This window comes from Leptonotus elevatus, chromosome 13 (assembly GCF_054856555.1).
Source record: "Leptonotus elevatus isolate MCC_2025b chromosome 13, RoL_Lele_1.0, whole genome shotgun sequence".
Lineage (NCBI taxonomy): Eukaryota > Metazoa > Chordata > Actinopteri > Syngnathiformes > Syngnathidae > Leptonotus > Leptonotus elevatus.
Genome location: NC_141251.1, coordinates 2612220 through 2878853, shown reverse-complemented (window position 1 = coordinate 2878853; position 266634 = coordinate 2612220). Strand labels below are relative to the sequence as shown.

Here is a 266634-nt window from a genome sequence, read left to right as displayed (position 1 = left end):
CTCAAGTGTGGGCCTTTGTTCGCTTTCTTTCATCAGGTTGAGTTCCTCCTATGCGACCCCCCCCCACCCCTCCCACGATTTGTGACCTTGCGAAGGTTGTGGCAAAGTGTCAAGTCACACGGCAGGCAGCAGTTGTAAATTCGTTTCAAGCAATCCGCAACTTCCGCCATGAAACATTTGAACAGTAAGCAGTTCTAGACACACTTTATACATCTTACTTTTGTAGAAACGAGCCTGGGATTATGTTACTTACAAGTTGGGGATTTTTAAATGAGTGTTCTGTTAATATAATTTTCACTCACTGAGGCAGCACTTCATACACTTGGTTCACCGAGAATAAAATGGTTGTATGTCTGCTTTCCCCCCAAAAGTACAGTACAGTAATCCCATGCTACATCATGGATTTTTAATTTATTATTATTATTATTTTGGTAAATGCTATTACAGTAAAACCCTGCTACATGAGATCAGGCATGTAAATAAAAAAATTCTTTAAATTTTTATTTTTATTTTTTTACCTTAAACATATTTGGAACAATGCTGATGAACCAATTATGTCATAGATTTGAAGGTTATCATTTTTTATGTCTTTTATTTAGGTCACTTTTAGGGGAGTTTTTTTGGGTGGTAATTTAAGGTTACATTTCAGAGCATATTTTAGGGCCAAATCTGTTTACTTTCAAAATAATCACTTTTCAGGAGACACAAAACGCAAGTTGGTTCATCTGTAAACAAACATTGCATTGTGAAAGAGAGCAAGCCATTTTCAACACTTAAGATTGGTCAATAATTTGTTTAAAAACGAAAATAGCACACGCACATATAGACTGACCAATAGTTATAGAATTGTGGGGGAAAAACAACTTTGACATAGTATGATTCAACCTGACAGGTAGATTTAACAGTAGTTAACTTTTAGGAACTACATCCTGAATTGTTTAGGTCCATTGTGCACACTTGGGCTAGTTAGTCTGATACTATTGTTTTCTAAAATCATATGTGACTTAACTGTGTAACTTGACACACTTGGAAAAGTTTGACTTGTATTTGCTGCAAAAACTAGTGCGCATACGTCAACGCTCTCCCTGCAGAGGTTACGTGAGCTTCGCCATCTTCTCTTTCTGCAGTGACACAGGAGAAGACGCACCATGCTGTTCTCTCCCATAGGGGGCGTCAGACCAGGGAGATCCCTCCTGCTCATCACTGGAACAAAACACAGATCACACGCTCAAGTAGAAAAACACAGAGAGAGAGAAGAAGACAATGAGACTCGTGTGCGTTACTAAAGGAAAACAGCAGCCAATGGGGGGCTCGTCGGGTGACCTCACCCTCAAAGCACATCATGTAAAATGAGCAGAGGGTTGATTATGATGGGGCGGGGGGGGGGGTGCTTTTAAGCCAGTCAAAACCAGTTTCTTGGAAATGAAAGCGCAAAGCAAGACAATTGATGATGAATTTAGCACCGCTGACCTACATTTATGAAGTATGAAGTGTTGTTTACTCTCTTCGTTTATGGGGTATATGCCACGGAGGAGGCGGGACTTCCGACTTCCACACTTTAAGCTTTGTTTCCTGATATTGCTTTCGCTTTTGTGCCCCTCGGAAGCGAGTTTTGTTTACTAGTGTGTAGTGGGTCTGTCTCAGTTGTCTGAAGCATTTCAGAGCGCCCGGTTTTTTTTGGGGGGGGGGGGGGGGGTTCAGTGGCCGGAAACGGCGCTGATGTGTGAAACCCGGAACTTCGAAGTAGATGGCATCTATCCCATAGTATTATGCTGCGGCGTCGGATATATCCGAGTTGTCCCCCCCCCCCCCCCCGCCGAAAGCGTTCGAGGCGAAAGTAAACAACCAAAATGGCGGCTAGTGATGAATTGTTTATTTTGGTCATCAAAACACATTTTAACACCAGTAAACTTGCAGTCTTGCAATTTTGCTTCATTTGTCTTTATCTTATTTCATAAGACTTCCATACAGTTCAGTAGTTCACCTTATAATTTCATGCAGGGAGATAGCGGCATACTGTCACGTTTGTTGTGTGACGTGAAGTTATGCCGAATATTTATGAATTTAGAAAGATATCAAGTTTTAACTCGAGTAAATTGTGTTTTACCATTCACGGTCTCTTTCCAAAGGGGTCGCCATTGTAGAGTGACGTCACATTTTAGTCCGTCCGTGAAGTCGGAGGTCCTTTTTTTTCTCCAACTTCACAAGTGGAATTTCCGAGTTCAAGGGGGCGTTCCCGTACACACTTCCTGGTTTGAACTCACTGACCATCCTAGAATGCAGCATTACTCTTGGCTGCACTGCTTCCAGTACATGTAGATGTTGATTTTTTTTGGGGGGTCCAATCAGATTTCAGCCTGTGTTACCACGCATGTTAACCTAATCTGCCCTAATCACCAAGTTTGCCTTGGCAATGAGACTGTTGCTTTAACAAGATTTCAAATTCATGCTGACCCTCGATGACATCAGCATTTTTACATCCTCTTGATTTGTAAAGCCAACTTTTGACTATTTGTCGCGATCTGCACACATTTTATAAAACAGCAGCTCTGGTGAGTATAATGATTTTATTGAATTTGCTCACGTCACTAGATTATGAGGTGACTGACTGTACATGGCGCAGCTGCTTTATTGCATTTGTGTATAGTGTTGATGGGTCCGATGTGGATTTCTTTAAAAGGCACAACGATCAAATCAGATTCCACCATTTTGCGGCTAAAGACAAACCAAACCAGCACAAAGTTGTGTTAACACATCCACCGGCCGAACGCTCGACTGGTGAGCTCATGTCTGCTCATAACAAAAAGTGTCTCAACTTTCACCGTGGGAACTTGACAATCATCTGATGGGAAGTGACAAGGGAACAGTTGCTAGGCTATCGTGTAGCTTCTTGAGCACAATAAACTGGCTCAACATATCTCAAGGACTTTGAGGAATAACGGACGAAAAAGCGGGATGCTTCCCATGTTTTCATCTCAAGAGATTTTAATCATACATAGAAATTTAGTTTGACAGTACCATTCATTTCGAATGTTTTAGCAGTATGTATATTTAGTGTAAAGAGCACAATGTGTTTATTTTTTTTTTGCCATTATCTGATGATAAAGCGTTGACAAATACACCAGAGAGAAGAGCAAAGAGTACATGACTAAGTAACACCTCAGACTACATCGTTATTTAACAAGCGACATTTATCTGTGGTTTATGTACCAGTGTGCATCCTCAAGGAGGACCCCCCCGCCCCTTTTTCCCTCCCCCAAATTGACTTCAACGAGCCTTGAAAATGCGGGAACAAAAAAAAAAAATGGCGATGCAATGACATCTCGGCAAAACGCGAGTGAACGATCAAACTGCGGAACGGATGAAAACGGGAGTGTGGGTGCTTCGTGGTGGTGTGTTTGGGGGGGGGGGGGCAAATTACTGCAATCGAGTGCCACATTTATAAGGCGTAAAAACAATCGATCACATCCACAGAGACGGCCATACATCCATCTGCTGACCCAAACATCCATCTATCGCAAAACAACAAAAAAGCCGCCGTGAAGCTTCTGTGCCTGCCGTTTGTGCTATCTGAAAAGCGCCACAACAACAATTCCAACCAGCTAAAGTTCCGAAGCAATGGAAAAAAAAAAAAAAACGACAGGAGGGCGGAACGGATAATTGGCCTACGAGTCCCACTAAGTGATTATTTTTCAGTACATCCATTCCGTTTAAGAGCAATTAGAAAATGCCGACGCGGGCGATTTGGCCGCTTGGCGTGGCGGGCGCGTGGCTGCGTGCGTCGCCGCTCTCTCTCTCCTCTTTAAAACTTTCTAAGCTGCTCCTGAGCGCTTCTTCCAGAGCTTGTAAATGATGGAAGCTGCTGCGGTTTTGGCGTCGTGGCGTCGGGCGGGCGCCCTCGCGCGCCCCGAGACGGGAGACGTGTGTGTGCGGGCGGGCGGGCGGCGTTAAGGCTGGGAGGGGGGCGGCTGCGTGGCGGCGGCGTGCTGCGACATGGCCGCCGGGGAGGACATGGACTGGACCATGGGCTGGGCCGGCGGCGGCAGCGGAGGCTGAAGGGCCCCCGAGTGCGTGTTGGGGGACGGCGGGGGGGTCGGACGTTTGAATTTGTCGGGGCTGGCGCTTCTCCTTGGCGAGGGCCTCTGCGTCACAGAGACGGGGGCGGGGGAGAGATCACACATTTGAACCACATGACGATGAAGTCTTTTTTTGGATACACGTAAGACTGACTCACCGCTACGGAGTGGGAGGAGCTTCCGTGGACGTGCAGGGCGGGGGTGTTGTAGTGGGAGATGCCGGCTCTGGACAGAGTGGCCGGCGGGGTGAAGCCGACCGTGTGGCTTCCGTACGAGAGACCTGCGTCGGCGAGAAGTGAAAGTTGCTCAACAGGACGCACACTTTGGATGACAAATTTGCATGTCAGCCATTTTGAAACAGGCACTGTTCACTGGGGTGTGGGAAGGCGGGGATAAGAATTCCACGATAGAGTTTTGGCCCATTCAAACAACAATTTTTAAATACAAAAAAAGACAACAAAAAACAATACTTGAAATAGGGCTGCCCGATTATAAAGAAAATATCAATCACGATTAATTTGGTAATAAATGCAATCACGATGAGGACAATCATTTGTTTTTTGGTACAAAACAAGAAAATGTTTAAATATGCAAAAAATACAAAATACAAAAGACAAATACATTTCTTTGAAACACTAATTATGCAACTTCTTTTTGGACCAACCACGATTGATCAAATTAGTCATTTAAAAAAAAGGTGAAAATATTATTTATAATTTTAATTATTTATTCAAGCTTTTTTTTATACAGTATGACCGTCAATTACTTTATTATTATTTTAGCAACTTACAGAATTACTGCTGCAACTGATGATTATTTTAATAATTGACTAATCTGCCGATTAGTTGGGTTGAAAAACAAGTTTTAATTTCAATCCCTTTATTAAAAAAATAGGACGTTAATTCAAATTGACAGTGCAAAAAAAATGAACAAATTATGATTCAGTTGCTAGTTTGGTCTGTAGAGTTGCAGAAAATAGGCAAAAAATTTAAAACTCAAAAGTAATACTACATTTTTGATTCAACAACGATAATGAGTGCTTTCATGTAGGACGACAGAAATTGGAAAAGACATACTGTTGAGAAGGTGACATGCTGAGGATTTGGAAAGTTTTCTATATATAAAAAAAAAAGCTATCCAAACGATTGATCACTCATCAAAAAAAGGTAAATCAATTCAAGCCTCTAAACAGCATTAATGTGTTTGGGGAACACGATACTGTACTTGAGTTTCCAAGATGTTGTTTGTGCGAGTTCTCCATGCTGGGAAAGCCCTGACACAGACATCCAACTCTGATTGCCGAGAAATAAAATATTTATGATTCTTTCTTCCGGTGCAAGGATTAGCATCATTAACATAAAAACTGCAGGTCAACAAGGCTGACGCTATAAAAATGACGATCATCATAAAAAAGTCTGTTACATAAAGTGACTTTATGATCATGATAGCTTATAAAAAAAAAAAAGGAAAAAAAAGAAGTTGTTCTGTATTTGATGACATCATGTCAACTTGCTGAGCGTTTGTTTGGGCAGCGGCCATCTTACCGGGGGATATGGGTCGGCTGGAGCTGGGGGAGGGCGTGTACGGGATGGGGCTGGACACCGTCCGCGCTCGCAGGCCCTGCGCCGACATCTCGTTGAAGTACCTGATGAAGCAAGACAAAATAAAAAAATAAAAAAATAAAAAAATGGAAGTTGGTGACTAACGCACTGTTATAGCTGCCATAATGATTATCTGTGCTCGGCGATCAGGTCACACCGTCCTGTTTTATCAGGTGGCATAATGTTACATAACGCAACTGTTTGGTTTCACAACACATTCAGGCTGGATTTATGTTGCATGGTTAACGATATGATTTTTTTTTTTTTTTTTTTGGTGCTATCAAGTGATGCAATTTATATGCGCAATACTTTGTCAAAATTGCTGAAATGTAGAATGTAAGCCTTGCAGTTGAAATTGTTTGAATATGTGAATATAGTAAATAAACGATTTTGGAATATTTTAGCAATTTTCACGCTAGCTTGTCTCGTGCACGTCCGACATCTTTTTCTTTCAAACTGCGACTCGTACCGCTCGTCGTCCATCTCCAGGCTGGACTCGCTCTCCGACAACTGTCTGCACAGCGCCTCCCGACGCTCCATCTCCCGCTGGAGTTTTCTCTGCAGCCTGACGTTCTCCTCCCTCATGTGTCGCTCCTCCTCGATGTACTGCGCACGCTTCTCCGTGTCTGCGCGGGGACAAATCACATCGCTTATGGTCGCCTATTCAACTCAACAGCGGGTCAAATGCCCGATTCCAGGACCAGAAAGCAAACAAAAAGTCTGTATTTCCATCTCAGCGCTTCCCTGTACCTTAAGGTTGGGCTAAGCACTCCCCCTAGTGGCCAAAAGCGAAACAGACAGACGGCTCACAGGAGAGGCTCTCTCTGGTTCATGCTAATTAACCTCCATTATTTAGTTGGAAAGGCAAACCAACAATTACAATTTGGATCATCAAGTGATGATGGACTTAATTAAAACTAGAGCTGTCAAACAATTACATTTTATAATCAGACTAATCACATTGTAGAATTGTGATTAATCACGATTAATCACTTGATTAAAAAGGCTTTTTATCAACATTTCACCCCTTGCCAAATTTAAAGAGCACCTGTTTATGTGTTAATTTTTTCCACTTTTAATGTTATGAACTCTTCAAAAAAATTGTCCACTGCACACGCTCATCCCCCTCTTTTTCTAATACTTGAATAATTTACAATTGAAAAAAAAAGGACCCCAGTAGTTTGAACAAATATTCTGAATGTCACACACAAGAATGTATTAAACGCTTTACAGTTATGTTTATTGCTCAAACACAAACTGTGCTACCGTAAACATGACCATCCCGCTATCGGCTAATGGATCATCTGCGGTCAAAATGAATAGTGTGATTAATCTGCGTTAATACATGATTAATGCAATACTTTTTTTGTGATTAATCAATCATTCAGCGATTTAACTTTGACAGCACTAATTAAAACTTAAAGCACTATCAACGTTGAACTATTCCATCCGTCCATTTTCCACAATGCATTCCTCATTAGTCACATGTGACGTATCGACATCGTTAGCAAACTAATAATGTATTTTTGGGACAAGTTGACGCTACTTGAAGAACAGTGGACATTGTGAATAGCACACATGGCTCGCATTTCTGCAGTTCTGGGTTTGAATCTTGGCTTGGGCTCAAGTTAAGTTTGAATGTTCTACTTGCGCTTTTCGGCTATGTTGCGATTCGCAGCCTGTCGCGGGGTTGCTGAGGCGCAACTTCCTTCTTCAAACCAAAACACTGAGAACACATTTGGGTTGAGGGAGCACCCGTTTGAAAAGCCGCAAGCATATTTGACGCCACTTGGCCGTCCGTCCACTTACGCTGCAGCTCGGTGGTGCGCAGGCTCTTCTTGAGCCGCTCCACCTCGTTCTTCAGGAAGCGGATATGCCGCATCATGTTCTCCGGGGAGTCGATCTCCATGGAGACGTCCCGCGGGGACGGTGGGGCCGACACGGGTTGGTCCAACTTCTCCTGGAGGATCCTGGTGAATAAAAAAAAAGTCCATAAGAACAAAACAAAACACACACACACACACAAAAGATTGCTGCGATGTCACGAAAGTCATTTTGTGTGAGCGGCGCGTGCCTTTTCTCGGCCTCCAGCTTGTCCATGCGCTTCCACAGTCTGTTGACGAGGGCTTCTTGTTCCTGCTCTAATGTGTTCTCGAGGTCGATCTTTTCCCGCCTCAACTGGAGGAGCGATGTGAAAAAGAAAAAACATTGAGAGAGAGAGAGAGAGAGCCCGGCACATTCAAGGTCTCGGTACAGAAAGTCTTGCCGCCTGCTCGCTCGAGGACACCGCGAGCAAAAATAAAGCGAGGTTTTTAAATATTTGCCAAATGGTTTAGGCTTGGGTTCGAGGACGTTTTCAGGAAATTCGGATCATTTTACTCACTTCCTTCAAAGCGTCAATTCTCACTAAAACGTGTTAAGTGTTTTTTTTTCTTGCTGTATCCGTTTGTGTTCGGGACGACAATCGTCACTTAAAGCAACACTAAGGAACTTTCAGTTTACGTTGATTATGGACAAAACTGCTTTTGTTATGCCTGACAGAAGACCACATTTCCCACGAGGACAAGCGCATTGCGTTGTTTTTTGTTTTGTTTTTTTAGCTCACGCCAGCGAGTGACATCTGGGCTAATGTTGATCCTTGACTGTCCTTTTATCCGGGTAGCTTCTTCAATTTTCCTTTTTTGTCTTCTCAGACAAAACCTTTCAGTTGTTTTGCAGCTCCTGCCATGAAAGCAGTAATTGTGCGATATTTTAAATTGACTTTCTTCTTTGTAACGAATGGGGAAAGTGATGTATGCCATAAAGCAGTCAGCACATTTGTAGTTTTTTGTGTGTGGCAGTGTTCCTACCATCCGCCTCAAAGTTGCTTAGTGCCAGTAAAAATGATACAGACGCCCTCAAACCATGGCAAAGGTACAATTCAACTAGTTTTAAGTCGGTGTTTCATCAGAAGAATTATGAAAATATTTTATTAAGGTTGAAAAGTTCCTTAGTGCTACTTTAACTCCTAACCACGGAGAAAATAAATTCCGACCTGGAGACGATTCAAAAACTTCCTGCTCATCTTGCATGAGAAAAACAAACGCAAGAGTGCATATTTTGAAATTGAACCGAAACATTCATACTTGCTCCAAAGTCAGCTGCTTGGAGATGGTCTCGTTCTCCATCTTCTTGATCTTCTTCATGAGCTTGTTGACCTGGAACTCCTGCTCCTGCTCCAAGTGCTGCTCCAGTTCCGCCTTCTCGTGCTGGAGCTAAAATGAAGAAAAGTAAAAAAAAGAAAAAGAAAAGGGAAAGGGCAAGCGAGGGGGCGGGAGAAAAGAGATGCACAAAAGGATGACAGACGATGAGTCACTTGTCAACTATTTGAAGACGGGAGTGTAAAAGATCAACTATGTTAGCTAAACAACTGAGCCGACGCGGCAACCACATTTGGCAGATTAAGCAGACAAATAACAATGGCAGATTATGTAAGCAAACAGTTACTCGTCATCAGTGGGAAAAGTGCAAACTAATTTATGGGAAAAGACTGGCGAGGGCGACTGGCACCGAAACGACAGCGGGCAGATGGGAGGAGAGTCGTTTGGAAGCCGCGGCGATGTCATCTCCGGGCAGGTTAAAAATACGGATGATGATGATACACGAGCTGCCGCGAGCTTGCATACACGAGGGCGACCCAGACGGACGATGTCAAACGCAGGCCACGTTTGCACCGCGCGGCTCAAGCGAAACAATTTGGGTGGTATGCGTCATCGCAGTGGAAATAGAAAATGCAGGGAATCAGAAATCTCAAATGAAAGGAGGGGGAAAAAAAATCGGATCCGCGTTATACGGAGATCAGATATTCCTCATCAATGATGTCAATGAACGACTTTGAAAAATTAACTAATTGAGTTTCTTTTCACTCAATATTGCAAATTTATAAAACATCTCAACTTATTCACCAGCAGCTGTTTTACTGGATTTTGACTGATTTTGCAGGCACACAGAAAATTGTGTTCTATTGCTATAAAAGCATGGAACCTACCAAAAGAAAGATTAGAGTCTCTTCTTTCATCAAGAAAAAAAAGTGTATTTCTGTCTGTTTTCGTTTTGCAGCAATTAGCATTAGAATATAGCTAAGTTTCATCATTATTCATAAATCTGTTTTAAACTGTGGGGAAAACAGTTTTTTGCAACATGGCCCTGGTTGATCTCTTACACTCTGCTGCCACCTGCTGGCCGTTTTTGCAATAACTACCATTGCTTCAAGCATTCTCTTCAGTTCTGAGGCTGCATCAAAGCCTTCTGTATGCTCGAGCATAAAAAAGTCTTTGGGAGCATGGTAATAATTCAAATATAACGTATTTATACGTTTTTTGGGAGCAAATGACTTAACGTTGGTATTATTTATGTATTGCAGGTTTTTTCATGAGTTCTTTCAGTGCAATTAAATCATTCAGCTTTAGTTTGGAATTGTACACCCATCCAGCCACAGACTGCGCCAGGACATGAAAATCTCCTCTCCGGGCGCAGTCGGCTTCAACCTGCAACGGCTCAAGGTGAGTCCGAGGATGGCGCGGCAGATCCAATTGAGTGCAAGATGGCCGCCGCAAGGTTCTGGCAAAGAGCCCGGCCCCAATCTTAGCAGTGGAGAGTCGAAAACTGAAGACAACTATCACGTTGAGTTGATGATGCATAATGGACGACATTCAGCGCAAACGAGGTCCTTTAAGGGAAGTCCGCGCAGAGGACGTTACGCAACCTCAGATTTGTTTTTGTTTTTTTTTCAAAAACTATTTTCTCATCTGAAATGATGTAAACGTAATTAATATATGATTTTTTGACAATTGTAGTACTTTTCTTTATTAAAACAAACAAAAAATTATGTTGATTTTAAGGGCTGAAATGGGAAAATGTTATAATCAAGACTCAGAATTGCGTGTTGCACCTTTCTCCATTTCTATTAGCCAACAGAGCGAAACTACGATAAATCATTTAGGGAAGTGGACAGAGGGAGGACAGCGGATGGCAGGTCAACTCTGCGTATTGCACTCGCAACATTCCCAACTGTCATACGAATGCAAAAAGAAGTGAAACGCTAAACATGAAGTAAGAGGCTAACGTGTCGCATTTCACACTCAGCTATTCATCCAAGCATAAAAGGAAGTTAAACATGGCATAATAAAACCCACAATCAATACACTGGGTACTAACCATTAACTAGGATGACATGCAGCAGGTGCAGTGGCGGCAAGTCGCCTCACATTAACACCAAACAGCCAACTTTGCTGGTCTACTTTTTATTGCTAATTTTATTACAATTATTACCAATTATTACTAAGCGCTTTTTTTTTTTTTTTTTACAGAACATTCTAGCTCCAATTCTAAATTGCATGCCTTCAGCACAGAAGCAGAATCCATCAAATTCATCTTGTGTTCTCGTGACTCGCCCCTGAACAAAATGGCGGCGCTTACTCACTTGCATGAGCTTCCTGGAGAGCTCGTTGGTGAGAAACTCCTCCTCCTTCTCATAGTTGACGGCCAGGGTCTCCTTCTCCTTCTGGAGGGCTTGAATCTTCTTGAACAAGGTGTTGCTGATGAACTCTTCCTCCTGCTCCGCTCGGGCTTGCTGCACGACAAAAAAAAAAAAAAAAAAAAATGGCATCAAATGTTTCGTGAGACGCGCGGGAAAATGAGTTTCACAACGGCTGCATTTGCACTTAAAATTCTCGTGGCCGACAAGATACAATGCCTCTTAAGTGACATGTCCGATATGCTGTGTTTACACTGGCGGAAAATGAGACAGCCTGGGTGTGACAAACTGCACTTAAGTAACTCCATGAGTGTCAACAGCTAGCAGTGATAATACGGAAGTAAACAGCAGCACATTACGTATTACAAAAGCTAAACATGAAGTTGGCCTGGTTTGACTCGCCGCGCCATCGATTGAAACGAGGTCGTTTCCACCAACTACTGGGCTCATTTAAACCCTTGTAATGTAACATATTTAGACTATGTTTAAAAGTGTATTATTTTTGCTCTAGTTTAGATTCACAGTGTGTGTTTTCAAATGTGCTTGTGTGTCAACGCTGGCTGATTTGCAAATCCTCACCGCAAGTCTATCATAACATAACGAAAACCATTAGCTGAAAATGCACCTAGTCACGCCCATCAAAATATTTTTGTGCTTTATTTTGGAACACCCTAAGATGCTGCCAGCTCTCTTTTCTTTTTTTTCTTTTTTTTTTTAAGTTTGTGGCAAACTGCCTTGTTGCCAAGAGACGGTAATGAAAAGAAGGTAAGCAGGTATGTCCAAAGAAAGGAAAATGTAGTGTGAGAACTCATGCTAAGGGTTGTATGTAATGATAGCAGACATGTTTGGGGCAACGACGAAATGTAAAACATTTATGGGTTGTCTGCTTTTGCCGCCTTGGACTCAGTGAGGGTCGACTGCATACATGGACATTTCACTTTCCAATAAACTTTAAAAAGGATGATTTTGGAATTTGGGAAGAAGCTGAAACGTCGTGATTCGAACCAAGCTCAGACCTGCGAGCCAGCCGTGTTAACCACTACACACCGCCGCCTTGCTGCAGTCACTTGAAGTGTGCCAAAGCAGCCCAAATATGTTTGCTTTGACAGGGTGGAGTCGTCTAACCGAACAGTGGACAGAAAGTTTTCAAGGCAAGCTGGTGATTCACTATTGTTTTTCCACTGGCATCCAAAACGGAAACATAATTTCCCCTAATGGCTCCTGGGTTATTGCAGTAATGGGAGCCTCAAAAGGGGGCAGAGGGAGGGAGGGAGTGAAACAGGAGGCAGCACACACGCAAATTCATCATCTCGCCAATGCGTTTATATGCGAGCTGGAATGACTCAATGAAAAGGGGGTCAAAAGCTGAGGAGACACCCGGCCTGAACCTCACCTCAACCCGGCCGACACATGAGCCACTCTCTCGGCTTAGCTAGACCAAGTTTGGCCTACATACATACCTCCCATCTCGACACGGCATCAGTTACAAACTCCATCAAGGCTAATGTTGCATCCATTTGGCGTTTTAGCTCCGTGTGGACGCTTTTTTTCTCCCAACCACTTCGCGTGCGTGTGTATGAGCCCCCCCCAAAAGAACTCACGCCGGTTAAATTAATGACTTCGTGAGGCGTTAACGCGACTTTGGACGCTGAGCTAAGGTTGGGGGGGGGGGGGTAAAGCAACAAAACAAAGCCAAACTAGCCTGTCTGGCTAACCGCTGGCCGGCCAACACCAACGGAGACGTTAGCACGCACGCTACGTTAGCATAGCAACATGGCTAGCTCGCCAACAACACGAGAGGGGCGTGTTGAGGAATATAACACACGCGTGACATGCATTACGCGTGGAAACGGACTTATTATGCGATTCAACGACAGCGCGTGTGGCTAGCTACATGACCAAAAAAGGGAGAAAAAAAAGGCCACGTATCGATCAGGCTGTCATGTATGTTAGCCGCGAGCTAAGAGGCTAACGCTACTCACAATAGTGACGCTAGCTTTGCGCAGGTCCCGATTCTCCTCCTGCAGCGCTTTGCACTTGAGTTTGAACGTTTCCAGCTCGATTTTCAGAACTTTGTTCTCCTGCTGCAGCGAGGCCAGCCGGTTGGTGAGCTCCTCCAGGCGAAACTGCGAGATCACGATGCTCGGCTTGCCCGAGTTGGAGGCGCAGGTCGACATCGGGGTGACCGAGCTGCTGCCCGCGCCGTCGGTGTCGCTCTCGCTCGCGCTGTCCGCCATGGCGACTGTGAGGAGGAGGAGGAGGAGAGCTTCGACGCAGAAGACGAGCGCCGAGCTTCGACGCAGCTCTGCTCCTGCGCAGTGTCACCTTGCTGGGGCGCCGCGGTGACAGCGCCCCCATGTGGAAGTCTCCGGAAGTGCGGTGGCTCCGTCGAACTGCTCAACTTTAGCACGTCATAAAGGTGAGTGAGTAAGAAAAAAAAGTGCTTTTACCCCTCAAATGGTCATGTTAAAAGATTCAAGAAATATATTGATGAGAAGTGCGCCTTCTGTTCTGTGGAGGTCGAAACTGTGACTTGGCTCCGCCCCTTTGCCCAAAGTTTTTGGCGTGGCATATGCAAATTCATTGCTGTTTGGTCTCTATGACTTTAAAAGAATCAAGTTAAAGCTATTAATCTTATTATTATTATGGCAACATTTTACATCCATAAATGTAAATTCTTACATAGGAAAACTTATTTCCTTGCTTTCCATTGTGAAATCAGGCAGTACATCGAGTCCATTAAGTTTTCTCGTAACAAAAAAGCTATCAAGACTTACAATTGATGTAAACATTTCAGTCATTTTTGTAAACGTATTTGCCCTGGCATGTTATTTTGTATAGTCAACAATTGTTTCAGTCATTGATTTGTCATTTTTAAGAATGGCTATTGTTGTATGTTCGCAATATTTGAAAAAAAAAGGTACACAAAAAAAAAGTTAATTGCTAAAAAAAAAAAAGAGAAAAAGAAAAGAAAAATGGTGTTTTATTCGGCCGTGAGCCTTTTGGGGTGGGGCTGAGATTGTCAATGCTGTCAGTGTTTCCAAAACTTTATTGAGAAAATGTCATGGCACTAGGGTACGGGTTTGTACAGATGCGTGTGTAAAACAAAAAAATTACTGTCATTATGTAATTGTTTCGATAAATTGGCAGATTGAAAACGTTTTTCTAAAGCAAGAGCTAGTTAACACTGTCTTATGGTATTCTGCTATAAAAACGTGTTTCCATAGCTTTGTGTACTCAAACAAGAAAAAAAAGATAACCTAGCAAATAACTGAAAATACCTTACCTGTATGAGTGTTTTTGTTGTTGTTTTTCCAGAATTTTTGAACACCAGATGCATTATTCCTTAGGCTGGCACCACATTCGCCACAAATCCTTTTTATAGTGAAATCAAACAAAAAAAGTAAATACTCAAGTTCCAGCAACTTGAAAGTGTGCTTTATGTGATATACAAAAATGATTGATGTCTGTGAAGCCCCAAATGAGCTGACTTTTAGCTTTTTCCCATTTGACTTAAAAGGAACCCCGACTGTCATGACAAGTTTGCACTATATTATATATTTGGTTGTTACTAACATAACTATGAGATTCATTTTCATTTCCAGTTGAATGTCATTTTGTAGAAACTTTATTTGGACGTATGCCGCCATTGTTATTTTTTTAACCATTTATTGAACATAAAAGAATACAGAAATCAGTCAATTCAATTTACACGAATCACACACAAAAAAAAAAGAGCCATTGTTATTTACGTGGCGACGCATTCAGCGCGTAGTGACGTAGAATGGCGGCTGGCTCTCTGCCGAGCAATGTGAGACGCGTATAAAGAAAGTAAGGTGAGCCTCGTCGCGTTCCTAAAGAAACAACATGAGATCGGGAGAGTCACCCTCCCCACACGCCGTGCTTTCGTCATTCACCAGACGCATTCAAGAGTTTGGATCGTCCCTTTAGGAACGCTACGAGGCATACCTTGAATTCTTTAAGAGGCGTTTCACGTTGCTCGGCAGAGAGCCAGCCGCCATTCTGCGACGTGAATAACGATGTAAGTCCAAATAAAGTTTCTACAAAATGAATTGAACTGGAAATATAAAAAAAAAAAAAGAAAAAAGAATCTCATAGTTATGTTAGTAACAACCAAATAAATAATATAGAGCAAACTTTTACAAGTCCCAGTCTAATATGATAGGTAACGTTTGTTACATCCAAAAAGAAATGTCCTTTCTGCTGCCCGCCTCCACGTCAATATCACAACACACACACACACACACACACACACACACACACACACACACACACACACACACACACACACACACACACACACACACACACACACACACACACACACACACACACACACACACAGCACAGCACAGCACAAGAGAAACCAGTTGTATTGCAAAACCAATGCATTTTTTATTTATTTTTGTCCTTTTCAGCTCGACTTTGAGTTTGTTTTCTATTTTCTCGAAAGACATCCTGAAACATTTGCGGTGTCCTCGCTGCTTGCTATCGCCTCTAAAAGATAACCAAAGTGCTAGAATTGTTATTACATTTCAATGCCTTCACACTGTTAGTAAGAATTGTACATCAAAAAGTCCGCCCCCGGGTGAAAACACATATGAAACAAAATCCATAGTTCAACCATATCAAAGGATCATCGAGCCCCCCCTGATAGACCGAGAGGAGTGAGGGGGTGTGCGTAACCCCCCCCCACCCCCCCCACACCCACAGAAAAAGAAAACGTCACATAGCTTGAATGTCTACGGCGTCGGCAGATACTGAACACACCTGATCTATGGGTTCGCCTAATGAAAAGCAACACACACACACATGAGAGAATGATTCCAATGGACACTGCATATACGGGCTCTCCTGTCTAAATACCACACGGCGTCAACAGTCAAAACACAATTTAGTCAACAGCTTCTGTTGACCATCCAGTGTTTTTTTTTTTTATGATGCTCTTTCGAGCTACAGTCAAAATAATCTCTGCTTGTGAAGTGGATTTGAAATAAAAGTGGACATGTCACCCAAAAAGATTAATAATGAAAAATAAATGCCCCATGTTTTTTTTTTTTGTGGTTTTTTTTTTTTTTTGTCATTTGATACCACACAGCATTTGTGAGACGGACGACACGGTCTAAACAGTGTACGGACTCTTACACCTTATAGCCAAGAACGCACGATAAATGGTTACAGTGTTGTACAGCCTACGAGAGCTTACATTCGACATGAGTCCGCTCTCAAGCCGACCCTCCACTTTTACACACGCACACGTTAAACCCCCCCCCCCCCCCCCGCCCCCCAATCCAAAAAAACAAAACCGCTAACCTCGTCCGTTTTAAAATATAAAACCAGTGACAAACATTCAGTCTGTACACGTACACAGATAAAAGGGCCTTTTTTCTTAATACAGTGCTTTTTGCAAACTTGTAAAAATCGTACTTAAAATAATGTGAACAGCATGCTTGAAAATACTCTTGAAAGGCTGCGGGATTCCATCCCAACACTGATTTTCTGGAAATGTCCTCAAGTTAAAATCAAACCAGTCCGTGTACAAACGTTATACCTGCTCTAGTAGATCTTCTATTTTTTTTCCTTTTTTTCTTTTTCTTTTTTTTATACAAGAATTTGTGTTACACGCACCTATTTGAAAAGTGGAATTGCTTCAGTGGATTACGAAAGCACTTGAAAAGATCCCACACCCCGATGTGAGCAAATTCTTACCAGTAGCGTATTAAGAATTGGACACACTCTGATTCTATATACAGAAAAACGTGTTCATTTTTTAAGTTTAAAAAAAAAAAAAAAAGGAAGAAAAAAGTTCACCTCCTGACAACAGCGGGTTGGAGAAGAAAAACTATAAGGCCAGCGTTGAAGTTGGCTGACGTGTTCCATTAGATCGCTGTCGTGTTGGATTGTGTCTTCTCCGTAATTCCTCCGTTTGTGCCGTCTTTGGTCAACGGTTGCACCTACGTGTGTGGATGTGAGCGAAGGAGGTCCCCCCCCCCCCGAACGCCCTAACAGGAAGCGGAATCCTCGACGGCGGGTCCGAGCGTTCGCCCTCCCGGGTCCTTTGATTGACAAGGAGTGGGAGGAGTTTGTTCATGCGCTGGAGGATCGAGAGGGCCGTTTTTTACTCCCCTCATCACGTGAAGTCCGTTCGGTGGAAGCGGATGCTGGCTGGACTCAAGTCCTCAAACTGGAACACCTCAGCCCTCAAGTAACCCCTGTTCCCAGGAACGTGGAATATGATCCTGTATGGCTGCGGGACACAAAAACGGTACATAAAAATACGTCCATTAGATTTAATAGCATCATTGCCCAAGTCGTGTTTGAGCCGCTTAAGAAATCAATAAACACAACAAATTCAACAAACAAATGATCTCGTTTCATCCTTTGGAGATGACCACGCTGGGAAAAAAAAAGCACTTCATTGGATCACGTTGCACAAGTTTAACTCATTGGCTCCCAGCCATTTTCACTGAAGCAACCCCCTTCGCTCCCGGCTGTTTTACTGAATTTTGACTGATTTTGCACGGCCCACAGAATATTGTGTTCTATTGCTATAAAAAACAAACAAAAGAAAGATTAGAGTCTCTTCTTTTATCAGGAAAAAAAAGTATATTTATAACTGTTTCCGTTTTACAGCAATTAGCATTAGAATATAGCTACATTTCATCATATTTAACAAATCGTTTAAGAACTGTGGGTAAATTAGCTTTTTTCAACATGGCCCTGGTTGATCTCTTTTTTGTTATGCTGCCAACCTGCTGGCCGTTTGTGTAATAACTACCATTTCTCCAACATTGTGTATGGATCCATCAATACAAATATGATTTAACATCACAAAAGTGAAAGGATCGATCAATAATAGAATTACAAAAGCATCAATAATAAGGAATTACAGAAGCATGAAAACAATTTTGATCTTTGCTAGTCTCATGACGGCACGTGACGCGCTGCTCGACTTGCCAACGCTGCCAATAAATGATGTCATTGGTAGAGAAGGAGGCGCGCCTCGTCCGCGCAGCAGACGGCCGAACAGCAGCAGTGGGGCTTAACAGCGAGGCTGCTGGGATAACAGTCTCTTTTTGGAAGTGACACACTGCGACCAGTCAGGGATTTGGTAGACAAAAAAGACACAGGCGCAGGTGGTGCCAGAGTTAAATATTGCTCATCAGCGCTTTGTCACTAATGACCAATGACACCAGCACAAAACAACCCCCCCCCCGCCCCCCCAGAAAGAAATGTTGCCAGAGAATGAGCAGGCTCAGACATCAGTAAGCCTTTTGCAAAGGCAGGAGCAAATATGTGGGTTGGGATGATTTGCCACTTAGTGGGAAAAACATGCTTAGTTACACCGCATTTCATCAAATATTTGCCTCCACTAACAGATGCAGTGCCTGAGTTAGTTCATCAAGATTTGTGTCACCCACTTCAAATCAATTAACTATGAACAAATGCCTTACCACAAATAAATTTAATGTGACAATGAATCATCCAGTGTGTCGTGCACTTGAATAAATGCCCCAAATAAAGTAACGCTGATTCAGTTAACAAATGGTGAGCCATTCACTTGATCAAACGACCTCACCTCAAATAAATTAACCATGCATAAATTACGCTCTGGATGAGTCATCTACTTGAACAAACACCTCGCCTCAAATATATGAACTGTGACTAAATTAACCATCACGTGAGTCAGACAATAAGAAATGCCTTACCTCAAATAAATTAGCTGTGACTTAATGTGTCAACCCGCTTCAACAAATGCCTCACCTTAAATAAATTAACCATGATCCAGTTACCAAATGGTGTGTCCTTCACTTGATCAAACGCCAGACCTCAAATAAATTAGCCATTTATAAATTACGCTACGGGTGAGTCATACGTGAAGAAATGCCTCACCTCATATATATTGTCCCAGACTAAATTAATCATCAATGAGTCATTGGCAAGAAATGCCTTACCTCAAATAAAGTAACTGTGACTTAACGCGTCATCCGCTTCAACAAATGCCTCTCCTCAGATAAAGTAACCGTGACCCAAATAATAGTTATGCGCGTCATCTAGTTGAACAAATGCCTTTACTGGACCTCTGAAACCACCGTGCGTTTTTTCAAATTTCTTACAATTCATTCATTCATACCGAATTGTACGAGTACAATTTATTTTGCCGTAACATAACGATATATAACATAATTTAACGACTAATATACATGTTTTATATATTGTTATTAAATTGAATACATTTTGGGGAAATAAAAACGATATACTGTAATAGCGAATGAATTAATAAATACATTACCTCCAATTAACACCTGGCACTCTCGCCAGTTTGGTAAATAAATCTGATGATCTCAAATGAGTCTAACTTGGGACTGACTGCCTAAAAGTGAGTGACATGAAGCAACCGTACCTGGTAGAGAGAACAAGCATCCATCCCTAGGAGTGAAACTTTTTATCTCCGGGCTTCCTCTCGTCCATTCGCCTGCTATTCCTCGACGCTCCTTCTTTCTGCGAAACACAAAAACACACCAAAAGAAAGTTCAATTGAGGAATTTTTAATCATTAAATCCCGCCAAACCAAGCACTCTAATCTGAAACCAGCAAATGTTAGTAATCTATGGTTGCAAACCAACACCACACCTGGATTAAGAAAAATAGGGTTAGAATAAATGTACATAAATTATCCCATATTTACTCTTATAGTATTGCAAAGCATGACTGTTGCAGCTGCAATACAGGAACTTTGCCCAAGATAGCGGATGAAACACTTTGTGGATGAACTGTTGAACTTTGACTGTTGAAACCTTCGGCGCCGAAGAAAGACACGTCTGTATTATTATCTGTACAATGACTTATATCCGTGATGGTTGCTGCTGTGTGTTCCCTCCCCTTTAGAGCAGCATCCACTGTGTAACCAGGGACCGCCCTAAAATAAATAAACAGGTGGCTGGGCAGAATGTGCTTCAGAGCGGTAGGAGATTGTAACTGTGCAGATCTCTGTCTGTTATAATCTAAGTCTCTTGTCTTCCTTCCTTGTCTGTTGTTTATATTAAATGTCCAAGGTTGACTGAACCTGACATTATGGAGAGAGAATGGAAAAATATCATACTGGTATAATACAGTCACGGCACTCGTTAATCACAAGTTGTCTGAAAACGCGTTCAAGATGGTTGCACCACACTCAACATTAGGTGGGCCAGAAAAACGTAACGGGATCAATGACAAGCCCAGGGTGTAGACCACCTCTTGCCCAATATCAGCCGGGATAGGCTCCAGCTGCCCGCAACCCTGATCCAAATACGCTGTATAGAAAATGGATGGATATTCTCATTCTCTCATATTTGACCCTCTTATGTTGCTAAACAACTAACCAGGGTTATTGTGCATGCGTACATAACGCAACGGCAGCATCCCCTTTTGTTATGAAGCAGAATGGACACCGCACAGCCCCAAACGCAACATGCAAGTTGGCATTTTTGTGTTTTCTTTGTCAAGTGAAAAAAAAAAAATCATCACATCCATCTCTGCCAACCTCAGGCCCGTCCTCTTTCAGGATGGGACTTTTCTGAAGGTCCCTTTGGCACCTGTGGTTGTCTGTTGAGTAGCTAGAGAGCCGGCGGATGACCTTCCTGATGACCTGCTCGGTGCGTCAACCAGACAGAAAAACAACTGATGGTTTCACAAATGGATTCTCTCCATGTAGATGAACGGATCATGAACACAAAACGATACGTTACTTTTCTACTGATGAGGTTACCGTCTTGGTCCAAGTAGTGTTCCTCGGTCACAGATTCGCTTGATATGTTTTTTGCTTCCTCGCCCTGCGAAGGTTTGACCATTAGCGCCATAAAATAAGACACTAAATGTGGCAAACAAACCATCACCACACCGAAAGAGGAGAGAGCACTGCAACAGCGTGACAAACAGGAAATAAACTCACAGCAATCCCCAAATGTCATGCACATATGACCTCAAGGCTTCACAATATCAGCTTTGAGCATGTAGGCCATGTTATGACATCATTGCTAGATACACGTGCAACATTTTGGAGAAAACACATGTGGACAGAGAAAAGTAATAGCCAGAGGTGGCAAATCCAGGCCCAGAAAGTAAAAACCAAGTTTGGCTTTAGCCACAGGTGCTAGCTAGCTAGCTCCATTGGTGCTCTTTTACCTGCTAGAGAGCTAGCTAGCTAGCCACAGTTTGGCTTTAGCCCCAGGTGCTAGCTAGCTAGCTCCCGAGCAGGCAAACAAGCACCATAGGAGCTAGCTAGGGAGCTAGCTAGCTAGCTAGCACCTGGGGCTAAAGCCAAACTGTGGCAGGGTTTTTACTTTCTGGACCTGGATTTGCCACCTCTGGTAATAGCTCTCAAATCAGATCAGTTGAGAAATGAAAACGCTCTCACGCGCTGTTAAAGCAACAAATGCTCGACACCAAACAGACACCAGGACAGGCTCAGGAATGCAAAGACGAGGCTTTCCTATAATATCAATGCACCCACACCCAAAGAGGCACACAAAAAAAATAATACTCCAGACTCAAGTCAACGTGAGCCACTTCCCAGGCTGGGAGGGTACCTTCAAAATGAGCCGTCGTCGGAAGATTCTGGTGGTTACGGTCTGTTCTTCCTCTGAACCGGAATCTACACTAACCCGCTGCTGGACGAGTCAAATTTAAGACATCATGACACAAACTCAAAAGAACGAAGCCAGGAGGAGAGAAAGCGGTTAGTTATTCAGTGTGTCACTCGAAATGTACACGGAAATAGACGATTGGATACAGGCTTTAAATCATAATTGGGCACTTGGGACCTGAAGTGTAAATTCAGGCCAAAACTCACATCCAAGAAATTGCTGAAATAGTTTAGTCAGAACTACCTGAACTTTCTTCTCTGACACCGGCGTTCCCTCTTCTTTTCTGCCATTCATTGACTCCGATGAGCCGCCCTGAGGTGAGCTTTTTGAGTTGTCGCCGTTCTGCCGGGACCTCCCTGAGTCGCCCCTGGACGAGGAAGTGACGGAATCGCTCGAGTTCTCGTGGCTGCCGAGAGAGAGGCACAATTAGGACCGATGTTTTGGAGAATTTCAACAGCCGGATAAAATCGCACCTTTCCCGCCTGTCCAGCAGATCCGAGCTGCGGCCCGGCGTGGGTGGCTCCACGTTGACGCTGGATGAGTCGCCCTGCCAACCTGAAAGCGAGCACACGTCTCTTTCTGGCTGTTCAACGCGATTGACAATCTTCAGAGCTCTGTCCACAGCAGTCATTTCCTGGTCGTCCTCCTTCTCCTCTGAGCCTTCTTCAGTTTTCACCTCTGCCTTCTCTTGGATCTCTTTATTTCCTCCTCCATCCTCCGCCTCAATAGAACCATACTCAGTGGGCTGAGGTTCCCAAAGGGCCTCAGCCCATTTCTGAACGGTCAAGTCACTTCCCTGGCAAGTGCCTCCGCCTTCCTCAGCAACTTTGGTTCTTTGGTTCCCGCTGTTCCCTTCTACTTGATGTACGCTGGGTGTCTCATTATTACTTTCTTTCTCAGTCTCAGCCTCTATTTCATCTCCTACCGATCCAGTTCCCAGCACATTAATCGTAACATAATTTTGTCCCGTCAAAATGTTCTTTTCCGCCTCCAGCTGACACCTATCTTTTGTCACTATCTCACATTTTCTCTCCACGTTTTTAATCAAGTCCTCCTCTACCCACCTCTCCACAAATACGTTTCCCTCTACTGCAACCGTCTCGTCAGGCTTACCCTTTTCTTTTGACACTTCCTTCTCACATCCTCTACTATACACTTGTGCCAGATCTCCATCTCCCATTTGTGCCCTGTCAGGTGTTGAAGGGGTTACCGATGATGCAGACGAAACGGAAGAGGATGATGTGGAGTAGGCCATGCTGATGTCTAACTCACACATTGCGGGGACGGCGCGCGTCTTGGGTTTGCGGCCCGGCTCCATTTCTCGATAAGATCTGTCCTCCTCCTCGCTCATAAGCAGCTGGTCGTTCAGGGCGATGTGGGGCTTTTGCATCTTGGACGGAACAGGATCAGGGAGGTCGAAAGCCGAAAGGGACAGGGCAAGCTGACAGGGTCTAAGGGGATTCTCGGGCGGGAATCCGGGCGGGATCTCTGGGCTCCTGAACGGGGGCTGAGGCTGGGAGTCGACCGGCCAAGGGGAGTCGGGTTGTGGGTAATGGTGATGCTGGTGGTGGATGGGGGAGGGGTTGGGTGTGACGGGAAGTTCGGGCAGCAGGAAATGTGGGCCGGAGTGCAGCGCAGCTGGGGAATGCAACTCGGCTAGAATGCTTTGATAATCTGTGGGTGACATGATAAATGTACACCAAAGCATGCTAAGAACTGAAAACACAGCAAAACACACAAACATACCACGGCAAGGATAATGGCACTGAAGTGGGAAGTATGTAGCTTCACGATACACAATACAAAATTGTACTGTATATGTTTTAAATTGAATCCCTCAAGATTGTAAAGGAGAACATTAACACATGTAAAATGGAAGATGCTGCATGCTGACATAAGATAGTTGACAGATGAGAGGTGAGCGGGGGTTCTCAAACTTTTTGGTTCCAGGGACCCATTACAGTGGAGAATTTTCCAAAGAAGCGTAATCCGGCATAATCCTAACGCCAATTAAAAATAACTATCACATGTACCCCTAAATGCCACAGGAATTAAAATAAAGTTTGCCTATTTTCAAAAAAAAAAAAAGCAGCCATCTCTATAAGAATAAAGTTTTATTTTCCCAAGATAAAGCCATAATATTACGATGACCCCAGTTTGAGAACCACTAATATATAGCTACAGAAATATTTCCAATGAGGTAGGGTGGATGCGGGTGCGAGTGGAAGGTGGACAAGCGCAAGGGCATGCGTGGCAAGGAGACAGGCAGCGGAGAGGCGGGGATGGGGGATTTGGGCTTGGGCAGCAAGACCCACAGGGGGACATAGCGGGCAAGGAGAGAGGGGAGACAGGGCGAGAGGGGGTGGCCAAATCAATTGGCGAGGGAGCAACCACAGGTAAGGTAATAGGTGTAGAAGGATGTTGCGGTAGGTTGTGGGTATCAAGGGAGGGTGCAAGGGTGAGGACGGTGGCTGCGGTTGTAGGTTCGGAGAGGGTCGATGCATCACAGGTGAGTTCAGAGGTGCTTTGGAATATTTCCACGACTGCTGGGGAGGTTGGGGAAGAGGATGGCACAAATGAAGGTGCTGGTGAAGTGATGAGTGGGATCGGGGAGGACGGATGTGGTGAGAAAGGAAAGGAAGGGGATTGGCGCGGGTCAGCAGGGCACTGAGGGTTGAGGCATTTCAGAGGCGGGGGAACAAAGTGTTTTTCCAGTGGAGAAGGGGGTGCCAAGTCTTTGAGTGAAATGGAGAACTCGTAACTAGGAGAGCGGCGTGGGGTCAAGGTTCGAGGAGTGAGGGGAGGGGATGGGATCGATGGGTTTGTATGAAGGATGAAGGCAGGACTGCTCGGAATCAATGGAATAATCACACACACTAAAGGGGAGGGCATGGATTGACACAAAAAGTAAAATAGGAGAAAATGGAAAATGAACGTCAGTGCTGATTGAAATCAATCATAAAACAGGAAAATGAATAAATAGCGTGACTTTGGATGGGCAGAGGGACGATATCAGCAATATGTGACTCTTAAACAGTTAAGAGCCGTTATGTGCCGTTATCAGCAGTTAGGTGCTGCTGAGGGGGAGGTGATGGGAGGCAGGAGGGACAGGAAGAGAAAAAGCGCTACTCTCATCTATCCAAGGAAGGCTCAGAGGAACTGGAGGAGCACTAGGAGAACTCAACTACAGCATAACACAGTTAAATAGACTACACAGCCACGTCATCCACACTCAACTCAGATATGGTGCAAAATATTATTGCACTTAAAGCAGGATACTCCTCTCAGGATTGGCCGTTCGTGACAACTGCTACACTGTGGCCATGTATTCAATCTTAATTTAGCTAAGAAATAGTCCTATATGCAGACAAGTGTTAATATTAAAATATTTTGGGAGAACAGTAGGAGCCAGTTGTCCAAACCTAATTCTTAACTACCACTAAAACAATATCTCTATAAATAGACAGAATTAGGCATTGGCAACTCGACATAATTCATGCAATGTGGTATTTGCAAAAACAAAAATAACAACATGGTAGCAGGGAGAGGTAATAGGTCAGCTAATCAGAGCTAAACTTTACCATCAGCCTGATCCCGGAAAACCGCATGATCATCGGCAAAACATCTCGTGCCGGAAATGTTACCATAGTCAAAAATTGGGCCCTCCAGCAAAGTCACAATATCCATCCGATTGACTTTGGTCAACACTGCAGTCAAGGCGTCCGCTGTGGAAAATGGACACAACCAAACATGAGGTCAACCTTTTAAGAAACCTTTATGTAGAAGGTTGTGAAAAGTGTTGAATGACTTTCACATGTGAAAAGTCTTACTTGTGGCGTTTTTCCCTTCCCGGCTGACCCACTTCTTTAATAGCATGAAGCTCTGTGCTGTCAACGAGTTGGGGTTCTCCAATCTAATGTGGTTGATCTCATCTACTGTGAAGTTCATCTCCCGAGCCAGCTCTGTGATACCGGATACACAAAGTCAGCCTCCGCCAAGCCGTCGCAGTGTACGCAAATTGGTCAAAATGTTTCGTAATCGTAATCCCTCCACAATTTCCTCACCTGTCCAGCTGAGTCCCAAGTGATCTGCTACAATGGCCATACGCAAATCTGTCCGTTCACAAGGACTTTGGGGACCTGGAGAAATAAGAGGACAAAGACTCGTTAACATTTTGCATATCTCTGTCCTCACATAACAAGAGAGAAATAAAAACACACAAGTTTCCTTTTCTGGACATTTTTCCAGTTTACAATTCAAGATAACAGGATCAGCTGCAATTTGTGACTATAATTCAGTGATTGAATAAAATATGTAGAATTTTTGTTTTGCATGATGGCAAGAAAAGGAATTTCACAGTACATGTGGTGGTCTACTGCTATTTGTGCTATGTAACCTTTTTAGCAGGCATTAAGTGAACCACACAAAACAAAGCATACCACAACTCGAAGAAGCAGACTCGAAGTTCTAAAAATCTATGGTGGATATTTCTAGGTTGGAATCTAAATGGTCAACATGCGCTATTTGGTGTTGTTTGCAAAGAAAGACTACTGTGACAGTTGAGTGTATGAAAAAATCTGACGAGACTACAACCATAATTGCGACAACTTTGCCCTGAACAGAGACAAACAAACCAGGGATTGTCAAACAGGTTGTGCCACTGTAGAAGTCACTACAACTGGCTTGCTACTCTACTGCACAGGGCATACAAGGTTGGAGAAAGAGGAAAGGGGAGGTACAGAGGGAAAGGAATCTTGAAACGGAGACGATACGGGACACAGTACATCAATGATGATGAGTCAATGGCAGCTACTGTTCTTAGGGAATATAAACACGCTACAGGCATTCCAGTCAATCATTTCAATGACCACAACATGTCATGCAACTATCAGTGAAATAGGTCAATATATAAATGTATTTGATAGTGTGAAAGTTTTACAAACTAGGCTTGATCTCTGCGATGGGAGGTGTTCGAGACCCTGTGAGTCCCTGACTGCCCTCCTTCCCACCAGTCCGCCTACTCCTCCTGCTCCTCTGACTGCCAGAGGCCCTGTCCGTCGTCACCACCTTTGCCCCTACGGACGGGGCCCCGGCCTCAGCCCTCGAACCTCTACCAGACCTGGACGAGTGGGAGGGCTGGGAAGGTTGGGAAGGCTGCGAGGTGTCTGACAGGGAGGTGCTCCGGGAGGTGCTGTCTTCCTCCGCCTGCTCTGTCTGCTTCTTTTTCTCCTCGTCTGACAGGCGGTCCACCAACTTTATCGTCTCTCCGCTAATGTCTTTAAAGTATTCAATGGTGCGTTTACAAACCTCGCTCGGGTTCTCCCGTCTCTCCTGCCTAGATGTTCCCTCACCTGATGCCTTACTGACCTGATGCCTGTCCTTCAGCGGTAACCTGGAGGGTAACTTTATGGCTGCTCTTTCACTAGCCAATGGCCTTGTTGGCCGCGGGGTCACCCTAACTGAATGCGGTGAGCTGGCTGCTGTTGTGGAGCTGCCCTTCTTAATATCCTTGACTGGTATTCTAGACCTTGGCTCTACTTTGGCAATGGCTGGCTCTCCTCTTTTCCTAGTCGCAATTTTCACTGCTTGTTTGGGCTTCTGCTTGCCTATGGCTGTTCCCTGGGTGTGAATCGAACGCCCTGATGCTTTCACTGGAAGCCTGGACCTGGGCAGCTTCACTTCACTGTCTTTAACTGGTACGCTTTGCTGCTGCTGCACTTGACTACTACTATTACCTATCTCTACTTTCTCTTCTAAATCCCTACAACACGTTTCTATCCTGCTGGCTTTCTGAAGTGTGGGCTCAGAGGAGGACTGCAGATTGAACACTACACTGCCACACTGAATGTAGTTGGCCTGAATACTGGAGGACTCGAGGTTATTATTGTTGTTGCAGTTTTCAGCGGGGTAATCCCGTCTCTCTGACTTGGCCTCTATGCCTTTGCTAGACTGGCCTTCTGTACTCTGACCCTCTATACTGATATATTCTGGCACAATCTGGCCCTCTGATATCTCAGCTTTAAAATCAGCTAGCTCCCCTGAGTCTTTTTTCACAGTTATAGAGGCAGCTATGCCCATTTTAATAGGGGTGCGTAATTTGGGATCAACCTTGGAGGCTGTAATTGTGCATGAGGAGGCCGTCTCGACTATGGCTTCACAGGTGGGTACTTCAGTACCAGCATAGCCAGTGTCACTGCCAGGGTGCAAAGGGCTGCATTTTGCGGTTGCTGCTGGTGGTGTTGTGCTGCTGCCTGTGGTTGTATCTAGAACTTTCACATTCCCCTCTACTGTGGCCCTCTCCCCTGTTTTTGATTGAGAGGAAATTACACCCAGGATCTTGCCCCCTCTCCCCCTTTCCCCTGTTAGAGGGTCAGAGGAATGCTCACCAATCTGAAAAAACTGAAGCCTCTCTTCAACAAAGTCCCGCTTGCTCATGTCAATAGCACCACTGCGGGTCATCTCAAACATCTTCCCTTCGTGGAAAGGGAAGGGGTTAGGTTCACTAGTTGGTGTGCTCTCATCAGTCGGTGTTCGGGCAGGGGTTGTGTCAGGTGTTGTAGCCTGCGATTTGTCCTCCACAGATAAACCAAAGGGCTTGGGATCTTCGTCTTTGGTTTTGGAGTCATAAACTCCATCATGATCACTCCCTTTGGTGGACCAGGGGTCAAAGTCGAGGCCTTTTGTGGCCACTGTTTTAAAGGTTGAGTTTAGCTCCTCTTCAAGTTGGTGGCCAAAGTAGTTGTCTGTGAAGGTCTGCCTTTCTGGATGTCTTCCTTCAAGGGTGTAATCTACTTCTTCCTCACTGCTTTTTGTAGAAGACGGATTGGTTTTCCCATCCTCACACTTCTCTTCCTCAATCACCTCAAGCTTAGACTGACCAAAGGAGCGATCAGCTGTTTTCCCATCATTGGATAGACTGGATGTTTTTGGGTCCTCACTCAGTCCATCGTCTTCATCCTGAAACTCATAACCGTCTAATGAGTCAATCTCAGTGGCATCTGTATCATGGGAAAATTCAGCAGTGGTTGCTATGGAGCAGTCAGTGATTGATTGGTCATTCCCATTTGGTTCCAAGTCAGCTTCCTCCCCCTTTTCGACACTATTGATTTCAGCCTCCTTATTTCCATTCTTCTCTAATTTTCGGTGTTTTGAGCATTTCTCTCCCTCCTCTTTCATTTTGAAGGTGTACTTTTTGACAGGGATGGGATGGAAGACAGACTCATCGTCACTAGAATCGCTGTTGTCAGCTCCAGGGGGGATGGGGGATGGAGGCTGGACTCTGATGATTGGCTCGACTAAGAAGTGCTTGTCATGCTCCTCCTGTAGGTTTACTTCTATCATTTCAGTCTCTGTCTCAGAGGATGCGCAAGACTTTCTTTTATCAGGGTCTGACTGCTCTGTGTCCAAAGGGGGTGGTGGTGGAAACTCTATAAAAGGAACTCTCTTCTCCCCTTTTGACCTTTGTTTATCTGCTTCCTGTTTCTTGCTCTGATTCTCTGAATTTGCTTGCTTCGGTTTTTCCCTTGAAGGCTCCTTGTAGATGAAGGTCTTACCGTCTTCCTCTTCTGACTCTTCTGGAATTGGACTTGGCATGCCAGCCATGGAGCCAATCACAGAGTCGGGCATTCTCGAGGTCAGGCTAACGTCCTCAGGGCTTGGCGTCTCGGGAGTAACAGGACTCTTCCCAGAGCTGTCTATAAAGGTCACTTGTTCTAGAGTGTCATCTTCTGGACTACCTTGAGGAGATGGAGACTCCTTTTGTTTGACAGTGTAAAATGTTCCCCTGGTCTCATGTACGGTCCTACTCTCATGGCTTACAATTTTTTTGTAAGTTCCAAGCTGCCCAGTGGCTGTTTCTTTCTCATACTGCTTGCCTACTTGAATGCTGACATACACAGGTAAGGGTTTGATATCTTTGTAACCTTCTGTGATAATTGCAGGATTTCCATGATCCAAATACTCTATTGGGTCACAGTCAACACCATTACAAGTGATATTTGACTGGCTACAGTCTGAGTCTGTGGATTTCACAGACGATCCACAAGTAGATTTGTTGGATTCAAAGCTACTATGAATCGGGTTTCGAACTAGGCCGGGCGAGCGAGAGCCTTCCTTCTCATGTGTTTCAACGGAGGCATCTAATTTTAAAGATGGGGATCTGCGATTTTCAGAAAAATTAGATGACTTTCTTACAGGAATTTGAGATTCCGAGTTTTTTTTTAGACCATCATTGCTATTTGGACTCTCTCGTACAACAAATTCAGTGTAAATAATTTTCTTGGTAGTTTCTTGTCTTTGTGAATCACTATTGTCATCTTTTAGAGAATCGTGGACTAATGTTTGAGATAATTTGGGGGATTGGGATTTATAGTTACCATACCCTTGGTTCTCCCATGTTTTGAATAACTTCTTATCTTCCTGGTTTTTCTGATGCGTGGGTGAAAACTTGGACTCACTTTCTTGCCCTCTTCTCTGGCTTAATGGACTGTCAGGTGGTTTTGGAATGTTAGAACCACCAAATACCTGGTACACAGGGAGCTTACTTTCATGGAGCTTCCTTATGGGAGGATTGGCATTTTGGCCACCCTGAGGACCCCTATCTTGTCTTTGAGCCTCTTGTTCAAACTTAAGCCTCACTGCGCTTACTTTGGAAGAAGACATCTGAAAAGGTTTTGAGCCTTCAGTTTTTCCGTCTCCCTGCTTTTTAGAGTCTGAATCATTATACTGCAGCAGTACTCTCCTCTCCGGACTACTGGGTAAACTGGCACATTTCCTCTCAGAGCTGAACTTGTCTCTTAGTCTTTCTCTTCTCCACTCTTCCCCACTAGCACCATTTCTATAAACAGATCGCTCTGGACTGCTTTGAGTGGAACTAGGCCCGGATCGTGATTCCCTAAAGTCTGGTCTGCGAGATTTTCTCTCTGGAGAGGAGAGTTCATCATTAAGCTGCTCTGTTTTATCTCTGAAGAACTGAGATACCTCACTGAGTTTTTCCTCTGCCTCTTTTACGGTTCTGTCCACTCTCTCCTCATACATCAGTTGCTCTCTTTCCTTTCTCTCCGTGTCGTCTGCTGACACACGCATCCAAACCGACTGCTTTGGACTACCAGGCTCAGAAGAATGCTGCAGAAGTGTCATAGTGTCATAATTATCATCAGCATTGGCCATTCTCCCTGATGCATCGAACACATTTCGTGCCGACCGAAAGATATATTCCGTTCTTGGGCTTATTGACCTATTCTCATTTCGACTTCTGTCTGGTGAGTGGAAGTGAGACTTTTCTCTAACATGTTCCCCAGTGTCAGCATGGGATTGGTCAAACTTCTCTGACAATAACATTTTCTCAGCAAAATTATAAGATTCCCCCCTCAACTCTGACGATTCATCCTCATTATACTCCACAGATTGCTGGCTAAGCAATTTAAAGGTCTTATAAGACTCGTCTGCCATTAATTGGGCGGAACTAGGGCGACTATCCTCATGTGCCATGGTGGTGTTAAATTTGGAGGAGTCAAAATATACGGGAAGTTCCTCAGTTTCCCTATCTTCTTGTCTGTTTCCTGGGTAGTAATACATTTCATTGTCTGAGTGGTTTTTAGTCTCTCTAATGATGACCTCTGTTGGTTCTGTTTTATTGCCCTTTTCAATGTGCACCTCAATTATTCTTTCGACCTTAGGTTTGACGTCTTCAGAGAGTCTCTGTGATGTTTCCTCAGATTTGTGCTCAAAGAGTCCAGCAAGCTCCCGAGAAGGATCTTTTCCTGATTGAAAAGCCTTCATTATGTCATGAACAGACATCGTTTCCTCACACCTCTCTGATACAGGTTCATTGCCAGGTGGTTTGTGGTACACCATCCTGGTGGTAGTGGTGATGTGAGTTTCTTCCTTCAACCGTATGCCTTTACCCATCGGATCATCATCGGGGGCAACTTTGACCGAATATCCCTTATTCGGATCAGGGGAATATGGACCTTGATTGGCATGTCCTTTAGATTCTGTATCAATATATCTGATGGGATTTCCCTCCACCATTGCAGGTTGTTTGTTATCCTCCGGGGCCTCATAGCTTCTGATGACATGAACAACTTCAGTCCTTGTCTCGGTGATCACTGGGGGAACGGGGATGTCCTGGAAAGGGGCCTTTGGGCCCATGCCTTCAGCACTCTGGGGGGCAGAGGGGGTCCTTTCACTTCTGGTCTCAAAGCCACTGTCTGAGAGGGGGCTCTTATCCTGTTCATGATATATATCATCGGGGGATTCCAGCACAGTGTCTGCTCCAAAAAGGGCATCGGCCACTTTACCTAACTCTCTGTCTGAAGGTGATGATCGCATGTTGGTCGGAGGCATTTTGAGTTTTTGTTCTTGAACCGCAATGGTAGGTTTCAGAACACGCTTATGCTTTTCCCTGCCATCCACTTCTCTCTTACTCTCATCTACTGTATGCTTTGTGTCATGTATTTTGGAAAGAGAGAATGAATTGCTGCCAACATCATTAGCTAAACAGTCAACAACTTTAGAACGATTGAAATCTCTATCTTGGATTGTTTTTGCTTTTGCTTGAGGAACCACTGTTTCATATCTTGGGGGATAGCTCCAATTGCTTTGTGGCTGCTCAACCGGTACTTTTGAGAAGCGTATGTCGTCCAAGGCCCCCCTTGCCATTGGCTCTTTGGCTGCGTCTTTAGTCAGGATTTCACTCACTTTTACCAAATCTTGTTTTACTTTCTCCACAATCCGGTATGGCTCTTCGTCTTCTACCTTCCCTACAGAACCAGATTGAAATCCTTTATGTGTACTAGAATTTGGATCAGTCTGCAAAATGGCTGACATTCGTATTAAGTCCTCTTTCATATCAGCGACATCCTTCAGAATTTCTTGGCTGGATGACAAAGGGGATGTTGTGTTTGACTTCAAACTAGGCGAGAGAAGTGGAGGTTTGGTAGGGGAATGATTTCTGGCAAAGGATGACTGCAACTGAGGATTCATCTCAGGGGGCACAGTCTTACGTGGGGACAGAATCGCAGCAGTGGACCTGGACACCTCGGGTAACTTTTTAAACTGGGGCTCTGGCAGTACATTGATAACAGAATACACAGGGACCATCACGGTGCTGGATGTTCCAGCAGTGGTGGCATTAGGCGGGGACCTGATTGAGTTGTAAAGGGAACTAGATGCTGAGGACCTAAAGGACTGATATGAGGAGGACGCAGAGGAGGACAATGACTTTAAGGTGCCATAGCCAGCCGAGCAAGAATTCAATGTCTTTTCAACCTCATCAAATACTGCATTGACGCTCGTGGTCGCAGCATTGGTGGTTGCTTGTATTCTTTCTTGGAGACTGCTGGCAAGGAGAGAGGTTGGGGAGGAGGAGCGGTACTGTGCTGGTGACACTGTTCCATTGATCAGCGCTGCAGCACTTTGAGGGCTGTTGGATTTGAGTGGTGAAGACAGTGAGGAGAAGAGGTTTCTTGCAGGGCCTGACACATCTGAGGAAAACGAACGGACGGAAGAGAGGCCGGGGACAGTTTTGATGGGGGAGGAAGACGATACTGTACCAGCAGAACCCCCCACAACGGTCTTGTATGACAGAGGGGAACTGAACATACTAAGGGAGGATTTGGGAGATGTTGGCGGCGTCATGGCTATCGATGTCCTCTCAAGAAGAGGACTTCCTCCTGCAGAAGCAGTTATAGGGGAAGACCTAGCTGACAATGCTGCAAGTCCTTTCATAGACGCACTGTCTGAGGTACTTTTTGCAGGTGACGCCTGGGGACTGTGGACAACCTGGCCTGGATACTGAGCATGCTGGACTACAGTTTTGATGGGCGAGGAGATGGTTCTGTACGATCGGATGGGAGAGGCCATGTCACTAACTGACTTAACGGAAGAGGCAGGGGATCCGGGAATGTTTGTCTTAATGGGCGAGGCAGAGTTGATGGACCAGACAGACTTTAGTGGAGAGGCAGAAGGTGTGTTGGACGATGAGCTGGAGAGCGAGCCAAACCCAGACTTGGCTTGGCCAGGGACGGCGACAGGAACAGGCGGCCACGCCTGATAAGATCTCGTTGAAAAGACAGGTTTGTGAGGGTAGCCAGAAGGCTGTGCTCTTTGCGGACTTCGATCGGATGTTTCTTCAACAATAATTCAAATAAAAAGAAAAAAAGGGAGGCAACAGAAAGTATAAAGTAAAATAATTGAAAAAGAAAACATAAAAGAAAGAGAAATTGAGTCAGAAACAGCATCACTTACAAGCAGTAAGACAAAAATGTACACTTGTAGATTACAGAAGGTCCCTTTTACACACGCAGGATGACATGAGAAATGAACGTATCAAAAACAATGATACATGACGAAATACAGCGTGCGTGTGTGGGCGGGGCAAACAGTGCATGACATGTGGTCGAAGTCACAAAACATGATAACTGAAAAGTAACATTTCGTTGCCTTCTGATGTGCTTCTTTGACTTTTTGAGACTAGCGTGCCTTTTACTGTCCATGTTTGCTTGACATGCAATTTCTTACATTTGGTTCATTTTCAAAGCCAGACACGACCCCACAAGTTAAAAGCATTTGTACAAGCATATTACAATATTTATGTATTTAGACACAACTTAGGATAAAGAATGAGGTTGCACTTTACAAAACAACATGAAGCACCAAGATTTAGGAACGTTTTGTGCAGTTTTCTGCTACTTTTGTCAACACCTACTGACATTTTTCAAATCTTTAAAATGACACCCTAACGTTTAATATGGACCAGGCAAGAATGATACGTTTTAGTACTAAATCTACCTCTAAATGATTTTCAACCTCAAGGTGTAAAGTGCAACCTGTTAGCACAAAACTATACATAGCCACACAAAGTCACAAAGCCAATAAGACAACAATGGCCACGCAATGAATACAAACAAAATGAAATGAACATTTTCATTCACTGCAAAAAAAAAAAAAAAAAAAAAAAACCATTTGGTTCAAATAAATCAAAGCATGACATGTGTGTGATGTTGACCTGCTAATATTTTCCAAAGTGGAACACAAGATTCGAAACGGTGGCACATAATGCTGAGGCAAAGCTTGACACACAGTAAAACCATGCAAGAAGGATGACAGAATGTTTGTTGGGCTGGGAGAAGAAATGATTAATGAGCATTTGCGATTCAAAACTTCTGGACGATGTGAGAAACATCAATAACTATATATAAAGGGACCTTCAGACAGTTCAACTGGCTGTATTATTCATGTAGAAAATCTCTTATTGTTTTGTTGTTGTTTTGTTCATGCATTTTATAAAAAGAAAAGGGGAACTCACTGGCCGCAGGGTCGGTCAAATAGCTGTAGCGCTTACGCAAAGCTAAGGAGGCAAAGGTATGGCGTCGTTCTGGCCTTTCATTCTGAAACAAACAAAAACAAAAGATGCTGAAACATAAAAATATGCTCAGGTGGTTATGTTTACCTCCCCAAAAATATTTTTACTTGGTCATTTAGTAGGAAAGTGCGCCGTTTAGGGTCAGTCACCATTTTTCAACCGCGGGCAATAAAAACTTTGTCGATTTGCTCTTTAACATTAAGTGCTCACAAAAGTATTAATCAAACCAATTTTTGGGATTAAAACCAACTGAAATGGCATTGATTCGTTCCAACATCCCATAAACCAACATATTTTTTTGTTCCATGGTTTTAATAAAGGAACATTATTATAATAAAGCATATTAATACTGAATTGTGAAATAGAAATACAGTATAAAAATGTAATAAATTAGAATTCGCATTTTTGTGTTTGCTGGTGACTTTTTTTCTTCTTCTTTTTTTTTATTTTAGTGGCGGAACCTGAAGCTCAAATTTTGGCCTGCTACAGAAAGCAAAAATATCGCTCATCGCTTTAAATCTTGTAAGTTGGGGTACCCGGCCGTAAGTCAAGATACTTTTTTTTTTTTAAGTTACTTATATTAGAGTCATTAAATGCTACTTGTGTTTGAAGAATGTATCGTCTACAAGAGTTACGATTATCTGTCAGTATTGGTGAAAAGATGCCACTTAACAAATATAGAACTATTGGACGAGAAATAGGATCATCTTATAGTTGTTGATTAGCACTTGATTGTGGGGGGGGAAACGGTAAAAGGTGTGAAGCATTTCATGTCACTTGGGATGAAGGCGGTAAAAAAAATTAATTCGATAGAAACAAGTACCATTTATTCATGCACGAAGCACTTTTAGTAAAAGCCAACAGAGGGACAAAAAAAGTAAAAAAAATAAAAACAGCAGCTGTTTGTGTGATGATGAAGAGACTATTTACCTCATCGTCAGGATCAGACTCCATATCCTGTGGGATTCCCAAGATGCATTGCAGCAGGAGGAGGGGGAGAGATGACACAATGGAGAGCGGGGGACATTGTCATGAGATGGGGTGATGGAAAATGGAGCAGCAAAACAAAAATCCAGAAAACATCAGGGGGGAAAAAATCAAGTTGCATAATAATAATAATAGTAATAATAATAATAATAATAAGAGCAAAATATAACAAGCAAAAAGCACCATTTTGTTGCAACAAATGCATGTGGACCGCTCTGAGCAGAGCCAGGCAGCAGCGGAGCGAAGCACACTATAGACACATTGTGGGGTCTTTATGACTGGCTTAATATGTGCAATAAAAAAAACACCTAAAAAGGCAATCGTAATCTCCAAAACCCAAAGAGTTCATTATTTGAATGTCATGTAGGTGTGATATGACATGACGCAGCATAAGTTGGTAAGTTGCCGCCTACCTTCTTGTGTGTGGGCAGCGTGATATTTAGATTGCATATGGCGGTCTGTGGAAGACCTTTAGAGGATTTTGCTTCCTTCAAGAATGACAGCCGGCCACAGGCCTCTTGGCCCATATCTCTGATCTGCGCAAAAAAAGACACGGAAATGCATTGGTGAGGGGGAAAAAAATAAATAAATAAATCAATTTATAACGATAGAACACAATATTCTGTGGGCCTTGCAAAATCAGTCAAAATCCAGTAAAACAGCCGGGAGCGAAGGGGGTTGCTTCAGTGAAAATGGCTGTCACTGAATGAGATAATGAAAAAAAAAATATGTGTACAGGAAAATACTTGTCAGAATGCCAATTCTTAACACATTTCTATATTAAAAATATTAAAATATTTTAACTCATATGGAATATTCAAATGTTTCTACAGATGGTGAATTTGGGTTTTTGTTAGGTGTAAAAAATAAAAAAAACCTAATAGCAACAAATAAAATAAAAAATCATTAAGTATTTGATTGTGAGTGCAACCAATCTATGAGCTTAACTTGATCAACTCAACATTAAGTTTTCCATGATTTTCTAATTTATTAACATGTACTTGTATTCTCAGAATAAAACAACAACACTTTCCATAGCACTCAAACTTGTACAGAGAAGACTACTGTGCCCGAAAAAATCCATTAATTGATTGTAAATTTTTGCCATATTCAAACAAGTAAGTTAATTGTCCATCTCAAATGTTGATAATATTTTGTCACCGATTTTCTACCATTTAGCACCAATTTCAATTCAAGCCATAATTGTAAACTGGAAAAAATAGTATTTTGGAGGGAGGACCTGTTTTGATTGACATTTGTGAAAAAGTGGAGCGGTTTAATCGGTGTCGTATTGTAAAAAATAACATTTAAAAAAATATTAAAATGTACCTTCACGTTGAAAGGAAGTCTGTTTTCCTTGAAGGAGTAAAAATTGAAAACAAGCTGCTGTCCACTTTTGGTCAGCGGAGACACGTTGCCATAGCAGTCCACATGGATGGGCTTGCCCTCCAGAACCTAAATGAGGCCGTGACAAAAGTATTGGGACACCGTTTAAACAATGAATCAGGGTTTATGAGTTCATTGGGTCCAGTCTGGGCAAGTCCATTCGAGCCCACCTCGATGTCTTTGCTCCGGGCCACCTCCTCAAAGTTCTCCTGCTGCTCGAGAGTCTTGTCCACTTTGTCGTCCGTCATGCAGAAGCAGCGCAGGCGCGCCTCCACCGGGTCGTTCATCTTGGCGAACACCACAAACTTGGCCAGGTACGGCACGCAGATCAGCTCCCGGTATAACTGAGACGCCAGACCCACCGTCTCAGGAATCTGGTGGCAGTCTGCGAGCCAGAACCTGCCCGGGACAACGCGGGAGCGAGGACAGAGACTTTGTCAAACAAGATCGAGGACGGTGAAATGAACGGGATGCTCAAATGGTCTCGTACCTGGCCGACACATTTGTGGTAAAGGAGACGCAATCGGTCACGAAGGAAAGCGGCGTGGTCCCCGTGATGTCTTCCCACTGGGCGGGGGACGTCCCTCCTGTGCGAGGCAGAGGACAAAACATGAGCGGTTCCCATAATGCATCATTAGTTCTTGATCATTTCAAGGTGCCCGCCGTCGTGCCTGTGATGCTGCAGAGCAAACGCAGGCAAGGCGCCGCGTCGCCCCGGGGGCCAATGGGGTGGCCTTCCGCATGGCGTGGCGGGACAGGGATGGTCATGGTGATGGGCTTGTGGAACTTCCTCCTCCTGGGCTCCACGGTGACGATGGGGCTGAAGGTGGCTCTGTTCCCCAGGACCGCCCTCACCATGTCGTCAGGAACAGGCTGAGCCTAAGAAGGGGGCAAAAAAAAAAAAAATGGCGTATGCAGTGGTACCTTGACTCATGAGTAGGGCCTGACAGATTCCATGTTTGGCTGAATAAAATTAAGATAACTGATTAATCGACGGATTAATTAACTCATTTGCTCCCAAAAACGTATAAATACGTTCTATTTTAAATGTTTTAAGTGTCCAAAGACGTGTTTATACGTTTTACGGTTTGATGCAGCTTTTCAATTGCAAAGAACGATTGAAGAAATGGTAGTTATTACACAAACGGCCAGCAGGTGGCAGCAGAGCAAAAGAGATCAACCAGGGCCATGTTGGAAAAAAAGCTCTTTTACTCACATTTCTAAATAGTTCATTGTCAAATCATCATATCATATCATATCATTGCTGCTATGAGAAAAACACTTATGTCCGTTTTTGTAATAATTTATTTTAGGTTTTTGGGATGAAACTGAAAGCAGACATCCCAAACCCCCCCCCCCCAAAAAATAATAATAAAAAAAAAAAAATGGACATAAGTGTTTTTCACATAATGTCAGTGCTATGTGAAAAAAAACGTATGTCCATTTTTCTTTCGTTTTTGATTTTTGAGATGAAACTGAATGCAGACATCCCAAAAACCCCAAAAAAAAGAAAAAAAAGAAAAAAAATGGACATAAGTGTTTTCACATAGCAGTGATGTTATGTTGTAATTTGTTGATGTCATACGAACCTGCAGACCGACGCGGATCTTCTTGGTGAGCGCCCCCTGCGGGAAGGATGCCTGGACCATGGGCACGGTGCTACTGGACAGGACGCCCCCTTCAGGACCCATGTGGTTGGACTCCTGCTTGATCCTCGACACCACAGCAAAATACTGCGGGAAGTCTCTGCTCACAATGCGGCAAATGCGTTTCTTCTCCAGCTCGGCAGGGCTGTCCAACTCTGCAACATGACCACGAGGAGTGGAAATGAGGGACAACAATTTGGGAATGCTCATTCACCACTGTATGTGGTCTGATTTGAATTTGATTGTTTTATATTCATGGTCTCTTTTACCTTCCTCCATCCCAGTAAGCAGCTCCGTGAGTTCCTCGAGAGTGGAATCGAACTGGTGCTCCCGCCACGTGTCGCCGTTGTCGCTCCTCAACACGATCAGTTCCCGCTCCTTCCCCCGCATGGAGCCGAAATGAGGGATCTCCACAATTACGGGACTGAAAGAAAACACGGGATCGACGGGGTCAGTCAATAGAGCCTGGACTTCTTGTCCTAAGCCCCTAGTTTGGTTGCCGGTCAATCATTTGGCACATACAGAAATCAAACACTACAACTGAAATCCATGGAGAATATAAAACTGCTATAATTATACATATACTTACGAAACTTGCATTTGAGAGGATTGACATGCATCCAGTTCACTTGCTGTATAAGAAACTTCTTTCAGCTATGCATGTAATTTACTTCCTGATAGCAGAACGGCCACAAGAGGGGGCCAGTGAGTATCGGCAGTCTTTGCGAGACTGTAATTCCTTGAAATAAGGCCACTATCAACTAGGGATGTAACGATATCCAAAAATCACAAAAACGATAAATATCACGATATGAACCTCACCATACGATCATTATCACGACGTTGTGGGGAGGTTAAAAGTAATGTGTCTTTTTTTTTGTTTTTTGACGGCATTGTTGAAAAATATTTGCTGGTACGACTAACTGATTTAGAGGAGTGATAAAGTGGCCTAAACATTCCTAATTAAAATGAAATTGCACTAATAAGCTAACCGCCAGAGGGTGCGAGAACGGCACAAATGGAATATAACCTCCCATTTTTTAATGGATGTGCTGCTTTTAATATCGTGACATGACGACGACGATATTGTGGCACTTTTAACTCATTCACTGCCATAAACGTCAAAAATTTATTTGAACTATTTCTATTAGTTCAACATTTTTTCCCCCACTTTTGTTAACAAGAGTATGAAAACCTAGAAATTTGTATTGTACATTTAGAACAGACAAAATTTGAGCTTAATCGTGAGTCAACTAGTAAAGTCATGCGATTGTTTACGATTAAAAATTGTAATCGCCTGTCACCCTTCATTTTTAATAATCTTTTTTTTTAACGAATTTAGTGAATGAGTTAATATCTCGATATCATGATATTGCCGCTATCGTTGCATCCCTACTATCAACCGTTCCAGAATACCTGTTATTGGTACTTGCCCAGCACTAGTTAGTTAATAAGTATGATTTTGGAATGTGCGAGTGATCCAGAGTACGTCACTTTTTTTTTTTTTTTTTTAAATGTATTTTTAACCACTTTTTAATCCTAAATTCTCCCAAGGACTGCGTTGAAACCGACCCAAGAAATTGCGCCCCAGCCGGACCGACTTCCACGAGTCTGCTGACCAGGCCTTCCCCTTCCACCATGGGAGGCGGGTAGGCGAGCTTATGCCTCTTCGCCAGGCGGCAGGTGATACGCGTGGGCGCCGTGCATTTCCTGGGCGGGATGATGATGCGCATGCCGTTGTGGCGGCTGCCCCTCATGGAGCCGCCGCGAGCGTCCACCATGAAGCTGACCAGGAACCTGCGTGACAACACGAGACCAAGCGTGAGAGCGTGAGGAAGAAGAGGCTGAGGCCAAGATGGACAGAAGCCATATGGACAATATAGTGAGCGGGACGAACCCCATGCCGTGATCACCGGACACCCAAACACGGAACGGAAAAGAGAGAAGAAAAATAAAAAGAGAGAAAGCGCCGGAGACACGACAAAAGAAAGTTGCTTTGAGTTCCGAGAGCTGGCTCACGTGGAATGCCTCAAATTGAAGGGAAACTAAACGGTGGATGGCGTTTAGTTGGGTTTGGAGGCAAAAGGTGAGATTGACGCCAGCGTTTCAGATCCTCGAAAGCAGCCGTCAGTGAGCAAATATCGAACACCTGCGCAGATGTTTCACCAACATGTGATTTCAAGGTGACACAAAAAGTTGGGATGTTTGGCTTTCTGGTGACGTTTCAGGATGAACCGGAAATGCACTATAACCTATAAACAAATTTGACTTCTTTTTTTTGGTTAATGTCCAACCGCTGTTCAGCTCCTTGTTGCGCAAAAGGTACAGAAACACCGAAAAAAAGGACATAAACATTCAAGTTAATCTCATCTGTAAAGGTCATAGTGCGTTTGAAAATTCAACTGAGATTTCACCTGACAGCCCAACATCCTTAACTTTGTGTGAGTTAGTTTGTCCTGTCAGCAGTAGAAAAGTGAGTGCAGTAATCCCCCGCTTGATCACAATTCACTAATTGTGGTCCTACTATAATGCGATTTTTTTTCTTGTGTTCACATACACAATAAATTCAACTCTAAAATAAATTCTTCTATTTTTTTTAACCACATCATTATTACATACGTACAGCATTTTCTATCAATTTTATGTTTGCAATTTTTTGTGTGTGTTCAAATTATTTTACACGTGACTTTAAAAAGTGCGCTTAAATTGTGCAATTATTTTTTAAAATTATTTTTGATTTTTTTCTTTTCTTTGTATTATTTTCAAGGCAAAAATATTTATTAATGTTTAATTTGAGTAAAAAAAGAAAAAGACAATGCCTAAGAATTAAGTGTTAAAATTAAGTTAAATTCTACTTAATTATAACTTAATTGTTAGGCATTGTCTTTTACTCAAACGATAAATATTTTGCCTTGAAAATTATACAAAGAAAAAAATCCAAATAAATAATAATCCTTATCACACTTAAAAAAAGAAAAGAAAAAAAAGAAGTTATTTTGAAAAAAATTAATCCCCTTTCAAACAGGCACTTAAACTTTAAATACCAGCACCAAAACAGGTCATTGATCTGGGAAATAAATTATCAAATGATTTCACGTACTTGCAATTTGCTCACCTACCCCTAGGGGTGCGAGTAGCCCTGGTTGGGAAACACAGCTGTATATCACAGATGTTAACCATTCCCGAATGGGTCTGGAACAAGGGATTACTGTTCATATTGTTGTCGTGAGTGTTGTGTTTTTTTTTTCTGTAATTGCACTATAAGGTTATTCATGTACGTTGCAAGAGAAAACCACTAACACAAAGATGACACACTTGTACTTGTACTATCTCTATGCGATGCAAATGAAACACCAGACCACACGAATGAGTGGGAGAAAAAAAAAAAGGGAACGTCGGTAAAGGCAGTGATGAACGAGTGAGTGACATCACTGAGGGGACAAGGGGGGGGGGGCGTCACGGGTTACAGAGCAGCGAGCTCAGTCGTCACCTGGAGTCATACTGAGGGAGCGGGGAGGAGAAGCTGTAAAATAAACACATGGAGACAATGCAGGGAGAGGCAAAGCCCCGAAATCTAGTTTTAGTATCAAGGTTGACAACTGCTGTCGGGATCGAGGGCGACAAAACACAAACATCACAAACTACACCGGGACGCAAAACAGAACACTGACTGGGATATATTAACAAAATGGCGCGTTGGCTCACGTTAAAAGAAATGGCGCGCATTTTTCAGTTATCAAACGTCGAAGGGGGTCTCTTCTGATTACGTCTATTTCAAGGTGCATGGCAGCTCTTTCGCAATCAGTACGGTCAACATAGGCAGTGTAGCAACGTTCCCCAGGGGCCCAAAGCAAGAAGGGATTGGGCGCCCCGGCGGCCATTCGTAGTATACGCCATAGTACGTCATTTTAAAATTGCACATCTGCATCGTCACCATTAATTGTGCTTCATTCAAGTAACTTGTTGTTTTAGTTTGTAGCAAGAATCAGAATTAGTCAGAAAACAGGAACATAAAATTACTAATCGCATGGCCGTAAAAAAAAAAAAAGCCGTACTATACATCGTTGTTTAAAAAAAATGTAAATGGCCGTTTTAACTAACTCAACATCGTTAAAAAAAACAACAACAAACACCTTACTATGCATGGTCATTTACAAAATAAAATAAAAATCTGCCTTACTATACACATGGTCGTATAAAAAATACTAACTGAACACGGTTCGTTAGAAAAAAAGCCTTAGTTACTATTATATACATGGTCAATACAAATAAAAATACACCTTACTATATACACACATGGTCCTTTTAACAAAAAGGCCTTACTATTTATGGTTGTTTGAAAAAGAAAAGACGGTCGAAAAAAAACAAAACGCCTTACTATATATACATGGTCGTAAAAAAACAAAACGAGTACTATATATATATATATATTTTTTTTTTTCTTAAGACGGTCAAGTGTCATTGCTGCACTGTTAATGTGAAGGATATGCGGTTTGTGTCAAATCTGTTGGCCCTCTGGGGGCCCCCTGCTGGCTCAGGGGCCCCAAGCCCAATTGCCTAATGGCAAACTACGCCTCTGAACATCGGAGAGAAACCTGGACTGCGCCATTACATTTACGAGGTGAGCGTCAAGTACAATATCAAAAAGTCGCATCAGCGCGGACGTTTCTGCCGACGACTTGCGGAACGTGTTTGTGCACACTTTTAAACATCCACACGCAACCTCACCCAGAGTGAATGGGGCTGGATGCGATGTTGTGGCCGTGGTCCACCGTGTCCGGGGTCCAGCTGTAGCGCCGCAGACACTCCGAGTTGTATTCCCGGGTCACGGCAAGGTGCTGGGAAGAGAAACAGGCAGGTGAGCAGACGCGGGTGGAAGGTGAAGGATGTGATGAAGGAAGAAAAGTTCAAGGTCATTCAAGATCAATTCAAAAAAGTGAAGGTCATATACGGTGTCATACAAATCAGTGGCGATTGCGCTAAGAATGCAAAGGAAGCTCGGCTTCCCCCTAAAATGTCCCTCCCTCTTGAAAAAAATGGAAAGTGAGGAAATGTATTCGCTATAAAACCTTCATCTTCCTTCTAATTAATCCCTGCAGTTCCACGGCACTTTTATATATTTATTTACACAGTCGAACGCTGCTTCCTAGAGTGGGTTGTTCCACTGCGCAAAACTGGACAGTCATTGGATAAATGCTGGCCTTTTTCCCGCGCTACTGCGTGATGATTGGATGATCTATCTGAGGTGTGTAAAAAAAAATTATTATTATTATTATTATTTTTTTTAAAGAGCGTGGCCTGGAACCCTGCTACGGATCATCCGGACCCGTCAACCCATTTTTATTATTATTTGTCTCCAAATTATAAGCAAAAGCAAAACGTGGTGCCCCTGGCGGCGACTGCAGGAATTGCAGTCATGACTTCCTTAAGTGCAGTTCAAACGACCCAATAATCGCTATACAAGAGCTTTCCCTCATTTGAATGACCAGCAGCCGCCACTGATATAAATTTATTAAACAAATAGGCAAGGGAGGCCAATTCCAACCTAATTTCTACATTAAATGTTATTTTTATTGTCTCTACTGTATTTGACTTTCTTGATACAGCAGGTTTTCATAAATTGTTAAAAAAAAAAAAGACATACAAGTTTCACTTTTTTAATTGAACTGAATTGAACACGATTGTCAGTGTGACATAAAAATGAGCACGAGTGAGCGGAGAATGGACGTGGGAGATGCTGGTAAAAACACTATGACCTGAAATATTGACATTTAACTTTTTTTTTTTTTTTTTTTAAATACCTTATTTAGTGGGTCGACCAGATAGGAAATGTCTTTACAGACACTCTGAAGCTTCGGGAAGAGGGAAGAGTTGTGCTTAATCACATTTTCTGATGTTTAGTTTGCAAGAAAATCAGACGTAGTTACAATTACACCACACAAAATAACATTGATTGGAAACGGACAAGTGTTGAACTCATGTAAATGAGTCCATTTGACTTTCTGTATTATTTTGTCAAGGCGGTAAATCATGTAAGCATTTGTATTTTGCCTGTGTATATTTTGGGGGTCTTTGGCGATGTCGTCACTGAACTAGCAGGGCTTCATTGCAGTCGCTGTTTACAATACGAGAGGTGACCGTTTCTGGTTTAGCTCCTGACCACCAAAACAACAGTAGGACCGACGCGGAGCCCTGCGGTATGCCCTGAGGTTTTTTCCATGAGAAAACAAGAGAAAGGAGAGCAAACCCCTCATTTCCACGTGCTGCATACATTCCTGCATTCCCGTATGCCCAACAATTTGCAAAAAAAACAAGCATGATATCGACACTGAAGTGTGAGGACGTGAAAGAAGGACCGGTTGTGTCTTACCGTGTCCTTGGTGGGCGCCAAGATCTCCTCGATCATCATGCTGTCCCGGGCGAAGGAGCTCCGGTTGAGGGTGTTGGACCTGTCCGAACTGAAGGAGCGGAGGCTAAATGTTACCACGCGAGCCAGCGCCGCGGGGCAACAAAAAGCGACGGGCGGCAGGGGAACATGACATAGGACAAAAAAAAAGCAGGGAATTACTTCATGCAACCTCCAGGGAACATGTTTTTACTTTTTTTTCTAACTGGACCAAGCGTGTCCAGAGTGGAAAAGTAGAAAGAGGCGGAAAGGAGGATGTGATTCTGGATTCTACTACTACTACTCGTAGTCTAGTTTTCTCCATTGAAATGTATGGAATTTGCAGAACCGCTAGTCTAAATATGGCATTCTGGTTAATATTGTGCGAGTGGAATATGAGTTAAGCAGCAAAATCCAGCCGTTTTTATCCACCTGAGGGGGCGGCCATTTTGCCACTTGCTGTCGACCGAAGATGACATCAATGTTGCTCACCAATCACAGCGCAGTTTCAGAAAACAGGTGAGCTGTGATTGGTCGTTGCCTGAGCCCTGAGCAACATTGATGTCATCTTCAGTTGACAGCAAGTGGCAAAATGGCCGCCCCCTAAGATGGATAAAAACGGCTGGATTTTGCTACATAACTCATATTCCACAATCAGAGGTGGCAAATCCGGGTCGAGGTGGTAAAAAGCCTGCCACTGTTTGGCTTTAGCCCCCTTGTGCTAGCTAGCTAGTTAGCTCCCTAGCAGGTAAACGAGCACCCGGAGAGCTAGCTCAGGAGCTCACTAGCTAGCACCTGGGGCTAAAGCCAAACTGTGGCAGTCTTTTTACTTCCTGGACCTGGATTTGCCACCTCTGATCAGAATGTCATGTTTAGACTAGTGAAATCACATATAAAAAAATACTATTGTCAAGAAATGTTTAAGGTTAACTTCCACTTTAAATCTTTTCGATTCAGTCCGCAACACTAATTAGTTTTTTTTTTTGGCTCCTAAACAAGAAGAGTCACAAAGACTTTAGAGAGTTTGATGTGTTCTAAAAGACAAACAACTAAGCTGGCCATTTGCGACGGGGAAAATGCAGAGCTCAGCATGTCGAGCGGGGGCGCAGCCGGTCACAAAGGGAAGCGCTCTTATTCGCCGCCGCGTTACCCAGCAACTCCGAGCTGCCGAAATGGACTCAGTGGCGATTCCCAGTTGGAAGTCTCCCAAGCCAACATCCGTTCAAAGGCTCGTCCCTTCCTTTCGAGTGGCTTCCCTGGAGTTGGTTATGCAATGTTTCAATCTGGATCCAGAGTTTCAAATCACCTGCCTCCCTCTCTTCCCTCCCTCCCTCCCTCCCTCCCTCCCTCCCATTACTTTCCTCTCCGTTCTCTGTTCCCCTGAGCCAGTTCATCCTTCTCTCCTTTTGTCCTTTTTCAACACTGCCCCATTCATCTTTGCAGAGCTCAATCTTGTCTGCCCTCCTTACTTGAAGCTGCACTGAACATTTTCCCGATGACTCGATTCTCCCGCAATCTGCAAATAACAAGCCATTCTTTATGATGCTAACTCGTGTACGGCAACGGGGCACCCGTATGAGTTATGTTAGCGTGATTGCCGAATACTGACCATACATGCGGAATTCTCCTGATGACTGCCGGGACATCTCCACGGATTTACGACGTGTGCAATTTACGACTTTGTTTACGGTGTGGCTGTCTTTCACAAGCCCCCCCACCCCCCCCCCCCCCTTACGGACACTATTTCCCCAGTCACTACGCTATATTACAGTATGTCTAGCGAAACACTGCCAGTGTCAAAGTCAAAAAAGAAAGGCCATCGATTTCGACACCCTGATAAAAGTAATCCGGCTCGACAGGGGCGCAAAGAAAGTTAATGAGATTGGAAAAGGGCTTTAGGTTGACTGCTACGCTGTCGCTAAGCTGCTCACAGACGCCAGCTGCAGTCAAACAGCGCCTGAAATCAACTTGCAACTGATTGGTGGGACCGAACCAGTCAAAAAGAAGATGCAGGTGGCAAGTTCCCAAGGATGGACTGTGAAACTTGCGATCTCAGATTAGATCAGAGGCCATCCACCTTTTTTTTTATCTGAGAGTTATTTCTTGGCTACTGATTAATGTGAAGGGCTACCACTTCTGAAATAACAAATTTGCTCAAAATACCTTATATTATATGCCAGTATTAATAATTAAAGGGAAAGTCAAGCCAAAATGTTTTTTTTGGTAACAATAATATGTTCTATGCAGCCCCACTAGTCTAAATATGGCATTCTGGTTAACTCATTCACTCCCAGCCATTTTCACTGAAGCAACCCCCTTCGCTCCCGGCTGTTTTACTGGATTTTGACCGATTTTGCTAGGCCCACAGAATATTGTGTTCTATTGCTATAAAAACATGGAGGCTACCAAAAGAAAGATTTGAGTCTTTTCTTTCATCAGGAAAAAAAAAAGTATATTTCTATCCGTTTCTGTTTTGCAGCAATTAGCATTAGAATATAGCTAATTTCATCATTATTCACAAACCTGTTGAAAAGAGCTTGTTGCAACATGGCCCTGGTTGATCTCTTATACTCTGCTGCCATCTGCTGGCCATTTTTTTGTAATAACTACCATTGCTTTAAGCAACCTCTTCAGGTCAGAGGCTGCATCAAAGCCTCTTGTATGCTCTAGCATTAAAAAAACAGCAAAATTAAAAACGTATAAATACGTTTTTGGGACCATGACAATATTTTACATCGAATGTTTTTATGTTTTTGGGAGCAAATGAGTTAATATTGTGTTAGTGGAATATGAGTTTTTATGCATTTTACCACTAGCTGTCAACCGAAGATGACAATGTTGCTCGGGTCTGAGTTAACAACCAATCACAGCGCAGCTTCAGAAAACAGGTGAGCTCTGATTGGTCGTTGCCTGAGCCCTAAGCAACTGTGACGTCATCTTCAGTTGACAGCATGTGGCCAAACGGCAGGATTTTGCTGCTTAACTCATATTCCACAACTGTAATATTAATCAGAATGTCATGTTGAGACCCGGGACGTCACATATAGCATATTATTGTCAAGAAATGTTTAAGTTTGACTTCCATTTACTAGTATACTATATTTCTTCATCTTAGATTTTGCATTTAGCATGATGTGTGCACCTTTAAGTGGAAAACGACCAATTCCTGCCCTTAACTTGTGTGCCTGATCCCTGGAAGTTGCAGCTTAAAAGAAAGCCACGTCGACGTTACAGGATTAGTGCACAAAACCCAAAACGAAAGAAAGGTTCTGTAAACATTTAATGCGGCCGAGCCTGTATTCCAAACGCCTTCCAGCATATTTGATGACTCGGGTAGAAAAGGTGAGGGGAAATAATGTGATTACAACACTGCAACACAGGGGACAACACTACCACAAACAAACACCGGGTGACACAGGAGGGAAGTTCTCGGTCGGCGTAAAAGGGGATTTGTGGGCGGCGTGAATTTAGGGCAGGGTGACACGACGAGACGCCATTCACAACACTACTAGTGTCTTACCTGATTCTAGGGCTAGAACGAGAGTGGAGGACGTGCAAGGGGAAAAGAAAAGATAGGAGAGCGTCAAGCAAAGTGACTTTTAGAAGTCTTCAGGAAGCCACATTTGTGCGTTTGCAATGTGGACGGCGTACACAGAAAGGAAAATGAGTTCTTACAACTTTAGTCAAGCAAGTCAACAAGTTACATCGGGAACGACAGATCTTTATCAGGAAGTTTTCATTTTTTTTTTTAAATAATGAAATCTCGGTATGCCTGCACAATCTGACAAAATCGCACACTGCTACCCAAAACCTTAAAGATGAGATAATGAGGGTTAATTTGATTTTGTATATATTTTTTTTCTTACAATTAGTCAGCAAAGACCCGATTTTCGGATGGCTCTCAAAGATTATCCCGTGCTATGAATCATTTTCCCAAAAAAATAAAATAAATAAATAATAAATAAATAAATAAATAAATAAATAAATAAAAATAATAATTTTCCCTCTGCTCGGAAAACATTTGGGGCAGACCATCGTTGATGTTAAACCAATTCAATATTTACAATCACAAATTCTAATGAGTGGAGTCAACACCGGATTGAGCCGAGCTACGGTTACCAATCGGGCCAAATTCGACCCACCTCCAAATCAAGGTCGGCAAATGCTGACTGCCGATTATCAGATGTCCCTAAAAGACAATCCTGAGTGATCCTGAAAGTGATTTTTCTTTCCCCATCTCTCTCCTCTGAAAAATGTCGCAACCAACAATTGCCAAAGTTAATTAAACCTGTCCAATATTGACAGAACCAACACGTTTCCTTCCGCGCGCGGTTAAGACCAAGTTCAGCCGATGTCGAATGGAAGCTGTTGCCAAACACAATTATGATGCGGTGCAGTTCGACACCACAGCAGACGGCAACAACCACAAAAAGTAAACATGCTGAACAGGTAACGCACTGGATCTTATTAGATTGTGCAGGCGTCTATTTCCATTTGTACCCCCTAGAGCAGGGGTGGGCACACTCGGTCCTCGGGGGCCGGAGTCCTGCAGGTTTTGGATGTTTCCCTTCTCCAACACAGCTGATATATGATCAGCTCATCAGCAAGCTCTGCATAACTCTGCTAACGATCCTGTTGATTGGAATCAGCCTGTGTTGGAAAAGGGAAACCTCCAAAACCTGCAGGACTCCGGCCCTCGAGGACCGAGTTTGCCCACCTCTGCCCTAGAGACTAAAATGTAAACAAAAAAAAAGTGTTTTCCAGTTTCACAAATGTCATCCACTTCCCGTCACTGTTTACGTTTTGGATCCGAGTGCGCCAATGCATCGACGGTCGCTGGTGTTTTTTCACCGCAGCGCTTCCCCTGGATTGAGGTCCACGTAGCGGTCCGCTGGGCATACGCGCTCAAGTATTCAGAACCATTTATAGCTCTAATTGGAGCAACTTTGTAACCCTGCGTTTGAACGAGGCCACGCAAAAAAAAAAAAAAAAATGCTGAATCATTTTCTCGGCTCCAGTCATTTGATGGCGGCGTTCCAACGTACCCGCGTGCACTTGTTCCACCAGGTGTCATTATAGTCACCAAGCAGTGATGTAATGCTTTTTTTCCTCCTAAGGCATTACGAGCGACAAGAGACGCTTACCTGGCCGAGCGGGCGCCGATGCTGAAGCCCATGTAGCCCTCCTGGGGGAGAGAGTCGTCCCCCAGTTCTTTGAGGTCCTGGGGCCGCAGGTACTTGTCCGTGTCGCAGGTCATGGCATCCTCACCTGGCGGAGGGATCGCATTCACGAAATGAATGTTTAAAGCAGAAAAGTAGTTCCTTATAAGATTTTAATAATGCTGCGGGCCTTGGGACATTCGTCCGCACCATTTATAGCTGAATGCACCTGCAGAGACCCACTGCAACTTTTTTTTCTTATGTGACATTAAAACACCCATGCAATAGACAGGAAACGTGACATTTAAAAAAAATATATATATACTGTAATTTAAATACATCCATATCCAGCCATAGTTACTCTCTTCCTCTCTCTCCCTGACAGCAGAGCCACCAAAAAGCCAGAAGGCACAAATGTGACAGAATGGGCGAAAAGTAAAGAACCGCCCCACCGCACCTCGATCGGCGGACCGGTGGACGATGACACGCCGCTCCACGAAGCGGGCGGCGCGGCTACCGTGCTTGCCTTTCTCCCGCATGGCTGGAAGGTGGTTGTGCGCCGCACAGCCCCGCAAACACTGCGCTCGTTCACCGCAGCCCCTCCCCTCCCGCCTCCGCCGGTGCCGCACTACAATCGCACTCAAAGTTCCACGCAAGCACCACTCGTTGCGTTTCCGGTTTGGCATTTCACAATCAAATTCAGAAGTAATACTTATTTAACAGAAACGATTGTTCGTACTCGTAAATTCGCCGTCGCTTGAGATGAGAAGGTAAATGAAGTAAATGAATGACGTATATTTAGGACGTTTTGGATGTCGTCACGTGAGAAATGTATTACGCGAAACGAACAAATATGCCAGCGTTTGTACGGAATTCCAAGACGAACGCCATGGTTTTAATTTATGGGCTCTTACTTTCTGTTTCAAAAGAAATTGTTTTTCTTCATTATTAGTCATTTTCTTCTTTTAATACGCGACAATATAACGTCTGATTTACACGCCAAATTCAATCAACGTTGGAATACGTTTACATTGAACCCGGGCCGTCATTCAATTTCGAATTGACTTACCGTTTTCTGACGCAGCCATAAATCCTTTTTAATTTAGATTTTCCGAGTCATTTTTTTTAATCTAAAGGGAAGCTGGCTTCACGGGTTAAATGAAGTCTTCCAAAAAAAGTTGGTCTCTCGGTGCACGACCAGAGAATAAAGCGTAAAGTCCGATGGCATGTGACGTCGGCAAAGTCCAGAGTTAATTCCCTTAAGAAAGCTCATCTCGTTGGCTTTAAGGAGGTGACACTCCTCTCTTCGCAAACGCCTTTTCTTTTCTGACGCACCAAGACGGAGAAAGTGTCCCCCCCCCCCTTCAACGAGCACCAACTGTCATCTTTTCTTCTTCGATGGTGGAGGAGGTTTGGCCGGTGGCCACACATGCAAAGTTTTGCTAGAAGAAGAGGAAGCCAATTCAAACCGGTGCGAAGAAAGGAACTTTGCACAAAAGTCCAATTGTGCAACGCGGGATGCACATCAAGTAGCACAGAAGCATCGAGTGCATGCACTGACAGCGGATCTTTTCGCTTTACGACGGCACCGACATACGTCGCCATTCAGCACAAAGAAGCTCAGTTAGCAACCTCGTACCATTTACCATATCTATGTAGTGTTTTTCATTGGCAATGAATCATTGTTTTATATTAATGGCCAGGACTCTTTCGCAAACAAACTGCAGTTTGGCAGACAATTCTTCAAAAAAAGAGGTTTCAAGCCGTTTATTGCCTCTCGCCAGCAACAAAAAAAAATATTTATACTTCTGCTAGCTTAATGCTAATAACATAATGCAAAACACCATTGACGGGTCAACAAATAGCATCAGCACTGTATTGGCTGTTTTTCCAATTGATTTAGAAGCGATTTTCATATAAGTAGTTTCTGTAATAATGTCCACTTGTGTGCGATTTGCATTTGCGATGCGCACGCATCCTGACCACCGTGCAGCATAACAAGATTAGACACCTCTATAGGATTAAAGAGACTCTTTACATCCACTCTCTCCTTCTTTCCACAAGCACATCATGAATCAGAATCATGCATGAAATGTCGTACAGCTCCTCTACGAGGGATCTTCCTGGCTCATACCTGTCGAGTCTCCTATCAGTTGACGTGCAACGTACACCTGCACGCGCACACAATTGTTGTCTAGGCAACATGGCCGCCAAAGTAGCTCATCAATTTTACAAGCGTGTGGTTGGAAACAAAGCTCAGCAGACCCAAGCAGCTCCTTGTTGTTGTTGTTCTTGTTGTTGTTGTTCTTGATTTCGGTCGCTTTGCAGTACTTTACAACATCTCAAACATAACAGATACGCAGTACGCAGTGTAGGCCGCTTCCAATCTCCTCCCAAAGAGGAGAATGGCGAGATGGAGTTAAAAATAACAAGTGAGCTTTTAGTGTAAAATAGCATCAGTGCTGTCAGTCTGCAAGGAGAGGGACGGAACTCTAAAATAAGCTCACGTCAGGAGCGAAACCAACATCCAAATGTTACGGTGCAGTTTTTAGGGAGGAAGATGTTAGCACGCTTATATGGACAAAAGTATCAAGACACGCCTCTTTACAAATTAATTCATCAATCAGAGCTTTTCATGTGATGTATTGTATGCTTAATGTGGGTGGGAACAGTTTGGCCAGCGCCATACGAGAGTTACAGTATCTACTTCTCGTCAAACCTTTTGGCAGGTGTGACGTCACTTCCTATCCCGCCCCTTCACTTCCGATATAAGTCCCGCCCCTTCACTTCCGGAGAGAGTTATAGTATCTAGTTCTCGTCAAACTCTTTGACAGGTGTGACATCACTCCCGGTAACGCCCCTTCACTTCCGTTCTAAGTCCGCCCCCTCACTGCCTGTCTATGTCCCGCCCCCTCACTTCCGGCCCACCCCTTTTTAAAAAAACAAAATAACAAGTCAGCATGTCCTGTTTTAACCACGCCCCCTATGACATCACACTTCCGGTGATCCGGAACAAGTCAGGCCATGTTTGAACAACTCTCAACTTGGGACATGTTCTAGAAATAGACGGATGATGTCATTTTGACTCCACCCCTATGTCCATATATGGACTTCCTATGACGTCACACCTGTCAAAAAGTTTGACGAGAAGTAGATACTATGAAGCTATTTTCCTTCCCAACGGTGCAAGGTATGCTTGGATGAATTACATATTACACTCCAAAATCTTGTCGATAGTACGTCAAATATTGGTCAGCAACACAAAGCGATGACGCAAGAAAATGTATCACAGCATCATTTCTGTAAGTGTAATAATGTGCCCTGATACTTTTGTCCACTTTTGCTCTATCCAGCATAACTTACTTCGGTGTGAGGACCATGAAGCGAAAAGTCAAGTGTGGAAAAAAGGAAATGCACACAACAAAGCAAACCCACAACCAGAGCGATTTCGACGACCAACGAATGAAGCGATACCTTCGTCGTCATCTGACATAGACTCCTCCTCCAGAATTTCAGGCACATTGGCCCAAACTGCTTGATTTGAATGCATACGCCGTGACACGTGCGTTCATGTTAAGACGTCACAAGGCACAGAACAATCATGCAGTGCAGATCATTATTATTATTATTATTATTATTTCTATTTAAGTACAATATAAGACGTCGTTAGCTTACCTTCATCGTCTGACATGTCCAGGAACTCGTTCATGGTTTCCGGGACGTTGATTTTGTGTTTTTCGGCTGCACTCTGTCAACATGAAAAGAAGATAAGATACTTACTAATTATAATTATGTGAGCACTCATTTGCTCCCAAAAACATATAAATACGTTCTATTTTATTTTAAATATTTCCAGTGTCCCAAAGATGTATTTATACGTTTTTTAAATAAAAAAATAAAAAATAATTTACATATATATATATATATATATATATATATATATACTAGAGCATTCAGAAGGCTTTGATGCAGCCTCTAAACCGAAGAGAACGATTGAAGCAATGGTAGTTATGACAAAAACGACCAGCAGGTGGCAGCAGAGTATATACGAGATCAACCAGGGCCATGTTGCAAACAAGCTCTTTTCCCCAGTGTTTTCAACAAATTTGTGAATAATGATGAAAATGAGCTATATTCTAATGCTAATTGCTGCAAAAGAGAAATAATAATCTACAAAAATATGTCATCTAAAAGTCTTGGCTTGTCTCGAGTGAACAGTTTTAATAAACACATTTGAAATCATTTACTGTGTGCAAAAAGAGTATTTTTGATGTGTGTGTGTGTGTGTGTGTGTCTCACCACAGTATTCAGGTTTTCGTCAGTCACGGGTCTCAGCGTGTCCACCACCGAGATGTAACCAAGGCGACGGGCGATGGTGAGCGCCGTGTTGCCGTTCTGAGAGGGAGACACACAGGAAGTTGAGTCGCACACGGAAAAGAAACCAATCGACCGGCGTCCGAGCGCTTTGACCGACCGCGGTGAGCTCGTTGGCCGAGGCGCCGTGCTGGAGGACGAGGTTGATGATGTGTGTGTGGCCTTGCTGGGCCGCCTGGTGCAGAGGCGTGTAACCATTCTGCACACCCGCAGGTGGGAAAAGAGAACACCGGATGAATACACGAACAACACACAACTTTGTGATCTTGATGGGATTTTCCACCTTGGTTTTGCCGTTGACTTTGGCGTGATTCTGCAGCAGGAAGTTTGCCATCTTTGCGTTGCCGTAGTGACAAGCCACATGCAGCGGCGTGTAGTCCATCTAGGAGAAAGTGAGAGACCTTGTTGAGCCGCCCGATCACATTATGGAGGACCAAAACTGTCAAAATTTTAAAAAAAAATTAATAAATGACTAAATTAATTAATTAATAAATGTGAAAATAAAAAATGATATAAAAATATAATAAAAAATGAATAAATAATAAAAATGGAAATAAAATAAAAAATAATATATATCCCTATATAAATAAATAACTAAAGGTAAAAATAATACAAAAATAAAAAACGAGATTCGAAAAATATAAAGATAAATGTCGAAATAAATACAAAAATAAATATATAAATCTATTTCTGCAACGGCGGAACACAACCCAAGACACACTTAGGACCGCCCCCTCATTCGAATAACATTTTGACCAGACAGAGCGCCTGCAGTATGAAATAAATAAATATGAGAGCGGAGCATTTTTATATATGGATTGATATTTATATACTTATTTTTGTATTTATTTCAACCTTTATTTTTATTTGTATCTTTTTTTCCTTTTTTACTTATTTCCGTTTATATTTTTTTGTACTTAATTAAAAAAAAAAGTTTTTATTTTCACTTTTATTTTTTTATTTAGTCATTTATTTAATTTCCATATGAGACGTCTTTTCGTGTCATGACAATCTTCGAGTCATTTGGTCAGGCCTGTTTTTAGAATGGAACAACGTCGCCTTTGTTTTACGTGTCGGACGCATCAGTGAGTGAATAACCTCTTCACTCGAAACAACTGTCCTGTCAGCACATACCCCCCCCCCCCCCCCCACACACACACACACACTCGCACTATGAGTAACCTTCAGCTTGTGAGGTTTCTGTGCACGTGAGCTGCCTGCTATATAGTGTGCGCTCCATGCTGTATATTTGTGAACAAGGTTGTGTGTGTGTGTGTATACATGAATAGAACAGGTTCAATTATAATAAAATATTAGAGCTTATACATGCTTGTGTGCATGCATCGAGGACACTTTCCACTCTAGTATGGATTTTTGTGGCAGGTGTGAAAGTGTAGCTCTGTGTGTGTGTATGCAGAAGTGTAAAAATGTGTGCATTTTAAAAATGATACTGGTCAACACAAATTTTAATCAAATATGGCTATATGTCTACTTAAACATATTTTTGATGTTGATTTAAAAAAAAAAAATCTTGGACACTAGATTTTTAGAAAAGCTCGCACAATATGGATTTGACCACACTTTGTACTTTATGGCTATGATGTCCATACCTTTGTTTGCGTGTTGACATCCGCACCGTGGTTGAGAAGGACTTCCGCAACATTGACCTTATCCTCCTGAGCCGCTAGGTGGAGCGGCGTAAGTCCGCTCTGACCATGGCAGAAAGACGCACAAATTGGAATAAGAATTGAAGAGATACTATGATTCCACCATTCGATAAATGTTCCGTTTCAATGAGCTTGTCTATTTTTTTGGGGGGGGGGGAATTTCTACATATACTGTATAGTGAGTAATGAGGCACATTACTGCATATTAATTAAAGGAAACAAACCAAATAATTAAGCAAATAATGACAACTTTATTTAAGTAAAATTCTAGATTTAGTCCTATTATATTTGCTATTATGTAATCATTTGTAGACAGATGTAAAGTACCGTATTTTTCGGACCATAATGTAAATGGGTAGGAATTTAACTTAAAGATGACAAACTGAAAAGTTGACATCCATACATAATTATATGTTATATGATTATAAAGTGCACTGTACATTTTTGAGAAAAATTTAAGGATTTTAAGTGTGCCTCGTAGTCCAAAAAAAAAATACAGTCGAGCGAATCTAGAGTTCTGACTGTAATTCAGTCAATGCAGGGACGTCTTCCGTGACGTTACCTTGTTGCAAATGTTAACGGCGGCGCTCTTCGCCAGCAGCAGCGACACCAGGTCCACGCTGCCCTCCTGCGCCGCCAGGTGGATGGGGCTGATGCCCTGCCGCGTCACCGCGTTGGTGTCGGCGCCGTACTCCAGCAGCGTGGTGCCGATGTCCATTTGGTTCTTCTTGGCGGCGATGTGCAGCGGCGTGTAGCCGTTCTGACACAGAGAAACGCAAAGTTTGCATGATGAACTGTACTATGTGCGCACACGTGATCGCAACCTTTGCATGTCGTGTCGGGGTGGGAATCTTTTGACTGTCTCCCGATTTGATTCGATTCCGATTTTTGGGTCTGCGATTGGGATTCAGAATTATTTTGGATTCAGAACGATTTTTGAATCTAAATGATTTGATTGACAACGATTTTTGCTTCAATTTATAGACGTGCAAAGAATCGTCATGATCTACTCCAGTCGGACTCGCTAATGCTAATTAGCGGCACATTCATCACTTAAAAGAATGTTTACAGAGAAGCATCTTAACATTACTCACCGGCATATGCTCTTCCTAGCTGACCCCCCCCCCCCCCCCCAATTTTTATTGGTATATCTTGATCATGACTTTTTCCTTCTACTCTCTAACGTGGCTACAACTTAACAGTGTATCAGAACACACGGAACCACGCTGCCCCCGAGTGGCCAAATCGTGGCCAACATGCTCCCAATAAAGGCACACACAAACAAGGGCGAGACAGAATAAAACAATTGAAATAAAATCGATTTTGGGACATTTAAAACTGATTCTGAATCGTGAATGAGAATCGATTTTTGGGTACACCCCCTAATGTTGTGATGCCCAGTAAAAAGTAGTCGGGTCAAAAAATAACCCAATTTGTGTCAAAAAGGGACAGGCTTCCTTGCTTTCTGCAGCATCCCCCCGAACCCCATCCCCTTCGTTCTGTGAGCAAACTCGTAACTCGATTTACTTTTGTACAGGCATAAAACTGCGGAGTCAAAAGTAACTCAAATTAGCTAACCTAGTAATTAGCAAGATTAACAAGGAGTGCAAACTACTCATATTGATGATTTAAAGCTGCCAAGAAATGGTCATCAACATACACAGGTGTATCAAAATAACCCAATTTGGGTTCAAAAGTGATCAACCTGCTTCTAAGGTCAATCGGACCCAACGCCCTGGGTTGTTTTGCATTAAATTACTCCATTTTTTAGGTTGTTTTAAAGACAGCGATGAAAAGAAAAAGAGCCGTGAGGAAAAAAATGACTTGACGACACATCACCAAAGAGCACAAACATGAACTGATGTGAATTGGGAATGGAACAAATATGAGAAGTTTGATGTGATTCGGACCCACACCACCACCATCCCGTCCCGTCACGCTTGTGTGTTGTGTGTACCTTGGCGGCGGCGTGTGGGGAAGCTCCCTGATCCAGCAGCAGCAGGGCTACTCTCTGATTATCGTAGTGAGCGGCCACATGCAGTGGAGTTAGCCCGCTCTGAAAACACCCCACATGGACACGCACGCACGCACGCACGCACGCACGCATGCAACACAACGAGCAGCGGGGTTAGAAGGTCAATGACTGCATGGAAACACGCATACACACAAACAACATTCACATAAGCCAGAAAGATAAACAACTTGAATCCACCACAGAGTTTTGTGTTCATGCAAACATTTAGACGAAATAAGAACACTCAGCAGAAGATGATGTTATAAAGAGAGATGGATGTGTAAGGGAACATTTTCCAGTTATTACTCAGGAAGTGTTTATTTTTATTTTTATACTTTGTCCTTCACTCCCAAACATTATTATTATTATTATTTTTTTAATGCTAGAGCCTACAGAAGGCTTTGATACAGCAATGGTAGTTATTACAAAAACGGCCAGCAGGTGGCAGCAGAGTATAAGAGATCAACCAGGGCCATGTTGCAAACAAGCTCAACAAATTTGTGAATAATGATGAAAATGAGCTATATTCTAATGCTAATTGCTACAAAATGGAAACAGATACAAATGAAAAAGAGACTCTAATCTTTTTTTGGGGTTGGTTCGAAGAGGTTGCTTCAGTGAAAATGGCTGGGAGGGAGTGAATGAGTTAAATACAAGACATTGTGAGCCAACCTATTACATGAATATAATATTTTATTTCCCATTAAAACCCTGACGTATACGATCTGACACACGCGTTGCACGGATAATCCATTAGAGGGCAGTATCACCCAGCTGACGGCTTTCCCAGCGACCTTGCAAGGTGAAGAATTGACATAAGAGAGACACCTATACTTTTTAATAGTGGGAAATATTCCTTCTGATTTTTGACAGTTATAAATGTACGAATTTAAAGCATCGTGACCGTATTGATTTTCACAACAACAACAACAAAAATGTTTGTTTGTTCAAAAGGACCAATAAATACTCTATTTTCAAAGAATCCGATTTTTTTTCTCTTATATTTCATCAATTCAAATGAGGTCTTAAAAGTGTATAAATGGGTCACTTATCATATTCGCACATCAATGATGCATTTTTGGACAACTTCCCACTCAACATTCCACACAGTCAACAGCGAGCACGACTGAGTCACCATATGTGCATATTGCACCAGACTGTAATCTATTAAACACTTCAAGGAAAAAAAAAAATCTGTGGTATTTTCTACTAGAGTTCAATGTGGGAGTTAAGATCTGGCCAACCTAAAAAGTTGCTGAGCTATGAAAAGGGTCCGATAGAAACATCGTTATCGTACTTGCGTCGCCAAACGCAAGCAGATGGTATGGCGCAACACTAGCACTGTCGTCGTCAGCTTGGCAGCATAAAGACAGACATCGCGTTGACATGATGAATGAGCAGCATTGTTTGTGTCCCAGAGTTCACTGGAGGGAGGGTTAAATATGGAAAAAAGGCGTTTGTGCATATCTTTGCGTGGGTGCATCATCCGCAGCCATGTCAGATTCCTCCCGTTTTTTTCCGAAGATGCTGTATATTGTTAGCCTGTTAGCATACTTGCCTGAATCATACTTTTGAAAAGCAAGAAAAAAACCATCAATTTGGTAAAAGTAACAAAAAAAAAAATAGCTTAGGTACTAATTATGCTATTAAGTTAACAATATATTTTTTTAAATAATAATTAACATGCAGCACATCTCATTGTCCCTTGCACAACCATAACAGGAGGGTTAAATACATGTATTACCTCCGCCAAGCAAAAGCGCAAAGGCAAGTAGTATTGTCTTGTTTTTTTGTTGCTTTGTTTGCACAATTATGCAAAAATGAGCATTACAAATTGAGCTTGCAAATGAGTCTGGTCCAAATTAGGAAGTGAAGGAGGCATTGTTGCTATTTAGTTTTCGTTTCTTTTTTAATAAAAATAAAAAAATATATATTTTTATTTTTTTATATACTTATTTTGTATTAATTTTTTTGTGTTTTTTAAAAATAAAGTAAAATAGAAATTGATTAATTAATAATAATAAAAAGTGATATACAGCATTGTTATATTAACATTTAATGATACTATTACAAAAACTTTCCATTTCTAATGGATTCAAGGTGTTCCCATGGCAACATATCAGGAATGAAGTCGACTCCCTGAAGAGACCCGTCATGGCCTCTAACTGGTCTTTTTTTTCTTTTTTTAAATAGACTCCTCACCTTGCCAGCAGCGTCAGGCGCAGCCCTCTTCTGCAGGAGCAGACTGGCAACCTCCATCTTGCCGTATTTTGCAGCCACGTGGAGCGGACTGAAGCCTTTCTGTTAGAATGTAAAACCGGGGAAAATTCAACTTTAGCTTTAAGAAATGGAAAGTGATTTTTAATTTTTTTTTTTTTTTTTTAAATAACAATGAATCGGAGGCACGAATGAGCACTGCAACAAAAATGTGTTGGATTATTCAGAAAAGCTACCAGTACTGTACTTAAGCTAAGCAAATATATGCTTGATTTCAACTTATGTGCAACTGGAAGATATGAGGTCACATGCATGTTCTGAAGCACATGACCTCATTTATGGGAAGTTTCTACTCGCGCTATCAGGACGACTTTTACATTATAATCGTCTGGATAATTAACACTGTATCAAGCTTTGTAAAGCGCCAGTCAATTTCTCCATAAATAACACAAATGGGGCAGTTTGATGGGGGGGGTCATTTCCTTGGAACAGCTGACTTGGGCGCTGTCCCAAAAGATGCTGTGTGTGTGTGTGTGTGCGTGCGCGTAATTGAGTGTACGCACACCAAGGGGTTTACCCTCCATTAAGCTGTTCCACTGACAGAGGTCACCTTCACGAAAAGCGACCCCCCCCTAAGCAACATGCCGCACACATGCTTAAACCACTTCCATTATCAAATGCCCTTCACGGCCTTCCTTTACGACCTCCCGCAATGTGATTAGTCATTTGGGAAACCATGTGACCCACATACCCATCATCAACTGTGTCGACAGAAAGACCGCGCAAAAGAGTAAAAACGTCCTTTTAACTTTTAACTTGAAGTTGACCTTTTAACCTTTGCGGGGTTTTGTTTCCGCTACCTTAGTGGAGGAGGCGAGCGAGGCGCCGTTCTCCAGGAGCATGGTGGCGACATCCTGGTGACCTTCGCGGGCCGCCAGGTGCAAAGGCGTGTAGCCTGAGGTGGTGGCCGCGTTGGCCGAGGCGCCGCACTGGAGCAGCTGCTGCACGATGTCCACCTTCCCGAGCCGACTGGAGATGTGCAGCGCCGTCTGGTCATCCTGGAAAGTAGCGGCAATGTGAGTTCAATGTTGCATTTGACGGCAAGTCGACACACAATGGCAGCTTTTGTGATATGAAAATAATGAGGCCAAGATGAATCATCGCAAAACCTTCACATTACGAGCGGAAAAAAGTTTTCAAATGATTTCTATTGGCCTCGTTGATTTATTTGGGCTGGGCATCGATCGTTTGATTCGATTTAGATTTTTTTCTGATTCGATTCGATTCACTTCAATTCAATCCGATATTGATTGCTTATAGAACATCAACCCTTCTTAACTCATTCGCTCCCAAAACAGTATAATACGTTCTATTTGAAAGGTTTTAAGTGTCACAAAGACGTATTTATACGTTTTTTTTTTAAATGCTAGAGCATACAGAAGGCTTTGACGCAGCCTCAGAACTGCAGAGAACGTTTGGAGAAATGGTAGTTATTACAAAAACGGCCAGCAGGTGACAGCAGAGCAAAAGAGATCAACTAGGGCCATGTTGAAAAAAAGCTCATTCACCCACTGTTCTTAACAGATTTTTGAATAATGATGAAACTTAGCTATATTCTAATGCTAATTGCTGCAAAACAGAAACAGATAGAAATATACTTTTTTTTTCCTCATGAGAGAAGAGACTCATCTTTCTTTTGGTAGGTTCCATGTTTTTATAGCACTAGAACACAATATTCCGTGGGACTTGCAAAATCAGTCAAATCCAGTAAAACAGCCGGGAGCAAAGGGGGTTGCTTCAGTGAAAATGGCTGGGAGTGAATGAGTTAAATATAAAGGACATGATAAAAACTACACAAACACAAAATTCCAAATAAAATTTTGCGGAGGCAGTAACTGGTTAAATAACAAAAAAATGGCCTTTAAAATTCCATTTCCTTTAGAATTTTTGAGAAAAAGAGATATTCAAATCGATTCATGGTTTTATGAATCAATATCAGGCTCAAAAAAGGAAAATCGATTATTATAATTTTTTAAACCCAGCCCTATTACTTATATCCCAAACTCCTCAAAGGGGTATGTGGACTTGGACCCACCTTGGACTTGGTCTCCACTTTGGCTCCGTTCTTGAGCAGGTATCGAACCACGTCGGCCTGGCCCGCCCTGGCCGCCATGTGGAGGGCCGTCTCGCCTCTCTGGAAGAAAACACAAAGTGACGCCGGGGGCCGCAGTGAGACTTCGCTGAAGAAAGTCGCACATTTCCAACACGTAACAATGCAGTCGCGGTTTTCTCTCACCACATTTGTGGTGTTGGGTGAAGCGCCGTGGTGCGTGAGCGCGTGCACGATGTTCTCGTGGCCCATGAAGGCTGCCACGTGGATTGGCGTCAGGCCAGACTGCGGAGGAAAAACTTGCTTTAGATGCTGAAACTAAATATGCAGCTAAGTATATAATGGATTGTGGAATTCAAGCAATCTTTACACTTGTGCACCTTCGGTGTATAACGGACCATGTTGGAATAAAGCGAGCACACTTTGTTTAGATGAATTCAATTGTTTAGTTGTAGTTGCTCCTCAATGTTAATACACTAAAAACATACAAAGGTTAAAATGACTTTATATAGTAAAATATAAAAAAAACTGAACAAAACAAACGATAATCAACAGGTACTTTAAGTACACTCTAAAAACTGTTGGGTCAAAAATAACTCAATTATGGGTCACAAATGGACCGATCCTCTACTTGGATCACTTTGAGACAAAAATGGGGTCATTTTTGTATAAAAGAACCCAGAAAGTTGGGTCAAATTCACCCATAAAGTTGATCGGTCCATTTTTGATCCATAATTGGGTTACTTTTTATGGAGGACCAAAACTGACAAAATTAAAAATAAATAAAATGACTAAATAAATAAATGACTAAAAGTGAAAATAAAAATGGATATAAAAAACATAATTCTAAAATTAAATACAAAAAATACATCTAAATGAAAAAATAAATAAATATACATATACTGTATAAATAAATAAATAAATACTGGGTATATAAATATATAAAAGAAAAAAGAAAAGAAAAAACGAGATTAAAAAAATACAAATAAAAGTCAAAATAAAAACAAAAATAAATGTATAAATAGTATTAAATAGCAATCAATAAATAAAAATGCTCTGCTCTCACATGTATTTATTTCATGCTGCAGACGCTCTTGTCAAGTCGTAATGTGATTCAAATGAGGGGGCGATCCTAAGCGTGTTGTGGAATGTAGTAAAAAGTTGTCACTTTTAGTCATTTATTCATTTATTTAGTCATTTATTTATTTTTAATTTTGGCAGGTTTGGTCCTCCAGAACTTTTGACCCAGCTGTTTTTAGAGCGTAGAGTTAAGCAAACAATCAAGGGGAAAAAAAGGAGGATCAAATTACAGGCACTTCGATTAGTGATAAATGCAACTACATGACATCCAACCAATTTATAAGGAACTGATTAATTTGTATTTGAATAAGATTGAACATTGAAGTTTTTCGTATTTTAATCCTATTTCGTTCATATGCGTCGGTTTTACAATAAACTTCAACTGGGAGTAACATCTGAAGAGCTCGAAGCAAACCCCCCCCACCCCCACTTTTGGCATCGAACCACTGCAACGTATGGCGTCTGTTCCAAGCGAATAACGACGTGTGAGTCGCACCTCCGTGACAGCCTGGATGGAGGCTCCGTGCTTCAGCAGCAGCTCCATCACTTTCACTCTGTTCTTCTTGCAGGCGATGTGAAGCGGGGTGAAACCGTTCTGCGGAGAGAAATAAAAAGTGTGCAACCGGGGGGAATTTTCCACAGCGGGAAAAATATCTGTGACTGCCGACCAGAGTGGAAGCAAACGAGCTGCCGGGAACGGAGAGCGGCGATGAGGAATTTCCCCATCGGCTGCACCCTTTCTGATTCACGTTTCAATTTGTTTTATTATTCCCTTTATGGCATGTGCCGGCTCATTTGCTTCCCTCGTTGGGCCGTAACATTAGGTAGACCTGCTAAAGAGATCGAGTACAACAAGCTCTATCAAGAATTGTGCCTTTGCAAAGTTCAAGGGGGTGGACAGAATTCAGAAAAACGGGAGGAAAAAGTACTCAGAAAAACAGGAAAAAATATTTTAAAAAAAAAGCAGAAACTGGTGTTCTGTTTTTCAGAATATTATTATTATTATTTTTTTTTTTTTTACCTCTGAACTCCAAGTGACTTGTTGCAGACTCGCTAATGGCTGACACTTTCCCGCGTACCTGCAATGTACCTAACTATATCACTTACTGGCTCATTGTACGAACATGTCAATCGATCGGCATGATTTTGGTAAGCTAACAGTTGAGTTTCTACGGAAGCGTATTGCATGCGGGAAAGCGTCCGCCATTCGAGTCTGCAACAAGTCACTTGGAGTTGAGAGGTAAAAAAAATAATAATACAAAAATACTTTTTAATTTTAATTAAAAAAAAAAAATCAGTTCTTTTGAATAATTTATTCTCCTGTTTTTTAAAAATATTTTATAGTAATTTTTACAGAAGCGTATTGCATTCACTTAAAAATATATATATTTTTGGGGGGGGACCTTTGTTTTTTGTGTGTATTTTTAGTGTTTTTGTAAAAAAAAACTTTTTTTTACAGATTTCTTTTTCTGTCATAAAAATTATTCAGAAAAACAGGAGGAAAAAAATATGAAAAGAAACAGATTTTTTTCTTAAAAACAGAAGACCAGCTTCTGTTTTTCAGAGTAATTTATTTATTTATACCTCTGAAAGTGGTAGTTAGCAACAAGTCACTTTGAGTTAAGAGGTAAAAAAAAATAAAAATACTTTGGATTATACTTTATATACTATGGAAAATACTTTAAATACTTGAAAAAAATATGCAGTAAAACAGAAAACAAAACAAAAAAATTACACACAAAAATTTCAGTAAAATAGAAAAAAATATTCAGAAAAAAAGACAATTAAAAAAATATTCAATAAAACAAAGCTCCCCCCAAAAATTAGTCAGAAAAACAGGAAGTTTTTTTCCCCAAGTGAATGCAATACGCTTCCGTATTCCTTTGATAAATATGTACAGACGAAATGTTTTCTGTCTTTTACCGATATAAAATTCAACGTGAGAATTCAGTCTGAAAGTTCCCGCCTACCAGCGCCTTGGCGTTAGGGTTGGCCTTCTTGTCCACGATGAGTTTGGCCACCTTGTAGTGTCCGCAGTGGGCCGCCACGTGCAGCGCCGTCAGGTAGTCGTTGGTGACGTCGTCCACCGGCACGTCGTGCTGCAGCAACAGCTGCACGCAGTTCAGGTGGTCCCCCTGAGTGGCCATGTGGAGCGGCGACAGGCCGTTCTGCGGTGGCGGCGGGGGTGGGGAGAGAAGGGATGGAGAGGAAGAAAGAGGGGGGACGAGAAAGAGAGAGAAACACGCAGACGGACACATAGACAGATGGACAGACAGACGGGTAAGCAGTCAGTCAGGTGGACGTCGGAGAAAGACTGTGAAGGAAGTTTATTGGAAGACTGCGGGAGCATTGTTATAACGAGGGCATTACAACAATGTCCACGTGGTTACGCGGGTGGTCCCGCCAAGGTCAAAGCGGACGCGTTCTGTTCACGGATGTTGCGGGGACAGTGCCACGCCACGCCACGCCACGCCACGTCACCACGGCAACAACAAAACTATGTGACTGGAAACTCATGATTGTGCTATTTTGTAGATTTTTTTTCCCCTACAGTTACTAAATCTATTGTGGTCTGTCGTTTATATTGGGTGTAATTCCACTGTGGACCCCTTGATGGCGCCCAACTATTTGGTTTAAGGTAACATTTGAAAGAACAACAAAAACGGAAGTATTTAAGCAGAGCCTAGTTTTTGTTGAAAATTCTACGACGGCGTTCTTGGGCCACATATAAATATATATATTTTTTAGACATATTATATTATTCAGAGAAAAATAACTCACAAATGTGCCACTTTCTTAAGTCTTATAAAGAAAAAACTCGTAAATTTGCAAGTTTATGAAGTGGCATATTTGCAAGAAAAAAACTTCACGTAAGGTACAACTCGGATGTTTGTGCCAATACTTTTCAGACGCGTTTTCAAATATGTTAAGCATTTGAACTGTGAAGCGTTGGGTACTGAGGATTAAGCATTTAAGCTTATTTGTTCATATAAATATTTACTTGTACATTTATGTTTCCAGAATGATTATTTACACATTTAGGTATTTTTTTTGTACAAGTAGCTAAGTTGATATGTCGAATCTGCTGCTCTGCGTCATTTACTTGCATTTACCTAAAGTATGCTAGCTTCTGATTGGTTAGTGTTTAGTCAGCTGATAGAGGATCAGGAAGTGTTTTCGCTCGAGCTGTCATGTATGACGAGTGAATCCGTCTCCATCCTGCCTTTTCATTTTATAAACAGTGTCCCATTAACCACCAACGAATCCTCACATTAGACTATAGCTACGCTACGTGTATTTCTCGTCATTTTTTTTTCTAGCAAATCTGCCACTTTATAAACTCACAAATTTGCCACGCCAATTTGCAAGTTTTTTCCTCGGAATATTGCCCCCATCCTCTAAAATATATTTATACGTGGCCCTAATACGCCGTCGTAGTAATCCTACTTTTTATGCCTACAGAAAGTGACAGTGATTGTTATGACAGTTAAAAAAAAAGATCACTTCACTTTCACTGAATTTCATCTTTTTTTTTTTTTCTTTTTCGACTGGACGCTGGCTCATATTTGTCTTTGATGTCATGCTTTAATCCAAATGACATAATCCGCTTCTCCTCAGAACTCACCTTCTTAGCACAGAGGGTTAGAAAAAGACATTGAGCAAAACCATCGCTTATTTCGAGCACAAAATAAATCAGACACTCGTACTTCACCGATGTAACTAACTGACGGTGGCCAAATGTTGTGAAGTTCACTGCCGTCATCGAGCAGCAGAATTTTCTGAAGCTCATCAGTCAAATTTTTGTTTGCTACTCGAAAAACTCACAAGTCAAGGCACCGCTGTATTCTATGCTATGTCGCTGACCATGCATGAGCTGCAAAAACAAAACTCTACCACTCTTAAGAAAGAGTTTCCTGAAGCAACATTCCCACGGTAGCTACCTTGGTCTTCGAGAGGATGGGAGCGCCTCTGTCCAGCAGGATTTCTACCACCTGTGCATGCCCGCTCCTCGCCCCGCAGTGAAGGGGAGTCAGACCATCCTGCAGAAAGAACAATGTTTTTTTTTTTAGAAAAACCAACAGAAAGGATTTTTTTTTTTTTTTTGGGCAATTATGCCGATTCAAATATATTTGGCAGAATAAAATTCTAAAAACAAAAAACGATTAATCAACTGATTTATCAAAAAATATATGTATGTATAAAATATGAATTACAGGCTTTGTCTTGTAGTATTTTAGTGGACAACAGAGAGAAAAAGTGACAAAAATCAGGGGTGGGGTGTTGACTGAACCTTTGCCTTATGTTGTAATGTTTTGATGTGAGGGGGAAAAAAAACAAGCTAATTATAAAAAGAGCTAATGTTGGCCGATTCATTGGTTGGGCTCTAGTTTTCAGTCATTCTACCAGAAACCTTTTCAAATGAAGTAAACAATTACAATTAAAACGAAATTCAAGATCATTTTGAAAAGCACCAAATTAATCATAGCAGTGCGTTTCTAAGTAGTAACATAATTAAATAGAATGTATAAATTCATTGCTCCTCCTTCTGGTGTGCATGAGTTGGCCACCAGGTGGCAATCCAATTCATTCATGTGGCAAACAAGAGTGCCACTCAACAAATGTAAGTGACTCAGTAATCAGTATTATTAGCCATTTTTTCGAGTAGGATAAAGAAAATATTCCTGTCAGAACTGTTATATTGTCTTTCGACATGTTTTGTTGCACCGTTTATGTTCAAATATGTTTTTATATAGTGTTATGACATGCGTTAGCCCATCTATGGCGTGTTAGCATTAAGCTACCGGACTACAAGACAAAGTTATGCGGTTGTTCTAAATAAACATGTAATCGTCTTTATTTTAAAGTTTAGTTTGACAGTAAACCTCAAATTGCAAGTGGCATTAAAAATCTTGAAGCTTCTTGGTGGTCACAGCCACCATTGGCCACCCTGCAAGCTCCGCCCCTAATCTCAAGGCACCACTTTAATTAAGTGCAATGAAAGTACTGTATATTATACTGATATCCTCTTACTGACAATGTAATGCTAATGTTAAGTATAGTAATGAACTACAATCATTCACTTGCTTTAAAAAGGTGATTTTCACGGTACGAGTGCCCCCACCAAAGGTTATTAAAGATAATGGTTGGCGTTCTCGAAATGCCTCCCCGGGTCTGCTGCACTTTTATTGTGCATTAAAACCCCCGCAGGGAGACTTAATTAAACATCACGGGCCACCCGTTATGAAAAAAAGAATGGCGGTTGTCACCTTGGTCTTGGCGTCTATTTTGGAGCCGCGGTCCAGTAGCAGCTTGACCATGTTGCTGTTGCCCCGTTTGGAGGCCACGTGGAGCGGCGTAATGTCATTCTGAAGAGAGGGAAAGACACAATGGCCAATGACTACAAGCGATGGTTCTTCATTAGCAAGTCACAAAAACAAACAATGCGTGGCGCTTAATTACTATGATAAGGCCGCGTGTGTGTCTATTCCCATCTGCAGGCTTCCTTAATCACGGCCAACATGTGATTAATGCCAGAAAGCAGCACAAACACTTCTCCAGACATGAGCTGATGGTCATTATGGACCTTTGCTGGCTTTGGTTCGCTTATGTCAAATGCGGAAGCAAATGTCAATAAAATGTTATCCTGGCTTTTGTTTGTGTATAGGGTGCATCTCAATAAACATCATAGGAAGGTTCATCTATTTTAGCAGTTCACACATGGACATGGAAAAACGGTTTTCACAAGGCCAAATCATCATTTTTTTTTTATATTAAAATAAATTCGATAGTTTTGTATATAATATTCTAATGTGCTGAGAATGTCCGGGGTTTTACAATTATGTTTTAAATCAGGAAACATTTCACTATGCGTATTGTGAATCATGTAAGATTTACTTTTTAAATGGAACTGTTGAAACAAACTACGTTTCCCACGATATTCCAATTTATTTAGACACACCTGTATTGCATACACAGTACAAATTGTGTGTATTTAAATTCATCATTAGATCATCATATGTTGACAGTGACATTGTACTTACCACGTTGCACCTACTGAACAAATATCGAGCCAGTTAGCTAGCTAAGTACTTACCTAGCATGCTAGCTAGATAACTACAATAAAAAATAAATAAATAAAAATATATAGCTAGCTAGTTAAATACAAATACAAAAGTATAACTGAGTTAAATTGAAGTTCCAAAATATAGAAAATAATTTGGTTGTACGTAAAGCTTTGTAGGACATTAAGGAAGGGAAGACCCTTGCTTTCCTACCTAGCCTAGCTAGCTAACTACCTACCAAGCTAATGTTCTACCAAGCTTTACTTACAACCAAAACAAATAATTTTTGCTTTATTTACAACCAAACCAAATGTATTTGTATATTTTGGAGCTTCAATTTAACTCGGTTAAACTTTTTATTTTGTTCATTTCACTCGACCGCAACCGCAATGAACTCCTGATTCAGCCATCTTGTTGACAGCGTTTATCGTAGGAGTTCGGACAATTGCGTTCAGGTGCGATCATGTGACGCGGCACGGCATCCCGATTGGTTCACATAAAATGCGTCGCGCAGTTCACCTCCCGGACGGCCTCGGTCGCGCTAGACTCACCCTGGCCATGAAGTCCACAGCGGCCCCTCGGTTCAGAAGCAGCGTGGCCACGTTAATGTTGCCGTAGTGGGCTGCGATGTGAAGTGGGGTGAAGCCACTCTGTTTGGGACACACACACACACACAGGCGAAAAAATATTGTATTACAAAGAATACAAACACACAACAACAGCAAGTCTACTCAGACAAGGACATAAATACTTCTTTTTTTTTTTTTTATTCCCCACCGCACTGTTTTTATTACCATCTGGTTATAAATGGTTTGAGCAAAACTTGTTTACAGCCTGCACACGTGAATACATGATATAAAACAGCATCTCTGGTGAGCATGATGCAATTTAATTATAATTATTTATTTATTTTTGTCATGTCATTAGATAAACATTCATTTTTTAGAAGCGCTTCAGATGACGCAATATGATAAGCGTGGTATTAAAGAGATCTATTAAGTCCCTACTGTAAGACCGGGGCACCGAATCGACACGTAGCACAGAAAGCGCAAACTGCACATACACATACTCACCCACACACACACAAAAAAAAAAAATAAAAATAAATAAATAAATAAAAAATAAAAATAAAGAGCAATGATGATGACATTTCCGAATGAACAATACTGAGCTCTTTATTAAAAAAAAAGAAGAAAAAAATAAAAAAATAAAGAAAGAAAGCGCAAACTGCACACTAACAAAGAGCATAGCGACATGTAATTCAGTTGTTTGCTTAAGAGATGGCCAAAAAATGACCGCGCAAATGAACACGACATCCTGAATAAGAGTCATTTCCTGGCTTAGTGAGCGACAGCTGTCCAAACGACGCGACAGTTCCACATTAAGCTGTGTAATCATTCCACATTAGTGATAATCCAGGAGAAAAAAAGGAGGTGTTTGCTGACAGATATTCGACGCCACAACCAAATACAAATATCTAAAAATATTATTATTTATACAGACCACATCAAAAATATTTTCTTATTTTTTGCATACATTGACATTTTAAGACATCAGAGTGTGCCACATTAACAAGCCCCGGTGTTATCGTAGCAACTAAGCTAGCCTGGTAGCATGCAAAACCGGTTTGTTGCGTGTGAACGCTGAGAGTCGCCAAAAGCCGAAAATGGCAAAGACGCAAATGAATTCACAGCATGTCAAAAAAAAAAAATTGGCAGATCCCGTGCGAACGAGCGCTCTTTGTTGGATTCCCATAATTAGGAACGGATCAGTGTGCGGGCTGAGGATTCTTTACCCTGAACAAGCTGCACATTCTCTTGAACGGCAGCATTGGCACGAAGCGGGTAAAAGCAAACTCAAGTATAATTGGACAAATCAAAGCTACAAGCATGGACGGACGGGCCCTCACACTCACTTTCTCATGGCCAATCCTTGAAATGATCATCGAACTTTGACACCATGAAAATTTAAAACACCCTCGAAAGGAGTTTGAGTCTTGAAATTTGCTCCAAAATGGCTGCTTTAACCCAAAATGGTTGACTTAAGTGTACATTTTCCGGCATGGGTCCTTGAGACTTTTTCGTTCATCCTGTCATGATCAACAAGTCCACCAAATTTCGTGTCAATCATTTCAACTCGTGTCAGGGGGTCATTTTTTTTCTCTCTCACTTTCTAGTAATGTGAGTTTTGAGGGGTCGTATTCATGTCCCTGAAACACGAAATTAGAGAACACATTTGCAAAAAGTGCTTAATTTGGTCTAAAATAAATAAATAAATAAATAAATAAATAAATAAATGAACATGGCAATTTCAAAATGGCAATATGGTGTAAATGCTCTTCTCTCAGCATTCACGCGCCAAAAATCAAAAAGTGTAGCCCGGCAAACTATCATCAACAAACATCACGGAGAATCTGTTGCCATGCGGGTTACGGGCAAGCCACTGCTGATAACCGCTCGACATGCTCGAACATACTGGTTATCATATTAATGGGTTTCATGGATCAAAGAATGATGCCATTGAAGTGGATTTTTTTCAGACTCAAATCATTTGCCAAAAATAACAGCCGAAGCTTCCATTTTAGGCGCCATGAAACCATTAAAATCAAGGAGAGCTCAGACACTCCGCAGTCCAGCCGAAAGGCAGCGAAACATGCGCCATTAATCCCGTATCGTTTCTTTCCAAGACTGTTTGCTACATGAGTCAAGCCATGGAAGAGGAGGAGGATGGTGTTAAATGGAAACAAGGGGGGGGGGGGGAGGGGGAAGGGGGGGGGGGACAAAGGGGCTTCAAAACTGCAGTAAGACTCGGGAACTGTTTTTGGGAAAGGGTTCTGTTTTTCAGACTTTATGAGCTGAGATGGAGAGACTAAATAATGCACAGAGTTGAGGAGTACCTCTGTTGTTCTATTCATCATCTACAAAGTCAGCCAAGAGAGGAGAGAACGTGTAGTTAGTGAGGAGAAGAACAAGTCAAGTGAGCGGAGGAGATCCTCAAAAGTGGTGGCAAGAAATCCAAAAATCAAAACAGGAAGTGAGCCTCGGCTGCCTCACCTTGGACTCCACGTCTGCGTTGTGGTCGTTCTGGAGGAGCAGGGCGGCGGCCTTGGTGTCGTCCTTGCGGGCGGCGATGTGCAGGGCGGGCAGACGCACTTTGCCCTTGGTGTCGTTCTCCAGGAGCAAGGAGACCACCTGGTCGTGGCCCTGCTGGAGGGCCACCGCCAGGGGGGTGAAGCCATCCTGGCGTAAAAACAAGAGACGGCGCTTAAGACAAAGAGCTCAGTCGCAATATTAAGTGTGAGCAGTGATTGAAGGTTGCCTATATACTGTACATTGTTAGTTAATGCTAATGCTAATGCTAAATGTTACACATGTTTTTAACCTGATGTATAATAATGACCTCAGCTGTCAACAAATATTTTTTTTTTTTAGAAAGGATCTGAATCGCTATTAGCAGTTGTGAAAGCTAGCCACTGACTGACCAGCTGCTAACAGCTAGCTGCTCAGCGTCATTTCCGGTATGTATTAAAAAAAAAAAAAGAAGAAATAATATAGCACCGCATTCTTGAAGTATAAAAGTGTTTTATCTCATTTATCATTGTAGAAAACATACACAACGTTCCAAATAATTAAACAAATGATATTTTTCTGACTTTCCTAAATAGTTAATGCTAATGACATCAGCAGACGTTTGAAATCAACTGTAAAAATTGAATGCCCCCCCCCACCCCAAAAAAAACCTTCAAATGCAATTTTTTTACAATTAATTCGCAAAACAGAGTTTAAAATATGACTAAAAAAGTCAACAAATATTGTTCAGAAGCAGTCGTGAAACTTAGCCGCTAGTTGCTAACAGCTAGCTGCTCAACGTAACATAAGAGTCGTTTCCAGTATGTCTTTAAAAAAAAAATGAGAGCATATAACACCATATTGTTAAAGTATGAAGGTGTTTTATCGAATTCATCATTGTAGAAAACTTACACAGTGTTCCAAATGATTAAACAAATGATATTTTTCAGATTTTCCGAAATAGTTGAAGCTAATGACATCAGCATGAGTTTCAAATCATCACTGTTAGAGTAAAAAGTGAATATTTTTGCCCCCCCCAAAAACAAAAAACAAAAAAAACTCTTCAAATAATTTTTTTAAAATTATTTCGTAAAATAGATTTTTTAATTTTTTAATTTTAACATCACTTCTTATTTGATAACAGCTTCACAATTAATCCATCCATTTTCGAATGACATTTATGCAGACTGCCACTTGCGTCGTGAGCGAGTGTTTTACTTCGGCTGGGCTAAAGCAGGTCCCGTGTTGCTCACCTTGGTCAAACTGAGTCTACTTATGAATAAAATATAGCACTTAACTTTACGTATGACTTCCAATGACATGTCCCCCCCATGAGCGCGTAGCCTGAGTATAAGTAGATAAGTTCTGCTTACGGGCCATTTTATAAGCTGCATGAATAATAAATCGCACAACATGTTAAACAAATGACGAGGTTATTGCATTGTTTTGCATTTCTAAGCCACTCCGTGTAGGGCGCTAATGTATGTTACATAAGGAAAATAGGATCAGCCATGCTCATTCGACATATGGAGCGCGGGGGGATGCGGAGCTCATCATTGATACGCTCAAGGTCACTCGACCTTTGCCCGACTGGCAATCAATAAAACTGGGCCGAGCGCACGAAGAGAACGTGAGACGGGTGGTGATGATGAAACGGAAGGACGAAGATGAGCTCACATGAATTGTACAGTAGAGAGCGGATGGTGTTCAAACTACGGCCCGGGGGCCATTTGTGGCTTGCCGTGCAGTTTTTAGTGGCCACGGCATATGTTAAAAGTAACATGTGACATGGTCCTTATCACTACTTTAACAAACTATTACAACTACTAACAATGCTAATGGAAAAATTTAATCATAATTAATTGCATGACTTCAATAGTTAAGTCACGATTAGTCGCAAATTTTATATGTTCTAAATGTACAATAAAATATTTTTTTCTAGGGAAAAATATGTTAAACTAATAGAAATATGGCTGCATCATTTAGTCATTGATACAGTAATTTCATATTAATTCATAAAATGGAGTTAAAATTAAAAAGTACTGTTCTGTAAAAAAGCGAGCGTGATATTGATTTGTGGTGAGGTCGTTTTTCTGCCACTAGATGGCATAATTGCATTTGTAAGACATTGGTGACAGCTCTATCTAATCTTTAACATGAAGTAACTTGTGAAATTCTGCACATTTTTAAAATGATAAAATACAACTTGACCCCAGTTTCCAGAAATATATACATTATTATTAAATTTATTACTGCTAAATTTTGACGTGTCTGCTGCGTTGCGGCTCGAATTCCCCCAGTAAAGGGTCGGTCATTAATCGTGTGTTAAAAAAGATGAGTGGAGTTAAAGGAACTTTAAATTAACTCAAAATGAATGCACAAATTTTGACACTCCTAGTAAACAATAATAATAATAATTGCATGAGGTTTCATCATATTTTGGCTTTTGCGTCAGTGGACTGGTTGAGAAGTTTGAGTTTGAGTACCTCAGTGGCCATGCTCTGGCTGGCGCTGTTCTCCAGAAGGAAGCGGACCACCTCCAGGTGATTCTCCTGGGCTGCCATGTACAGAGGAGTGAAGCCATTCTGCAGCGTGAACAAAACACATGCATGACATCACATTTAGAAACAAAACAAAAAAAACAATTAAGATGTTAAAAGTCGGTGTATCCAGCATTAGACTAACCGCACGACAGTTGTCAAATTTGAAGTTAAACATTCAGATTTCCACTTTTGTCCTACTAACTCATTCCCTCCCAGCTATTTTCACTGAAGCAATCTCCTTCGCTCCCGGCTGTTTTACTGGTTTAGCGAGGCCCACAGAATATTGTGTTCTATTGATATAAAACATGGAACCTACCAAAAGAAAGATTAGAGTCTCTTTCATCAGGAAAAAAAGTATATTTGTATCTGTTTCCGTTTTGTAGTAATTAACATTAGAATATAGCTTTCATCATTATTCACAAATCTGTTTAAAACATTATTTTTATTTTTGTTGCAAAATGGCCCTGGTTGATCTCTTATACTCTGATGCTACCTGCTGGCCGTTTTTGTAATAACTACCATTGCTTCACCCGTTCTCTGAAGTTCAGAAGCCGCATCAAAGCCTTCTGTATGCTCTAGCATAAAAAAAAAACACATACAAAATATATACGTTTTTGGGAGCAAATGAGTGAAGAGGCTATAGCATGACTAAATGATATTCCTCACTTCACTTCAAAATAGTTCCTAGGCCCCAAGATGGCACCAATGCCATATTGTTTTATTTGACATGGCTTTGGCTAGAGCCCAAAATTGGCGACTAGGCAAATTTAAGAATGCTAAATATGTGTCGGTTGTACTTCAACCTAACCTCGTCCTAAAATGCTCGTTTTTTTTTTTTTGTACTCACCTATGTAAATATAACATACACAGTAAATTCTGTAGGAGTAAATTTGACTTTTATTTAGAGTGGGGCCAAACAGACTCAGTTTTAGAGTCATATTAACACTTAGACGAGAATAAAATAAAGAATTGAAAACAAACATAAATAAAAGTCACTGAAGGGTGAAGGAACAAACTCGTGACCTTCAGCTTGGGAGTAAATCGCTCGTGTCAGCTGGAATCTTCGTAACTCCAAGAGACCAAAAACGATGTCTTTGGTCTCTAAGATAAGCAAACAGTAGGAGGGGCATCAGGTGGTAGAGCGGTAGAGTCTCCCAAGCTGAAGGTTGTGAGTTATTTTATGAATTTTTTTCAATTCCTTATATGACTATAAGTGTAAATATGAGTCAAAAATTGAAGGGAACATCTGTACTGCTTTGACGATGGCAGAAATAAGAAAAATCCGAAGACCTTGATTTCACCTTGACGTGACAGAGCAAGCATTAAAATGTGACGCCGGCGGCTCTGCGCAAGGTAGAAAACCTACTGGGCAGGGAGCCAGACCGAGTGATTCCCGAGACTTAAACATCATCAGGCGAAAAGGGGAAGCCACGTTGCCGTCTGCTTTGGCTTCCACGACTTGCGCAACTCACCTGAGATTGTGCGTTGACGCTGGCTGCGTTGGTGACCAGCTCTTTGACGACTTCCGATTGGCCGGCCAGCGAGGCGATGTGCAGGGCGGTGTTTCCTTTCTGGATTACATGCAAACAACCACAGGAATGCTGTTAAGCTCTCGCACACCTGTTCTGTGTGTGCGTGTGTGCGTGCGTGCGTGTATGCGCGCAGCCAAGTCTGTTTATATCCACGTCGGTATTCCGGTGACACACCGATCGCACTTAAGTTCCAAAGGCGTTCTCCGTAACTCGCACTGCCAACAATGTGTCACTTCCGATGCCACATTGAATGAATGAGCCGAGACTCGGCCATAAATAGGATTGGTCGCGGGAGGCTTTATCAACCTTTGACCTTGTCTAAATGACAAAAGTCACATAGCCAACTATTTTGTACTTTTTGCAGAGCTTTCTGACCTGGAAAAAATATATTGTATATTAAATCACAATCACAATACTAAGGGGGGGGGGGGGGGTGCAATTATATTACTGGAGAACACAATTTTTGTTGAGTTACGTCTCACAGCTGTTTTTAACCAATTTTTGGGTGTGGAATCCAGAACTGATCTCGTTTTTTTCTCTATGACATCAAGTTTTTTTTTTAGCTGTAGGATAGCCGTTTTCTTTAAAATAATAAAAATAAAAACAGCAATGTATATATACAGAATGTAAATATAACACTAAGATGAAATAGCTACAACCTTTGAAAGCTAAAAGTAGAAATAAAAAAACAGCATACATTAAAATAGAATTTGCAACGGTATATGGTATCAATTGCAACTGCACAAACAAGTTGCCACGTAGCTGTAGACGGGTCCAATCATAATCAGCTCTTCTTACTACAGTCTTACTACAGCTCAGTCAAATTTTGCAATTTTCGGCATGTCAGTTTTACTTTTAATCAGCATAAAAATGGAGCTCAACAGATTTTTTTTCTTCCAAATTCTCAAGCGTTAATTGTTGATTTGCTCTCAGGGTGATGAAGCGCTGCCTCAATGACAGAAAATACAATCCATGCTGTCTTTGTGGGGGCTCAAGTATTCTTGCAATACACTTTATTTTCTTTTTTGTCAAACGACATCCACCCCTCGTTCTTCCCCTTCGTCACCAAGGTAACGAAATCTATGAGTGGCACGAGTACTGACTCACTTGCAAAGTGTGCTACTGTACCCTTTTTTTAATTTTTTTTATTTATACCTCTGGAATAAGGCACGTGACACCTAATCCCTGAAAACTGCTTAAAATTGCGAGAAAAAATACAAACGATATCGCCTTTAAAAACAGCCATTTGCCAACGTCGGTGTCACGGATTGAACATCACGATGAACAAAGGCTTGACATCACCCACAATGAAACCCCCAAGACCTTCCACTAATCCCGCAGACCGCTTGGGGGGGGGGGGGGGGATTCACAATTGCGAGGCTTTAATTGGGAAGACTCTCGCCTTCTTCTTGAATATTTCATCACATTATGTGTTTGTCAGCAGAAGGTTTTGTAGCCTGTGGCAAAAGGGGGCGGGGCGACGGAAAAGGACTGCCAGACATTAATGGGGATAATATTTCCCCCTCAAAAGTGTTTATGAGCATCAGATGAAAGCGACTTTCAAATAGGCAGACCCCTCCCATAATGCACACCCCATTAGGATTTGTTGCATTCCAAGAAAAAAAAAATGCACTGCGGCCTCGTTTTTGTTCTTAAAGCACATTTAATACCGTTCCTCCAGCAGCGGCGAGGCCGTTAAATAACGCATAATTCAAAATAAATTCCCTTCATCCCCGCCTATCAAGTAGCGGAGGCTAACACTGTTTAATCCTTGCGGCCTATGAAAAAAAAATACATACAAGCGATCCAAATGGCGCTCTCTAAATCATCAGAGCTGCATGAGGTGGAATGGCGCAGCGTGGCTCACCTTGGTCGCCGCGTCCACAGCGGCGCCGAGTTTCAGCAGCTCAGATACAACCTCCACGTGTCCCTCTTTGGAGGCGAGATGGAGAGCGTTCAGGCCATTCTGAATAAAGGAAACAAAATGGCGTACAGGCATGACGGAAACCACACAGTAAGAGGTTCAAGTAACCAATGAGACGACGAGAGGATGGGCTCGATTTTTTTACGACTCCGCATCGACATTCAAAGCTTTTTTGGCAGCTTGTCTTCCAATCGGCTAATTTCGCAATCAGGCAATCTGCGCAGCAAATTCTTCATGTGTTTGCAGGTCGAAGAGTACGAAACCAAGCGAGTTGTGGATAAGGATAGCGGCGAGTCACGCTAGCTTTAGCTATACCAGTCACTGCTAAAATATTCATTAAAACGGGACCACGGGAACGAGGCATCATCGGCGTGAAGTAAAGCTTCATCTTTGGCAACAACTTTTCATAGCATGGCTAGCTGGACATGCTAAAAGCGGGAGGAAAAATTTGACCAAAAATTAAAATTAAGACAATCCGTAATACATTAAAAGATCAAGGGAATTAGAAACTGTGAAAAAAGATGAATAATTAATTAATACCTGTGCCATCTTAAAATATTGTTGTATTTTTATTTATTTATTTTTGCTTCTATGCTGGTCCATTTGTACAACGGCGTATTAGGGCCGCGTATAAGTATATATTTTTTGGGAAATATTCTGAGAAAAAAACTTGCCAGAAAAAACTCGCGAGTTTATAAAGTGGCAGATTTGCGGAAGAAAAAAAAAACGTACGAGAAATACACGTAGCGTACTACTCGGATGTTTGTGCCAATAGTCGGGTTTTCAAATAAGGAGATTGTAATTGCTTTGGCAGAGATGAACACTTTGCAAAGGTCCACATCCTGAGGATCAAGCATTTACGTTCATTTGTTAAAATGTATTTTTTTTACTTGTACATTTATGTTTACAGAATTATTATTTACACATTTTGGTATTTTTTTTGTACAAGTAGCTAAAAGTTGATATGTCAAATCTGCTGCTCTCCGTCATTCACTTGCATTCACCTAAAGTATGCTAGCTTCTGATTGGTTCGTGTTTAGTCAGCTGATCAGGAAGTGTTGTCGCTCTTGCTGTCTTGTATGACGAGTAAAGTTTAAATTAAGAGTGAATCCGTCTCCATCCTGCCTTTTCATTTTATAAACAGCGTCCCATTAACCACCAACGAATCCTCATTAGAATATTGCTACGCTACGCTACGTGTATGTCTCTTAAGTTTTGGAGTTTTTTTCTCTCGCAAATCTGCCACTTTATAGGCTCGCACATTTCCCAGTTTTTCTCGCAAATGTGGCAAATTTGCGAGGCATATCGCCTCCGCCCTCTAAAAAAAATATCTATTTACACGTGGCCCTAATATGCCGTCGTACGTTTGTCCTAATGTTAGTCCTAAAGAACAATGTACTGTACTTTGCTGAAAACGTGAGGATTCAATGTCATTGAATCATCGACCACCCCAAAATTTTTTTTAATCCCATCTAACAGAAAAAAGTATTGAGACACCTGATTATACTATCTATAGGGAGAAATTTTTGATTTAAATTCAAATGAATTCTCACTTATAGACAATTAAGATTCTTCAATGAACCTAACAAAAAAAAAATTTTTTTAGAATGTAGGAGGAAGCTGAATAACCGGCCATGTTGCCCCATTTATATCAAAATACCCCAAATTCACGAGTATGCGGTCCTAGGCAAAGTGTGTTCAACTCACCTGATTGCAAATGTTAATCTCAACACCAGACTTGAGGTAGTCGAGGACCTTTTCGAGGTTTCCAGCGCGGGCAGCTCTCAAGTAACTGGCATTGCTGTCGGACTGTCGGAGAGGCAAGCGAGAAACAGAGAGCGAAAGAATGAGTTCAAAGAGGAAAAAAAATTAGAAGAACTGAAAGAAAAATATGTGGAGTATTTCTTTTTTTTTTTCTTCTTCTTTTTTTTTCTACGATAAACGACACACACTTAGAAGAACTGAAAAATAGAAGAACTGAAAGAAAAATATGTGGAGTATTTCTTTTTTTTTTTTCTTCTTTTTTTTTTCTACGATAAACGACACACACTTAGAAGAACTGAAAAATAGAAGAACTGAAAGAAAAATATGTGGAGTATTTCTTTTTTTTTTTCTACGATAAACGACACACACTTAGAAGAACTGAAAAATAGAAGAACTGAAAGAAAAATATGTGGAGTATTTCTTTTTTTTTTTTCTACGATAAACGACACACACTTAGAAGAACTGAAAAATAGAAGAACTGAAAGAAAAATATGTGGAGTATTTCTTTTTTTTTTTTCTACGATAAACGACACACACTTAGAAGAACTGAAAAATAGAAGAACTGAAAGAAAAATATGTGGAGTATTTCTATGTTACCAGGTAGAACTCAGTCATCATTCCTCAAGACAAACGACATCAGAAGAGCAAAACGAGCATCCGCTCATGTCTGTTCCAGAGCATCCGTCTTTTTTTTTAAAAAGTGTGCGATTTCCTCCGATTTAAAAAGCAAAACATCCTGTGGACCGAAGCCACATGGACGCCAGCAGAGCTCCGGCACGCCGCTCCGTCGTAACCGTGCGCGTCAGCCGTCGCGTCCCAGAGGACGCTGAGCTTCCTTCAAATGCGAAGCATGTTTTCATTCCCGGCGGCGGCGCTTCCATCCTGACACCGAGAGTTCTCGGGCTGCAGCCTTCCCCCGAATGTGCCGGGCTGCCCTCTAGAACGGGGCTTTGTGTACTAAAATAAAACCATGAGGCAAGCATAATTCTGACCCCGTAAGAAAAAATGTGAGCAAAGGAGGGAGGGAGGGGGGGGGGGGGATGGGTTTGAGAGCGGACAAAAGAAAATGCTGAAAAACTAAAGACGATGCTTCGCTTTCCTACCGAGTTTATTCGCATTTTCTGCTCGCTTTTGTAACAAAGCGCGGGCGCGAGAGTTGTCGCTTCATAATAGAGGATCACAAAGCAAAACACTGCTTAGCTCCAGAATCTTCTTCAGCGCGAGAACCTGCTCGCCAAAACCCGCGATGAGGGAAACAAAAATGAGTAAACAAACGGAACACAGCATCACGCTGTGCAAATTTGCGAACGGAAAATATTTGACACGGAGTTATTTCCTGATTACGGCGACCTTTCAACTTAAGTTCATATCTCAGCCACTATCTTGAAACATTGTCTTCTTTTCTTGACAACCCCCCCCCCCCCCCCCCCCTCAGAGGAAATCTGGGCTCTCATGGCCTCTGCAACATTAGCTGACCAGCTGCGGAATGTGGCTAAAAATAAGATAATAATGCTTTTGTTTTGATTGACACAGTTCGATAGCTAAGAATGTTCTTCAATGTCCTGATCTCAAGCCAACAGACGCAGCGTGCGTTCCATCGAAGAATCAATATTCTTCAAGGCAGTCACCTGATCTCAACCCTATAGAGCATGCTTTTCAACTTAAACATTTCTTGACAATAATATCTTATATGTGACCAAACGAGTCTAAACATAACATTTTGATTCATATTACATTTGTGGAATATGAGTTATGCAGTAAAATCCAGATGTTTTTTTTATATCCATCTCGGGGGGGGGGGGGTAGTAGCTCAGGCAACAACCAATCACAGCTCACCCGTTTTCTGAAGCTGAGCTGTGATTGGTTGTTGCCTGACACCTAAGCAACCTTAGTCAGGTTTCCATCCAATTGTTTTGAATTTTTTTAAAGCAAATTTACTGAAAATGCGCAAAACGGACATGCGACTTATTGTTCTTTTTGGGGGGAATATTGAGAGGGGACTCCGCCGCTGTAGGTGGCGCTAGACACCATAGAGATGTGATCCACCCGTAATTTCAAAGAAGAAGAAGAAGAAGAGCAGGAAGCGACTGCGCCGTGCGTTGGCGTCGTGTGAGTTTGCTTTTGTAATTCTTGATCAACGGTAGCGTTTCTTTGCTGTTTTCCATCTGAAATAACAATATTAACTTCTTTAATTAATTCCAAAAAGATTTCTTAACTTATCTTACTTTATCGTCCGACGTTGCTTTGGGACTACAAACGTACGTGTGACGTAATATTCGGTCAAAACGTGCCACGCGTATCCGACCTTGTCAGCGTTTATTTGCAAAACCTGTTTCCATCGGCCAAAAGTTTCTAGTGTTTTAATTCAGTTTTATTTTCCGCATTTGTTGAAAATTCTAATAAAAACGGGTGGATGGAAACACAACTTGTGATGTCATCTTCAGTCGACAAGCAAGTGGCAAAATGGCCGCCTTCTGACATCAACAACAACTGCTGGATTTTACTGCTTGATTCATATTCCACAAACGCAATATTAATTAGAATACCGTATTTAGATTTTTTTGTGGGGGGGGGGGGGGTTGACTTCTACATGTCAAACATCTTTAATGAAAGCTAAATTGTTTTTATTTCACATCGATTGTGGCGAAATACTGCCGGATCTTAACTATAGCCTCTCCGATGACCTCGCACTATTTTGTCCTCATTCATTGCTTATTAAAGCCAAAGTTTCCCATGCAGGATAACATCTGTGCAGCACGTGTGTGTGTGTGTGTGTGTGTGTGTGTGTGTGTGTGTGTGTGTGTGTGTGTGTGTGTGTGTGTGTGTGTGTGTGTGCGTCTTTCTTACATAAGCAGTCCTGATGCTTACGAGCCCGCGCTTTTGCTGAAGCTCGCCTGCATGATCAACAAACATGCCTCTTGACGTAAAAAGTGCGCAGGTCAGAATGCGCCAACAAATACCACAAACACGTCGAACCCTGCGCTTGTGCTTTTATATACTCGCTCAGTTATCGTACGGGGAGAACGCCATGTGACAGATCTCCCGGAACATGATATGATATTCTCTTCTTCTTTACGGGACCGGCTTAAGTGGCAGATTAAATCGTTTTAAGTCGCGAATCACGGACCTCGTCGCTTTATCCCTTAATGCTTGCTGACCCAACATGCGGGAAGCTCCGCCTTCCTGAAATCTGTCCATTCAAGATGAAGGTGCGTCACGCAGGAGAGGGGCGGCAGATTTATACGAGGATCGAAGATCAAGTGCAGAATCGGATTTTGAAAGAAAACGGCGACGTGCGCGAGTACGGGTTAAGCCTCGGAGAGAAATATGACACACGAGGGGATGTGACGTTCAGGGACGGCCCGTCGCAGATTTATACTTAATAGAACTTGGCGAGGTCAGGAAAAAAAAAAAAAAGGCTCATTTGTGGGGGAAATGACTACAAACGTGAGAACTTAACATCCCACGTCTGATTAGACAGCAGCAGGCTTAGCCGTGTAATCTTAATAAGATTACGGAAACGTCTTTGTTTAAAATAAGAACGGTGGAAGCACAAGAAAAATATGCATTTTAGACGTTATACATGGATCTACTTAGAAAAAGGCCAACGATCATAAATGTTAACGCTATTTAATATTTCCGACTCCAAGATTGTGATGTGAAACTGAACAATAGCCAATTCGAACGCAAAGTGGAAAAACCTCACTCGGTGGCGGGTTTCCGATTTGTGGTCTGGATATTCGTTTTGCTCATTTATTCTGGGTGCAATTGCACTTTCAGCCACTAGATGGCGGCGCAGTATTTAGTTTGACAGTGCATATTTACAACGGGCGCATTAGGGCCAGGCATAAATATATATATTTTTTAGAGGGCGGGGGCAATATTCAGAGAAAAAAACCTCACAAATTTGTGACTTTATAAAGTAGCAGATTTGCGAGAGAAAAAAACCCTCAGTGTGTCGATACTTTTCGTCGGGTTTTCAAATAAGGAGATAGTAATCGCTTTAACCATAAAATGTTAAGCATTCGCCAGCGGCAAAGATGCCTCGCTGTGCGAAGGTCCACACCCTGAGAGGATCAAACATTTAAGTTAATTTGTTCAAATGAATATTTACTTGTACATTTGCGTTTCCAGAATTATTATTTACACATTCATACATTTTGGTATTTTTTTTTGTATAAGTATCTGAGTTGATGTGTCGAATCTGCTGCTTTGCGTCATTCCCTCGCATTTACCTAAAGTATGCTAGCTTCTGATTGGTTGGTGTTTAGTCAACTGATCAGGATCAGGAAGTGTCATATATGATGGGTAAAGTTTCAATTAAGAATGAATCCGTCTCCATCCTGCCTTTTCATTTTATAAACAGTGTTCCGTTAACCAACAACGAATCTTCACATTAGACTATTGCTATGCTACGTGTATTTGTCATAAGTTTCGCATTTTTTTTCTCTCAAATTTGCCGCTTTATAAAGTCGTAAAAGTGGCAAATTTACGAGTTTTTTTCTCGGAATATTGCCCCCCCCCCCTCTAAAAAAAATATATATTTATACTTGGCCCTAATATGCCGTCGTATATAAGGACTAAGACTAAGGAAGAAGACGGAAAACAAGAGTTTAAGCTGAAGATTATTGAATGTCAATTTTCCTTCAATCCTGCTTTTTACGCCTACAGACCGGTTCATTTTATAATATGAACCGCTTGCACCAAACAACATGCAATAAACATGAGAAGATGTTTTTCAATACAGCTCTTGTTTTGTTTTCAGGCCGGCGTGCGGCAAAAGAGCCAAATGTTCCCGCGAGCAACGAATAAACGCGGAGGGTTGATGTCATGTACCGATGATTCTGGCTGAGCTGAGTACGGCGCGGCTGCAGCGCTTTTGCATTGTTCTGCTTGATCCCCTCACTGTCCTGACTAAACAAAAAAAAAAAAAAAACACAGAGGCCAGCTACAAAAAAGCCCGGGGGCAGCCGGCGGCAGGCCCCAAAAGGTGTCTGCTGCCAAACACCTTTTGCACTCACACATTTTCCTCTCATATCACAAACGAGCGATGCAAGAACTCCGCAGGACGCAACACGCTGCGAACATTTGGCATTCGAGAAACACGGGTGACAGAATTGTTTGCGTCGTGGGCTCCTGTGAAAACACGTCAAATGTAACAAACATGCGACAATTCTTGGTATCGTCACAAATTGTCCCTTCTTTATCATTTCTGCGTCTTAAAGAGAAGTCAAGACAAAATTGAGGGGGCCAGATCGAGCCCACAGGCCTCGGGTTTGACACGGGATCTTGAACCTTCTCTTGTTTCAAACGTACAAACCCTTCAGTACGCAAATGCTCTCATAACTGCCAATTACCGAGGTTGCTATTTTGGGAAACAAACACGTCTGCGCTCCGCTGGCCCAAAGACAGGAAAGGAGATTTGAGCAATACTGCAAAAGCGGTCCTGGATTAACAACGGCGTTCCGTTTGCGACGACTTTACCATGAACTTGCGGTTAACACAAATCATAATCACAGTAAATATTTACGATAACATAAAAAAAAACACTTCTAGGCCATGAAGAGAAAACAAATGACAAACGTTGAAGGCGCCACAGTCACATTCAACAAGCTAGTGGTTAGCCTAGCTTAGCATAAGGACTTGCGACAGCTGTCAAATGTGCCGATTGTACACGAAGGCGTGCAAACAAAACACGAGACTTGTACGGAAACACATTTCGGATAACAAGGGTGGGCAATTATTAAAATCGATAAAAAAAAAAAAAAAAAAGAGGGGATAGATTTGTAGGGGAAAAAAGTGACGATATGGAGATGCATCTGGTGCCGAAATAAATTGTTGGGTTCAGCAGACAGAGACAGATTAATCCATCCAGGTCATGGTAATCCGCAAAGGTTGAATCCAGGCTACTGGATTCTTCTTCTTGTTTTTTTTTTTACCCATGTGTTGAGTTTTTACCCCTTGTTTTTTGCAAAACATTCAAATATGACTCAGGCAGCTACGCCGTTCTCAAATCCTGGCAAAGGGGAACAGTTGCTTCCGCGGCAAGACCCTTTCTGACACAGGTGTCAAACCCCGGCCCTCGAGGACCCCTATTCTGCATGTTTTAGATGTTTCCCTCAGGCAGGATCCTGCAGAGCTGAACTGACGAGCTGATCATTTGAATCAGGCGTGTTGCAGGAGTGAAACATCTGAAACAGGGTTTACCATCTCCATTCCTCTATCCAGCCTGTTTGCCACGTTTCCCCCCTGCAACACACCTGAATCGAATGATCAGCGCATCAGCAAGCTCTGCAGAAGCCTGATGGCCATCCTGATTATTTTGACTCAGGGGTGCTGGAGTGGGGAGACGTCGGAAAACAGGCTGGATAGGGGCTCTGGAGGACCGGACTCGGAGACCCCTGTTTTGGATGTCTCCCTCCTCCGACACACCTGATTCAAATGATCCGTTTGCGAGCAAGCGCTGCAGTAGCATGGTGATGTTTACGACGGTTTGAATCAGGTGTGTTGAAGGAAACACCTCGAACGTGCGCGTGGCTTATGGCAAAAGTTGCTTTTTCATGGAAAATGTTGGTAATTATTTATTTTACCACAGCTGATAACCTGTTAATCCGTTTCATGGTAGTTTTTGCCCCTTGTTGTGCCAGAATCCTAACCCATTGTTACTCGTCAAACCCGTGAATAACCAACCCAGCATTGGCTCAACCCCCTTTTGGACGCAACTTGGGTTACTTTTAGTCCAGTAGTTTTTCAGGAATTTAACGGAAAAATATCACAACAAATGACACTCGAGGACCACAATATTAGGTACGCCTGCAGGATGTAATGTAGCCAAAGTTAACGGCTGTTTCGAATGGCGGGAAAAATCCCTCACTGTGTTGCATTTTCAAGGTCGTGGCAAGTTTTACTCACGCGCGTCGGAAAGTCAGCACCTTCCTCAACTGCCATCTTCTCTCACTGTTTACACTCTTGTCGCTGTGAAACCTGAACACCCCCCCCCCTTCCCAACCCCCCCTCGGTGAGAGCGTGGCGGCCGGCCCACCAGCCCGTCACCGTTCAGACACTCGTCCCAACCTCGTGGGCATCCAGCCAACTCCGGCGGGCCACGAGTGCCGCCGTCCGATACGAAAATAATACAAAGGAAGAGCGCTGACAACAAAAGGTGCTTTTAGCATCCGTGGCGCGGTTGAGCGAGGGAAGAGAGAGAGAGAGAGAGCGGAGGAGGTAACAGATGAGGAAGATGCTGAGAGGGGCTCACTGGTGAGTAAACAAGACATTAAATCAGAATCCAATATGAAAAATGAGAAACCTTTTCCCCAATCAGGTTAAACCTCGCAGCCGCTACCTTTCAAGCGTGGAGGGAAGCCCCCCCCCCCCCCTTCCCTTCCCCCGTGACTTACCATGACAGCGAAGGATTCTCCCTCCTTTTCCGCCTCCTTCCCTTTCTTCCTCACCTTCATTGAGTCTGCAGCAGGAGGAGGAGGAAGAGGAGGAAGAGGATGATGGGTCTTTTTTGTGGTCGGCGAGCGTGCTGAAAATGGACGCCGGTGCAAATCCTTAAGCCAAAATGACTACGCCGGGATGTGTCACCCCACCCACCGGCAAGCATCCCTCCCACCCGCGATTTTTATTATCCCACCCACTATCCGTCCCTCGTCCCCTCCCACTCTCGCCGCCTCCCTCAGCATGCGACTCTTTGTCATCCCGCTGAGCAGCGCTTTTTCTTCCCAACAAAGACCGCGCGTGTGCACGTCCAGCACGCCAGCGCGACCTGCACTCAGCGTGCGTGTGTGTGTGTTGTTTTTTTTTTTTTTGGGGATTGGTGATGTCATTTCATAGAGGAAAAATGACAATAACAGCAGACGCTGTCATGCGAGGGGCCGACCCTCCCCCTTCCGTCAATGGGGACACTTTAACAGAGGATTAGGAGGGCTCGCTCTCTGGTATTCGGGACACCCCCCCCCCCCCCCCTACTGTCCGCCCACCTCACAACCAGCAGAGATCAGGATGATCTGATCACCTCGAACCAGAGGTGGCAAATTCTGTTTTCTAGGGAATATTTTCACAATCCATCGAAGGCTGTGGCCGCATATTATTCCGATACTTTAAACGTATTCATAATATTGCGCCCATTCTTTGGCATCGATCCACTTCCACATAATTCATCCGATTCTTGTCATTCCAATTTGAACATATTCCAAATATGAATTCATGCTATTCTAGGTTCCATTTTTTTGTGTTGCAAATATTCCCGATTTCTATTCATTCCTAATGGCAGATTCAGCATTTCACATTTATATCATTTCAAACATTCAACTGTTTCAATTCACTTTAAGGATGATTATTAGTCCATTCCTTGATTCTTCACGCGCACCCCACCCCTTTTTTGTTTTTTTTCCTGCAATCATTTATTCATTTATTCACCGATTTAAACCGTTCTAACTTTCAACTGTTCAGCTCTTTCCAGGCCATTCAATATCATTCCAAATCATTCCATAGTTTTCATTCAGCCTTCACACCCAATTTCTACCCCCCCAAAAATTCTAGTTCTATTGATTACACGGATCAACAGAAAATAGTATCGTAAATGTATTTTTTTATGCTAATTTAAAAAAAAATCTGTTTTGTTTCTAGTACATCTGGTTTTGGGAGATTTAAGAATTAGGTTCAGCAACGGATGGAATTTCTTACCTGAAATGTCATAGATAAAAAAAATTGCAATATTGTGCAAGCTTTTGTGGGTCAAACTTAAAAACAAAACATGAAAATCCCTGAAAAATCTAGTATGCTAGAAAATATGAAGAACGACAGAAATCTGAAAATAATTTACTGAGAGTTGAAGAATTGTGAACTAACTGCTCTGCTAAACAGTTGTATCTAAAATATTTGAGAGAAAAAAAAAAACTCTATTTAAGTATGCGACCTCCCGTACGGGCTTGTCATAACCTCACACAGGAAGTGTGGAAAATGCAGGTTGAAAAAAGGTGGAGCTGATCACTATCTGCTTGCAAGGAAAACAGTGGCATGATTAGCGGAACGCGTAGCGTAGCTAACGTACACGATATGTTTGAAAAAATGGGCTATTTTACCCGCGGGTGGTCGGCAAAGGGATTTTAACCGAGGGAGGCCACCCGCGGTCGGAAAACGGGTTCAATTGCCAATTTGTGACAATATCCCTTAAAAGCCAACCAGGAAGCTTCTGAAAATGTATCAAAAAGCAAAATGCAACACGGCTCAACGCTTATTGGCCTTTCTGCGAGCACATGCTGCATAATGTGTTCATCCCATCACCCGAGCGCTGACGTGAGGGTCGGCGCTCGGGTGAGACGCGGGAGGAGCCGGCCGGCGAGCTGACCGAGGGAGCGACAGATGCTCCCGACTCCCGAGGAGGCGTCTTGGCCGCCTGATTGGTGGATCGCACGCACCCCCCGCCCCCTTCTTTCAGTAAGCAGCCTTGCTTGATTTAAAAAGAAAAAATGGTTGCTATGGCGATGAGGGAGGCTACAGCAGAAGAAGATGCGCTGCTGCTTATACTTTTTATTTTTGCAAATGATGTTGTCGTAGGAATTTTAATTGGATTGATTGTGGTGGTTCGTAAAACTGAAGCATTTGAGAAATTCGTCTCATTCTTTTTGCTGTCAATATTGTGATGGTGATTTCATATATGATTATGTTTTCAAGATTCTCTTCTCGTGTGTTTGAAATGATACAAGAACGCATTCTTTTGCGAAATTTCAAAGGTTTTCTTATACCCAACAAGAGTCTTGTTTTCTTTTGCTGTTCTATATTTATTGCTCATGAGTTTATTTTTTAAGCTTTATAAATAATTGTCCGAGCACCGATACCTTATTTTAAAGGGACACTTGACTCATTTCGAAGATAATATTTTGTCTATAATTAATGTAATGACCTCATTACTTTTCATGTACAAATAATACCTTTAAAAAACACATTTTGCTGGCGACTGAAGATGACATCACACGTGCTCAGGAAACGGCTAACAGCCAATCATGGCTCAGATTGCTACTGTCACATGACCAAACCCAGAAAACAGGTAAATAAAAAAAAAATAAAATAAAATAAAAAATATATATAGATAGATAGATATATATATATTTTTTGTATAATTTCCCAAAATAATGTATGTGTACATCATTTATGCGCACATATTTTTCAGCAAGTGGATAATAAAACGTGATCCACGTGCCGAGAATTCCACAGCCGCAATCCGATCAGATATATTTCTGGGAATTTGCCTTTTGCTGCAGGACTCTTCCCATCTTGTCTCAACCTGCCCGCAAATCCAAAGGCTCGGTCCGCTCGCGCTAATCCGCTCGCTCGCTCGCGCTACACAAAAGAAAAGCTCGGCCATCTCGGAGGAGCAGTAAAGCATCTCGGCGCGGTCGTTCTGAATATGCGTGAGTGTGAAGACTGAACACGCGCGCGCACGCACGCACGCACGCACACGCACGCTCACGCACGCTCACACGCCATGGAGAAGATTTACTGCTCGTGCTGCACAGCGCTCGCTCAAGGGCATGGCTTCCCTCCCGTCACCTGGGACTTGAAACCATCGGGGGAAGGACTAGAGGAAGAGGAGGAGAGGAAGTGAGTGAGGAAGATGCCAGAGGGAAGGAGAAGATAGACATTCTGGGATGGACGCTTTCTCTTTTAACACAATCTGGGCCACTGTTTTTTTTTCTCTCCCAATGATTATACATATAGCAAACATTTTCAATGTAAACTAAAAAAATAAAAGCTATTGTAAACACATTACGGACATTCACACTGAATGAATATACTGCCAACCTGACTCGCTCACTAGGCCACGCCCCTTAAAGGCCAACATCCACCATACCACAGTAACCAGAGTCATCATACTTGATAAAAAAAATAAAATAAAAAATACTTGATAAAAGTCAAGGTTGCACTTGTGCTCCTCAAGCCTGTCAATCATAAGACTCGCGTGAACTGAACCCAAAACATCTGCTCGGATTCCTTCCGGCACAAAAAGTCAGCCGGAAAGGCAAAAAGCCCCTTGATCAATACTCATCCTGCTAAAAAAAGAAAAGAAAATAAAAAGAGTCACCTGTGCGGACGAGGAGGATTTGGAAGAGAAATAAATGGAGAGATAAGACATTGATGAGTTTGGAGAAAGATGAGGTCGATCTGGCATCAAGTCAAAGTGACGACGGCGCCAACCTTGCGGCCTCGGAGGCCATTCAACAGTCAAACACTGGACTCTGCTGGTCACTGCGCACATCACACGCCGCTTGGGGGACAAAAGTCCATGGTCGGCAATCTGCACTTTTTCCCACTAATTGCTTCTTACCGTCGTAGTGACTGAACATTCATGTTGACAATCAAGTAGAGAGCCCAAAATGATCGACACGAGACAAATCTTTGCCAGAGGTGGAAATGAGTTTATACCCGGGATGGCTATGCTGGCGCTTCACAAGCTGATGTAAATATGTGCAAAATACATGCTCTGAATATACTTCATTTTTGATAATACTGCACATTTCTCGTAACCCAACAAGAGAGCAAACAAGGAAGCAGTTTGTTTTTTTGTCCAGTGCAAAGGACTCTCTCGCTTAAAAATGACCATTTAGGACGGCACAAAACTGTTGAACAAGAAACCAACATTAAGGATGAAATTCTATTTTGTAATACCCCCCCCCCCCACAAAAAAGCAATTAATTCCAAATTTTAAGATTATTGAGGTACTATTGCTTATCTGACATATAATTGCAAATCCACAAAAAAAATAAAAATGAGGCAAGCACAGCTAAGCCATGTCTGCCATCTAGTGGTAAATGGTGATATTACAACTTATGACTAAAGTGGACCTCTGCATACTCTCCATTTGGCACCTGCGGATTGGCAGTTTAAAAAAAAAAACCCACTGAGACATGACCGGAGACGTCTGGAGTCCCCGTAAAAGCAGACATTCCTCCTCCGCATCCAGACTGCAAATGACGCTTGCGCAAAAAGCCACCAGCGGCAAATCGAACCACTCCACCGAGTGCCATCCCAAAGTCCTTAAAATGAAGACCGTCCTTTTTTGCCCGTAATTTTATTAGTGTTCAGACGGAAGGAGATAAAAACCACTCAATGATCTTCTAATGTCGTCATTTGCAATGTAACCATGTTTGGTGGATGCACGGAAAGGGGAACCGTACGACATCCATGTACTGTAGGTATTTATAGCTGTGTGTGTGCGTGTGCGTGAGTGCACGTGTGTGCACGTGTGTGTGTGATGCCTCTACAGACAGGGAGCTTCCTCTCCAGGCACAAAGAAGAAGAAAAGCCAAGTGCGCAGATGTCTTCACTTCATATTGCATGAAAAGGACAAATCTGCTACGTGAATGCAGCCTTTGAGAACCCCTGAAATAGATTCGACTAAAAAAAGACGAGCTACATTTGAACTTTACCAGAGTAGAATGATGATTGTATTTCTCTTGATTTCGAAGTTAACGCGACAAAGTGCAATTTCTGCAGAAATTGCGCGGCAATGCTGAAAAGCTGAACGCTAAGATTTGAATGCATGCGCTTGTGAAAAAAAATAATAATAATACGAATTTTTAATTGTAGTTAAATGACAAACCTGAACTGCAACCTGCCTAAAGTAGGTTTTTAATAATTCCAGAGAAATTATAATCCATTTCCTGAGATGATCGAATGTACTAAAATGTGGTCCCAGGTTCTCCATGGCGGCAGGCAGTTGCTCTAACTTGTTCGACTTTATTTTGAAAAGTGTCACCTGATGCCGAAAGCTAACAAGCATTTCATCGTTTCGGTGAAATGTAATCCATTTCCTGATATGATAGTCCGTTGGTATACATTGCATGTATCACTTAGCGTAACGGCCATGGATATATTTGCAATGTGCAGTTGGAGGTGGGATTCGAACCTGCAACCTCCTGATTACTGGACAATGCGCTTTATTAGCAATTGCGCCACCGAGCAGAATCAGTCACCTGGCAATCACCATCAGTTGTATGAATGGGGGGAAAGTTGATATTTAGCGTTAAATAAAATGTGGAATCATATAAATTTGAACGGTGTAAGTTGGAAGTATTATGAGAGAAAAGTGTGGAGAACAAAAATCACAATCACATTTGTGGGAATGCTTAAAATGCTTCAAAAAGAATCTTGGGTTTGATGATCGCGTACATTCTTGTTTGGAAGAAATGATCGGGCCAAAAAAAAACGGCACCGATGCTAAAATGTTGGAAACCGACCAATCAAAAGCATCCATCGCCAAACCCTTCCCGACATCGCCGCGACGTCTCGTCAAATCATCTCGAAGCGCAAAAATAGGCTTGGGACTGAGCTGAGAGGAGGAGCGCGGCGACCGCTTTGGATCTTTGGCAGTTTACGGAGCACCAGCCTGGTGCCATCTGTCCCCCCCTCGGACCTCCCACCGTACACACGCACACGCGCACGGTCACCAGTGCACAAAGCAAACATACGCGCGGCCGTAAACGTGTTACATTTAGGGAACGTGTTTGCCATCCATCTTTTTTTTTTTTTTCTAATTTTTTTTTCTAAATTAATAAATTAAATAAATTAATTAATTTTTGCCATCCATCTGACACCAGACCAAGAAGGAAGGCATTGATGAAAAATGAAGGCGTCGGGCGCACTTTGTTATCAATTACAGTAATATTTTTGGAAAACACAACAACGGGTTCTGAACGGGTCTAGAATTGTTGTGTCCAGTGAGTTTAAACACGATGATGTTTTTCGTTTTAGCTAATAGCTTGTGGCAGGCTGACGTGATGTTTGTGCACCACCGACAGTTTATACTGTGGGCGCCAGCACTTTTACTTTTAAGCGTGTTTGTCCGTGTGACACAAAAAAAAAATAATCTGTGAGTGACATTATTGTAAGTCCACCCTGTGTGAGGACGCGTTAGCTGACCTCTTCTGACCCCACATGTCCAATCATCCGTCGACGCGGGTAGCGTTAGCAGAAACCGCTCGTCAAGGCTCACACACACACACAAAAACAAAAAATATACGCTAACGTAATTGACACGTTGTCAGGTTTGTGTGTTCGCTCAAAATTCCCTTCAAGGCACCAGAGGCTCTCATGAAAGTAAAAAAAAACAAAAAACGAAAAAAAACTGACGACGACAGTCCACTCGGTTTACGCGCACATGCTTGTTTTCAAGTCATTGTTCCTCTTAAACTGTTTATAGCGTGAGAACAGAACAATAAAACGGTGAAACGTAGACAATAGATAGAAGAACAAAAGGATACACAGCTAGCGATAGCTAGACAGAATGATAGCCTGAACAGTAGAAATGAACAAAACAATAGACCAAATAAACAAAAGTTATGACTGAATGACAGACCGATAAAGTTTGGACAATCAAAGAATGAAAACGACAATAAAGCTAGCATGCTACAACAATAAAACAAAAGGGCAGAACAAATGGTAAAAACGAACAAAGTGAACGATAGCGTAACGTTACAACAGAATGAATTAAAACAAACAATAGGACGAACGGCGGACGAAACAGTCGACGACAGACAGAACGTTAGCTCGAACAATAGAAAAAATAAAATCCAAGCGGCTCTTCATTCATTCTGTGTGTGTGAGTTTTTTCCCCTAGTGGCTGATTTAAGCTTTCGCTGTCTGGAGGCAAGGTCCCACCAAAAGTTAAAAGTCCGCCATTAGTGTCAACGCAGCTGACACACATCAGCTGACAAGCACTCCCCCCCGTCAGCAACACAACACACTTACACAAACACTTAAGCAAAACACACACGCCATGACAACCACGTTGTCAGCAGCGACGCCACCAGCAACTTGTCAAACTCAAATTGTTTTTGTCTCGGTGTATCACATTCAAACGTCATGCTGACCGCTCACGAAACTGAAGGCTCAACTTGAACGCAGCTCTCAATCTATGCTGGGCATTTAGCTACAAATATATTCATTCTTTAAACAGGGGAGCTAAAGTCCAAGCTAGCACTTGCTAGGGAAGTTAGCATTTCTTTCCGCAGCCCTTTTGTCCATCCGGAATGTGAAACTTGTTGAGACCAGCCGTAAGCATAGATGACAACAGATAGCTGAAAAAATCGACGTAAGAACAGAAACTCAGCATTTGTACCCTGGAACCTCACACCGCTTGCCTTCAATGAAATAAAAGGCGAGCGAGCTCCGAGCTAACGCGGGCTAGCCCACCCCTGAATTGATGTTTTAGCCTTGAGGGGTAAACATTAACAACGTGTACAAGCAGAGCACATAGCATAGCATCGCGCCATTAAACAAATAGTTTAAAAGTTAAAGAATACCTTTGGTCATAGTGGACTTATTTAGGCGACAATCACTTTCATGCTAGCATCAATTTGACATATAGAAGGAAAAGAGTATTTGGAATGTGTAATGTGATGTTTTCGCGGCCATTTTTGGGGGGATTTTAGACATCGCAAAAAATCGTCTTATGTTCCTCCAAAAACAGGCCAGGTACATAACATGGCAATAATAGCGACAAAACAGGATATTTGCATTTTCAGCAAAGGCTAATTAGCAACAATTGCGAATTTGCGTGCTCACGTTTTATGCTCACTGCGTTTTTAGGGATGATCAAATCCTTCAGTATGTTATCACGACGGATGATCACATATCGAAGGATTTTATCATCCCTGAGAAAATGTTTGGCAAAGCGGTTTCTGAATAATTCAAGCATCTTGTAAACAGACCGCATGGAATTTATTCAGCGCACCCGCAAAAAAAATATAACCAACCGATGTGTGTAAAGGTCTATTTTTATCCCTCGTGATCACATATCTTGTGCAAAATAAAGAATACCAATCCCAGCTTGGAGCCACAATCAACCTTTTTCCCCCAACAGATGCCATTATGCTGCATTAGTTGCCGCTGCACAATGCCCGTGCGCGCTTTTAGGAACGCCACAAATATTGTCATCTGCTGTACCGGGCCAGCAGATGACAAATCGGATTATTTCACCGAGCTTTGGACTTCTTGCACATAAAACGCTAAAACCACGCGGTGAAGGAGAATATAAAATCAAATCAAAAATAAATATACATATATAGAGAAACAAAAGGATATATTTTCATAAATTAGCATCTTTAAGGTGGAATGGAAAGCACAAATGCACCCAATATGTCATGTGTTACAGGTGAGACTATTAGCAGGGCATTGTAGAAGAGCTACGGCGCTTCACACTGTAATAATAATATTTGTTTTGATATAAATAATAATAATTAAAAAAAAAAAAAGATCACGTGGAGTTTAAATGAGGTTCTTTCCATTCAGGTTGGGGCTTGTTCAGGGAGCGTCCATCTTTGGAATTTCATTAGAGAGTAAGTTGCAGGATGATGAATTTTTTTCTTCCTCTCAACATGAATCTGGATGTCTTTTTGTGAAGTGAAGTGAAAATTCTGAATTTATTCTCAGAATTCTGACTTTAAAGTTATAAAGTCAGAATTCTGAAGAATAAAGTCAGAAAATTGTTGTCTGACTTTATTGTCAGAATTCTGACTTTTAAGTAAAAAATTCTCAATTTATTCTCAGAATTCTGACTTTAAAGTTATAAAGTCAGAATTCTGAAGAATAAAGTCAGAAAATTGTTGTCTGACTTTATTGTCAGAATTCTGACTTTGAAGTGAAAATTCTCAATTTATTCTCAGAATTCTGACTTGAATGTATTCTCACTTTAAAGTCAGAATTCTGCCTTTATTGTTTATTGGCCCTAATCCTCTTACGTACTACGGAAGCAGCGAAATACTAAATGTACAAATTCAAAATAGTTCTAGTGTGGCTGCCTACATTCTTCTTCTTATCTGCGCATGTGACATCAGAGTGGCAGGTGGTTAAGTGCGGGACCGGGAGACGACCTCATGGTGGCGGGTGACCAAAAAGGGGAAAAAAAAAATTGCAATTATCAAGCCCAGCCACGAGAGTCCCGGGGGGGGCAGGCAGACCCAGCGCGCATGGAAAACCAGCTTTATCTCGGAGTGTCACCTGCCGTTTATGCGTGTGCAAACACGCCACGCTCGCATCCTGCAAAACTGCAGAAAATATCATTATTGCAATATTGTTTCAAAATTCACTGGCTCAAGACATTTAATATAATAAAATAAACAATTACAAAGATTTTTAATCTATATGCGGTTCACTTTTTGTACTGAACTCGTCAGATAAATGAACTTTTCCGTCATATTCTAATTTATTGAGCTGCACCTGTACATTATATAACACACGAGTAAAAAAAGAGCGATTGAGGTTCATGTGAGCGTCGGTACCCGAATGGTGTCTCTTGCACGCCTCATCGAGTTTGCACTGCCTGACATCCTCCGTTAACCCCCCCCCCCCCACCCCCTCTCCACATCCTGAATGACATCATTACGAAGTACAACTGTCCTCATTAGCATGTGCTAATAATGTCAAGGTGAACTTCGTGGAAACTCAAGGAAATCTGCATAGCAACAAGGAAGGAGGAACGCGATCTATGTACATTTTTCCCCCGTACTCATACAATGACAAAAAGTAACACAATGTGACTTTAAATAAATCTTTTCTGTTTTACAATGACCTAGAAGTAATTTTCATTCACATGTTTATTATAAATACAACTCTACTACTGTATCAAAACTTTAATTAAAAAATAAATAAATAAAATAATACATAATGTAAAAAAATATAATTCAAAAATTAACTACAACAAATAAATATAAATGCAAATAAAAACAACAATATATGTACTGTATATATATATATATATATATATATATATATATATATGTGGAAATAAATACAAAAATAAATATATAAATAGAATTAAATATCAATCAATAAATCAAAACGCTCTGCTCTCACATTTATGTATTTCATGCTGCAGACGCTCTGTCAGGTCGAAATGTTATTCAAATGAGGGGGCGGTCCTGTGCGTGTCTTGTCTAAATAAAAGTTTTTTTTCCCATTTATATATTTTTTTGTATTTAATTTTTTTTTTATTATCTTCGTTTTCATTTTCCCTTTTATCCATGTATTTCTTTTTAATTGACTCATTTTTGGTCCCCCATAGTAACGTGTCCAGTCCGGCGGTTCCGAATCAATGCAGTACAACGTCAGAGCCGAGCACGAGGACGGAGCGCTCACGTGGAGCCGAGGAGGACACGCAAGAAAAGACACCTCTCACCTTCAAGTGACCTTTAGGCTTAACATCTCTCTCTCTCTCTCTCTCTCTCTCTCTCTCTATTTGTGCTTATCTACACTCTTCTTCTACGTCCTTTTCCTTGCGACTGTTCAATGCACTCGTGCCGCCGCAACTGGAAGACACACGTCAACATTTAATGTTGAGTAGTGCGGGAAACCGCTGGAAAACGTCAAGCGTGGCAGACCGCAACGACAGACAAAGCGGGCAGAGCGAACAAATGTCTCACGTGCTGGTTTGCATTACTCGCGGAGAGAAGAAGAAAAAAAAACCATAGGCCCACCATCCCCCCTCAGCCAACATGACATTCTGATTAATATTACATTTGTGGAATTCGAGTTAGGAAGCAAAATCCAACCGATGCTAGCCATCTCATGGGGGCGGCCATTTTGCCACTTGCCATCGACTAAAGATGACATCACTGTTGCGCTGGCCTCGGGCAACGACCAATCACAACTCACCTCTTTTCTGTAGTCGAGCTGTGATTGGTTGATTTGTTTGGCGGCCATTTTGCCACTTGCTCTCGACTGAAGATGACATCAAAGTTGCTCATCAGGCAACGACCGATCGCAGCTCACTGCTTTTCTGAAGCTGAGCTGCGATTGGTTGTCATTTTTACTCGACAGCAAATGGCAAAATGGCCGCCTTCTGATATTGATTTCACAGCTCAGCTTCAGAAAAATAGTGAGCTGCGATTGGTTGTCATTTTTACTTCGACAGCAAATGGCAAAATGGCCGCCTTCTGATATTGCTTTTAAACATGATTGTTGGCGGCCATTTTGCCACTTGCTGTCGACTGAAGATGACATCAAAGTTGCTCATCAGGCAACGACCGATCGCAGCTCACCTGTTTTCTGAAGCGGCGCTGATGATTGGTTGTTACTCGAGACCTGAGCAAATGTGATGTCATTTTCAGTCGACAGCAGGTAGCAAAATGGCCGCCTTCGAATATTGATAAAAACGGCTGGATTTTGCTGCTTAACTCATATTCCACTAACGCAATATTAACCAGAATAGCGTATTTAGACTAGTGGAGCTGCATAGAACATATTGTCAATCATTTTTGGGGGGCTTGACTTCCCTTTCAACTGTTAATCCCGCAATGGCACAACCAACCTAAATATTTTCTTCTTTAACTGCCACAAACGCAACATGGCGTCCGCATTACCAGCTTGAAAACGTCCTACTTGCGTCCGTCCAGCCGGCGGCGATTGCGGACGGCAACGTTCGGCGACACGGCGAGGAGTTCCCGCCGCCGACGCAATTAGCCGCGGCACGCATGAGCACCAAAGTCATTAACCTCCATCTTTTATGCGCACGCTTGTGAAAAGGAAGAAGAGGAGGAGGAGGAGACGGGACGGGACGCGAGACGCGTGAATACAAGCGACAACGCAACAAGCGACAAATGGATTCAATGGACTCGTTCTCCGCCCGCCGCCTTGCCGGAAGTCTGACGTCTGTTTATTTTTCCCTCCCCCCGGGGGCCGAGAAGAGTCTTCTTGTTGCCGGCGGGATCGAGGGCTGACTTCCAATTTAAACACCGCCGTTCTCACACTGGGGGTCAGTCCAAGGTCGAGCAGACGCGCAAACGTCGGACGAATATCCCGGGAAGGCGTTGAGGGTGAAAATATTTACTTTATTTTTTTAAACTGCTACAGCCAAACTGTGGCAGGGTTTTTACTTCCTGGACCTGGATTTGATATTGAATACATTTTCAGATGATTTTCCATACCCGAGTGCAAACACGCACGCACACGCAGCACCCTGGCTCAATATTTGGTTCTCTCCATTAGTGGCCCAACGGAGTGAGTGGCGCCTGATAAAAGCAGCAGGACTCGTCCCAAACACCTCGCGCCAGCTCGTTTAGAAATCCATCGCTGCATTTTGACGGCAGATATCAATTCCATCCGCTTAATCAAACATACATTAACCACACTGTGGGATGGCCACACTGGACATTTACGCGCGGCGAGCCGAGGAAGACTTACTCATCGCATTAGTCACGGCAGCTGCAGTGTGATATAAGGGAGCTTCTCTTCTTCTGCCGCGAGCAGGCCTGGACGACGCGTCGAGCTTCGCATTCTGCCTGTCGACGGCGTCAATATGTGCACACGACACTTTTTTGTGTTTTATTACTCCCCGATGGTGCCCTTGTTGTGACATCATCCCTCATTTCTTTAACGACGCGTGTTTCTCTCTGACTTTGGCGTCCCTCATTAAGGACACAGAAAGAGTTGGAAGGCCACCAAGCAGGAAGAGGAAAGGCACGCGCAAAAAAAAGAAAGAAGAAGAAGACAAATTCACTCACTCACTCGAATGACTGATGACTGCAGCGTAGCAGCATCAGAACATTCGGAGCTAATAATAAAGCAAAGTCAAGGTGAGCTGATGGACTAAGTGGTTTCAAGTAGGACCCGACTCACGTGGAATATTTTTTTTTTAGGCTAATTCCGATATTTGGCAGAATTTAATTCATTAATGAACTCATTTGCTCCCAAAAACGTATAAATACGTTCTATTTTAAATATTGCCATGGTCCCAAAAACATATAAATTTTCTACGTGTTTTTTTATTCTAGCTAGCGCATACAGAAGGCTTTGATGCAGCCTCTGAACTGAAGAGAACGCTTGAAGCAATGGCATTTATTACAAAAACGCCCAGCAGGTGGAAGCAGAGTATAAGAGATCAACCAGGGCCATTTGGAAAAAAAAGTGTTTTCAACAGATTTGTGATGAATGATGAAACTTTTCTAATGCTAGTTGCTGCAAAACGGAAACAGATAGATCTTTGTCTTATGCTGCAATGTGTTAAAGTGAAAATCAAATTGGCAAAAATAAGCACATAAAAAAGTCAGTTATTTTTAAATATCAAATATTGACTGCTCAAATCGTCCGACAGATTAACCAGTTGCGCCCTAATTTAAAGGACAAGGAGTGATCAATTAGAAAGGTCAAGTATCAGTCGTTTGATTTACAAATGAAAGTTATAATATGATGTACATGCACACGAAACAAAGGAAATGTTCATTGATCAAATTGCACATTTCCAGAAAGTTTCCAGTAAATTTCATTTGAAATTTAAACTGGGAGAATTTGTAAAAACAATGACGCTTTTGAGATATGAGTTTTATTCGTTATTGTTTTTGTTCTCAACAACACTCGTTCCTCAAATCATCTTTTCCCGTTGAAATGAATGAAAATCATTTGTGTTCAATGCGTTGCTTAAAGGGTTTTCGCACTGCAAAATAGCTGCTATTTAGCATTAGCATTAAGCTAGTGGACTGAAAGGCGAAGCATTGCTTCTTTTTTTTATTTTTATATTCACAATATTTAATTTCTATTTCTCTTTCGTTTGACCTTCTGGTGCTCTGCTGGGATACGCGGCCCCGGTGAGTGTACACTTGACAAATGGACAGCTCGTCACAACGTCAGCATCAACATAACGAGCTGTACCCAATTGAAGCCACTATTGAGCTAACAATCGTCTTAACACGATATGCGGTGCGGGTGTACCTAATGTTGTGGCCAGTGACAATGATGAGCCCCCTGATGACTTGTTCCCTTGTTGTTTATGCTGAGGTCAAATAACGTCGCCGGCAGCATAATTTAAAACCGAGGCGCCCGCCCGCCCGCCCGCCCCCCCCCCACCAGGCACAGGAGAATGTCATCGTTACCCAACATGAGGCCGATCTAGTAGGCATGTGTTACACACTAGGAGCCTCCTGGACCCTCGTAGCAGCACTGGTAGTTTTGTCTCACAAGTAGTGGTGCAACGTTGACCCGTGGTGGGTTTGGATCAGGCCCCCACGGTTCCGATCGCCGACAATCCGCGGATTGGTTAGTGGGGGGGAAAAACAACAACAGCAAAGTGCGCGTTCACAGTGGACACCATTCCGACATGTCAAGGAAGCTGAAACATACTCAACGTAACACACCGCTTACGGTCAGGCTGACTTCAAAATAAAGTTTGTTTACGTTGATGGCTTAGTAGACATTTACTTTGAAAGTAGCCCACGTCGTGGCATGATGGCTAGCTTGATTTTGATTGACATTAAAAGTTGCGACCAACATCAACACAACGCTATCCCTATCGCTAATTTAGGACGCTAAGAAACCGCTAATTAATAACGCCGTCATATTTTGATACGGCAGAAGTCTCCTTCGAGCATGCAGCTAGCCGTTAGCATTAGCAACGGGTGCCTGTCACTAGTGATGGCAAAATGAAGCTTCATGAAGCACTTGCGATACTTTTTGACTCCTCAAGATGGCACTCATGATTCAAAGATGCAATGCAAATGTAATCCATTTTCATTGCACTTAGGCCTTTATCTTTAAACCAAGAGCACCATCTAGAGGAGTCAAAAAGTATCGCAAATGCTTCATGAAGCTTCATTTTGCCATCACTACCTGTCACTACGCACAGAATGCGTTGCGACGTAAATAACAATGGCGGCGTACGTCCAAATAAAATTTCTACAAAATGTGTTAAACTGGAAATGATTTTTGAAAAATGAAGCTCATAGTTATGTTAGTAACAACCAAATAATTAATATAGAGCAAACTTGTCATGACAGACGTTTTATAAAATAAATGAAGACACTAAATCCTAAATGGCTATATTAGACATTCTGAATTGTTTTTTTTGTTTTTTTTAAAAGGGAAAGCATTTTACTAAATAAATGAAGACAACGTACTATTTATCTTTTTTTTTTTTTTGCTGATCGAAAAAGCGATCCGATCCGTGGCTCAAATCCAACCCGAACCGTGACTTTTGTGACCCGTTGCACCGCTACTCACTCGTAACATTGAGTTGCCACGTGGCAAAATTGTTGCAGTACTGTGCAGAATAGATTCGTCATAAAGTCTGACATGACGGAGGAGGAAGGATGAAGAGCGTACGAGTACATCAGCAGTAAGCTAGCGATGCGCGATGTCGAATAAATGCTGGAAGTGGACACGTAAGCGAGGAGGCCCACGTGCGTCCCCCCCATCGCATGAAAAGCGCGGCCATCAATAAATTAGCCGTGCATGCATTATACATGCCTGTCTGTGCATCACAAGCGCAAATACACAGAAAGAACCTGCAAAAAACAAATCCACTGCGCACTCTCGCTCACAACATCAAGTACAGCAGGAGAGGATTTTCCGCTATTATTATCCCATTCAGCTACATCTGTGCTGATCTTCTTTTTTTTTTTTTTTTCCCAGTGTAGCAAGAGTGCAACAATGCTTTCAAATGACAATTGTTAAAATCGCTCCAATGATGAATTTCTATTTCAACTTGTGATAAATGTACTTTGCGTGCTATGACCTCCTGCGTGGACTCGAGCAAATCTGTTTTCTTGTTCTGCCATGTCAAGGACACGCTTCGAGTCGCTTGGATTGGCGGCGAATCAAGGCGGCTGTGTGCACACCCACAACGGCATAACATGTAACGTTTCAAACTTCGCCAAACTGCGCATGTCTGTGAAAATACCTAAACAAAGTCTTGCCTGCCCCTGCGTGGATTTAGACGGCACCTCGCGCCAGATTTGCACTGGTCTCAAAAATACAGCGTTGAGATTTGATTCCTTCCACGCATGAAACTTACCAAAAATAACAAATTGCACATCAAGTAGACTTTACAGATCGGCAGATATTTTTCATTAAAGTGCAAAATTGGTGATGTCATGTCATAATTTGCCGATCGATCAATCACAGCATATACGCTCAGATTTTTCTTCTTTTTTTTTCGCTAATATTTTACAATAATTTAGATTTTTCTTTTGGAGGGGGTCCTTTGTTTTCGGCTGATCAGCATTTTGGGGAGAATTTTTCGATGAATTGCTATTTTTAACCCAATGCCGTAATGGCTGTCAACTATACCCAAATTTGTGGGCCGGCCCCAATCACCCACAAATAGCGGATGTCGACTGTACAGTAAATAAACACGTTGTTTAAACAGATCAATTGAATAATCTTCTGATTGGATCTCTCTTTTTGTGCGTGTTTAATTCTCTGATCGATAATCGGCTCCAAAATCCTGAGCGTGTAAAGCCCAACAAACTATTTACATACCACACAGAAAAAAATAAGTTGAAAAGAATTCTCATGCTTGAAGAATTTGTCTTCAACCGTCCTAGAAACATAACAAACAACCACGACCAACAGTGTAGTGTTGATTTCAGCCATTTTTTTATTTAGTTTTAGTCCGATTTCAATCACACTTGTTAGTTTTTTATCAGAGTTAGTCAACCTCATCCCATTTATATTTAGTCGACTATAAATTGAGCATTTTAGTCTTTATTTTAGCTCAAGACAAAACTTTTTTTTTTTATTCATCTAATTTTAGTCAACAGAAACTGTCAACATTTTAGTTTAGTTTTATTATTTATATTTATTTATATTTATTTATTATTCAGTCTCAATTATTGGGGTTTTTAGTCTAGTCCAGTTTTCTTCCGGTGAAAAATGTGTGTTGACGAAAATATTTGCATTTAGTTTTCGCTCACAAAATGAACACGACAACAGTGGGAGACAAAAGCAAAGCCTGTCGGTTCGCTAGTTAGCGCCCCGAGTTTCTCAGGTGGAAAAAGGAGGCATGAGGAAGGAGGATTATGCAACGTTTTCCTCTGCCAGTCAGCAATGAGAAAAACTGGCCTGCGACCCATTTTGGGGAAGTTTGGGAAAGCCTATTTGAATTCTTAATGATCACATCGGAAGAGTAAGAGAGAAGTGAAGAGCGTGCCACCACACACACACACACACACACACACTTGAGGTCAGCAATACACTGAATTGACACCATGTGATTAGCCGAGATGTGTTTGGATGGAAACGTGTGCGCTGAGGTGACCTCCAAGCGCGCCTGACATCAAGACTCCAACAGACACGTTTGCGAGCGCCAAAGTCACGCTCCAGCGATGCCGGCGGAGGGGGAGGCATCGGCAGCCGCCGCCGCCCGCCACCTCCCGCCTTTACCTTTCTCTTCTGCTCCCGGGACGTGGCTCTCCTGCTCTTCCTCCGCTTCTCCTTCTCGTCCTCCAACGCATTCACATCCACTTCCCCCCGATTCTTCTTCAGCTGGGAGGCGGCGTGCGCCATGACGGCCGACGGCGCTGGCAACACGCGCGCCTCACCTGAGATCCCGGAGAAGTTAGGCGACGGTGGCCGCGGCGGACAAAGCCGGGATCCCAGAGGGAAAAATCGGGGTAGAAAAGGAAAGGGGGGGAAAGGGAAGAAAAATGCCCTCCTTTGAAAAGGACAATGGAGAAGCGTAGGTTGTCTCTTTTGGCGGTTTTTGCCGCCAGTATCCTGTTTGTCCTTCTGAAGGTCCGCTGCCTCTCTTCTTCTCTACTTCAAAGTGATGGAGAGGAGCCTTCTCCTCTTCCTCTTCCTCCTCCTCCTCGGGTGGCAGCGTGAGTGGAGAGGTGAGGACGAAGCCGGTTGGAGGAAAGAGAGGCACGAGCAATCGCCAGCACAGAGGTGGATGGAATGAGGGAGGGAGGGGGGGGGGGGGGGGGAGAGAGAATGGAGGGCGGGTGCGAGGGGAGTGGTTACCATGGCAACCACCTTCGGTTTCACTCCATCGTCCTAAATGGTCCAACGCTGCTCCACCGTACACACGTGTCTCCATGAAGTAAGCGTGCGCGCGTGCGTGCGTGCGTGAGAGAGAGAGAATGAATGAAATGAAGGCCCAGGAGAAAACAGCAGTTGACACACACACACACACACATGGACACGCTTTCATGCGCCGTGGGGACCACATTTATGAATCTCAGCATTCTGACTTTAAATCTACTTTGTGACGTAGAGCTATGAATTGTGGCGGGAAGTCAGAAAGTCAGAACTCTGAGATTTAAGTCAGAATTCTCACTTTAAATCTCAGAATTCTGACGTTTTGACTTTTGACAGTTCATAGCTCGACGTCACAAAGTCAGAATTGTGACTTTAAAGTGAGAATTCTGAGATTTTAAAGTCAGAAATCTCACTTTAAAGTCACAATTCTGAGAATAAAGTGAGAATCCTGCCCACCTTTTTTTTGCCCCTAATCTTCTTCCGCATACTACAGCGTCGTTTGAGGTCAAAGAGGACAACATTTTTTTTTTAAATAAATAAATACAAGTTGTCCGATTTAAACGGGTCGTCACGGCCGCCGTGCTGACTTGACGTCAGACGTAGCAGATTGGCGGCCATCTTTGTGTTTGTGTGTGTGCACGGCCTGCACGCCGACGTCACAGGAAGCCTGGCCGGGTCCTGACGCCACCGCGAGGCTGCCTCAGCATGTGCCTGCCTTTTTGCTGCACAATGAATGCAAGCGTCTTTAACCTGTAGATGGCGTGTTCGGGACCAATTGGGGAAATTGCTGAGGGGAGGGGCGGTCTGGGACAAGCCTCCGGGGACGCGCAGCCATGAAATCACCCCCCCCCCCTTTTTCCCCCGTTTTCTTTCTTTTCCAACACTATGCAGCCACCAGCAATGGAAAGTGGTGATGTCGGTTGGGGGCGGGGGGGGGGGGGGGGTGTGGCTTACTCGCAGCCCCCATCGTGTATCGGGGGGTGTCACATTATGCCAAATGATCATGCCGTTGCTAGGCGAGGACCAATGGGGTGGCGTCGGGGTAGACAGGATGGATGGATAAGGAGAGCGGAGAGGTGAGAAAAAGGATTGGGATGGGGGGTGGGGGGGGGAGGGGGGCTGGGTTCATGTGCACATTTATGGTGGTACCAAAAATCTAGAATCTTACAATGAGTGGAAACATTTCAAAAGATGCCAATTGTAAAGGCTTTCATTGATAAAAAAAAAATCCATTCAGAGCGCCACAGCTGGCATGCGGAGAGAAAAAAGCTGCCAAGGTGGACGTCACTTAACGTTGAGCTACATTTACTCCCAGACGACCCAAAAAAAAAAAAAAAAACGTCTCAGCTACAGAGTTGGCAGGTGGCCGAGAAAAAGTTGACGCCTTTTGGAACTTTTCCACCCGCCGTTTTCAGGCCCGTTGCCAGGGAGACAGAAGGCCACCGACTCCCGGTCCCAGATGCCACATTTTTACAACCGCGGGACACAAAGTGACTCATTTACTGGCAAAAAATCCGCCAAAATGTGTCAGTGCCTCGCTATGGTTATAATAAAAACGCTTCATCCTGTCGCTTGCATGTTTACAGGAAACACAAAAAAAACAACAACAACAGCATTCATTTGTCCTAATTAGGAATTCGAAGCCAGAACCTTTCAACTGTGAGGCAGTCATGCTCACCACTAGTCCACCGTGCATCCCAGAATCTCCAATCTGCTACACAATTAGTCCATCATGCTGACCACAAAAAAAATAAAATCTACATAGAAACTATATACACAGTGGGGGTGTAAAAAAATCGATTTTTGTAAGAATCGCGATTCTCATTTTGTACGATTCAGAATCGATTTTAAATGCATCAAAATTTAAATTATTTTATACTGCCTTCCCCTTGTTTGTATGTGTCTTTATTGGGAGCGCTGTTCATGTTGTACACGTTTTGGCCACTAAAGGGCAGTGTGGTTCCGTGTGTTCTGATACACTGTTAAGTTGTAGCCACATTAGAGAGTAGAAGGAAAAAGTGCCAAAGTTATGCCAGTAAAAGGTTTTTTTTTGCAGTGTAGGAAGAGCATAAGCCAGTGAGTAATGTTAACTTGCTTCTCTAAACATTCCTGAAGCGTTTTTGTATGAATAGACGTTTGTTTGAGCGATAAAAGTGCCGCGAGTAGCGCGCTAATTAGCATTAGCGAGTCAGACTGGAGTAGATCATGACAATTATTTGCACATCTATAAATTGAAGCAAAAAATCATTGTCAGTCAAATCATTTTGAATCGAATCGTGAGACAGTCAAAGATTCGGACCCGTAATATGCAGTGTATTCATAATAACAATGTCAACAACTGAAAATATTGAGAGCTGTTCCTTATATTTTGTTACAGACTCTTTTTACTATCTATTAGCGTAATTCTAAACAATTTTAGCCATTAGTGAGCTTCTTTGAAGAATCAGCTGTGAAATTGACTGCACATTAATATTTCTAAAATAATTGGGGCACACATTATTTGTAATACCCGTACGCTCCTTTGCGTTTTCACTCGGGAAATTCTCCAGAGTCTAACAATCTCGTTGACCCTTTGACCTTTACAGCCACATTAGCGCATCCCAACGGTTTGGGGGGGAGATGCCGCTTGCAGGGAGACAGCGTGTGTGTGTGTGGGGGGGGGGGGGGGGGGGGGAGTTTTGACAGGTCACACTGAGGGCGCACAATAAGTAATTACGATAATAGCTTTAATGATATTACAGCTTGGCTTCATGATGCTTTTCAAGCATCATTAGTCCCTCTCAAGGCATATACATTTACTTAAGGCTTCAATTATTCATATTCCATCTTCATATTTTGTAATATTTTGGATGGGATCTGCTGGCTTCAAGGGACGCAAAAAATGGCAAAAAGACTTGAAGGTTGTTAGGTTGAGTAAGAGATATTAATGACAAATAAAATGTTTCCCACATATTTGGAGGAGAAATATTAGTAATATTAAAAAATATTAAACTATTGTAAATCATGCTGGTAATTTTAACAACAGTATTTGTGGAATTGAGGAGATTTTAACATTAGCAGAAAATATTTTTGGACATGGTATTTTTGTAACTTTGTAAAAGCAATATAGCAAATAATAAACAAAATAAATAATATACACAATTTATTTTGTCATTCTTAGTATCTTTAAGAATGCACGTGTGATTTTTTTTCTCAGGAAAAAAAGAAGTCATTTGGCAAACGTTTGTCCTCTTCATAGTGAGTGCACGTGGCTACTTTTTGTACTGTGATGCCCTCTAGTGTTGAGCCATAGAATGCTCAAAGTGTTCTACAGCTTGATGTGGCAAAATAAATGAATGAATAAATAAATAAATAAAACTAATAAGAGATAAGAATTTCTAAATCGTCGGCACTTAAATATTTCCCACTCATTTTTGACCCCCACTAAGAATTAACAGGCAGTAAAGCTCATTTTAACAATGTGTGAATATTTATACTGATGCTCAGAGTCAGACTGGGCTAGCGGAGGCCTCCAGCAAAATCAAATACAAGGCAGGACGAGAGCGAAAGGTGGAAGGGCAAACGGTAATATCAACAGAAGGGGAATAACAATACATGTACCCTGAGGTGGGGTTGCTATGAAAATAACTGAAAGGCGGAAGTAGGGCCCCCATTGCATTTTTGAAAGGAAACAATTTCATCCTTTTTGTACATTATATATATTTTATTAGATTTTCTTTTTTTCAATTTATATATATTTTATTAGATTTTCTTAAAAAAACGTTATTTTAAATTTATATATATTTTATCAGTTTCTTTTTAAAAAATTCTGTTCAATATATATATATATATATATATATTACATTTTCTAAAACAAAAAGTTATTTTCAATTTATATATTTTTATTAGATTTTCTAAAACAAAAAAGTTCTGTTCAATTGATATATTTTATTAGATTTTCTAAAAAAATATATATATATATTTTTTAATTAAATTGTAAAGAAACTAAATAGTGTTAGATGCTCGTTATCTATTTTTGTTTGTTTGTTGTTTTTATTGTTACTGTTATTGTCAAACATTCATTGATTGATTGATTGATTGATTCATACCAAGTACGTACGTGGACAGTAACAACCAAAATAAGCAAGTCATTGAATCGGCAATACAACACACATACCCTGAGCGAGGTGGGGTTAATATGAAAGTAACACAGAAGTTGGGTCCCTATTGCATATGAAAGGAAACAATTTCATCCTCCATTTTGTACATTTCTCCTCCAGCATATTATTTCTACTCATGCATAAGAGATCTTCCTGTTATGTAGCCCGCAGGCGGCCCACCCTTGACATACACACTTCCTCATATAATCATTTCATTTGCATCATTCGCTCAATTCCGTCATTTCATTCTTTTGTCTCCCGTCCGGAAAGCAAAAAAATGAGACGTAACCCACTTTGCTCCCACTAACCTACCAAAATGTGTGTCACCACCAAAAACAAGAGCAAAGTGTCCTTGCACACTTTACCCACGGGGGGGCAGTCACATATTTGCAGACGAGGAGGAGGAGAAGAGCACCGCCTATGATAAAGCCTCTCAAAGGCTCTGAATGACTTAACGCTGGGGAGTGGGTTTGTTTTTGTTTTTTGTCATTCTATGTGAGGAGAAATGGTAAACAGATTTGTCTTTGTCATTTTCTTCTGCAAAAGTGAGCGTCGTCATTCGTGCATGTGAGATGAGAATCACAATGTGGGTCACCAAAGCCGATATGAATGAATTTGGGGACACTGAACGGCAGCTTTTAGAATGACCTTGGTTAACCTGTGTTTTCAAAACAAAAGGCTGGAATGAATGCACGGCACGTGTGCGTCTATTGCCACGAATCACGATGCATAGCAAGCAAGCCTCGGCTGGAGCTCCGCCCAAACAAACGGCACGAGGAGGTGAAGACAGCAGGTTACATCGGGTTAGAGAGATGCAGCGGGGCTGGCATTTACACAGGCTGCCGTTCAGGCTCATTTGCTTTTTCTTTTCTTTTTTTTAATAGCATCGTCATCACACCTGCTTTTTATTTATTTATTTATTTTAGATTTTTTTTTTCTTCAAATGTGATTGCGGAACAGTTGCATTTACAATTGTAAATTAAAGGTGGTAGATGTTTTATATTTTTATTTTATTTTATATATTTTTATATTATATTTATTTAATTATATTTATTTATATTATATTGATTCATTTATATTATATTGATATTTTTTGATTGATATTTTTATATATATATTTAAATATATAATATAAATAAATGCATATTCAAATGTATATTTATATTTTTTATTGTATATTTATTATTTATATTTATATACAATGAAAAAGCAAAAGGACAAAAATTGGACAAATTCCATTAAAATGACTGTTCACCACTAGACGGCACTAAATAATACACACTGTCTCTTTAAGGCTAAAATTGTAAGATAATGAAGATGAGTTTGAAGTTTTGGGATCATAGTTGGTATATTCACGTTTATATGGGCAATTTTAAACATTTTGCAGGGGTGACAAAGACTCTCAGTTTTTCACCATAGCCTGGAGGTACTGCAAGGAAAACCTATTAAGATTATTGACATTTTTTTTTTCTTCAAAGCAATTTGACGTTGAAATGCCACGCCATGCAAAATAGATGTCAGCATTTTTTCTAGTACTCGAACATTGTTGTTCATTTTAAATGGAGCCTTGCTTATCCACAAATGTTGCTTGACATACAGTACAGTTGTTATAGTCATGTTTTTCAAAAGTGTATTTCATTTAGTTGTTCAACAACAACATCCATCTGGTCATTTTCTATATTCAAAATACAGAAAAGGTCACTTGAGCAGAAAATAAATGCTTACATCCCATTTGCATCATGTGTCATTTTATCATGAAATTGCATTATAGAAAAAAAATAATAATAATAATCGGTTTTCCTTGCGATACCTCCCGGCGGTGACGATGGCGTCAATGCAAAAGCCAAACAGCGAGAACAAAATAGCGGCTCATTAATGAAGAATCAGGGCGGTACATCATTTCTCAGCTAAAAGACGGGTGCGGAGGTGGCGGCGGGTTTTCCTCCCACGGAAAACGACTGAAGACGAATAAACAATTTCGCGGTCTGTTGGCGGGGGCGCAAAAAACGAGGAGGCCCGGCGCAATGGCGGCCGCTGTCTGCCTGTAATCGCGAGCTGCTCGCACCGGCCGCAATATGTCATCCACGCAAAGCGCAGCGCAGCTGAAAAGTAGCCGCTCCCACTCCAGTGATGAAAACCTCGCCATCATTTCTTCGTCAAAGAATATACAAATAAAAAGGAGAGAAAACATTTTGCCTCCTTTTCGGATGGAACGCATCCATCAAGGCGCACTTTGCCGAGGAGTCGCAGGAAGTCCAATCACATTAGGACTTTCCCAGAAATGTGTTGCGGACACAAATGATGGACGACCGGCGGCCGAGAGGGGAAGATCAATTTGGGCATTAATAAAACATCATTTTCCGATTCCAAGCATTTCCAGGAGGCTTGAGTGCTTTTTAATTGGAAACCGATAGCGAGCGGTGCATACGTTTGGCTTGAACAGAAAAAGAAGAAGGCCCAAATGAGACCCCGAGCTTGATTCCCGCACCTTCATTCACGGTAATTAACAACGGAATGAGGACACGCGGCAGAGGATGAGATTGGATGGTCACGTGACCGTCGCATCACGGAGGGGAAATGTTGCAAATGTCGCCTACAGACGAACAGGAAGTGGCTCCGCACCGGCGTGGGCGATTCCGACTCGGAGGAAACCTTGCGCCGCTCTGGTGGGCGACGCGCGGAGTTATTCCGAGAAGCCGTCTTCTCTTTTCAAAAGGATTCATGTTACATTACAGTCAGGTCAAAATTTGGAGCGGGGACGGGCAACTTAAATGCAGGAGGGGGGGGGGGGGGGCCACAATCTTTCCTCCATGCTGATCGGGGGCCCACGTAGGAAGCAGGCACGTCCTCCTCAAACTGACGGATGGCAAAAATGTCATTTCAACAAATGTCTGTTCCGACATCTATGACCTTTTCCATAGACTTTCTTTCAGGTCCTTCCTCGCGGATTTAGCGCAACAAGTATTCGCTTTTTGTCACGTCTGTCACGTTCCGACGTGTCTGCCCTTTTCCAGACTCTTTCTATCGGGTAATTCGTCATGGGAGTTGCAAAACAAATACGGCTGCGGCTAATATTTGGGTATTCTGGTATCCTATTGAAACTTCTATTGAATTAAAAAAAAATATATCTAGAAACATTAGTTTGGGACAAAGTGACGTCAAACGGACGGCAACGGTTTTGCCAGTTAAAACAGCACATTTGAGTAAGCCTGGTTTGTTACCAAAAAAATGGATCAGTAGGAACTGAAACTGTCAGGACGTCAGCAAAAGTCATTTTCGCTTTTTAAACTGCCTTTGAAAAGCAGTCCGACAGCTTTTTCTAGCCTATATGGGGCATTCGCCTAAGAGGCTAGCTGCTAGTCACTAGATGCTAACGATGCTAACAGATGCTGTATGTCAAAGTCAATGTAATTGATTAGCTCGTTAATTAATTAATTACTTTTTTTTTAGATAATAAAAATATATATACTCAAATTTCAACAGTTTATAGCTGCAAACAGTCGTCTCTTCTCTTGAAACATTAGTGAACATGGGACAAAGTGACGTCAGAACCACAGTAGCGCTATTGCTGGCTAAAACAGCACATTTGAGTAAGCCGGGTTTGTTACAAAAAAAATGGATCAGTAGGAACTGAAACTGTCAGGACGTCAGCAAAAGTCTTTTTCGATTATTAAACTGCCTTTGAAAAGCAGTCCGACAGCTTTTTCTAGCCTATATGGGGCATTCACCTAAAAGGCTAGCTGCTAGTCACGAGATGCTAACGATGCTAACAGATGCTGTATGTCAAAGTCAACGTAATTGATTAGCTCGTTAATTAATTAATTAGCTGCCAACAGTCGTCTCTTCTCTAGAAACATTAGTGAGCATGGGACAAAGTGACGTCAGAACCACAGTAGCGCTATTGCCGGCTAAAACAGCACATTTGAGTAAGCCTGGTTTGTTAAAAAGTGATCAAGAGAAACTGCAACTTTGCTAGGCTGTCAGCAAAAGTGTGTCGAGTCATTTCCACCTATAAAATTGCCTTTGAAAAGTAGTCTGATGGTTTTCGTCAGCCCGTATTGGGCACTTGCTTATCGGCTTGCTGCTAGCTAGTACCTGCTAACGCCGGCAACGAAGAAGACGAATTAAGACAGCCGCCACGCGCTACCATAAACAACTTCAAAATAAAACTGTACCAGAGGAATTGACATCCATGTATTCTTTGCTAAGCTAAAACTTATTAAGAAGGCCTATAAATCGGCCTTCTCACCGCGTGTTAGCGTCACGTATGTGCTGCTGCAGCTAGCTTGACTATCTTCTCAACGGTGCGCACCAACAGAGGTGGCAAATCCAGGTCCACTAAGTAAAAACCCTGCCACAGTTTGGCTTTAGCACCAGGTGCTAGCTAGCTAGCTAGCGTCCATGGTGCTCGTTTACCGGCTCGGGAGCTAGCGAGCTAGCATCAATGGCTAAAGCCAAACTGTGGCAGGGTTTTTACTTTCCGGACCTGGACTTGCCAACTCCTGCACACCAAATAAACAACTCCGAAACCATTCACACTCACGTTGATACAGAAGGACAATCAACGGAGTCAAGAAAGTGCAGTACAAAAAGAGAAAATGATGCAAGTGAAAAAAGGTGTTGTCATCCCCCCCCCCCCCCCCCCCCCCTTTTAGTTTCTAATCCGGCAGAAGTCCGTGTGAGCGCTGCGATTTGGAGCCGGATCAAAGGCGGCGAACGCGGCGCTTTCCTCCCGTGAGAATCAGCGGACGGCACCGGCACCATATGCGAGCGCCCGTCAGCGGGTCGGCATGCCATATGCCGGAATGTGCCGGCCTCATGCGTCCTCTGTCGGCGGGAGTCTTCAAGGCAAGCCAGAGCGACTTTTAGGACTTAAGGCTCCACTCGAAGACTTAAATAACTTGAATTTCTCTCAAGACTTTTTACTCCACCTTCGTACGCTATCCTGCGCAAAAACGCGTCAACATTTAGAATTTGACGGCGGCGTGAGAACGGCGAGTTCGCGGAACATCCTCTCCCAAGTGTCGTGTTTCCCCCCCCGGCGTGATGGATCGCAGAGACGTGCCAAGAATGGCTACGCACTGGCTCGACATCACACACGCACACACACACACACACACACACACGCACACACACACGCTGCACTTCCACATCTATTCCAGAGCAAAGGTCAGGCTGCGTCTGGGCATTTATAGTTTGTATATTATTGCGGATGCGTGGATACATTTACAGCAAAGTATAATTTACAGCCGCCAATGGAAAGTGTTCATTAACAGACGCCACTATTTGCGACTATAAAAAAATAATAATAATAAAAAAAAATTATCAAGGTGCTGCCAACGCACTTAAGGCTTTTTGGCTTGCGTGCCGTTCTTGATTCAGCCAGCATGTCAAATGTGTTGCTACAAGGTGTAACATGCACGTTGAGGGTTATACTTTGAAAATGATTTCTCAAAAGGACATATTTTGTCTCGTCAGGGGTGTTTTTATTGCCCCACACAGCACAGAAGGGAGACAGACATCGGCTTGAATCTCTTAATGAACTGTTTTACTGGATTTTGACTGATTTTGCCCACAGAATATTGTGTTCTATTGCTACAAAAACATGGAACCCACCAAAAAGAAAGATTGGAGTCTCTCCTTTCATCAGGAAAAAAAGTATATTTCTGTTTCCGTTTTGCAGCAATTAGCATTAGCATATAGCTAAGTTTCATCATTATTCACAAATCTATTTAGAACTGTGAGCAAATGAGCTCTTTGCAGCATGGCCCTGGTTGATCTCTTTTGCTCTGCTGCCACCTGCTGGCCGTTTGTGTCATCATTTATTCAACCGTTCTTTGCAGTTGAGAGGCTGCATCAAAGCCTTCTGTATGCTCTAGCATAAAAACATAAAAAACTTATGAATACGTCTTTGGTACACTTAAAGCATTTAAAATAGAACATATTTATACGTTTTTGGGAGCAAATTAGTTAATGATTGACCGATTATCGGCCTCGCTGACAAATATCGGTTTGAACGTTTTTTTTCAAAATCTGGCAGCCGATAAAAGTTAAAGCTAAAACTATTTTAATCTCAGAGAACTCGGGCTGGGCAATAAATTGAGTGAATTCGATTAATCGTCATTTTGAAAATCAAATTGTTGAAAATTTACTAAATCATGAAATCGAATTTTGTCTTCCGGATTACTGAAAGCTGACGCCAATAACCCCCCCCCCCCCTTACTGAAAATGAATATCGGCTTCAAATATCGGTTATCGGCCTCCTTGACTACTAATAATCGGCATCGGTCCTGAAAAAACATATCGGTCTATCTCCACTCTGAATCCATCACTAGTTATTGGGATAAAGCAGCAACCGTGTCACAGTGCCCACCTCATGCAAATATCACCGCCGACTGTTCTCATTAACATCCCTCGCTGCGAAATGCCAATATCAGTCGGCTCAAAGCATCAAATTGTCCAAAATGCCAAGGTGAGACGAAGACTCCGGAGTGATGGGAAAGTAATGGCCGACTGATTAATTGATTAAGATGATAGTGTGATTAAATGGCAGCTCAGCGTCCCACGCCGCACCAGCTGATGTGCAAATTAACGAGCGTCTAAAGGGTACAAATGGGCTCTTAATTGGATGCAAAATGAGATGATTGCGTGGTAGACTGCGCGGGTACGATGCGCGGTTACACGCCGCAACCTGGACCATGATAATTACAACAATAATAATAATAGCCGCTTAGATTTATATAGCACCTTTCAAGGGATTTTAGTCGAAGGGAAAGAATGCAGACACAAGGTAGCTGGAAAAGAACACAACAAACCTGTTTATGGTAAGTTAACAAAAAAAATTGTTAGCAATTAGCTTTTAGCTAATTAGCAATTAGCTCATTAGCAATTAGCTCATTAGCAATTAGCTGGAATATAACACAACAAAGCTGATTATGGTTAACAAAATTTGTTAACAATTAGCTATTAGGTTTTAGCGAGTTTGCAATTAACTAATCAGAAATTAGCTGGAAAAGAACACAACAAACCTGAGTATGGTAACTTAACAAAAAGTTTGATGGTAGTTGTTTATAACGGCTGTAACAACGTTCTAACAATAATGTTTGTCCGACTGCTTGCTAATGCTGGCTAACTAGCTCTTAGCATGGAGCCACAGTAGCCACTTGTTGATATACTGTAAAAGTGTAGAATAATTGATGCGCCATAATTATTATGGATTGAATTGAAGTGAAGCGAATCGGAAAAAAATCTAAATCGAATCAAACTGAACTCTCGTGAATTGAAATTGAATCAATTGAGGAAATTTGAATCGATACCCAGCCCTAATTATTATTGTCTGAACATTTTGCACAGGAATTAATTTTGAATAAATGAAACCTTTAAAATCGATTAAAATCGTAATCCTCATAAATGACTGGGGGGGGGGGGGGGGGGTCTAGATTTAATTTTTGGGCCATATCGCACAGCCCTACCCTCGAGCAATTGAACTGTTCAGCATTCCCACAATTAGTTAAAGCCAAAAATATACTTCAAAACCAACTAACCCAATACACTCAGACTGAAAATTGAACTTGTATGTCAAGTCACTAGTGTCCTGTAAAATCGAGCAGACGGTCTCTAAAAGTGTTATTATTATCTTATTGTACTTATTGTAGATAAGGAGGCAATCGCACGCTCCATCACGGAACGCAATAACACGAGAGACAGAAAGAAAGCGGCGACTTATCAAACCCCGTAAGGCGCAAAAGCCGGGAGATCGTTATTCGCTCTCTGCCCCCCCCGCCCCCCCCCCCGCCCCCCCCCCCCCGCCCACCCCCCCCCCCCCCCCGCGGTCGTCCCACCCGCCGCCAAAACACAACCATCCGTTGCTCCTCCGCCTTGACAGCTGCGGCCCCCGGTCTCACATCAGTGTACGTTTGCGGATATGTCACTCCGTTTGACGGTGCGACGGACTGATTGGATGCAGTCGGGGAGCTCCGCCCCCCAACTTTGGGCGCCGGCGGGCACATTTGACCATCCGAGCGTGGATCAACCTAAGACTCACTTTCAAAAGTGTGTCCTCACCTTCCCGTCCCCAGAGCTCAACCTGTCATGGCCACTGAGGCAGGGGCCGCGTTGAAAAGGGGACGAGGTCAAGAGGTTAAAAGCCAGCCTCCAGGGGCCTCGGGGGTTGTTCATAATTGATAGCAGGTTTTAAGACTTGAAATTAGCACAAGACGATTGACCCATTTTAATGCAAAAGGGAAATTCTGTTGACATTGGCTTGTAAGGAGAAAAATAACATGGAAGCCGTTTCCATGGCAACACTGGAGCACCTTCTCTAGCGATAGATAATGACATGACTGTAACATTGCCGGAATGGGATCTTATATTCGCCCTAGAATTGGCCTTCTTATGACAACTATTTTTGCATATTTGTATTTAATACAGTGCTACCTTGACTTAAGAGTACCCCATTTTGTGCAGTTGTCAAGTTACAGGCCATTGATTGTTTCGTTTTGGAGGTTTTTTTGCATTGAGTTGCCAATAAGCAGCCGGTCAAATGAAGCGGGGGGGAAAAAATTCTTGAACACAACACACAATAAAAACCACTCACAAGGAGCATGGAGCAGATACTACACTGATTAATGGCATTTCAATTCATTTGATGTACCAATAAATTCAGGGACAAGATTGGGCACAAAACACATTCAATTTGTAAGTTGAGTTAGAAATGTATTGTTACTATACTGTTATTTCACTGTTATTACACAATTAGTGAGAAGTTTGAGACACATATTCAAATACTGCCATATCTTGATTAATAATAATAATAATAATAATAATAGATTAGATTTATGTATGAAAATGTTGACATGTATGATTGCAACTTACAATAGGTAGTATTGTTTATGCTAATCCTAGCATATTGCTAAAAGAAACCCACATCTGACAATCTTCCAAAAATATTCATGCAGAATGACACCTAATTAAAATTATTTTTAATATACTCTGTAAATTAGCATTGCATTGTAGTTACTACACTGTTATTACACAATTAGTAAGACATTTAAGCCAAATATTAAAAGACTGTCATATCTTGATAAAAAAAAATATTGACGATAATGATTTAAAGCAACTTGCAATTAGAAGTATTGCTTATGCTAATACATAGCATATTGCTAAAAGAAACCCACATCTGACAATCTTCCAGAAATATTAATGTTGACACATAATTCAAATTATTTTTAATACGCTCTGTAAATTTGCATTGTTACTACCCTGTAATTACACAATTAGTAAGACGTTTGAGCCAAATATTAAAATATTAATGTTGAATGACACATAATTAAAATCATTTTTAATACACACGGTAAATTAGTTAGGAATTGGCCTTCTGGAAAGTGCTTTTGAATTGAATAACGGAACATTGCGATGACATTTTAAATCGTGTCCACAAACTCTTTGGCAACTAACACAATCTTGTTACATGAGAGGTCCATGTGGGGAGGCTTTCAAATCTCACCTTTCCAGCTCTTCGCATCTTCACTTGATCATCGCCATCTGTGACCACTCGAGACTCCAAGAGAAGAGTGAGCGCGCATCAAAGCCGCAAATCTGAGGCTGACGACGCCGACGACGCCGACGACGCGCCGAGACTTCGCAACGATGAAGCCAGCCGGGGCCAACGTGATTTCTTTCAGGCCCGGAACGCTTGCAGGCGGTTAATCAGACAAGTGCTAATCTGGTTAGGAGATCAACAAATGAGCCTCTCAAGAGCTGAAAAGGAGGACACAACCTCGCAGACAATAGAACGGGCCCGGCCGGCACCATTATGTGCCACGACGACAAGGAAGGGATGCGAAGCGGCTATTAGCGTTTTAATTGGGATTAAAACCACGATCCAGTAGCCCGTTAAACTGTCACTATTTTGCTGGAGATTTTAAATGGTTTGATTTCTGTTTGCCTGTCCCAATGGTTCGACAAATAAGGTTATTTTAGTTGATGAAATGTTAAGAAACAAAACTAAAATGAAAATTTTTTTTTTTAAAAAATTCTACACTGACTCGCTTGTGAACGCCAATAATGTGCAGTACCTTCAGTAAAATATACATTTACAAATAATTTCTGGAAAACCTGGTTCATTCCACTTTAAGACGATTTTTAATTTATATTAACAATTCAAAAAAAAAAAAAGTTATAAAAATATATATAAAATTGTTTTAAATACATTTTGTCAACGAAAAAAAGAACAACATGAGTCGACGAAATTGACAGTTGATATTTTAGACAGAAAATGACAACACACCTATTTGTAACTGTAGTTGAACACGCAAGACACATTTAATACAACGGTGTCTTTGTTCATTGTTTCAATGAAACATGTTGAGCTGACAATAATATCACTTCGTTTTCACCTTAAATAAAAAAGTGCATAATAGCTTGAGATTCATTTTACCGCTTGAGAAGTTGCAAAGTGAAACGGTGATGTGATGTTTTTGACTTTTTATTTATTTATTTATTTTGCCCAGGCTAAAAGAGCGACAGCATGACATCATTGCCACCCTTCCGCTCCAGCTACAGAGTACGCGTTTGCACAAACGTCTGCTCCATCTTACTTGAAAATTCCCCCCCCCCCCGCCTTCAGGTTTTCACAGCCAAGCGAGGGAGCGGGGCTGGTGCAGCAGGAGGAGTTACAAAAGCAGGTCAGACGGCGGATATGTATCATTTTTTCATTATTATTCACTCGCACATCCAAAAGTGAGAATGGAAGGACGTGCCACATCTAAATAAAAGATGTCCACATTTGCTCGGCGCTGGCTTTGCTCAAAAGCCCAATTTTAAATGCTAAGATGTACTTTTGTAAAAAAGAAATGGGGCAGCTGATGGGTGTGCGGTGACCCCCCCCAAACCCCACCCCCACCCCACCCACACACACACACGCTGTAAGACGGATGATCAATACGCTCGCTCCAACTGGCAGCCACTCCCAGCGTTTTCACCTCATTGTGATGAATTAATTGCAATGGAAAATAAACGTGTCGGTTGCACGTGCAAACAACAAGATTCCATAAAAGGGGACATATAACGGGAAATTGACTTTTTAATGACTTTTAATGATTTAACTTTGATGTGCCATTTTTTCAAAAATGTGTCGAGTTCTTGTTATCTGTTTCATTTCTTTAATAGGTTCTACAGCAGAGATTCTCCAACCACCGGTCCGTGGACTGGTAAATTTGGTACCAGGCCACACAGAGACACAGATTTTTATTTTATTAATACTTTTTTTATTATTATTTTTAATTAATTTAAATTTAATTAATTTATTTTATTTTATTTTATTTTTATTTATTTATTTTCATTTTATTTTTTTCATGTTCTTTTGTGGTGCATATACATCACGCTTTACACTGGTTAACTTTTTCTTTCATTTGTATGACAGTTAATAAATTAAAACTGATCAATTTTGATGAGGCGCATTTATTTACCTATTTTTGGACTAGTATGACGAGAATATTGAACCTGAGATGCACCATCAGAGGTGGAAAATCCAGTTCCAGAAAGTCAAAACCCTGCCACAGTTTGGCTTTAGCCTCAGGTGCTAGTTAGCTAGCCAGCTAGCTCCCGAGCAGGTAAACAAGCACCATGGGAGCTAGCTAACTAGCACCTGAGGCTAAAGCCAAACTGTGGCAGGGTTTTGACTTTCTGGACCTGGATTTGCCACCCCTGCTTCCCAGTCGTCCCTATGATAATCCCGCTTCTGACTGAGGTGGTAACGACGTCTTTTGGAAGATTGCACTGCTCGCAGATTAGCAGCAGTTTGACAGCTCCAATTAGCCGCTCTTGACGACGGAATAATAAGATGAACGCGGATCATCCGCGCTCTCCCATCTCATCCCTCCAAATCCCTCATCCCACACTTGTCCAGATTAAAGACGGAGCCACTCCTTGGCCCCGTGGATGTTTAATCTCTCTTTGGCTACCATTTGGTAATCTTTTCCAGTCAGGTGTTAATTTCACAAGAGGATCACAAGTCACGTCGGCTCCAGTGGCCCGCGTGTGCACTCGCATGGCTTGTCGGGCGACTCCCGGAGGATTACGTGGCCACCCGGCCGCTTGGGGTCAATACTAATAGCGTTTTCATCCACTTGTGACTGTGAGCGTGCTGGCTAAACAGACAATTAGCTGCCACTTTCATTTTGGAGGCCACCACGTCTCCAAAATGCTTCTTGGCTGGCAGGGGAGCCTTGATGAGGACGAATCGTTGAAAAAGTAGCACGGGTCTGTTCTAAAAAAATAACTCAACAGTGATGGGACACTGTGACTTTTATTGTATTTTACTTTTATTTTTTAAATTTAAACAGAAAAATAATGTTATCATTTCTTTGTTTATTCTAGTAGTGTCAGGCGATTATTTTTTTTTAATCATAATCACATCTTCAATAGTTACCCTCATGATTGATTGCAAATTTTATATCTGTTCTAAATGTACAATAAAATGTTTTTTTCTAAGTTTTCGTACTCTTGAAAAAGTAAAAAAAAAAGTTAAACTAATAGAAATATGGCTGCATTTTTTAGTCATTGATACAGTAATTTCATAATTCCTCAAATTGAGTTCAAATTGAAAAGATGTACTGTACTGTAAAAAAAACGAGTGTGGTATTGATTTATGTTGAGGTAATTTTTCTGCCACTAGATGGCATTATTGCATTTGTAAGACAGTGACAGCTCAGTGCATTTTTTTTCATATAAAGAGGTATCTCATCTTTAACATGAAGTAACTTGTGAAATTTGGCACATTTTTAAAATTGTAAAATACAACTTGACCCCAGGCACCACAAATATATGCAATATTATTAAATGTATTACTGCTCAATTTTGATGCGGACATGTCTGCTGCATTGCGAAGTAAGGGGCGTTAAAAAAAGGAACTTATTTCAAAATGACCACACTCATTTTGACACCCCTAATTTATTAATTAATTTATTTAAACGTATTATGGTACACATTTATTTATTTTTTCAATATTCTATATTTATTTTAAAATAAAATAGCTTACGTTCAGTGGAAATAAGTGTCGTTTTTATTTTTCAAATAATTCAAAAAAGATCATTTCATTGCTGTAATTTTAATACCGCGATACCACAATATTTTTGCTTATGATTATCATACCGTCAGAATCTAATATGTCTAAAGACAGTAATGACTTCTAGACAATGAGTGCAAAAAAATAACATTTTGAATGTTTTTGTGTAACTTTAGAAGCATATTTTCCCAGAAAATCTGGTTCAATTCCAAAGTGTACAACCTATAACTTTAAATACGATACAATCATTTTTCGTCAAATTCCCGTACACAAACGCTTTTTTTTTTCTGAGTGCATTTCTAACACTTTGAGACGAGAAAAATATACTCATAGGAAGTGAAGTCCCACACATGACTTGACTTTAACGCGGGTCCTCTTTACTTACAGTTCCCTGTTTATTCCGTCAGCAAGAACTCGAGAGGTCTCGAGTCTTAGTCCTGCTTGACTTGTTGACATTATTTCTCCTGGAAGTCTAGCATGCTGTTAATTACAAGCTAACGTGCATCTTTCTCTCATCGAAGAACCGCAAGAGAGTGCATGCGCCAGAGACACCCGGCAAACAATCAATCAGAGCCCGTGAACCAGAAGCACTCAATGGCGAGGACGCGTCTGTCTTCATTGTTTCATGACGCACGGGGAGGAAACGCTTTTCCCGTTGTCCCCTCGCAACTCCATTACCGTCTTCTACGAGTGTACGCCGACCATCACGTTAGACGCCCTGTCAACGTTTTCCCTCACCTTCCTGTGCCAGTGCATTTTTAATGGATTCACATGCATGCAACATGCTTTATACAATCAATTACTCATCACTCGTCTTCTCGGCTGATATTTTCCTTCTACCGCGCCGCCTGGAATTGAAAAAATTAAATCTTGTGAATTTTCCCATGTACGAATTATTTCTTGCTATGTGTCACGACTCACGAGCGCAGATTTGTTACGACTCGTGAGATAAGAACATGAGTGCTGAGTCAACTAGCTTAATGCTAACAACACCTTGGCTAACTAAACTAGCATTAGTCAGGTTTCCCTCCCAATTGTTGTACTGAAAACACGCAAAACTGACATGCGACTTATGTCCGTTTCCATCTGTTCTTCTTTTGTGAATATTGAGAGGGGCCTCCGCCGCTGTAGGTGGCGCTATACACCATAGATCCACCAGTAATTTAAAAGAAGACCAGGAAGTGACTGCGTCGTGCGATGACGCCGTATGAGTTTGCTTTTGTAATTCTTGATAAATCTGTTTTTTTGCTGTTTTCCATCCAAAATTGCATTAATATTCGCTTCTTTAATTAATTCTAAAAAGATTTCTGTTTCGTCGTTCCCCCAAACTTACCTTACTTTATCTTCCGACATTGCTTTGGAACTACAAACGTACGTGTGACATAATATCCGGTCAAAACGTGCGACGTGTACGTGTGTCTTGTCAGCGTTTATTTGTAAAACCTGTTTCCATAGCCATAATTAGCATTTTCCTTTTTTTGATACGCTTCAAAATCCACCCGCTCTAAGCAAAAAAACTTTGGGGGGAATTTTGGGCCCTTTTTCGAATTTCTAGCGTTTCCATTCAGTTTTATTTTCGCGTTGCTTGAAAATTCGAATAAAAATGCAAACAGAGCAGCAACACATGAAACCATCACAGGTGCATATTGGTAGCCTAATAGCATTAGCCTAATTTTGTCTTGGACATTTTGGAATGCTTTCAGAAAATAAGAGGAAAAACACACAAATTCAACAAACAAAAAAAGTCCAGTGGCATGAATTGATCAAAATTGCTGAGAATCTAAACAGAAACACATCAAAACTAAATGTTTAGCACATTGGGATTTTTTTTTTTTACAGTTAGTGTGGCGTAAATCATGCTAATGCTAAGTAAATTATGACATGAGGCTTGCTAACCGTGAATGGCTCCGACCGTCAATGGTAAAAATCTGTGAAAAACTTCTTCTTTTTTTTATAATATTTTCCTTTTTTTTGTTAAAAGAAATGTTAATAAGCAGGGGATGAGGTAAAAAATAAAAAGTGAAATACCAGGACATAGGTTCTGGAATTTTTTTAAAAAAATCTGCAAATAGAAAATCTGCATGTTTCACTGCCCCCTGCTGGTGAAGGTAAAAACGCCAAAAGGAGCAGCACAGCAGCTAATGAAATAAAACAAAAAAATCATCACAAATACAACACAATACAAAATCAATGGGGCGAGTTGATTTAAGATGCAAGTGCTATAAGGCGGTCCAGAAGGAAGTCAACTTTGTAGTTATGTTTGTAATCGCAGCGTTTGACGCGGGTCATCGTCAGGAAACGTCTCGCTTGTGTTTGGATAATTACTGGCGGACGAGGCCAACGGGAAAATGTCCTCAGCTGGGGAATTACGACTTGGCAAGTCCCTCTCTGTGGGTGAACTCGGCCATCTGGGACGCGTCGCAACTAAAGACGACATCCCGCTTGAGATCTCAGCAGTGACTTATTCATGAGTGCGCTGAGGGAAGACTCTCCGAAGAAACCACTTCCCGGACCCCTCGGCTCATCTGCAGCCCACCATCATACCCACATCCTTCCTTCCTACTTATCCTTACACCTTTTATGCCGCCACTTTCTTCCCACGTCTTATTTATTCCAACCAATTTAAAAAACCTTATCAAAAGGGCTGCCTACCACACACACAACCTCTTAAAACTTTTGCTATAGTGTAATAAACTCATAAAAGATTATTTTTATTCATTTGACAAGCTTTTACTACATTTTTGGGACCATGGCAACATTTCAAAAATGATTTTTGAACCAAAACGTGTCCTCATCCATCCACAATACTCTTACTCGCTCCTCTCTCATGTTCCGCTTTTTTCACCAGCTCATCATGCCTACATTTTTCATGGCAGGCTCGAGAAGGCACTTACGCCGACTTGCGAGCGACCTCCTGGACGCCAGCCGCCGTTTCTCCATCAGCTGCACACGCACGGCAACGCGTGCACATCCGGAGGCTATTCTCATTAGCGGCCTCGCACCCTCACCGCTGGAGGTTGTCACGTTGCGCGACTGCTAGCGCGACTGCTATCGCATCGCCTAACCGCACCCGCTGCACGCACGCACGCACGCACGCACGCAGGCTATTCTACAGAATAAACACACACGCGTAGACACTTTCGCGGACGACAACAGTAGCCAGTGCGCACGCCCAGGAGCTACTTTCGCACGTCAGCCAGTTGATGACAGTTCAAACACGAACAGAAAGTGTAGCGTTTGAAAAAAAAAAAGACTTGCCAGAGTCCAAACAGAACAGCGCGTAAACATGAGATTCGTCTCATTCTGGTGCTTTTGATGGCAAAATAATGTATTCATCAGTGTAACGATTTTACATTTGACCAACTTTTTGTATGTACGTACATGACGTCATTGCGTCTACTTCTCAATTTAAATCATCTCCGTCATCTTTTCTCTCTTTTGGAACTCTCTTTGTTCACTTTGGTCAATCGCAAGATGCTTGTAACAGTCGCATTTCAAACTATGGCTGGGTAAAAAAAATAATAACAATAATTAAATCAATGAATCAAAAGTGAATCGATTTTCATTTTCAGAGCTCAGCATCGATTCATAAAACCATAAATCGATTAACATATTTTCCCCATTAATTCATGAGAAAATATAATTTTAAAGGCCTAAATGTTTGTTATGTATATCTATATATCTGATTTCTAGAAATTTACCGTTCACAAAAATTTTAAAGTAATTTCTTACCTTTACAAAATGTAAATATAAATTGTCTTAAAGTGCAATAACCTTAACACAATTTAGAACATTTACCATTTATGTTTTACAATTATTGAATTACAATTATGAGTTTGAGTAACACTTAAGTGATTATAGATGTGATTATAAAATCAAATCGATTCAGGAAATGAGTATCGATACCGATATCGGTACCGGTCATGTTTTAGGAGCTTACGTATTGTTGCGACACATAGTTACCTCATCCAAAAGAAAACATTGGCTCGCTTAAGTCATTCATTTATTAAATTAATAAACAGATCATGTTTATTTATTTATAATAAATAAATAAATAAATGACTTTGGCCAACACACTTCTTTTTTTTTTCATTTATTTATTTCCTTTATTTATTTCTACTTTTCCATCTAATTGATCAAACCAGAGTTGGGCAAGACTTTTCTCTACCCATTTTTATTTAAAAACTAAACAAAAACAAAACAGTTAACGGTAATTGACCTGATTAAGTATATATTTAAAAAAAAAAATCAGTAGGTTCATCGGTTATCAGATTTTTTTCCTGCCAAATATCAGAATAGGCGACGGCTTCAAAGATCCAAATCAGCGGAGTATTTCTAATCTGGACTCGCTGGACGCGTGAGAAGGACAACGTGAGCCCATCCGTTGCTAACCTGCAACTTTTTAATTTATTGGCTCATTACACATCAGCTGTTTAAATGGAGGCGTCCAGTCGAACGGCAATAACGTCTTTAGATTTGTGTCGCCGGGCCAGTCCCAGCCCGAGGAAAAGCCGGGGGCCGCTCATTAAAACCAACGCCGTGGACAAGGGATGGATGTGATGGAGAAAAGAAAGCGGGCGGCGCCTGGCAATTAAGAAACCCGTCCGACGATCAAAAGCACAAGAGTGGATCAGGGCTGTCCAAAACGGTCTCCATTCCGCGTCATTGAGAAGAAGAAAAAAGACAAGGAGGGGAATTGAAATGAAGTGAACATTTTTGTTCTTGGAAAGCTTAACTCAGGCGGCAGGTTGATCACAGCAGGGAGGACGTTCGAGCTCACCGCGTTGCGTAACTTTGCGAGAAGCCACGAGAGGGATTGCGCAGCTTCCGTTCGCTTTCACTTGCACGCCTTCTCATCTTCATCCATCTCATCGCCTGCTCATTGCGCTGGCCTGACATTCCGACGAGCTTCGCCTCTTGTCGTCTGCTACACGTTGCTAACTTTGCCGGACGCCATTTTCTTGTCCAAAACACAAACTCGGGCACGAAACATTATTACAGGCTGAGCACTTTGGTTTAGATCTTACAGTAGAGTCTCTCATAGATGACGCACTGTGTAATCCGAGGCAATGTGAGTTCTGGGTATTGTGACAACACCTGTGGAGTCCCGCAGGGATCAGTACTTAGCCCTTTATGGTTTAGCATGTACATGCTTCCGCGTAAATAGAACAATGTTCACCGTTATGCCGACGACACCGAACTATACATGCCTTGAAAGCTACTGAACGTACAACACTGCTACTGCCACCTGTTGACAAAAAATGTAACTGCACATATCCTTCTTCACATACACAACGCGCACATGACGCCATATCCACAGTCAGAGGGTGGGGAATTCGAACCCGAATCCAGTCTGAAAATAATTGGCCAGAGGCTTGCAGGTGTACCCTAGTGTGAAAATTTTAGGTGTTAATCTACAAAATGTGGGAATGTTCAGACAACAATAATGTATACTGATTCTAAATTAGTTTTGACATCAACTTAAAATTCATAGTTTTTTCTTAAATGCTACAATTAAGTAGTTGGTAGCTATTGCAAACATGTCTTGTAAAGCACCCATCCAGCATTCTGCCACAAAAAACTTGAGGAACAACTCTTTACAAAAAGCGGACAAAACTGCAACAAGGTGAATTTGGGGTTCACTGTAATTCCAGCAAAAAAAAAAAAAAAGCAAATGAAGTAGCATCCATCCATTTTCCAGAGCAGATGACTTAGTGCAAAAGGCAGACGACACCCTGGACTGGTCGCCAGTCAATCACAGGGCATATAGAGACAGACGACCATTCACACTCACACCATCACAGAGAGGGAATTCAAGTCAGGCAAGGTTTTTTTGGGGGGGGGGGGGTGCAACAGTCACATCGGGGTCGACAGACAAAACGTCGGCCATAAAGCTTTCTTTTGGCGCCGAATAAAAAGCTTTTGTTGTCCCACTTGCTCGCGTTTAGCAGTTGCCATGGCAACAACTGAACCCGAGGAAACCCGAAGAGGATCCCGAATTCTTGAGATGTTTTTTTTCTTTTACAAATCCAACAGTGCGACTCTAGTTCTTGTCCCTCCCCTCATTCTGCCTCACACTGTAGAGTCTTTGAAATGAGGAGAGGAGAAAAAAAAAAGAATAGCGGAATAAACAGAACGAGAGGAGAAGAGTGGGAAGCGGAAGAGGGTGCCATAATGAGGCAGCAGCAGATGCTTGCACAGAAAATAACCAGGCGAGTGCATCCAGGAAAATACTTGAAAATGCTCCTCTCGTTGCAGCTACACAACAAATTTAAAATATTCAGAAAAATAAGCTAATTGTGATTTTTTTTTCCTCCGCTCTCAATATTGCAATTGTGATTTAATGTTGAGATGATTTTTTCAATGTCCCCTTCCCATGTAATTTTTTATCTGTATTATAATAATAGGTCACAATAAATAATATCAGATTTGTTGTATACATAAATGTTTTGGTCTTTTAGGTTTGAGCTATGCTAAAAGCTAAAACCACAAATTAATATGGAAAAATTGAATACAAACATAAGCAATGAACGATCAAAATGTATAAATAAATAAATAAATATATATATAAATAATAATAATAATAAATAATAATAATTACATTTTAAATAATAATAAAACAAAAATATGCCAAAAATAAACTGCCGACCGACAAAAATTAAGCCCCCCCTCAAAAAAACAAAAAAAAAACAACCTTTGCAATTTTAATATTGCATACTGAGTGTTCAATCCGATTAATTGTGCAGCCCTCTAACATATGGACAAAAGTCTTGGAACGTCAATATTTCAATCAAACAGTCAGTGGTTAGGCTAATTGCCTCGTTGTCTAAATTATTTCTCTTCGCAAGGACAAAATCTCTACATCTGACTTTGCGGGAAAAGTTTGACCAATTTCTGTTCTGCACTAAGCAAGGTCCACGACTTTGCTGTAAAAGAAAGTCATCAAAACCTTTGAGATGAAGTCGAAAGAAGGTGAGTGTTGAAAACGGATTCAAAAGGAGCACTTGGAAATGAAGTCACTGTCGTGAAGTCTCCACTGGCCGGCCGAGACCGCAACAGACAGAGGTGGCAAATCCAGGTCCATAAAGTCAAAATTCTGCCTTTGGCTTTAGCCTCGGGTGCTAGTTAGCTAGCTCCCTAGCTAGCTCCCATGGTGCTCATTTACCTACTAGGGAGCGAGCTAGCTAGCTAGCATCCACGGTGCTTGTTTACCTGCTAAGAAGCTAGCTAGATAGCTAACACTAGGGCATACTTTTTGAACGAACACGCGGTGCAAGAAAGTTATTTGAAATGTGCTGAGCTTTCTATATTATCGATTTATACTTGCCAAGAGAACTTCTTTTTTTTTTTTTTTTAAGTGCTCACTGATGGCAAGGCGGGTCGAGCAGCCAGATTTGCAGCGAGCGGAGGAGAGTGACGAGCCCTCGTTTTGGCCTTTTTGTTGATTAGCTGGACGTTCTTCACCCGTGTGTGCACGCGCACTTCAGTTTGGAGCGAAAGGGTTGCCTCAGAACACACTCAGTAAATCAGTGACATAAGTTGAAGTGGAACAAAGTAGGCTTTCATTTTGGTACAATGTACGTACACTCATAAAAACATGAGTGAGTGGCAAAAAAAGATATATATAGATAAGTGCATTAATTGGCTAAATCAAATCATTTTGAATCAAAAATCTTTCTTAAATCGATTCCGAATCGAATCGCAGACCCAAAAATCGTAATCAAATCGTGAGACAGTCAAAGATTCTCATGACCCTTACTATTTACCAGACAAAAACACATTCCAACTTCATGTTCTTCATCTCCAGGCAAATAAAGTATATGTGACGGTCAAAACGAAACCGAATTCTCGAGCCCGCCTCCTCTTCACAACCCCCTCCCCCAATCTCCATCACACCTATTATCCACTTTCTCACCCGTATTCCTACGAGAATGTTGGAAGAATGATGGCTGACCTCTTCGGGCCTGCCTGGATCTGCCTCCAGGATCCACAAGGTGAGGGCAGGAAGAGATCATTTATAGATCTGCCGGGATGAGGGGGAAGCCCGCACGTGCGCTCGCTCGCACCTCCGCACGCCGCCTGATCCAGCACGTGCGCTTTTTTATGTAAGAAATCACACCGATGTTCATTTGGTCACGACCGACTCTCACTTTTCAGCTCGTGCGTACGACGACAACACAAACCTAACTGCACATTTACCGGATTTGACCGAGCATAATATCGCCATAAAGTCTCTCGCGATTGCCGATAATGCACAATCCAACCCTCTTAAGTCCATTAAGCCTAATGTGAATATCAAAAAGCAGCAGCGCACACACACACACACGTAGACGCACATCAGCACATCTTCCATCAGCCCGTTGGCCTGGCTGCCGCCATGTGTCATCCCGCTTTGAAGGCGCGGTCACAAAATGGCGTCTTTTCAGCATGTGAGATCACGCAGAGGTGGCAAATCCAGGTCCAGAAAGTAAAAACCCTGCCACAGTTTGGCTTTAGCCCCAGGTGCTAGCTAGCTAGCTCGTTAGCAGGTAAACGAGCTCCCGGGGAGCTAGCTAGCTAGCAGCTGAGGCTAAAGTCAAACTGTGGCAGGGTTTTTACTTTCTGGACCTGGATTTGCCACATGTGCCAGCACGTCTCGTTAGACACAAGACAAGACCAGAGACAGACGTAAGACCGCGTGCGATGAACAAAATAGCAGCAAGTTACCCAAATGTCCATTAGGGGTCAGTTACTTTCAATATATAAAACTTCAGTTAATACCATGACAGAAAAAAATTGAGAGCAAAGACCATTCATTCTTTCTGATGCAATGAGAATAGCGCCAACTACTGCCGAGGAGGACTTTTTGTTTTGTTTTTTGCCTTCAATATTGGGGGCTGGTATTGACATCCTCGCATAGCAATAATGTTCAATTCAGTGGGATTATGATTAAAATCGCATCGCAATAATATTTGGGATATTTTTAATGGAAAATGTATAGTGAATGTTTGAGGTTTTTTGAAGAATATTTTGGTAGTGATAGACCGATATGTTTTTTTTCAAGGCCGATACCGATTACTAGTAGTCAAGGGGGCCGATAACCGATATTTCAAGACAATATTCATTTGCAGTAAAAGAGAAAATATTAGCAAATTTAAAATATATAAAGAATTGACAGTTTTGTTTAAATAAAAATGATAACAAAAATTGCACGGAATTTCCAGGGTCATTAGCATGTGTTAAGCTAAATTAAAAACTAAGCAAGTTAATAGTTTTCTACTGTAAATAAAGTTTTCCAAAATTTTAATAAATTAATTAATTTAATAAAAAGTGTAGGGCGTTCGTAAAAAGGTTTCAAGAGATCTTCGCAGACAGTGAAAAATGGTCTGAATATGTTTGAAATGGCTTTGTGACAAGTAAAAGCTGTCTGCCAACATCTTACAAATCCTGAAATTCGCAAACATTCACCGCTCAGTGAGATAACCGCTTTATCGGCTTTCAGATTCGGAATTTTTATTTGTCAAAGTGCCAACTATCGGCGGCCGATAATCGGTCGACCCCTATGTTTTGGTTTTGTAAAGATAAAAAGAAAGATAAGATCAAACAAGTCCCCAAGTAGAAGCTTGAAAAATGCAAATAACTGTCTGTCCCATTTTTTTATTCTACAGTCGTGCCCCATCACAGTGGACAGACAGACAGACGTAATGTGTGTCTGTTGACGGACGGACGGACGTGCGAGCAGTCGCGTCCATCAGAGCGTCTGCTTCATGAAAAATGTAATATTTCTCTTCTGGCCGACAAGTTCACGCAGCCCACCCTCCCTTTCCCCTTCCTCTTCGTCTTCTCTCTCTTTAATTTCCCTCCCTCTCCTCCGTTCGCTCACCCTCCACATCTTTCGCTCTAAAGAGAGAGCCGAGTTGCCATGGTTACAATCATGAACACATCTGGCGTAGTTATGATGTGGCGAGCGCACATGCGCACACGCTGACCTGACGACAAACAGCCGACAAACAGAAGCAGAAGGAAAAAAAAAAAAATCATCAATATGTATGATTTTGAGAGCTGTTGGCTGCTTTGTGGCGGCAGAGCGGCGTCTGCGCGGGGGAGATAACGCAACGCCGGCCTGCTGAGGAAGAAGATACGTCTGCGGGGAACTTTGGGCCTTAGTGATGAGAAGCGGATTGGTTGGTTTCAAACAACCTGCAATGCAAACATCCAACGGGAGATCAAGACGATGTCGGGAAACGGTTAATGTCACGTTTCGGTTCTGTTGTTTTTCGGGTAGGTTGGCTTTTTGTTTGTTATGGGCGTTTTGTTTCTTGTTTCTTGTGTTTCTGGTTTCTTCCCTTGTCTGGTTATGTGTGTCTTCCCTTCCCCAGGTGTTTCTCATTAGTGTTGGGGTATTTAGTCGGTGTGGATGCATTGCCTATGTGATGTGTGGAAGTCGTCGCCACAGCCAAGTCATAGCCGCTCCACAGCAAGTCAAGTCAAGGCAAATTAGGTCCGGTCATAGCGACCAGTCTCGTCACATCCTGTCCAGCCACGGCGACCAGTCTCGTCACATCCTGTTCTGTCACGGCGACCAGTCTCGTCAACACCTGCCCAGTCATGTGTGGAAGTTCATCCGTCAAGTCTTAGTCACAGCCAAGTATCCGAGCCATAGCCACTCCACAGCAAGTCAAGTCAAGTCAAATCAGTTCCAGTCACGGCGACCAGTCTCGTCACGTCCAGTCCAGTTGCGGCGACCAGTCCCGTCACATTCTGTCCAGTCACGGCGACCAGTCCAGTCAGGTCCCATTAAGTCAAGGTTCATTAAAGCACCACGCATTGCACTTGATTCCTTTTTTTATTTTATTTGTTTTATTCTCTTGCTTTTGGGTCTGCCATCCCCCATGACAGTTACAATTGCGGCCGAAAAGATATGTGACTTTAATTTTAATTATGCCATCTAGTGGCAGAAAAATGACCTTAACACAAAAAAGTACAGTACATCTTTTTAATTTGAACTCAATTTTAGGAATTATTATGAAATTATTGTTCCAATGACTAAAAGATGCAGCCATATTTCTATTAAATTAATTTAAAAAAATCTATTTTTATGTTAACAAGAGTATGAAAACTTATACAAATATTTTATTGTACATTTAGAACAGATGTCAAATTTGCAATTAATTGCAGAATGTTTTAGCACCACGTGAGTGGTGACACATAGCAGAGCTGCCGTAAAAAAATGTCATTGTGAAGCCAAAGGAAAAGAATTTGCCGCTTCTTCGCAACACGCCCATCGCAACCTCGTCCCAATGTATGCCGGCAATCTTGTGTAACAGCGCGCTCCGTTCTGGTCTTTCCCTCCTGTCTACAAAATCCGACATCTCAAGGGCCAACCCCAAATAAAGCTTGAAGCTTCGTCTCTTCACAAAGGAAAAAAAAATCGTCCTGCTGTGGATTTCACAGCCAGACGCACGTCAAGAGAAAGAAGATAAGCGAAGCTTTTTAGGTTTGTTTAGACTGAAAGAAGACACGCCGGGTTTGCGTTGAGTAAAAAAAAAAAGATTTAAAAAAAAAACGCGCATGCGAGTGCAGGCTGACACGCACGTCGACATTCCAAGTCATGAGTCAAAACATGTTTGTGCGGCTCGCTTTTAAACGCCTTGCTAACAAGCGTGCATTACATAAGCGCGCACGCACAGCTGTGGAGGAGTTTGACACTACACCAGATGCTTGACAAAGCCCCCCTTTTGGCCCCTACCATTTACTTCGCTCCTGTATCCAACCACCCGGGGCGAGAAGACAACCACACCGAGCGAGATTAGCGCAGGCAGGTGACGAACTGACACCTGTCAAATCTCCAATTGATGATTTCCACTTGGAATTCAAAGCAAAACAAACTCACCTTTTTGCCTTTCTTTTTGCGATGAGCCGCTTTTCCTCCTCCTCCTCCTCCTCCTCCTGCCGTCGTCGTCTTCTCCTTTGCCTCCTCACTCATGTTGAGAGTCACTTCTTCAATCTTTCTTTTTGTTGTTGCGCCTTGTTTAATCCAGCATGTGGGAGCTCGTCGTCAGTGGAGCTCCATGGCCACAGTGATTGAGGAGAGATGATGCTCTCCTCCTCCTCCTCCTCCTCCTCTTCCTCCTCTATCTCCACGGAGGTCCACTCCCACTCGGCTGCCTTCGCAATTAGCGGCGCTCTCTGGCAGGGGTGGGGTAGGCACAGCGAGCGCGACACAGGAAGAGAGAGAGAAATCGATTTTTTTGGTGTCTACCTGAGGTTACCTGAAAGCTTAAAAAACTCTGGGAAAAAAAAGAAGAAGATGGATCCAAAAGGGAAAGTGGAGAAAGTGACGGAGAGAGAGAGAGAGAAAAAAACAAAAACAGATCCACTCCCGCTCGCCTTTTTCCCGTGCGCGTCTCTGGCAGGCGTGACGCGAAGTGAAGCTTTCCACATCTCTGACAGGCGAGTGTGTGTTCAAGGTGGGGAGGGCGGAGGGGCAGCGGGGGTCCTTCCACAAAAGGAACTCCTTTCCACTCGCTGCCAGCACGCGGGGTCAGCTTACTGGAAAACGAGAGAGAGCTGTGGATGAAGCGGGTTTGAGAAAGACGGGGGGCGAAGGTTGGAAAGGGTAAAAGACAAGATCTACTCACGGGGCAGGCAGGGAGGTGCGACGTCTAAAGTGGGATTTAATCATTTCAGAGAAATTAGAATTCATTTCCTGATATGATAGCCGGTTGGTATCGAACCATCAAATTTAATTGGATGTACAATGGTGATTACTGTTAATTAAATTTATTTTATAAAAGACTTCAATTGAATTCATTTAAAGAATTTGTCCATCCAACAGAGTTGGCAAATCCAGGTCCAGAAAGTAAAAACCCTGCCACTGTTTGTCTTTAGCCCCTGATGCTAGCTAGCTAGCTCCTTAGCAGCTAATCCTGGCCAATCTAAAGCCAAACTGTGGCAGGGTTTTTACTTTCTGGACCTGGATTTGCCACCTCTGTTGGATGGACAAATTCTTTAAATGAATTCAGTATTTTATAAAATGTTCAATTACTAGTAATCACCATTGTCCTTCCAATTCATAAACCCTTGAGAAGCGTATACATTGTTCTCAATGTTCAAACCTTCACAAATTTTATAGAATAGGTACATTACTGAAGAACAAAAAAAAAAAAAAACGTGCAAAATTGCAAACAAAAAAATCCGCAATACAGCGAGACCGCGAAAAGTGAACCGCGTTATAGCGAGTACTACTTCTCATTGGTCAAATATGCTAATTGATAAATTAACTGCACGATTGAAATGATGATATAACTAAATCACGCTGTATTGCCACAATGACATTCTGTACCACAGGTAGGGAATCACCTTTCCCATGAGCAAGAAACCATCTTGACGGCTGATTTATGTGCAATAAACACTGGGCAACCTTGACAGCGTTCACCTCAGCGAAAGGCTAACCGGCGGCCACATGTGGTGACACGTGTCACATGACACCTCGGTCAACGCAGTCATCTTCCTCCATCATCCTTTCCGAGCGACACCTTCCTCCATCAACGAGCCTGCACTTGAGTTCATGGGCGCACTCACCATGGATGTGCACAATAACTCGGTGCCAGAAGTTATTGATCGGGCATCTGGTGGCCGCTCCATCAGCGAGCTGTTTATTATAGAACACACACACACACAAACACAGGAAAAGCTTACAAAAATCAATCAGAAAAGCAGAATCATTTACTATTTAGTTTTATATTCAAAGTAGTATATTGTCATTGGCAAGTTATTTGATCGTGCTTTACGATACTAACCATTGTGAGCATGTATTACATTTAATTTGACTTATAAACACTTACTACACCCAGTGGCCCTTTTCGTAATGTCGATGAATCACTTTATTAGTTAAGCAACAAAAAACAGCTGCTGCTATTCATGCTGGCCAATCTACAGTAGATTATAGTTAAATTATTAAGGAGGGTACTTAAAAAGATGCTTTTGTGGCAAACAATAAAACAGTGAGTACTGATTAAAATAGCCATTATTATAAATATGAAGATAATTACGTAATAACCGTAATGTCTTGTATTTGTTTTGGAGTGCAGGTTGGCGATGGATTGACAACAAACACGGCGGACACGCTTCAACACAGCAGGCTTCAGTTTTTAACCCGGTTTCTTGCTCTACCATACATTGCTGGTGCTAAGCAAAGTAATCGCATAAATAATAGCGCTCCTATTGGAGACTCTCGGTACTACACATGACAATAACAAGCCGAAATGTCCTCACATTTTCTTGCTCCGTTCATCAATTATGAGCGAATTAATTTTTGTTATTTGGGGCAAGGCGTCACTGGACACTTGATTAACTGACAATTAACAAGAGCTGTATCAACAATTCGGCTATTGTGGTCTTACAACTTTGCTGAATGACATCATACTAAAAATATTGACATTCTCTACTTACTTTTAGTACAATTACTTGTGTAAAAAACAACTTTTCGGTAACAGTACTCACTCAAATAATTACTCAAGTAAAAAAAACAGGCTCTGAAATGTACTTGATTAGTAAAAGTAAACGTGTTTTTACCGTGTGTTCCTGCTACGTCATTTGAAAGATATTAGCTAATGGCGCTCATATTTACGGGTTGTTCTAATCTAGCCAATTGCACGTCATGTGATCGCGTGTTTTAGAGCCAATCACAAGATGGGATGTAAGGGGCCATGTGTAACGCTTCCTATGATTGGCGGAGCGAGGAGACGTTGCTTTTTCTTCCAGGTCAAAGTATTTTAATGGTTTGCATGCGTTTAAAAACAAAAGCAACTACCTTGTTTTGAAAATGTATCAAATAAAAAGTACAGATACTTATGTTAAAATGTAACGGATAAAAAATAAAAAATAAAAGATACTCAGGAAAGTACAAAGTACTGGAATAGTATGATAAATTATCATACTGTTTGTAATATTCAGACTTTTTTGTGGAGTTAAATATGATGATGTTGATTTTATGTCAGTGGTGTCCTTGCAAGCGAGGACCAGACAATGTCACCAGATCAGACGGTGTACCGCCCCCTTTTGTCATGAATGTGACTTTGATCATCCAAACATAATCCAGACATGTGGCGTCATGCGCGCAAACCTAATTTGGCGCCAGTGGCGTTCTCAATATTCGACTTTAAAAGAGATGAAGGAGGTTCGCAGAGAGGAGGAGAACTGATGAATAATGTACGTATACTCACTGGCCTTGAGAAGACCCGAAAGTTAATCTGCAATATCTTTACCTTTTCTTTAGTCACAAAACGGTTAAAATAGACATAAAACACACTTTTTTCCTTTCATTGAGCGACCTGGAACTAGATTTGCCATTCACAAATGTACCGAGAAACATTTTCAGATAAATACAGCTAAATCTACCGTTTTTTATCCGTCTCCGGAGGCGGCCATTTTGCCACTTGCGGTCGACTGAAGATGACATCACGGGCCCAAAGGGCTCCGTTTGCGAATGTCACATGACCAAACCCAGAAACAGGTGAACCGTGGACTTATATATCAATGGACTAACATTTCAAGCAGGCTGTGACAGAAGCCAGCAGCCTCCAAGTGTCTTCTCACATCCGTCAGCCAGCGGATGGACGGATGGATGGATGGATGGAAGTCTGCAATCAATGCTGTGTGCCGAGGCCTGATCGGGCCTGACGTAAAGCTCGCCAAGCGTTGGGTGGCGTCTTCCTCCCGTTCCGATCAAGCGCTCCTCCTTCACTGGAAATCAATCTTCACATACAGTATGACGAACGATCCACCTTCCCGTGAATCATACCCGACGAGGCATCGCGCTAAATAACAGCAGATGCAGCTTCGATGTGATTATTGACCGTTGTGTTCTTCAGGAATCAATAGCAAGTGAGGTGGTTAGTATCACAATAAGATTTTTGGATTAGCAATCCGGAGTCATATTATGCATAGAATTCGATGAAACAAAGATCATTGTTAGGGGTGATTAATTACCTGAATTATTAATCATTAACTCATTCAACCCCAAAAACGTATACATACGAAAAAAAAAAAAGCAATGGTAGTTATTGCAAAAAAAAGGCCTGCAGGTGGCAGCAGAGTATAAGAGCTCTTTTTGCCAGTGTTTTCAAACAGGTTTGTGAATAATGATGAAACTTAGCCATATTCGAATGATAATTGCTGCAAAATGGAAACATATAGAAATATACTTTTTTTCTTGATGAAGAAGAGACTTTAATCTTTCTTTTGGTAGGTTCCATATTTTTATAGCAATAGAACAGAATATTATGTGGGCCTTGCAAAAATCAGTCAAAATCCAGTAAAACAGCAAAGGGGGTTCTTCAGTGAAAATGGCAATCACCTCATTGTGGTTTGTAAGCAAGCTTCAATATTTCTTGTGGAGAACTGAGACTAAAACGGACCTTTAAACTTTAAAAACGGACATTTAATTTCGAACGCTGCCGCTGATGATGAAGAGAATCGGTGTTGACTTTGAGCATCATCCTTGCAGGTGCTCCAACTGAAACCCTCCTTTGTGCTGCAACCAGGTCAAGTCCAGACAGGTGCTCCCTGACTGATAAAGAGCTGCGGGGGGACGAAGGGGGCTCCATTTTTACCTCAGCCCTAATATTCCAGGGACCCATTTGCATCGTTAACACACATACTATTTCTACCAGGAGAGCCATATTGAGGTTTGTGCTGAAAAACCAGTGCTGATTCAGGGGCACTTTTAAAGCTCCCTCGCCTTGAACGTATAAGTGTAAATATGTATAATGACTTTAATTTGCCCAAATTGCTACTTTCCAGCGAAGGGACAACTCCCTAAACAGAGTAATAACAGTGATAAAGCGCACAGAAACACCCACGCTGGCATTCGGAGTCAACAGGCTTGAGCGCGCGCACAATAAAAAAGAAAATTACGACTAGACTTGCTTAAAAAAAGAAGCAGTAAAGCGTTAAAAAAAAAAAAATCGTTTCATTTCAACATCCTAAATTATGAAGCTGAAAAGAAATAAGAGGGGAAGTGATTGATGATCAGCTCGCTCCCTATTTTTATGTCTTTCAAGTGAATGGAAAAAGCTCCTTTTTCTGCAAACGCGATGGGCCAAACTTTTTGTGACATGATCTTTACGTTCATGTGATATTCGTGCAGTCGGTCGTGGTGACATAATGCAAGTGGGGAGACCCGCAAAGATGAACAATGTGCGGCAGTGAGGAAGAAAAGGTCAAAGAAACACTCAGGTGGGAGACGACTACAAAAATAAAGCACCTCGCTAATTAGTTAGGCCAATAGCGAGGCTGGCTTTCGTTACCGTGACGAGCGGAGGTGGAGACAATAGTGGCCTTACGTGGGTTAAAAATAAATAAAAATAAAATTGCATTTTCACTCATGGATACACATCATCGCTATGTATATGCAGCACATGCACACATTTTAACACCCCTCCAATAAAACACAATGCAGCTCTGCTTACCTGTTGCCTTTAACATGATAGCAGGAGCGTTGCATCTGTAGGAAATGGAGGTGTTTTCCGCATGATAGGGCTTGAGACTGTCTCGTTAGGCTGTTGCTTGAAAGTGGATCTGGATCTTGGCCCGGCATAGCCGATCACTGTGTCGGGCAGTTGATATGTAAATGAGCCCGGGGGAAATGCAGGAAGGGTCATCACAGATAACATTTGCATAAATAGGCAAAAGGAGACATGTTTATAATTTCTTACCCAAAAATATTTATTTTTGGGGGGGTGGGTTCAGGGTGGAGATAGACCGATATGATTTTTTTTTTTCAAGGTCGATAGACACCTAGTCAAGGAGACCAACAACTGATATTTGGATCCAATATTCACTTTCACTAATAGGAAAAATATTGGCATAAAAAAATTAATAATAATTACAAAATCAAATTCTTATTTTTTTAAGCATGTTTATTGAACATCTGAAATGCTAAAATTTCTCTTTAGTTTTAATTTCAAACAAAAACAAGGTGCATACAGTTTCCAGGGTCAACAGCCTTTCTCATAAAGTTAACGGAAAATTTACAGAAATAGTTCCCTTAGATTAACAGTTTTAAATTGATCAGTTATCGGCCGCTAGATTTTTCAAAAAATGCTGAATATCGGCCTGGCCGGTAATCGGGCTATCCCTAATGGAGGGTCCACTGCGAGTGTGGACCGGGGCCACATGTGGCCCTCAGCCCACCAGTTGCACATCCCTGACCTGGATGCATGTGGCAACTTCCTGTGTGAGCAGCCACATGGCAACTTGACATTTCCTTGTCCGGACTGGAACGTTAATGTCAACAACAACAAAACCCAGGGGCCATTTTGTTTCAGAACAACAAACAAGGAAGAGTTCTTTTCTTGCTTAACGCCATAACATATATTTTTAGTGTCTCATCAGCAGATCTCTGACATAGGATTTTTTGCAGCGCTAAGTCGTCTTAGCATCACCCAAGTCAGATGAGGACGCTACAAAACACTGAGAAACTAAAAGACATCCAGTCAGTGTCCTAACCAAATGAAGGCACTTGAGATGCAAAGATGTTCTTGTGATGTGCTAACCACGAGACCCTCCGCGTAATGTCAGGGGGGGGGGGGGGGGGGAGGAGGGGGGGTGAAGAATTAATGCAGTTAAACTCGGCTATACTTCAAATCAAATTGAGAATATTCAACATTTTCAACATGCATGTTGCCAGAAGCTGCAACTATTCATGAATGAAAATGTATCGTTCCATTCCTCTTTAAAGATTTCATAATGTTAACAATCTCGGGACAGAAATGGTCAAGCCGGCGTTGCCACGGACAACCAAATGGCCGCTCGCTCTCTCTCGAGCATGCTCCTCGTTACGTAGCGTGCGGACACACATGCGCGCACGCGAATGACACGCGGGACCGCTTTTCTCCCAGCAACATCATCACTCGCTTTCCCACCCTTGTCTCCATGGAGACGAACATCCAGAGCTGGCAGGTTCCTGACCGTTGTGAATCAGCACTGACTAGAAAGGAGGGGCGGGGTATGTCTTTTGTATTTCAAAATGACTTGGGAGGGGAGGGGAGGGGGAGGGGGGGTTGTTATCTTTGCCTTAACACTGACAGAAAAAGGCAAAAAAAAGAATGGAAAAATATGTTTGAAAACGTGCAAAATCGGTGACATACTTTCACTTCGAGTCAACAAAACCTCATGTAAACAATTGTGTTGAACGGGCCACATGGAAAATGTCAAAAACGCCGAGACAATCTCATTAACATTTATCCAAGAGGAGGTTTACAGTATACAGAAAACTGTTTGAGCATCTATTTGATACCCTTGATATTCAGCTTCAGGTCCATGTACTAGTAAGCTTACACTCGTTGTGGAACAAGTGTGTCCGACTAGTCATTCAATGTCATTTAAAAGGACCTTTTAAGATGGATATGGACAAAAGCCTAAACGCTTTCCATAGACATCAATGGGATGTAATTGATCTGCTTGCTGTGCACATTCAGTGGAAGAGAAAAATCATCATCTTATCACTTCCACTTTAACTGAGGTGTGTGTGTGTGTGTGTGTGTTACCTCAGTTCATCACATTAATACACACACGAGAGCGTGTGCATAAAAATAAACACACCCTCGCACACAAACTTGTTTTGTGTGTGTGTGTGTGAAGTTACAGCGGAAATGAACCTCAGTAAAAGGTCAGCTATCACTGGGAGATTCTTGAGAGGGTGGCGGGAAGTGGTATGCGGAGCTTTAATGGCAAGGGGGGGGGGGGTTGAGGGATGTGTGTGGGGAGAAGGGGGGTCTGGGTCTGGTTCTGGTTCCATTCTTGTCATCAGAGCACATTTAAATTTTTTACTGAGAGAGTCTGAGGACAGCACCGGAGCTGCTGACAACTGACTTCTCCCTTACAGTGTCCTCACTAAGACAGCAAATGACCTTTACATTCAGTTTGCTCTTTAAAAAGTACAAAATAACTTTTTTCTTCTTTTTTACGGGAATGCTTCACATGCCTCAGCTCTCAGATTCTAAAATAATTGTTTTTTGTATGTGTTTTGACACTTCAGTCAACAGTCACGACGACTAATGTTTTAACTTGTATCTGTGACTTTAAGGGGGCGTGGCCTAGCTCATTTGCATGTGAGCATCCAGGCGTGAATTTTAGCCCATACTAGCTTCTTCAGTGTTCTCATTTTAAATTGTGCGTATTTGTTTTTCCCATCTGAAAGTCTTTTTTTCCACTTCACTCAATCGGGAGCGCATCTGAAGTTATGTCTGCAACCCTTATGGACGTTGTTTATTTTCCAAGATAAAAAGTTGTATATATTTTTTTGTATCCAAGTCGTAAAGATATGAGCCAATTGCGCATAATAACGGGTTTAATTGTGCGGTTAATCGGTTTCATCATGACCGTTGGCCTTGTAACTGAACCGTTGTCGTGCTATTCAACTTACTAATGACTGTTTTTCAATCTCTCTGCGGTTTCGGTTTCTTGTAGCAGGTCCGGGCACGGACCTACTATCAGATTTTAAAAAACAATTAGAGCGTCAACAAGCTTTCATGAAGGACGGGAAAACAAGTTGAGCATGAAATGAAAGCCACAATTGCTCAAGTGAACCCAACGGAGGCTTAATGATTACGCGGAACCGCAAGCATGTGCGGCACCTGAAGGCATGCGGCCCGCCAAAACGTGATGGCAACATTCCTATATGTTCTCCGGAACGTGTGGCCACACGCTGCCAACATTAGCATAGCGGTGGGAGGCGTTTGGCATTCTCGTCTTACGTAACGACGGCTTCATGTGAGGCGGCGGAACAGACGAGACATTGTACTTCATTCCTCTCATACTTTGGACAATTCAAGTCTCCGAGTGTGGGAATCATCCGCTTTATCGCCGCAAGTCATACGAAACCTTCACGCAAACAGCACAGCGAAGACGGGAGGCTCTCGCATACGGCGTTGCCATGGCACACGCTCACCATGGCAACAGAGACGGCAACCAGGGAATAGAGCGGCGGCGTTGTCGTCGCCGCCGCCGCCGGCCTCACTGTGGCTGCTCAGACTCAGACATACTTACAGTGGAAGGACTGTATGTATGGAAATAGTAATGCCACAAGCCACCTACCTACTAGCCTCCTAGGCCATACTAGTAGCACGAAAATGCTGACTAAGAGAAGTCGTTGCCTCACTAGTAACATGTACTTGTCCAACTTGTATGCCAAAGTTGTCTTATTAGCGTGAAGAAATGTCACACATAGTGGGCGAAAACATATTTCTTCTACTAGTGCGCCCTTTTCATTCTACTAGTATGTTGTATATCAAAGGTAAGTGTTGAACAAATGTTCAAATGGCTGGAAAGCTAAGATTCTACGAGTTTCACCAGTACTACTAGCAGCCTGCATTTGTCATCTAGTAGTTGTCCTTCTAGTGTACAGAAATGTAATACTGCAGTACTGTGTAATGTAGAGGGGGGAAAATTTTGAATAAGTTGCCAGAGTCGTTCTGCTAGTGCACCGAATTGTGAAACCAGTGAGGAAAAAGAGCATACTAGTACAATCAGGTAGATAAACTACTACAAAGCGATTGCGGTGACTAGCCACTAGTGACATTCTAACATTCTACTAGTTAACATCTCGCACTTCACAAGTAGTACTAGTAACACCGAAAATATCACTATTCCAGTCTTTCTTCACTAGTAACTCAGTTGATCTACTAGAACAATTGAGGAAAAAGTGTGTAGTCGTAGATGCTAGGGGTGTGCCCCAAAAAAATCGATTCTCATAAGAATCGCGATTCTCATTTAGTACGATTCAGAATCGATTTTAAATGACCCAAAATTGATTTTATTTAAATTATTTTATACTGTCTTGCCTTTGTCTGTGTGTGCCTTTATTTGGAGCGTTGTTCATGTTGTACCCAATTTGGCCACTCAGGGGCAGTGTGGTTCCACGCGGTCTGATACACTGTTAAAATGTAGCCACATTAGAGAGTAGAAGGAAAAAGTCACGATCAAGTTATTCCAATAAAAGTTTGTTTGTTTTTCAGCGTGGAGCCGTTTGTTTGAGTGATAAAAGCCGCGAGTCGCGGGCCAATTAGCGTTAGCGAGTCAGACTGGAGTAGATCATTACAATTCCTTGCACATCTATAGATTGAAGCAAAAATCATTGTCAATCAAATCATTTTGAATCAAAAATCGTTCTGAAATCGAATCGCAGACCCAAAAATCGGAATCGAATCGTGAGACATTCAAAGATTCCCACCCCTAGTAGATGCCCCTTTAGATGGATATCAAATAAATGCTCAAACATTTATTTGAGCATTTACGACGTCCTCTCTAGCAGGACAAGTTTGACATACTAGTAGAACAATTACATGTTTCTAGTGCGCCAACTTGAACCATTATTTGCAAGTGGAGCACACGCCCAAGCTAATAATATAGCTGCATGCTGTTATTTCCATGCATCACATCACAGCAGCGGATGTTTGCAAAAGTTCAAACCTGACCGACTGCATGGGGAATCCCAGACATTTGATTTAACAACACAGACGCGAGTCTGCCTGTGTTATTCCAAGACTGATTTTAGGTGGAAGTGGCCAGCTGGAGATGAAATGTACACCTGATGTGTTATGGTGCATTTCCCGCGATTACCCAATTTATCCCTTCACTGGGGCATCAACTAAACGTTTTTTTTTTTTTACTTTAGAGTCATAAATGCCATAATACACCAGAAGGCGCTAGAGAACTAATTATCTTCTTCTTCTTTTTTTTGGTTTAGCTAACTTATGTGCTTCCTATGTCCCCATTCTTATAGAGGGCATCAAAAACAAATAAATAAATAAAAACTATATGTATGGATAGGTCTGATGCCACTGAACATTTTGAGTGGTCGCAAGTAAAAAAAATTTTTTTTAGAAATGACAGATATCACACTTCCAATAGTGAGCCAAATTTTTGCTCATTTTACAAAAAAAAAAAACGCATTGTAGCTACCAAATACGCTAACACTTAGCCTAGTTGCTACACACCACAGATGTTCTCTTGGTGGTCTCACGTCTTAAAAATTAAGCTTCAAAATACAGGTAAATCGTTTTTCATGTGTTAAGTTTAAAAGGTGACATTAATTGCGGTTAGAACATTATATGGTGAGGATGCGTTTAGTTTCACAGAAGAGGTTGCCTTCTGTGGATTTGTTTGCTTTCATCGTCATTTAATTAAAAAACGGCTGAACACAAAGACACAGATTGTTATCGCTAAGCGGCTTTTTTTTTTATTATTAAAATTAAGTGACACTAATTTGACAGGCTTTGGAAGCGTACGTTCTCAAAGGTACCTCACGCATCCTGTTTTTGGCAATCTATAATTAAGACTTCTGACCAGACTACATTACTGTGCTTAACTCTTAAACCACCACTGGATTGGTTGAGCATATCTCTATCACAATACAACCAGATTCAAAATGTCCCGAGGCAAATGAATTGATCAATGTGACCTGCCCTTAAATAAGATGGGTCGTATGCGTCGAATGTCAAAATGGCTTGTCAAAAAATGTCAGTCAATAAAACAAAAAGCTGGTGATGCAGACTACAGCGCACACTTTTAACATGTTTTCCTCTCTCCACTATATTTTATTTATTTAGTCAAACCTCCTTTGAGGAGTCAGGCAGATGGAGATGTCTGCTCAGTGTCATCGTTGGAGCAGGTGGGTGTGGCACACAGTAAGCCGGCAACAATAGCTGACTCAATAGCGCCCTCTACTGGCCCAAGCTCCCACTGGACACTTCATTCGCCTAAATATCGCGAGATCCAAATACAACAACTTGTTTACTTCTTAAATCTCCGTTTTGCGTTCCTTGGTGAAAATTTCCAGTGCCAAGCATCATTTAGCAAGTTGATTTATTTCATAAATAAAAGTAGGCTGTTACATTGTGATTCCATGCAACAACTCCACCATTTTGATACGGACAACAAATCATCGGCTCCGCTCAGCGCCGTCACATATTAGCAATATTATTTTTGCACAGAAGTACACAACTGGTACCCTTGACTAACAACACGTAAACTGCTGCCTCTTGAACATTTACAGTATACACACACAGTCGTATGTGCTACAGCCTCGGTCGCATTTACTGCATAATAAATAAACATTTAGGATTTGTTAAGTTTGGGGTTTGGAACATATTCAAATAAATACACCAAGTGGAGATCAACACTGCGTGATGAAACAGAACACATGGTCTCACCTGAGCTGCCCCAGCTAACCTGACGGAATGAACGCGCGTCCTCGGCCACTTGCTGACTTGTTTCAAGACCAAAAAAAAAATAAAAAATCATTTTAGAGACACGACATATAAACAAGTGCATATTCAAATAAAGCTAATGAATGTTATGTGCTCCATAGTTTTAGACTGTACAACGAAATGTTTTGGTTTTAAGACCTCCGAGCAGAGTTAAAGCACTTTTTGAACCAGTGTGAGATGAAAACTTTATAAAAATATTGAGTATCTGATGTTTTGCATATGGTCACCACAGTTATGAGGGTCACTGGAGTACACGGGGGTCCTCGGTTTGTGATTGTGACAGTCCTCGTGACAAATTATAAACGTGCCCAACTCTATCATTAACCCAGTTATGATCATTGCAATAAATGATTGATTGAAAAACACTTCTTGGCCATCAAAAGTAAATTAAATGAAAACAGTAAGTATAGCGGTAACGACATTAAATGTACCTTCTTGTTCTGCGTGATAACTAAAATGAAAAGCTGTTTGCTGAAAAATGTCATATTGGAGCTTTTCTGCACATTTGCGTGCTCCGTTATTATCTGGGAAACTCGTTTGTGTACAGGCCAAAGCCCCGCCCCGCCCCGCCCCGCCCCGCCCCGCCCCGCCTAATAGGAGTATTGCTTTGGAGTCAAGGAAGTAGGTTGAAGTAACTTGAAGAGCTGGGCTTTGCCATCTTATGACATCCACAATTGAGGAGGGTGGCAATTTCTCGCTCATTTTTGCTACTGGCGGCAGGGCTTGGTCCCTGACCCGGCGAATAGCGACGCTTCACTGTGTTTTATGCCGCTGCCAAATCTAGTTCACTGCGAGACTGTGGGTAAACCAAGGATCACCCCACTAAAAACGGACATTTGAGGCTAGTTGGATCACACCCTCTGGTGGTTTTTCTTGGAGTTGCAATGTGAGGCTTGTCATCTGTACATTCGTCCTCATAACGTCCAACGTTATGCTTCCAACCTGCTCCTCAGTTGCTTACAACTGTTTGTTTTTCGAGGCGTGATCAGCCGCATGCAGCCTTCATATTACCTGCGACAGAACAATACACAATATCCGTCTTGATCATCAGCTTTTTTTCCTCCCCCCAAACTCATCTCCGCCTTTTTGTTTTCAGCTGCGCCGCGTTGGTTTGCTTCTCATCCCGCTCTCGCGGTCGGGGGTCTCAGTGTTGCAGTAGGAAGTTGGTGGCCATGTTGATGTCATTGTTGGACGCTCGGAGGGCCTCGAGGGCATCCAGCCGGGAGAAGCCCATTTCCACCAACCTGGCGACCTGCAGGAGACGAAACAGATGGAATCATGTAAGCGCACTGTGTGAACATTAGAATTTGGAGTAATTACACATTATACCTAAAGCACATCATGTTTAATGATCTATGCGCTTTAGCGCCACCTTGTGACTATGTCAGGCTACGATATACAAGACTTGCGAACGTTTCGCAGATACAAACAAAGACTGATGTCCATAAATGCCATATTTCGCTTGCAAGTTAATATTTTTAAGTGTGCTACTGTACTGTAGTTCCCCTCTCTGCCACAACCCCACCGAGCAGCACCGCGCCATTTGCACAATTTATCTACCTCAGTCTTGTGATGCACTCTCCATACACCAAATATTATAAATAAATTAATAAAATAATAATAAAATAACTCATATTCAAATATAATAATAAAATAATATTAAATATAATAATAAAATAATATTAAATATAATAATAAAATAATATTAAATATAATAAAATAATAAGAAAATATAACAATGTTTTTTAATTTAATTTATGCACTATATAGACGGTATATACTGTAGATAATTTGTTTATTTTATCTTTTAAATTTTTAGCATATTTTTTATATTTTATGTGAATAATTTCATAAAATGTAACTTTAAATTTAATGTGATGAGTTCCAAGAGTTTGTTTGCAAGTTGAGGACTACCTGTATTTCCTTTCGTATCATGGGATATATTGACAAAAGCATATCACAAACAAGAAAAAAAAAATATTTTGTAATATTAGCGTTCTAGAGGTGTTGATATAACGGACAGGCAAACATGACTGCACCTGCTCCTCGCCGACAGAGTTGTCCAATGGCGGCGGGGGCGCAGACGGCTGCGTCTGAGCCGGCGGCGTCTGAGCCGGCGGCGTCTGAGCCGGCGGCGTCTGAGCCGGCGGCGTCTGAGCCGGCGGCGTCTGAGCCGGCGGCGGCGCCTGTCTTCTGCGTCTCAGGGAAGGGAAGAACCTGTTCCACTGTAATAAGCCAGCCTGCTGAGAAGAAGAAAACACTTGGACATTTCATGATTGTCTCCAATTTAGATAAATGAAGGCAAGCTTACAGTTTCTAGGTACCACCAGATGGTGCCAAAGTGCCCTTTGTATTGCTTTGGCCTGAGCACTGAGGATTGAGGTTACTTTAATGGGAAGGTCTCAAGGTATTTTTTTTGTCATCATAAACAGACATCCACGCAAAATAAATAGCTCTCCTTGTCCACGAGGGAATTACAGGACCATAAAGATTTTTTGAAAAAATTCCTCCGTTTCTATTTTTCGTCTTGCTCGTAACTTTAATGTTAACTCACAACCAAGGTTATTAACCGGAATAAGGACGTTTGAAGTGACATCATCTAGCAGCAGCCAATAGAAAAGCACCTTCAGATGACGTCGCTTCTCTGCGACAAATTTACCTGCTTGACTTTTTTTCTCCAATAGCTTAGCTCGCCTGCTTTTTACACATTTTACATATTTCTTACCAAGCACAACCAACATGCAACCCTAGGTAAGAAATGTGTTACTTTTTTTCATTTTACTAAGTAATACACATTTAAAAAAAGAAGGAAAGAAAACTAATATTGAAACTAACTAAAACTAAGCATTATTAAAAAACTAAAACTAATAAAAACTAACAGAACCACCCTGAAAACTAAAACTAAATAAGTGTTTAAAAAAAAGAAGAAGAAGAAGAAGCTCATAACGGAAAAAAAAAGGAACTAAAATTCCAAAACTACTAACCCTGCTCGCAACACAAAGCAAAAAATCAATCAAAGAAACTGTTGTTTTAGTCAGGATTATGCTACAATATAAACTATCTTTTAATTTCCCTGTTTACTGCCAACCTTCAGTCCTGGTATATTCCTGTATATTCCAACTTTGATCATTCCTGGAATTTTGCAACACTAATCTCGCCTCTTCCCAAAAAAAACCCAGCTGCGATCGTCCGCAGCTCACCCGCAACCTCAACATGAATAATTGCTCGTACTTGCGCTTGGTGTCTGGAGTTTGCGCGGGCCTCGTTGAACTGGGCCAGCAGCAGTTGTTGATCCAGTTGGTCCATCCGCTGTTGCCTCTGGATATCCAGCGTGGCGCCCATCCCCAGAGGTGCTTCATTTCCTGGTTGAGAACCTTGAAGGGTAAATAAATAAACAACCGTGAGCATGTACGCTAAGCGCGTAATCTGCGATGGCTTCTGGTTCGGACTCACTGGAAAAGAGGGGCTCCAGGAGGTAGCGTGCGACGGCGCACAGCCAGGCAGGCACAAAGAAAAAGTTCTGGAGCCAGAATACGTTGGAGTAGTACAAACCGCCTGAAATCTGACACATACACAATACAAATCCATTTACAGTATTGTTGTGTTAATATATTGTGGCGTTTTATTGCACAGATTGCTTTTACCCAGTGGACCCGTGGCATGAAGAAATTACATTTGGGTACTGTATGTTCATGACAAATTTCACAGAAATGTTATTAACTCATTCACTCCTAGCCATTTTCAGTGAAGCAACCCCCTTCGCTCCCGGCCGGCTGTTTTACTGGATTTTGACTGATTTTGCAAGGCCCACAGAATATTGTGTTCTATAGCTATAAAAAAACATGGAATCTACCAAAAGAAAGATTATATATATATATATATTTATTTATTGGGGGGGGGGGGGCAGATTTCCTATGCCGGTCAATTGCTGAACCACTTGATTTCTGAGGGTCCCCTGTCCTTACTTGGGTCCTGGCCCATCATGGACAATCATGCCACTCACCAGCCCGCTGAGCGCCAGCAGCCACATGAAGGGACTGGATGTCAACAGCTATATGGACACACGGAGAAAGAGGTTAACGATCAAGAGTCGTGATTAGATGCGCAAAAAAACAAAACAAAACGGGAGAGAGCGGAATAGAACCATACCTGCAGTCCAACTATGTAGACCAAAGTCTTGTTGGTGATGCTGATGAGGCTCAGCACTTGGGTGACGGGCACCTTGGGGACGGACGAATAAAAAGGCACGAAGAGGGCGAAGACTGGGGCCAACCTGTGGAAGTCACGAGTCAACAATCGAGTTGGCATGATTTCCATAGTTAATTCGCCATTAATCATAAATTAATCACACGTTATATTTGTTTTAAATGTACAATAAAATATTTCAAGTTTTTCATATGTTACCTTTGGAGAAACCTCAAAATTGACATTTTTGTCCAACTGATTTATTTTTGTCACAAACTCAAAACTACTGTCTCAAACATGCGGACCCTTTTGTCGGATCGCGTCACATGTACTAAACAGTTAAAAGGAGTGTGAAACATTGAGTTATAGCTTTGTGTTGAGATAATGGTGAGCCACTAGATGGCATTAGTGTTCCATGTTGGGCATTGGTGACAGAAACCGTACATTTTTCTTTTCAAATTCAGAGCAATTGGTATTTGGAACATGAAGTAACTCATGTACCCCAGGTCATTTTGTTCATCGTAAATTACAAGTAGTAACCTATGGAGGACCAAAACTGTCATTTATTATTAGATTTTTTTAAATTTTATTTTCGAATTACGTATATTTTTTATATCCGTTTTTATTTTCACTTTTAGTCATTTATTTATTTATTAAGTCATTTATTTATTTAGAATTTTGGCAGTTTTGGTCCTACATAGTCACCGGTCACCACAAATACGTATATTTTTATCACATTTATTATTCCTAAATTGTGCTGACTCCTTTGCAGACTGTTGTACGTAAAATCAAACATGAACAACGTTTTTACATCAATTGTACTTAAAGTTTGAATGTCTCTGGACATCATATTAAATGCTTTTGAATGCCATTTAAGGCCTTAAATTCAGCACCATTAATTGAATTACTTTTAACTCATTCACTCCCCAAAAAACGTATAAATACGTTCTATTTTAAATGTTTTAAGTGTCCCCAAAATGTATTTTTACGTTTTTTTTTAATGTTCTTTTATGCTAGAGCATACAGAAGGCTTTGATGCAGCCTCTCAACTGCAGAGAACAGTTGAGGAAATAGTAGTTATTACAAAAATGGCCAGCAGGTAATAGCAGAGCAAAATAAATCAACCAGGGCCATGTTGAAAAAAGCTCTTTCTTTTTAAACAGATTTGTGAATAATGATGAAATTTAGCTATATTCTAATACTAATTGCTGCAAAACGGAAACAGATAGAAATCTCCTTTTTTCCCCTGATGAAAGAAGAAACTCTAATCTTTCTTTTGGTCCATGTTTTATAGCAATAGAACACAATATTCTGTGAGCCTTGCAAAATCTGTCAAAATCCTAACCCTAAAACAGCCGGGAGCAAACGGGATTGCTTCGGTTAAAATGGCTGGGAGTGAATGAGTTAATGCTTTTTAATGACCGGTGGAAACCCTGTTGTGTGTAACGCTACTCACAGCCCTGCGGGCAACTCCTCCACCTCGTAGTGGAAGAGGTAGAAGAAAGCCTGAGCCAACAGGAAGTCCAGCAGTGCAGAGACACACCAGGTGCCCAACAGGAAGGACTGAACAAGAAGACACACAGAACACGACGTCAGGCGCTGGACTTGGGCTGGCTAAGTTCATCGGTTCGTGAGCATCTGGGCATGCATCATTTGTGTGTTTGATTGTTTGTCCAGTTTAATATTTGGCTGAAACTGCTGCAAAGGCGGAAGTTGGGGGCAAGAAGCAAGTAAATCCGCCGTCACATCATAGTCAATGATGAACAGTACCAGCCATAGAATCAGTAAGTAAGTAAATAAATAAATAGTCCCTGATACCTTTGTCACACATTAACAACAAATTGGGTGGTAACACATGAAAAAGTGTCAAGAATCTACACCCAAATTTGAACATGGAGTCAACCATTTTGTTTTGCGGCAGCCATTTCAGGCAAATTCCAGGACTGCCAAAAGCAGGTGCCAGGTACCCTACGCCGCCTAATATGGACAGAACATTCCGTCCACGTTTGATCGTCACGGATACTCACAGCAAACTTCCCGGAGCCAAACCTCCTCTCAAAGATTCGGAAGTTGTAGATGAGCATGCCGCTACAGAAGGAGTCTTTCACGTCCAGACACACCAGCCTGCCGCACAGCAGCCGCCACACCTACCCACACCACATCCATAATGTCAGGCACAGCTTCCCATTAAGGCGTATACAAGCTTTATATTGCTTTAAAAAAAAAAAAACACTTTCAATTTGTATATATTTTCAAATGTTTTCTCACTTGTGTGAAATGAAGAACAGCACATATAAGATTTGGACTTGATACCTGTTGCTGGCTGCTGACAGTCGTGAGGTTGTACTCGAACATGTGTTGGTATTGCGGCAACAGGCTGAGCATCACCGTCAACCCGCTCAGCACCAGCAGGAGGCCTTTGGACAGAGGAGCCTTGTCTGGAAATCACAAACAAGAAAGTGTGGATATTATGCCGTGGTTTAACCTGAGGAAAGGCTCATTATTATCAGAGGTTGTGGCTTTCACGAAACCTTTACATGATTATTGTAGCTATTTCTACAGGTCCATCTTAGCTGTCTTACCCCAGCTCGATAAAAACAACAAAGTACCTTCAAGTGGTTGCGCTGTCTGTTAAAAAAAAATATGAATGACAAGTGGATGCTAATCAACTTAGCTGAGCTAGCTGTCGGAGCCTTTAGCTGTCAAAGGCGGGAATACTCACACAAGCCCCGGGAACCAGTGCTGGTGAACATGGTGGCGAGGAGCTTGACAACACACGAGAGGACACAAGGCAATGTTTAAAAATGTTTTTATAATTTAAGAGTAAAACGACGAAGTGGCGCTGAAGCAGCGATCCATTCTGGCAGGGACGAGGAGTGAAGCGAGTACTGACTGAGTAGGACGGAAACAGGAAGAAGATCGCCACAGACACTACAGAAGCCGACTGGCCCAAAATCAGTAAAAAATAAATAAATAAATGAATAAAATCCTATCTGTTAGTCACTAGAGGGCAGTGTTGCATTGGATTTGAAACCGAACAAGGCAAGGCTGCTTTATTTACACAGCGCAAGTACAATCATGTTTTACTTAGTTACAACATTTAAAGGCAAAATACAACATTTGAAGACAAGAAAAGAAAAGAAAAGAAAAGAAAAGAAGAATTTATGACATTTAAATGTCAAGTAAAGAAACAAAAAGTAAAAGAATGTATGATTTTTTGGGTGGACTATAGAAATGCTCTATAATAAAAGGCCTTAATCATAGGCACTTTGGAAGCGCCGTTTTAACTTGGATTTAAAAGCAACAAGACAAAAAGAGTAAGGACTTGAAGGACGTTTTTTTAACTAGGACTGCAGAAATATATTTTATGGAAGAAATTAAGAATATTCTCTGTGTTGTTGTTCTTGTTTTATTGTTGTTGTTGTTGTTGTTTTTTAACATATTCTTATCATCACTATTAAATTCTTCTTATTATTATTATTACTATTATTCTTATTATTACTATATGATTTAAAAACAATAACAAATATCAAGGCTTTAATATATTTCCACATATTTTTTTATTACTATAATTATTTAAAATAATATATAAAAAATGTAATACGCTATATAATTACATTTTTAAAATGAAAACGTTTTTTTAATTATTTCATACATTTCATTATTTTTTCATTAGTATTATTATGACCATCAGCATTTGGTACTACTTAAATCATAAGTATAAGAAATTAATAATATATTCCTCCATCCTTTTCCTACCAGTCATGATGATATAATAATAATAATAGTAATAATTATTATTATTATTATTATTATTATGGATAAGGCCAGTGTTAATTATCTAATAATTATTATTGTCATCATCATAATAATTATCATCAGTATAAAACATTAAATATAAAAATATCATTCCATAGTTTTTCTATATATTATCATTGTTGTTAATCGTAGCTGTCAAAATAATAGATTGAGAATGAGTAATAAAAAATATTGGAAGTTGAAAGCCTGCAACTTTTTTTACAGGCAAAATGAAGATTCTGGGGCAAATCGAGCTCCGGTCCAATGAGATGAAATCAGAACAAAAATTGTGATTCACTATATTCAGTCGTCTCACCAGTTTGAACAATGCAGTTTTTCCACGTCACAGTGGAATATTGTTGCACCTGTGCGCGTGCGCGTGCGCTGGAAAGCAGCCATCTGTTTCACGTCGCCCCGAACACACACACACACACACACGCGCCGGTGTCAACGTTTGTCACCGTGCAGATTCCTTGCAAGCAGGCCCTGCTGCCTTGCGTCAGTCCACATCCAACGTGGCGGACGGTGCCTTCATTGCGCAGCTCTGCCGGCTCCGTCTTATGTCCAAGTCCAACATCTGTCTAATAGTATTGCGTGCACGGGGACACAGCTCGCCCGTTCGTTCCCATTGGTTAGTTCCTGCCCATTAGCTCTATTTGCTTGCCGGTGGTCAGACGTTGAGTGCGAGGAACAGCTTGCTAATTGTGTTTCAGACCTTCTCTGTCACCGGCGTAGGAGTCGGGTCTAAAAAAGGTTGCTTTGCCCCTGTTCTCAATCAAACGTAATCAGATTATACAGCACAAAGATGCGTACGCGCGTGCTTGCTTGCGTGTGCGCGCGAGTGCGCCAATAAAGAGAGAGAGAGAGCAGATTTGGAGACAGCCTTGACTCCTGCTGTTTGCTTTGTTCATTAAGAGGAGATGAGCAGATGGTTTGCTGCTCTGTCGTGTAGTTCGAGCTCGCGCGCGCGCGCGCACACGCACGCGCACGCGAATATACACGCATTCAGGCCTGTCACCTTAGCTTCATCCTCCATTTATCTTTTCCATTACACATCTCTCGGCAGGACAGTGTTACTTTGTGTGTGCGTGTGTGTGTGTGTGCGTGCGTAAGTGAAAGACAAGGGAGTGTGAAACAGTAGAAGTGTTCCCGATGAAGACACGCTGAAGCTTTTCCATTCACCGCCTGACTCTGAGGTGGTCATCCAAAAAAAGGTGATGACTCATTTGTTAATGCATTTGTGAGTCATGCTGCGTATTTAAAGAGGTAAAAAAAAATAGAGAGGATCAAATGTCACATAAAATCCTTACAATATGAGATCCAGTGGTGGGAAGTAACATAACGTCAACATTTTAGTTGCTACATGGACACTATTCTGATTAATATTGTGATTTTTGGGGGGACAATAATATGTTCTATGGAGCCCCATTAGTCTAAATACGCTATTCTGGTTAATATTGTGTTAGTGGAATATGAGTTAAGTAGCAAAATCCAGCTGTTTTTTATCCATCTCAGGCGGCGGCCATTTTGCCACTTGCTGTCGACTGAAGATGACATCAATGTTGCTCAGGTCTCAGGTAACAACCAATCACAGCGCAGCTTCAGAAAACAGGTGAGCTGCGATTGGTTATGGCCAGAGCCCTGAGAAACTGTGATGTCATCTTCAGTCGACAGCAAGTGACAAAATGGCCGCCAACATTCAACCAATTACACTGAGATGGATAAAAACGGCTGGATTTTGCTGCATAACTCATATTTCGCAAATGTAATATTAATCAGAATGTCATTTTTAGACTAGTGAGGACACATATAAGATATTCTTGTCAAGAAGTGTTTACGGTTGACTTCCACTTTAAGCAGAAAAATCCTTCTGTTTTTGTCCACCTCATGGGGGCGGCCATTTTGTCCTGTACTGCCACCTGCTGTCGACTGAAATTGATGTCACAGTGCCCTCGGGCTCGCATTTCAAAAGTCACAGCTCGGCTTTTTTTGCTTGAAGACCTTTTAAAGAAGCCAAAGTTCAAAGTTCATACATTTTTGATGATCAGATTAGAGCATAAAATTTATTTGATCTTATCTTAATAAAAAAAAAAACTCCAACTGCAATGTCATAGAAATGTTTTTTTTAAATTCCGCAAACTTTTTCTCCTTCTCATTTGTTCTCATGGAAAACAAAAACAAAAGTGTGAAGTGTAGGTGGAAAAACACAGGCAAAGACAGATTAATATTAAAAAGTATCTGTATTGTCTTGTCAAACTGCCCTACTGCATAACATACACCATACATGTACTGACTATACAACATGCCTTTTTTGGATTATAACAACAAAAAGCAATGACTATATATGTACACAGCTGGTTGACAAGTTATACTGATCACTTGTGCCCAGACAAAAAAACAACTACGCCCCTCATCAAATAGGATCTCAGCAGAAAGAAACATAAACCAACACGTCATGAGAATAAAGGAATTGTTGTGACTCCTGTCCAGGATTGGGTGATAAATGCAATAAATTAAAGGTAGAGAACAGTGGGAGAGTTCAAACGTGTCCGCCTTCCTCCTTCAGTACATCGAGGCCGTCTGCAGGAATACGCGGCCCTCTGAAACACACGCAAACGCAAAAATGAATTTCGGCCTTTTTATGGCCAATCCTCCAAATGATCATCAAATTTGATGCCATAAGTCTGCCCACGTTAGACCACGTAAGCAGAAAAGCTTCGCAAAATAACGTCGCCCATCTGTCGAGGAGTCCTGCGTCTGATGCGGTAAATTCCCACGTCGGAGCTGATCAAAGTGCAAGTCATGGAATTGGCCCCAAAATGGACGCTTCGAACAAAAATGCTCTTTTTTTTCTGTTCAATGTCATCAGTTGAGTCCTTCAGACTTTTTCGTGCGTCCTGTTATGATAGGCATGTCCGCTAAATTTCATCTTGGTTGCTAATACTGGTGTTATTTCGTCATTTTCAGAAACTCGACAAAATGATGAAATAAAAAATTCTCATTTTGATGCAGTTCTTAGCCAACAGATTTATGGCAAAGGCAAAAACGCTTTGCAGTTTAGAGCTTCACCTATTTTTTTTCCCCGATTAGGGCTCATTTAGACACATTTTGTAGTTTGTAGTTTGTCAACGTACAAGCCCAGGCATTTGCCCAAAATCAATGTGGTAAATCAAAATGGCCGACTTCCTGTTGAACTTCCTCAATGGGGTCTGGAGATGTTTTCCTGTGTCCTGATATGATGGTGATTTTTAAGACTAGTGTCAGGGGCTTTTTTGCGGGGAGGGGGTTAACCGGCGCTATTGTACAAGGGCATATTAGGGTCACATATATATATATATATATATATATATATATATTATTATTTTTTTTAAAGCGGTGTAATATTCTGAGAAAATCTCACACATTTGCCACTTTCTAAAGTCACAAAGAGAAAAAAAAAGTCCATAAAGGGGCAAATTGGTGAGAAAAAAAAACGTATACAAAAAAAAAAAAGTACTACTCAGATGTTTGTGCCTATACTTTTCGATCGGGTTTTCAAATAAGGAGATAGCAATTGCTTTAGCAGAGATTGACCATATGATGTTTGAAGCGTTGGGTAGACAAATTATTATTTACACATTCATACATTTTGGTATTTTATTGTACAAGTAGCTAAGTTGATGTGTCGAATCTGCTGCCCTCCGTCATTCACTCGCATTTACCTAAAGTATGCTAGCTTCTGATTGGTTAGTGTTAGTCAGCTGATCAGGAAGTGTTGTCGCTCGAGCTTCCGTGTATGACGAGTAAAGTTGAAATTAAGATGTGTATTTCTCGTAAGTTCTGAGTTTTTTTTCTCTCATCACAAACCACTTTATAAACTGGCAAATTTGCGAGTTTTTTCTCAGAATATTACCTATATATTATACAGTTCGCTGGCGTGCTTGCTTTAGAGCGCCTCATTGTCAGCCATGATTGTGTGTACAACACAAGGAGAGAGAGCAGAGCGGGAGGAAATCTACTTAGAAAAGTTTGACTTGACAGCCAAACTGTGAACAAAAAAAAAAGAAGATAACAGATCATTTCAAGTGTTCCATGACGTTAACATGCATGTTTTTGCATGTGGGAGAAAACTCGAGAACACCAGAAAGAAGATTGACTTCCTTGTTCTTTGTGCAATAAGTTTGTTAGCATGATAAATATCGCACATCGCGTTGACCTAAGAGCATTCATAAAAAAAGAAACATTAATAAGAAAGGTTCAGCTTTTTTTAACACATTTTTTTTTAGGGCGTTTGATCCCCTTTTCTGCGCGATTAAACTTCCTGGCACAAAGGAAGCCCATCCTGCCCCCGCCGTCTGACAGACAATTCCCCTTTAAATGATTTATTACTGGGTGTTAATTATGCAAATGATGTCCAAACAAACTCATCACTAGAACAATTAAGACAGCCGTTAATTAGTGGCCAGTTCTCTTCTTGCTTCACTGGCATTCAATTAAAAAAAAAAAAGCGCCTTGGAACAAGCTCGCTGTCTGCTGCGGCCGGCCCGGGGTCCGGTCCATTGGGTAGTGAGCGGGAAGGGGGGGGGGGACGAGGTGGTCTACTGCCAGGAACTCTGGCTTTTCTACTCTCTCTGCTGTCTGTCTAACACGTTGCATTTTGCTCGTTCATCCAGTGATGGTGGCAACAATAGCGCGGGGCAAATAATAAATATATTAAATGTCACGGTGCATTAAAACAGAAGGCGCGTTCAAGTGCGGCGTGCTCAGCGGTGTTTCTCAGAATTGATCTAACTCCCTGCGAGGGGGGGAAAAAATGGGCAAACATGATCAATTGCTACCTCTGATTTTGGATATAGACTTGTACTTTGAACTACACGACTTGTTTTTCAAGATGCAAGCCGTCATTAGTGAATTTTTTTGTTTTTTTGCGGCCAGTTAATAATTGTCTCATAGGTTACTTTTTATATAGATGTGTACATGTGCACTATACTGCCCCTTTGTGGTCAAGGCATGCACACAAGGAGCAGCACGATGCCCATTGAATATCTGCAAAAAAAATTACAAAAACTGTTTATTTCATTATATTGAGTGAATAATGTTTTTAATGAATTTTTTTTTTTAATACAGTGCAATAATATATAGTGCTATTTTTCTTCATATTTGTTGGTGTCTTTTGGGAGTACTAAAAAAGATTCATGTAATTTCCATTAATTTGGTGCCCAAACTTTTCCTTTAAGGGTTGGTAGGTCAATATATCAGTTATCAGTTATGTTTTCTATGAGGTTTTAAGCTTTATCAGGATTTTGGGCTGAGGCCGTATTTGAAGTTCTTTTTTTTTTTTTTTTTTACTTTTGTATATCTAGAAACACTCTATAGAACACCAATTTATTAATATTATTATTTACTCATTCACTGCCATTGACGGCTATAGATGCCAAAAATTTATTTGAACTATTTCTATTAGTTGAATTTTTTCCCCCACTTTTGTTAACAAGGGTATGAATTTTTTTTTGTACATTTGGAACAGATATAAAATTTGTGATTAAATGTGAGTTAACTATTAAAGTCATGCAATTAATTACAATTAAAATTTTTAATCGCCTGACGTGATAAAAAAATAAAAGATTATTAAAAATTAGGGGCGTCAGGCGATATTTTTTTTTAATCGTAATTAATTGCATGACTTCACTAGTTAACTCACGATTAATCGCAAATTTGATATCTGTTCTAAATGTTAAATTTAAAAAAATTCTAGGTTTTCATACTCTTGTTAACAAAAGTGGAACAAAAATGTTAAACTAATAGAAATAGTTCAAATTAATTTTTGACGTCGATAGCCGTCAATGGCAGTAAATGAGTTAATAAAAATACTGTACCAAAAATACTGTTTCAGGCTGTGTCAAATTATTGTGCTGTTGTTCCCGTCGCAATTGCATTGAAGCTGACTTAACGAGGACGCAAGCTTTTTGCGCGTCGCAGCTGGACGTTTCTTTTGTTTAGCACCTTGCACTGTTGCCTTAACGTCCAGCCTGTCGTCCTCCAGCTTGATGACGTCCGCGTCCTGGGTCACAGACTCTGTCGGGAGAGAGGCGGCTGATGATTGATGTGCTGCGCTTTGGTCATTAATGAGTAAAGGAAGTCAATTAGAAAGCTAATGAACAGCCGAGGCTGTCGCGAGTAAACGCTTGTTGACATGAATGTAAAAATAAATAAATAAATTTAAAAAAGACAAAGAAATCTTTTTTTTCAGCGTACCCGAGAGCGCGCCGGCGGCGTGCTGCAGGAAGCCGTGCTCCGCCTGATCTCGGAGTTTCACCTCCTCTTCCAAGGCCTCCTGAAGTCTCCTCTTACTCCTCTTTTCCTTCTTCAGTCGCTTCTGGATGAGAACTGAAAGAATGAACAGGAGGAGGAAAAAGTGATAAGAATGATGCCATCTATTAGTTTTGGCTCGTCTGTCGGCTGACATCGTGTCATGAAGGCTCAGGTGAGATCATCATGCATTAGGTCAGCGTTGTTGCGCTCACTGTTTGGTACAGGACATGAACTTCCAACAGAATATTTTTTGCACGTTTAAACTTATTACAACACATCTTTTAAATGCATTGTAGACGTACTTGAATGCAAAATATTGCAAAGCAAAAATGTGTAGAAAATACACTATCTAGTGTGGAGTTTGTGTGTGCCATTAAGAGGCGGGGCTTGTAAGGGTGGCACGTGACATCATCAAATATATGTGTGAGTGTGAGCTGTGGTCGACAGCAGCACCTGTGTGACTACGCTGACTGTGTTTATGCATTTTATTTAAACCATTGAAAATAAATAAATAAACAAACAAACAAACAAATAAATAATTGCTTAAAAAATATGCACTATTAAGTGGAACCCTGACACAATTTGCTGTTTAGTGCTTAGGTCAAAGCAAAAACAAAAAAAGTGTAGCTCCGACACTGTTTTGCGGAATTTTGTTAAATTGAATTGAGCAGCTTTTTTGAGACAAAAGTAGTGCTTTGCTGCCATGTTGTGGCATCTTGGTGCCATGGAACAATACTGACACAAGATGAGGAGCTTCACTGAGACAAAACAAGTGCTTTGCCGCCATGTTGAGGCATCTCGGTGCCAAGAAATTATGTTGAAGAGAGTTGAGGAGCTTTTTTTGAGACAAAAGTAGTGCTTTGCTGCCATGTTGTGGCATCTTGGTGCCATGGAACAATACTGACACAAGATGAGGAGCTTCACTGAGACAAAACAAGTGCTTTGCCGCCATGTTGAGGCATCTCGGTGCCAAGGAATTATGTTGAAGAGAGTTGAGGAGCTTTTTTTGCTTTTTTTAGCTTTTTTTTACAAAAGTAGTGCTTTGCTGCCATGTTGTGGCATCTTGGTGCCATGGAACAATACTGACATGAGCTGAGGAGCTTCTTTAAGATAAAAGTAGTGCTTTGCCACCACATTCTGGCGTCTTAGTGCAAAGGGAACTACTGTGCTTTATGTTGGTATGAGTTGAGCTCATCCTGGTGCCAAGGAAGTGAGATGAGGAAGCTCCATTTAGACAAAATTAGTGGTTTGCCATCCTGTTGTGGCATCATGATGCCAGGGAACTATGAGTTGAGGGTCGTCACAGAGACAAAAGTAATGCTTTGACGCGATCTGTCAATGTGAATAATCCAAGTTTGTGAGGTGGCGACGTCTGTACCTCTGTTTTTCTGCTCCATGCTCAGCTGCCTCTCCAGCGTCTCTCTTAGCTCGCGCTCGCGCACCAGCTCCATCTTCAGCTCGGTCCTCTCCAGGTGGTCCTGCTTCTCCTGCGCCCGGGCGTTCTCGATGGCAACCCTCAGCAGACCCTGCTTGGAGACACACACGGGCGCACATCAACAACAGGTTACACCGCAAACATCAAAACAAGTAGTTCAAAGCAGCCTACAATGAGATTTTGATCGGAGTTGCGTACCTACGAGGAGTTTCGGTTGTTTGGATCCAAGGTGTCATAATGCAAGAAAATCCGGCATAGCGTCATAAAGACACAAGCCGTCCCCGTCTTAGATATAGGCCACAAAATAAGAAAATACATGTTTTGTTTCAAGCAAAAAAAAAAAAAAAAAAATTAAATGAAAAATGTCAACTTTACTTGTTTTGTTTTTTTGCCATCGATAAAAGACTGAGCAAATGGTTTAATCAAACCCATAATAGCAGTAAATCTTTAAATAAGACAAAACTATAAAAATGCCCAACTAAATCAATTATAACTTATACAATTTAGATATACAGCAGGATACAGTATATAAATAAAAATGACAAACTCCTAATGAGAACATAATTGTTATAAATGTTAAAAAAAATAAAAATTATAATAATAATAAAACACATATACCTTTTTATCAACAGTATGTAGGGCTGTAATAATGTGTATATAAATTTGTACATTTTCTTTTAAAATATTTAAATTGCTAATTTATTGAAATGTGTTAACTTTATATAATAATTATATTTCCATTTCCACTTAAATTGCACATTTAATTTTTATTGTAATACATATTGTATTGGTTTTATTGCTATTTTTTGCAGAAAATAATAATAATAATTTATTAAAAATAATAATATTTAAATTTATTAATACATTAATTTTTAATTAATTAATTAAAACGTTTTTTTACTATACCTTTATTTTAATGTTTCATATTTTATTATTTTATTGCATCATCATTATTTAGACTTTTCATTTTCATTATTTTTTAACATATATTTATGCATTTTTTAAATTTCATTTTGTATTTTAGTTATTTTTCTTTTTATTTGTCATATTTATTCCTACATATTTTACTATATCTTTTGGGGATTTTTGTTTTCAAAACAATGGCTAGGTAGTCTTCTGATGTCGTCTCCGTTTTGTTTCAATTTATAAACATATCGTATTGACGAGCCTCGACACATGGTGCGGGTGCTCAACACACTGAGCTAGCCATCGCCCCAAAGTGCTTTTTTTTTGCTTTTTTTTTTAACTAAAATTGTAGCGCATGTCTCACTGGGGTCAGATTAGGTAACAAACCAAGTTGTTGTTTTTTCGCAGAGTGAAAACCAAGCTGGCGGTGACTCCTCCGCAACAAAGACATGCAACATGTGAGAAGCAGGTCACGGCACGCCCATCGCAATTTAACCATATCCTAAATGTCTGCCTACTCTCTTATTTACCATTGCGGGACTCTCAAAAGAGCGCCTCGTCGTCGCCCTTCTATTCATCTGGCAGTATAATAGCGGCGGCGCTAATAATGGCAACAAAGCCCCGGCAGAGCCTCACCTGGATGTTGGTGAGAAGGGTCTCGATGGAGGACAAGCCTTCCGGGAAGATGAAGGGAGCGTGGTGGAGACCCGCTGGGAGCTTGTGTCCCGCCGGGTACGGCGCCTTCTCGCAGCCGTCCCTGCTCGGCGGGGGGTGCTGGTACACTTGTCTATCAGCGGCCAACGGGTTGGATTCTGCAAGACATTTAGGCCAACGTTTCTCAGGCCCTAATATGGAGGCACTTTCACTCTCTTGAAAAGAACGAATCAACAAAAGACGTGATCCCCTTGCGTGGCGAGCCAAAACCTGATGGACTGTGGATTACTTCGCTTTTGTTACACACAAGTTCAAAACTGTTACTGTTTTGCACAGCAGTCACAGTCACGGTTTCAAGTTAATAACGTGTAACTTTAACATCTCTTGACAATAATACGTTATATGTGACCTCACGAGTCTAAACGTGACATTCCGATGAATATTACATTTGTGGAATACGAGTTATGCAGCAAAATCCAGCCATTTGTAATCCATCTCAGGGGGCGGCCATTTTGCCACGTGCCGTCGACTGAAGATGACATCACAGTTGCTCAGGGCTCAGGCTCATCTGTTTTTGAAGCTGAGCTGTGATTGGTTGAGACCTGAGACGTGAGCAACAGTGATGTCACTGATATTGATAAAAACTGCTGGATTTCGCTGCTTAATTCATATTCCACTAACGCAATGTTAACCAGAAATTATTAACCAAAGACACTGTACTGAATTAAAAGATTATTTTGATGATTTTCCAGATGTTAACAGATAGTTGTGCTTTGAGATACGAGTAACCCAATTTACAAGACATGACTTTGACGTTTATAGTTAGCAGGTGGCCCGACACAGCAGCGTAATGTTTGCTCATTTGCTGCCAGTCCAATAAAAATGGAACTTTGACGTCTTTAGCCGTCAATGGCAGCGAATGAGTTAATTTCCAACCCTGCTGCCGCCACGAGTGAAAACAATTCGTTTTTAAGGCGCTTAATTTTTTGGGGGCCTTCACTTCCAGAGAAGTGCAGCGCTTTCCAATTCATATTTCGCCTATAATTAAATTCAACAAACGCTCTCCAGCTTCAACGAGGAAAAAAAAAAGAGAAAGGCCTTCCCAAATAAATCACAAAGACATTTTCTCATTCTGCACGTAAAGCATTTTTATTACGACGTGCCGCATTTTGACAGCTGCTGCGTAAAGTACTTTTGGAATTAAAGTCTCGTTCTCGTGACCAACGCGAGCAAAGGCTGCACGCGCCACACCGTTGAACAAATTCAACCAGATGCGATTTTGGTTCTACGCAACACATTTGAATAATTTACAGCTTTCTAATTTGTTGAGTGAATTCCTTGTAAACACATAAAAGCACATATTAAATGGGTGTTTACACTAATCTTTGTCCTGGTTTAGGATTTCTCTTTTTATGGCATGGCAGCACGCCGATTGATAATGCATCACAGCTTGACGTGGCCCATAAAAAGCAGCAAAGAAGAAGAAGCTGCATTATGGATGACCATCTGTTTGTACACGTGAGAAGCACGCGTGTGCCTGCCGCACGGCAGTAACAAAGTAGAAATACTTTTAGCATGTTCAGAGTCGACAACTCCATACGGCAAGCTATTTTACAGGAGCCACAGAAGATTGCATGCTATGACGATGTAAACAGCAGAACGACCTAAAGTTCAATTGTGTTGGTTTCACCAAAAATACCTCTTTCGGTGAAAACAAGTTTTTTGTCACGGCAATATTTTTTTGCTGCATTTTTTCGGTCGGTATCATTACCTAATGTAGCATTTTTTTTTTCTTCTTCTTTTATATTTTATTTATATTTTATTTTATCATGATATATTGTCACTTAAAAATCTATATGTAAGTTTACAAAAATAAATGTTTTGGTTAGTTATCAAAACAGGTATTTTATGTATTTGATTGAAAAAATTTTTTTTTACTTTTTAATTTTCTGGACAAGCCAAAAGTTGCTTCAAGACAACCCTGCCAAATTTGAATATCATTGAAAAAATTGCCAAATATAATATAATAAAATAATATATGAATTTGTGAGTTTTTTTCACTTTACAATGTCGTAAATATTAAAGTTTTTCCTTTTTTTCCTCAGAATATCAGCCCTCTCTCTAAAAATATATATATATATCTATAAGTGCCCCCTAATACATCGTCATAGAAATCCATATAATCATTTTTTTTTTAAGTGTCCATGGAGGGTTAGCGGAGCTTAAACGTGCACTTTGATAACCTGACACCCCCCCCCCCCCCCTCTCGTCTATCTGTGACAAATGACATTGTTTTCTCCACTTAGCTGACCGCAGCATCTTTCTATCCCAAAAAACGCACGGCTCGGCCTCACGTCTTGGCAACTGTCACATTCAAGGTGTTTCACAGATGAGAAGCGTTGCCCCCCTCACCCCCCCTGCCCCCCTGCCCCCCTCCCTCACCCTCTCCAACCACACACACACACACCTTTGTCTATTACTTTCTAGCTAAGAGCATTGCTCTGCAGAGAAAGGTAATTAGCAGGTGCTGGCGAGCTCAGCGGAGGGCATCCAACGACACTCCTGTGGCTCACACAGACACACACACGCGCGTACGTACATATACGTACACACACATACTGATAGCCCGCTGAAGTGCGCAGTCAGCAGCGTGGGCTCCCCAGGCTCCTTGGATGTGACTGATCCTTTATTGAGTTACTGTTTTACGCCTACTTTACCTCACTCTCTCTCTCTCACACACACACACACACACACACACGCACGTCAGTCATAAACACACACACACACACACACCCCCCGTTTGATCATTTACCCATCTCCCTAACCAAGGTCACTGTCTGTTTTCTCCCCCCTCCTTCTCTTAAACTTCATTGCTCTTTTTCCTCCGCTCTTATTCCTCTCCCGGCTGTCCCCGGGGGGCATCGAGCATCGCCACGTGAAGACTGCCAGTCAGCGGAAGAGAGGGAGGGAGAGAGGGAGGGAGGGAGGGGGTGAGGGAGGGAGGGAGGGATGGAGGGATGGATGGAGGAGAGGTGAGTTGAGACAGAGACGGAATAAAATTCTGCTGATGTTTGGTTAATGGGAGTGAGGTGTCAGGGATGGCCTCTGATCTTTGCTGCATGGATACGTTGTTCAAAGAGCGCACGAAACAGCACACACAGCCAAATCTGATTCTCCCTCACACGCGCACACACACACACACGCGCACACACACGCAGATTTAAGCACAATGGATTGACAGAATGACAGCGGCAACGTGCCCTTTGAAAACTTTGCCCCCCCCCCCCCCCCCCCATCCTGATCCGCAGAAGGAGCATGTAATCCGGCAAATGTACGCAGGCTTCATTTGCATGCGGGAAAATCAATTCAAAGTCAATTGCATAAATGCGGCGTCCACCCGAAGGAGGCTTTTGCGCGCCACCGTCACCGCCTTTGTCAATATGTTCACAGCGACCTGACAGCCCCCCTGCCACAAAAAAAAAAAAAAAAAACTTACCTGAGGATGCCTTTGTGATTTGGCAGATTTGATTTACGGAATAATGCGATTGGGCATTAGAATACATTTGCACAGACGCTGGCCTCTTTATTTTTCTGCTGACTGTTTGTCCTTGAGCAGTCCTCATTAAGCTAATGCAAAGCTCGCCGACAGAGAAGCAAACAAACTGACGTTGCAGCGCCGCGCCGACGCTGGGGCCCTAACGACAGGGAGGCGGCTCGTTATGCAGATGAGGTCCGGGAGCGCCGCCCGGCTCGTTAGGCCGCGGCCCCGCAGACGCCCCCGGCAAATGGCTGGCTAATGCCACGCCGATGGATGGAATTATTCGACTTCGAAGCGGAAGGCCATCGTCAACTTCTTATTTGGGAAGGATGATCTTGCTCGGACCACCTTAAAGTGGAAGTCAACTTTAAACATTTCTTGACAATATGTTATATGTGACCTCACTAGTTTTAACACGACATTTTGATTAAGATCACATTTGGGGAATATATGGATGGATGGAGTTTTTCCAGCCATTTTTCTCCATCTCAGGGGGCGGCCATTTTGCCACTTGCTGTCGACTGAAGATGACATCACAGTTGCTCAGGTCTCAGGTAGCAACCAATCACAGCGCAGCTTCAGAAAACAGGTGAGTTGTGATTGCTCGTTGCCTGAGCCCTGAGCAACTGTGATGTCATCTTCGACAGCAAGTGGCAAAATGGCCGCCCCCTGAGATGGAGAAAAATGGCTGGATTTTGCTAAATAACTCATATTCCACAAATGTAATATTGATGAAAATGACTAGTAAGGTCATCTATAACATATTGTCAAGAAATGTTTACGGTTGACTTCTACTTTAAGGTGGTCTGAACAAGATCATCATTCCCAAATAAGAAGTCGATGATGGCCTTCCGCTTCCTTGCCGAGAGCGAGGAAGGCGAAAAAATTTCGTCCATCAGCGTGCCAATCACAGCTCAGCTTCAGAAAACAGGTGAGCTGTGATTGGTTGACAGCAAGTGACAAAATGGCCGCACCCTGAGATGGATAAAAACTGCTGGATTTTGCTGCTTAACTCATATTCCACTAACACAATATTAACCAGAATATCATATTTAGACTAGTGAGGTCACATATAGCATATTATTGTCAATTTAAAAAAAAATTGGGCTGGGGGGGCTTGACAAATGCACATTTCAGTTGTTGGAGTGCAATTTTGTAAATCAGCAGATAATTTTCATTGAAGAAAATTTGCATTGGAAATTTGACAGGTTGTTTAAATTTTGGTCACCTCACTAATGCAAATCTAATGAAACTTGTTTTGTTTTTTTATGTTTTCTACTAGATTACACCATCTATCAATTTTTGGACAAGGGAGCAATTTCCTGTAATATTCTTAGTTTGCAACAGAGGCATTTAATGGCTTACTGCATTCCAATAGAGTCAATGAATGACACACATTTGATATTGTTCCTTTCCAGCCATGAAAAATGTTAATGGAAAGAATAAAAACAGAAATAAAAATGAATGAAAGAGCTTGTTGCTTAATATAGCAACTGTTTCTGAAAATCCTGCAAAGGACGCCGTGTTTGCATGGATTATTCAAAGTATCCAAACATCCTATTGGCAGGCTTTGTTCCCTGTCTATTGATTTGTCCGAGGAATAATCATTACGGATTAAGAATCTGCAAATGATTAATCGCTGTGACAAGAACATCTTAGAAAAAAGCTCTGTGACCCAAAGGAGATGTTGGTGGTGTTTAATGTGAGTGTTTTAAAACTTCTGAAAGTTGTTGTTTTTTAGGATGGGATCGTTTTTTATCTCTTGACTAATTTTTGGTCGTTTGTGGCATTGTGGATTCTTATTTTACACTATCTTATTGATTCTTATTCACATTATCTTCAACCTTAACCTTTTTTTCTCCTCAATATTTTATTTATGGTTTTCAAGTTTACAAAAAAAAAGCAAATAAACATTATTTAAAAAACTAACAAAAAAACAAACCAACAATAATAAATACTGGGAGTGTCAGGTGATTACAATTTTTAATCGTTAATTAATCACATGACTCACGATTAATCGTAAATTTTATATCTGTTCTAAATGTACAATAAAATATTTTTCATACTCTTGTCAACATAAAAGAGGAAAAATATGTTAAACTAATAGATGGCTGCATCTTTTAGTCAATGAAACAGTAATTTCATAATAATTCATAAAATTTAGTTCAAATTAAAAAGATGTAGTGTACTGTAAAAAACGAGTGTGATATTGATTTGTGTTGAAGTCATCTTTCTGCCACTAGATGGCATAATTGCATTTGTAAGATGTTGGTGACAGCTCAGTGCATTTTTCTTTTCCTATTAAGAGCTATCTAATCTTTAACATGAAGTAACTTGTGAAATTCTGCACATATTTTAAATGAAAAATAAAATACAACTTGACCCCAGTCACCACAAATATATGCATTATTATTACATTTATTACTGCTAAAATTTTGGCGTGGACATGTCTGTCTGTGTTGCGACTGGAATTACCCCGGTACAGGCTTTCAAAGTACGGGGCGGCCATTAATCGCACGTTAAAGGAACTTTAAATGAACTCAAAATTAACGCACTAATTTTGACACCCATAATAAATACATAAATAAATAAAAAATCAAAACCCTTGCCCTTTTAACCTGACCACTGAGCCACTTTTCTTTTTAGGCTAATTCCGACTTGTGTATCTGTAAGAAATGGTCTTACCTTTGTCAGCGCGCGCTCTTTTGCTTTCCTTGCTGTATTCCATCGAGTCGGACTCTCTGACCCCCGACTGTGCCAACACGCAGTGACTTAAAGTGACGCCATCGGGGAGCTGGTCTGAAGTCAAAACGTAGAAAAAAGTTCAAACTGGCATCACTTGGCATTTGTGAAAATATGGCTTTTGTACGTACATGTGTTTTCTGTGGCACGTTCCGTGTGAGAGGGCGAACTGGACACGCTGCTGTGATTGGACGACATCTGCGCTTCCTCCAGCGAGGGGGAAGGGGAGGGGCTATCGTCGTGCATTCGCTCCTATTGGCAAAATAGACGGTTATTCCGGAATCTGACAAACTGCTAAAACAGCACCAATATTACCCAATTCACAATCCATTCACAATCCATTCTCATTTTTCTAAAAACTACAACATTAGGTAGGTGTACCTAATGTAGAGGCCGGTGAATGCGGGGGTTTTGATGGAAAATGTGATGTCAACTATTGCACTCTAGTTTTTTCCCAGAACAATTGGGATCATTGTTATTAGTCTCGGAAACTGTGAGCTATTCAAAAACAAAGTCTTCCTCCTTGCAATCAGGAGTGAACTTTTTTTTTTCTTAAAATGTGACATCATACTTTCTGTTCATGTATTGATCGTTATAACAGAGAGAATGAGCAGGAGATTAGCAAATAATTTCAATTAATTTGTTCTCACAACTACTTTGTAGCATTCTGCACTAAAAGTATCAAGAAGGCTGACATAGTTAGGAAGGATATGTCCAGACAATAAACACCAGTAAAATACATATTTCTTTCATGGAAAACTATAACCTTTGGAGTGAACCATGTCAGTTGCTGCATCTATTTGGAGACACACAAAAATAGTCCAGTTCAAATAAAGTGCAGCACGTTTAATACACTGAAAAAATATAACTTTTATGGCATCCTGTTGAACATACAAAAACATTAATGTTGGATATACTGTACTCAGAGGTGGCAAAGTTTGCTTTAGCCCCTGATGCTAGCTGGCTTTAGCCCCTGATGTTAGCTAACTAGCTCCCTAAAAGGTAAACAAGCACCATGAGAGCTAGCTAGGGAGCTAGCTAGCTAGCTAGCAAGCACTAAAATGTAAACAAGCACCATGGGAGCTAGCTAGGGAGCCTCAAGCCAAACTGTGGCAGTGTTTTTACTTAATGCACCTGGATTTGCCACCTCTGATTGTACTCTATATTTTTTGATGAACTAACAACATCAACTTGTCATTTTGGCTGCATGATTCCGAACTAATGCGACTTGCTATGAGCAATGTGACGTCATGGCCGCAGTCCGACATGATTTTCCTTTTTAGGTGGCTTGCGTGCACGTTCACCTTAATGACGGAGGCGGGGGGCCGGGCGGCAGGGTTGACGTGGTGGAGCTGTGCCATGTTGGCGATGCTGGCCAGCGTGCTCAGGCGATTCATCTGGCCCATCGCCATGGAAACGGAGGCCGGTGCCAGACTGGCCGGGATCAGGGGATGTGACATCATCATGAAGGGCAGCTGGTCCAGAACTTGAGAGGGACATACAAGAAGATGAGTAAGGTTAGCTTCCCCCCCACCCCCCTTCATATAAGAGGAGCCTTCTGTAATCTCTGAGGAGGAGGGCCAATATACGTCACTGGTCACAGTTTGATTCTGAACCCAATCAAGAACTCCAGAAAGCTAAATATGGAACAACACTCAAAGTCCAAGAGTGTACTTGAGAAGTTATGGACACGTCACGCAAACAAATAGTAGCAAGACAGGAATTTATGCTAATCACCTAGATGTTAATGGATATTTAATGAATATTAACTAATTCAATATTATTGATTGGTCGATAAAAGCAGTTTGAAAAAAACAAACAGGCAACATAAAATAAATGCTAATTTTATAGATTTGTACATTTTGTCTATCTTGCACGTGCAGTCCTATGCAAATACGTAAATACTATTCTGTATTTTTTTTTAAGACAAAATCGGTTCATGCATGTCTGCAACAAAAAAAATGGATTAGGCTAAAAACCCAAAAAGTTAATTAGTTAGTTTTCTTAGATTGTTGATTAGTTGTTTATTGAATTAGTGTTTCTTCTTAGTTTCTTCTTTGTTCATTAGTTAGTAAGCTGGTCATTAGAGTGTTTCTTCTTTGTTTAGTTAATTAGTTCGTTTACAGTCACACTGTTGATTAGTTGTTTAGCTACTTCATTCAGATTTTGATTTGTTAGAAATGAGCATTTTGTAACTTGTCTGTGAGTAAGTTAGTTAACTGGTGTCTTAGTTATTTAGTCAGATAGTTTTCTGTCAGATTGTTGATTAGTTGTTTAACTGGTTAGTTGTATGTTTGGTTTTGGTTAGTTGGCTAGTTAGCATTTCTTCTTAGTTAGTTAGTTAGTTTTCAGACACATTGTCAATTAGTTGATTGTTTAGCTTTTAGTTTTCAGTCAGGTTGTTGATTTGTTAGCCAGTTAGTTAGTTAGTTAGCTCTTCATCAAGTGTTTTGTAACTTGTCTGTCAGTAACTTAGTTAGTGGTTCTTCTTTTTTAAATTATTTAATTTTCAGTCACATTGTTGATTCGTTGATTGTTTAACAGCTTATTTTTCAGTCACATTGTTGATTTAGTTAGCCAATTAGTCAGTTTGTTCTTATCAAGTGTTTTCTAACTAGTTAGTTAGTTAGTAATCATTCAAAAAATTCTCAGCTACACTGTCCCTGGAAAGTTAATGGATAGGTGTCTGAAAGTCCCATGGTTTTGGGAATGAGCCAGAACAGAACCACCCCGTACTCATTAGTGTTCACACCTGACCAAGAGAACGGCACCAAGGCAGAAAGCAAACAAGAGTGGGCCTACCAATAAAGTGGACAAAAAGGTGATAGTGTGAACATTTTGGGATCTCTGTGAGCCCCAAGTGAGATATTTTCTGCGTCTTACTTTTTCTGAATTGCATTGAGGTGACATTCCAGTTGTGCTCACGACAGCACAAAGACGCGATGATGTTGTCACTGCCCGCCACACTAGCGGCAAACAACCACTTGTCCCTTTTGATATTCCGACGCACTTTCACCACTTCCAAGCGCACCTCATCTCATCTCGGCCAATCTATTGTTCACAAAGCTCTCTTTAAGTCAAGAATTGACTGGCTTTAAAGGGAAATCCCTTCTCTCAACAGCACCCCTGTGGCTTGTTGCCGTCCCTCTGGTCAGGACACAAACAATTCCATTTGGGGGTGGGGGGGGGGGGGGGCGCTCGAGGTTTGACATAAATATTTATCATTTAATAAAGGCACAAGCAAAAACAAAAGACACACACGGGGAGGAAGTGGAACAAAAGAAGCTGATGGCAGTCCTGGTGGCGGGCCAGCAATGCATGATGGGTAATTATGCACACAAAGGAGGGGAGAGAAAAACACAACGTTGGTCGCCTTTCTGCAAAATTGTCATAAATAATATGAAAGGGACTTAGGGAGGGATGAAGAGGGGGAATGATGGAAGGACAGCTAAGGCAGAGGAAGAGAGGAAGGAAAGGAAGATAAGAAATAGAGTATAAGGAAGGGAGGATGAGAGAAGGAACAAAGGAAAACAAATAATAAGGAAAGAAATCAAATGAAGATTTGAGTGACAGTAAATTACGGATGGAAACAAAGAGGAAGGAAGGAAGGAAGACGGCAATAAAGGAAGCAATAAAGGAAGTTATAAAGGAAGGAAGGAAGTATACAATGATGACAGTAATGAGAGAGTAACAAGTAAATTGAGGGTGACTGGAAAAAAAGAAGGAAGGGGAGAAGGGAAGAAAAGTAAGTAAATGTAGGACGGAAGGATGGTGGAGGTAGAGAAGGGAGGAAAGACACCAGAGGAAAGAAAAAATACAGAAAGACGGAAAGCAGTAATGACAGTACATGAGGAGAGAAAGAAAGAAAGAAAGTAAAATAAGTCAGGAAAAAAGTGATGAGGAAAAGTGAACAGAGGAAGACAAAAGCTGCAAGGAAGAAAGCAAGCAAGGCAAATCATTTAAGGAAAAAAGAAAGTTTGAATGTAATGAAGATGTCATTATCTTTGACTTATGTGTAAAATATAATAATCGACCCCAAAAAAAAAACACACGCCCGATTTGTGCTGATTTCGCTAGCTAATATCAGCCGATTAATCGGTTGTTCCGAGAATGCCTGGTGAGTAAGTAAACATATGTTTGATGTCGTGTGTGTTTTGGAACACTGGACGCAAACAATCCAAGCAAAAGAAAACGCGAGTGGACGTAAACAAACAGCTGCTGCCACAATCAAAGCAGCAGCCACTGTGCGCATTTGTCCCCGCCCACCACCTCCTCCACCTCCTCCTCCACCTCCACCTTTCCTGCTATCGTTTCATTCTCACCCCCAGCTTCCCCCCTTCTTCTCCTTGGCCCTCCCATCGCTCTCGCTTATGTTTCATTAAAAAACATCAAAAGTCAAAGTGGCGCTCTTCTGTTTATCCAAACAAACCATTACTGTAAACAAACAGTGGCTGTAAATTTCCCAGAAGATCTTGTTAAACGCACAAATGGCGCTCGCAAAGGTGTCGCACTCAGCATTTGTGTACGTGCGTGCGTGCGAGACCCGCCTTTGTGGTGCTTCCAGCCCTAGTAGGGGCCCTACACTTCCCATAAGGCAGTGGGTGGCGCTGGAGAAAAAAAAAAAAAAACATGTCGTATGCATGAATGCATGCATGCATGCGCTCGCTCGTGTGTGTGTGTGTGAGTGTGTGTGTGTGTGTGTGTGTGTTTCCACTTGACTCTAGCATTAAGAGTGATTACACTTTACAGGTTTCTAATGGGCGGTGGTAACCATGCCACCTAACTCCACGCAGATGCTATCGACGGCGGTAAACAGAGCTTACGAGCGGACGTGAGCACCCGGAGAAACGCATACAATAGAAACTAATAATAGTAATTAGAGCGACATATAAAGACAGACGCGCATAATTTAAACTCTACTTGTGTATGTGCGTGTGCGCGCGCCCTGGATTGATAGTGTATTCCACACAGGCCGCCGTATAAACCCTGTCATCTGTCTAAACACACTGATGTCGCTTTAGCCTGTCGATAGCGGGGGGGGGGGGGGGGGGGGGGCATCCGGCTTGTGCGCGAGTGTGTGTGTGTGTGTGTGTGTGTGTGTGTGCCATCGATTGCCCAGCCGTTTGTCGTTTGCATTCAAGGTAGTGAATTAGAGAGAAGGCTATCGATTGGGCTTCGGCCTCTCATCTTAGTCATCTCTCTATCTAGCTGGCTGTCCATCTTCGGCCACAAGGTGGGCAAAGCGCAACACTGCGGCCCGCTGCGTCCTTTCATCTGCTCCACATTTGCATTTGGCGTCCTATAAGTCCAGCCCTGTAATATTTGTTGCATTATTTTATTGATTTATATTACCCCGACATTGACATAAATAATTGCTTGAAACCATTTTACATTTAATTAAATCATTGGACAATGATTAGCAATCGGTCAACTTCTTTGTCGATTTTAAAAGAGATATCGGCCGATTTTTCTCAAACTCGGTCGTGAAATGAATTCAAGTTGTAAGTGAAGGTAGCGCTGTTAGTTCCTTTGATGTTGGACGCCTTCCTCAGCCGATGTCACATCCTGCGTCCAATCAGCCGCATGTAAACACAGCTGTGCAATTAGTATTGACGGAAGTGCACCAATGTAACTATTGTGTGGCGTGTGGTAACAAAGTAATTAAAAATTCAAGCGTGTGTGTGTATGTGTGTGTGTGTGTGGACAAAAAGAGATGACACCGACCCAATCCGGGACTGTGGTCGCCGTTCTCTCCGTTGTGGCTTCCATGTTGTTGGTTGCCGTGGTAACCGCCCATCTCCAGTTTGATCTTCTTGGCCAGGGCAGACAGATCTGCGGGAACAGATAATGAAATTGACCTCCAACAGGATTTTAGGTCTAAAAGACAGTTGTTGTTTTGTTGTTTTTTTTGGGGGGGGAGTGGCAATTTTGCATAATGGGCAGTACCTCATCACATCCAGCAGATGACGCTGTGCTGAAAAAAGCACACTAACACACTTCCATCAGCATGTTCAAATGTTTTGCCGCTCCAGACAGATTTTTGGTTATCTATCCATTTGTGTATGAAAAATGGTAGACAGGAAGTTGCACACAACACGCAATGAAAGGCACACAGATGTAACTAAACCGAACCTCCTTAAGCTTGGGCGAGAGAGCGAGCGAAAGGTAAGGGGATCAATAGCATTTAGATCAATGGCCCCAGTGGAAGATTAAGCTCTACGGATGTGCAGGAGGTTGTCACTGGAAGACATTCATTCCAGCCGCTCTGCTGCACCGCTCATTTCGTTTGGCAGGGAATCAAGAGAGACATTCATCTCTCCCACGCGGAGCACGGTCAACACTCACCATTCGAGCCACACAGGACACTATTAGAAAGTAAATAAGCTACTTTTTTCCCCCTCTTTTTGCTTTTCAAAAGCACGACAGCATATTAGGGCCATGTATAAATAAATAAATACATAAATAAATACAAATATTTTCTGAGAAAAAAACGTTCTAAAGCGGCAAATTTGCGAGAAAAAAATTCGTAAATTTGCAACTTTATAAAGTGGCAAGTTTGCGACTTTATAGTGGCAAATTTTCGAGAAAAAAATTCAAATTTTCGAGAAAAAAACTCACATTTTCGACTTTATAAATCGGCATATTTGCGAGAAAAAAACACGAAATTTGCGACTTTGTAAAATGTCAAATTTGTGACTTTATAAAGTCGCAAAATTGAGAAACCCACACACCTCCCGTGCCCGTAAATTTGCAACTTAAAGTGGCAGATTTGCAAGAAAAAAACTCGGAAATTTACAAGAAATACACGCAGCGTAGCTATAGTCTAATGTGAGGATTTGTTGGTAGTTAATGGGACACTGTCTATAAAATGAAAAGGAATGGAAAAATGGAGACGGATTCATTCTTAATTTAAACTTTACTCGTCATACTCGACTAAATCGACAACACTTCCTGATCCCCTAACCTATCAGCTGACTAAACACTAACCAATCAGAAGCTAGCATACTTTAGGTAAATGCAAGTGGATGACGGAGAGCAGCAGATTTGACACACCAACTTAGCTAGAAGTACAAAAAATTAAAAATAAATGTATGAATGTGTAAAGAGGTTTTTTTCTTGCAAATCTGCCACTTTATAAAGTCTCAAATTTGCTACTTTATAGTCGCAAATTTACACGTTTTTTTTCTCTCGGAATATTGCCCCCGCCCTCCGATAAAATATATATTTATACGTGTGGCCCTAATAATACATTAGAATTTCTTCCATGAAGCTCTGAACGTGCCCTGACCCGCAAGGGCAAGCTTTCAAATTCATACAATTAAATATGTCTTGCACTAATGCGGACAAACACGGCGAATTATTAAAAGTGGACAACTGTGCAAACAACAGTGAGGAAATGCAAACAAGGCCTTAAGTCTTAATTTCCTGATCTTGGCTACATCGAAACATTAGCACCAAGCTCAACTGCTCTGTTGTTCTTTTCCCCTCCTCCTCCTCCTTCTTCTTCTTCTTCACACAAAAGACGCTCTGTCCCACCAAAAACGTCGACAACCACAACAAATTGTCCCATTTTTTCTTCTCATCTTCTCCGCTGCCCTTTTTCCTCGCCTCACTTTTACCTTTTCAAAATGTCAGCATCACAGCGGGACGCCAGGCCGCCATGTTTCATTTGTGTGTGTGTGAGGGAGACACTAAGGAGGGGATCACATCAAACGATTCCCGCCGCCTTTTTTTTTTATGCTCAAATGTCCTCGCCTCTCTCTTTTTTTTTCTCTCATGTGGGCCTGCCTCTAATCACCAGCGCTGACATTGCCGCCGTGCCCTCTCTTGAGGTGGGAAAGAAGGCGTTTTTTGTTTTTTTTCCCCCCAGAGAGAGACGCTCTGGAGCAACAAGCACACAACACACACACGCTGTGGAGCGCCTTTGAACAACAGCAACGGAAGTGGCGGCTAATAGAAAATCTTTTGAGGAGCAGAATGAAAAGATCAGCTCGCGCAGACGACACAAAGACAAGGGCAACTTTGAGATCGGTCAGGTGCCAACAATGACTTTTCTGCCGCTCGTTTCACACACACACACACACACACACACACGTACGCACACACAAATGCACGCGAATAAACAAACAGGGCTCACAAACAAGCTTAATAACGAGATGCTATGCTATGACCTTTTGAAGGCATTTGACTAATTAAAGACCAATTTCTAGGGCCCGACCAATTTGGATTTATTCTTAGACTGATGCCAATTCTGATATTATCGTAACTAATTAATCGCCTTATTAATAATAATAAAAATTTAAAAGTGAAAGTCCGATTGTCGGCCGGGCCGATTACCAGTCCCGATATTTGTCTAAAATGCCAAATACGGGCATCGGCCTTTTTACGAATCTGAAGGCTGATAAAGCTGGCATCTCACTGAGTGGTGAATGCTTGTGAACGTAGCAAATTTAGGGTTTTCATCAGATTTGTGAAGACAGTTTTTAATTGTCGCAAATAATTTTTAAACATATTCAGACAATTTTTCACTGTCTGCAAAGATCTTGTGAGACCTTTTATGAAACCTGACAAAAACACCAAATTATCTACATATGCATGCTTTTGTCTAACTTTTCATTTATGGATTTATTAAAAATTTCCACTCTATAAAAATGATGCTGACATTTTATTTTAATAATTAAACATTTTAAGTTAAATTAAGAAATTATGTTGGAATTTTGGAAAACTTTACTTACAATAGAAAACGATTTACTTACTTTTGAATTTAGTTTAACACATGCTGATGACCCTGCAATTTTTGTTATAATTCTTTATAGCTAAAAGTTTTTTGTTAAAAAAAAAATAATAATAATTCTGACACTAATGTTTTCTCTTTTACTGCAAATGAATATCGGCTTGAAATATCGGTTATCGGTCTTCTTGACTACTAACCAAAAACACATTGTGTTTGCTACTGTATGTGTTTATATTTAAAAAGAACTCTATTATAGAATATTATTTTCCATAATAAAAACATCTTACAAAATGTTTTGTTGATTTTTTTTAAGGGATGTTCAATACCACTCAGACCGATACCAATACAACTTGTACAAGTACTCAACTTTTTAGTAGTCCCACAACTACTTTTGATACATCAAATTTCCCCCCCAAAACAATAACAGATCATTTAAAAAAATATATATATATTTATCGCAGTAGTTTTTATTCTTCTAATTTCTCATGTCTAGTTCTTGATTGTAAAACGGCCTCAAGGGGGCGACTGACATTGGTCTTGAAATTAGGCCGGGTATCAGTACTTGCCCATCATTAGTTCTGAGTTACAAGTCGTATCTCAAGGCATCCCTGTCACAAGCAGTGTCATGATGCTTTTTGCAAATAAACGGAAACACCACTTACGATCGGTTCTTGCCGTTACACAACCAGAAAATGCTTCCGTAGCTTTTGTCTCCAAAATGAAATTATGCGTAAACTTATCAGGAGATAATTAATAGCTTGCAAGTTTTGCAGGTTTGAAGATTACAAAGGACTTTTGTGAACTTTGTAGTTCAACTAGAGAGAGAAAAAAGTTTGCATGTCTTTATCTGAAGTGTCAGCAGTGTGTGTTAATCTTATTAATCAGTCACCTCGTTCAACTCCGCCCCCTCCTCCTCCTCCTAACACTTGTGTGGATGATGGGTGCAAAGTGTCGATGCAAGAAAGTCACAAAAGTCACCTCATCCTCAATCTGTTCTGCAACCTCCATCCTTTCATTTTCGATGCCGCTTGTTCTCATTAGGGTTGCGGAACCTCTTCACTGCGAGCCGGAAAGACTAACCACTACCTCACTGTGCTGCCATATTGGCAACCTGCTTATTTGTGTTAACCTGCCGGTTACTAATCATTACATTCTTTCACTGTCAAAAGTGCATAATGGAAATTGTGGATTCTCGATATGGACAAAAGTATTGGGACACCAGCCCAAAACATCTACAGGAAGTAAATTGTTCACAGCATGGCCCATTTTCTTGTTCAACAGTTGTGTAATATTAGTTGCTTTAATTCTGCTGTTTTTATACCCAGAATTGGTTCATTAAAATATATATATATATATTTTTTTTTATGTCATTAGGTTATTGGTTAACTGATTTATTGGAAATATTAACATTGGAAAAGTGATTTTATCATGAAAATAATACTAAAGTATTTTGCATAGGCCTACTATTTTTTTTTAATTTAATTTATGATGACCTGGCCCTTTCTTATCATTGTTACCCTTTATGGGGCTCCATGAGTGCCAAAAATATGTCATTGCACCTATGTCTTATGTCTATGGGCGTGTGACGTGACATGTCTGTGTCTATTGAACGTTGAACTGTCCTTGTGTCCATGCTAGGTGTCTATAATAGGCGTATCTATATGATAGTGTTAGGGCTGGGCGATATACCCCAAAAATAAAATCTCGATTCATTCAAGACAATTACGATTTTAAGCGATTTTAATCTAATAAACCCAACAAACCTTTATTTAAAGTTTTAATTTATTCAAAAATCATTCCTGTGCAAAATGTTCAGACAACAACAATGTATACTGATTCTAAATCAGTCTTAACAAAAACTTAATATTCATAATTAGCGCTTAAATGCCACAATTAAGTATTCTGCCACTTGAGCAAAATTATAACTCAGAAAAACATTTGGATGTAACAGAACATAATAACAGCTTTAAATAATCCAGAAGACAAAATTCGATTTCACGAGTTAGTACATTTTCAACGATTTGATTTTTAAAATGACGATGTATCGAATTAATTCGATTTATTGTCCATTGCTTATGCTACGTGTATATGCTACGTGCTGAAGACGACATGCTACGCAAAATCCACAAAGCACGTTACGCCCCATTAACGTACTTTAACCTAACATACTTTGTCGATTGGCGCTGGTGTGACATGTCGTCCTCGGCCAACGGAGTTCTCCGGGTTGATCTGGAAGCTAGAGTACCAGTACGGGCTCCGCGCCTGGTGCCATGGCGGTACCAAAGCATAACCAGGTTGTCAAAATGGCATATCCAGAGGACAAGAGGTAACAGATAGCAACGATATTGTCCAACAACACGTAGCCATATCCAACTAGCATAAGCATGTAGCATATACACCTAGCATAAACACGCACATATACACGTAGCATATACACCTAGCATGGACACAAGCACAGTTCAATGTTTGATAAACACTGACATATGTCACGTCACATAAGACATAGGCGCAACGCCATATTTTTGGCATTCATGGAACCCCATAACCCTTGAGAACAAAAATTTGCCACCCCTTTCATAGAGGATTTTTTTTTTTTATGACTATCTATGAACGAAAGTATTGGGAAGTGAAAACGAAAGACAATGAATTTGTTGCAATGGTTGCTACTAAAACAGCTTGTGTACGACTTTCTATAATTTTTGGGAGTGTTTTGTCCATTCTTTGAGAAGAAAATTGGCGAGTTCTTCCACGCCAAACTCATCCAAGAACGTGTTTTTCTGTCATTTTTTTTTAAGCTTGAGAATGATGGCAATCGGCTCGCCAAACACGCTCAACTGGTGCCGTGTCTCCAATCGCGTGTGACATTTTCCGGTCCCCGTGTGCTTTATTTGTTTGCAGGTAAAAGCGTGCGTGTGTGCGCGAGTGCTGGGTGGTCACCTGCGGGAGGCATGATCCCGGCGTGCATCAGACCGCCGTGGGACAGCATGTGGTGAGCGGCGCCGTCAGTCACCGTCTGCAGCCTCTTGGGCGGTCGGCCGGGCCTCGAACTGCGGAGCACAACGTCGGTTATAATCCACTTGAGTGTTTTATGCTCTCTTTTGAGTCATGCCGAGACTGAGATGGGTGGCCCGTGTGTACAAAAACTTGCCGTAAAGTCTATAAAATTCTATAACAAGTGAAACCAGAGTGTTTTCCTGGAAGGCTGCTGCATGGCAAATCTGCCCTCCCACCCCCAAAGATCCGAGCAAAGCAAAAAACAAAAACAACAAAAAAAAGAGTTTCCCCCTATGGCATCAATAAAGCGCCTCATTACGGTTCAGCTTACTCATTCGTTTGTGTGCTTATTAAATGTGTGCGCTCGCCCACTACTCCTTCTTGTCTCACTTGGCCATTTGTTGCTTCTTTTTTTTTTTTTTTTTTTTCAATTTCTTCTTACCTGGAGCAGACTCACACTGGGCCAATTGTCTTGGACTGCGCTGGAGCCGAGTTTCCCTCTACCGGCATTGTCCCCCACTGACCCGCACTCAACCGTGCTCAAGCGCCTTTACGCACGTCATCACTTTGTGATAGAAGACAGCTTGACTACTTTTCTGACTTCTTACAAGTTGTTCTGGCTATTTTCACCATATGAAGTACATTACTCATAAAAAAAGGTAAGGATGTTGGGTTTTCAGGTGAGATTTAAGAACCTAAAGCATTTTAACTCAATTTGTCCTCCTCTCAACTTTTGAATGCAAATGTCCAAAATTTTCTATTTTTACTTCCTGTTATCTAACAAAGGGCAAAATTCAAGTGTTTGATGCAGGAATGCCTTTCTGTGACTCTTCCAGTCTCTAGCTCGGTCTGTCAATTCCATCTGACAATATTTGGTATAAAGCCTGATCAGTTGCTAGAGTCATCTTGGTCTCATGATGTCAAAATGTGAACAGCAACTGTCAGTAAAACGATCCGTGAATAAATCAGGCCTCTCTCTTGTGACTGATTACATTTTTAAGAAAACACCGCCAGAGGAAAAACAACCAATCACAGACCGAGGGACCGACTACAGCTATAGCTCCCACAGTCAGCTGCAGAATTTGAAATTATGCTAGCGTTGTATAAATCACTGAATGGCTTAGGTCCTGAATGTTTATAAAGAAAAGCTCATAGAGCTCAGCGTGTCAATTAATGGAGCACAGAGTTCAAAGCAAACATGGTGAAGCAGCATTCAGCTGTTATGCTGCACGGAAACAAAATAAGGTGCAAGAGAACTGAAGTGTAAAATCTTTTTTCCCATATCATTAAGGTCTTTTAGAGCATATCTATAATCATTTTTTCGTATATATTTTTTCTACGCTGAGGAGGGATGGAGCACCGGCAGGGAAAGGTCCTGGTCGTCACGCCAGCGTGCCTAGTGAGAACTAAACCGGTTACTGAGTTTGCCAGCTCGCCAACTGGCGAACTCTGCCCCGACACGGTGAATGTGGCCCCACCAAGTGTATATACAAGTATGTGTGTGTGTGTGTGTGTGTGTGTGTGTGTGTGGTGCATTAAAATTTGGAGCAACCTTGTTTTTGATGAACACTTTGATGGCACTTTATGTAAAAGGTTTGAGAACTACTGGTCGAAGTTGTTGTGACGGGGCCTGGCTCGTGGACTCAAACCAATCCAGCCATGCGGACGCCGTGCATTCTTGAGCACAATCTGGCTCGTGAAGTCGAGCGCCGCCCTTCTATGCTGTGATTGGGCCGGACATGCTCAATCAATCCTATTTGCGGGCTGGGGGCGAGCGCGAGGGGGGTGCGGAGTTGGTGAAAAGCTGTCAGACATCACTTGGGCTCTAACTAAACGGTGTGAATGTCCTGACAGGGGGAATGACACGGGCCGCATCAGGCTTAATGACAAGCAGCGCGGCTCATCTCCTCTCACGCTACACACTTCATAACATGAGGCTGTGGGCGCATGTTTGCCCGCGAGGAGAGATATTAAAAGACGGAGCGAGGCGAAAGAAAGAGTGCAGAGGAGGAGGAAAGGTGGAGGGAGAGATGGAATATATGGAAGGAGGGTCCGAGAGATTAAAAAAAAAAAAAGAGAGAGAGAGAGAGGGCGATAGATGAGCGGCAGCCGCTTCCTAGCGTGGGGTGTCTTTGAGCAGATTTTAATTAGAATCTAATCCAGCCGTCATTAAGGCCCCATAAACGAAGCTGTCAGTCAGGAGATTAATGGCGCCTCATTTGCATATTGCATATAATTCATCAATTACCCAGCAGAAAGGACCAATCCCCTGTTGACACACCCACTGGCTGCGAGTGGGGGGAGTGTGTGTGGAAGACAGAAAGATTATGTAGCCACTAAGTGAGTGAAAAACAGGTAGCTCTATCACGTGTGTGTGTGTGTGCGTGTGTGTGTGAGTGAGCTTTTAGCAATATGTGTGTATATGAAGTGTTCAAAGGTTAATTTGATGAGCCGATGAGCTCCACAGTTCCTGCCCTCGGTTTTAATGAGTTGTTATTATTGTCTCTTATTATGGGCCCAGACCGACTGGGATGTGACAGCTGACATCAGATATCACCCCCCCCCCACACACACACACACACACAGGCACAGAAACACGTTTAGGTTTGTTGGCAAATGTAAGTATGAAGTCTTTTTGGGGAAAGATGCTGGTTGACTTTTAACTTTAAAACAATTCCATAGTCCATAAAAATTTATGTAAAATAAATTCTGATGGGTTTTTTTTTCAGGGCAGGATATTTGAAGACGATATTCATTTGTGTTAAATGGAAAATATTGATGTGAAAAATTCGGAATAATACAAGCTACCACACTTAACTTCATTTAAATGTTTAACAGCTTTTCCGATATGTAACATGTTGGGAGCTCGCAGGCTCAGCGGCTTGTCTTATAACGTTAAAGGGGAAGTTCCATTGTGACCCCACTAATCTAAACACAGCATTCTGATTAATATTGCGTTTTTAACCATCTTAGTATGTGGCCATTTTGCCACTTGCTGTCGACTGCAAATGGCATCACAGTGCTCTAAGAGCTCAGCTTATTGTGTCGAATCTGCTGCTCTCCGTCATTCACTTGCATTTACCTAAAGTATGCTAGCTTCTGATTGGTTAGTGTTTAGTCAGCTGATCGGGAATCAGGAAGTGTTGTCGCTCTGGCTTCCCGTGTATGACGAGTAAAGTTTAAATTAAGAATGAATCCGTCTCCATCCTGCCTTTTCATTTTTACAAACAGTGTTCTGTTAACCACCAACGAATCCTCACATTAGAATATAGCTACGCTACTTTAGAAAGTGGCAAATTTGCATTTTTTTTCTCTGAATATTACCCTCCTCTGAACAAAAAAAAAATGTACCACTAAAATTTGCAACTTTTGGCAAATTTGTCTTTTTATAAAGTGGCAAATTTGTGAGTTTTTTCCCCCAGCAAATTTGTCACTTTAGAAAGTGGCAAATTTACAAGTTTTCCCCTCTAAATATTACCCCCACCCCCTTTGAAATTATATATATATATATATATACATCACTAGAATTTGCCACTTTTGGCAAATGTGTCACTTTATAAAGTGGCAAATTTGCGAGTTTTTATATTATATATTATATTAATACTACCACCCCCTCTGAAGAAAAAAAATATATATACATGGCCCTATTACTTCGTCGTAATGAAGCATTCAACTTTGGGAGTTCCTACTTTTCTTTTCCTTTTTCTTTAGCGCATCTAGTGACATACTGTGCAGCACAAAAGCAGGATACATATTTTTAGGCGGCTAGTTTGAAGCTAAGCGCCTTCAATTAATAACACACACTTCAAATGAGAGGCAAAAAGCACCACTGGAGGGAAATAAGACAGCAAAAGACTGTTGTTGTTTTTTTTCTTTTTTACTGCAGCCACTTCCCTTTCCCTCACAACTGTTTATTTGCACACACTAATTAATGGCCTGTGCGTGCTGATGGCTCGGTGCACCTTTGCGTATACAGAAGGGGGAGAATCAACTAGACACCAAGAAAAAAAAGAATTGGAACTTAATTTTGTGTTTAGTCTTCAAGTGTGTTGATACATCAAAGTGACCCACAGAGGGAGGTCTATGTGTGTGTTGTTGCTCATGTAAGTGTGTGTGTGTGTGTGTGTGTGTGTGTTTGAGGTTGAAGAGCGCTGGGTTCCCTGAGGTAGGATTAATGAAAAAGCCTTTCATGGAAAAGTCATCAAGCTGAGGGGATGGAATGAGAGAGAGGAGGGGGGAGAGAAAAAACACTGCATTGTGTGTCTATGTGCGTGTGTAAGGTGTGCACAGAGGAGGGGGTGTATGGCTTATGACCTCTTTGTCTCAAACTTTAATTAAAATCTCACCCAGACGTCCTCCCTCATGCCAGCACTGGCCACACACACACACATTTGGCAAAAAAAAAAAAAAAAAAAAGGCATTACAGTACATTGAGTTCTGACCTGCGTGCTTAGCGAGTGTGTCTGCAAATGTGTGTGTCTTACCTGAGTGTAACGTGAAACGCCAAACATGGCAGCTGGAGCTTAACGCAGGTGGAACAGAAACAAAACATAACAAAGATGACAGATCTGGCCAAAAACCCGTTGGCGAGTCGTGAGTGGGAAGAAACGTAATGAAAGAAGAGGAAGCGTGAGAGTCAAAACAGTGGAACCGCTACAGGCGCACAGGAGGTGCTGATAGGCAGCAGCTGCATGTACAAATGTGTGTGTGTGTGTGTGTGTGCGTGAATGTTTGTGTGCTTACTGTATATCCTCATGTAGCAGCCGGAAGTGTCTTTTTTTTTTTTTTAACATGGATTTGAAAGCATTTACATCTGGGGCTCATTTCGCTTCTGTTGTGTGCAGCACAACATTAAAATGCTGCTTCACCATGTTTGTTTTACTAAACTGCAGAGAGTACTAGCCATCTTTTCATAGGCTAAGGCATTTGTACAAGTAGCATGTTAATGGCAATGCAATGAACGCGTCAATTGCCAAAATTCAAAATAAATAAATGACTAAAAGTGAAAATGAAAACAGATATAAAAAATAGCATGCAAAAATTAAATCCCAAAAAATAAATGTAAATGGGAAAAACCCATAAATAAATAAATGTACAAATAAATAAAAAAATAAAGAACGAGAGTCAAAGTATAGAAATAAATACAAAAATAAATATAGAAATAGAATTAAATATCAATCAATAAATAAAAATGCTCTGCACTCACATTTATTTATTTCATGCTGCAGATACTCTGCAAGGACGAAATGTTATACAAATAAAGGGGCGGTCCTAAGCGTGTCTAGAATTGGACTCTTTCATTGGTCGAGTGAGCGGCTCGGCGAACAAGTAAGTCTCGCCGGCTTGCATTGGAGAGCTCCAGCAATGGATATCTATCTTGTCTATTTTTTAAATCTCGTCTTTTATTTTTGTATTTATTTTTACACATATATATATATATAAATAATTTATATTCATTGTTTTGATTTAATTTTTGAATTATATTTTTTATATCCGTTTTTATTTTCACTTTTAGTCATTTACTTATTTATTTAGTCTTTTATTTATTATCCATAGTAGCAGGCGTCAAACAACGAAACGCGACATAGCGAGAAAACCCTTTTAAAGCTTTGTTTTTGTGATTGGAACTGTGCCAAAGAGTTTCAAGAAAACTGAATCATACAAAAACCAAAGCAAAATTTCCCATAATCATCATGTGAATCCAAGGGTGGTCTCATAACATGACTTCACACGTGGCAAGTCAGCAGTTTGCACAGCTGCGTACGAATAATTCCTGTTTTTCATTTGATTATTTACAACCTACTAATATTTACTGTAGTTATGAGTTTTCGAGTGTGTTCGCATCAGCTATTGATATACTAGAACGCGTTCCGACTTACTGGCAAGTTTGGGCTACGGAATGTGCTAATTTCTTTCAAGAGGACGATTAATGAAGACTTGGCATCTGTTTGCGCGCAGGCCACTATTTGTAGAAATACGTTCCGCAGGAGTTGGAAAAGAAACAACGAGCGCAAACACGACTTTGTTTGGAATACATTAGCCGTCCGTTTACAACTCCCATGATCCCCATCCTTTCAATCTGTGTTTATCACGCTTGTATTCGCCGTCACGGTCGGCTTTGATAAATCATAACCATCGCCATCATCGCCGCCATCATCTGTGCGAAGGAAGACCGAGTAAGATTGATCGTCGGGTTCCGCCTCTTAAAAACGAAGACGGATCATCCGCGAAGTGCGAAAAAAGCTAGATGTGCTATTGTTATTTGGGAGGCCTGAGGGATGATGTCATGAGAGGAGCAGGAAGGACGACACACACGCACACACACACACACACACACACACACACACACACACACACACACACACACACACACACACACACACACACACACACACACACACACACACACACACACACACACACACACACACACACACACACACACACACACACACACACACACACACACACACACAGGACGTTTGATCATGGCAAGAATCCGATTTCCGAGACTGATACCGCCTTGCATTCCTTTCTTCCATTCCAGGGTCAAAACGATGTCAAGACTATGTGTGTGTGTGCGTGTGTGTGTGTGTGCGTGTGTGCGTGCTCACTCCATTATGGCCTGTCAGAGATGTGGAGGTCCCTTATGTCACCCCACTCTTCTCAAGACAACATCAAAGGAGTGCGAGGGTTAAAGTTGAGCTAAACACAGCACCCAAAAACACACACACACACACACACACACACACACACACAATGCCCCCCTTTTAAGACCCCTTACTCTAATGCAGCTCACTTTGACAGTGACTTATGATATAGCAACGGCTTTGAAGAGTCCACCTTCACACACACGCAGGCGCACAAACAAACACACACGCAGGCGCACAAACAAACACACACGCAGTCTAATGGGGTGAAAGGAGCTCATCCTCGCATTTTTTCTCATTTGGGTCGGCCAAAACGTCCCTCACAAAGACAAATGTCCCCACAATAAAAGAGTGGATGTTGAGGGGTGAGCAATACAAAGCCAGAAACGACAAGTGTACGCACACGCACACACTTGCTCGGGCCGTGTCTCGCGCCCCACACACACACACAGATGCACACAAAGAGCGTTTTTTGTTGCACTCTGCAGGCCGCCTCATCTCATTTATCATTTATCATCATAACAGATTCTTCGGTCTCATGTTTATTCTCCACCTGCTTCACATTTGGCTCGTTTATAAATGACCCGCTTCAAAGACACACACACACACACACACACATACACACACGAAACATGGTTACAAAGTGCTGATTCTGTTTCAGTACCAGTCCATCTGCGGTCGGCCTCTTAAAGGGCCAGTTGGGCTCAAAGTGAGAAACTTTCTTACGCTGTGTAAGCGAAGTTGCACACTTTTATTTTGGGCAACACGTATCCCCAGGCTGTGTTTATCTGTAATCTGTGATCCGCAGTCGCAAAATGCAAAACAATGCCTAAGTGAGGAAGCATTTACATGGGCACATTAAACCATAAAAAGATGCACACCACTCATATATGGAGGACCAAAACTGCCAAAATTTAAAATAAATAAAATAAATAAATTAATAAAAGTGAAAATAAAAATGGATATAAAAAATATATTTCAATATTTTGTTATATATATATATATATATATATATATATATATATATATATATATATATATATCCCTAAATAAATAAATAAAAGTACAAATAAATACAAACATAATTGCTGGCTTGAGGTGACAGTGGACAAGATAGTCGTCCAATCCTGGAGCTCTTCATGCACTTCCATGTTGGCCGACCTCGCTTACTTGACCATTGAAAGGCAGTTTGCAACGGCAGAACCCAACCCAAGATATTTCCTACTTACGCATTTTCATAAAACATGACCCAATTGAACATTTTGGCCACAATTCCAAAAGGTTTGGATCTTTTAGTCCCCAACATGCTTGGGCCCCCATTTTACCCCCAGTCTATATGTGAACTGCAACTGTCTGGTAACCATTTTGCGCAAAATTAATTAAAAATGACCCATTTGAAACAAGGTTGAACATTTTTGCCACAATTCCAAAAAGTTTGGACCTTTTGGTCCCAAACATGATTGGGTCCCTATTCCCCCCCATCCCCATGTCTATATGTAAACTGCAACTGCCTGGTAACCATTTTGTGCAAAATTCATAAAACATGACCCAATTCAAACAAGGTAGAACAATTCCAAAAGGTTTGGACCTTTTAGTACCCAACATGCTTGGGTCCCCATTTCCCCCCCCCCCCCCCCCCCCACCAAGTCTATATGTGTACTGCACCTGTCTGGTAACCATTTTGCGCAAAATTAATTAAAAATAACCCAATTGAAACAAGGTTGAACATTTTGGCCACAATTCCAAAAGGTTTGGAAGGTTTTGGTCCCCAACATGCCCCCCCCCCCCCCCCCAAGTCTATATGTGTACTGCAACTGTCTGGTGAGCTGTCAAGTGTGCACCCCCCCCCCTCGCCCAAATTTACAGTAGCTGTGATCAGTTCCAGCTCACTCGCCACCTTAATGAGGACAAGCACTATAGAAAATAGATGGACGTTGCAAAAACAAACATCAACACATCACAGTGATGCATGTTGTTCACATTATACGAGAAAAGTTGCAACATTTGTTTTAACTGGCACGGCCGCTTTAAGTTTCACATCATTGTGTGTCTAAAAGTCGAAACCATGTGTTTGCCTGACACATGCTCTCTTTTTTTTTTTAATCGTAACAAGAGCTCCGCTTTGTCACATTACACTTCTTTTATGTGTCAGCGGATAGAGACGACACACACACACACACACACACACATACACATACATACATACACAGCTTGACCTGATGTGTGCTTCTAATAGAGAATGAAACTGTTCCTTTGTGAGCCACAAAGAAAAGGACGAAGGATCGGGTTGCCTCCTACACCGCCGTGTTGCCTCGGTGGAACTAATGTCATTTAGCAAGCGAGGCCAAGCAAACATGCAGCCATGACCATGTGTGTGTGCGTGTGTGCGTGTGTGTGTGTTGTTCCACCTTTACATGAATTATAACTTGGCTTTGGCAGTGAGAAAAGTCAGGCCTTCTTCTTCATGGTGTGTGTGCGCTTGTGTGTGTGTGCGTGTGTGTGCATGCACAGCAGGGGTGAAAGCAAGGGACAAAGATGGATAAACAGGACACTTCCGTGACCGCTCCTTCAAACGCTTTCATTTAAGCGTCTAAAATCGATGTTTACTTGTTCCATCATTAGCGTTTAAAGAAAGCCGAGCAGGCTGTTGTTTGTCCCAGCAGCGTGTGCGACCATTCCAGTCAGACATGTAATAAGTGATGGTCTGTCTTAATCAGTAACCCGCTGCGAGAGAGAGAGGTTCTTGGAACGTTTCCCCCCCCCCCCCTCACTGATTCGGACCACCGCATCAGGAAGTTGACACAAGAGCACAAATAAGGCCTTCCAAAGTCGTTTGAAGACTCCTAACGAGTGATCTCCTCAGATCTCATTAACTTAAGACTGTTAGGGTGTTGTGTGGATAATTGAGACACGGCGGAGGCTGTGCACTTTTCTGCCGTGTGTATAACAGCGTTCCCATTAACACCTGACATGGAAGAAATCCCCCAGAGACACCCTGAGACGGATCTGGATTTTGTCTCTCTCTCTTTTTTCTTTTTTTCTTTTTTTTTGCTGCAAGGTCTCACGTGTGGGCGGCGGAACCGGAAAGGAGAGTTTAGTGTAATTGCTTTTCTTTTAATACGTATTCCACTTTTTATTCAATCTACCAGGTCAAATTTGATAATGAAACAGGCCATAAAATTAGGTACACCCGCACAATCTAATGAGATCAGTATCAAAAGGTCATAAGATAATATTAATGTGTTCTTTTTTTAATTTATTGATTCACCGACAAGAGAGGGGCAATATCTCTCTGTAGTCCCACACTACAGAAACCAAATGGGCCGCATTATTCTATGCCAACCATCTCAACTGGATTATTCTGTTTTTAAAAGTAGAAATGTTGAAACAAGTTCTGCATTGGATTTTTATTACATTGCGCACGGGGCCATCTGGTTGATAATACAGTGTGATGGTTTGATTTACAGTTGGGCTGATAAAGGTTCCTCAATCCCCATCCTTGTTGACATGTCCTCATCTGCATTTAGCGGCAGGTGTAAATTGGATCATTCACGCATCAGGGAGCGGGGATTAACTACCAAACAATACCAATTCCCCAAACCGGGGGGGCTAATCCACAAACTTCTGCTGGCAAATTCGTGCTGTTATGAGCATGTGGTGGCCGCCACCGAACGGCGAGGCGCCGGGAAGCCACAAATCCGGGCCAATTTGGTTCCCTTCATCACCACATCTCTGCGGTATATTGGACTGATGACCCACGTGGGTTGGTCACCACTGGAGTTGTGCGAAAAAAACAGCTCATTTGCATAATCTCATCATAAATACCGAGAATTCATTTAATCATCTCCTCTGTTCTGAGGCTCTGGGCTAAAGAGTGTTGATATGATAAGACAGTGAGTTATTAAGGGAGGAGAGAGAGTGAGAGTGAAGGGATCACAGAGTGAGCTTGTCCTGATTTGAGCTGCCGCTTGGGGCCAAATGAAAATTAATTAATTTCTGTGAAGAATCAATTTCTAAGAATGACAGTGTCAGATTTGGCGCGTGCACGTCCGCTTGTGTATATGTCAAACACTGTGTGTGTGTGTGTGTGTGTGTGTGTGTGTGTGTGTGTCAGCCAGAGCGAGAGATCACAGCCTACGATAACACGACAAAGTTTGCGTGTTGTTTTTTTCCCCGATGAGGATTACTCGAGTCCATTATCTCCGCCATCAGCGCTCTTATCATGTGTTAAAATTACGATTAGCAACAGAGCAAGAAATTAAATGTGGCAAGTCAAAAAAGAGAAAGTTAAGCGGCTCCACTCGGTTGGAGATGACATATCCTGGGCTATTACGGGATTAATTTGCCATCATAAGTAACACTCAATTTGTACAGTACTGGACTGGAGTTGGGGAGGAAACAATGATGTGTTCATGGCACATGGGATTTAATGACCACAGCCATGACTTGGTTGGCATCCAGCACACAAGAGGTTAGCTCACCTTGAACCAGTGAGCCTCAACCTCTGTGCTGTGAGAAATCACCAGATGTGCCTTGTGAAATTACGCAATCTACCTTTCTTAAATTTCATTTATTTGTTTATATTTCTATGATGGTGATGTGTAGTGACAAGCAGAATGATTAAATGTTCTTCCACTGACACTAACCTCCACCTGTTGCCATTCGTCCAACAAAATAATAGTTTTGTGTTCATCAAAACGGGCCCCGATTTAGTGAGTAAATTGTGAGTAAACTGAGAGGAGATCATCATTATTTCAGTATACATAGCTCTAAAAAAAATTTTTTTGCTATTGAGAGGTTTGTTTGAGTAAAATGAACATTTTTATTTGAATGAATAAAATAATGTAGGTACAAGTGCAGCATAACTCCTAAAGTTCAAATTCAAGCAGTGAACTGAGCCTAACTGGGAATAGCGAAAAGTTGTGAGCAACTGGCATTCCCCCAAAAGTGATTTAAATTGCCGTTATTAATCATTTCAACCAGAAATATACCACAAAGTGTGATCTCAAGACACTTGGGAAGAGGCTCATACCATTTCAAATGCGTACAAACATACTGCGAACAGTATTTTGTCAAAAAAAATAATATTAACATGTACTGTACTTCATAGGTGAGTTGTCTGTAAATATGAGGTGAATTTGTGAACCATAAATATGTGCAGATAATGAAAAATAATCAAAATGCCAAAACAAATTGAAAATCTATTTTTTCCAACGAGTATTTACAGTCATTTGTGTGACTTTTTATGTGCCTTGTACACATGGAATAGCCCGTTTTTCCGCGAATAAGGAAGGATGGAAAAACGCGAATGGGCGGGGGAACACTGTACTGCAAGAAGAGTTTGGCGAAAACGGCGATGCGTTTACGTCACCTGGGATTTTTTGATTTATTTCATCCAGGACAAACAGCCGAGGTCAGCTCACCCGAACCCCCCCCCCCCCCCCCTCCTCCCCTAAACACACCACCGGGGTCACCCAGTCATCCCCGCTCCAGAACCCCCCCTCGCGTCCGGCCTCACCTCGCGTTGGTACAGTCGCTGTAGAGCGTCTCGAAGTCCTGCCTGGAGATGAGCTTGCATCGGTTCACGCCGGGTTGGATGGCCCCGAGTCCCCGGAGCACGCGGACCTGCTCCACGTTACACACCACCGGCGTGATGTCCAGCCGCTTCAGCTTGGTGTACACGGTGTGGAGCCCCCCGACCAAGTGCTTGAGGAACACGTCGAAGGCCTGCGGGAGGCAAATGAGCTCTGTGTCTTTCACGGTGAACGACGCCAGCTTGGCTCCCTTCACCTCCACCAGCCGGCACTCGTTGTTCTGCGGTGTGCTCTCCACCGGGGACGGCGTGGCGTACACCGGCTTATTCCCGCCGCCGCCGGACACCGGCACGACGCCCACGCCGCCGGTCTTCAACTGGGCGCCGTTCGGGAGTAAGAGGTCCGCTCGGAAATGGTGGAGCAGCGCCGGACGCGCCGCCGGAGGAGCCGGGGAGGAAGTGGCGGAGTTGGCCGCAGGTGGCGGTGAGTGAGTGGCCGGGCACGCGGAACTCGCCGCCGGGTGGTGGCCGAGCGGAGCCACCGGGAGAAGAGTCGGAGCGGCGGGAGTTGCCATGTTGGTCGCGCGAGTTAGCGAACCGGTGGCGGTGAAGCAAAAAAACAAAAAAACAGGGAGCAAAAAGTAAACTTTTAAGTCGAAGAAAGTAACTTTGTCGCTTGATGCTTGGCGGGAGGGAATGGAGCGACGATGAGAGGATGAAAGGATAGAAGAGAGCAGATTTGAGAGCGAGAGAGAAAAGAGATCACATAGTTGATTGGGAATGGAGGCTTGTCTCGCACAAGGAGATGCTCCTGTCACATTATCATAAAGAGGAGGAGTCTGGACATATTCTCACACGCACTGAGAAAGAGAGAGAGAGAGAGAGAGAGAGAGAGAGATTAGCCTACATAAACGAGTTCAGATAAGCCTATTTATCAACGCCCAATACGCATAATTCATATTAATTCTGATGATGAGTCCAACTGTAACACCCAAAAGCCTTTAATAAACACAAATGCCTTTGAGGTATCACTGTAATCGTCCCCTCACAGTTTGGAGGCTCGTGTTTTTGTTTAAAAATAGATGCAAGTTGTTATTTTTGAAAGCAAACCTGTCCTAAATTCTAGTCTTACTTGAAAACAAACTGCTTTTTTTCTTTTTTTTTTCTTTGTACAACTGAGAGCCACTTCTTGGATACAGTACTGCGAAGGGCTACCAGTTGGATACACAATTCTGAAAGTACCTTTAATTTTTAATATTTAATGACATTAATCTATGTGTATAGACTGATCATGTTAATGATTTCTCATCATGTTTATCAACAATGATTCAACAAGTTAGGAGAACTTTTAAATGTAAAAAATGCTTTTCTAGGAAATCACGTCCCGGCATTATTGGTGAGCTTAATTTTAGAATAGGCCGAAGGACAATTTACCGCTGGGCTTCCAGACTGCTAGAAAATACAAATAATAAGTCATAAACATCTCAGCACAATCTTTTTGAGGCATCTGACAATCGAGCCATTGCTGACTTTTATAATATGTGGAGGGGGGGGGGGGGGGCTCAAATTCAATTATCAGTATGTGTGTACCATGCTTTAGCTAACTATACACAAGAGATTGATTTTTTTCAAATTTTTTATCTTTATTGCACTAATTGGAAATCTCACCATGAACTGATGACGATCTTCTCTTTCATTTTTGACAACCCACCCCCCCCCCCCCCCCAAAAAAGTCTGTTGCAAAAGAAACTTTAACAACTTCCTTTTTGTGTTTTGAATAACAAAAAGCTTATTGTGGGATAGATTTATTTTCCCGAAAACACACACACACACACACCGAAAGGCACATTTAAAGCAAGTTAGGCCGGTCATCATCACTAATACACGAGAATGAATTTCAATCGTATTCCCCATTCGGTCTTCAAACCAATAAAAAGGTGGCTCAGAGAAGACGGCGTGCAAAGACATCCAAAGCTCATAATCAGTCAGCAATAACCTTGCCTTGACAAATTGACCCTTTTACCTGTTCCTGTGCACACACACACGCGCGCACACACATTGCTGTCATTTACATACGGAGCTTGCAGTCCTTTCAAAGTGGCTTTCACGGAACATTGTGCCGATAATGATCTCGGCGGCGAGGGAGTGCCACAGATCTCCAGAGACCATCTCGCCATACGACAACTGGGGGGGGGGGGGGGGGGGGAGAAGAGGATAAAACTCCAACTGTACTCCCAACTCAAAGGACTCCAACGCTCTTTTTTTTTTTTCCCCCCCTCCCACTCCGACAAGACTCCCGCCCCACCCCACCTAACCCTCTCCAATAAGCCCTCTTGTGTTTTTTAATTGGCAGAAATTAATCTTTAGGATGTAGATGGTAGATTTACATTCATTAAAAGTCAAGAGAGGAAGCCAGGCTTGATGCTAATCAAATCTGCTTAATTATGCTTAACATGAGTATCTCCAGGGGGAAGAGGGGAGCGGGGGGAGATAGCAAACTCCAACTTTTTACTTTTTGCCTTTGATAACTCCTGCTGAGTGTGGCCTTTTCTTTGCCAAATAGAAATGTCACGACTCTGGCGCTCTCCATCTGTAGGAGAAATGCGCGCGCAGCCGTCGGCGCTGATTAGTAAAGTCCCACCTTAAACATGCCGTGTAACCTCCTGCCACATTAGTGAATGATCTCATCTATAGGTCAATCGTCAATCGTGCCCGTCAAATTATTGTGTGCTCACCTTTTGAAGCTTTTAGTGCAATTTTTTCCATCCGTGCAGTCAGGATACCCTGGTGGGGAAATGGCTGTCTCACAACAGGAAGGTCACGGGTTTAATTTGCACAGCAGCTATTGTCGTTAAGATCCCCTTAAATCAAACAATGCACTGATTAGCGCACAAATATCTGCAGTCCTCAAGACCTTCCAAGCTTCTGTTTTTTTTTTTTTCGACATTGGATCGTGTCGTTCGGTCGTCAAACTTCACACACACTTCATCACAGCAAGGGCCACCTAAAAAAAAATACTTTGCTTTCCAAGTAGCAGCTCACGTGACCATCATTGAAATACAGTAGCGTAGTAGTAAAATATAAAACAAAACACAGACGTGAACGAGAAGCAACAGGAGGAAGAATAGCTTATAATGTACTCCATTTTGTTTTTCTACAAATATAATTATTACAAAAATGAAAATTTCCTGAAAAAAAATCACCACTTACTACTTATATTAGAGTTGTCGAAATTAACTGATGAATCGACAAGTAATCGATTATCAAATTAATCGACAACTATTCGAATAATCGAGTAAACGTTTGGAGCCATTTTTTTTATTTGAAATTGTCCAAATCCTCTGATTTCAGCATATTAACAGGAATTGTTCACTGATTTCTGTAGTCCTTGAAAGAAGACTGCTTTTCTTCTGTGTTTAATCAAAATAAGACATTTGCAAACATCTGTTTTTACTTTGGAAAACAATGACCAAATCTGTAACATAGCACAACATCAAGCCCCCTTTTTTTTTCGGTAAGATTACCGAATGAACAATACTGAGCTCTCTCTCTCGAAAAAAAAAGAAAAAAAATCCCCCTTTTTTAAATTACTATACGGATATAAAGTACCAAATAAACACCAAACACTGGTTAACAAACAGTAATCAGGGGGGAAAATGCTTTTCTTATACACTTTAATGTAAAACTGAAATTAATCCGATTAATCGATTGAATAATTGTTAGATTAATCGATAACCTAACCTGACCTAACTAACCTATATCAAACATATACTGTATATTTTATTTACCGGTAAAACACAATTTTAAAAGTATTTTGCATTTTCAAAATATTTCATATCAAAACATCAGAGGGATTCTTAAAAAGGCAAAATTTCAAGGATACGGGCAAAATATTGCATATGATTAAAAAATAGAGCATGATTAAATTAATTGTTTTCGTAAATAACTTAAAGACAGTAAAACCATGTGGAAAAATTTCACTCGCAGCAGTTAGCGGAGCATTACCTGATGGGAGCGGCATGGCTCAGTGGTAGAGTGTCCATCTCCCAACCCCAAGGACGTGGGTTCAATTGGAAAAGTGCCATATGAGTGAAAGACCATCATGGATATCCAATGAAATTTTTTTGGTATGAAATAAAAGAAACACATTCAAGAGTGCAAAATTGCAAACGTTTGACCACTTAACAATAAGACCTCAGTTTCATTACTCTGCTACATTTTGATGATGACTGATTGATTGCGTTGAGGACACCAAGGGCACTTTATAGTCGTATTGACCCCTGTACTCGATACAGTAACTCCAACCTTTCTCAAAGCAGGCTTCATTTTCAACACTTATTTTCTCCACCAAACACGTACACTTTACGCCGTTCCTTCATCCAAAGTCCTGGTCCTCTCCACATGTCTCTTTTGGAACAGTGTGCAGAAACTCGAGGGCGTTGCATGTGGAGGTGGCCAGAGCAGCCGATGAAGTGTAAATACCACTCAATCTGTTCTCATTAGAGGGGTAAAACTATACGAATGGCTTCGCCTCTATTAAAAAAGCCCAAGGGTCTTGGATAAGTGTGTGTGTGTGTGTGTGTGTGTGTGTGTGGTATTATATGAGAGTGAAGGAGGGGGAGACAGAATGATGCTTTGGCATTTGTGTCTGCAGAGGGGATGTGAAATGCCACCACCATCAACGCCGCCTAATTCTCTGATACACACTTTTAATCTGAACAGACAATCCGTCCCGCCAGCCACTGTTATGATTCAAATCAACTTGGAGTGAAGGCTGCGTGTGCGCGCGCGCTCTTTTGAATGAGAGACGATGTCATTGTGTTTTGATATGTGATTAGATGTCTCGGGGTGTGTGTGTGTGTGTGTGTGTGTGCGTGTGACCAAGATATCACACACATCCATTGCACGCTGCCCTATGATAATGTGGATTGATTATGGATATGATAATGAGAGGCCGGCACAGCGTCGCGACCTTCACAAGGTCTAATTGAAACAAGCGTTGGTCCTCCGAAGCACTTATCAAGTCACACAGCACATCATTAATCACGAAGAATACAAGCTGTCACTGTAACACACACACGCACACACACACACACATGCACGTACACGTTCTCTGTTTTTCTGTTTTTCAAACACACACGTTCTTTGCCTTGTCCACTGTCTCAGTCTCTCTTACACACACACACACACACACACACACACACACACACACACACACACCCCTACACACACACACACGCACGCACAATGCGAGCTGTCACTACAATGTGCCTGCTCTTGTCTTCTTTAAAGTGGAGTGGACAGCTCGTCCACCCCCCTGTCTTTATTTTCCGCCAGAAAACTTGATGAAAAAGCAGTCTACAGTAGGATTTAAGTGGGATTTTTTTTTTTTTTTTTTTAAAGGACATACATACAGTTCAGTCTACTTGTATTTGGACAATGACAGCGTTTTGTTGTTGTTTCTTTTGCCTTTATACGCCAACACAATGGATTTTTTAAGAAATGGTGATGTCTATGAACGCACAGAACTGCTGCCTCCATGACTATCTATCTAGCTAGCTTGCTAGCTAGCTAGCTAGCAGTCTATTTTATCCATATTAGATATCTATAAGAACATTAGATGGTGCATGCGTGGTGTGAGCCAATGAGAAGTAACGTCATCACAGGGCGGCCATCTTGGGACAGGGCTGCTTGAGCACTTAACATTACAGTCAATGGGGGCACTGACATTCTCGAAATTCTCAATCGATTTTCATTTTTGTATTTAGACATGGCACAAGAGATGACACAAACAACTAAAAAAAAAAATCTGTTATGCCAAAATTCTGCCTGAATGATAGCCATGTTAATAAGGTTTGTAATCCATTTGTAAATCCGTCAAGAATTCAGCGAGTTATGAGTATTTACTGGGTAAATCATCCACTTTCTACAGCTCAGCGCACCAGAGCAATCTCTTGCACTAAAATGGCCGACCAGGGACGATGCTGCCGACTCCACCTCGAGCCATAGAAATCTATGTATCTTATCTAGCTAGCTCGCCATCTAACTTTTTTTTTTTTCTTCCCACACTCTGATCTCCAGACTTACCCCGAGAGTCCAGTAGAAGCTGGCCACAGCAACCAGAGAGCGCACACTTGTTGGCGAAATCCAGAGGGGGACAGACAAAATGCCAGCCTGCAATTGTTGTCTTTACTTCCAAAATGGTAAATGCTATATTTTTGTCCAACCTCTTAAGTTAAAACCGAATGTCTCCCATTCCGTCACATGTTGATTGTTTTATTCAAAAGCCATCGTGCCGGTGTATGAAGGCCAAATCGTAAAAACTTTCTCATTGTCCACTAACTGTGCGTTTGTTCAACAATCCAACAAACACGAGCAGCTGTTCACTTTGAGCCTGAACCGAAATTGAATTAGGCCGCGTTGTTTTACTAGCCGCTTTTATTAGAAGACAATTTTACAACCAAATGTGATTCCGGCGGCTGATTACGGCGGCATATGGTGCCTACCTGTTAAACACAAAGCGCTCAATGCCATCTCAACGCCTCAGTGAGCCCCCCTCGAATCAACTAACAAGCCCAATATCATACCAGTCATTATGTAGTCCAACACTCCAAATTGCAATCTGATCAAAATCTGCTTTCATTATCATTGCGGAGGAAAACACGAGAGGGGGGGGGGGGGGGGGGTGCAGCCAAGGTTGCTAATTGTTATTCAATTAAGTGATTGTGTTAATGAAACCAATTAATAGTTTAAAACAAGCAGGCAAATATATGATTACGACGCGTCTGAGCAGAAGACGGCTAATTACAACTGTAAATCAATCAATCCGACATTAATCAGCTTGGAAAAGATCCAAAAACAACAAAGTCACCAAAAGACTTTGGAAGTTGTTTTCTTTTTTTCAACAGATTTTGATTGCCACGGCATTATCCCGTCTAATGGCTGCTAACGATCCCTAAAAGAGTTTATGATCCAATTTCCTCGCCGTGAATTTAATTGGAAGCTAAATAGTTTAATATTAAACGTTTAGAAGTGTGTCCCGTATTTAATCAAGGGTGGTATATCGGCGCAAGCTCTAACAAGGTCACACAACTCCTCCGAGGGCAAACACGAGGCGCAGAGATTAAGCATTGAGGGTTACAGAAATGTGAATAAATCAATTATTGAAGTCCCCTCGCAGTCAAGCATGTGTTTGCCATTCTTGCTTCTTGTTCTTGCAGTCTTAGGGTCACTGTGTGGAGTGATATATAGGCGGGTGCGCACAGTCTACTTACAATTAACCCTTTTATGCACAAATCAGGATTTTTTTTCTCAACTGTTTTTACTACTCTTTAGGCATGAAAAAAATCAAAAAAAATGTTTTAACACATATTTTAAGGAGGTGGTGACATGTCCACTAGAGTGGACAACATGCATTTGAGCAACTGCAATATGTTTGTAAGAAAAGAACAAATAAAAAAAATGTAAACACTATAGAAAATGTCTTCACATATTTGAAAACTACTACTTTCCCAAAGAAAAAATTGCTTTTTATGAACTATAGATTTTCTTTTTTTCTGGCAACCATTCATCATCATTCGTCATCATCCCCACATGAGTCAGATGGTATATGGTCGACTATCCTGTAGGCTATGCTAGCATGTTCTGCACCTGACCACTGCAAAACATAAGGACCAGGATCCTTACTCTCATATGAGGACTAAAATCCATAAAATATTGCTATAATAAAAATTAAATGATGATTTAAAGTAAGAAAAAATACTGCATATGAAGCATTTTCAAAAGCAACAACAGTTTTATCAACACTAAGTTATAGTCACAACACAGCTAATGATGTCCAATGTCCAATTTAGTGGACTCATGAGCAATCGCAATTTCCTCAAATTACAAAATGAATACTTGGATATTTTAACAATTATATTACTCCTTGGTTGTTGCTTAATGTCCCAATATGTTTTTTTACTTTCAAGGGCCTCCTGGAATCGAAGGAATGGACACTTAATTCCTTCCTTGCACGTCACGTCTGAACTTCTGTCGACCATCTTGTTGCCGGTCTTTTTTTTTCTTTCTTACAAACGTTGACCACTGGATGGCAGTGTAGGTCAAGACTACATTAGTGTCCAATAGAGTGGCTAATGGCCAACTGTGGCAAAAAGATTCATTCATATATAGGAGAAAATATTTTAATAGCTGTCCACTGTAGTCCATTATTCGTGAAAGGGTTAAAACTGTGATGTAAGCGATTGATGAGATTTGTCAATTAGATTTGTTCAGTCTACTCAGTTATCTTTTTTTCCCCATTTATGTATTTCAGATACTGAGGTCTAAAGTCACAACCTTTCAAGTTTCGAGCACGTCTGTTACTGAGGAAAACATCTGGTAAATACAAAGTCATGTCAATAATGACTCACTTTCCCATTTTTTTGAATGCCAATTGAACTTGGAAAGAAAGAATGGTACACATTAGTTTTTTTGTGTTAGATTAAAAAAAGAGAGTTACTTTTTTTTTTCTTTTCAGATTTGCCAATTAAAAATAGAACAAATTACAGTCATCCGCGAATAACCCTGCCAATAGTGCGAAAACATTAGCAAACAAAGAACACGAATGCTAATGCGAAGGTGCATCAAACATAAAGAAAGTCTTGCTCTTTAATTGATCGTATAATGAGCACCAAAACTGGACTTCAATCTCATCAAAACAACATCATACATAGGCTGTGTTGTTATTATTATTATTATAAATTGGTCAGCCCGTCACTTTTTTTCTTCATTTCTCACTCAGAAGTTGAGCATAAACAGTAGTTGTTTTTTGCACCGAGACGCACTGTCCATAATTTGGCTTCTCGCATACAAGGAGCCACTAATCAGTCTAATTATTTCTTGTACCATCCATTTCCCACACCAGGACCATTACGGCACCGCGAGGGTCCTGCGCTTTTAAATGAGAATGCCCTCGTTTATTAAGAAAAAATAATAACGTACGGGCCCCGGGTAATTATCAGACATACAAACATAAACACCTTTAGAAGTTTTGGATGCGAGGGCCCGCTTGAAGTTGCCGCAGTCATGTGACCTGACCACTGCCCTAGTTGAGCAGCCCCCCCCCTTTTAGATGTTTATGCATATATGGCCGCTAATCTACCCAGTCAGGACTGTGGGATTTGGGAATATTTTTGTTTTACGCCAGATCAAAGTGTCTGGCGGGGATCAGGAGGAACACATCAAACACGGAAGACTCCCACGCCCACACTCGCCAATCAAGCAACTGTTTTGCTTTGTGAAAAAAAAAAAGAGAGAAAAGGATTCATTCTGTGGGTCTTTCTCCATGTACCCCCCCACCCACACCACACAACTACCCTGTATGGAGGCCAGGCGGTGTTGAGAACTTCACATCTCACACATACTCAGTGATGGGAAGTAACTAGTACTGATACTTAATTGCTGTACTTAAGTCGATTTTTCAGGTATACTTTGAATTGATGTGTGCCCCAGTTTACCAATTTTTCCTGTTATGGGACGCCTGGTTGATTTTTTTTTTCTTTGTGAAGTGAAAAAATGTTAGTCAAGCACACAAATACTAAATGCAAGGAGCAACCGGCCATGTTCCTGATGTCACTCACTAGGCCACGCCCCTTACAAGCACACAGTGTACAGCAATTACATTTCATAATGTTTGTCTTCCCTCACTACACTCACTTCCTCGAGCTCTCTTGACTGGCAGTTTACATCCTCATCATCCTTCTACCAATATATTCACTATTTCTCCTCTGGATGAGTCCAAACCATCGAGCTCATTTCTAATCTCCATTTTCTCTTCATTGCCACTTTGTCTTCTTTCCATTGCGTGCCTCCACCTTTCTAAATGCTCCCTGCTTTTATTGCAGATCTTAATGTCATCTGTCTTTCACTCACTATCACACATAAATACAATGTTATTTATCTTATTAAGGGCATTTAAATTATTTGGAATGGGAGAAGTTGCTTTTGATATCTCATCAGTGGCACTGTAGCTGTACTTTACTGAAGTATTTATTTTTCTGATGACTTTTTAGTTTTACTTCCAACATTTGGAAATGGACATCTGAAGTTAAGACACAATGGGACAAAAAAAAAGTAAATAAAGGTAAAGTCACCCGTGGTTGAAATTTGATGAATTGATTGGGACCTTAGGGACTGTAGTGACATGCAGGAACATGAATGAGGACCATGAACTAGTCCAGGACTAATTAACACCCATGACGGAACAAATTTAGAGAAGCGACATATTCCCCATCTATGACCTTATTTCAGGGAATTGTTTGATGATGTTTGCTCCAACAATGATCTGTGGCGAACACATTGTCGTGTGCCACGCAGTGTAAAAAAAAAAAAAAAAAAACACCAGCTTCTAGCATTCAAAAATTCTGTCTCATCTAAAAAAAAAAAAAATTTTTTTTTTTAAATTCTCATTAGCTGTGCCAAATTATCACAATTTTTTTTTTTTTTTACAAATTGCTAAGTAAAAAAAAAAAGGGGTGTGTTTTTACTATTTTGGATTGTACTTTTTAAATTTTACTTAAGACAAAGTCCTCAAAGTTTTTTTTTTTTTTTAAACACAAGTACCGGTATCTGTACTTCGAGTACGAGTACTTCTGCCCCTTCTCTTTCATCCAAATCCAACACGATTCTCCTTTTGTGGAACACAAGAGAGAAGTGTGTTAGCAGATCAAAAAAAGGAGCAGCACACAGGGTTCGAACCGTCGGCCTGTCAGTCAAAGCAGAAACTGCTTACGCCGACAGCCATGCGCTTACACGCTGACTTCCTCTGAGGGGTGTTATTGTCAGATGGCTTAAGGGTGGGAAGTGTACTGGTGGGGGGGGGACCCTCATTTGTAGACATTAAAGCAGCAGTAGCAAATAAACTTGCCTGCATGGAAGTGGACCCCCACCCCCACCACCCACACACAGAATGAGGCCGTAATACAAGCCCTCGCAGATGAGCGCTCGCATCAAGCCTGGATATTGGCCTGTGGAGGAAAGTTGTGTGCTTTCAGCATTTTTTTCCTGGAAGATGAATAGAGCTATTTTGCAGACAGTGGAGAAAAGAAAACAATGCACTGTGCGCTTGGGTACGTGATGTAAGGCTGATCACCTTATAGATGGATTGCTTTTTTTTTTTTTTTTTTAAGAATATAGCACAAGTACAGTGTCGCTTTCTGGTATGGGCAATTTGTGCTGCCACACGGGGTGGCATTTCTAGTGGGGTGGAAACATGGCAATTAAAAACAAAATCTAAAATGCTATGTGAGCTGGTTTGCCAGTACATGAGGAACCTACAGCAACCTGAGAAAGAAGGAACTGTCAGAAAGTCATTAAAGTTCTGATAATATACAAGGATGCTTTTCCTATACGTTTTAGTTCAAAAGGGTTTACTGTACACAAGGAAGTGACCGTGAAGTGAGGATATATTCTGATAATTTTTGAAATTCACCGTTGCATGATTAGTCCACATTTCTGACCAATTATACAAGTAGAAATTTCCATAGTATATTGCTTTTTGTAGGTTTGGTGCACTGAAGACAGTCTATCAAGTACTAATTTTATTGTGGTTCAAATTGTCAATTAGTATAACATCCTCACAGCAGTAGCATTATCACATTGTTTGTGTGATTTGAAATGTTTTATTCAAAGCTTTATTAAAACAAAAAAGGCATCGAGCTATTGATGTCACAATATGAAAACATCAAATTTGCAATTTTCCTCTTGTGTAATACTGAAAATATGATTTGTAGACAGATGTCTTAACATTCATATCAATCTCTTTACATAGTCGTACAGCTTGAACCTGAAGTCAATAGATTGGAAGGGTGTCACTGCACCACCTAGTGGCCTTCGACTATTGTTTTGATTTAGACATTCATACACAATATGGATGTTTACAAAATATGTCTTTAAAACAAATGACAATTTTATAACAATCTAAATTAAACACCATAAAAATATGGGATATGAGGGATGACAAATGTTCGCTTACAACTCATAGCTAGCTGATAGTGCTATTTTGAAGGAATTCTGATTGATTGACAATAGCATCCAAGGACAGGATGGGACAGAAGGTAAGGCTATGGCTGGAGCTTCCATGGTGCAGGGACAAGAAACAAGTGCATTCCAGTTAGAACTTCTCAAATTAAAGTTTCATCTTTAATTTGTGCAGTTTTCAGGAACCTGTAACACAAAATAAAGATGATGTCAGATCACCACAGAGACACTTTGTTCAGTTTACATTCAATCACACAATTCGTATACACGGCTATCCTCTCTTAATTGACTGTAAAAACATTTGACAGAACATGCAAGTGCTCAACTCATCATCAAGCCCGTGTACCTTGAGGGTCTCAGAGGCTTTTCTCAACTCCTTGATGACAGAGGACAGAGCTTCTGGGTTGATGCCTTGCTCACATAATCTCACACAAATGGACAGAGACTCCATGTCCAGGCCGGTGTTGAGCAACCTGGAGATCTCTAGCAACACTGGTGGGGGGATACCAAGAAAACAGACGTGATAAACCAGGCAAAGCAAGCAATTACACAACAATTATGTTATTAAAATGTCACCATTACCGTCCATAGTCTCTCGGACTGCGTTCAGGTTAGCATTGGATGCACTTGCCATGGTCCTGAATGGACAGTTAGCCAACTTGCTAGCGGGAGGCTATCGAAGCACTATACGGACCCCAAACGTGAATATTAACAATTTGCCCAAACGAGTACAAATGATTTTAACATTTTCAGGTCATTTTATAAAGATGACTAGCAAAATTGTCTCGTGAAAATAGACGACGAGGCAATACGCTCGGGACAGATGTTTAGCCTGTTGGTTAGCGTTGAGAAACAGGAAACGGATATGACGACAGAAAGCACTGATTGGTTGTTACGGACTTCCTGGAAGGTTTCTATTGGCCTGCAGGTTGCGAGGGCGAAATTGAAATCGCGTCCAAAAAACGCCTCAGTAGTAGGGACGTTTCCTTCATTTTATGGCGTTTGTGGTACCAAAGTGCTTGATTGTTCGATGATGTAAGTATCACAAAACGGACTAAACGATACATGTGTATTATAAAGCTAAAGAAAATCGCGTTAAACAAACGAACGAAACAAGGAACCGAAGGTAAGGTCGAAACAAAATGATGTCGTCTTTGAGGACAGTTTTTCCCAAAACCTTTAATGATCCAAGGCTTTGTATTACATTAGAAACATATTAAAAGTATGTAGTACATACATAATGCCGATATAGGATGGTCGTGGAAGAGCATTTGCTTATCCAGTGTTTTTATTTTGACCAGTTAAGTGCCATGAGAGTTAAGTGGTGATCTCACACGGTACATATGATCTGAGTCAATGTACCGTATAGTATAGGAATTGCTGTTCTAATTCGTTTTTCTTCGTACTTTGAAAGATGGGGGACCACCCGGAGCTGCACATCACTCCAGAAACACCAGGGAGACCCTCAGTAAGGAATCCATTTGAAAGTCCAAATGACTACCACCACCTCCATGAGCCCCTGGTTCCCAGTCCATCCACTTTCAAGATATCACAAGCTGTAAGTCACGTCTATTCGTCCTACCCACGTTTCATTTGAAATGCTTTAGCATTGTGTCTGTAATTGTCCATCTGCATTTCCACAGGCTCCTTCCGGGTTCAATTGGTCGATCGATGATATGGCCGGTCTTCTTCCGGTGCACATAGATCAAGAGGAAATTCAGCGACAATCATTTTACCTCAGCCAAACAAGGTATTTAAATGTAATGCTGCAATCAAAGTGCATGAAATACCCCCAGGTAGGGCAACGAGTTGGCTTAAAAGTATCTTTTCCTTCTTGGAATCTCAAGGATAGACTCAGACATTGAAGAAAAGCGTCAGAATGCTATTGAGCAGGTATGTTGCGATGTAAGACGGGACCATTGATACATTTTTACACCACTGTTGTGGTGTCATGTTATGTGATTGTCCACAGTTGTAAATGTGGTTGTGAATGGTTGTTTGGCTTTATATTCTCCGTGATTGACTGGGAAAGTCAGTTGGGTTAAGCCAGCTCACCTGCAACACTAATGATGAAAAATGTTTTAGAAGACGGATGAATAACTGCTATGTACAGCCAGTTTGTATCATAAGTAAGTAAATTACTCTGTGTCTTTCCTGATCCAGTTTTTTACCAAGGGAACAATTGTGCCTTCGCCATGGTCTACGTCAGACACCCGGAGAACCCCTCACATTTCCAACACAGGTATGCTTCCTCTCCATATCGCCTTCTTGACATGATTTGCATTACAAAGTTTAGTTTTCATCCTAGCATATTGTTGTGCATCCTCAGGGTCTCTGTCTCCGATGGTCGAGGAGCCAGAAAAAAAATCTGGTCTGTACTTTTTCATTAAGATAGGAACTTGTTTTTTTCCCTTCACCGTTAATTAACTTTTTTGATTTGGTGTTGCAGTTTCTTGTCAGACAAGCCTTTCGTTACCGGTGGCCTTTGATTTGGAGAGAGTTTTGGGTAAGCGGATAATAGCTGAAGTCGGGGGTTGCTGGTGATTCCACCGTCATGTCACGGTGTTCATCTCTTAGGGGAGTTTTACCGCAATGAGGAAGGAGCGAGCGACAGCTCTCAGGAGAGCCTCAGCTCGTCCTCATTGAGGCGCAAACTTTTCCTGGACGGCCAAAGCAGCTGCAGCGGCTCCGACAGCTCAAGTCCACCCAGCCCAGAGAGACGGCATTCCCGGGAAAAGAGGCCGTTGACCCAGGGAGAAGATTTTGTGGGACAAGCTGCCGTATTTTCATCCCCTTTAGCCTGCGGCGTGTCTCCTTCAACGCACTCTACTGTGAGTCAAAAACACGAGTAACAAATGGTACCTTGAGTTACAAGCTCTATCTATTTTTTTTTTTTTAATTACTCAGCCAATTCATCGGTAGTGAACATGCTTGGTAAATCAAGGGACTAACTTAAACATTCAATGGTAAACATTTTTTATTTTCTGCACTGCTCTGCAGGGTCAGTTCTCATCCAGTCCCATCGAGACTGGCTTCGTCCGGGACCGCAGCAGCTTCAGCCCACTCTTCCCTGATAGGTCATCGTCTGCCGGAGCAGCCTCTCCAACCTTTTCACCCATCGTTGCACATACCCTGCGCACACCCACAGGCTCAGGTATGATACTGGACTTTATCCAAGGGCCATCCATCCATTTTGGTGCTTTCCCCGCTGTTGGTTTAGCCTATCTGACTTTGGGCTAAAGGAAACATACACTCTAGCATGTAATTGATGGCCATTGAATTGGAAATGCGCTTTTGGGGCTTTTATGTTTTACAAACGCAAAACATACTGATAAACATTCAATATACATTTTCCACATACAAATGGAGAGGAAAGTCCTTGAAAAAACAAAGAGTGAATATTTAAAATAAATTAAACTGAATAATGGTTAGATGACCGATATGCATTTTTTTAGGCCGATTCTGATTTTTGCCAGAAAAAAATAACGATTACCGATTATTATATTCTATATATTAAAAATATATACAATGCATACAATTTTTAATTGGTGTCATTTATGCACAAATCTTCGCTATTAAAGATTTTCTGCTTTGAATGACAAGTCCATAGTATGAAGTATACAAAATTATTGTATAGATGTATGTGTCAATAAAAAAAGAATTCTTACTTGTTTGCATTTGCTGTAAAGCAATAACCTTTTCTTTTATATATTTTTATCTTGTGTTATTTTCACAAGTCTTGGGACTTACTAGACTAACCTGGGACCTCGGGGATTGTATTTCGTGCCATGTCATGTGGAAATATGTGTTAAGACAAAAAAAAATCCTTGGATGTTTGCATCCTTGAATTTTGAGAAAATAACGTATTTGAAACCTTGAAATATCAACTTTAAATACAACTTGAAAGGACAATGAAAAAATAAAACAATAAGAATAGAATAAAATAAAATAATTGCAACTGAAAACCCATAATAACAAATACTGACTGTTCCTGTGCGTTTTGGCCTCTTAGGGGCAGTGTGGTGTTGTGCATCCATGTCGTACACACTTAAAGTGAGTACAGAAGAAAGTTACGATGGAATTCTATTAAAATAAAAATAAATCGTTTTTCACACATTGGGAAGAATTTGTGCCATTGCATAGTGTTATCTCACCTGTGGGTATGTGTTTCCTCAACATTTGTGTGTGGATATTCGTTATTTGAAGTAAAAACACTCCCAAAGTCAATGCTAACTTCCTGTTAGCATTTGAATGGGATCCTCCCTTCGCTTTTAGCATTAGCGCTAGGCTAGCGATGTTTTAAAAACGAAGCACGTTTTGTATTTAAATCTACAGTGGATGCAATTTTTAACGTTGTGCGTTTAGTTTCACAGTTAACTCCAACTGCGGTGTTATTAAACATCTTAAAGGACGCTTAGGGACAACAGAATAACATACACTACACACTTGCTAGTTGCTAATGCTACGCAAGCAAAATGGTGCACTCCGGGTACTTTTATAGCAAACTTCGGTTTTCTTCTATAACGTTTTAAGAAGATAATAATCGGTCGAATGGCCGTTTGTTTTGGCTAATGTTTGAAGGCCAATAATCGGCCGCATATAATTGGCGGCCGATTAATTGGTGGAGCCCTAGTTAGGCATGCTCCATATTTTAGTTTTTTTTTTTAATGGGTTAGGGTAACCCTAACCCTATTTTCGCCAAACAATTTGGAAGTGCAAACTAAGTGACATGATGATTGTATTATAGTGAATGAAAATACTTTGCTACTTTCGAAAATATTAATAATTTGACCCTTAGTCACAAAAATTCTCCCAAGCCGCTCTAAATCTGATGTGTGTTGTATGTTCTTTATACGATCCTCCTCAGCTGAGAGAATGCAACCTTGCAGTTTGACTCCTCACAACATCTCCTTGGCCACGGACATCCCTTCCTTCACCACGAGTCCAGACGTGGAGGGCTGCTCTCCCATCTGTGGCAGTTTTCCGCACCAGCGCCACCCCCGAGTCAATCCCAGACCTCGGTTTCGTTGCTGCAACTCCCCGCCGCTCATCTCCCTGGTCCTCAACCCCAAGCTACCAGATTCCCAAGAGGCTGAGGAGGACCCGCCGTCCAGACTCTCAATGGAGTCTATTGGCTCCTCCCCTCTGCCTCGAGACAGGAGTGCAAATGATGTGGATGGTTTGGGATTCATGGACAGTGAGAAGATGGAGCAGGAATTGAGGTTGGAGGGGAAAATGGAAGAGGAAGATGAGGAGGGAGACAACAGGGGCCTCTCAGGATGTCTGAGCAGCTCTCGGATGGGCAATGTGTCGGCCACGGGAAGCTCTCAAATGTGTGTCTCTCTTTTGGCGGAACGCAGCAGCATATATTATGATTCCAGTATGCAGGTTTGTATTTTTTATTTACTTTTTGTTGTTATTTTTGGTGGAAATTTCAAACTTTTTTTCTTTTCTTTTCTTCCATGCATTGATCATTAAATTGCAATTTGGTTTGAATGCATTTGACCTATATTACATCCCTACAATTTTCTTGAACTTATTTGGTGACATAATGGCATTTATATTGAAAATAATGCAAACAAATGATTAACTGCATGATTCAGTTATTTACTTATTTTTACCTCCTGATTAAACAAAAATAGATTTCAGATGTTCTTGTATGTGGTTTCTGGACTTCTTTGCTTTATCATAGAAGCCTGAACATCTTTATTTTTGGTTAATCAGATGCACTTAAAATGGCGGCAGGTGTGTTCCAACTCCCTTGTCACCAGAATTTCAATAAAACCACGTGATTTTACCTTTTTATTTTTTACTTCTATTTTTTTGGAACTATGGAGAGAGAGAGAAAATGGCATAACAACCAGACACCTGTGTATGTGGCTTTATGTAGGTGGACAGCGGTTACCAAACGACCTCGACGGGGGCCGGTAGTCTGATCGACGGCCTCACTTCAGATTATCACGGCAAAGAGTCTTTCAGCGCCAACCTCGCCCAAGAAACCTCCCACCTCGCCAAGGCCTCAGTAGTAAAGGTACCGGTACCATTGGAACGGCTCTCACACACACTCCTGAAAAATCAACTCTACATACACTTTATATACTAATTACTTATTTAATTTCCACACTCGCTACTGAAATCCTCCCACATCATACTTGAAATGCTTTAATAAAGTGAAGCTCAGAAACTCACTCAGTAATATTATTGCATACAACTGAAATGCTGAAGCGTGTGTGTGAGGTCCATCCTGAATAATGTATGCGAATCTTGCTTTATGGCTGTTCATCTCCAGTCATCTTTTACACTCGTCTAGATCTCCTAAATATAATTTCAAGTACAGTGTAGGCTACAAAATAGTGTTCCTCCACTTTGCCGTTGCTACATGGCAAATTTTTAAACGGTCTCCTTTGTGGATTTTTACATTTATGCTATGCATGCGAGTCCGAATTTTACGTTGAGCAACTTCGGTGCGGCGTCACAATTTGTGGCACAGCGTGCCGAAGAGTCCTACTGGCCGAGATGCAGCATAATTAGAAGAAGAAGAAGAGGCAGATAAGGTTCTCATCTACTGCAAGTGGCAGTAATAATTGCAGATCCAACAGAGCAGACAGAATTTGTGCCTGTGAGTATCGTGAGTGCTTTTTGTTTGTGTTGCTGCGCCGTGTTCAAGCAGCAATTTGAAGGTTCATAATTACTTCAACATCCATGCTAATTTTCTTTACCCGTTTATGGCATTTCGTATTAAGTCAGGGGACTTTTGTAATTTTGAAATTATATAGCTTGGTTTATCGTTTTAATGTTTAAATGTACAATGTTTGTTGTATGTCAGTTTTTAGTAAATTTCAACTGGGAGTGACGATTACACAACTTGAAGTAGGCACGCTTTGCCACATATTTGGAGAACAGAAAATACTTTGAGTGTTTTTAATATGTTTAAAGTCTATGGATGTGGTAAAAGTAAAAAAAAATACAATAAAAACAACGTTTATGATCTGTAGCTCTATTGGCTTTCGGTTATCGTGGGATGGTCAGTAATTTATTCCGTGCAATCAACTGTCCTTGTTAACTGTTGACTTTGTCCTTTTTGCAGGTGTGGTATCCTCATCACTGAACTGTTTCACGCCTCAAAAGGGACATGCACTTCTTGCAGCTTTTTTTTTTTTAATTAATACGGTAGTTCTCCACTTGTATTATTGGAGGCATTATATGAGGTTGTACAACGGGTTATCACGCAGCAGTGCTGGCACATCATCAGAGCATAAGTAGTGCGGGGGCTGCAACTTTATTAGGTGCTGACACAATCATGCGTGGATTATCAGATTTGTTTTTTAAAGGAAACCTAATGCAATGGCTTTGTCTATAATTTTTTTTATTCTAATGTTCAGTTGGCTTTTTTTTTTTTAAGTGTGCCACTAATGATTATTGGTTAATAATGAAAGTATCAAATTTTGACTGACTTGCTTGGTCTTTAATGTATTTTGTGATCCTGCATGTTTTCGTTTCATGACTTACAGTAAGTCACAAAAATTATTGCTGAACAATACGTCTTGTCACTTTACTGAATGCCAACATGACAATGTTGGTGGTTTGCAGTTCTTCCCATGACATAATGTGAGCGATGGGGTGAAAATGAAGGTTTACAAGTATATTCTTTCTGCATTGGAAACGACACAGAGCAACTCATGTCTACATGCTGTAGTACATGATATAGCAGATTTTGTAACCAACTTATTCTGGATTCTGATTTTAAAGTGAGAATTCTGACTTTGTGATGTAGAGCTATGAATTGTGGGGTGAAGTCAGAAAGTCAGAATCTTGAGAATAAAGTCAGAATCCTGCCAATCTTTTTTTTCTCTTCACTGGCCTTAATCCTCTAACGTATAAAAAAAAAATGACTTAAGGAAATACAACAACAACAAAATCCACATATAAAACCCTTTTGAAATTTAAAAGCCAAAAATGTATGTTTTATTAAATCTAAAGAATCTTGAGTCCATTTCTTGATGGAACGTGGCGGCTCAACGGTCCAGTTTGGGTTTCTTGTTTTGCGTTTCAGCATCCGTGGCTGAAACACTCACACCCGGGATCTGAAGGGAAAATAGAGAGAACGTCACCTTGGGAAAGAGATCTTTTTAGCTGAAAACCCAGTGATGGGGAAAGTATTAATCAGTCATCTCGGTTGTTTAAATCTTGCCCACTGAACACGTTTACAATGCATTCAGAAACTATTCACAGCTCTTCACTTTCCCCCCATATTGTTACAGGCTACAGACTTATTCTAAAATAGAATGCATACATTTTAATTAACCAATTTTAAGAAGAAACGCATATATTTTTCCTTGGTGTATGGAATAATCCCCCCCCCCCTCAAATTTTTGACTGAAAACATTTATTGAAAATAGTTTTTCTTCAAAACTTATTTTCAAATGGTCATTAATCAGTGCTGTCTACATTTTTATTGTTTTTTATTTGGGGGGGGGGGGGGGCTTATTCCATCCACTACAAATGACTGCTTTTAAATGTACTTTTATGTCAAGCACATTGACTGACCTTGTGAATAAAATTTGCATTATAAATAAAGCTGCCATGTCTTTACATTAAACTGGTTAATGTATTTACTCCTTTTTCATTTCTCATTTGATAACTTGTTTATTTGTAAATAACACCGTAAAAATATAATATGTTTACGGTGTATGTATATCTAACCACATCTGTATTTATGTTATTAAATAATTTGTAAATAATAATTTAACATATGCAGTACTGGAAAATAGTTTTTCTGATTTTGCTATTTATAAATGGTTTATTCTATAAACTACTGATAAGTCAAATTTCAATATAGTACAAATATTACAATTTAGAGCATTTTTAAGCCACAATTTTTTTTTGTCTCAGTTTTAGCTGTGTTCTAATGAGAATAAATTTTTACATTTTTAATTTGACATGGCCTTTCTATTTTAAAAATTTCCCACCGCTGTGCTGAACGGTGGAGTCCGTTCTTACCTCGGGCTCGGTCAGGGACATGCGTATCTTCTGGTGCTGAATATTGGAGTCATCCAGGCTTATGGTGACCTTCACCCGGTCAAATATACGGAAGGTGTGCTGCTCCACAGTCAGAGACGGAAACTGAATACAAAAGGCGATGGCGGTTAAACAGCAGAACCTCATAACACGCAGCGCGCCTTTATTACCTCCTCATCAAATACGAGGTTAGGGCCACCCTTGTCCTTGCCATCGAAGAAGACCGTTCCCTCCAGGCCGAACTTGGGGATGAGGACGATGATGGCGTTCTTCCTCACGAATAGGACGAATCCTTCCTCGCTCAGGATGCCTCTGGTCTTGAAGAACCACTGGAAAGGAAACGAAAGGACACATTGATTTTTTATATTAACTGCATTTAAACTAATCAGTAATTGTGATTTTTATTCGCCACCATTTTTTTTTTGCCATGAAACAACTCCCACATAATACTTCGATTTACATCGTTCAAATTTCAACTTGCTTCAAAAAATTCACTCCTCCCGGGTTATATATATATCATCTGATTTCACATTACTTACAGTATTCGCACAATTTAACGTTAAATATCAACTTTTCCCTATAAATGGGACAGACATTGAATTTTTTCTAAGTCCCATTTTCCATGCCCACTTCCGTACATACAACTTAACACCACCTGTCTGATACTGTTGGTGGTTGGTAAATTGCCTTGTCCAGCAACTAGGAAGTCGTGGGTTTGAATCCCACCTCCAACTGTACATAGTAAATATATCCATGGCGATTATGCTATGCTATGTTGGTATACATGTATACCAACTGACTAGCATAGTTCCACTTTTCCATCTAAATGAATGGAGGGTACTTTCAGATAACACTTTTTCCATACAAATTTCAACTTGCTTAAAAAATTCACGCCTCTTGGGTTCAATTGTTCTTTTTATTTATTTATCTTTCAACTACATTTAATACTTTATAACAATTTTACATAATTTAGCTTTCAATTGACTTCATAAGCATTCACCTTTCAGCATTCCCACGCAATTTCTGCAGAAATGGCACTTAAGTCTAGTTTTCAGTACACTAGTCTTATTTCAACCTGCACAACTTCGGGATTTAAAGTAATTTTATGTTAACATTATTTACGCTTGTTTTAACCTATGCGCTTTATGGGGGGATTTCTTATTTGAAAGTGTGCAACTTTTAAGGAGTTATGATAGTAGTTTTTTCATTGAAAATGGATTTACAATTCATATTTCAACCTGAACTGGACCTCATTTATACAGGGAATAGTTGTGTGTGTCAGCTGATGTTTACCTGTGTGTGGAAGGCTACAGACGCCCTCTGAGCATACTGCGACATTTTGTGTCTGTAGTTGAGGCTGTTGCACAGTGCCGACTGTTTGTGCTTGTCCATCAAATCCGGGTAGGTGCTGTCCGCTCCGATGGCCACGGCCAGAAGCCGGTGCACGATGATGTCAGCGTACCTGCACACCAGGAGGGTAATATCGACATTTAGTCGACAGGTTTTTTGTTACTGCTTTCAATTCAGGTCAGCTCTAGTCAATCACAAAAGTCTACCGTGCAGTTTGGAACGAGTTTTACCTCCTAATGGGCGACGTGAAGTGCGTGTAAATGGGGGAGGCGAGACCGTAGTGGTGGAAGTCGCTGTCCATGCCCGAGCAGAAATAGACGGCCTGCATCATGCAGCGAGTGGCCAAGATGCGCAGCAACGTGTTGAAGTACGAAAAGCCGTCCACTTTGGCCGCTTCCAACGAGTCGGCCAGCGCTTTGGCCGAATCCGTACGGAGCAGCACGTCCTAAATCATAAAAACAAACCAATTTTTGCCATGGAAAACCTTTGCATGTGTATCAGTGATGGTTGGCCAATGAGGATAATAATAATAATCATCATTGTCATAAAAGGACTTTTGAAAAAGCAACATATTAACTTCATTACTCATCAAAATGAGAATTAGCCTTTCCGTTATTGGATCTTAAAGTGCAGCTAATGAAGAGGTCTTGACCCACCTTGGACTTTGCTGCCTTCAGGAGCACGTCATAGTTGGAAGGTGGCGGTGGCGGATGTTTCCTCAGCAAGGCGCACTCTGCAAACTCTTCGTGGATCTTTTGGGCGACTGAAATGTTGGCCAGCAACATGAACTCCTCCACCATGGAGTTGGTCTCCCTGATGACCAAGACGTTCCATTACAGTAGGACAACAACAGCTTTAATGGAATCATCTCATTTACTTGTATCGCAAATCAATAATCACAGTTTAGCCTTAGCCCCCCCCCCCAAAAAAAACATCACAATTGTTTTAAAAACATAAATTGTAAGAGAACGTAACAAAATACTGTAAGTTCTTCGGTATTTGTGTTGGATGTGTGCCTTTAATGGGCGTGTCAACAGCGCATTTCTATTTGGCAAAAAAACAGGACTCTGCAGAATGCTTTTTTTTGGAAGTACTTACATGAGTTCTTTGGTCTGAAGCTCAATGGGATCGTGGGTTTCACTGTCCATGTGAAAGCGGACTTCCACGCTGGACAGTGTCAGCGCCCTGACCAAGAACATGAATAAGGACATGTAATTCCATTTTAGTCATTAATTGGAACATGACACTGTCCAGTAATCGCGCCTTCCATGCAGGCCTCACCCTTTCTCGATCCTGCGTTTCTTGAGGATCTTGGCGAGCTTGTTGAGGCTGCGCAGGCTTTTGGTGGTGTTGTCATTCTTGCCTGTATCGTCGATCCTCATCTGGGCCTCTGCGTATGTCATAGATGCCTAAATTAAACCCGCAGATGGAGTTACAATCAAGAGCTGTAAAATTCGGAATATAAAACAGGATTTTTTGTTGTTGCTTTTTCGCCCCCAGCTTAAATCTTATTTACGGATTGTCCTGATCCCGTGAGTGTCATGTTGTCGTCTATTCTTAGCTTCTATTAAAATCATGTTTACTGTTCATCAAGCTTTGGATGAGCTGTGTCGGCTCAAACCAGGTGTTGACTTTTGCATTTGGCAAGTGCAGGCAATCACCTGAAACATTTCTAAAAAAAACTGATTAGATACTTATTTTTTTAATACATTGTTTTAAACTTAATACCATGTACTTAAAAACCCAAATGAATACTTAAGTTATCACGATCGTTTCGAGTGTCCCCTGCGCCTCTCTTGCAATGGGCTATTCCATCTTCTTACTTTGCATGTGCAGACTTGGTACAAAAACAACAAACTTGTTGACGTGTTTATATTTGTGAGGAAAATGAGGCAAATTTTTATCCCAGTGTAGCAGAAAAAAATGAGAGGAAAACAAAGTTTTTATCAAAACTATTTCCGCTTCTGTTACTTTGCCGTTTCCTCTTGGTTGGCCATTTTGTTTTAGTTTTCTCTCTCAGCTGTATGAAAGTGTGAACATTTGTATTATATTTAGTCATTGCGGCTTACGTACCAATGCACTCAATAGACTATTCCAGTCATTTGCATCACATACATCAATAAAGCTAAGTATGATGCCATGCTCGCGTGCAAATTTACATATTAGCATACCTTCGAGTTGATGACACTTTTCGTGAAGCGCGTTTTCACAACTTGAGCCTCTTGATTCATCTCCCAGATAGACGAGAAAGCCAGCCTTTACAAAAAAAACACACAGAAATGAGTCAGCTGGTCCAAACTATTTCCACGCAGTGTTGTGGATAAGCGACCCTTCACCTGTCCACATTGGAGCGTAGCGAACATAGGTTGGAGCTCAGCAGCTCTGGAACCATGTCGATCCTCTGTGAGACAACACGTGCTTGTAAATGTCCCATTCTTTATAAAGCTACTGAATTTAGCCTGGTTGTCCCGTATGCGTGTGCCCCGCTTCGGTTAGTAAACTTCTCACTTTTCCGCAGAGGTAAACCGTCGTGCCTCGGTTGGCGGCCTCTTTGTCCAAAGCGTTCCCGGGTCTGATGAAGTGACTGACGTCCGCGATGTGGACTCCCACCTACGACAAAAACACGTTTGACAACGCGTACGCGCGCGTGCTGTATACGGGGAGTGTGCGTACCTCAAAGTTTCCGTTGCCCAGCGCTCTACAGTGGAGAGCGTCGTCAATGTCCGTGCATCCGGGTGGATCCACACTGCACACGGTCAGATGTCTAAGGTCCTCCCTGCCCACCATGTCCTGGATGCACATAAAGACACACGACGTGGGCAAAAGTATTGAGAAACACCTTTTAAATCAGTGATTTGATGACTTATTGGCGTGTGGGAGCCAAGTCCTATATTTCCCATAGACATTTACCTCTGGTTTGATGCTCCATGGCATTTTGGGAAGGAAACTGAGCACAGCCTGCGAGAAGGCTTGATGGGGGACATCGTGCTCCAACAACAGGACTTCCTCTTCTGTATCTTTCTCCCCCGCCGCGCCCAAAGTGCGGACAAAGTGACCCTAATGAAAAGGAAATGTCAGTTAATCATAAACTACGCCCATGGGTTAAATGGAGATGGCTCCAACTGACGTTTGGATATCTGGAGTCTTTGGGCCAGCCGTCAATGGCCACCATGATCCTCTGGCCCGCCAATGTGGACGCTTGGCGGGTTTCGATGCGGACGCGTGGAATGCAGCGGTCGGCCGGCGTGAAAAGGTGGCGTGTTGACTAAAGGAAAAGGAAAAAGAAAACATCTTGACTGTTGATGTTTGAAGAAAAAAAAACAATGAGCAGTCTAACATGCAGGTTGGGTGGTTATTGGTTAATCAGTTTTAATTCATTAATTTCAGTTAATTTGTCAGAGCGATTTTTTTTTTATGTATATAAGCATGTGCAGACGCATCAATACGGCACAGGATTTTCTATGTCTAAAAGGTGTATTTTTAACAAGTTTAAATGTGTTTAAAGCTAGTAAGAGGGGCAAAACTAATTTTAAACTGTTTTTATATTGTCAGTATATATTCCAAAGGAGTGAGGTATGTGCTTTCATGGCACAAACTCTTTTGTTCCGCCTACCATTCAGTTTGGGTGTAATTTCACTCTCAGCTAATAAATGGCGGCACGGTATTAAGTTTGACACTGCATTTGAAAAAAACGAAAACAGGAAGTATTTCAAGCTCAGCCTTGTTTTTGCTGAAGATTATTGCATGTGTAATCCTCTTCAGTCCTGCTTTTTTAAACCTATAGAAAGTCGAGGCTCTAGGTTCATTTTTTCTAATGTACATTTGTTGGCATGATTGTTGATGTATATTGTGAGATGATAAGTTTGCCAGTTTGGGGGAAAATAACAATTTCAGGCTTCCCAACCAAAGTCTAACATTACCTCTTTGATTTGGGAGATATTGAGCATGCCACAGAAGGGCCTCCAGTTCCTCTTGATGATCCCCACTATCTTGCCTGTGGGCTTCCTGTCTACGTCCCCTTTGCAACTTCCCAGCTGCTCACAAACAGAGAGACCATCGTCAAGCAGAGAAGTAGACGCAAAATTGGATTAACGCCAACGACAACTCACGGTATCTTCCTCCTCTTCTTCGGTGGTGTCGTCTTTGGCCGAGCCCACATCCTGCAGTATGACGGAAGACGGCGCCACCCATTGACTGCGCGGCAACAGCTGCACGGCGACCACATCTTGGTGCACGGCTCGGTTGAGGTTCTGAAGGCCCTGGATGAGAACCTGACCAGATGTGGAAACGTGAGTTCGACACATAAACTACACATGGAGGCAACATATTACGGACATTTTACGACGCACCCTGACTTATGAGTTCAATTTGTTCTGTCACCAAGCTCCTAATTCAATGTTATCCGTATAAGAATTAGCACGCAATTAATCAAATTCAAATCGACATTGCAATGGATTACTGAACTACAAATAAAGGATGTGCGTTTATCACACATTATTTTTTTTTTTAAAGGGACTTTGCTTGAACCTGTAATTAATACTTAAAAGCTCATTAAAACTTAACAGCTTGGTCATGGAACGAATTAAACTTCTATGTCAAGAAGGTACTAGTGTATTCAGTGCTTAAATGGCGTACTTCCGTGGAGTCTTCCTCGTCTTTTTGGATGAAAACTTTAGCCTCCAGGTAATTATCCCTGCTGGCCTTGAAGGTTCCCTGGAGGAAGGAGCCACTTTTGATGCCAGCCTGGATTCTGGACAGTGGAAGATGCTCAGGGAATAACACCCTACTGCCTGTGATGTTGTTCTGAGGTGGGGAACAGGCAATTTGCGATGACGCTATTGCAACAATTCAAGCAAATTCAACTAATTAATTATTTAACTACTTTTTAATTTTTTTACTTTTATGTGCAACAAAATGGGTACATGCGGGATAAGTCAAACAAAATCTATTCTAAAAAAGAAAAAACTAAACATAAGGCCGCAAAAAACACAGAAACATTTTGAAATCCGCGAGGAACTGATTTGCTTACCTTGTCATCATTTGACAACGCCAAACGATCCACAAGCTCGGGGTTCGCTATCAGGCCCTTGACGTACTCCTCAACTAGTATGTGAATAAAAATCATGCAATTACTACCATAATCTAGGAACTCCATTATATTTAATCAAAAAGCTTACATTTGTACACGATCAACCCGCTCTCTTGTGCCTTCTGCTTGTTACCGAGGTCATTCGTTAGTAGCACCACCTTGGGGTCATCGGGCTTTGCCAGGTGCTCGCTGTACCACTTGGCCGCCACACGGATTGCCCTGTCGTTCCGGTCGTTGGCACTCTCACCCGGTTCACGTTCGATGAATGTCTCTCTGTAGGAATAGAAGTAAAATAACAACCTTGTCCAAAAAAACAAAAACAAAAGAAAGACATGGATACCTGTGGTGCTCATTGGTAAACGTGTAGAAGTGTCGATCCCCCACGTGGATGAGGTCCTTGAGGCGTTTGTAGATCGGCGCACTGCGGTGGCGTACTTCCTGGAGTACGGTCTGGAGGATCACCACGTTACAAATCACCGGATCCTCCAAAACATCGATCTGTGGGATAACAAAACTATCGGTCAATGGAGTTTCGTATTATAAGGTTACTAATAGACTTTTGTAAGACAAAATCATTAAATTGTGTTGAATTGTTTGGTGTTTAACACAATGTTTAATGTTTTGTTTTTAATTGTCAGGTGTATACTCAACTAGGATGTTAAAAAAAAAACTGCTTGAAGCAACCACGCTTGGCATCTTATTTGGAGAACTCTGCAAGTGAGTCTCTTCCAGTGAGCTACTGGAAATATTTACAAATTCCTCCTCCCTTGTTTGGTTTGCAAGCTCGATTGACAGCGTGGTACACTCTCATACTATTTTTCTGTCTTAATTGTTCTCTTACCTGATGTAACACCACATTGGTGTCTATGATAATGTAATGCGAAGACGAGCACAAGTTGCTCTCGATGCACGCTTCTCTCTGCAGCACAGTGGACTCCTGGCGGCATTGGTCGCACGCTTCGCTTCCACACCAAATGTCGTCTCGCAGATAATGCTCACGCACTATTTTCATCACCCGGCCCGTCCGCGTCTTCTTAACGAATGTTTTAGACTTCAACATGATGGCGATGCAGATATTTAAAAGAGTAAAAATTTAAGCGTTTTCAGCTACCATTTGACTGGAAGTAAAAAAAAAACTGTACGTCCCATGTGGGCATGTGTACGACGTTCTGCAGGCCGAGTAAAAACAAAGGGATCTCTAAAGAGACGTTCCTTATTAATGTAACTAACTTCGACTTTGTGCTGGTTAATGACATGCACGTATAAACTATGACATATGAAAGGAAAATTGCGTATGAATAACACCAGTATATTACACGTTGTATGTGAACAAGAAACTTGTATTTTGAGTTATTTTTTTGTCGGCCATCTCAATCGTTGTTCCTACCAACAAAGACAAACAAGTCAAGGCTTAAGCAGGCTGTGTCAACCACACAGCGCCTCTATAGTGTGGAGGTAGTACTGCATTTGTTGTGTCCGTTGTAAAACGCTTGGAATCCTCACTGTGAACGACTGTGTCGACTCGTACGAGTAACTTTCTTTTCCCGACGCTAATAGTACCACTTTTGATATTGAATAAAAGCTTGTTTTGAACAAATGAGACGATAGGCAACCAGTGGTTGTACCGTGCGAAAATCACGCCAGGGGGCGCTAACGCCGCCAATGTATCAACATTAAGGGTACGTCTCATCTCACATCTTGTAATCTCATCAACCCTCAATTCTCTTTCCACGTTAAAATACATACATTGAAGATGCGCATATTTGCAAATTAGATGTACCCCGGGACTTGTAGGAAAGGAAGCGGGACCCTTGAAAATAACGAAGTGTGTTTCTGACAGCTCCTCTTTATGTCGTCTCCTTTGACGCTTTCATAATATTTGAAAGAACGTATGTAAATAAATTAACATGGCGCTCCTCCTGAGCTTGTTTCAGCGAGTTAACTTTGTCGGCCTACTTAGTTAGCCCTTTACTTATCGACGCTTAGCTTGTTAGCATTAGCTAACCGGGGTCGGGAAAGAAAATGCCCCTGAAGAAGCTAAAGTCGACCACCGCCAACGTCTCCAGCTCCCTGGACCTGGAGTCGGAAGATGTCAGCCTGGAGACCACGGTGCCCACCGCCGAGGATGTCTCCTCGTCGGACGAGTTGCGGCCGGGCTCGCAGAAGGTCACCCGACAGCTGATCGAGAGGAAGGAACTGCTGCAGAACGTCCAGCTGCTGAAAATCGAGCTTTCCCAGAAGAACCTCACCATCGATAACTTGAAGGCCGACAACATGTCCAAGGTAATCCAAGCAGTGGTTCTTCTCCATCCCACATGCTTCTTTAGTTCATATAAAAAAAAGTGTGCACACCCCTCTTCAAATGTCAGGTTTTTGTGAGATGAAAACAATTGACTGCAGTTGCCACAGCATTGGAGAGTCTGCACAATTGTGCAACAGCATTTTAGATTTAAAACAAAGTTGTATATATATTTTTTAGATGAAATCATAGTATTACAATAATGCTCTTGTATATTTTTAGATAAGAAGTTAAGTTTTAATTCTCCTCGGTGCGTTCTACTAATGCTCTGTTGCTGTATGTTAGGTAGAGGAGCTGGAGGAGAAACTGAATGACGCCCTCCATCAGAAACAAGTGTTGGCGCTAAGGCTGGACAGTGAGCTGAAGCTCGCTCAGGAGGACAACAGGTGGGCATCTGTACAATACAAAAACAATAACAAACAGTTTGCTATCTTAATACGTTGAATACAAACTGTGGTCTTCAGGAAGCAGCAGGCTCTGCGTAAGAAGGAAGTGGATGGCATCCTGCTCCGACAGCAGCAGCTGGAAGAGGCCAACACGCAGATGCGGGAGAAGGCCGGAGAGCTGCGCCGGTCTCTCCGGGACTTGGACATGTCGCACGAGCGCTACCTGGAGCTTCGTGATCTCCCAGAAGAGACCATGTCCATTCAGGAATTTGTTGCTGTTAGTTGCTTGGGACTACTTTCCTTAATTTTCCCTGCTCGTTATTGACTATTTCCACTATGTTTGCAGGTGCGCTTTTATGAAGCGGTGACTCCGTTAAGGGCTCAGGTGGCCGAGCTGAGTGTGAAGAAAGACACCTTGAGCGAAGACCTGGAAACGCAGCGGACACAAATGAAGGCTCTGATGGAGGTACCGCACTGTGCTTCAAACATTGACATCACAACAAACAAAACACTACATCATATCATCATCCATACCATGCTGTTTTTTTTTTTGGTCTCACTTTGTCAGAATGATTCACAAGCACACATGAGCAAACATACAGCAAACCAACTCTCCCTTAAGCGAGTGGTGCAATTGTGATGAGGAATGTGAGGTCAAAAGGTTTGGTTTCTTTAAAGTGCGCGTAGAAGCGACAACAAAATACCAAGCGTTTCTCCTCCTGGCAGTTTTAGGTCCGATAAGGTCTCTTTCATGGCCTGCGGCCTCCACAGCGATGTTCCCAGTGTAGAGAAGCACTAAACTAGTTATTTGGCATTTTGACAGCCTCCTCCCTCAACTGATGCAACACACCAAGGGACCGTAGCAGAGAGGATGTGACAACCTCTCATTAGTGATACAAATTTTTGGGATGCTGCACATGTTGGCGATATTTGCACCACATGCAGGGGCATGTTAAAACCCTAGTAAGGAAAGTGTCCAATTTTGGGCTTTTTGATTAATATTGATATTAAATATAAAGCATATGAAAAAAATCACTGAGTGAGCTGAAATTGCACCCAATTGTCCAAAACATGTTGAAGTTCAAAATGGCATCTTCTAAAATTTCTAAATTATTATTGTCATTATTATATGTGGGGAAACAAATTTTTATAGCACACATGAGTAAAAATGTCCATATTTTGGCCTATTGACTCTCATTATAAATCAGAATTTTTCATGTGTTTTGATGCACTGTACACTGATGTGTTATAGTGCATTTCCCGTGATTACCCAATTTACCCCTTCACTGGGGCATCAACTAAAGGTAGATTTTTTTTTTTTTTTACTTTTGAGGCATAAAAGCCATAATACATCAGATGGCGCTAGAGAGCTGATTATCATTTTTGGTTGAGCTGACTTATGTGCTTCCTATGTCCCCATTCTTATACCAAAACGAGAAAACACGGTTGGGATCGAGAGCTCAGGCCTGTGAGCGTGTGTGGACGCAGTAACAGACACATTCACACGCGTATATGTAGTGTGTGACGAATGTATGTGCACGCGTATGTTAATATTCCAATTTGAATGTGTTTTTTTTATATATCCACAGATGAGAGGGTATCAAAAACAAATAAATAAATAAAAAACTATATATGTATGGACCTGATGCCACTGAACATTTTGAGTGGTCGCAAGTTAAAAAAAAATATTCCAAAATTATTTAGATACCACACGTCCAATAGAGAGCCAAATTTTAGCTAATTTTACTTGTGTGGTAAAAAAAAAAAAGAGTACCTTACGAGGATGTCATTGTCTGTGTTGAGAGCTACGAGGAGGAACGGCGTCTACGCTCGGAGCTGGAGCTGAGGAGCCAGAGACTGACGTTGGAGCTGGCTGACACCAAGCAGCACATTCAGGATGGGGACTACCGCCGGGAAAACTACCCCAACATCAAACGGTGACAGCTTTTAAATGGCTTGTGTACAAATTGTAGGGTCTCTCGAGGGCCTGTCCATCAAGTCTAAGTCATACTCAGCCTGTGTGTAAGATCGAAAACAAGTGGATATTTGTATATTTTGACCAAATAATGTAATGGTCATTGATTTATTTATTTATTTATTTTCACAAGGGAACTCTTAAATTGTGGGGGGGGGAATGCATAATGTCTCCTAATTAAATTGCTTGCAAAGTTCTCAAAAAGGCTTATGAATCTTTTGGTTGTTCGTCAAATTGTCCTATATTTCATCATATTATCATTTAATACTACTTTATCCTAATCAGGTATGTACGAGTAAGTTGATGCGTGTGTAATATGTTGTGTTTGGCAGTGAGCGTGACGCCTTGGAAGCCGAACTGAAGGAGGCGAAAAGAAAATTCGAGACCCTTAACTTGACTCACGCAGCCCTTGGCAGGGAACGAGAGACCCTCGGCAAAGAGGTGTGTCACCCAAACCAACACATAATACACATGGACGAGTACAGCAGGATTTCCCTCAGACGACTTCACACAAACAAATGTCGGTCCGGGAAAATATTCGATTATTATTCATCAACGAGGGCTGGGAGGAATCTTACTGAGACTTATAAAGGATTTGGGGTCCGCGAAACCCTGCAGTACTGTATGGCTGTCCAGGTTGGCTGATGCAAAATCCCCTTAGCTCCCGAGCTAACCAGGAGAGGAGGGGGGAGGAAAGAGGAGAAGCGGCAGTAAAACGGGCCAAAATCCAGTCGTTTGGGGGTAAGGCAGGGCTAGAGACTAGTTGTGTACTTGGTGTGGTTTAACCAATATGCGAGAGTCTTAAATCAGGATAAAATATTTTTTTTACACTTTATCTTGGGGGGGGGGAACTTTATTGTGGGAATGCTGAAACATATGTTTAATTGGCATCCAGATTATATATTTATTTATTTATTTTTAATAATAATAATAATTATTATTATTATTATTATTATTATTATTATTATTAGAGGGGGGCCCTTGGAAAAATATCTTCCCTGTCAGGGATCCCCAAAAGTTTGTCAACTCGTGCTGCAGTTGACTCGAGCTTCCCTCCGCTGCCGCGCCTGCAATGTTGTTTTTTGCCCTACAGATGGCGACGTTGCAACAGTCAGCCACGCTGCTGCAGAAGGACAAGGAGTACCTGCACAGACAGAACATGGAGCTGAGCGTTCGCTGTGCGCATGAGGAAGACCGCCTGGAGCGCCTGCAGGTTGTTTCAGTCTCACATGCCGTCGAGGTCGCAGGCTTACGTAATCACCGAGCCACGTCTCACTGCCGGTGTACCTGTTCCAGGTGCAACTGGAGGACACCAAGAAGGCCCGGGAGGACGCCTATGAGAAATATGTAGCATCCAGGTTGGCATCTGTTGCTTTTAGCCTCAAGTAGCACACAATCACTTGTCATGTTTTCCCTTTTTGCTTCCCGTGGCAGTGATCACTACAAGTCCGAGTATGAGCGCAAGCTGAGAGATGAGCTGGAGAACATCCGACTGAAAACCGGTCAGGAAATCGATCACTTGCAGAGCACATCCAGGGAGATGTATGAGAGAGAGAACAGGTGCAGCGTCGCCAAACGCCATTCGTTCATTCTCTGTGTTTGAAGTCCAAGAGTCTGAACTGGTTTTTTCGTTGTGTAGAAACCTGCGTGAGGCCAGAGACAACGCCGTTCTGGAGAAGGAGCGGGCGTTTTCTGCCGAGAGGGATACTCAGTCGCGATATGACCAACTTCTGGAACAGTACGTTTGACACGACCGTATCCACTAATTGCTGCACTGTATGATCATTAGACAGCGGGTCGTCGGTTCACGACACATGAGGTTTTGAGGTTGCAAATGGGGCGAGATGAAACCATCTTTGCAGCCGCGTAAGAATACGTGACTCAAGAAGTTGCTGTTTTTCATTTGGGTGTTTTATTATGGCTTAAAGTGTTGGGGGGGGTTATACAAAAAAAATGAGATGGTTTCATTCGCTTAGGGTAATTTGTGTTGGAAACAGAACTTATTGTATCAAATCACACAGTGGCATATCTTATCTGACGGGTTCACACTCATCTCATATTACAGCCATATTGAAAATGATGCCTTTACCAACTTTCAGTTTTCATTTGCTATAACAGAGGTATTATTTGAACACTGCATTGTGACTGTGCTGTGGAAATACCCTAAGAGGTGTTTCGAATAAAGTGTGGTCTTGTTTCACTTCATCCAAAGTGCCAAACACTCAAAAGAAGCTCAGTATCAATCACTGCAGTTCTACACTGCTATAAACAACAGACACGTAAATAAACATTTTTGTTTGAGCTATCCCAATTTGGATCCGTGCCAAATTGTCCACCTTTATAAATATACACCTTCATTTAGTTTCATGGATAATTTACAGACGGATTAAGGGAAAGGGAAACAAAATGTCTGCCTTGTGGTTAAGAAAGCAACAAATCGGATGCTCACTTTGGTGTAAATGTTGAAATTAAGAGTCAATTTACTTCTCATCTTCGACTTTACTTCTCTATGCATTTACGTCCCGAGTAGGGATGATTGCACACGTGCAAGCCTTACTCAGCAAATTACAATGAAGATGCATGCAGTATACAACTGTGTGTATATATAGCGAAATGTGGGCGTGTCATTACATAACATCAAAACATCGACACAAGCTTAGACAACCATGTTTAACCTGACAAGTTGATCCGTTCCCGCAAACTGAGGAAATTAACAAAGCAGCGACTGTAATTATGTTAGCAAAACAAGCTACAGTGTGATTAAAAACACAAAATAATGAATACCTCTCAGAATCAATCGAAACTAAAAGCAGAATCTTTGATGCCTCGACTGCATTGTCACGTTAAATCAGTAATGCAAGCATTTTTGGCACTTTCGTTGCTGATGTTAAACGGCGCGTGAAGTTCATTTCCTGGTTGTGGGCTCAACATCAGAAGCCTATGAGAGTATTTGCCGGAGGATGATTCTTAAACTGTCAAAAGGAAGCCAGTTAGGGCAGTTTTTTTTTTTCATCATCGTCATCATATTCCCCCTTCATTTTAAATGTCTAATTTTTGCTACGTCGCGTAATTAGCGAAGCAGCCTTCTTGAGTTCCAAAATGAAAACTTTACCGCACGTTACTATAAGGGGCGGCTGACATGCCTAATTGATGCATGTGTGATGTCTAAAGGCTATCATTAGTGCATGCTGGCGCTTTGATTTACCCGTTTCTTACTGAAGATGAAACTGCAGAGTTAAAAGTCAAACCAAAGTCACTTTAGTTCACTGCGAGGGGAGGGGAAGACGAGTGGGCTTGTACAGCGAAGCCTGTCGTCACTCGTAAGGAAATACTTTCGGTGCAAGTAAAGCCGATGTGGCCACGTAACTGTAAGGTTTACTGTAAATTGTAAACTCATCAAGTGTTCCCCAGCGTTTATTGAGGCAAGGCAAAAATACTTTACATTCAAAAGATGTCGCTGGCTTCCATATACATGTTGACTAAGAAACGTGGTCTGAGTATGTAAACAATTTGAAATAGGTCCAATATTTTTTTCATATTTGACATGTAAAATAGGCTATAAATGACATACTGACACTCAGCAGCAGTGGCAGCGGCAGCAGCAGTGTCCCTGTCTCCAGGGTACTACTGCATGCTTGTCATTTCTCCAGATCCAAACCACCAGCTGTTGGTCTTACTTTCCATACACACACAAGCATGTACATTGATACACACACACACACACACACACTCTCCCTTGCACTCTCTCTTTGACACGATTGCATTCCCGCCGCGCATCGCAAGCCAGCAACGACAGATGCTAGCCACAAGCCCTTAACCCCTAACCCCACGCATGCCCCTATTTTGGGGGCAAAGAATGAGGCGGACGAGCTTGAAATGGCGTCAGACGACAGTAGCGTGGGCGGGGCAGCGGGCTGGTTACAGTCGCCGGCTCGTTCGGGTTCAAAAACACCGCTTTTGAGCTCACAGACTGACAGAAAATCCGGGATTCTCCAGGTGGGCTTCCGTGCCAAAAGTCTCGTTCGAAGGGGTGAAGAAATAACCTGACACAAGCCAGATCATTCGCATGAAGTCATTCCTTGCATCTCGATTGCAGGCCGGCATCAATAAAGGAGGACATAAAACGTCGGCCATGTGCACTTGTCCGTCACGTCGCGCATGCACAACCCAGCCGAGAGCGCTCTATGGATGATGAAATCCTATCAGGTCAGCTGTAATCGGGAGTTATTAATATTGTCCAAAGCAACCTCTGCGGCCCGAGGAAGCAAACACGCATTCCTTCCGTCTGCTTTTCACTCCAAGAGCTGCTTTGTTATTTTTAAACTGTGGCATAGAGGATACACTATTCCGGAAGTTGGGGGATATTTGGTGAAATTTCAAGATATACCAAAAATTCTCGATATGTATGAATTTGAGATGACATTTTCTGTTCAATGTGCTTTTTGTTGAACTCATTCACTCGCAGCCTTTCTCACTGAAGCAACCCCCTTCGCTCCCGGCGGTTTTACTGGATTTTGACAGATTTTGCGAGGCCTACAGGATATTGTGTTCTATTGCTATAAAAACATGGAACGTAACAACATGAGATTTGAGTCTCTTCTTTCATCAGGAAATAAGTATATTTCTATCTGTTTCAGTTTTGCAGCAATTAGCATTAGAATATAGCTAAGTTTCATCAATATTCACAAATGTGTTTAAAACTGTTGTGAAAAACAGCTTTTTGTTGCCCTCTTACACTCTGCTGCCACCTGCTAACCGTTTTTGTAATAACTAGCATTGCTTCAACCGTTCTCTTCAGTTTAGAGGCTCCATCAAAGCCTTCTGTATGCTGTAGCATAAAATAACTTAAAAACGTATAAATACGTTTTTGGACACTGGTAATATTTAAAATTTAACGCATTTCTACATTTTGGGGAGCAAATGAGTTCAAAGAGAGCCGAATGGCAAAATTCACACGAGGTGTTTGAACCATGACTCGACCAATACTTTTCCTGATTCAATTAAAATTGCCGTTTAAGACTCTTCATTATGCTGTTTGCATACACACACATGACAGATGATCAAAAGTACCTGCCAATTGTCAGGCTGTAAAGACGAAGTCCTCAGAGGGTACAGAGTGTCATTTAGCAGATTGCAAGAGAGACTGGAAGAGTCACAGAAAGGCATATTTGGACGTCTTTGAAAATGTATGCATTTATTCATGGGTCAAACATCGAATTTTGCCATTTAGTTTCTTGTTCTGAAAAAAAGTAGTAAAACATCGAACAATTGTGCATTCAGAAGTTCACCTTTCGTTTTAGGATAATCCTGAAATTTAACCCGATGCCTCAATTTAGCTTTTACTTAGAGTACAATAAAAAAAGAAGCCTTACATTCGTATTTTTACCTGGCATCTTAATTAAACTAATTCACTCAGCAATATGAGCTCATATTTTTGAGGCGGTACACAAGATTTAAGGCTTTGCGTGCAAGCTTGCAGGTTCACTGGCTACACCACTCTTAACTCAAAACGGTGTCATCCGAGAACACAAGCTCCCGCCATTTCGCTCTCATTAAGTTCCTTGTGCCGACTGCCAAACGCAATCACAGAACATCAAACGAGGCCAAGCACGGCCGTGGGCGCTTGTCTTCATTCTGACGTTTTAGGACTCGGCTGTCCTGTTGAGCAACACTGCACTTGCCAAATTGTGTGTTTAAAAGATAATGGGATTATTACTAAGATATTATCTGGTGACTCACTGTGTTTTATTGTGTCTATGAGACACAGCTACTCAATTGCACACGGAAGAGTGTTGGAAATAGCTGGGGCGCAGTGCGTTATATTAATTGGAAGGGTCTTAGGACTCTATTTTACACCTTTTTCCTATGTCGTTGTTGGGTCTGAATGATTTTGAAAAATAATCTCATTGTAGTTAGATGATTTTTTTTTAATCAAGCAAGTTGTGCTGACAGTGGATAAGATAGTCGTCCATTGCTGGAGCTCTGCATTCAAGTCGGCGAGATTTCCTTCTTTGCCGAGCCGCTCACTCGGCCAATGAAAGGCAGTTTGCAATGACGGGAGTCCAATCCAAAACACGCTTAGGACCGCCCCCTCATTTGAATAACATTTTGTCCTGGTAGTATGGACCAAAACTGCCGAAATTACAAATAAATTAATAAATGACTAAAAGTGAAAATAAAAATGGATATAAAAAATATAATTCAAAAATTAAATACAAAATGTATTTATTTATATATATATATGTATATATTTGTTGTTGTTTTTATTTCCATTTATATTTATTTTTTTGGATTTAATTATCAAATTCTATTTTTTTTACATCTGTTTTTATTTTCCCTTTTAGTCATTTATTTGTTTATTTAGTCATTTATTTATTTTGTAAAAAATAAAATTGCTCCTCCATACCATACCCCCTGAATCTCTGAACTGCGGGGCAGACGTGCTAACCACTAGCTCGCCGTGCTGCCCTAAGAGATTACATTTAATTCTGCACATAAAAATGCTTCCATGCTCAAAAGTGGATCGTAAAAAGTCATTGAAGTTCTTTCATCGTCTCCTTCCACTCGGCAGGTTTCGCCAGCTGCAGCTCGGCACCGACAGCAGGGTCGCGGAGTTGTCCAACCAGGCGAAGCTGCACTCCTTCGAAGCCGAGCGCGCGCAGTTGATGAAGGAGGAGACGGACAAGGCTCTGGCGCAGTGCCAGGTGGAGTGTGAGAAACAGCGCAAAAAACTGGAGGTACTCCCAAAAAACGTCCTCTCAGTGGAGACTACAGAGCTGAGAATGATTTTTCTTAGATTCAATACTGCTAAGAAGTCAAGTTGTGTGACGGCCGTACTGTAACGTTACACAGATGAGCAGCCTTCTTATTTTTGTCTGCAAGTTATTCTCCCTCATACACCGTTGCTATGTTTTTCTGCCAACTTGTCAGCAGGTCTTCGTCATCAAGCAAAATTCTTTCAACACTCTCGCAACACTTTAGTTTTAGTCATCACACGGCTCCCGCGTTAGTTCCTTAGTTCTTTTGCTTTACGCAGTTGCCTCCGAGTGGTTCTCAGGAAAAACTAATTGAGAGGAAAAATACTTAAATGAAAGCTATAGATGATCTTTTGGCGTGAGACTGCAGGTTATTAGCATTGGTGGTTTTCTTTTTTTGCTTTTAAAACAGAAACTGTGCCGTTCTTGTGATCATTTAGAATTGTTTATTTATATATTCACTTGCAGCCATTTTCACTGAAGCAACCCCCTTTGCTCACGGCTGTTTTACTGGATTTTCACTGATTTTGCAAGGCCCACAGAATATTGTGTTCTATTGCTATAAACACATGGAACCTACCAAATTAAAGATTAGAGTTTCTTCTTTCATCAGGAAAAAGAGTATATTTGCATCTGTTTCCGTTTTAGAATATAGCAAAGTTTCATCAATATTCACATTCCTGGTGAAAATACTGACAAAAAGAGCTTGTTGCAACATAATAATTTCTAATAACAACCATTGCTTTAAGCCACCTCTTCCGGTCAGAGGCTGCATCAAAGCCTTCTGTATGCTCTTGCATTAAAAAAAAAACATAACAATTGACTTCAAAACCTTATTATTCGGTAACAACTAAATGAAAATGTATAATGGCGATACAGTATCTGTTTCATCTTTGTTTCCACCTCTGTGGCAGGTCCTCACGCAGGAGTTTTACAGGCTACAGACGTCATCAGAGAAGCGCACCGCAGAGCTTCACGCTCAGAATTCCGAGCAGGCGTCCCGACTGGAGACGTACGAAAAACTCGAGCAGGAACTGGACCAAGTCACCATGCAGGCTGCTGAAAGTGAGGCCGCTCAGTGGTTGTCATATTGGGGGGAAGAAAAAAAAAATCCTTCTTCTGACTGCTACCTTTGAAGAATGACATCCCTTTGATGCTAAGGACGCTCTCTACAAACTTGTACTATAAGATGTGACTCTAAAAATGCCTGGGAAAGCCTACTAGAACAGCTGAACTTATTTGGGGTTAATCAGAGGCACTTGTATTGGTGTTCGTTGTGTGCTGACTATTTAACATGAGTTTTTAATTTGTGTTGGTTAATTCTAAACACAACCACATCCCCAGTTATAAAGGGTGTGCACACTTGTGCAACCACATTATCTCAGTTAATTTTACCCCCCAACCCCCATTACCCCCCAACCCCACCCCGAGAGATTTTTTTTTTATTAAATGGGTTATACTGGTTATGCGTCACTGTACAGCAATGCTGGGGGAAAAATGATTTGTCTTGGCTTTATTTTTTTATCTGACAAAAACCTGGCACTTGAGCAGGGGTGTGTAGACTTTTCATATCCATTGTATGTTAAACAAACTTTGCTGATGAGCTTGTATTTGCTTTGGTGTCTTTCCAGTTGAGAATGAAGAGGAAGCAGAGAGGGTCCTCTTCTCGTACGGCTACGGAGCCAACGTTCCCACCACGGCCAGAAGGAGACTGCAGCAGAGGTACGAACCCTGAGGCACACCGCACACTGCTTTGAATATCCACACAAAGAAAACAGTAATGCACACGGTAACACATTGCGCATTGCTGCGTATGACAGTGGAATTTCTTCTCCTCCTTGTTGAGACTGGTTCTTTACTTGGCATAAATGACAAAAACAAATACATGTTTTCATGCTGAGATTTTCTAAGGTCTTCACGTAGCAATTTAAAGCGGTAAGTTTTGTACGACTTTAAAGGCACGCAACAATTGACAGATTCTTAAAAAGAGGCATCAAGCTGTTTAACGCCATTCCCAGTTGGTTTACTTTACTATTCATAAAACAACAGACTTACACTTTGTGTACTGTATTTAAAACAAGCGCATACCTTTGACTCATGTCAAAGTCCTACAGTCGGACGATTTTTCAACCTGTTGTCAACTTAAACAAATAGAACAAAGTCAAGTGCGGTGCCTGTAATTCATAATATTTATCGTTGTAAATGTTAAAGGTGCATTGTGCCGTTTAAAAAGGTCATATTAAAGCTTTTTCTACATCATGCATGCTCCACCTATGCCCAGATGAGTACGAAGAGCCCTGACTGTTTTTACTCTGACTGCACCTATCAGCTCTTATGGTCCCTTTATAGTAGAGTGTGCGGACCCCCACACCCCACAGTTTCCTTGGGAACGGGTTTTGTGTGGCTGCCGCTTTAAGATCGTGCACATACTCGCACGCGCCCCATGAACGAGCCTGACACAGATGCTGCCGTTATGTTTTGGGCCAGAGGTGGCAGTCGCGAGTGACAAACTGTACAATGATCCTTTAAGGGACCAAAAAAATAATTGTATTCTGCCACACATTGGCCAACCCCTCCACCCCCCCAAAAATATAAGAATAAAATCCTCATCGGTCAGGTCCTAATTTTGTGCTTCTACATTAATAAAAAATTACTGCAGTTTGCCGAGTCACTTAACAGTAGTTCTTCTTCGTTTGCTTCCGCATGACTGTGTTATACTGCCCCTGGTGGCCAAGTTGCGCACACCAGAATGAGCCGCAATGAATTAATCATGACACACAAACTTTAATTTTTTTTGTTAATTTCCATTCTTTTCAATAAAGATCAATGGTTCGAGATCCGTTTGTTTTGAGTTAAGGAAAGAATTAAACTTGTATCTCAAGGCACGAACATAATAAGTCCTGTGAGTCCAAGGCTGCACACATTATGCTGAAACCCTTGAGGTTCGAGGTTGAACTTTTATTTACCTTTTATATTGCAAAAATCCAAATAACTCAATATCATTGCGGCCGGTCCAAATCAAATCTACGGCCTTGTGTCGTCTTAGCAACTAGTGTCGGCTTGCATCACGCTGAAAACAGTTATGCGCGCACACACACACACACCTACACGTGTGTATTTATTTTAGAGTCATTTCTCAGTGAAAACATCACTTTATTAAAGCTAAGTGAGTTCCTCCTTTGTGTGCCAGGTGACAAAGTGCTTCCTCCACTACTCGTGTTTGCCGTGGCATTAAACCTGCCCGGGTGGATGACAGCTTTCATACCAGCACAATTTCCTCTTGCTCTTGTTTCTCTTCTCATTGCCAAACGTCGACGTCTCGCCGTGTGATAAAGCGCCATCATCTGCCCGCACTCCGCCCTCCCCCCCGTAGTCGAGTGCTACTCGCTGTGTTGCGACTTGTATTGCATGTGTGTGTCCTGTATGTGTTTTTATAGTCCACGCGCACTTTTTGATAGTCAACACAAGCGGCGGGGGAAAAACAACCAAATTCATATTGATCTCATCTGTCATGGTTACGTAACCCATGAGGGAAATATTGAAGTAACACTAGTGGTAACTTGCAGTGTTTTGGAATTTTCTCCTCACTCTTTTGTGCGTGCGTGCGTGCGTGCGCAGTGTTCACCTGGCCCGCAGGGTGCTGCAGCTGGAGAGGCAGAACACATCACTAAGGAGAGACTTGGAGAAGCACCAGTCCCAAACAGGCCAGATATCCGAGGAGGTAAACAGCGAGTGCGTCGGCGTTGGCTTCGTGGCATTTTTCGCACCTTCGTGTCCTCACATGCACTTCCATAATATTGTCTCTCAACCCCCCCCCAGTTGGGCATCACGGATGTTCCCCAGTTTTACGAGAACACGAATGATTTACTACGAGTGTTTTGATGGCATAACAGTTATCATGCAACGCTTCCTCCTCTGTCATCAGAACCCCCGCCCGCCCGCCCTCATGCCAACGCACGGGCCCGCCACTGGTGGTTAAGTCCATGGCGGTTAGTCTTGCAATCCACTCTGTGTCCTCTTCAGGGTTATTATAGTTTGGGAACTTTTCATTCATAGTTAGTTTTGGTTCCATTTTGAGTTTTTTGTTTTTTGAATTTTTCAGAAGAAGTTTTCAGGCGGTTCTGTTAGTTTGTATTAGTGGGTTTTTTTTTATTGCTTGGTTTTAATTTAGTTTAGTTTCAGTATTAGTTTTCATAAAAAAAAAAAAAGTGTATCACTTGTGTGCAACATTTAACTCACAAAATATGTACTTTTTACTGCTGAACATGGCTCAAGGAGTCAAGTATTTAAAAAGCATTTGAGTTTTTATTTGATTTTGTTAACATTTTTTGCATTTTAGTTTTAGTTATTTCGTTGCCGTCACGAAAATGCCAAGTTTTTCTTGGGGCAAACACAACAGCTTAGGCGACAAAGTGTGAGAAGCCGGAGTCGTCGTTGCCTGTCTGTCACACTTGTTGACTCAGAGGGAAAGCAGCGCCGCAAACCGTGACGGCCGCGGTCTTGTCCTCTCTCAGCACTCGGACGCACCGATCACACAGGCTTATGTTTTGTTGTGTGACTGTGCACGTGCAAAGCGGCGACTTTAATTGGGGCTTCTGTGCGCATTCACGTGTCTCCTGCTCAAAAGTCACCGTAAGGCTGAAAAAAATGCCAGATTGGCAGCACAGGTGTCCAGTTGGCTTCACTTCTCTTTTTTTTTTTTTTTTTTTGCGTGTTTACTTTTTTTGAAAGCTTTTTGAACCCCACAAGAGCTAAGGTGGTTTGAGAGAGCGAAAAAGGCGGGGCCCCACTTGAGACTAAATAAACCAGCCATTCACCTGTCAGCTAAGACTGACTGGCATTCATCAGGAATACCTTATGATTCACTGAGTATGAAAGGAGAGCGTGAAAAATTGTACAGGGAAAGCAGAGGGTGTTAACCACCCACGCAGACGCCCTGACTAACTTTACTATTGTCCTCAACCTCCCACCCACTTGGATTTGCCCTCCTGCCCACTTTTGCTCGCGCTCGTGTGGGCTGTAAAAGTGGTTTAATGTGTAACAAACACACTTTATCTGTTTCCCCCCCCCCCCCAGATTTGAGACCAGATCGTCAAGAGCACTAGTTAGTTACTAATTAGGTCTCTGTAATATCTTGAGTCTTTTATTGACAGTAGAATTCTTTTTAACCTAAACATAGAAATGCTGGGAAAGAAGGGCCAGCAACTTGAAAGCTGCCTCGGGAAACTGTCACGGTTCCACGTTGACAAGAGATTCATGGTTCTTTTTTTTTTATGAGTCGCTTTGAACTTTTTGCTTTATTTGTTGTTATGGTGATATCAGCTTAAAGGATATCGTGAGCAGATTTTCAAATTTAAACCCGGGACGCTATATAATACACGATATGCGCAGTCATCGCTAATGCTTAAATGCTATCTTGGTTGACTGTTTAACAGCACTAAACAAATCAATGCACTCACCATTATCCAACTTTTTTTGCAGCTATTGAAAGCTGGCGGTGCCGTTTACCTTGCGCCGTTCTCACATTGTAAGTAAATATACCGCTAGTGAGCTGAGCTTGCGCTACCTGAACGGCCACTGGCCGTGCGAAAGCAGGAAGTAGTTCTTGTTCTGACCGCAAACGTACTTTAGAAAGTAAATAGGAAGGAATTTAACAGTTGAATTCCCTTTTAATGGGTTTATTGTATGAATCGTGAAAAAACGACTCTTACTTAGGGTTAGGGCTCACTCTTTAGGAATGGAAGAATATTATTTTTAATGCCTTAACTCATTCACTCGCAGCCATTTTCACTCAAGCAACCCCCTTCACTCTCGGCTGTTTTACTGGATTTTGACTGATTCTGCAAGGCCCACAGAATATTGTGTTCTATTGCTATAAGCACATGAAAAGATTAGAGTCTCTTCTTTTATTGGGGGAAAAAAACTTTATTTCTATCATTTTGCAGCAATTCACATTAGAATATAGCTAAGTTTCATTAATAGTCACATTCCTGGTGAAAACACTGACAAAAAGAGCTTTTTTTGCAACATGGCCCTGGTTGGTCTCATATTCTCTGCTGCCACCTGCTGGCCGTTTTTGTAATAACTACCATTGCTTCAAGCGTTCTCTTCAGTTCAGAGGCTGCATCAAAGCCTGTATGCTCTCTAGCACAGGGTTCACCAATTCCGGTCCTGGGGGTCCGGAGTCCTGCAGGTTTTAAGTGTGTTGGAAGGCAGAAACATCTCAAACCTGCAGGACTCCGGACCTCAAGGACCAGAATTGGTGAACTCTGCTCTAGCATAAAAAAAAAAATACATGCATGGAAATATTTAAAATAGAACATATTTATACGTTATTGCAAACAAAAGAGTTAATATTTTATTTAAATGTTATTTAAACGTGAAACAGTTTGCAACCTGTTTGTTAAATACAGTGACTCAGTTATAAGCCGGCCGTTTCAAATAAATACATTTTCATACAAATTTTACAGTGTGCAATACATGTACAAGTTTAATGATTAGTATTTTCTAGATTTGAGTGGTAATAATCGACTTATTAATCGGTATCGAATCGTCCCCTATGAATTGTAATTCGAATCGCCAGGTACGAGGCAATTCACACTCCTGTTAAATGCTTTTTAATGTGATAGGAGAACATGATGTTGCTTCATCTAGTTGGACCCATTAGATTGGGGACGGTGACATCATTTTTTTTAATTATGCTTCAATGGGGAATTGAGTCTTGCGGGCTCTGTTCAATTCAAATCCCTCCAAAATGAACTGTCCCAGGACGGGGGCAATTTAGGGAAGGGGGATTCCTAACCGCGAGGCCGTGGCCCAGAATTATGCAGCGTTTGGCAGAATGTGAAGCCAAACACGAAAATCCACTCCAGACCGTTCACCTTATCAATCACTTGAAAAGGGCCTTGTGTAATAATATTTATACAAGACCCCGAGAATTAAAGCTGAGTCCACACTTTGCATGTTTCTTTCCACATCCACTGCGCTAGTTAACAGAGGCAACGTTCCAAGTGGACAGCACACAAGACGAAACGTTTGCGCAGCCCGAGCAGAATGGTTCCGATTGTGACTCTGCGGTTGACCTGAGCGTTTTCCGCGCAGTTGCTAGCGGCCAACCAGCTGCTGGATCAGACGCAGCAGCCTTACAGCTACCTGATCGAGACGGTGAGACACAAGGACGGACAGATCGACACCCTGAAACAACGCGTCGCTTCACTTGAGGATGATGTCACGTACGTACGCACGCACTCTCGCACACACACACACACATCGCCGTATATTGACACAACAACTTTAATTTGAGGCCATTAGCTTAATTTCATTTGTTCCTCTGTAAAAGGACTCTGATGGCAGTTCTCCATGTCTCCCAACCCTTGGGTGATTTACTGCTTCTTCTTTTTTTCCCCCTACATGACTTTGGCACCTTTTATAATTCCATTTTGGCGTTTTTCTATGGGTGATTATAACTGTATGAAAATCAACACAATATATAATTATGACGGAACAAGACTTTGAACACATCATCAATCTGTTTTGCCAAGAGCAGTACAGTGTATTGGTGGTTAGCACATCTGCCTCGTTAGGTGCGTGACCTCTGCAGTGCAACACATTTATTGCACAGGTGTGCCTTTCGGCTGCTCACAATAAAGTACCAACCCAGAAGGTCCAGCTTTACCGTTGTGACGACATACAAATATAGCAAAACTGCACATTTTAAAGTGGCTTTTTAGCAGCGCGGTGCCCTAGCGGCTTGCACATCTGCCTCGCAGCCCCTGCCAGTGACATCTTTAATTGTAATACAAACCAAAGAGGAAGTATGAAGCGGAGTCGGAGCCTTTAAGAGGCCCCAAGACTCCACTACCCACAAGTCGCTTTCAGGTCATGTGACGGGGCAGGAGGGAAGTCACTATTTCGCACGCCGGTTCGCTATTCATTGTGAATCGTGGAATGTCACATGGTTGTGTTAAAGTGGCACCATTTGTTTTTAATGCTCTACTTTTATTCAGCCGACATTGTGTTCTGATTTTCCAACCCGACTCAGTTTCAACATGTTCAGCCGGCGAGCAGCTCTTTTCACGTTTGATAATTATGCAAGGGTCAAAGTCTGTCCGTGTCTTCCTTGCTTCCACCTTTGCCATTAGGATGGTGACACATGCTGCCTAGTTTGTTACTACACATTTCCTCCTATATCGAACTCCACCCTGGCACAATTGCGGTTTGTTGAGTCACTCTTAGTCATCATTAGTCCATCTGACTCGTTTCATGAATTCAAGTTAATTGCATGTTCGATCTCTTGCATTCCTTGTGTGTCACCAGGTCTCTGAGGAAGGAGAAGACGGCCCTGCTGCAGGTGAAGAACAACATGGCCGCCGATCTGGAGCGGCTCCTCAACCACCGTGAGGTACATGTGAGGACGTCCCCCTTCTTTATGGGGAGTTTAATGAACCCTCGAAATGCGCAGGGGTGAGGGATCATGACCTCCCATGAATAGCAACATTTTGCAAATAGAAAAAAAGTGCTATATTCAGTTTAAACACTAGAGTTACCCCAAACGACGATAGACAAAACACTTAAATATATGTTCAAACTTTACATTACCCTGAAAAAAAGCGCCTTCAGTAATTTTCAAAAGTGCGTAATAATACCACTAGTGGTATGTAGGCTCCCTCTAGTGGTACATCAAAGTATCACTAAGTACAATTACGATGGTAGTATTTAAAAAAAATTATCGCATTTCCAAAAAATGTTTAAGAACTGTTAGTTTTTTTTTATTTATTATTATTTCCGTACAATATTTATTTTACACCTATGTGTAATAGATTTAAATGGGATCATTGTTTAAGTAACTTAGTAATTTATTTTATCTAAACGTATTTTTCAAACTGCATAATGTTACAGTGGTTTACTTGATCTAGTCTAAAATAACACCTTTTTGTCGTAATATTAGAACTTTATTGTTGTGTGATTTTTGTTCTCCCTTTTTTTATATTAATTTGACTTTATTTTTGTAAAATTACATTGAATTTTCTCATAATAATACAACACTATTTTCCTCAAAATTTGACTTATTGTTGATATTTTTCTCATAAAACTGACTTGCTTTTGGAATTTAGAGGTTTAATTTATTTATTATTTTTTTCTTCATTTTTTTTTTAAAGAGGTTTAATTTACTATGAAATTAAAACTATTCCTTGAGTTTTTGCTTATAATATTTTGACATATGTTTGTCATTTACGGTAGTATTACAACTTTATTGTTGTTTCATTTTAAGTTTTCTTTTCACTTGGCGTAATTAAAAATAATAATAATCCAGCGTATTCTGACTTGAGTCTTAGTGTTTTTTCTCATAATGTATCAACTTTATTTCTATAAACTTGATCGCTGTTTTTCTTGACATCACAACTTTATTCTCATGATTGTCTCATAATATTATCTTAATTAATTCAATTAAAGTTTTTTTTTCTGATATTCCAACTTTTTAGAATAAAACCGCTCTTGTTTTTTTATTAATATTTGAAGAGCTTACTATTTTTTTTTTAGTCTGTACTTGGCGTCTGAAGTTTGAGAACCACTGCCTTCGATATGTTTGACTGTTTGTCCCATTCAATTAACTACTCAAAGTGCATCGGCGCTTCTTTCAAGCCGCGGCGTATCTGAAGCTTGCTTGTAAAAGTCAACTTTCGGCAGCGGAGCTTCATCTGCCTTTCCAACCTCTGCTGTAATCTTTTGTCATGCTGCTTTTCGCTGTCAAGTCAGCTGGTGGCCAAGGCGAGCTGTTCCTCCCCAAACATGGCGTCTTACATGCAGCTACATAAAGAGTACACAAATGTGCAGCTAAGCACGAGTATAGGTGCGTTCTTCATAGGAGTTATTTTATTTTATTTTATTATTTTTTTTACAGTAAGTGCTTTCCTACTTGCTGTGTTTATCTGACAGACGTCGTCGGGATCTGCTCACATCGTCGAAAAAAGCTTGACATTTGCATGGAAGGCCTCAAACCAACAAAACACTGATTAAGCCAGTCGTGCCTGTTTGGGTCTTTTCAGTCTGCAGGAGTCGTTTATAAAACAAACGTTCAGGCTTTTCACACCAGACGAGTTCTCTCACTGTGTTGCAACAATTCCTTTAAGATTATGTGTATGCGCGTGCGTGTGAAAACAAATCCTCCCCCCCCCCCCCAACCTGCCGTTTGCTGTATGAAGTATGTGTCCTGTCATAGACAGCTGTTCATCCGCCTGCCTGTTTGAGATGCCACCGCAGTGTGTGTGTGTGTGTGTGGTGTGTGTGTGTGTGTGCGTGTGCACGCGTTGCTGCGTGTGTGTGACATGCCAGGGCTCGTGTCCTCAGGGGTGATAAATAGAACAGCGAAATGGCTCCGAGTCCTCCCTCAGCCCTGCAAGATCCGTGAAGCTCGTTGAGTCTTGGGGTCGCCCTTAAATTAAGAGCTGCTTCTAGACCAGCGAAGAGGGATCATCAGGTGTGATGTAGGAAATTATCCAATTTTCAGTAATAACAGTAACAGAATAATACATTTGTCTTCAAATATATAGGCCCAGATTTCAGACATTATTTGAATATGTACTCGCCATCTGTCACAGTACACTCTAAAAGCAGTTGGGTCAAAAATAACCCAACTACGGGTCAAAAATGGACCGATCCACTTTATGGGTCAATTTGACCCAACTTTGAGTCAAAAGTGTTACTTTGTAAAAAAACAACCCAGAAAGTTGGGTCAAATTGACCCATAAAGTGGATCGGTCCATTTTTGATCCATAATTGGGTTACTTTTGACTTTTTAAGAGTGTACATTACAAACCCACCTGCAATCGGTAAAAGTATACAATATTGAGGCCTTAAAAAAAATTTTTTTTTTTACACATCTAAATGTATTTATTTATTAAGTATTCCTTAGCACGTGTACTCACTCGCTTGCTCAGTGCTCACACACTTCTCTAAATGTTTGCTGCAAGCTGTTTATTTGTCATTTCCAGTTTGCTGTGAAAACTGGCACATGAAACAAAAGACAATGAAAAATTCTGTATTTAAATGTCAACGAAATCATGCAATGTGCTCCAATGAAAGTCTGATTGCTTTTTGCTAACGTACAATGCCAAACGCCTTTATAGACGGTTGACGGAAATTAGCAGAGCATACAGCAAAACACAAAAGCGTGTATTCTCCCCTGCTTTGTGTAAACAACAATGTGGCCATGAGAGTTTTCCAATGTAAAGTACGTGCCTCAACTTGATTACGATTCACTGTCGTAGCCAAGTAGTTGCGAGTGATGCATAAGAATCCACATCATGAAGTGTAACACGTCTCCCCGATGTGATCCCGGCAGGAATTAGCCATGATGAAGCAGGTCCTGATCAGCATGCGCTCCCAACAAGAAAACGCTCTGAGCCCCTTGGCGGCGGACAAAGCCGACCCGGGCGCCGCCGGCTCGGACCAGCGGCGCTCCAAAGGGGCCGGCGGGCCCGCCAAGGACGAGTCGCCCGGCAAACCTAAACCCACCGTCTTCGTAAGTGTCAGGCGGGGCCAACGCCCCAACGCGTGAGTCACACCTCAACCGAGACGAGGGCAACACGCCAGGTTGGCATGAGAGAGAGAGAAAAAAAAAAACAATTGTCAGTTGGGTTTCATTTGAGCAACAGTTGCAAGATAGTCACAAAGTGGAATAGTGACACTAATGTATTCATATTCTCGTTATCCTTCCTCTTGTGTTAAGTGGAGGCGAGACGTTTATCACCTATTCAGTTTTATGAATGTGTTAATATGGGATGAAAAAAGGTGTGTATGACATTCAGGTGCGTCATAATAAATGATAATACTGTAAAACATTTACTGTCGTTCAGTACAAAAGAGGAAACACGCTGAACAGAAAGAAATTACACTCTAAAAACAGTTGGATCAAAAATAACCCAACGATGGGTCAAAAATAGACCGATCAGATCCTTTACTTGGGTCCAAAAATTGGGTTATTTTGCATAAAACAACCCAGAAAGTTGATTGGTCCATTTTTGAAGCATAATTGGGTTCCTTTTGACCCAACTGTTTTTAAGAGTGTAATAAAATAGAGAAAATACTTGGCAAAATGGCAATTTCTGTTCAATTTCTATATTAAAATTGTTTTTTATTGTTTGTTTATATAATTTTGTGCTTTCCGAGATGAGGAATTTTGGGTTTTGAGATATAATCATCAATATTCTAAGACCATATCAATATGAGTTTTGCTTTTTGTTTTTGAGCAAGCCAAACGATCCAAAGAGCCTAACAGTGCAAATGCAAATTGAATTGAACTGCTGAAATAAAATACATTTCCCCTCGCGTTCCTAATTTATTGACATGTACCTGCATGTAAAATGAGCGTAGTAAGAAGAAATTGCATAAATTAGGATGTTCCACCCTCATAAAGCCTTCAATTGCTGCCAGGTTAGCATCATGTAAAGTGGTGTTAGAAAATCCAACAATAAAATCTATACAATCTAATAAAATGAAGAAAAGTAAAACTAAGTAAGAAGGTCTATTGAGGAGAAAAAAATGCATTTCAAAATTCTGGATTTTTTAATGAGTCGGTTTGAGCCACAACATAACAAAAGTGTTTATTTGACCTCGTTGTTTCCAAATGTCATGTTCCTAATCAAACGTTCCCTGTTTTATTTTCAGACAAAAAGAGAAGCTCCTGATTGGTACCAAAGACTCAAGCAAAAACCCAAATAGTGACTCGTTTTTTTTTTTTTTTTTTTTTTTTTAAATCAAATAAAAAATGTTTTACCTCATTTTTCTAATTGATCAACTTTCTATAGGTTGCGTAATCGCCATGACTGGTCGTTGGTTCTCCCACGCGGTCAGACGTTCCTCAGGTAACACATTCCTTGCAAAAGTGCCCAACTATTCGTCTTTCCTGGCACACGTCGCTGTTCTTGCAGCCATCCATCTTCTCATCGGTTCCACGCCGCTTTAGTCCTCAATTGAACGCTTGGCATATTTTGCATGACCTCATATAATACACCAAGGAAACCCACCTGGTAGTTAGCAGTTGAGTGCAGCCGCTGTTGCGCATTGATTATTGTGCACGGCTGAACAACAGTGCTGGAATTCCTTTCTTGGTGCTCTGCCAGTTTGTACTGATGTTTGTTTGTTTTTTTTACATTCTTGTCTGTTTCTTGAATCTTATTCTGTAATGCCTGCGATAATCTTTCAGCCAAATCTTAAGAATTGACATTAAGTTGTCGTCATAGAATTTTGCGTGAATGCTGACGGACGGGCATTCGTTCGCTCTGTTTATACTGCAAGAAAATGTTTTTAGTGTGTGTCATCTTAGCTCTTTCCAAACTCGACCAATACAATAAATGTGGGGCTCGTCTGGCACATCTGAGCTCTCCCTTTATCACTCTCCAAACACTTCTCACTTCAGATAGATAGATAACACACTGGACGTTAGTTTTTCATTGGATTCTTTGATATTGTTGGCTTAGAATTGCTAATATATATTTTTTTACTGTATTTATGACTTGAGGTCAGACTTGTTTGTGCTGTGGCGCACAAGGGTTCAAGCTCAATTAGCGCTGTAATTACTGTTTTTTTACTTGACAGTTTGGTATTTATGGTGTACAAGTGTTTTTCATACAAATCTATTTTATTTATGACTGTGTTAACTGAGTGATTGACAGACTACACTGATTTATGTGCAAATTGTGGGTTACGTCTCCACCACAGGAACAGAAGTGTGTTGTAAACCGAGGACCCCGTAGTGCCAAAAGCTTCTTGTTTGTCGCTCAACCTCTGGCAAATGCCAGCAGTTGAGCTGCACTGTGTTTGTTTGCAGAGTATCTACTGTACTGTAATGTTCCATACCGATACATGTGAATATGAGTGCCATTGCACCACTAGTGAAAAACATTGTTTTTGTTGTTGTTTTTTATTAGGTTAAAGAACTAGTTTGCGCAGCATCGTAAGAATACGTTGTCACGTGACGTGGAGTAAGGAGACACGCTCAGTTAACACCGTATTGAATATTTTTCATCGATTGTTTTGAATTCATGATAAACGTTTTTATATACTTTATTATGCAAAGATGTACTGTCATTTTGAGTTTACGACAGTGTTCGCGTATTACATTAAAGTTCAAGGTTCGTGGGGAGGAGGAATGGAACTCCGTCGTAACCCGAGGACCGTTTTATTATTTTAATGTATTATTATTATTATATTTACTTATGATCATTTGATGTCATTTCTACCCAATATTCCTTCGCCCCACGTCAAAATCAAATCTATAAAATGATTTGTTTGCTGACTTGAGAAAAAAAAATAAAAAATTAATCATCTCGAGCGTGACGTGTCGAGGTTTGTTCAACCTTGACTCGCCCTTGTGGATGTGCGGCGCACGCGTTCGTTAATACATTTCGCCGGCGACGTACAGGGCGGTGGCCGCGGTCGGATGAGTGATGGGCAGCCTTTTAAAAGGTCTGGTAGGCGGCGCGTGTGCTCTATTTACACCAGGCCCGCTCCGCCCTGCACGCCGCGCATAGAAAACTGATGGTGGGCCGCTGGAGGAGGCGAGACAAGTGCAAACGGGGATGTAAGCAAGACCGTCCGGCTCCACTCCCTCCCCCGGCTCGACTGTAGCATCCTCGTCTTCCTCCTCATTTCGGCGTACTCAATCGGGGCTCGGTCCAAGTGTTTTGGTTTTGTTTTGTTTTGCTTTTCTTCCCCCCCCCCCCTTTTTGGGAGCTCCATGGCTGCGACACTGGCGATGAGCGGAGGCGGCGGCGGCGGGCACGAGGAGCCCTTCTACCCGGTACACAAGGCGTCCTTGCCCGCAGGATTTCACCTGGAGGACTTCGGTTTTGAGTGCAAGATGGGCGACTCGGACAGAGGCGGACACAGCGTCTACACGCAGGTAAAAAATAAATAAATAATAATAATAATAATTAAAGACGAAGGAAAAACACGCGCTCGTGTACGGATTGTAATCGATTGTTTGGAATTCAATGGGCGTGGCGGCTGTTTTTCCATAACTGGCCTGCCACACCATTTCAATCTCGCACGTTTTTGTGTGTGTGTGTGTGTGTGTTTCTTTTTTATGCATCGTGAACCATTTGCGGTAAACACGCCAGGCGTCCGCCGCGCATTTTTGTCGTCTTGTGTATGTGCAGCCAGCCAGTTGGCGAACAGTTGTCGGTTCGCAACAACTGACCCTGGTCTAAAAGGTCCCGCTAACTCTCACTTCCCTGCAGGAGAGTGAATTAAAGCAAGAACAGCCGGTGAAGTTGCAGCAGCAGCCCTTCCAAGACTGCTACTAGTGCACGGAAGTATGGGTGCCCCCCCCCCCCCCCCCCCCCGCTTTTCTGCAAGCTAAATCCTTGTTAAATTTGCAAGCAAATGTGCAAAAAAATAGCATGGAAGAGTCGAGCGCACGCAGGTTTCTGAGTTCAGCCTTACAGGCAGAGTGGGAATGTGGCAGCCGCCTATTGATGACTACTTGATAAATGTCTGAGTGGTGACTCGACAATCAGATCTACAATCTGTGACAGCTTGTCAGTGAAATGCTTCTTTTTCTTGTTGTCCTCCCCTTCAGGCCAAGTGTGAGATGGACCGCTATCTCGCCCCAGAGCCGCTTGCGGACAAGTCCCAAAGAGACGTGGATCACTTCTTCGGGGAGGCTCCGTACACCCTCAACATGAACCTCTTCCTCCCCGACGTAGCCTACCCGAGGTCGGGCTTGTCCCAGCCGCCGCCGCCGCCGCCCCCTCAGCCCCACGGGGACCTGGTCCAGATCAAAACGGAATCGGCGGCGCCGTGCTTCTCTCAGAGCCTCCAGGTGCCCGCCAGTAGCTGCGGCGCCATGGAAACCAACATGGCGGGCTTGCCCGACTTCACCAGCGCTTTCAATCATCCGGGCGGCGAGGCCCTGCCGGAGGTGTTCATCAAACAGGAGATGACGTCGCCGTTCGAGCAGCAGCACGACGCCGGCGCCTCGCTTTTCCAGCTCCTGATCTCCGGCTTGGAGCATCACCATGGCGACGGCATGGCGGCTCACCATCATCCCAACCCGCAGCAGCAGCAGCACCTTCCGCACGCCTCCGTCGTCCACGCCGCCTTCCGTAGCACCCAAGATCAGACTAAGTCTTCCTTCTGCGGCGGGTACTCGCGCCCGCACGCCCACTTCTTCCAGCAGCAGCAGCAGCAGGCGCCCTACCTGCCGCCCTCGCCGCCCAGCTCCGAGCCGGGCAGCCCCGACAGGCAGAAGGAGCTCCTCCACATCATGTCGCCGCCGCCCTCGTACGCGGCCTCCATCGCCTCCAAGCTGGCGGGCGGCGGCCCCGGACTGGCGCCCGACGCCCTGGCGCTGCCGCTGGCGTCGGGCGCCGCGGGGCAAGCTGCGCCGCTGCCCCACGCCCCCGCGGCCACGCAGGCCCTGACGGCCGCCCGCTACAACCGCAGGAACAACCCGGACTTGGAGAAGCGGCGGATCCACCACTGTGATTATCCAGGTTGGAACAAAATTAACATTTGTTGTTCTTTAGTGGTGGGAATCTTTGACTGTCTCGCGATTCCGTTCCAATTTTTGTATCTGCGATTTGATTCAGAATTGATTTTAGATTCAAAAGGATTTGATTGACAATGATTTGTGCTTCAATTTATAGATGAGCAAATACTCGTCAGGATCAACTCCAGTCTGACTCGCTAATGCTAATTAGCGCGCTATTCATATACAGCGCTTCAGGAATGTATAGAGAAGCAAGTTAACGTTACTCACCGGCATATGTGCTTCCTACGCTGCAAAAAAAACAAACACTTTTATTGGCATAACTTGATCGTGACTTTTTCCTTCTACTCTCTAATGTGGCTGCAACTTAACAGCGCAACCACACTGCCCCATGTGGCCAAATTGTGTACCACATGAACAGCACGCCCAATAAAGGCACACACAAACTAAGACGGTATAAAATAAATAAAATAGATTTTGGGATATTTAAAATTGATTCAGAATCGTCCTAAATGGGTTTTGCGATTCTTTTGAGAATCTATTTATTTATTAATTAATTTTGGGCCACACCCCTATTATTCTTGCTTGTGTAGCGAAAGCTGGTTGATCATTTTTGTATATCCTGCTTAACGCTTTTGTCAGCGCTCGTAGGACAATTACACGTTACTAGTGAGTTAAAATTGTGACCTGGTTGACAACCGTGTGCTTTTAGTGCTACTCGTGACATCTGAAAATTCAATTAGTTAACATCTGGCACTTGATTAGTAGTCCTATTAGTATGCCAAAGTTGTCCTCGGGCAGACAAAACTGCTGAACCACTTTGGAGAGGGGCGCGGCATGAACCCATTTCCATTTTGACACGCATCCAGATTTAAATTCTCGCCGTCGCCGATACTGCTTGAGAATTACTGAAAAATTTCAGATGCGACATCTTGGCTGCTTATCACTGCGCTTTTAAAAGTATGTTACATTTAACCCGCCTAAACCGAATTCCTGAATGTCTCTCAAAGATTATCGTGAGCGATTATCCAGCGGCGAGGGCTAATTGCCGAATGATAAGGTTATCGTTTGTTCACAAATACGGACATTCGGAGAAATGTGTGGAATTTCATTCCCTTGTGATAAAAGTCAGTAGTGGCCCGATTTATCCTGAGGGATTATCAAATGGTGTGGGATTATTATCTACTGAGTTGCGTTCCAATTTTAAGGTTCACACATTTTTGACCATTTTCTACCTCTTTTGTCAGGAAAGGCCTGATTATCTAATGTCTCTCAAAGATGATCCTGAGTGATTATCATATGTTGTGGGTTCAATAGATAATATCTATAGTTTAAGTGTAAGGTTCACGCATGCTGGCAATTTGACAAATTTGAGCATTTTCTCCCTCTTCTGAGGCCAGATTATCTGATGTTTCAGGGAAGATGATCCTGAGCGATTATCATGTGTTGTGGGATCAATATCTACTGTTATAGTTTAAATGGCGGCTACACTGTACACGCATATTGACAAATTAAACCTTTAATTTTTTTTAGTATTTTTGCTCTCTTCTGATAAAAATGAGCAACAGCCCGATTATTGGATGACTTTGTAAGATTATCCTGAGCGATTATCATATGTTGTGGGATCAATATCGACAGTGTTATGTAATATTGTAATTTACGTGTAGGGTACACACACATTTTGATAAATTTGAGCTTTTTCTCTCTCACCCGATAAGCCAGCAAAGACACGATTATCGGATGTTTTTCAAAGATGATCGATCCTAAGTGATTATCCTGTGGGTGATTTTTTTTTCTCCATTTTTTTATCTTTTATTGGCTTGGAATAAGGTCCGATCTAATCATTGTAAATGTTAAACCTGTTCAATAGTTCCGATCACAAATCCTGCTTTGTTTACGGACACAAGCGGGTCGTGTTGCCGCTATTCTCGCCATTTTCTCTGACAAAATGGAGTCATGTGCAGGAGGTGTGAAGGTGCACAATTAGTTGCTGATCCAAATCCCGATTGTTTGTGCTGTCGATTGTCTGCGCAGCATTCGCCGACTGATGAGCGATTGCAACTTGTCGTTACAAGAGTCTCTTTTGTTTCGTTCGCAAAACTCGATTTTCTTCTCGTCAGACGATTTATGACCGGAGCATTCTGAGCAGTCAGTTCTCACAGATGCTTGCGGCTTTCAAGACATTACTGGTATGATAAATGATGATGATGATGAAGGAATGAACCTGTGGGCGTATTTGTGTTAATTAAGCAGGCCTGTTTTGTCGGCGCGAAAGCTCTTGGCTGAAAACGCTTCGCTCGCTGCCTTCCTTGACTGCTGCAATCTTTCGATTGTCCCCAAATCATCGGGCGCTCTCACGGGAGCTCCTCGATGTGCAGCGACTTGCAGGCCCGAGTGGCGTCGGCGTGTAAAAAGGAGGAGGAGTCTGGGAAAGCCGAGCTTCCCGTCGGCGTGTTTGCGCACGTCTTCAAACTCAAAATGATGCCGTGCGCTCTCACGCTTCAAGGAGACGATTTTGTAGCGAGAGGATAATTTGGAGGAACGTGACAACCAACCCCCCCCCCCCCATTTGCCATCCACCGTGCTGAGAAAGCTCATTAGGAATGCAGACGTGAATGTTAATTGTCTCGATTGTGATGTCATAATGAGCAGGTGTGGTTCAACCTGTTTGTTCCTCTGTGGCGTGTTCATTCGCTTTGCTTTATTAGTTGATTTAATTATAGAAAATATATTTTTAGGACATTCGTTTGTTGTGAGACATCGACAGGTGTGCCACGGAATGTCCCAAAATTGGGCGGACATTTTGTTTTTACATTTTCTGTCTGAGCCAGGAAGGAAAGTGGGTGTTGTTGTTTTGATATTCTTGTCATGCAACTTAAATTCCCAATCAAAATTCGGCCCTGTCTTACTATAAAAACACTTTTCCCACTACTCGTACTACTTTTAGCCTACATGTATTCAATTAAACCTTACTAGTAAACGTCTGTGCTGCACTAGTAAGACTACGAGGCATGTGGGCTTTCTTGAGAGGACAAAACTGTTCATACACTCTAAAAAGTGTTGGGTCAAAATGTTGGTCATTTTGTATGAAACAAGCCAGAAAGTTGAGTCAAATTAACCCATAAAGTGGATCAGTGCATTTTTTTTATCCATAATTGTTACTTTTGACCCAACTGTTTTTAGAGTGTACGAAAGATTATACAGCGCCAAGACATGATTTTAGATTTTTTTATTTTTATAAAAATGTTATAATTAAAAAAAACTTTTTGAAATCTGGATTTAAAAGCATTTACACTTGGGCAGCATAACAGCTAAATGCTGCTGCACCATGTTTACTTTGAACTCTAGGCTCCACTAATTGACCCGACAGAATCTGCTGATCTCAGAACCTTACTGAGTTTATAATGAGCATTTCATTCATATATTCAGGAGAGAAGAGAATAAATAATACATGAACCTTTTAACGGCACTCCGCGATTCCGGCAGAACAATTCAATCCTCTTCCACTAGATGGCAGAAGGTACGATTAGCCTGTGCATCCACCTGTCATCATTCACAAACCAAAACTAGGCAAGGTGCACTTTCTGCACAAATTGCGTGAGAATGCTGAAAAGCTGAATGCTAAGATTTAAAGGCACGTGCTTATGAAGTAAATAGAAAGATAAATTAGGTGAAAATGACACATTTTTAATTGTAAATTAACGCCATTGATTTGCGTTGCCTTCTCTCCCGACAGGCTGCAAGAAGGTCTACACCAAGTCGTCCCATCTGAAAGCCCACCTCAGGACCCACACGGGTAAGACCAGCCCGCCCTCCGTCCCGTTCCGATAATAAGAATAATCGGCCGGGAAGAAAAGGAGCGCGCGACTCATGTTTCGGCGTCCGCGCCGGGCACGGTGTTGCCAGGCAGGGTGTTGTGTTCCTGGCATGCGTTTGTCTATGTGCAGATGAAATGTAGCCTGCTGCGCCATTCCGCATCGTCTGCCCAATATACCATTCCATCAAAACAGGTGGAAGTGACACACTTCTGCCATGTGACAGGGTGGGGGGGGGGGGGGGGGGGCGATGATCACAATCGGAGTATGTGCTACGATGTCAGCTCGCTTTCCATGAAACGCGCCGACATATTTTTTTTGTCACTAAGCATCAATATCGACTTCAAAATCGTCTTTATTGGCCGAGTATGTAAAAACGCACAAGGACATTTGTCTCGTGTGCAAACGATGCATCAAGCCGAGACAAAGTGACCACGAAGTTGATGATTCCGATCGAATACCGATTAATTGAGCTTTATTTTAATTTTATTTTTTTCGATCAAAGTCAGCAGAGGTCCGATTGTCTGTGGGGTCAATATGCATCGATATATACTGAAATGGGTTCTAGTTTAAGTGGCTACTAATAGTCGGCAGTATAGAAGCTTTTTTTTTTTCACTTTCTCTAATAATTGATATTAAAAATTGGTATGTATGCACCCCACTTAGGATGCAAATTCAGGATTATTTTATTTTATTTTTTAAACATATGATGACATTAATAATTTGTATTTGTCAAAAATCACACTTCACACTTTGCCCTATTCAGAGCAAGGAACCATATTTGGTACCTTGAATCAAAAATAGACACCGTACATCTTAAATGAAAATGGAATAATTAAATACGACGAAATAAACAACATTTTATTTTAATTTTATTTTATGACTACTACCTATTCAAAATAATATACATTTTAGTGCTGTCAAGCAATTACAATTTTTTTAACCAATTAATCACACAATTTTCTGTAATTAATCGTGTCACAATTTGGCAGATTTCATATTAAAAATAAATAAATAAATGTATGCTATTGGTCAGTCCAGACAAGAATAACAATGGAACTGAAATAAATACAAAGAAATAATGTATTTATTCATTAAAAAAATATAATAATAATAATAATAATTTATTGAAAACAAACGATACTATTATAAACAATAATCTATTTAAAAAAAAAAATCCATACTATTGGTCAGTCCAGGCAAAAATAACAATGAAAATGTAATAAGTAAAAAAAAAAGAAAAAAAGAATGGTGGCAAAAAAGATGACATTTCAATTGCTTAAATGACCACCGGAAGGATAATCACAAGCTTGTTCTCTGCAAACGTGTACAAAAAAATCAACATTCATTTGGCCTTGGGGGAGGTCTCGCGCTCAACTTTCGCTTCCTCTCTTGTTGGCCCGTCCGGATTGTTAGTTTGGACGAGCAGAAGCAACAAACAAGGCCCGGGAGGTGTTTTTATTTTTTGGGACCCACCTCGGAGCAGCTAACTAAACAAAGCTTCTGTTGATATCTACGCATTCCACGTCTTGCGCGCGCACACACACTTTAGACCAGTCGGATGTCGGAGTCGATCTGGAAAGCGGCAATTAAACATTGCTTGGACGCACACAACCAATTTCCTTATTGTCTATTCTTTGTAGCTTCCACTCAATCTCGCCTGCCGTTTTTTTTTTTCCTTTCCACCTTCAAAACCCTCCCAGGATGCCCCCCGGCCCTCGAAAGCAACCCCCCCCCCCCCACCCCCCGCGCGCTCCCTCGCCGTCTTTCTTTTTGTTACTCGATGCGGCGCTCTTCTTCAGACGCTTGACTGCGCGCACGCACACACTTCCACCTGTCACTAATCTGTATGAGATGATTCCTAATGCGTTTGGGTCCCCGTGGGACTTCCCCCTCTAATCTCCATCAACATCCATTATCCTGATTGTTTGTGTGTGAGTGTGTTGCGAGATATGAACTCCCCCACCCGATTCATTGTTTTCGCTACACGCTCTCTGCTACGTTTTAAAAAAAACAACAAAGAAAAATAGTAAAAATAAAACATAAATCATTTTGAGCAAAATCACAATGAGGCACATCGAGCAAAATCCAGTTAGCCATTGATGCTAGCTAGCTAGCTAGCAGGTAAACGAGCGCCATGGGAGCTAGCTAGCTAAAGTCAAACCGTGGCAGGGATTTCACTTTCTGGACCTGGATTTGCCACCTCTGTCTAGACTTGCAGATGAGCTGGGAGGCGGCCAAATTGTGTGCTATCAGCAAGTGAAGGAACACTATTTGGCAACGTGAACTCAAGTGGGAATGGATGAGTCACATTATAAAGCAGTAGGTGCATGTGATTTCTCACAGCCAATCAATGAAGAGAGGGGGATGGTGATAATGAGACAAACTGTCAAAACAAATGCAAAAAAAATTTAGGGATACGAGGCCGGGCTGCTCAATGATGAAGAAAATATGAATCACAGTTAATTTGGTAATAATTGAAATTACGATTAGGACAATCATTTGTTGTTTGGTACAAAACAAGTTCAAACGTAAAATATTAAAAATAAATATAAATATTAAGTAAAATATTAAATATTAAAACAAAGAAATTTCTTTGAAACACTCTAATTATGCAAGTTACATTTGGACCAAACAAATTTATTATGAAATTAGTCATTTTGAAATTAACTCATTCACTGCCATTGACCGCTATAGACGTCAAAAATTAATTTAAACTATTTCTATTAGTTTAACATTTTTTCCCCACTTTTGCTAACAAGAGTATGAAAACCTAGAATTTTTTGTTGTTGTAAATTTAGAACAGATATAAAATTTGTGATTAATCGTGAGTTAACTAGTGAAGTCATGTGATAGTTACAATTAAAAATTGTAATCGCCTGACGGGCCTAATTTAAAAAATATATAAAAAATAAGGGGCGTTAAATCGTAATTAATCGCATGATAATTTTATATCTGTTATAAATGTACAATAAAAAAATTCTAGGTTTTCATAAAAAAATGAAATGAAATGAAAAAATGTTAAACTAATAGAAATAGTTTACATGAATTTTTGACGTCTATAGTCGTCAATGGCAGTGAATGAGTAAAAAAAAAAGAAGGTGCAAACATATCAATTTAAACAACTCAAAATTAGTATTAATAATCTTTTTTTTTTGTTTACGATTATGCTGATTTTGTAATTGCGGTGTGTAATAATTGAAGCCACACTACTGGATAATCACTCCGGATAATCTTTCAGCCAGTAAGACTTTTGCTGACTTTGATCGGAAATCGTGAAAATGTTCAAATGCGGCTCGATTATTGCTACGTGTATGCTACACGACAAGCACACCTGGGGAAAAATCCAAATGAAATTCCTCAGTTTGCTTTGAGAGGATGAATGAGAGATTTTTTTTTGGGGGGGGGTGACAGGTGACAAAGGTTCTTACGTAAGAAGATGGCTGACACCGCAGGCCACAGGTGTGGGCGGGGAAGGGACGGCGTACCGCAGCCAACCCGTCTTTCCGGTTCTTGCTAATCCGTGACTCGCCACGACTTGTGTACTTTAGTCAAGTATTTCATTTGATCCGTTTTTACTTTTGCGCACTACTTCGTACCTGGTATTTTGTCAAAGTGGGTTTTCAACAACACAATGTGAAAAAGACAAATACAGAAAGTTGATGAAAAATTCTTTAGCTCAACCAGAATTTTTTCCACTTGCTAGCGATGATGATGCAACAAATTTTGAGATTTGGCTTCAAGAATGATTTGCGGCGAATGTTTTGTACTATCAAAAAAAAAAAACACAAGCTTCACACGTTGTTGTTTTTTTCCAGATGCTAACATGAGCTAATTTAGCTATTTTTTTTGGTAGTCACTTCACAATGTTAGCATTGAGAATATATAATTTTTTTTTTTTGATGGTACAAAATGTGACCAGATGCTTTTTGGAACACTAGTTTGTGGGCGAGTGGTGTTCGTTATAAGATGAGAAAACATAAACTTGGAAATTACTTGATGCGGTCTGGGTAACCTGCATTTACCATATTGGAATAAAATTACAGTATTCCCTCGTTTTCCGCTACGCTTAGGTTCCAAAAAATACCCGCAATAAATGAAATCTGCAAAATAGCGAGCTTTATATTTTATATTTACTATAAATGTTTTAAGGCTCTAAAACCTCTCACTATACAGTTTACACTATTTTCTCATCAAGGCATTTATTTAAAGTTCTCAGTGTTCAAACCTTCTTACATTTTATAAAATAGGTAAAATACTGTAAAAATAAAAATGAAAAATTGCACCAAAAAAATCCATACAGCGAGGCCACGAAAAGTGAACCGCGTTATAGCGAGGGAACACTGCATACCTTTTTCACAACCTAAAATATGACAAATTTTAGGAATTTATCATGTACTTGTATATAATACGCCCTCCCGATGTTGGGTGAATAAAAAAAAAAAAAGCACGTTATTCTCAAAATTACGGTAAGTACATTTCATAGTCTGTACTTTATTTGTACTTGTGTACAGAAATACAGAGACGTCAATTATTTATTTTATTTATTTATTTTTCTTTGCTACTCTGCTGTATGGATGCTCCAAACTAAGTTTTGTTGTTCCTTTGTGGCGATGACAATAAATATTCTGAATCTGAATCTAAAAAAAAAAAAATGCAAAAGGAGAAAAAAAACCAGTACTTTTATCATGATAGTTTCTAAAAAAATTAATAAAAAATGATCGTGCCAGGTCTAACATGACCTCAGTTGCGCCATTTTGTTTTCACTTCACTCACATCTGAAGCTTGCAAGAAAGCAAAACAAAAAACAAACAAAAAACTTGTTACTGCTGCATTAACTTAAAATTGACGATATCGGAAAAACATGCAATATGCGATACAGTTGTCGAATATTGCGATATTTAACATGAGCCTAAAGAACTCATATAGATTTTTATTATCTAATGAAACAATCAAATTTTTTCATGTGGCAAAATAAGCAAGCTTAATGCATTCTTAGTTCATTGATTGTAATTACCCGAGATAATGTTCAACTATTGTCATTGGATGGCGATTCACATTAAAGTTTGCGTCAACAATCAGATAAAAGCATAAAATTCCTATACGAAACGTATTGCGCGTCTTTGCGATTATGCATATTGCAAGGGCCAATATCAATATATTTTTTTCAATATATTGCCCTCGTGGAAAACGTTCTGACGCTGCGTCTCGTTTGCCCCCCTCCCCCGCAGGTGAGAAGCCTTACAGGTGCACGTGGGACAGCTGCGACTGGCGCTTCGCCCGTTCGGACGAGCTGACTCGCCATTACCGCAAACACACGGGCGCCAAACCCTTCCAGTGCGCCGTGTGCTCGCGCTCCTTCTCCCGCTCGGACCACCTGGCCCTGCACATGAAGAGGCACCAGAACTAACACTTGACCACGGCCAACGCGCTCGCTCATCGCCATTTTTGATTTTTTTTTTTCATTTTTGATTATTATTTTTTTTTTCATTTTTCGTTAGCCCTCCGCTGACGGGGGAAGCGAAGTCTCGCCGACTCTTATCAGCGGAGCGGGAACAACTGGAAACTTCAGATCCACTCAGTCCAGACTGGGAAGAAAAAAAAAAGTTTGTCGGTCCTTTGAAGACTGCAACGATAGCACTTAAACACGCGTGTGCTGCGCAAAAGGAGGCAGCACAGTGGACGAGTGTTTGGCACGTTTTCCTCGCATTTTGGAGGTTCGAGGTTAGAATCTTGGTTCTGTTCTACCTGTGTGGAGTTTCCATGTTCTCCAGGTACTCCCACATTCCAAAAACATGCACGTTAGCTTCATTGATGACTCCAAATTGCCCACAGGTGTGAATGTGAGTGCGACTGCTTATTTGCAAATTTCAGGATGAGCCTAAAATGCACGACAACATTTACAAGCAGAGGCGGCAAATCCAGGTCTAGAAAGTAAATACCCTGCCACAGTTTGGCTTTAGCCCATGTTGCTAACTAGCTAGCTGGCTCCCTAGCAGGTAAACGAGCACCTTGAGAGCTTTAGCCCCTGATGCTAACTACCTATCGAGCAAGCTAGCTAGCTCCCTAGTAGGTAAACCAGCACCATGGGAGCTTTAGCCAGTGGCTCTAGCTAGCTATCTCCCTAGCAGGTAAAGGAGCACCATGAGAGCTTTAGCTCCTGGTGCTAACTACCTAGGTAGCTAGCTCCCTAGCAGGTAAACTAGCACCATGGGAGCTTTAGCCCCTGGAGCTAGCTAACTAGCTCCCTAGCAGGTAAACTAGCACCATGGGAGCTTTAGCCCCTGGCGCTAGCTAGCTAGCTAGCTACCTAGCAGGTAAAGGAGCACCATGAGAGCTAGCCAGGGAGCTGTTTACAAATGAACTTAATCTGAAGTCCAAGTGTTCAAATGTTTGAGTACTTTTTAGTACACACTGCACATATGGCTTTTAGTCTACAAATGGGCCATTATTTTCCTGATTTAGTTCAAAATGAATGATTTTTAAAATAATCTACTGGGAATTGTGATATGTATTGTTATGTCCGCTCTTGGTTGATTTTTTTTTTCTTTTTTCTTAATATTATGATTATTATAATTATTTATTTTGTCATCCAGCTCCCTTTTAGAGAAGAGTACAGAGCACCCTAAAGTAACATGGAAGGGAAAAAAGTAAAACATGTTTCTCATTAGGACGAGAAACTTTCTTATCCTTAACGAGAGTTTCCTGTTAAAACAAGAAAGTTTCTCGTTAGAACGAGGACGTTTTCTTTCCTCAGGAGAAACACCCGATGTCACTTCAGGGACTCCGTAAAACAGCAAATTGTGCAAAAAATGTGCATGAGGTCAAATTGAGTTCAGCAGTTAAGTGCATTTTCGGTTCATGGTAGATTTTTTTTTTGGGTGAGCAGTCGTGTGTGTGTGTGTATATATATATATATGTGTTCTATGATTGGCTGGCGACCTATCCAGGGTGTACCCCACCTTTCGCCGCGACTCTGATGAACATTCGCGGTGTGGAGAATGAATGCGTGAAACTAGTCAAGCCAAATCCTATTTTGTTACTTCCTAGAAGTGGAATATCCAGATTGTCATTTTGTTTTGTTTTTTTGAACCAAATCTTTTGGTTTGCACTAATAATTGTTAATACCGACAAACGAGTGAGTAAAAACTGGACGATCGATGCGTCGGAGATGGAAGGAAGGGAAAAAAGGGGCGGACATATGGAAGGATTTTTTTTTTTCAAATTCAGCAGGAGGGAGGTTGCTAAAGAGCAGCAATTAGCCGATCAATTATTCATTTTGTCTTTTAGCGAAGCAGACACAAACACGAGCAGCTTGAAAAACACTCTCTCATCTCAGCCTCTTTTTTTATTTTTTATTTTTTTTGCCACGCAGCTTCTCAGCTTTTTTTTTTTTTTACCAAAGCCTGTCGTCATCTCCACCTTTCTTCAAAGTGCCTCGATATAGTCTGCTTGTGTTGAATCGATGCTAGCAGATCTGTGTTGCACTCAGACTTTCAAACAATCACGGTGTTGTTTGTTTTGTTTTTATTGTCACAACAACAACAACAACAACAACAAAAAGTTTCCTCAGCCGACATGCTAATACAGATGCGGCAAATCCAGATCCAGAAAGTTAAAAACCCTGCCACAGTTTGGCTTTAGCCCCAGGTGCTAGCTAGCTTGCTAGGGAGCTAGCTAGCTCCCATGGTGCTCGTTTACCAGCTAGGGAGCTAGCTGGCTAGCTAGCACCTGGGGCTAAAGCCAAACTGTGGCAGGGTTTTTAACTTTCTGGACCGGCATTTGCCACATCTGGAGTCCAAACTGTTGTCGTCGAGTGTGTGCGTGTGTGTATGTGTGCGCGTGTGTGTTTTTGTGTGTCTGTGCGTGTTTGTGTTGACCCACAGCAGGTAGCATCCACGGAATAGCACTGTAAACGTAAATATCACGCTCAATCTGACTATTTATTTGTGTACAAGTGGGGTTGCTATCACGTCGCCCGTCTTCTTTGCCCCCAGCAAAAATGCCTTAATGTAAATATATATTGATGCACTGTAAATACATTTTTTAGCTTTGTTTTTTTGTAAACAAAAGGGCAAAAAAGAGGAAGTCGCCCCGCATTCAAAATTGTTTTGATGTCAATTTTTGTCATGCAATATTTTTTTTTGCCTTTTTCTCTCTTGTTCGTTTAACGTTCCAAAGACAAAAGTTGTTTTTTTCTTCAACTGAGTGAAACCTAATAAAAATAAAAAAAATCAACTGACACTTTTACATATGCCTCGCAATGTTTTGTCATCTTTTTTTCTCCCTAAAAGCACATTCTTGTGTGGCATGAATAACTGCTGACATCTCCCAGCAGCAGTAAATGCTCAATTATCGGCAAGTGTCTCATTCATCATCCACGTTTCCTTGAGAAAGAAAACTTGAGTTGGGATGTCTTGCATTTAGAAGGCCTTGGTAAATAAATCGCATTTTCGGTTTTATGCCCATGCGTTCCACGCAATTGCATTTTGTGAGCTCAAGACACACAAAGTGGAAAAATAATGCCGTTTTTTTAAATGGACATCCAAAACCTATGAAGGAAAAGTCCGTTTTGGATGAGTTTGGCTGCATTTAGTCCACAGAATCAGCATTGACCTTTGAGCAATAAACATTCATGTTTGGAAAATAATAATGTGAGAAAACAATAAAACGTTACTTATAAATCTTACTCGTTTTTGACTACTGAGTAAATAACATCATACACCAAAGTACATTTGAAGTCTATGTACATGAATTTTACATAATGAGGAGAAACATACCTGAGATTAAGACTACAGCTATTTATAAGGTACACAAAATGGATGTTTCATTTATTTCAACTCTGGTTCAAAAACTAATTATCTTTACTACATATGCAAGAATTTCTACAAATAAAGTCCTCATATGAAATACACGCAGTTGAATAAATAAAGCAGGAACTCACTAAGGAAATCCATTAGCCTTGGTGCATTTACAAAATGACAACACATGCGAGGAGCTGTTGTATGCCACCGCTCACACCCAGACGCTCACACAAAGACCAAATGATGATAAACATCCGTGTTTTTTTTTATTTTATTACACGCTATTCACTCCATGAACTCCATAAACTCAATCATCTTTTCTCACGATGGCCAACTTGACAAATATAATACTGTACATCATCGACAGAGGTGGCAAATCCAGGTCCAGAAAGTAAAAACCCCTGTCAAAGTGCTAGCTAGTGAGCTCCCTAGCTAGCTTCCTGGGTGCTAGCTAGCACTAGCACTAGCACTTGGGGCTAAGCGCCAAACTGCGGCAGGCTTTTTAACTTTCTGGACTTGGATTTGCCACCTCTGATCATCTGCAGTAAATGGGGTCAGATTCTAACTGCCGAATTTAAAAGTCTGTGGCAGTGGATGAGTTAAAAAAAAAAAACACACACAAAACAGTGTTTGAGAATGTTGTGTGGATGGAGTTGATTGGTGACATTTTAAAAACGAGCGAGATTTCTGCTCGAACCTTCAACTGAGGAGTCCAGAGTGGAGAAGGAGGATCAATGGTGTCGCTCGGGACCGTCCGCTAACCTGCAGCAGCACCCTGGCCGCTCTGCAAACAATAAACCTTTTATATCACAGCATGAGACAATGGACAAGAAAATAAAAGTCCAGCAGCACTCTGGGAACTGCGCGGGGGGAATCCCGCTTCATCGCAACGTACGCGCGCGCACGCACGCACACGCACACACTTGCGCACAGAGCGCATATGTTCTTGGTTTAAATCGTCGATGTGACTCAGGGCTCGCTGCTGTAATGTACCTCAGATGTTCCAAAAAAAGAAAATGAGAGAAAGAGATGAAGCGAGGAACAATCTAAACAAAAGGATCTCGAGGGGGAGCCAATCAACCTCTTCCGTCTTTTTCCTCCTCCGCTCTTCTGATTTCATTTTTCTCCACCTCCTCATTCGCTCTGTCTTTGTCTTTCATGAACCCCCTTCCTTCTCCTCCTCCTCCTGGGGTGATGCACTCGGGTCAGAGTGGACGCTTTTCCCACATCCTCTCACCTTCACGTCACCTACCTGTGTGGAGGAGCTTCGCAGGTGGATGGCAAAAGTACACTCATGCTGTCCTTAAATAGAAGTAGAAATAAAGTGTAAAAAAATAAGAATATAATAGTAAAAGGAGAAGTATTTATTTAACTTATGGTTAAAAAGTTAAAAAGTACAGAAACATGACCTTTGTCACACAAAAGTGAGTTAGCTTAATGCTAACACACAATGCAAAATGCCATAGAGATGCTAAACGAAACTAGCACTAAAGTGGAATTGTAACCTATTATACATACATACATACATACATATATATATATATATATATATATATATATATATATATATATATATATATATATAAAATATATATTTTCTCATGATATTACGATTTTAATCTAAAAAATATGCACCAATCTCATTTAAATGTAAGAAAAATTACTTAAAAATACAACTTATCATGTAAAACAAAATAAAAAATTCTTTAAAATACGCAACTTTGACATTTTTGGGGGGACATTAGGGATTTTTAAAAATATTTTTGACTAGAAAATGAAAAAAATTAAACTAGAAAATTGTCATTAAATTCATACAATTTTAAGGTGAAAATGCTATGAGTAAAATACAGACACTGAAAAAAAAATCGGAAGTACAAGAATGAAGTATTTGTCTTTTCCACCACTGTTTTTAACAAAGTTGTGTTGTTTCTTCGTGGTACATACACAAACACGCGCATGCATGCGCACACACGCACAAAGTAGTGATGAGTGAGTGGGAGCTACCGGTTCATGTTTGTGCATGGAGCAAATTAACGTCACACATCTGGAAGACGGCTCCCGCCTGCTCCGCCCGCCGCTGTGCTGCGTTGGTGTGATTCCCAGTTTGCTTGTGTGTGCGCGCGTGCGTGTGCATCGGTAGGTGTAATATTTCCAATACTCCTCTCTTGGAACAGACCACCCACCCAGAAGACCAATAGAACGACCACGGGGAGCCCGGATAGACACACACACACACACACACACGTCCAAGTCATCCCTGCCCGATATTCTCAGAATAGAACATGTTGTTATCAGAGTTTTGGAACGGTCTGGCATCCTAAAAGTAAAAGAGTTCAATGTGAGATGTTTTCTGAGGTTACTTTAGTACACCTTCAAAATGATACAAGTAACATTGCAAGGTCTTTTTTTTTTTGCCTTTTAAGTATGGTGGTACCCTGAGATACAAGTTCAATTCATTCTGTGACCACACTTGTTGCCATGAATCTGTTGTAACCTTACTCCAAAAAAGCAATACATGTTTTTTTTTGTGTGTGTGTGTGTTTTCTAAGGAAAAATCGCACATGATATGTAATTTGCAATCCAAGTTTATTTTGCTGTGCGCACCCTGGCCACCAGGAGGCAGTATAACACGGTGCAGTCACACAGATACAAACGAAGAAGAATAGACGTCGTCGTCTTCCAACTACTACTACTAGTGTGAGTGACTCAGTAAAATTCTGTAATATTAGTAATTTTTTTTAAATACAGGATAAACATATATGCCAGTGATTGTTGTTATATTATCTGTCTAAATGTGTCGCGGCCTACAGGGTTCTAAAACTGTCTGCAACTATCGA

The 266634-nt window shown here is 41.6% G+C and overlaps 9 protein-coding genes and 1 long non-coding RNA gene across 26 annotated transcripts in view; 4 read left to right on the top strand and 6 right to left on the bottom strand.

Moving 5' to 3' along the window:
- Positions 1–3790: 3790 nt before the first annotated feature.
- LOC147163475 (coiled-coil domain-containing protein 6-like) lies at positions 3791–13530 on the bottom strand. Its single transcript, XM_086093683.1, has 9 exons — positions 13175–13530; positions 11139–11288; positions 8803–8931; positions 7752–7855; positions 7487–7647; positions 6147–6303; positions 5621–5721; positions 4235–4356; positions 3791–4142 (listed from the first exon to the last, which is right to left on the bottom strand). Exons 1-9 carry the CDS (start codon positions 13427–13429, stop codon positions 3948–3950), a joined length of 1374 nt encoding a protein of 457 aa, XP_085949809.1. The 5' UTR covers positions 13430–13530; the 3' UTR covers positions 3791–3947.
- A 3445-nt stretch (positions 13531–16975) lies between these two features.
- On the bottom strand, positions 16976–106749 carry LOC147163474 (ankyrin-3-like). Of its 4 annotated transcripts, XM_086092918.1 has the most exons (51): positions 106281–106747; positions 81069–81170; positions 79305–79403; positions 77378–77476; positions 75849–75947; positions 73348–73533; positions 73191–73211; positions 70846–70944; positions 69500–69598; positions 68174–68272; positions 66203–66400; positions 64729–64827; positions 63339–63437; positions 63138–63236; positions 61903–62100; positions 61028–61126; positions 58769–58867; positions 57374–57571; positions 56755–56853; positions 55428–55526; positions 55245–55343; positions 55070–55165; positions 54446–54518; positions 54245–54301; positions 50756–50879; positions 49132–49143; positions 45597–45699; positions 45028–45078; positions 43955–44064; positions 42717–42749; positions 40799–41023; positions 39496–39650; positions 39170–39381; positions 38252–38459; positions 38071–38167; positions 37751–37979; positions 37524–37649; positions 36608–36730; positions 36138–36164; positions 35151–35232; positions 26785–33972; positions 25906–25980; positions 25672–25803; positions 25423–25566; positions 22315–23515; positions 22085–22247; positions 21785–21865; positions 20945–21028; positions 20740–20844; positions 19618–19715; positions 16976–17460 (listed from the first exon to the last, which is right to left on the bottom strand). In XM_086092918.1, the coding sequence occupies exons 1-50, from the start codon at positions 106401–106403 to the stop codon at positions 19644–19646; spliced, it is 13800 nt and encodes a 4599-aa protein (XP_085949044.1). In that variant the 5' UTR covers positions 106404–106747; the 3' UTR covers positions 16976–17460; positions 19618–19643. The 4 variants fall into 4 exon arrangements, with proteins under 4 accessions (XP_085949044.1, XP_085949048.1, XP_085949047.1 ...); XM_086092920.1 differs by lacking the exons at positions 16976–17460; positions 19618–19715; positions 20740–20844; ... (1 more) ...; positions 21785–21865; positions 22085–22247 and having other exon boundaries at positions 23380–24717; positions 106281–106749; XM_086092922.1 differs by lacking the exons at positions 54245–54301; positions 54446–54518; positions 55070–55165; ... (19 more) ...; positions 81069–81170; positions 106281–106747 and adding an exon at positions 51840–52298.
- Positions 106750–147918: 41169 nt separating this feature from the next.
- On the bottom strand, positions 147919–155442 carry ubac2 (UBA domain containing 2). Of its 2 annotated transcripts, none has more exons than XM_086093900.1 (10): positions 155244–155442; positions 154835–154959; positions 154549–154668; positions 153978–154084; positions 152486–152609; positions 152340–152387; positions 151790–151898; positions 151568–151710; positions 150376–150579; positions 147919–149588 (listed from the first exon to the last, which is right to left on the bottom strand). In XM_086093900.1, the coding sequence occupies exons 1-10, from the start codon at positions 155272–155274 to the stop codon at positions 149481–149483; spliced, it is 1119 nt and encodes a 372-aa protein (XP_085950026.1). In that variant the 5' UTR covers positions 155275–155442; the 3' UTR covers positions 147919–149480. The 2 variants fall into 2 exon arrangements, with proteins under 2 accessions (XP_085950026.1, XP_085950027.1); XM_086093901.1 differs by having other exon boundaries at positions 150376–150576.
- Positions 155443–158540: 3098 nt separating this feature from the next.
- On the bottom strand, positions 158541–196602 carry dachc (dachshund c). Of its 4 annotated transcripts, none has more exons than XM_086093810.1 (12): positions 195782–196602; positions 183557–183666; positions 177610–177717; positions 173190–173371; positions 172652–172681; positions 172017–172137; positions 171829–171942; positions 165588–165763; positions 163989–164139; positions 162554–162685; positions 162302–162373; positions 158541–158919 (listed from the first exon to the last, which is right to left on the bottom strand). In XM_086093810.1, exons 1-12 carry the CDS (start codon positions 196369–196371, stop codon positions 158882–158884), a joined length of 1824 nt encoding a protein of 607 aa, XP_085949936.1. In that variant the 5' UTR covers positions 196372–196602; the 3' UTR covers positions 158541–158881. The 4 variants fall into 4 exon arrangements, with proteins under 4 accessions (XP_085949936.1, XP_085949937.1, XP_085949938.1 ...); XM_086093811.1 differs by having other exon boundaries at positions 163989–164136; XM_086093812.1 differs by lacking the exon at positions 172652–172681.
- On the top strand, positions 195805–216284 carry bora (bora aurora kinase A activator). 3 transcript variants are annotated; one of them, XM_086093817.1, is made up of 14 exons: positions 195805–196280; positions 201878–201999; positions 204111–204175; positions 209229–209372; positions 209458–209564; positions 209662–209707; positions 209978–210056; positions 210144–210185; positions 210264–210320; positions 210392–210645; positions 210815–210968; positions 212682–213202; positions 213705–213845; positions 214902–216284. In XM_086093817.1, the coding sequence occupies exons 4-14, from the start codon at positions 209229–209231 to the stop codon at positions 214920–214922; spliced, it is 1566 nt and encodes a 521-aa protein (XP_085949943.1). In that variant the 5' UTR covers positions 195805–196280; positions 201878–201999; positions 204111–204175; the 3' UTR covers positions 214923–216284. The 3 variants fall into 3 exon arrangements, with proteins under 3 accessions (XP_085949943.1, XP_085949941.1, XP_085949940.1); XM_086093815.1 differs by having other exon boundaries at positions 203767–204175; XM_086093814.1 differs by lacking the exons at positions 195805–196280; positions 201878–201999; positions 204111–204175 and adding an exon at positions 208726–208849.
- Positions 207363–208680, bottom strand: mzt1 (mitotic spindle organizing protein 1). Its single transcript, XM_086093398.1, has 3 exons — positions 208397–208680; positions 208161–208306; positions 207363–208000 (listed from the first exon to the last, which is right to left on the bottom strand). The coding sequence occupies exons 1-3, from the start codon at positions 208446–208448 to the stop codon at positions 207977–207979; spliced, it is 222 nt and encodes a 73-aa protein (XP_085949524.1). The 5' UTR covers positions 208449–208680; the 3' UTR covers positions 207363–207976.
- Positions 215757–224944, bottom strand: dis3 (DIS3 exosome endoribonuclease and 3'-5' exoribonuclease). The gene is made up of 21 exons (XM_086093805.1): positions 224113–224944; positions 223612–223769; positions 223360–223544; positions 223212–223285; positions 222818–222985; positions 222292–222453; positions 222103–222216; positions 221310–221447; positions 221093–221239; positions 220856–220972; positions 220691–220792; positions 220519–220583; positions 220354–220438; positions 219464–219591; positions 219281–219367; positions 218839–218995; positions 218413–218627; positions 218126–218294; positions 217003–217161; positions 216815–216937; positions 215757–215898 (listed from the first exon to the last, which is right to left on the bottom strand). The coding sequence occupies exons 1-21, from the start codon at positions 224329–224331 to the stop codon at positions 215830–215832; spliced, it is 2841 nt and encodes a 946-aa protein (XP_085949931.1). The 5' UTR covers positions 224332–224944; the 3' UTR covers positions 215757–215829.
- pibf1 (progesterone immunomodulatory binding factor 1) lies at positions 221731–248057 on the top strand. Of its 5 annotated transcripts, XM_086093809.1 has the most exons (20): positions 221731–222471; positions 222891–222990; positions 225338–225554; positions 225856–225956; positions 226035–226233; positions 226303–226422; positions 227760–227893; positions 228264–228372; positions 229025–229144; positions 229228–229289; positions 229366–229491; positions 229571–229669; positions 234503–234668; positions 235601–235751; positions 236318–236408; positions 238305–238407; positions 241788–241918; positions 243003–243087; positions 246028–246207; positions 247353–247406. In XM_086093809.1, exons 3-20 carry the CDS (start codon positions 225546–225548, stop codon positions 247404–247406), a joined length of 2040 nt encoding a protein of 679 aa, XP_085949935.1. In that variant the 5' UTR covers positions 221731–222471; positions 222891–222990; positions 225338–225545. The 5 variants fall into 5 exon arrangements, 4 of the variants coding, with proteins under 4 accessions (XP_085949935.1, XP_085949933.1, XP_085949934.1 ...); XM_086093807.1 differs by lacking the exons at positions 221731–222471; positions 222891–222990 and adding an exon at positions 247493–248057 and having other exon boundaries at positions 224500–225554; positions 247353–247405; XM_086093808.1 differs by lacking the exons at positions 221731–222471; positions 222891–222990 and having other exon boundaries at positions 224500–225554; positions 246028–246278; positions 247353–247402.
- Positions 248058–248192: 135 nt separating this feature from the next.
- klf5a (Kruppel like factor 5a) lies at positions 248193–262607 on the top strand. The gene is made up of 4 exons (XM_086093818.1): positions 248193–249588; positions 250267–251182; positions 254915–254974; positions 260225–262607. Exons 1-4 carry the CDS (start codon positions 249424–249426, stop codon positions 260401–260403), a joined length of 1320 nt encoding a protein of 439 aa, XP_085949944.1. The 5' UTR covers positions 248193–249423; the 3' UTR covers positions 260404–262607.
- Positions 262608–266450: 3843 nt separating this feature from the next.
- The window catches only part of LOC147163466 (uncharacterized), a 24455-nt gene continuing 24271 nt past the window's right edge, over positions 266451–266634 (top strand). For all 4 annotated transcript variants that reach the window (XR_015096852.1, XR_015096851.1, XR_015096849.1 and 1 more), the window contains exon 1: positions 266451–266494. This is a non-coding gene — a long non-coding RNA (uncharacterized LOC147163466). The remainder of the gene's footprint in view (positions 266495–266634) is intronic.

Excerpts from the sequence above, each read along its gene's own strand:
- dis3 (XM_086093805.1), bottom strand. The coding sequence starts at position 224,331 with ATGTTGAAGTCTAAAACATTCGTTAAGAAGACGCGGACGGGCCGGGTG. Across the intron at positions 223,770-224,112 it reads CCAATGTGGTGTTACATCAG|ATCGATGTTTTGGAGGATCC; the intron begins GTAAGAGAACAA and ends GTTATCCCACAG. Across the intron at positions 220,439-220,518 it reads CTACGCTCCAATGTGGACAG|GCTGGCTTTCTCGTCTATCT; the intron begins GTGAAGGGTCGC and ends TTTTTTGTAAAG.
- LOC147163474 (XM_086092918.1), bottom strand. The coding sequence starts at position 106,403 with ATGGCGCACGCCGCCTCCCAGCTGAAGAAGAATCGGGGGGAAGTGGAT. Across the intron at positions 42,750-43,954 it reads TCCAGCCCCATTCACTCTGG|CTTCTCCTCCCCGCTCCCTC; the intron begins GTGAGGTTGCGT and ends TTTATTTTACAG. Across the intron at positions 35,233-36,137 it reads AGTCTGATCCTGACGATGAG|AATGAAAGGCCAGAACGACG; the intron begins GTAAATAGTCTC and ends TGTTTGTTTCAG.
- ubac2 (XM_086093900.1), bottom strand. The coding sequence starts at position 155,274 with ATGTTCACCAGCACTGGTTCCCGGGGCTTGT. Across the intron at positions 154,669-154,834 it reads CTGTCAGCAGCCAGCAACAG|GTGTGGCGGCTGCTGTGCGG; the intron begins GTATCAAGTCCA and ends TGGTGTGGGTAG. Across the intron at positions 152,610-153,977 it reads GAGGAGTTGCCCGCAGGGCT|GTTGGCCCCAGTCTTCGCCC; the intron begins GTGAGTAGCGTT and ends TGACTTCCACAG.
- pibf1 (XM_086093807.1), top strand. The coding sequence starts at position 225,294 with ATGCCCCTGAAGAAGCTAAAGTCGACCACCGCCAACGTCTCCAGCTCC. Across the intron at positions 225,957-226,034 it reads CTCGCTCAGGAGGACAACAG|GAAGCAGCAGGCTCTGCGTA; the intron begins GTGGGCATCTGT and ends TGTGGTCTTCAG. Across the intron at positions 243,088-246,027 it reads GGCTCCTCAACCACCGTGAG|GAATTAGCCATGATGAAGCA; the intron begins GTACATGTGAGG and ends TGATCCCGGCAG.
- bora (XM_086093817.1), top strand. The coding sequence starts at position 209,229 with ATGGGGGACCACCCGGAGCTGCACATCACTCCAGAAACACCAGGGAGA. Across the intron at positions 209,373-209,457 it reads CTTTCAAGATATCACAAGCT|GCTCCTTCCGGGTTCAATTG; the intron begins GTAAGTCACGTC and ends GCATTTCCACAG. Across the intron at positions 210,057-210,143 it reads CCCTCACATTTCCAACACAG|GGTCTCTGTCTCCGATGGTC; the intron begins GTATGCTTCCTC and ends GTGCATCCTCAG.
- mzt1 (XM_086093398.1), bottom strand. The coding sequence starts at position 208,448 with ATGGCAAGTGCATCCAATGCTAACCTGAACGCAGTCCGAGAGACTATG. Across the intron at positions 208,307-208,396 it reads AGTCCGAGAGACTATGGACG|TGTTGCTAGAGATCTCCAGG; the intron begins GTAATGGTGACA and ends TCCCCCCACCAG. Across the intron at positions 208,001-208,160 it reads AAGCCTCTGAGACCCTCAAG|GTTCCTGAAAACTGCACAAA; the intron begins GTACACGGGCTT and ends TTTGTGTTACAG.
- dachc (XM_086093810.1), bottom strand. The coding sequence starts at position 196,371 with ATGGCAACTCCCGCCGCTCCGACTCTTCTCCCGGTGGCTCCGCTCGGC. Across the intron at positions 177,718-183,556 it reads CGGGATCATGCCTCCCGCAG|ATCTGTCTGCCCTGGCCAAG; the intron begins GTGACCACCCAG and ends CTGTTCCCGCAG. Across the intron at positions 164,140-165,587 it reads CCCTTCTCACCAACATCCAG|CAGGGTCTGCTGAGGGTTGC; the intron begins GTGAGGCTCTGC and ends TGTGTCTCCAAG.
- LOC147163475 (XM_086093683.1), bottom strand. The coding sequence starts at position 13,429 with ATGGCGGACAGCGCGAGCGAGAGCGACACCGACGGCGCGGGCAGCAGC. Across the intron at positions 8,932-11,138 it reads TCTCCAGGAAGCTCATGCAA|CTCCAGCACGAGAAGGCGGA; the intron begins GTGAGTAAGCGC and ends TCTTCATTTTAG. Across the intron at positions 4,143-4,234 it reads GCTCCTCCCACTCCGTAGCG|AGGCCCTCGCCAAGGAGAAG; the intron begins GTGAGTCAGTCT and ends TCTGTGACGCAG.
- klf5a (XM_086093818.1), top strand. The coding sequence starts at position 249,424 with ATGGCTGCGACACTGGCGATGAGCGGAGGCGGCGGCGGCGGGCACGAG. Across the intron at positions 251,183-254,914 it reads CCACCACTGTGATTATCCAG|GCTGCAAGAAGGTCTACACC; the intron begins GTTGGAACAAAA and ends CTCTCCCGACAG. Across the intron at positions 254,975-260,224 it reads CCACCTCAGGACCCACACGG|GTGAGAAGCCTTACAGGTGC; the intron begins GTAAGACCAGCC and ends CCTCCCCCGCAG.